General features: G+C 34.1%; 33 protein-coding genes, 2 long non-coding RNA genes and 1 other non-coding gene across 57 annotated transcripts in view; 18 read left to right on the forward strand and 18 right to left on the reverse strand.

The window, feature by feature from the left end:
- LOC133699264 (uncharacterized) overlaps positions 1-7,244 on the forward strand; it is a 9,395-nt gene extending 2,151 nt beyond the window's left edge. For all 3 annotated transcript variants that reach the window (XM_062122458.1, XM_062122457.1, XM_062122459.1), the window contains exons 5-16: positions 1,398-1,562; positions 1,680-2,444; positions 2,559-2,653; positions 3,045-3,107; positions 3,200-3,288; positions 3,390-3,455; positions 3,680-4,303; positions 4,409-4,477; positions 4,659-4,729; positions 4,816-4,873; positions 5,892-6,165; positions 6,394-7,244. In XM_062122458.1, coding sequence (XP_061978442.1) covers positions 1,398-1,562; positions 1,680-2,444; positions 2,559-2,653; positions 3,045-3,107; positions 3,200-3,288; positions 3,390-3,455; positions 3,680-4,303; positions 4,409-4,477; positions 4,659-4,729; positions 4,816-4,873; positions 5,892-6,165; positions 6,394-7,004 — 2,950 coding nt within the window. In that variant the 3' untranslated portion in view covers positions 7,005-7,244. The remainder of the gene's footprint in view (positions 1-1,397; positions 1,563-1,679; positions 2,445-2,558; positions 2,654-3,044; positions 3,108-3,199; positions 3,289-3,389; positions 3,456-3,679; positions 4,304-4,408; positions 4,478-4,658; positions 4,730-4,815; positions 4,874-5,891; positions 6,166-6,393) is intronic.
- A 4,008-nt stretch (positions 7,245-11,252) lies between these two features.
- On the reverse strand, positions 11,253-18,554 carry LOC133700215 (transcription factor TGA9-like). 2 transcript variants are annotated; one of them, XM_062123753.1, is made up of 13 exons: positions 17,795-18,554; positions 17,491-17,637; positions 17,308-17,399; positions 16,845-16,930; positions 16,275-16,535; positions 15,526-15,564; positions 15,359-15,418; positions 15,190-15,267; positions 15,045-15,093; positions 14,548-14,819; positions 13,852-14,073; positions 12,171-12,313; positions 11,253-11,598 (listed from the first exon to the last, which is right to left on the reverse strand). In XM_062123753.1, exons 2-13 carry the CDS (start codon positions 17,595-17,597, stop codon positions 11,511-11,513), a joined length of 1,497 nt encoding a protein of 498 aa, XP_061979737.1. In that variant the 5' UTR covers positions 17,598-17,637; positions 17,795-18,554; the 3' UTR covers positions 11,253-11,510. The 2 variants fall into 2 exon arrangements, with proteins under 2 accessions (XP_061979737.1, XP_061979739.1); XM_062123755.1 differs by having other exon boundaries at positions 16,848-16,930; positions 17,795-18,553.
- Positions 18,555-20,229: 1,675 nt separating this feature from the next.
- On the reverse strand, positions 20,230-23,918 carry LOC133698379 (F-box/LRR-repeat protein At1g67190-like). Its single transcript, XM_062121279.1, has 2 exons — positions 23,764-23,918; positions 20,230-23,273 (listed from the first exon to the last, which is right to left on the reverse strand). The coding sequence occupies exon 2, from the start codon at positions 23,106-23,108 to the stop codon at positions 21,849-21,851; it is 1,260 nt and encodes a 419-aa protein (XP_061977263.1). The 5' UTR covers positions 23,109-23,273; positions 23,764-23,918; the 3' UTR covers positions 20,230-21,848.
- Positions 23,919-27,009: 3,091 nt separating this feature from the next.
- On the forward strand, positions 27,010-30,900 carry LOC133699724 (transmembrane 9 superfamily member 5-like). The gene is made up of 8 exons (XM_062123120.1): positions 27,010-27,148; positions 27,343-27,606; positions 27,739-27,779; positions 28,004-28,592; positions 28,701-28,832; positions 29,354-29,510; positions 29,616-30,100; positions 30,339-30,900. The coding sequence occupies exons 2-8, from the start codon at positions 27,467-27,469 to the stop codon at positions 30,553-30,555; spliced, it is 1,761 nt and encodes a 586-aa protein (XP_061979104.1). The 5' UTR covers positions 27,010-27,148; positions 27,343-27,466; the 3' UTR covers positions 30,556-30,900.
- A 3,379-nt stretch (positions 30,901-34,279) lies between these two features.
- LOC133699497 (cell division protein FtsZ homolog 2-1, chloroplastic-like) lies at positions 34,280-41,428 on the forward strand. 4 transcript variants are annotated; one of them, XM_062122759.1, is made up of 8 exons: positions 34,280-34,360; positions 34,874-35,618; positions 36,204-36,503; positions 36,980-37,070; positions 37,308-37,435; positions 38,492-38,584; positions 39,545-39,601; positions 39,676-41,428. In XM_062122759.1, exons 2-8 carry the CDS (start codon positions 34,983-34,985, stop codon positions 39,802-39,804), a joined length of 1,434 nt encoding a protein of 477 aa, XP_061978743.1. In that variant the 5' UTR covers positions 34,280-34,360; positions 34,874-34,982; the 3' UTR covers positions 39,805-41,428. The 4 variants fall into 4 exon arrangements, with proteins under 4 accessions (XP_061978743.1, XP_061978741.1, XP_061978744.1 ...); XM_062122757.1 differs by having other exon boundaries at positions 34,312-34,447; XM_062122760.1 differs by having other exon boundaries at positions 34,312-34,447; positions 37,311-37,435.
- A 3,721-nt stretch (positions 41,429-45,149) lies between these two features.
- LOC133699046 (uncharacterized) lies at positions 45,150-46,392 on the forward strand. Of its 3 annotated transcripts, XM_062122175.1 has the most exons (3): positions 45,151-45,301; positions 45,422-45,861; positions 46,147-46,392. In XM_062122175.1, the coding sequence occupies exons 1-3, from the start codon at positions 45,180-45,182 to the stop codon at positions 46,149-46,151; spliced, it is 567 nt and encodes a 188-aa protein (XP_061978159.1). In that variant the 5' UTR covers positions 45,151-45,179; the 3' UTR covers positions 46,152-46,392. The 3 variants fall into 3 exon arrangements, with proteins under 3 accessions (XP_061978158.1, XP_061978159.1, XP_061978160.1); XM_062122174.1 differs by lacking the exon at positions 46,147-46,392 and having other exon boundaries at positions 45,150-45,301; positions 45,422-46,056; XM_062122176.1 differs by lacking the exons at positions 45,151-45,301; positions 46,147-46,392 and having other exon boundaries at positions 45,327-46,056.
- Positions 46,393-48,231: 1,839 nt separating this feature from the next.
- On the forward strand, positions 48,232-50,245 carry LOC133698237 (large ribosomal subunit protein uL1y-like). The gene is made up of 6 exons (XM_062121099.1): positions 48,232-48,341; positions 48,443-48,501; positions 48,616-48,835; positions 49,121-49,286; positions 49,417-49,622; positions 49,985-50,245. Exons 2-6 carry the CDS (start codon positions 48,497-48,499, stop codon positions 50,036-50,038), a joined length of 651 nt encoding a protein of 216 aa, XP_061977083.1. The 5' UTR covers positions 48,232-48,341; positions 48,443-48,496; the 3' UTR covers positions 50,039-50,245.
- A 2,355-nt stretch (positions 50,246-52,600) lies between these two features.
- LOC133699365 (large ribosomal subunit protein uL1y-like) lies at positions 52,601-54,847 on the forward strand (the record flags this gene model as incomplete). Its single annotated transcript, XM_062122599.1, has 6 exons — positions 52,601-52,750; positions 52,855-52,898; positions 53,545-53,764; positions 54,047-54,212; positions 54,339-54,544; positions 54,630-54,847. Coding segments are annotated over 6 exons (840 nt in total), but the record flags the coding sequence as incomplete, so codon positions are not given.
- A 6,709-nt stretch (positions 54,848-61,556) lies between these two features.
- Positions 61,557-70,974, forward strand: LOC133699336 (ferredoxin, root R-B2-like). Of its 7 annotated transcripts, none has more exons than XM_062122561.1 (6): positions 61,557-65,273; positions 65,413-65,486; positions 65,689-65,799; positions 65,931-66,338; positions 66,519-66,723; positions 66,930-67,111. In XM_062122561.1, the coding sequence occupies exons 1-2, from the start codon at positions 61,637-61,639 to the stop codon at positions 65,442-65,444; spliced, it is 3,669 nt and encodes a 1,222-aa protein (XP_061978545.1). In that variant the 5' UTR covers positions 61,557-61,636; the 3' UTR covers positions 65,445-65,486; positions 65,689-65,799; positions 65,931-66,338; positions 66,519-66,723; positions 66,930-67,111. The 7 variants fall into 7 exon arrangements, with proteins under 7 accessions (XP_061978545.1, XP_061978544.1, XP_061978546.1 ...); XM_062122560.1 differs by having other exon boundaries at positions 65,944-66,338; XM_062122562.1 differs by having other exon boundaries at positions 65,944-66,338; positions 66,934-67,111.
- Positions 70,975-71,228: 254 nt separating this feature from the next.
- LOC133699337 (uncharacterized) lies at positions 71,229-73,263 on the reverse strand. The gene is made up of 2 exons (XR_009843275.1): positions 72,741-73,263; positions 71,229-71,956 (listed from the first exon to the last, which is right to left on the reverse strand). It is a non-coding gene; the product is annotated as an uncharacterized LOC133699337 (long non-coding RNA).
- LOC133700278 (U2 spliceosomal RNA) lies at positions 71,232-71,427 on the reverse strand. The gene has a single exon (XR_009843375.1). It is a non-coding gene; the product is annotated as a U2 spliceosomal RNA (small nuclear RNA).
- A 5,567-nt stretch (positions 73,264-78,830) lies between the features above and the next one.
- Positions 78,831-82,747, forward strand: LOC133699240 (glucan endo-1,3-beta-glucosidase 14-like). The gene is made up of 4 exons (XM_062122407.1): positions 78,831-79,057; positions 79,767-80,803; positions 80,900-81,031; positions 82,532-82,747. The coding sequence occupies exons 1-3, from the start codon at positions 79,003-79,005 to the stop codon at positions 80,954-80,956; spliced, it is 1,149 nt and encodes a 382-aa protein (XP_061978391.1). The 5' UTR covers positions 78,831-79,002; the 3' UTR covers positions 80,957-81,031; positions 82,532-82,747.
- Positions 82,748-85,529: 2,782 nt separating this feature from the next.
- Positions 85,530-88,007, reverse strand: LOC133699202 (probable calcium-binding protein CML48). Its single transcript, XM_062122355.1, has 5 exons — positions 87,447-88,007; positions 86,924-86,970; positions 86,046-86,221; positions 85,926-85,944; positions 85,530-85,826 (listed from the first exon to the last, which is right to left on the reverse strand). Exons 1-5 carry the CDS (start codon positions 87,826-87,828, stop codon positions 85,716-85,718), a joined length of 735 nt encoding a protein of 244 aa, XP_061978339.1. The 5' UTR covers positions 87,829-88,007; the 3' UTR covers positions 85,530-85,715.
- A 1,406-nt stretch (positions 88,008-89,413) lies between these two features.
- On the forward strand, positions 89,414-91,131 carry LOC133699868 (uncharacterized). Its single transcript, XR_009843332.1, has 3 exons — positions 89,414-89,866; positions 90,161-90,277; positions 90,391-91,131. It is a non-coding gene; the product is annotated as an uncharacterized LOC133699868 (long non-coding RNA).
- A 180-nt stretch (positions 91,132-91,311) lies between these two features.
- LOC133699867 (heterogeneous nuclear ribonucleoprotein Q-like) lies at positions 91,312-96,493 on the reverse strand. 3 transcript variants are annotated; one of them, XM_062123370.1, is made up of 10 exons: positions 96,274-96,493; positions 95,361-95,376; positions 94,440-94,896; positions 94,240-94,356; positions 94,000-94,140; positions 93,691-93,861; positions 93,360-93,567; positions 93,092-93,267; positions 92,258-92,343; positions 91,312-91,670 (listed from the first exon to the last, which is right to left on the reverse strand). In XM_062123370.1, exons 3-10 carry the CDS (start codon positions 94,860-94,862, stop codon positions 91,517-91,519), a joined length of 1,476 nt encoding a protein of 491 aa, XP_061979354.1. In that variant the 5' UTR covers positions 94,863-94,896; positions 95,361-95,376; positions 96,274-96,493; the 3' UTR covers positions 91,312-91,516. The 3 variants fall into 3 exon arrangements, with proteins under 3 accessions (XP_061979354.1, XP_061979356.1, XP_061979355.1); XM_062123372.1 differs by lacking the exon at positions 95,361-95,376; XM_062123371.1 differs by having other exon boundaries at positions 94,440-95,376.
- A 2,127-nt stretch (positions 96,494-98,620) lies between these two features.
- Positions 98,621-105,407, reverse strand: LOC133699866 (protein transport protein SEC23 D-like). The gene is made up of 14 exons (XM_062123369.1): positions 104,999-105,407; positions 104,845-104,910; positions 104,119-104,172; positions 103,835-104,007; positions 103,379-103,565; positions 103,122-103,267; positions 102,893-103,047; positions 102,522-102,603; positions 102,324-102,439; positions 101,202-101,300; positions 100,921-101,044; positions 100,207-100,484; positions 99,366-99,580; positions 98,621-99,264 (listed from the first exon to the last, which is right to left on the reverse strand). Exons 1-14 carry the CDS (start codon positions 105,324-105,326, stop codon positions 99,053-99,055), a joined length of 2,235 nt encoding a protein of 744 aa, XP_061979353.1. The 5' UTR covers positions 105,327-105,407; the 3' UTR covers positions 98,621-99,052.
- Positions 105,408-109,847: 4,440 nt separating this feature from the next.
- Positions 109,848-112,076, forward strand: LOC133698458 (uncharacterized protein At2g27730, mitochondrial-like). The gene is made up of 4 exons (XM_062121379.1): positions 109,848-110,043; positions 110,145-110,274; positions 111,087-111,125; positions 111,601-112,076. The coding sequence occupies exons 2-4, from the start codon at positions 110,164-110,166 to the stop codon at positions 111,811-111,813; spliced, it is 363 nt and encodes a 120-aa protein (XP_061977363.1). The 5' UTR covers positions 109,848-110,043; positions 110,145-110,163; the 3' UTR covers positions 111,814-112,076.
- Positions 112,077-119,652: 7,576 nt separating this feature from the next.
- Positions 119,653-124,489, forward strand: LOC133698275 (rho GTPase-activating protein 5-like). The gene is made up of 5 exons (XM_062121149.1): positions 119,653-120,269; positions 121,808-121,928; positions 122,127-122,246; positions 123,114-123,344; positions 123,721-124,489. Exons 1-5 carry the CDS (start codon positions 119,881-119,883, stop codon positions 124,297-124,299), a joined length of 1,440 nt encoding a protein of 479 aa, XP_061977133.1. The 5' UTR covers positions 119,653-119,880; the 3' UTR covers positions 124,300-124,489.
- A 1,146-nt stretch (positions 124,490-125,635) lies between these two features.
- LOC133699650 (uncharacterized) lies at positions 125,636-127,066 on the forward strand. Its single transcript, XM_062122992.1, has 2 exons — positions 125,636-126,037; positions 126,155-127,066. Exons 1-2 carry the CDS (start codon positions 125,899-125,901, stop codon positions 126,763-126,765), a joined length of 750 nt encoding a protein of 249 aa, XP_061978976.1. The 5' UTR covers positions 125,636-125,898; the 3' UTR covers positions 126,766-127,066.
- A 2,172-nt stretch (positions 127,067-129,238) lies between these two features.
- Positions 129,239-132,682, reverse strand: LOC133699649 (N-carbamoylputrescine amidase). The gene is made up of 9 exons (XM_062122991.1): positions 132,466-132,682; positions 132,192-132,240; positions 131,189-131,280; positions 130,733-130,884; positions 130,593-130,639; positions 130,455-130,488; positions 130,040-130,206; positions 129,701-129,797; positions 129,239-129,606 (listed from the first exon to the last, which is right to left on the reverse strand). The coding sequence occupies exons 1-9, from the start codon at positions 132,555-132,557 to the stop codon at positions 129,431-129,433; spliced, it is 906 nt and encodes a 301-aa protein (XP_061978975.1). The 5' UTR covers positions 132,558-132,682; the 3' UTR covers positions 129,239-129,430.
- A 7,984-nt stretch (positions 132,683-140,666) lies between these two features.
- LOC133698765 (uncharacterized) lies at positions 140,667-144,412 on the forward strand. The gene is made up of 2 exons (XM_062121812.1): positions 140,667-140,771; positions 143,767-144,412. Exon 2 carries the CDS (start codon positions 143,806-143,808, stop codon positions 144,073-144,075), a length of 270 nt encoding a protein of 89 aa, XP_061977796.1. The 5' UTR covers positions 140,667-140,771; positions 143,767-143,805; the 3' UTR covers positions 144,076-144,412.
- A 791-nt stretch (positions 144,413-145,203) lies between these two features.
- LOC133698536 (pentatricopeptide repeat-containing protein At5g62370) lies at positions 145,204-148,727 on the forward strand. The gene has a single exon (XM_062121487.1). It carries the CDS (start codon positions 145,417-145,419, stop codon positions 147,409-147,411), a length of 1,995 nt encoding a protein of 664 aa, XP_061977471.1. The 5' UTR covers positions 145,204-145,416; the 3' UTR covers positions 147,412-148,727.
- On the forward strand, positions 147,456-148,727 carry LOC133698537 (pentatricopeptide repeat-containing protein At5g62370-like). Its single transcript, XM_062121488.1, has one exon. The coding sequence runs from the start codon at positions 147,456-147,458 to the stop codon at positions 148,455-148,457; it is 1,002 nt and encodes a 333-aa protein (XP_061977472.1). The 3' UTR covers positions 148,458-148,727.
- Positions 148,728-152,812: 4,085 nt separating this feature from the next.
- On the forward strand, positions 152,813-158,841 carry LOC133698596 (transcription factor E2FB). Of its 4 annotated transcripts, XM_062121575.1 has the most exons (15): positions 153,142-153,270; positions 154,255-154,398; positions 154,862-155,054; positions 155,281-155,337; positions 155,482-155,567; positions 155,646-155,734; positions 155,857-155,914; positions 156,792-156,844; positions 156,934-156,984; positions 157,088-157,136; positions 157,256-157,321; positions 157,406-157,485; positions 157,607-157,832; positions 158,155-158,221; positions 158,325-158,841. In XM_062121575.1, the coding sequence occupies exons 2-15, from the start codon at positions 154,384-154,386 to the stop codon at positions 158,456-158,458; spliced, it is 1,224 nt and encodes a 407-aa protein (XP_061977559.1). In that variant the 5' UTR covers positions 153,142-153,270; positions 154,255-154,383; the 3' UTR covers positions 158,459-158,841. The 4 variants fall into 4 exon arrangements, with proteins under 4 accessions (XP_061977556.1, XP_061977557.1, XP_061977559.1 ...); XM_062121572.1 differs by lacking the exon at positions 154,255-154,398 and having other exon boundaries at positions 152,813-153,270; XM_062121573.1 differs by lacking the exon at positions 154,255-154,398 and having other exon boundaries at positions 152,814-153,270; positions 157,409-157,485.
- Positions 158,842-159,226: 385 nt separating this feature from the next.
- LOC133699366 (uncharacterized) lies at positions 159,227-160,273 on the reverse strand (the record flags this gene model as incomplete). The annotated part of the gene is made up of 3 exons (XM_062122601.1): positions 159,227-159,470; positions 159,574-159,765; positions 160,061-160,273. Coding segments are annotated over 3 exons (579 nt in total), but the record flags the coding sequence as incomplete, so codon positions are not given.
- Positions 160,274-162,530: 2,257 nt separating this feature from the next.
- Positions 162,531-163,070, forward strand: LOC133699367 (transcription repressor OFP6-like). The gene has a single exon (XM_062122602.1). The coding sequence runs from the start codon at positions 162,531-162,533 to the stop codon at positions 163,068-163,070; it is 540 nt and encodes a 179-aa protein (XP_061978586.1).
- Positions 163,071-169,006: 5,936 nt separating this feature from the next.
- Positions 169,007-170,149, reverse strand: LOC133698726 (probable CCR4-associated factor 1 homolog 11). Its single transcript, XM_062121758.1, has one exon. The coding sequence runs from the start codon at positions 169,934-169,936 to the stop codon at positions 169,103-169,105; it is 834 nt and encodes a 277-aa protein (XP_061977742.1). The 5' UTR covers positions 169,937-170,149; the 3' UTR covers positions 169,007-169,102.
- A 7,316-nt stretch (positions 170,150-177,465) lies between these two features.
- Positions 177,466-177,798, reverse strand: LOC133699368 (protein GL2-INTERACTING REPRESSOR 1). Its single transcript, XM_062122603.1, has one exon. The coding sequence runs from the start codon at positions 177,796-177,798 to the stop codon at positions 177,466-177,468; it is 333 nt and encodes a 110-aa protein (XP_061978587.1).
- Positions 177,799-190,130: 12,332 nt separating this feature from the next.
- Positions 190,131-192,779, reverse strand: LOC133698794 (uncharacterized). 2 transcript variants are annotated; one of them, XM_062121862.1, is made up of 3 exons: positions 192,534-192,779; positions 192,013-192,219; positions 190,131-190,469 (listed from the first exon to the last, which is right to left on the reverse strand). In XM_062121862.1, exons 2-3 carry the CDS (start codon positions 192,172-192,174, stop codon positions 190,302-190,304), a joined length of 330 nt encoding a protein of 109 aa, XP_061977846.1. In that variant the 5' UTR covers positions 192,175-192,219; positions 192,534-192,779; the 3' UTR covers positions 190,131-190,301. The 2 variants fall into 2 exon arrangements, with proteins under 2 accessions (XP_061977846.1, XP_061977845.1); XM_062121861.1 differs by having other exon boundaries at positions 192,013-192,195; positions 192,534-192,777.
- Positions 192,780-195,243: 2,464 nt separating this feature from the next.
- Positions 195,244-196,802, reverse strand: LOC133698760 (borneol dehydrogenase, mitochondrial-like). The gene is made up of 2 exons (XM_062121804.1): positions 196,642-196,802; positions 195,244-196,159 (listed from the first exon to the last, which is right to left on the reverse strand). Exons 1-2 carry the CDS (start codon positions 196,677-196,679, stop codon positions 195,370-195,372), a joined length of 828 nt encoding a protein of 275 aa, XP_061977788.1. The 5' UTR covers positions 196,680-196,802; the 3' UTR covers positions 195,244-195,369.
- Positions 196,803-208,479: 11,677 nt separating this feature from the next.
- On the reverse strand, positions 208,480-209,081 carry LOC133699369 (secoisolariciresinol dehydrogenase-like). The gene is made up of 2 exons (XM_062122604.1): positions 208,832-209,081; positions 208,480-208,726 (listed from the first exon to the last, which is right to left on the reverse strand). The coding sequence occupies exons 1-2, from the start codon at positions 209,005-209,007 to the stop codon at positions 208,480-208,482; spliced, it is 423 nt and encodes a 140-aa protein (XP_061978588.1). The 5' UTR covers positions 209,008-209,081.
- A 1,035-nt stretch (positions 209,082-210,116) lies between these two features.
- LOC133698885 (borneol dehydrogenase, mitochondrial-like) lies at positions 210,117-222,005 on the reverse strand. Of its 2 annotated transcripts, none has more exons than XM_062121988.1 (2): positions 221,658-222,005; positions 210,117-210,968 (listed from the first exon to the last, which is right to left on the reverse strand). In XM_062121988.1, the coding sequence occupies exons 1-2, from the start codon at positions 221,831-221,833 to the stop codon at positions 210,191-210,193; spliced, it is 954 nt and encodes a 317-aa protein (XP_061977972.1). In that variant the 5' UTR covers positions 221,834-222,005; the 3' UTR covers positions 210,117-210,190. The 2 variants fall into 2 exon arrangements, with proteins under 2 accessions (XP_061977972.1, XP_061977973.1); XM_062121989.1 differs by lacking the exon at positions 221,658-222,005 and adding an exon at positions 211,259-211,374.
- Positions 212,777-214,044, reverse strand: LOC133700197 (borneol dehydrogenase, mitochondrial-like). Its single transcript, XM_062123741.1, has 2 exons — positions 213,872-214,044; positions 212,777-213,388 (listed from the first exon to the last, which is right to left on the reverse strand). The coding sequence occupies exons 1-2, from the start codon at positions 213,907-213,909 to the stop codon at positions 212,908-212,910; spliced, it is 519 nt and encodes a 172-aa protein (XP_061979725.1). The 5' UTR covers positions 213,910-214,044; the 3' UTR covers positions 212,777-212,907.
- A 715-nt stretch (positions 222,006-222,720) lies between the features above and the next one.
- On the reverse strand, positions 222,721-224,012 carry LOC133698886 (borneol dehydrogenase, mitochondrial-like). Its single transcript, XM_062121990.1, has 2 exons — positions 223,863-224,012; positions 222,721-223,572 (listed from the first exon to the last, which is right to left on the reverse strand). Exons 1-2 carry the CDS (start codon positions 223,898-223,900, stop codon positions 222,795-222,797), a joined length of 816 nt encoding a protein of 271 aa, XP_061977974.1. The 5' UTR covers positions 223,901-224,012; the 3' UTR covers positions 222,721-222,794.
- Positions 224,013-235,687: 11,675 nt separating this feature from the next.
- LOC133699360 (bifunctional nitrilase/nitrile hydratase NIT4A) lies at positions 235,688-238,935 on the forward strand. Its single transcript, XM_062122596.1, has 5 exons — positions 235,688-236,011; positions 236,100-236,279; positions 236,393-236,686; positions 237,496-237,777; positions 238,381-238,935. Exons 1-5 carry the CDS (start codon positions 235,786-235,788, stop codon positions 238,530-238,532), a joined length of 1,134 nt encoding a protein of 377 aa, XP_061978580.1. The 5' UTR covers positions 235,688-235,785; the 3' UTR covers positions 238,533-238,935.
- Positions 238,936-239,375: 440 nt separating this feature from the next.
- On the reverse strand, positions 239,376-242,789 carry LOC133699359 (uncharacterized protein At5g41620-like). The gene is made up of 3 exons (XM_062122595.1): positions 241,787-242,789; positions 241,569-241,691; positions 239,376-241,028 (listed from the first exon to the last, which is right to left on the reverse strand). The coding sequence occupies exons 1-3, from the start codon at positions 242,192-242,194 to the stop codon at positions 239,610-239,612; spliced, it is 1,950 nt and encodes a 649-aa protein (XP_061978579.1). The 5' UTR covers positions 242,195-242,789; the 3' UTR covers positions 239,376-239,609.
- Between the last annotated feature and the right edge of the window lie 3,601 nt (positions 242,790-246,390).

Consider the following 246,390-nt stretch of genomic DNA (forward strand, 5'->3'; position numbering starts at 1 on the left):
AGTACTTGATGATTTTTGAAGAATAATATCATCTTACACTTTTGCTGATTAAACTAGTGGTTGAAGTTGTTCCCCAAGGAATTGAACTCTCTAAATTTTGTTAATTATTCACAAAACTTGGCAGGAATTGAAAATTTGATTATTAATACGGCTAAGATTGATGTAACATCTATAATATAATACATTGGCCAGCTATTTAAATGCCCAGGCTTTAGTGTTTTGACAACTTTCATAATTTCTTCAAAATTGCGGGTGCAAAAACATTTCTTCAGAAACTGTAATTATATTTGTAATATGTTTTATGAATGACGCTGACATGAACAGTCAAAGAACCTGACTGCTTTTGCAGTTTCATCTGCAAATGTTCCTCAAAGTTTGGGTTTATCTTTAGCTTGGCTGGTGAGTTGTGTGCAAGAGTTTTTATGGGGTATTAGAGTGAAAGAAGGGAGGGGAGATATGTTCTGGTATGGAGTTTTCCAGGGAAAGGGAAGGGAAGATATGGGGTATTAGAGTGAAAGAAGGGAGGGGAGATATGTTTTGATATGGAGTTTTCCAGGGAAGGGGAAGGGAAGAGAACAAACCCTTCTAGCTCCTTATGATAACTTCCCAAGAACATGAAATACCACAATCTCTAGTTCCCTTCAAGTGGTGAAAAATAAATTTCTTAAACCCTAAATCAGGGTTGTCAATGAGGGGGGAAATAGTTAATCAGGGTTGTCAATGAGGGGGGAAATAGTTGTATAATGTCTTGATTTTAGGTTTACATTGCTTCGTTCTCGAAGGAATTTTATGTTGGTTCATTAATGTTGACTCTACATCTTTTAACCAATTAAGCCAGGCTTATTCCTCTATAACAGAACCAAATATGTGAACATTAGGACTCCATCCTCACATTCTTCTTCATTTCCGTATTTTATACCCTCTTTGCCTTCACTTCCCTTCCTCTGATCCTCCCACCAGCCATTCTGTAAATGGTGGAAGAGGGAAAACTTAGTTCAGGCCTGTCATATGTGTTTGTGATTGTAGTTCCAATCATGTTTGATATCCTTTTTCCAATTTACCAAATTGGTTTTATTTAATTATGCTCTAACTGTTTGGCTGCTCAGGAAGGAAAGTTTGGTTTTTTCTGCTATGATGCATATAGTGGTTGCTTTATTTCATGCTTGTCTAAATTGTTTCCTAATTATTTAAGGCTTCTGTGTGTCTATGGCTGTATGTCACATGTTTAATCACTGCTTTATTCTTTCTTTTCAGTTATGCTTTCTATTTTTGAAAGTAGCCATCCAGTTGTTTTTATGCCACTGATTAAACTGTGCTCCTGCTTTTTCCCACATTCATGATAAAAGAAGAAAAAGAAAGAGATTTTGTTATATAAATGGGTTTCTAATATATTACAGATCAAAGTCATCTGCTGGAGTCAGTGGATTCAACAAGTTGGAAGATTCTTTTGAACCTACCAGTTCAGATACCAGTACAGTCCTCAAGAATGAAATGGACAGTTGTCTTCCAAGAAATCGTATTGCTCTTTTAGAGCATAAGGTTGTGACGAAAGGAACAAATAAGTATGTATTTTCATCTTTAATAACTAACTCTTTTGTAGAAATGTATCAATAGGTTACATAAGATGGTTTGCTATTGACTTGTGAGGCTATTAATTGGTATGTGGTGCTGTTTATCAGGCCAAATATTCACGAGGATAATTCAGCAAGCACTCCTAATACAGTGATAAAGGCAAAGGTTTCCCGGGCACCGCGTACTGGGTCCATCATGCTGCTAGATTCGTCACTTAAAGTTCAGCCCTCGCCCACATCCCTTCAAGGTTTGGAACAGCCTACAAGTTCAAATAAAATCCAACTGCCAGGAGTGGTAAATAACCATAAGGGTCAAATGCCAGCAGGCTCATCCTCACATGCTATGGCTCAGTGGGTTGGTCAGAGACCACACAAAAACTTACGCACACGGAGGGCAAATATAATGGCTCCTAGTTCAAACCATATTGAATCTCAGATGTCATCTCAAGGTTTTCCCACTTCTGAATTTAGTGCTAGAACTTCTTCCATTGGAACCAAAGGATCTCTGATTGCCAGCAATCTAGATACCAACACTCCAAAATTCAAGAGGGAACTTGAGAGTGTTCCATCTCCATTTGGGTTGTCTGAAAGTGAAGAATCGGGAGCTGGAGAGAATAAACCAAAGGACAAAGGAACAGATGGTAGCGAGGTTTCTCTGTCTGCAAGTCAGAAAGTTGGAACTTTTGTATTGCCTGCTAGGAAGAATAAATCATCAACGAATGAAATTGGGGATGGTGTGCGGAGACAAGGAAGGAGTGGACGAGGGTCATCTTTAACAAGGCCAGGTACTTATCCAGTAAGGGAGAAGTTAGAGAATCTTCCAGCTGTAAAGCCACTTCAGAGTTCAAAGGCTGCTTCTGATAAGAATAAAAGGTGTCTTTCCTAACTGCCCCTACTAAGCAACCTATTGGTTGATCAAATTATAGTGTGAACTTGTTTTAGACCCTGCTCTGAATTTTGAAGCTTATATATATTTCTCTGAATCAGCAAAACTGGTCGTCCACCTTCCAAAAAGTTGAAAGATCGGAAGGCTGCAGTGCGTGTTGGACCAATGCCCAACAGCAGTTCCTTAGATTTTACAGGTACTATTAATTAATAACTGTACAATAAATTTGGAATTTGCAGTTATAGATTTGTGATAGGTGTAGAAACACTGTTGTGCATGATGAACATTGTAAATCTTAAAGCTGTGCTGCAAGGACAAAATTATATGAGAGTGTTTTTCCCAATGGACAAACCCTCTTTTCTTGGCATTACCAAGATACTCAGCTTGAATAAATACCAAATGGCCATCTACATCTTCCAGCGAATTTGTGCTTTTTTTTTTAGTTTCAGGTTTTATTTATTATTTTGTCTATGCATATGCAAGCAATTCAAAATGGTAGAAATTTAGCAGATAACTTTGTACAAATTCCATTTGATTTAAATATGGGCTGCAATTTCTTCTAATATGCATTGACATATTATTCACAGGTGAATCTGATGATGATCATGAAGAACTATTTTCAGCTGCCAATTCTGCTCGGAAAGCTAGTGGTATGCATCTTTACCTTTTCATTAAGCTTATCAATAAAAGCCAGCTCTGTTTTTGGAATAAACTTCGTCTTAAAAAATGGTTGTTTTTGTAGAGCTTGCCTGTTCTGGTCCTTTTTGGAAGAAGATGGACTCTTATTTTGCTCCTGTAAGCATAGAGGATATGTCCTACTTGAAGCAGGAGGTAATAAGTGGGATGCTTTGATAAATTTGGGATGTTGTGAACGCTTATGAATCAGAGACTTACAATTTTTCTTGCTTTGTTGCTCTTTGTGGTTTGTTCAGCTAACTTCTGCACAAGGGATTGATGAGAGTTTTTCTCAAATGCTTGGCGCAACATATAATGTTTTGGTACTATTCCTTAATTATCCTGTCTCTTTTTCTCTTGTGCATTCCTATAAATTGCATTGTGGTTTACCTCCAATTTGTTCAAGAATTGATACGGATTTTCAACTGTCAGAAATCAGTTTTATTTTAATCTTAAGTAAACTCAAATGAAACTGGGAAAAAAAAAACAAAGAAAGAAAGAAAAATGTGAGAATGAAATTTGATTAAAAAAGATCTTTTTCTATCAGGGTGTTCTTGTGCACAAAGAAGTATGTCCTGGCAGAAGACAAGGGGAGGACTTCAATCAAGAATCAGCCAAAACAACTTCTTTATGTGGAAGAGTTGAAATGGGAAGTTTGGACAAGGTCGCTCCATTATACCAAAGAGTTCTTTCTGCTTTAATTGAAGAAGATGAAAGTGAAGAATTTTACACACAAAGTGAAGCGAAGAACATGTCTCTTCACTATGCCAGTGATGATTCTCATTGTGGTTCATGTAATCTGATTGATATTGAACCTAAAGATAGAGACAGAATGGAATCTGAAGTTGAGTCAAAAGTGAATTTTCAGACACAGAAGAGTTGTTTCTTGGATAGACTTTCATGTGATAAGAGTGTTGCATCAAATGCAATTGGGAATCCAAGCATGTCCAGTTCGTTGCATAGCAATGAACAGTGGCCAGTAGATGATGACTTTTCACATTCAGATGCCGGGCATGCCAGTGAAATATGTTCAAATGATCCAGGTTCCCTGCAGATTAGAGAAATAAATATGCCTGGCTTTTCTTCCTCTGATGGTCAATATCAGCTGATGTGTTTGGATGATCGGCTTTTGCTTGAGCTACAGAGTATTGGTTTATGCCCAGAAACATTGGTAAACATTCTTTTCTGTACATTTATTTGTCTTTTCTCAAGTCATATCATGGTGTGTTCCTCAATTTTGTTTCATATTTTATATGCTTCTTATGCCTTCCTGCAGCCTGATCTAGCAGAGGGGGAAGTGATTAATCAAGATATAATGGAGCTTAAAGAAGGGCTGCACCAGCAGGTTGTGTGCCTCTGTTTCTTTTTCTCTATTTATTTGTTCTTAATGAAGAAAGTGTTTGCACTGTTTCTTTCCTCTTTTCTTCTTCTTTTTTTGACTAACGTGAATTATTTTCTTTTGAATTCATTTTTTTCGTCTTTTTTCTTGATTCGTTATCTTTTGTAACAACTTCCATTTCTGACAGACTGGAATAATGAAAAACAAGCTAGGGAAACTTGGTAAAGTTGTTCCTAAAGAAAGAGATATGGAAAGAAGGTAGGTTTTGTGGTGTTTGTGAGGTGCTGCTTTCTTGAAATCCATAGAGTTTTTGCTTGGATCAAAGTAACACTGTTTGTTTGCAGGAATGTTGAACAGGTTGCAATGGACCAACTTATTCAGATGGCTTACAGAAAACTACTGGTATTTGTTTTAGTCTTCTGTTGAGCCATTGTTTCTTTTTGTCAACTTCTAAGCAATTAAGGATGGCTATATTATGCAAACCTAGACCACACAGAGTTACAATTTTGCTTCCCCATCTTTTTAGATGGCCTTTGATTGAGATAGAAATATTTTTGGACAAAAAACCTGCACTTAAGGACAGGCATATATGGACCTCAACAATTTTTTTCCACCTTTGAATTTGTCAAATAGATTGAGGACACAGCCTTGCATCTTAGGGGTGTGAGTTTGATCAAGAAAATTAAGATTTTTGGGCATTCCTACTTATACAACATGTTTACTTGTTTGCTGCACTCCTAAATGAACTTTTCTTGAAAGAACTGTTGAAATATAGCCACATGCGTGAAGTGTTATTTTAGGGTCCTCAAATGAAACCTGTGCCTTTTTGTGCATACTTTGTGATAGTGAAATGTTTTTAATTTTATAAAAGGTCTTTATGCCTATGTAGGTTTTTTTTTTTTTTTAAAAAAAAGCACTCATTTTCTTTTGCGGAATAAGGAAAAATATGTTCCTAGCTGTGTTTGTGTCTGTAAGAAGTTGCATGCTAGTTACTGAAAGACATTGCTTGGTTGTTCCATGTGGACATATGGTTTAGTCGCCTAATCCCATAGAATTTTCGGGCTATTCTGAGATAGCATAGCAGTTGTATTTACCTATCCTACTAGTGGAGAAAATCAAATTGCACCTTCATAAAACTGGACAATTTGGACATCTATGCTGTACTGTAGTTTTCCAATAAATCCAATGTGCAAGATTAGAATCTGGAATGGACAAGCATGGAAAATGAATGCAATACTTCTACGCTCTTTTTTGTTGCGGAGATCGAAGGTTAGAACTCATAATAACCTTTGGGAGTTTAAAACTGGTGTAACTTGGTCCCTTCCAGATTGGTCATACAAAACATTCCCTGTAATTATGAGAATCAAGACCCTTTTTTATCTGTTTTATACTATTGAAACTCTGTTATCAATTTATACAGGCTTGTCGTGGGAACAATACCTCAAAAAGTACCATCCGCAAGGTTTCAAGGCAAGTTGCATTGGCCTTTGGCAAACGCACACTTGCTAGATGTCGCAAATTCGAAGATACTGGCAGCAGTTGTTTTAGTGAGCCTGTGCTACAGGAGATCATATTCTCTGCACCTGCACCTTCATGCAACAAGGACGCCAAATCTTTGGACTGTGTTGGCTCAGGAACTGCTAGTAACACTTGTAATGAAGTCTCTAACATTCATGCTGAAGCCAGAGGATCAGGTATATCAGGTCAAATCTTTTTGGTGCTCTTTGATTGTACTTATCAATTATCTCTGAGGATGGATTTACAATGTGCTATGCATTTCTCAAAATTCTCACTCTCTCTGGCGATGTAAGAATATTGATAGTATACTGTGATAATTTTGACTATTTTTAGCATTGTTTTAAGTTGCTTTTGTGTTTCACCAGCAGCATATAATTCTTTCTGTCTCCTTTTCTTGGCACCAGGTGCTGTTTCTAGCACTATTGAGAGATACGATTCTCATAGTGACAACTTTGATGGAATTAAGAAGAGGGAAGTGCTTATAGATGATGTTATTGGCAGCGCTTCATCAAGGGTAACATCCACTCTTGACAGTGCTGCTCTTGGTGGAGTAAAGGGTAAGAGAAGTGATAGAGATAGAGAACAGAGCAAGGATAATTCAAGAAGCAATTCTGTTTCTGGGGCCAGTCGCTCATCATTGGATTGCATCAAAGGCGAGTGCAAAACAAAACCAAAGCCCAAGCAAAAGAGTACTCATTTATTGAATTCAGGAAATGGACCTCATGGATCAGCTCATTCAGTAGCTAATGCTAGTAATAAAATACAGCGCGTGGGGTCAATGTCTCTTGGCAACATTCCTCAGGATGCCCCCAAAGAAGCAAATGAACCGATTGATTTTGCAAACTTGCAGCTGAATGAAATTGATACAATTGAACTAGGAGTATCTACTGACCTCGATGGGCCTCATGATCTCGGCTCTTGGTTGAATATTGATGAGGATGGATTGCAAGACCATGATTCTATAGGTCTTGAAATACCAATGGATGACCTTACAGAGTTGAGCATGCTTTTGTAAAGAACTTTGCACTTCATGCTGGTGGAGCGGGAATGCAAAAACCATTTTTGAGATCCAATCTAACCTTCCTGGTCGAGGTAAGCAAATCAATAATTGTAATTATCGTTGATTCTTCATTATACAAGTAATTGAAGTACATTGATTGTATGAACCGAGATACTGCTTTGAGTCCAAAAAGATCCATGTCATGTCCCCTTCAGAATTGCAATCTATCTATCTATCTATCTATCTGTTTCTGCATGACAGACTTATTTTTCCTTGTTTCTTCGTCAATCCCTTTCCAAATGCATCCGCATCTGATTCATGTTCTCATCATAGTTTTCGTTCCGATCACAAGAGAGAATGAACTTTTGGCATACTTTGCATAAAGTAACAGTATATTTTAATTTCACATAATACATGCGCAGTGTACGCACTATCAAGTAACGAGTCAACTGCGAGAACTCTTTACTATCTGTTTCACCTCGCTAAACATGAACGAAGCATCAATGCACGGATTCCTTAATAGACATTGGATGTTAGTTGGTACCTCTTAAGTAAAACACAGTTGGATTAATCCCCTTTTTTTTTTACCACCTGTTACATTCAAATTAGTTTAACTTCTGCAATGCGCGTATAATTTTTGCCCTGTGGGACGCAGACTAAATGTTTTGGCTGCTAGAGTGCGCACTGTCAGAGACGGAAAATAATTCCAAGATAATGATGGTCTTGCATAGTACTCCACTTTACAGAGGATTTTTCTCATCCTCTGCAGTAGTATCTCGAGTCCTTGCATTCAAAGAGATCTATAAATACAAGGGTTTATTGATAAGTACTCAATCGCAGACCTGTTATCCAGTGTCCCTCTGCAGCCAGCTACAGACATCGAGTGTCATCTGGGCTTTTAGTGTTGACGTTTTGTAGCTGTGTAGTGGGTTTTTTTTTTTTTTTTCTCTCCAACCTTGTCCCTCTCCATTGTCTCCCATTCTCCATGAGAAACTAAATCCAGATTTTTGTTTTCCTACCAGTACTATTACCGGACCTTCGTGGACGGTCGGTAAAAAGTAAATCATTCCACACCTTTCCTCCGAAGAGCCAACAATTCTGAGCCCTCGCTGATTTGCTAATGAAAGGACAACGGCGAATGGTATTTTTTTCTGACAAACAAGTGGTTGACCATAAATTACAATATTAGCAAAAAACAACTACCCAATATATATGACGAAGAGAGATAATGTAAACCAATGGCAAGAATTGGATTTGGTTACCCATCATTGATCCCCACCCCACCCATCTCTTTATGAATGATTTGGTGAGTGGAAGCAGCCATGCTAGTCAATGCCAGACAAGCTTTTATTAAATAAATGTTGTGAATATATTTGTCTGATGATGCATAACTTCATGAACTCCTAATTTCTGATCGGCCCTTTTCTTTTGAAACAGAGTAGGGATGGAAGCAGCATCACTCCTGGAGAATTAAAACCTAATCTTAAAAAAGGGTGCGTAGGATAGGACACATAAAAGTAAAGGAGGACAGGTAGGTCATCACTGTGCTCTTATACTATCACCTTGTGGGGTCATAAAGGCACGCTGATAATGACCCTTAATGGGTCCAAAAGCTGAGGGGCAAAAAGCAACATTAACGAATCCACAATGAATTCATAATTAAGGTTAATTAATGTAATTAATAAATTAACTACGTGCTGGAGCATGATATGGCATTTGATCTATACGTACTTGCCATCAAAGATATGCTACAAAATCTTGAGAGACGATTATAAAAAGAAACATGTCGGTATCTGCTTAATTAAACAAGTAGTTATTAAAAATCAACAGCCATTTTGTAATTAGTGACCTAATTTTGATCCAATGTGTCCCAATTAATGAGGGAATGAATTACAGCCATATACCTTCCTTGGCATGCAGGTGGAGGTTGGCTGTGGAAATATATATATATATATATATATATATATAGAGAGAGAGAGAGAGAGAGAGAGTTCATGTTTGGCAACCTCTACTAATTAATTCCATTAATCTAGCTATTTAAAAGTTCTTTTGAGTTTTGATATGTATTTTATATATCTATTGTAATCCATCTTCATGCTTCTTCTATCTTTTTTTTGTATATATAGAAACTGAAATCCACAGTTTTAAAGAAAAAGATAAATTATTGAACATGAACTGGGTCAGGTTCATGCTACTTCTCCAACTTATTTTCATGCTTTAGCTATATTTTTTTTTGGAGACAAAAATATATATTAATTAATTTAAAACATGAACCAGGTCAGGTTTAATGTCAAACTAAGTGAGCATTAATCTAATGAAACTCGGTTGATCCGGTTAAAATTTAAAAAAAAATTAATTTGATTTTAAAAAAATAATAATATTGTTTTAACTTTTTAAAATAATTTTATTTTGGATTAACTCTCACAACCTATAATCTAAATTTTAGATTAGTTTGAGCTGGGATTTATAAGCATGCAAGTGTCTGCTGCCACACCATTAATTTTCCAGTTCTATAAATATCATGTCCAAATTACATATCTTCCTTTTGATTGACTCAAGCCTGAGATTTTTATAAAAATAAACTTGGAAACACTAAATATGTTGATGAATGGGAACTGTGGACTCAGTGCAAAGAACCTGGATATATATATATATATATATATATATATATAGAAAGAAAACTATACAAAATACATTCTTTCTAAGCCCACAGAAACAATATATTTTCTATGAAATCTTTCGCAGATGCCTGCAAGGAAATAAAAGTGAAGAACACTGTCAAGGCCTTCTTCTCTCTTTATCCATCGCACACGTAAAACAGGCAGCATGCATGCTCCCGCCACATGTATCACGAATGCCCTTCAGCCAAGACACGCACGCATATATATATGCTAGTAGATCCTCTGGCAGCACAGATATTTAGATATTGTATCTTGTTATTGCAGGCTCTCTCTGGTCCTTACCACTTGCCGTTTATACATTCTTCAGCAGGATTCACCATTATATGTTTTTTAGCTGCAGAACTCTTAGCATTATTACATGAAGATAAGGGCATATGAAGATGGTCTGAACGCAGAATGTATTTTTAAAATTATTTGAAAATAATATATATAAACCAGTTTGAAAATACCTCTTTACATAACTAGAAGAAGAAGAAGAGAAGTGTCTTAATTGAAATTTTAAACATTTGGGAATGATCACCAAACAATATTAAATATCCTAGCAACATAAGAGCTATAATCATACCTTAAACTATATTATATAAGGTTAATTTAATATAGGTTTGAAATCGAAGGTCCCATGAATTAATTAAATTATACTGATCACTAGCTAGCTAGCTAGCTAGCTAGACCATGCAATATTTCATAAAAAAAAATAAAAAGTTGAAGTGATCTTGTCCACCATTGATGCAAGTTGCTCCTTAGTCGACCTTCTTTAGAATATATACTATATATTATGCTTTTGGCTCGGTTCTTTCTTCATGCTTTGTTAGGTCAAAGTAATAAAACCTTTGTCTCTCTCTAACCATTCTTGCTCGTCCTTTCTCCGAGATTTATCGTGATAAATATATTAATTAATTATCTCTTAAAATAAATGAAGCGTTGCAAACAACCTACCTCTCTCTCTCTTGCGCTATAAATTTTGTAATAAAACCTTGCAGGTAAAGACAATAGACTGGGTTCGTTTCCTCCCTCCCCTTTGTCCTCTGTAGATTAGAATAATCCATGGCCTCGATCCCCTTCACAACCACTTTCATATAAATGAATTGCAACCGTCCTCTCTTTTTCAACCATTTTTTTAATACAATTTTGATTTTTTTTCCTGGGGTTGTTTTCCTTCGATTAACAGTGTTTCTAATCCATTAAAAGCAATGCAATTCTAGCTCTTTTTAGACACACCATATAAGGAGTATTAACCATTTCTAGCGTTTCTCATGATTCAAGCATGGTTAGAAAACTCGACGGACTCGTGATTGACTCGATGGTTAATTCTCGACTCAATCAATTCAAGATCTAAACTAGTTTTTGGGTTAAGAAAAAAAGTAAACAAACCCAGTTAAAAACTCAAGTTAACTCGATAATTTCATCAACTTGGATCTATTCTAATCAAAACTCTACCCTCAACTCATTGATTATTTTCACTCACTAAACATCGTTTAAGTTTTTTTTTTAAAAAAAAACTAGATTCAATCCAAGTCAAGTCTCTCGATCCGTGGTCTGGCTATGAAATCAAGAGGACGTAGAGGATAACAACACGTTGATATCTTTCTTAAAGCAAGCGGGAAAGCTCCTCATGCATATAAAATTGATTTACATTTACAAGATAACATAGTAACTGATGATATAAAGATAATGAAGAAGGCGAAGGAGAAAGGAAAGAAAAGAAAACGATCCTATCTTCACTAAAGTGCTTATCCGAACTCTAACAGCCCATAACATTTGTCGCAGCACAGGTTCTCAGTCACCGAGGAAGGCAAGCTGTCTGGCTCTTTTGTATCGCTATCCCATGTTTTTTTTTATATTAAAAGTTGGCGAAATGATTCTGTGAAGGGTGCACCATTTGAAGATCAGTGGTGGTTTGGCATGAGTTATCTTCACTCATCATTGTCCTGCAAAAAATAAAAAATAAAAAACCAAATTGTTGAGTAATGTTAGAGACCATGCATGGATTTTATGTTAATGAGAGAGTAAAACAAGAGAAATGTTGTTCATACCGCATGTTTTATTATTTTATTATTATCTATTAAAATCTAATCAAATTTATTACACTCGGCTTGATTTAATTTACATATCAAATTAACTGGTATCGATTCAAAACATTATAATTTCAAGATTTGTTTTTAAAAAATAAAAATTAAACTAGATTTTGATCAACAATGAATTAATCATGTCAACACCCACTTAATTTAATTTTAATTTTAATTTTAAACAGGTTCTCATATTCAACCGATTGTAATAACAATTCATCTGCTTAATTTTGGTTGGTACAGATCATTAATTCTCTAATAATGAAAAGTAATCATGGTTAAGAGAAGAATATACGACCGACCTGTCAACCGAAAGTAAGATGATGGAAAAGAAGTCATAGGATATAATTTTGTCATTAGAAACTTCCATTTAAGTCAAGTTTGGACACCTTGGAACGTTCAAGGACTAATAATTTATCATAGAGAATACTTACTCTCTAGGACGAGATGCCCATAGGGAACTAAGTGCCCGTAGCCTCCCATAATACTCTCCGATCACCAAAAAACACCGCGCCACTTGTCTTACCGTCAAAATCCGGCGGAGTTGGTGAAGGGTTTGTTGCCTCAGATTATCAGCCTGTATTTTTTTAATAAAAAAAGACATATATCTCCTTAAATAATAATAAAAAAAAAAGATAGAGAAAAGGGAAGGAGGAGGGGGGCAAAATATATTCAATTGTGAAGAATAAATCAAATAGAAGCAATAATGGGTCCCAAGTGCAGAGGGCATGAGGGCACAAACACCATGTGTGAACATTTCAAAGAGGTTGAAGCTCATGAAGTTGTCTTGTCTAATAGAATAGGACAATTCAAAACCTTAATAAGATAAGCACACAAGGTTCTTAATTAATTAATTCTCAATTGATCAAGAATTAGAGAGTTTCTAGATTAGTTTAATGCTGCTGATAGGTTTAGCTAGGGTTTGTGTATTTCAACAACCCTTATGATAGCAACGTTTTGTTAGATGAAACACTCCCATCAAAACCCTAGCAGTCACCATTATGAAAATGGACTTCTTAGCAGAAAAGTAAGCATATATTCTTTCCAAAATGATTGGCCATATAAAATTAAAATAAGCTATAGTGCAAGTCAAGGGACCATCGATCCATCCACCCTATACGTGGCAAACAAGTATGGGAAGGATCAATTTTGATGTGTAAAATTATGTTAAATCATTTACAAGTTGACCATAAGCTTGATGGTGACAATACAATCAATATCTATTCTTCCAAGGCAGATATTTATTTGATGGACAAATTAATCCATGTTAATTGCATTGGGGACATGACTGTAGCATTTCCTGTTGACTAAGTTAAATTAAACACTTACTATTTTTGGATAAAAAATGTTGAATCAAGCTTATCTTCAAGGAAGTGTAAGCCCTGGGACTCTTGCTCCTCGATCGGGTGTAAGGTGTAGAAATGGCGGCTCAAAACAAGCTAGTCATGTTGGATATATAATGGAATGGAACATTTGAGCTACTACAACCTTCTTCTTTGTTGATAGTTGAACTAGAACTACTTCGAAAGGTTTTTGTTCACTTGCATATGATTAATGTCATCAAACACATCCCTAATCATGGAGTTAAGACAAATCAACATCTAATCTTCTATCACTTGATCAAATGAGAGGGATATTATTGTTGTTTAATTAAAGTATATCTGTTGCCTCCCCCGATGAAATGTCCTCTCATCCCTGTACCAAATAGCTTCCACTAGAATTTGAGCTCTTGTTATTACCTTGACATGAACATTAAAGTTGATGCATCACCTTGTTGCTAATGATCAGAAGCATGATATGTAGGAGCTAGCTTTCATGAAAATCAAGTGAAAAAGACCCTACTGTGTCACCTAAGTTTCTTATTTCAACCTCTAGACTTGAGAGCTAGCAGCTTTTCAATATCATTTTCAAAAAGCACTAAACTTAACTTTGAAATGAAGTACACCACTCTCCAATTCTGACATAAACTGAAAGTGCTGTTTTTGGACTCTCCACGCAAGCCCTTGTCTGTTTACTATTGGTTAATGGTCCGTGACAGGGTACTAATAAGACTTATGATCACTATCTTATTGTCTGCTACTCAATCAATGTAATAAAGGCTAATGATATGCGTACCTGGCGAACGAACCCTTCAAGATTGGCAAGCTTGCCCAAGGCCACTGCCATCTGCTGCATTCCACCAATGACCGGTCCACCGGCAATGGTGTCAACCAGAGACTGCTGGAGCTGCTCAAGGCCTTGGGAGAGAGCCTCTTCTGCCTGCTGTGAAGATTGTTGAAGGTTGTAGATCCCCATGATTTGCTGTTCTGTTAAAGGGTCTAGTTGGGATATTAACATCTGCTTAATAGAAACAAGAGGGGAAAAAATAATGTTTTTTAGTAGGAACAAAATGAATAATCTGATAGGGATATTTTAGTCATTTAACTTTAGTCGCATGTGTGTGCTCCTCTTTTAGGACGCTTTAATTAATTGTCTTAATCACTCATTTTTAATGGATAGTGTGCCCTTCACAAGGGGAATATTTCATCTGATTAAATTAAATTTAACACAAGTTTTTATTCTTTTTTAAAGCTCTTAAATCGGGTTTTTTCACTGACCCGGCATAATTATTGTCACTGTGCCTGTTTCTTTCTTGTTAAATGACTAAAATAGCCTTGCCTGTTTCTTTTAAAGGATTTTTCATAATTACGGTTCTACCTTTGTGTACTGCACAATCCTGCGCACAGTAATTTCCTACGGCAACCACCAAAATGGCAGACTATCTCAAGCAGAATGTAATGAGCTAATTAAAATGGAGTAGAAAAATCAGACCTTGATGAGTTCTGAGGGCCTAAAACCACCCATCCAGAGGAAGCAACGCTCCGCCGGAGTGGACCACATTCCGGTAATGAGATGAAACACATCAGATTTAGCCGCCTCTACCTTGAGCCGGAAGATTTCATCATAATGTGAAATGTATCCATCTACTATAACTCGTAGTTCACCATCAGATAAATGAGAATGCAATCCTGTCCGGAGCTCCGACATGTGCCGGTGGTCATCTTCTAGCCATCTTGCATACTCCATATCAAATATTGCAGGTCCTGTAATCACAGCAACAATAACAAAAATAGTTAAAAATTATTGGTTGGGGTTAATTTAATAATAAAAAAAAAAATGTGAAATTTATCCATCCCCTTGAAAAATCACCAACTGCGACGAGGACTTCAATAAAAAAAAAAAGTTGATAAAAGTTGGAGTCGTCTTAGTTTTATTTTTTTTCTTCTGTAAATTGACTACTTCACTGTGAAAAATTCAAGAGAAATCACCAGAGCTGATATTGCCACCAGCACCACCACAGCCACCCAAGAACAAACCCTGAAAAGCAACCGAGAATTCAAATAAAAATTAATAGTGATTTCTTTTTTTAAAAAAAATTCATTAATTACTGTAATTTTGTAGATAATTAAAGACCTGCTGTCTAGCTCTTTGAAGATCTTGCTCTAACTGAGAAAGCTTTATTCTGCTAGTCTCTAGCTGTTGGACATATGCCTGTTTTGGGACAAAACATAAAGGCAGCATTAATGATTTTTTAGCATTAATTAAAGTGTCCAAGTTGCTGGTAAAGGAAAATGACCCTTGCCTTTTTCCTCAGTCGACTCTTCCTTGCAGCTTCTCTGTTTTGAGCTAACCGTCTCAATGTCTGGAACCAAAAGCAAAGCAAAAAAAGAGATTTCTTTAGTCAAAAAAGGCAACAAATTTTGAACGAACATTGTTAAGGTGGTAAAGAAAAGAAAAGGAAGAAAAAACCTTGGCATCAAGTGGTTTCTCTGATGTTGAAACTTTTCTCTGCAACATGACATAAAACACATGTAAACCACTGTCCCAGTGCCCAAAAACAAGAAGTTTGAAATGAACCCCCAAGTAAAAAAAAAATTACGCTTGGTCTAAGATGTAGCATACTTATGGAGAGATAGGTGGTTGAGTTAAGAATTGAAATAGAAAGATAAAAGGGATATCTCACAGAATTCCCAGGAAGAAATTGTGGTAGCTGATTCTCAATATGAGAGTCTTGTTGTAGAAATTGGAAATCAAGAACAAGGTCTGGATAGCAAAAATCATCATTTTCTGCCATTTTGTGGAGGTGTTTTGGCTAAATTCCTGGTTCCAAAACTGATTTTTAAGGCTAAAAACATATGGTTAAGTGGTAGTTATAGGGATTGAGTAAAGTGGGTCATTGTTGCTGTACAAGAAAGAAATAAGTGTAAAGATTCTCACTTTGGCCTTACATATTTATTTACAGCTCTCTCTCACTCAGCCTCTCTCCCTCTGATTTCATGTCAGACATTTGAACAGAAAATCCTTCAGGGATCAGGGAAGGGTTTGGCCTCTTTGATTTTATGTGGGTGGTTGGGATCTGTGCTTTTGAAGATTGAAGATATGGAGAGAGGGAGCAATAAAGATACCAGATTTTTCCTGAGTTTTGGGATTTTGGGGGGGAGAGAGAGAACGAGAGAACTGGGAGATTAATTATTAAGCAAAACAGTTGTGCTAAGAACCTTTTCATGGGGAGTTTTGGCAGGTGATTGATTCTGTTGAGAGGGTCGGCCTCCTGTTCTTGATGTATCATTAGCCATATCTACTTGTTGCTGATCTTGAAACTGTAGATGCTTCTGATCAAAAGCCTGATTGTAATGATCCGAGGAAGATGCCTTTTTACTGATGGGAGATTCCGGTTCCAGATGGGCATCAGCTTTGCTTGAAAGAGTGTTTGTTGCTGAGCCTGAGTCAGTACTCTCCCCTCCTGACTTTGAACTTCCCTGAGTTTTTTAAATTAAAAAAAAAAAAAGAGGGGAAACCCCACAAGAAATATTCAAAAGGGCAGTCAAGAATCAAGATTCATTATAAAAAAAAATGTGCTAAATTCTGGAAATGGGAAAGCACTCAAGAGCCATGTAGAAAGTTTTAAAACTTTTCAATCAGAATGACTTTCAGGAAAATTTTGATGTGAAGAAAATAAGTGGGGGAGAGATTGGCTTAGACTTTCATAGCCTATTGTTTCTATCCAGTCCAGGTATCAAAAGACAAAAGACACGGTCAAAGATAAAGAAAGGAGGCTAAGAAACTACTACTCTTGGGGTTTGCTGGAATCTAATTGGCCATGAAGGGAACATTTCCAGTGTTGCTGCACGTCTGCCTGCTACTGTAAATAAAGCTGCAAGAATCAACAAAAGCAGAATCTCAGAAGATCAGATCACCTCAAAAGAAAGACAATAAGATTTCAGTACTATTTTCTTTGCCACCTAATCCCCCTCTTTTGTGCAGTTAAAGTCAAGTGAATCAATCCAAGGCGGTCAGGTTACTATGTTTGTAGCCTCTTACACCATTGATTTCTCTAGCCTCCTCAGAATGATTACTGTATCGGAAATGGTAACTACACCCCCCCCCCCCCTCTCCCATGCTGTACTCTTCTATAGACTAGACAAATTCAAACCTCTCTCTCTGCTTGTTTTAGAGTTGGTTATGCTTATCAAGCGTCCCAAAAGGAGAAAAGATAGCAAAGAAAGATATAGGAAAAGGGTGGTAGCATACGTGCTTTAGCTTCATCATTCCTAATCTGAACTCCTTGCAGCACAATCGCTTCTTCCAGCTCTCCAAAATCAAAAGCAGATCCTTCTTGATTACTAGAGACAAAAACATAATAATACCATGTCAGTCCTAACCAGAAAACTATTCAAATATGAGAATTTTGAAGTTGACTAGTTCTTGGCATACATGAAATTGGCTGATGGGGAGTTGATTCCATGAACAGGTGCATAAGGGAGATGGTGATTCGAGGGAACTGATGATAAACCAGTCTCTCCAACTCTGTGGCTAGCCATGCAAGACTCTCTCTTTTTTAGACCATTCTACTCATCATATCTTTCTCCAACAAGAAGTAACCGATCAAAAACAAAAACATGTTGTGTATTAGACAACAAAAAGAAATGGTAAGAAACAGAGAAGTTGGACAGTAAGTAAACTTCTGTCAAAACAAATTAAAATTCACAAGCACTATAGCTTCTATTTCTATGTTTACCTCAGTTTAGTATTGAATCCTAGCGGTAGGAAAGGAAGGAAGTTGTACTCAGAGAAGAGCACAACTGAGAGGAAAGGAGGGAAATCAAAGCTAGCTTTCTTGTCAGAGTATATCTAGTTTCTACTCTACAAGAAGGGACGGGTCTTTATCTTCAGATATCTCTCTCCACTGTTTCCAACTTTTGGCCCTTTCATGGCTGTCTCTATCTCTTGCTTTCCTTAGCCTTCTTTCTCTCCTTCAATGCGAAGAAAACTAACCTGATTTGATTACTCTGTTTTTCTTTTATCTCTTTCTTCCCTTTTTTGTTTTCTTTTTGGAGTCTGCTTTAGTTCTATCAAACAGGGCTTTGAAAGTCGAAACTCATCCCCCTGTGTAGTAAACCAAAAACCTTGTCCTTACAAGCAAGAGCTGTCTCAAGCCCTCTGGGCTATGTGAGGGGGGGTTCTTGCCAAAAATAAACACAAAAAAAAAAGAAGAGGAGGAGGTGGGGTCTTTAGCAGGAACCCACTAGAATCACTGAATGACTCCTACTCCACTCTTATCTCTCTTCTAACCGCCTGTGCTTTCTCATTGGTCCTTTGTATGCATCTCTTCGAGGATTCAAGTACTTTTGCAGCAGGAAAAATCCAAATTTATTTATTAAGCAATAAATTCAACACTTAATATCATGGGAGATGAGACAAGTTTTTCTTTCACAGAAAATGGTAATAAAAAGAAATCTTTTTGATGGCCTAAAAGGGAATTGAGTTTGCTTTGACAACTCTAGGCGGCAGGATCGCAAGAGGGAGGAGGGGGGGTTTAATTTTAATTTTTAGTTATTTTTTAAGAATTAATGTGAATTGCTTCAACCAGTATAATAATCCCAAAACAAAACCCATCTTGTAATATATTAATCCAAGCTCTTGAAATGGATTTGTTTGGTATTATCTCCTTTGTTGATAGGTCAGCATCCATTCCCTGTCATCACCTAAAACCATCCCACATTAAGATTCCTTTCCTTTAATAGAAATCTATATTTCTCTGAGGCCTTGGAGTTGAAGGGTCATCGCAAAATTCATTTCATGAGGTAAGATCATCTCCTTTTGTGTTGCCAATGCTCCAAACCCTTTTTCTTTAGAGCAGGGATGGCCAATCCTATGCCACCACCCTTTTATTAAGGTCTGACCAAAAGAAGAAATACAGATGAAAAGTTAAAGAGTCAGATAACAGATTATAAAGCTGTTTAAGCAAAGCAAAGCAAAGCAAAGCAAGCATTATTGATGATATGTGCTAGTATCCTTTGATGTGTCTGTGCGTCTAGGCAGGGAGAGAAAAGGCTATTGGACCCATGATCTTTCATAAAAATAGGTAGAAACAAATACTTTATGCTGTGCTTATCTGCTACTCTTGTAGGTAATATGCCCTTATGCCAATTATTCCCTTGTGATCCCAATGATTGGCCTAAAAAAGGGTCTGGCTCATACATAGAGGTAGGGTTCGTGGATTAGGTAAAAATATGTATTTCAAGCCTAACATAACTTTGTTCCCAATAAACCTTACAGCTTGTTCTTCTTATGAAAGATTCTCGGAGCCTTTTAGATTGTAGATTCCATGAATCTTGCATTTACTCTAAATCTTTTATAAGTTCCTTTGCTTCCAGGCTTGTAGAAAGGTGATTGGTCTAGATCAAATCCAAGTATTAAGTAAGATTTCGGTTCACTAATTAAGGCATTGCTTGTCACTTAAGCATGAAACTAAAACATATATACACCGATTGATACTGCTTCTTCATATAAAGAATTGAGTTGCGTGAACTCGGTTTAGAAGACTATCTCTTACATTTTCTCAATAATTAATCAATTCAGGAAACTTGTTTAAAAATGTTGAGAAGGGATGGACCAAATCCAAATATAATAGAAAATCATTGTTAATTTTAGTTCTACTAAAAAACCTATTCTTAAAAATGAAGAGAATGCACTCCTAAAATCATTCAAATGATATAGTTTCATATATTTCTCACCGTAGAATGGAAGGGAGAGAGTTATTCAAGTCGTTGTTTTATAACATGCTGAGAAATTTCCATGAATTATCAAGATAATTGCTATAGATTTCTCAGTTGCTTAGAGGCCTTCTCTCTCAAAAACAGGTAAGTTAAGGGATGCTCTGCTGTTATGAAAAGAAATAACTTCTCTCACTCGGTGTATTCTCTCAAAATTCTGGCAATCTTGGTTCCAAGATTCCTATTTATCTGTCAATAATTTATCAAATGATGTAGTTGCTCCCAAATCTCTAATCAGCCAGTGATCGAAAGTAGTTACATGATTGAAACTTAAACACTCATTTGGTTGTTAGAACATCTGCAGGGCCGCCACCTAATACAAGAAGTAGGTGCTGGGCTGCTGGCTATTTTAATTTTGTACAACAAGTCCATTTGTTAGGGTACCATAAAACAAATATAAAAAAACATAAATATATAAAATAATTTTACCACATAATAATTTCTTGTCCTTTCAAAGCAAAATAGATAGAATCTTCGTCTTTTTATCTTCCAATGTTACACTGGGATTTATTTCCTCCTGGCCAGTGGACGTTATTTCCATGAAAAGAGCTGGGGACACAGTTTCAGCCTCAACCCCACCAATAGAGCAAAACTAAACAAAGATAATTTCACTTGAGATTGAACATTTGTACGAGTTCTCCTTCAAGGATTTACAAAAAAGCAACAGCACCATGTAATAAAATCTGGTACTTGGGAATCTTCTCATAAGCTGAAATTATCATACGTCTTGTTTCAGTACTCTTTCAAAGATCGCGGCCATATCCTACAAAAGCTGCTCCCTTTTAATCCGATTGACATAAAAAATGAGCCTTGCATCTTGCTAGCCTGCAACAATTGAATATTTTCCAAGGAATTTAATAAATTGTAGGTGTGTGTGACAAGTGCTTTTCATCCAAAACCAGCATAGCTCTGTTATGGCCACAGATTCTCCGGCCATTCATGTGTTACAGGAACACTCGTGATGTTTGCAATTCATCAGATCAAGGGTTGAATGTTCTGGTCGTCGCTTCAATGGGCCACGGACACTCCATCCTCGGGTAATTTCTCTCCCATATAAAGGATGACGAGCTGCATGTTACTGCTGTAAGATCCTCAGCAGAATAGCCCTAGGCCATTCTTATTTCATCACTGAAAGAAATTCCAAGTATTTCACCAACAAGACCAAACGTTGTGGAATTACTTGATATCTACCTTGGAACATTTCATATTATATGGTATGTAGGTATGTCTGTAGGCACTCATGTGTATATGTACGTATATATTGGCATCTAGACCTCAGCCAGATCACAAGGATCACACGGATCAACATCCTTAAAACAGTTAAGCTGCCGTCACACGAGCAGCAGGGAGGTCCAGTTAAATTATGCAGATAAAAATTTGCCCATTGATCCCAAAAACTCTGATAGCCATAATTTAAAACCAGATCATTTTTTCCCTGGCAAGGGAGTCTCTTAGAATTATAGAGATCCATAAAAAGATAAATCGTTCAGTTTAAAATTTGTAGTTATGTCAGAGTCAGACATCACTCGCTCCTTGCAAATTTTATTGACAAAAAAACTGCTATCCTTGTTTCACCAATGATTTTAGTATCATTTCCATATTTTCCAGACATAGAAACGTCGGCACCAGTACTCCAAGGACAGGGAATACAGTTAAAAAAACAACTCATAAAGGGACGCGGAAAACCATCGGTCAAATAAAACCAAGCTGCACTGTTTATCTGTGTATGTGGGAGGGGGGGGAGGCAAGAAAGGCAGAGCAAACTTTTCAATCAGACGAAAAGAAAAGGGTTGTCTACAGCAATTGAGTAAAATGAAAACAAAGTGAAAAGAAAACATGTTTCTGTTGCAAAAGCAAGTTGCAATTATAAGGAAGAATTCAGATATCATTTACAGGACATCGAAAGGGATGCTCGTGCTCAGGTTATAAATGCTGTGAATCTTACCTGGCGTATGTTGTCTTTAACTCGTTTAGAAGTCAAAACGTGAACAAGGACGAAAAGTAATCACGAGATTTCTATTCATAATCGAACTGCACATCTACATGCATGTATGTTCTCATGAGCTGAACTATGGATGAGGTAAAATTGGCCAACATTTGGCATTCTTCGTGACTTTTGGCCTCTGAAACAACACCACGAATCACCAACTTCTTGAGATTTGGACAAAGTTTTAGCAGTCCCTCCACCCAAAGAGAGAAGAGATCATTAATTACAGTCCACCCGAGCTCCAAGATAATGACATATTCCAAGTGGGAAGAACCTTGTAGGCCATAGTTGACCACTCCATCTCTCAAGTCATAACTTAATGCAAGGTGGCTGAGATGCGGGAAACAAACAGCAATATTTTCTAAATCCACAATCTCATCCTCATCGTCAAAGACCACATCCCAAAGACGAAGTTTCCTTAACTTTGATGATTTTGAGATCATTTGGTAGAACTTTGGCCAAATAATAGTGAAGTTGCTGACATCTATGATCTCAAGATTATCAACAGTGTCGCCAATATAAAGTTGAATAACACTCACGTCATCAATTTTGAATTGCTTCAAGGTACCCTTTCCAATGAGTTCAAATAGCTCAAGAGCACAATCCTTCAAGTGCAAGCTTTCGATGCTATCTGCTTCCAATATAAACTTGTCCAAACTAATTGCTTCGACATAAACACTCTTTAATGTTGGGCTGCTCAGTTCAACAGTCACCTGTGCATCAGAGATTGCAATCTCTGGATTAACAAGCCCAAAGGTCTCAATCTTTGGGCAAGCAGTGAGTAAAAGATTGAGATCCAATGCTGAGATACTGACATAACTCAAAGAAAGGGATTTTAAACAGGGGAATCTCTGAAAATTGGGTTCAACCCCTGTTATCGAGTTATGGGACAATTCCAAAGTTTCCAGCTTCTGCCTGCCGCAAATCTCAAGAATATTAACATTCGGAGTAGTCCGAACATTATAAATCAATCGATGCAAGGTTTCCCTGGTGTACATGAGCCAAGCAATAACTGTTGATGCAGAAAAATCATCAACATCATCCATCAAAATTGACAAGCCTTGTAATCCAGTGGTTTGGAATATTGTTTGAGTTATCAGTATCTCTAGCTGACAAGTCGTGAGATCATGATAAACATGCCAATCATTGGAGTTGAATGAAAGGGTGTGAAGGTGTTTACGACAAGCTTCTCGCCACTTCCGACATGTTGCAGAAGCTATCACCACATCCCGAGCGCCTCCTAGCCGTGACAAAATGTTCCCAATAACTTCAACCGGAAGATGTTCCATTACCCGAAAACAAATCCCTAGAGTTTCAAATCCTCAACTAGGGCTTCCACCGTAACTTACCAGAAAAATCAACGCGGCTCAGTTTATAAGACACAAGCTAATGAACTCTTCCACTACATTTGGATCCTGTGCATCGTTCCTTCCTCAATAACCCCAAAGTTTGATCTAGTACACAAACATAAAAGCTACTCAACATGGTAAAACAACCAATTGGCACAAGCCAACATATGAGAAATTAAAAAAAAAATCTAACTCACTAACTCACAAAGCATGCAATGAAATTTGAAATCATAGAAACAGAAAACCAAAACACATCAACAAAACCAACCCCCCCAAAAAAAACACTCAAAATTCAACATCAGGGCTAGCCAGTAACATTGATTTCAACAAAAAGATAAAATCTTTTAACATGTTAATCAAAAAAATTCCAACCCAACAAAACATCGAGCCATCCGGCAATAAAGAAATCAACAAACAAAACCCATCAGAACCATAAAATCTGGCATCTGGGTATTAACAAACCAGGTCAAAAGTTCACACTACAGCGTTAGTTAACACAAATAAGATGTTGACAGCAATGAGATTCAATAAATCACACCCATAATTCAAAAACGCAAAATAAATAAATAAGCAAGAGGGCCATCAAAGATCTTACCAAACAAAAAACCAGCAAGAAACTAATGATGATAAGAGAGAGAATCAAGATGGGGGGCTGATTCCAGGCATTACTTTGACGAAGATCCGCCACCCTGGAGAATAGAGAGGGAGATTATAAGTTGAAAGAATCCATGATGAGTGACATACTGAATAAAAAAATAGGTTTTTTATTTGTAATTATTTGCTTTTTTAAAAAAAAAATAAGGACAAACCTAAGAAAAGTACTCCATCTATACGAAAAATCTTAATTAGATCCCCAATCTATATTTAATCTCCATTAAATTTAATTAAGTCTATTCGTTAGTTTCAATTAAAAAATTATCTCTTTTTTAATTAAAAAAACCATGAATTCTCTAATATTTCCCCATCCACAAACCATTTAAAAATACAGAAGGTTCTATATATATTTTATATTTTATATTTTTGCACACAATCTAATCAATCATATTATTTTCACGTGGAGAGTTTAGGAAATTTAATGATTTGTTTGAGAAAAGAGAAATAAAGTGAGTTTCATTGATTAATTAACAATTCTTGAAACTGTATTGAGGACTTGATTGGGAGATCATTGATTTATTAGGGGTTTAAATCTAAAAGGAAAGTATATCAGGGTCATGGAATCCAAAGTTTTGTTTGTAGTTACAAGAAAGCCCTTGTGGTTTTGGGTTAATTTCAAGACCATCCCTAGCTACATGTTGCTTTTCCAGTACCAACCTTGTCACTGTTTTCCATGTTCTTGTGAAAAATTGTCATGTAATTTAAAGTTTGTCTGGAGCTGTATGAAAGCCTTGCACTGATATCAATAGATGAAATGTTATTGATATTTAGATTTATTACCTAAACAGAAGAAACTTTGGTGGCGCGTGGATTTCACAATTCGGATTAAATTTTTTTAATATTAAAAAAGAAAAATTAGAAGATGATCATGTTTTAAAATAAGTTGAAAAAAATCAATAATTAAGTTAAATTTTGATTAATTTGATAATAAGAAAAAAATGAAACAGCAACAACAAAAAATAAATGAAAATAAATATTGTTCTCGGCAAAATTGAGTTAACACGTGAAATATAAGACATGGACATGGGATATGTGAAGATTACGTATTTATCATGTGTCTTAAATCATGAAGTCAGAATAATTTAATAAAAAAAATTGATGATAAATAAAAACAAAATTATAAAAATTAAAAGATAAATATAAATCAAGATATTTAATAGCGTAACATGGATTATTTACCTGGTTGTTTTAATGAATTTGTTTGTTAAAATCAATTTGTAATAAAAATTGACAGATATATAAAATTTATTAAATAAAAAGAAACGAAAAAAATACCATGAAGTTTGCACATATTAAAAAAATCATAATATATATATTTTTAATTTATAAAAATAAATAAATTTATATGAAATATATAAAAAATAATACAAACGAGTCATATTAACCTCGTAAAAAATTAAAGACACCTAATATAATTTAAAAAATAATTGTTATTTTAAAAAAAGGCTAAATGAGCTCAAAAAAATGATATAAGAGGGATATTAATTAAAAAAAACAAAATTAAAAAATATTTTAAAAAGCATAAAAAGGTGTTAATTGAAAAAAAAAACACCAAAAAAAAAAAGTTGGAGCACGTAGGCCTGGAAGCCCATGCCCATGTGCTGGGCCTGCTATTTTTTTAAAAAAAAAGGACGGACAACCCGTCCCTATTTTTTGAAAAAAAAAAGAATATATAGACAACACATTACTTGTTGTAGTAGACGACGTGTTGTTTGTCATCTCATATTTCAATCGCCACTATAATGCCTGGAAAATCGGGCCTATTGGTTTTTTTACCAAAAAAACATTTTTTTAACTCATTTTAACTGCAAAAACACTTTTAAAATACCAAGAAACCAACCTATCAACTTATTAAACCTAAAAAAACATAAATCAAACCAGGAAAAAAATTACATCCATGACCTAGATCTGTTTTTTATCAAGCTACAATGAGACTTGAGACAACCACCATAATACTCTATTCATCTAATGGAATCCATTTACACAATTTTTAACTTGTTTGGTGGTTAAAATCATTACCAACAAGAACTTTTTCTGTTTTGGTTGAAATTCGATGATTTCTCTATCTACTCTCATGAAAATAAAACTAAAAAATAATAAAAATAAAGTTTGATATCAAAATATATTTTTTAAAAAATAAAAGGATCGGTCATCTTAAAACAATGAAAGTTGGGGACTAAAATATACTTGACAAAAAAAATTAAGAACACCACCTATATTATCTATGTTTTTCATTTCGGTATCTTGTTTTTCAATTCAACCATCTTTATAAATAACACATAATTATGTGTTAATTTTAACTAAAAAATGCTCAATTGTACAAAGAAAAATATTTAAAATCAGATTGAATTTTTTAAAAAATCACTTTTCCAATCCACAATTAACTACGTTTAATTTGATTAATATTAAAACTGGTATAATTTTAAACTTAACTCGAGTTTGGTATCAAATCAATCCATCGGACCAGTGTAACAACTATGCTAACTAGCTTAACAAAGCAAACCGATCGTTTGATGTCATTTATGAAACTCATTTTAAAGGTGTCGGTTGGTGCAGCCAGGGTGAGGGGTAAGCAGCCGGCAGGCGGCAGTAGTGTCCACTGCTATAGGGAATTCATACGAACTCCGAGAATCAATGCAGGGGGATTATTTTTTGTTTGATTTTTATTATAAAAATTAAATTAAAATTAATTTAAATTGATCAGATTTGGTTATTTAAAAATAAAAATTAGTTTAAATTGATTTGGTTTAATTTTTTTTAGTTTGACTTGGTTTTTTTTTGTTTGGGTTGAATTCAGTTTAATTTTTTTATTTTTATACTTATAAAACCAAATCGGTCGGTTTTTTTAAAAATTATAATCGGTTTTTTCTTCATGATTTGAATTTTTTTAGTTATTTTTTTCCAGTTGACTCGGTTTTTTTTGTCTGGCTCGGTTTTTTCAGGTTTGGATTCGGTTTGGTTTTTTCAGTTTTAAATTTATAAAACCAAAACCAAACTGAACGGATTAGTTTTTTAAAAATTCTAATTAGTTTAATTGATTTTTTTTCACCATTCAGATTTTACAAATTTTTTTAATTTAATCAGTTTTTTAATTTTTTTTCTCACCCACCATCTGTTCTACTTGTCCAAGAATATTAGCAATTTAGCACGGAAGTCGATAGGTAAATGGCACTGATATCTTCAAGCATAAAAGCTGGTCTCACATATCAAATACTTTGCCAATTCTTTCAAGCAATTTTCGTAGCACCTAAAAGGACTATGAATTAATTGAGTGAAACCTGCTCATCTAGCTCAGGAAACAAAGTTTTTATGGTTTTAATAGTGAGGTATCGTTGGATCATATCAATTTTCACATAGTAATTTTTTTTTTCTGATTTTATATTAAGCATGCAATCTACCCTTAATGTATCTTAAAACTTATGCATATGAATGCTTCAGTTCAGTTATAAATATATACTTAATGTTTCTAGTACATTAAAAATTAATTTTCTTTCTGAATTATAAAATTTTTATCTTTCAGAGCATCAAATGGGCCAAAACGACATGTCTTTCATTGAGAAATCAGAGCATCTCTGTCCCACCAAACTCCGTCCTGCAATGCATTGATCTGCATCTCATGCCCTGACTCGAAACCCACTTGAAAAATGAGCTCCCTTTTAGTCCTCTTTTTTATTCTAGCCTTCTCTTTTGGATTCTCTGCCTCTTCACCATCCAATCACCGCTACAATGCTGGAGATCATGTCCCTTTGTTTGTTAACAAAGTGGGTCCATTGCACAATCCCAGGTACTTCTCTATATCAGCTCAAATCTTTCATTCAAATGCTAAAGTCCTAATCTTTTCCTTGTTGGGTATGGTGTGGACAATAAAGTTTTTGTTTTTATGATATATTTCTGCAATTTTTGTTCTGTATTGCAGTGCGACTTACTGGTACTATGACTTGCCATTTTGCCATCCAGGTTAGAATTTCGATGATCCATTTTGTTTTTAATGCTTAAGAAAAAGGGTCGTATATGATATTGTGAGAAAATGGAAATTTTATGCAGTGCAGTGAAAATGAAGGAAATTTTTTATAGGTTCTCTTTTTTGGTAAATTGTTACTGGGTTTTGTTTAGTTGATGTTTTGGTGAAAATATTGGAGTTTGAAGTGGTTAAAGTTTGTATCTTTTTTGTGGGTTTGCAGATAATATAATCCTAAAACAGGAAACACTCGGGGAGGTGCTGAATGGTGATCGTTTGAGTAGTGGTTTGTATGAGTTGAAATTCAGGGAGGACAAAACTGGGGTGACCCTTTGTGAAAAGAGGCTTAAAGGATATGAAGTTGCTAGGTTTAGGGATGCTGTCATTGATGATTTTTACTTCCAAATGTACTACGATGATCTTCCATTGTGGGGTTTTGTTGGGAAAATTGAAGAGCAAAGTTGGGTCCTTGGAGAGAAGAAGTTCAACTATTATCTGTTCAAACATGTGCAGTTTGATGTTATTTATAATGACAACCAAGTCATAGAAATAAGTGCTTTTAGTGACCCTGACCATGCTGTTGATATAACTGATGATGTTGATATGGATGTGAAGTTCACTTATTCAGTTTTTTGGAAAGCAACATCATCCAAGTTTGAAACCAGGATGGACAAGTACGCAAGGGCTTCGTTGCTTCCTGTACGAAGGCAGATTCGCTGGTTCTCATTCTTTATCTCTATTGCCAACATTGTGCTTTTTACAGGATTGCTTATGGTGTTTCTTAAGCGACTTCTTAAGAAGGATCTGGGAAAGTAATGCTCCCTTTAATACTTTATTCATATTTGGTTTTACGATGAAGATAATGTTATGAGCTGGTCATTTGGTATTCTTGGCCTCAGCTTTTTTCTTGTATGTTGCAGATTTGCCAGTGGAGATGAAGAAGAAGACAGGGAAGTCGGTTGGAAATACATACATGGTGATGTTTTCAGATACCCTAATAACATGTCCTTGTTCTGTGCTGTCTTGGGGGTAGGAACTCAACTGCTGACAGTGTAAGTGATCTTGGAGCACCCCTTTCTGTCCTCCACATCAATTTTAGAGCTATATTCCATTAACTTTCTTTAGGTTGCATCATCATAAAGTTTTTATAGGGAAGGGACATCATATCAAATTTTGCCTCGGTGTTCACTTGCGTGGTTGCTGCCATATTTCAAAAGCAGGCTTGAAGTCCTCCTCACTGCTGAGCAACAACAAAATCTCCTTTTCTGTACTTGTCATCAAATTTCTTTGCATTTGAGCTTTAACAAATCTAGCATCATGAAATATATTTTGTTTCTGGTGTTGATATACAGTGCTCTTGTATCTATTATTTTCCAAGCATTGGTATCATGGACCTTTTAGAACAAAATAGAACTGAAAGGTGGAAAAGGTCTACCGGCCTCAACTAGATTAGAATTTCAAGCTTATTAATTTGAATTGCGCCTTTGAAGCCATGTACATTGTTCATATGCTAACCTTACAAGTACCAGATTTCTAAGATTTATGTTCTTTCCAAACTGTAATTTTTTTCCAGGGTTTTCTTTTTATTTGTTTTGGCATTTGTTGGCATGCTCTGCCCCTACAACCGTGGAGCACTGTTCACTTATTTTGTCCTGCTTTATGCACTTTCATCTGTGGTTGGGGGCTATACCACTGCTTCTTTCCATAATCAGTTTTGTGAAACTGGATGGGTGAGAGAATTGTTTGGATTTGTTTTATTGTTTCTGTTTTATTTTTTAGTGCGTGCTCCTTCTGATTGTTTTTTTCCTGATTTTTGTGGCATATTGTTAATTCAGGAAAGGAGTGTACTTCTTAGTGGGATTCTCTACCCAGGTCCATCATTTGTGATACTGTCCGTTCTCAATACAATTTCTGTATCTTATGGGGCCACGGCATCGCTTCCTTTTGGCACCATTTTAGTGATTCTTCTCATATACATTTTGTTAGCCATTCCTTTATCTGCCTTTGGAGGGTTGATTGGGCATCGTTTTAGGTCTGAATTTCAAGCACCTTCTGCTACAAAAAGTCATCCAAGGGAAATTCCACCATCATCATGGTATAGAAGAACACCTTGTCAAATGTTTATTGGGGGACTCTTGCCTTTTAGTGCAGTTGCCATTGAGTTACATCACTTGTATGCAAGCTTGTGGGGCTACAAAATATGCACCCTTCCTAGCATTTTGTTTGTCACATTCATCATACTTATCATGCTGACTGCAATCTTGAGTATTGGGATGACATACATTCAGCTTTCTATGGAAGACCATGAATGGTGGTGGAGGTATGAGTTTTCATTTATACCTGTTATTTACGCTCTTTCCCTTGAATGTGTTTTCGATATTTTTATTTTGCTCACGTTTTCTTTTTGGTTTCCGAGGAGCAGGCAGGTTTTTGGTTTATTTTCTTAATTTTAGCTGCTTCACTTTATTAATGGAAAGAAGTCTCTTTCTTTTCTTTTCTTTTTTTTTTTAACATGTAGGTGTAGTATTTTTCATCACTTATTTTTTGGTTTGATGCAGATCTCTGTTGTGTGGGGGTTCAGTGGCCATTTTTATGTTTAGCTATGGCGTCTACTTCTTTTCCAGGTCAAGCATGAGTGGTTTTATGCAGCTATCCTTCTTCTTTGGCTATAATGCTTGCATGTGCTATGCATTTTTCTTGATAATCGGTACAATCAGTTTCCGCGCTTCCTTCGCCTTTGTTTGCCACATTTACCAATCTGTTAAGAGTGAATGAATATACGTTTGTTCAATGGCCCTTTTTTTGTTATTATTATTCTGACTGCTTTCAACAAAAATCACTAGTTCATGGGTTGGGAGGAGTGACTGAGCAAAACATAGTCGATTCTCATGTAGCAGATGGTGAATTTTCCCTGTAACTGAGCAATTAGAAAGCACTGTACAGAAAGCAAGGAGGAAACCATGTTTTTGTATATTTGGAAGGTGGCTTGCTTTTCAGTATTTTTGGGAACTTGATATTTGTTATCATCGATGATCATGCAGCATGCCTGTATACAGTAAACACATTCAAAAACATGTGCTAGTTTCTTGTGAGCAAGAAGTTAACACCTTTTTATACCAAGATGTGTGCATGGATATGTTTGCGGGCATTTCATGTAAAATAGAAGGTGTTTGAAATTTAGATACAGGCGCTATTACTATATTTCCATGTTCATGAAGTTATTTGTTACTCTTGGCATATTGCTTCTCCACCTGCATAAAATAGAAGGAAAAGATCCATTGCCAATGAACAAATCTATCCCAAGGAGACACTGTTTTCCTGGTATATGGTGGATAAAAATACCTCAGAAGATCAACAGGCCTGATGATGGCGAAAGGGAAAAAAACCCCGCCAAGTTAATCGATGTGAAATGAAGTTACTTCTCATAATGAACATATAATGCAACAGAAACGCCTTTTCACTTGGCAATGGAAATAAGAAGGGAAACCTCAGGGCAAACCCCAACCGTGTTCACCCGACTGTAGGATTGGTCTCGTTCAAATCTTTCGAATTATGTGTTTGATAATGGAGTTAAAAATATTTTTCTAAAATAATTTTTTAATGATTTTGACATCTTTATATCATAATTATTGAAAAAAGTTAAATAAAAAAATATTTTGAAAATTACTCTTGACAGCATTTCAACGGCAGTAATAAATAAATGACACCTTCATATAGGAGGTGGTCTTGTTTATCAAGCATGTGGTGAGCCACCAATGACTTGAGCCATAGAGGCTCTAGCACCTTTCAGAAACTGACTGGCATGGCTAGCTCTACCTCCTATCCTTAGCTGCAACCGTGCCACCAAGATCTTAGCCCAGTTGACTGCTATGATTTTTATAAGACTTTGACAAATCTTTTCCGTTCAAAGACAACTGTCAATACAAAAACCTCAACAACACAACTAGAAGCCACTCTCTCCCCTTTCGGGTACAAAGTCGTCAACAATATATTTTTAACATAACATGAAAAATATAATATAAATTTAAATTGTAAAATCATAATTTTTTTTATGCATACTTCAAGCACATTAAAATATAGATTTAAATACAATTAAAATATCTTAAAATACATGGTTTAAATAAAATATTTTATATAATTTAAGTAATTTAAAAATACAATACAATTATTAATGTCCATAGATTTTCATTAACTAACAATTAACAAACTTAAAACAAACAATCTATTGGTATGTCATGTAAACTAAAACTAGTTGCATTGTCTTTATCTTCCTTGTTATTCTTTAAATATTCATCAATATCATTACCATTAAGTGGATTATTAGAGTCACTACTAGTACCAATACCAATACTGTAAACATTAGTTCTACTACTGGTACTAAAATCAACATTATTAATGTTATTTAACTCAAAACTCCTTGAATACTCTAGATTGTTATCAATTTAAATCTTCAAGTCATCTCTAGTACTATGACTTTCAATTTCAGCATCATTATGAATTTTTTTCTTCATCACTTTTATTTTCTTTATCATTTTTTCTTTATGTTGCACTGTCAATGACACCAAGCAAATTAAAATTTGATGAACCATCATGTTTTTCTCTTGATTATCCAATTATCATCGGATAAAAATCATCTAAAACTACACCAAAATCATCAACTTGTTTTTTGACTTGGTTGTCATTCAATTTTAGATTGCATATCACAAATATCAAGTCATTCATTTTTTTCTGGTGCAAATGATTTTTTCATTTTGTATGAACCTAAATAAGCAATTCAAATTTATAAGATTCTTATCGAATATTTCAACATTTTAAATAATAAGATAAAAAAACTTATAATTTCAAAGGCACTCTAGTTACGCTCACATCTCAATAAAGTATAAGTCAAGCTTAGAACTTGGATTGGAAACCTTTGTAATTCTAGACATTCATCCCGATAAAAATCCTACCAATAAGCTGGAGTTTTTTTCTCCCTTGTTGTCTAGGCAATTTCAATGCCAAACAATCATTTTGCATCCTTGAATTATTCAAATTGTAAGTTAATTATGCACGTTTCAATTGCATCAGACACCATCCTTTCTAAGCATTGATAATCCAATTTTAATGTTGGCATTAACCTTAAAATTGAGATTATAATAATAATGAGGATTCAAATAATAAGTTGCTGCATGTAAAGATATATGGAGTTAAAGTTCTCATCTTATATTAACAATATTCCATATAGGTGTATAACCGTTAAAAAAAAATGAAAATATCATTACAATCTAGACAAATCTCAATTGAAAGTATCTTTCTAAAAACATTCATATTAATAAAGGAAAACATGTGAAATAAACAATTAGCAAGATATATATATATATATATATATATATATATATATATATATATATATATATATATATATATATATATTATAGAATCAAAATTCACTTGTATTTTTTCTTTTACTTAATCAATTGCTTCATCTATAAAACTCATAGCTAATTTCTCATCTGAATAAACTAATCGAAGAACTTTAATTAGAGGATATGCTGCCTTAATACATATAGTGACATCATGCTAAAACCTATTGTTCAGAATATAGTTTTAAATTTGTTTCCCTTCTTCTATTCTTGAAAATCTACATAACCTCTACTGTTTGGAAGTAAACATAGTTATCAGCTGCAATTTATGATCATTTAAACATTATAGAGACAAGTACGTAGTAGCAAACCGAGTGGTAGTAGACCTAATCAAATCCTTTTCTTTTATTAAGTGCATGAACATGGAAATAATAATAGTTCTTGAATAAATATACGAAGTGGTTTACCTCTCTTTGGTAATAGTTACTTGATAACCCTCTAGCTTCTTCTCAAAATCTTTCAATATCAAGTCGATACAATGAGCAACACATGATGTCCAAAACAACCTCATATACCTTATTAGCAGTTTTGGACATATTAGAAATATCCATCGATTATTAAAAAAAATTATTTTTTTAGAACTATTAACCAAAAAGTTACAAAAAAACATTTTTTTTATATGTTTATCCATTAGACATTATTGAACAACCTGTTTTTTTTTTCATTCTAGCTTGTACTCCTCAAGTAAATTCATTGTTTGATCCACTTCTTGCTTAAAATACTTCTCTCTAATATCATGATAAGATAGAGACTTGAAACTTGGCCAATCTTTGCAACCAATTCAAGTGCTTTAAAAAACTCAGTGTTTTTTACACAATTAAATGAAATTGTACTAGTATAGAAAAACCTTGCAATTTATCGACATACTTCTTCTCTAATATCATTTTTTAGTGATTGATTTATGATTGTTTGTGTACTTCCATTCTTACTAGCTGCCTTCTTTTCTTTGTCCTTTAAGCTAATTTCTTTCATCACATTTAACTATTTTTAAAAAAGTTTAAATTATTTTTTTATATATTTAAATTGTTTTAATATATTAGTATTAAAAATAAATTAAAAATAAATAAAAATATATTATTTTAATAATTGATTTTTAAAAAAACTTTAAGATGCTCGTTATCATCTCAGTCACATAACAAGTCTCTCTCATAACCTAAATTTTCAGCATTCGCAGTCAAGTAACTAGCTTTACCTTGCTTCCTTCTTCTCCTTCTCCTTCTTCTAATTTTCCATGCTGGGGTTTGTGATTTTTTACCATTCTATTTGTGAGTTGTTTTATAGTTTTTTTTTCTTCTTAAAATGTTGTTTCACTTATGTCCAGATGTCATCTTCTCCATTTTTGTTCCTGTTTGATGCAGTGATGGGTGGTTTAGGTCCCCCCCCCCCCCCATTTATCGGCTTCTTTCTTGGTTATTCCAGGCATATGTTGTAGCTAAATTGTTGAATTATTAGTGCTCGTTGCCAATTTCATGTGCGTATAGTTTCAAATAAAGACAGAGTCTTGAAAGTGTTTGGTTTTTTGTCTGTGAAATATGGGGTGGGGTTGGTAGTTGGGATCTTGATTTGTTTTTCAATGTTGTTTTGTTTGCTTGACCCAAGATGGATTTCTTAAAGTTTGAAATCTTTTTTCTGTAATACTATTTTTTTCTGTGTTTATCTTGACTGGTTAACTTGTTATTACCTGTGACCAGGTTAAGGAAGAATGGAATTAAGCAGAACAGTTCGATTTGGGCAGCTTTGGTTCTAAACTACTTCACTACTGAATCGTAATTTAAAGAATTTTGCTTTTTCCCTTCTAGTATGGCGTCTTGTGTATCTCCGCCTTTCACGCCATCTCGTACTCAAATTTCAGTAGGACGAAGGATTTCAACAGAAAACCGATTTGGTAGAATAGTTACGGCCCAAAGGTTTGACAAGAAGAAAGGTTCATGGGGCGCATGTGGAAGAAATGTCGTCAGTATCTCGCAAATTAGGTGTTCGGTTAACTCTCACAATATCAGTCCAAATCACAAAGACTCTTTCCTGGATTTACACCCCGAGGTTTCAATGCTCAGAAGTGATGCAAATGACACATATTCTAGTCTGAGAAAGGAGACGTCTGGAAGAAATGTCACCGAGAGCTCAGGGGATACCTCTTTTATGAGCAACTACAATGAAGCCAAGATCAAGGTTGTTGGTGTTGGAGGTGGTGGGTCTAATGCTGTTAATAGAATGATCGAGAGTTCTCTGACGGGGGTGGAGTTTTGGATAGTGAACACAGATATTCAGGCAATGAAGATGTCACCAGTGCTCCCAGAGAATCGATTGCAAGTTGGCAAAGAGCTGACTAGAGGTCTGGGTGCTGGTGGAAACCCGGATATAGGCATGAATGCTGCAAATGAAAGCAAAGCGGCGATAGAGGAGGCACTTTATGGTGCAGACATGGTCTTCATAACAGTATGCCCTAGTTCTTTTCCTATATGTTATTTGTTTAAAAAAATTAGTAAGATGAAAGTAGGTCTTGAGATATAGAACTCTTTTCTATCATCTTTTTGAAAAGAACAAGTTATTAGTTTTGCACAATTCAGTAGAATATTGAGATCAGAGGCACACTTTTTTGTGTTTTGCAGAACTGCATATTAGGCTTCCCATTGATCCTTGCTGATATCTAGTTAAGTAGAAATTCCAATAGATACGGGAGTTCAACTGTAGTCAAATGTTGTCAATCGAATGCTTTAAATTTTTTTTCCTGAATTGGAAAATAATGGGGGAAGATTATAGTTGTTGAAGGAAGTGCAAAATTACAAGTTCATATCATCAGATCATAGCTATGATTCATGTTATATCAGATATTGATGTAAAATCAGGCCAGAACAATTGCTATAGATCTACCACATTCTGTTGAGGGTTCCCTTTATATTTTGTTTTTGTCTCCATGTAGTTCTTCACAAGTCCTAGAAATAGATCACAGTACTGTACTTCCTGATTGTTGCTGCTTTTCTCATTCTGTTATGATATCCTGTTGATGCGTTAAATTTTTAGGCTGGAATGGGTGGAGGAACTGGCACTGGTGGGGCTCCAGTTATTGCTGGCGTTGCAAAGTCTATGGGAATACTGACTGTTGGTATTGTTACATCACCGTTTTCTTTTGAGGGCCGAAGACGCGCTGTTCAAGCTCAGGAAGGAATCGCGGCTCTGAGAAACAATGTCGACACATTAATTGTTATTCCTAATGACAAGTTGCTGACTGCAGTTTCTCAATCAACCCCAGTGACAGAGGCATTTAACTTGGCTGATGACATACTTCGGCAAGGTGTTCGTGGTATCTCTGACATCATCATGGTATGGAACGAGTAAAGGCAAATGCTAATTTAATTTGTGTCTTTGGCTTCCTATGATTTCTTTTCCGGTAATCATGTATGATGTTCATGTTCCATGACCATGAGCTTATAATTATGCACAATTTCGCTGTTTGTTTAATGTTTGACCATTCAATCAGCTCTGACAATGTCTATGCACTTGATTTTATAATTATAAAAAAACCCTTTTTTTGGAACTAGCATTCGCACTTATTTCTCTCTACTTCAAATTTTCTGTTGAATTTTCAACCAGAAACTTCTTACTTGTCAAATCCTGCAAAAGAAGAGAAGGCCAATTTCCAGGTTGCTACAGTCATCTGACAGGGGTTTCTGGACTTATCCCATGTCTCTAGGCCTCTGTCTTCTGTCTTCTATTCCTTTCCTTTGTCAACCATATTCAGCAATGTTCTTACTTATTCAGTTATTCCCCTGTAAATGGTGGGAAATTTTCTTCTACAGGTGCCAGGTCTGGTTAATGTTGATTTTGCTGATGTTCGAGCTATCATGAAAGATGCAGGTTCTTCTCTTTTGGGAATAGGAACTGCAACTGGTATGTAAAAGAAGAAAGAAAAGAATAACATTGTTATGTCACTACATGCATTTCTATTATTAATTTCTTGGGTTGTTGTGGTACACGTCTTTTTTATTTTTTCTGAATGCTTGCCTCTTTCATGGTGTCATTCTCAATTTCTGTTTTCCCTTCAATTTTTTCTGCACAACTGTTTGATGCATCATGATCAAAGTTTTAATTGTCTAGCTGTAATAATTTTTTTGCTTTATTGATTAGCAGGGAAGACCAGGGCTAGAGACGCTGCATTGAATGCCATCCAATCACCTTTGTTAGATATTGGCATTGAAAGAGCTACTGGGATTGTGTGGAATATAACTGGTGGAACTGATTTAACATTGTTTGAGGTGGGCCTTCTTCTCTGATTGTCATGGTTGAACCTGATTTTATTGCTATTTTATCTCCTGCACTTTTTAGTAGTGTTTTTGGGAGTACTAGGGAATATTAACTATTAAACATATAGGCATGCACATTCACTGCTTGTGTTTCAAATCCCCAGGGGAAAATGTCAAGATCGCAAGCATAATTTTTTATGCCAAATGGGTGCAATCTTTTCTTTTCTGTAATGAGTCTTTATCACTATTGTGTTTTTGCAATCCAAAAGGTTAGGATTTGGAGAGTTGGCGCACTAATTTGTATGTAATTGTTTTTCAAGCAAAACAAGAACACATAGATTTGCTAAGCTACCTGTAATGCATGCCATGTCCTTAACTCATGAAATAGTGGTCCTGCTCTTGCAGAATGAAGTCTTTGGAAAAAGTAAAATTCCTTGTGAAATAGTATCATGGTCATGCTGTTGGTTTATTAGCATGATAAATTGTTACTCTTTATTGGATGTTCTAATATTTTGTTATTGGATAAAGAAATTGAGTCTGTACAAGCATCCTTTATATCTTGGCTTTGATCAGTTAGATAGGTGCTTGCATCTTTTTTTCTATTTGTTTTAAAAAGATTTAAGTAACATATGCCACCAGCTTGTCTGGGAATGATGAGAAAACTATGGCCTGTACATGTGCATTCTCATCTCTACTGGCCACATCCTAATAGTCAACCTACTTCTACAGTGGCCAACATGAAGTTGGAACAGCTTTTTGAGGAGACATACATATATTAATGTGCAAGTTCTGCATACCAATACAAACTTTATTGCTCGTAGGGGAAAGGCAAATGAAATGAGTGGTTTACTTGTATGCTTTTGGGATTGTAGCAGTGAAAAAATCTGTCTTGTTTATCTAAAACGCTACCCAATGTCGTGTGCGTTTGTGCTATAATTTGTTATAACGAATTGGGTTAATATGTAGCTACATGGCTCTCTACACCCATTTTACACTAACATCCTGCCATGGTTTTCTATTTAGTAAGAAGATATTTTGACTTCAATTCTCGTGTCATATTTCTTGAAGGTGAATGCTGCAGCGGAGGTTATATATGACCTAGTGGATCCAACTGCAAACCTGATATTTGGAGCAGTGATTGATCCAGCACTAAGTGGTCAAGTAAGTAGGCAATAGAGAAATAACAGTAACATTATGTTTTTTATTATTCTGGTAACAGGTAATCTGGAGGGTATTTTCTAAAAAAAAAATTAAACAAAAGGAATACAAGGAAAAATTGAGGTTCTGAGGACGAAATAGAAAATACAGATAAATGATTACTGTTGCATATCACAAAATTTGACCTTAGCAAAGCTTTTCTCATTCAAGTGGCCATCAAGAGTCAATTTCTCTTTGTCAAAGATTTTTCTACGTCAAAACTTCCAGAACTGTATATGTCCTATATACCAAAGTTTCTCATAAAAAATGAATTGAATTGCTAAGCAATTCCACATGAATTTCTGGATAACCCGTTTAGTGAATTTACTAATCAATTTATGAAGCCTAAAGCAGAAGACCTCAAACAATAAAGGACTGAGAAAACCCAGATATACAGCTTCTAATTTTTCAAGAATGCGAATTTATGCAACCTTTTCTAATCTTATTACAATTTTTTTCTTTTGAACTTCAAGCTTTAATATCATTGCATGAGTCCTTCAAGTTAGTGGTATGAATGAGCTTTCAGGTTATTAGAGAACCATTATGTTTAGCAATCCCATTTCCCTTGCTTTGTACGTCAGATTACATAATATTTTTCCTTTAAGATAGTATTGACGATGAGCAAACAATAAATCAAAATTGAGTTTTTATAACTGTAATTAACAAACATGACATCTGAAATTGCTCATTTAGCTTGTGATAATGAGGTATTCAACTCCAAGGGATGAATCCAAAAAGAAATCTTTATTGGTTCTACCTCTTTCTTCTGTTCGAAGAGCCTGGAAGCTGAAGTTCTGTGTTGTTGAGCTCTGATGTATGAGGATATTATAAATAACATTTCTTGCTGCATGAGCTTTAAGTCTGATTAATCGATAATCATCTCTCTCTTTATTTAGTTATTGTTGGTGTCCTTTTGTCATTTAGGTTAGCATAACCCTGATCGCCACTGGATTTAATCGCCGGGATGAAGGTGAAGGACAGGTATGTTTTTGAGGTCCATCTTCTTATGATAAATTTTATCTGTTTATTTATCCTTTTGATTGGCCAAAATGCAGGGGACGCAGCGTGCTCATGGTGATGTTTCTCTTGGAACAAATAGACGTCCACCATACGCCGATGGTGGCTCTGTGGAGATTCCTGAGTTCTTGAGGAAGAAGGGCCGTTCTCTCTTCCCACGAATGTGACCTGTTTTGCTCGTTATTTCATTGTATTGAAATGTATATTCTTCTTCTCTTTGTTTTTTCTTTTCCTCTCTGAGATCTTCTCCTGACACCCTTTAGAGTTGACTGGAATGCTAGAGATTCACTCAGAAAATAATTGTTTAAGTTTAGATTTTTAAAATTGCATTTGTGGTATGTGTAGAGCCTCCAATTCTTTTCTTCAAATAAAGAATTTGGTAGTACATCAATATGACATTGATCTATGCCTTTTGGGTGATATAATAGAATCCTAGTGAGATGCCACTTATTATTTCTTGTTTTGGCCCCTTGAAGCTTTCTTACCACCTGTGCCTGGTTACCTTTTTTCAGTGATTTTTCAACTCAGATTATTTTGGGGATCAAAATAGGTTCTTAGTCTTCATCTTAGCATTAAGTATGATACTCTCAAAAATATATCTCATGTTCTCTATATAGATATCATAAAATCTTTGCCGCAGGAAATCAATTTCTGTGATCCTGTTCTGTTTTTATGCTCATCCACATGTTTGCTCCCTAGAAAATCAATTCCTGTGTGCTACCTTTCCACCTCAATTAATTCACATACCAAATCAACCGACGGTATTGGACCAAACCTAGCGAGTGCACACCGCGCACACTTGTTGGCCACCTTCAGCCATCCAAAAAACAGAAACATATTTTTTATTTTAAAGAGTCCTGCTGTGTACTATTCAAATCAACCTGTCTATACCAACTTAAGCCACACAAATCTGACCACAACAAGAAGCATGGATGATGAGACGTAGGGTTGTCTGATACCATACAAAAAAAATTAACACTTGTGATCTGTATTATCACTTTCCTCCCATCTATTCTTTCTTGCACACACAATCAAGATTTTATAAGCCTCAAGCCCTGTCAAAATCTACCCAGCACTCCCCGGTGTAGCAAGCCCCGGTATTTTGCTTCAAAATGGAGGGCACGCATTTGTCATCTATGAAACAAGAACCCTCCTCCGATCCAGGAAAACCCACCACTAGGAATATTGCATTTTCTTGGCATCCAAAGTCACCTTCTAGGGCAGAAACCTCGCAAATCATGAACAAAGCACAAACATGGTGTTCTTATCCTGGAGTGGAGAATGTTGGGAATGAAGTGAAAGAGCAGGCAGCTGAGGCATTGATTTTAATGCACAGAGAAAGTGTTACTCTTACTGCTACTACTACAGGACGTGAGAGACTAAAGAGGCATAGAGAAGAGGTGAGTGGCAAGGTGATGATTCCGGATACATGGGGTCAGGAAAATTTGCTTACAGATTGGATTGATTATTCATCATTTGACAAGCTGTTAGCCCCAAAAGGAATCACATCAGCTCGTGAAGCACTTGTCGCTGAGGGACGTAGAGCCAGAACTTCTCATCAACGATTGGGAGTAGAAAGTAGCTGTTAATTAAATAAATGATGAATCTCTTTAATTATCTTTCTCCTTGCTTAATTTTCTAGATTTGATCTGGCAGGAGAGCCTCGTTATATACATGATGGCATGAAATCCTTGAGTGCTTTCTTTGATGGGCCATGATTGTTTTTGTAGATTGTAGAAGTGGAAGCATGTGATTCTCTAATTAATTATACACCACTTTAATTGCTCTTAATTTTATTTCTTTTAACATAAAGGGATTCGCTGGGATCATGGATTTTACAGTTATTTCATCACAGAAAGAAACTGTTCTTTTTCTTCCCAGATGCATGCATGCAACTGTGGGATTAAGTCTATCTAGTTGTCCAAAAATATATGATACAAGAAGCTAAAGACAAGGAGAGTAAATAAAGTAGACCAATGTTGAGTGTGGACACAAAATATGAGTCCTGATCGTGACACAAGCATATAAAAATAGAAGCAGAAACCTCCTGTTGTAGCCCAGGTTTTTGCTACTGGTTTGTAGTGCAGGGGACTGGGGAGAGGACTTCTCGAGAAAAAAAAAGGCTGGGGAGGAAAATTAGGATAGATTATTTCAAATACAGATTATGATGTGAATGTGTAATTGTTAGAAATAGATTAGATTGAGATGGGTTATTGATAGAAGATGTTTCCTTTAATAATCAAGAGAGACATTCGAGTTTAGACTAGCATTGGAAGATAAATATTCATCATTTTTTTAAAAAAAATATATTTTATTTAATTATTTATTGTTTAAATAGGGATATGTGTTCATCACCATACCCTATGTTATTATGGAAAAGTTTTGTGGATATTTTTATACAGAAATGCAAGGTGAAATGTAATGTATGAACTTGATATAAATTCAGAATATAAAAAAAAATGAGTCAGCCACAATGACAAGAACTATAATGTGTAAATGAGTGGATAAGTTATCCAAAATTCAATGCAACGAATAATTAATTGAAATTCAATCTAATTTATGTTATTTTCATGCTCAAACACATCAAATCAATTCTAATTGATGACATTCATAACTAATTTATCATCAATTCAACAAATTTTAAACTCAACCTAAAACCTAAACAATAGTTTCATTTCAATTAAACCAAACACAAATTAAATATAAAATTCATATAATTATTAACAATAATGTAGTATGTTTATCTCGTTTGTAGGATTAGAAAGTGTTGAGGCGATGGTGGCAGTGGGCGGCGGTTTTTGCAGAGAAAAACATCCTAAGAGGTTTAGAGAATAAAATGAGTTTGAGTTTTGGGTGTTTTGAGGGGGGAACAAGTAATTCATGAGGTTTTTTTTTTTTAAGAGAGAAGCTGTTGGTGTCATTTTTAAAAGAAATGGTTGTTATGTTTGTGTTCTTTGATCTGGATAAGGAGTTAAATTTCATAACATGTCGTGCTTTAGATATGTGACATGTAAGTTGTTATTCTGAAGCACAACAATATAGTTGTCGCGTTTGAAAATAACGATATTTATTAAATGTCGTGCATGCATCAGAAGCACAACAAGCTCAAATTATGCTATTTTACTAAAAAAATTATTTTATTGTGCTAATTTAAAAAAAATCAAATATATGACTATAATTGTCAGACTCGACTCAAAGTTTGACTTGATAAAAGACATAGTTATAGTTATTGGGTACATCAAGTCAATTTATATGTTAGTGGATGAACTCTAATTATTTTTTTATTAAAACACTATTGTTTCATCAAAAAAATATTTTAATTTTAACCTAATTAGAATTTGAACTAAATTTGATTTGGTCAATTATATCATAGTTAAATCTACTAGGTTCATAAACTATTATTTATATTTTATTTATTTATTTTTATTGCCCATCAATGTAATATATGAGATATCACAATTCTATATATATATATATATATATATATATATATGAGGAAATGAGGTTAAGGTAGTCCTTGATGCCCGCAATTTGTCTGCAACCTTAATTGCTCATAGTCCAGCAGCTTCACATGGCTGACAAGCTATGTTTCTGTTTTATCTCTGCATAGACTGAAGAAACTCTTCCACTTGCTATCTGAGTTTTGTTTAAACTTTTTTCTCCTTCTCGATGTTCGTTTCACATAATACGAATTTCACAGTACAATCGAGTGAAACTAAGTGATAAAAAGCTTTAAAAATTAAATAAATATTTTGTTAATATTGTGCTATTTTTTCTAATCTTTTAGTTGCCTTCTTTAATGGATTTAGCTTTAAAATCATTAGATAAAGAAAAAAAGTGTTCTTGCTAGGGTTTTTAGTTAATATATTTTAAGACTCTTGAAAGTTTCTCAAATAGATACATTGGCTAGTTAGTTTAAATATCCAGAGCTTAAAGCAATTTAAATTATATGAGGATTAACTTGATGTAACTCGATTGACTTTACAGGTATAAAAACAACCTATATAACTCGTAAAAAACATAGTTTTGACTAAAAAAATTTCAAGATGATATCTTTTTTTAATATTAAGATAATATATTGAATTGACTCGAGTTAATATGTCAAATCCGCGAGTCAAGTTATGAGACTATGACAACCTCATAGAAAACAAATCAAAATAAATTATGAAGTTTAGTTCTCAATAAACCCATCTTGAAGAATGAAATTGAAAAAAAATAATCAATTTAAAAAGGACATAAGAAAATAACTTGAGTTAATCTGTCAAACCCACAACTAAGGTCATAAAACCGAGATAATCTCATAAAAAATAAATCGAAACAAATTATAAATAACAATCCTTAATCAGTCCAATGTTGAATGATAAGATTAGAAGAAAAAAATATTAAAAAAAATAACCCGAATCAATTTATCAAACCATTACTCAGATCATTAAACTGAGATAATTTCATATAAAGAAAATTAAAAAAAATGACCTTATTTAAACTAGGTTGACTCTTAAATTTGTGACTTTGATCTTTAGACTAAGATAACCATATAAATAGCAAATCAAACAAATCATAAAAGTTCAATTCTCAATCAGCAATGTCGGATCCAATGCTAAACAATGAAATCTTAAAAACATAATTAAAAAATGACACAAAAACGAGTAAAGTCAACTTGGGTTAACCTGTTAAGCACTATTCTATGTCATGAAGCTGATATAACCTAATAAAAGGCAAGTCAAAACAAATCATGAAACCTAATTTTTAATCAAACACAATATTAATTAAATGATGAAACTGAAGGAAAAAAACTCAATTAAAAAACCTGAGTCAATCGGGTTAACCCGTCAAACCCACGATCTATGTAATGAGAGTGATAAATCAATAAAAAAATAAATTTAATATTAAATAATGAAATTTAAAAAAAAAATAATTGAAAAAATTAATTAAAGAAAAAAAACAAAGTAGTATTTAAATGAATAGTCATTTGTTAGGAGAGGTGCATAGAACTTATTCTCTTTTAATTTATAGTTAATAAATGAATGCTCTATCTTACCCCTCAATTAATATAATAATTTAGGTGATTCGGTATTTGTTTTTTAAAGAACTTTAAATTTTTTTATCTTTTTTAAAAAATTAAAACAATATAATTTTAATTAATACGATCAATTTATTCAACTTATAACCAAAATCAAGTTTAATAACTTTGATTAAAGATATCAAAAATATCACCGGTTTTAAAATAAAATAAATCCAAATTTAACATGAACTTTGCTAGATCATTGAGTAACTCATTCAGCACATAAAAAATAACTAATATATTTTTTTTATATAGAAAAAACCTTATTCTTATTTTCAGAAATTTACGATGGCTTGCTCTCATTAATTTGTCACTTACGTGACAAAAAATATCTAACATTTTGTTTCACACATTCCACATCCTTGTTTCCATTGAACAACTCCCTTTCTCCTCACCATGTCCACCTCAAGCTCGCCATCAACCCCACCCGAACTATAAAATAAATAAATAAAAATCAAATACTTTTCTATATGTCTCTCTATGATTACTAAAACCACACAAATTTCTCTCCAGCATAAAGTCCGAGACGTAGAGGTGCCATGCACCATACGAAGCAAGCAAGCCTTTGTGACGTGTAATCTTGCTCCCCCACTCATTCTTCTGCAGGGCTCTCTCCTTCTGTCTTTGCTTTTATTATTATTATTATTTTTCTCGCATAATTAAACCCCATTTTAGATAATAATCTTTGCCAATCTTCCTTTGTCACGCCCCCAATTTTGAAGCATGGCTAGCAAGATGGAAGGCTCCCACTTCTCAAAATCCAGGAAAGAAGAAGAACCCGCCATTGATATAGTTAATATTGATAGCCACACAAATATTATTTCTGGTGGATCCACTAGCCAAACCCTTGCATTTTCCGGCACTGATCAAGCAACCAGCTCGGTGCCTCCTCAAGGAGCAGTACATCGTGACGGAGGTGGCGGTGATGGTGATCGTGAGGTGTTGGATAAAGATTGTGGACGTGAAAGATTAAAGAGGCATAGAGAAGAGGTTGCTGGTAGGGTCATGATACCAGATACATGGGGACAAGAGAATTTGCTCAAGGATTGGATTGATTGTTCCACCTTCGATGAGCTGTTAGCCCCAAAGGAAATCTCATCAGCTCGTGAAGCACTTGTTGCTGAGGAACGCAGAAAAAGGTCTCCAAGATTGAGCATAGCAAGTAGGTGCTGATGATCCATGATGATATCTTCAAATAACTAATTATCTTTCATTAATTATTTACTGGAATGATGAGCATGTTGGATTTATCAATTATTAGTTTTTAATCAGTGATGCATTAAGCAGTATCCATGTAATTCACTGAATTTGTGTAATTATTTACTGGAATGAAGAGGTTGCTGGTAGAGTTGAAGAATGCATGATTTTCTGTAAATATAATGTTAGTCTTATGCGTTCACTAACCAGAAAAATAATCTTCGTTTACATCAATTATATACATGTACAGGATGACAAATATCAACTACAGTTTCCCTTCCACTTGACTCTCAAGCAATGAAGTTGGATATCGATAACGATCATAGCAATAAGAATAAACTAGATGTTCTATCCTTTATTTCTTCATTTATCTCCTTTTCCCAGTAATTGTCAAGCCCTTCAGAGCATTCAAAACTGCAGAATCAGCACATTTTTTTCCTAGCTAATTGTTGTATTGATTCAAATATGTAGAATTAGCACGTTAATTTTCTTACTAGCTAATTGTTCTTGGGTTGGATCAATCGAGCATCCCTATATATAGCACAAAATCATAGTGCTTACTGTACTTGTAAATATCCTGTATTTGCCTCCACTTTTTGCCCGATCAGACCCGTTCCCTGGCTATACTTCCATTGCCATAAATACTGGTTGGAACAAAACCAAGGTTTGCCTCTAATATTTTCCAAGAACTCAAAATCAATTTCGTCGATCATGATTGCTTTTGTACTCGTCACCGTTTGATGTATGCAATGAGACTACAACTCTAGCAGTACTGTAATCTCCAGGGAATTCCATGAAAGCACTAAAATACGATGAGAGATGCATGTCTTCGGATACGAAACCAGAACCTGAACTTTCATCGAGGGAAACTTGGACTGATTTTCCTCCACCGTCAAGAAGAATCACATGATCATTCTGAAGAGAACCCTAAATTAAACAGAAGCAGTGATGAAGGCCAAGCAAATAAAAAAAACCCTAGACAAGAAATGTTATTGAACGCCATTTTTATTTTAAACACCTATGGTTAATTTGAAGATGAGGAAGAGGACGAGAGATGATAAATACACGAGCATTTGCAGCCTCCAAAGAATCATGTGTTGTTTTCCACCATTTATATTCAAAAATAGTTTTGAGTTTTTATTCTCTGTCCAATTTTATCTTTATTTTATAAAAATAACCTTGTTTATTTGCCGAAAAATAGTTTTTTTTTGAAAAGTGAATTCCGAGAAAAGTGAATTTCGGAAAAGCATTTTCCAATATTTGGTAGTATAATGAAAAATAAGTTGGAAAACACTTTCCAGTATTTGGTTATGTTATGGAAAATGAGCTGGAAAATAACTTATTAATGTTTTATTTTTTTCAAGTTTATTAAAATAATAAGGAACAAATCTTATAAATTAAAAAGTTGAATGGGAATGAAATTGAAAAAAAATATAATTTCATAAATTATCTCAGATAAAATAAATAATAATCAAAATAATAGAGATCAAATAAAAAATAAAAAAATTGAAAGATGAAGAAATTAAAATAATAATAATTAACATTTCATAAATTATTTCAAATAAAATAAGTAACAATCAAAAGAATGAGGACCAAATTTGATAGATAAAAAATTTCAATAAAAAAAATGATAAGAAAAAAGCGAATAGCAATTATAAAAATAAGGATCAAAGTTAATATAAAAATTAAATTTTAAGAGATAAAATTAAAAAATAATATTCAAAACAAAATATATATATAGTAATCAAAAGTTTGAGGATCAAATTTGATATAATCATCAAATAATGACATTTCTAATTTTTCACAACTTCCGGAAAATATTTTCCGCCTAAATTTTTCGAGAAAACACTTTCCTGAAAACCAAGCCAAATTTTCCTTTGACTGGAAAGTGTTTTTCGTTGACCAACTTTTCTAATGACAAACAAACACATGAAAGTTTGGAAAGTGATTCCGGAAAACAAAAGTGGTTCCGGAAAACAAACACATCCAAAAAAAAAATATTTTTCTGGAAACTAAGTCAAATATTTCTTTGACTGAAAAGTATTTTCCTTTAACCAGAAAGTATTTTCCGTTAACCACCTTTCACAAACAAACACAAAAACATTTAAAAAATAATTTTCCAAAAACTTATTTTCAGAAAACAAAAAATGTCCTAAATCCATCTCTCTAATCCAATCTTTTAATAAATTCAACAAGTGTCTTTAACATGTTGTTTTCCCACGATTTGATTAATCTATGCAAACATAGTCGTGGGCTGGAATTGGGCCACAGAGAGTGTTCAAATATAAAACCTAGCTCAAACAACATACATTACACCAAGCCCAGCCCACCGAACATACAATGTTTCGACTAGGGTTTAGCTTTAGCGCTCTCCCTCAGGCACTGACATATTTATACACCTCCCTTCAGCCAGCTGCTCTCTGGCTAGGGTTTCTTCGTCTTTCGGTGAGCGCGGACATATTTTCTCTTTTACGTACTTTTCACTGTTTTCCTTGCTTTGACTTCAACTCTCTGATCTCTGATTCATCCCCTCGTTTCTCTTACAGGAAAGAAAGGAATAAAGAAAGAAATCCTGAGAGCCCTTGTTGAAATCTTGGAACATGAGGTATGGGTTGCAAAGATCACCGGTTTTTTTTCTGTTCTTGTATTTGAGTTCGTTGATCTTTCAAACCCAGAACTGATTTTTTTGGGGGGTTTTGGATATTTTCTTTGGATGCAGTAAGCTTGCGGGGGATACCATCAGAGAAGCTGTGACAACCATAAAGAATGGTGTGAATGAGAAGCCACGCAAGTTCACCCAGACCATTGAGCTTCAGATTGGCTTGAAAAATTATGACCCACAAAAGGATAAGCGGTTTAGTGGCTCTGTTAAGTTGCCTCACATTCCTCGTCCCAAAATGAAGGTTTGCATGCTTGGAGATGCTCAGCATGTGGAGGAGGTAAATGTTTATTCCATTCTGTCAAAATAGATCGAGTGAAAGAAGTATTTGATTCATTTGTGGGGATTTTTTATATTACCCGTTTGAACTCAAAACTTTGGAATTGGTGATAGAACATGTTCGATGATGGTTCGATTGTAATGTTGCCAGTTTTAGAGAAAGTGAAATGCTTGCTTGTGTTATTTTGTGGTAGCATCGTTTGATGATGGCTGTGAGATTTATGGAGTTGTTTTTTGTGTGAGAATTTTTGATGTGGTTGTTGTGTCAATTGATTTCTGTCGGCAGGCAGTGTCAATAGGCTTGCAATGGATGGATGTTGAAGCACTGAAGAAGCTGAACAAAAACAAGAAATTGGTCAAGAAGCTTTCAAAGCAGTACCATGCCTTTTTGGCCTCAGAGTCTGTCATCAAGCAGATTCCCCGTCTCTTGGGCCCTGGCCTCAACAAGGCAGGCAAGCAAGTTTACTATGAGTATACTCCATGTTTGTTTATTGCATCTTGAACTGTGTTAGTGTTGAAGTGTTGATTGGCTTGTGGATGCAGTAGTTTCTCTTTTTTATGCTGCTTTATGCTTGAATGCAGGAAAGTTCCCAACCCTTGTGACTCACCAAGAGTCGCTAGAGTCAAAGGTGAATGAAATCAAGGCAACTGTGAAGTTTCAGTTGAAGAAAGTGTTGTGCATGGGTGTTGCTGTTGGTAACTGTGATATGGAGGACAAGCAGATCTTCCAGAATGTGCAGATGAGCGTCAATTTCCTTGTCTCACTTTTGAAGAAGAATTGGCAAAATGTGAGTTATAAACCTAATCAATCTTTTTGCAAATTAGTTTTTCCTTTTGGTTTGTCATGCTTGTTTTATTTTTATTTTGAGCTACTCTAGAATGGTTATGATTATTCTCTTTGGCACCTAATCAATCTTTTGATTTAGTTATAGCTTGCTTCATGTAGCTTTGTTTACAAATAGTTCATTACCTATTATCCTCATGTCTTGTGGCTATAACCTGCAACTGATTAACTGGTTGGGTGGGAGGAGGATGTCTGTTAACTCAAATCTTGCCTTTAGTAATTACAGGGTTGTTTGTTGGGATTGATATTTATTTGATTGTCCTTGATTGGTTTTGTACTCATGTAAAGTTTTTTGTTGGAAATCAGGTCAAGTCCCTGCACCTTAAGAGTACCATGGGAACTCCTGTCCGCCTTTACTAAGGAGTTCTAAGCAACCATAGTTTTGTAAGAAGAGAAGAGTCTACCATGAGCAGAACTGAGAAATGTTATCTTTGAACATTAGGATTTTATGTTTCTGGATTTTTTTTTGAATGCTTCTTATTTTTATGATTACCAGAATTGTATGAAGTTTTTGCTGAATAGATGTGAACTTTGTTTTCTTTTGAATGATTCATGGTTTGCCTGACATATCTTGGAGTTGTCCCTGGCATACACAGAATTAAATGATTGGTTTGACGACACAGCCAGTTGGCCACTATTGTATGTTCTTACCTGAGTTTCTTTCACGCGAAATTTCTCTACGCATTGTTGACCCGTGTGCTAGATTTCAACTGTGGATGTTTGCTGTTATCCTAGGAAAAGAAACCAACATCTATTTCATAGTAGTTGGAAAAGGGGCATGAACAAGTAGTGACATAGTCGCTGAGTGATCGAACATGTTTTTGGCTGTGCTAGTCTATGCGTGTGCAGTTTTTATTTCTCTGAAGTGGCCAAATCAAAAGTAAAAATAAGGACTCCCTGGCCACGCCTGAAGGGAGATTGGAAATTTGGAAACTACGGATTATTGAGGGAGTGAAGGATGAGTTTCTCCCCTGCTCCTTTAGGAAGAGGTTTGGAAGGGTTCTTCCTCGAATTTGGAGGATTGTCTTGCTTCATGAGATCAGCACTCTTTGGCGTAGAATTCCTATTTATTACAATCTCTTTTGACTGTTTTCTTCGGCTCTTGAATCATGTGCTCTTTCATTAAGAATAAATCTAAATGTGTAACCCAAGCGATGTTTATTGCTGTTATGGAATCCTTCAAAACATTTTTACTGTTTATTTTTAGTAAAATATTTTATTAGAAAGTTGATCACCAATAAATATTTTTTAAAATAATTTAAACACCATACAATCTTATAATTTTAACCACAACTACCACTTTTTTGAGCCTCGGAATGAGGTTGTGGTTGTTTTTATCTTATAAATATATTAAAATAATAATTCATATTTAAAAAAATTATTTTTGATATCAGTGTATAAAAATATTAAAAAAAATATATTATTTTAAAGTAAAGAAAAAAATAAATTTTTTTAAATGTTTATTAAAAACTTTTTAAAATGTAAAAACAAATAGGATTTATAACTATCTCAACCATCATTATTATAATATACATCATTATTATAATATATGATTATTATTTTTATTATCATCATTATTTTACCATGGTTTTTAAAATGCAAAGTGAAATGATAAAAATACTTTTAGAATAAAAAAATTAAACCTTGAGATAAGGGTAATTTTGGTTTTTTATAATAATGTTTTTATAGTTATCAAATCAGCTCAGAGATAATTTTGTATTTGGCTAAAAAAAAATGTGTGTGTGGCGCAATTGGAGGCATTTACTAGTGTTGAAAAATGAACTTCTATTGTGTCATTGAAAGCATCGTTATGTATTTTTCTTTATTTTTCTTGTTGGTGCAACGCAAGCCACTAGTGATAGTTTGGTTTTGTGCCAATTAGCTTTTTTTATCCTTCTCTCTTTCATTCCTTTAAAATTACAGCTTGATCTTTTTATTTGTTGGTATTTCAACTTTAGTATCTATTATTTTGATTTTTAATTTTTGGTTTTGGCCATTTTGTATAAATTTTATTTATTTTAAATTTCACCCTTCAATCTCAAATTGTCAATATTATATTCTCCAATGTGGTCCTTATTTTTTGAATTTCCAATTTGTTTTAATTTTTTATTATTCTTTTATTAAATTGTTTTTTTTGTTCAATTTCACCATTCAATGAAATATAAAATTTATTTCATATTTTAATTTTGATCTTTATTTTTTAATTGTTATTGTTTTAAAAAAATTCTTTTGTATGACTAAGATTTTCTTTTCAATTTCATCATTTAATATATAGTTGATTGAGAATTGGACATAATAGTTTTTACAGATTGAGTGCTTTACTTGGGTCACGAGTTTAAAAAATTAACATAATTTTAATTTTTTAAAAGATTTTACAACTTTTTTATTTTTACGAGGTTATTCAAATCATATAATCTAGGAATATGGACATGGTAAGATATCACAGATTGATTTAACTCTAATTAGAGTGACTACAGATTTATCATGACTTATTTTTTATTTTTATTTACTCAATTTCAACACCTGAAAAATATTTTTTAACACGTAAGAAAATAGTAAGGTCGTGCAGTGAAGTGCGAGAAATGAGACTAAGATAAACTATTTTTGTTTGGGATAAAATATAACACGCAATCATGTTCACAGATTTTAAATGATGTTGATATTTGAGAACATGTAAGAAATGCTTTAGAATGGTTAAAATGATAATTTGTGGGAAAATAGGAGTTCTATAATTAATCAGTACACTATTGATATTTTTCAATTGAAATTTAAATAAATGCAATGAATTCCAATACCAAAGCAAAGAAAACTCGAAAGTGTTCAAATTAAATACATTAATTTTTAATCTAAAAAAATTAGCCAGAGATTATAAGTTGATCAAATCATAAAAAAAACGAATTTATAATTAAATGCCCCAATAATTACGGGCTAAGTCTAGTTTCTTCTAAACGCCAGACCCAGCCCATTAAACGTAGCCAGGGTTTCTTCTCCAACCAGAAGTTCTCTTCCATAAACCTCACACTCCCTAGCAGCGTCCTTCTATTTTCCAGGTTCTTTCATTTTTGTTCTCTGGTAGGTTTTCCTTCGATTCAACACCTTTTCCTCGATTTGAGATCAACGTTCTAGATATGTTTTTATTTTTTTAAGGTTTAATGTTTTTGCTATTGTATTTGCAGGACAGGACTCTGAAGAGGGTTGCTTTTAGAGGTTTCAGTCATGAGTTATGTCTCAAGATCTCAAGTTGTTTTCTTTTTGTGTCGTTTTATTGCTTTGGCCTTTAGTGCTTCATGGTTTGGAAGGAAATATGACGTGGGGTTGTGTTGGTTCATGGTTTTTGAAGCATTTTGGTATATTTTGAAAGGTTGTCTTGTCCAATGACATGGTTAGAATGAAAAATTTGCTCGGTCGAATTGTTAATTTGTGTTAAAATTGCTTTATGATTATAATAAAATGAACTGTTGATCATACTTAGATTGAACTTGGTCTTAGATTGTATTTACTCGACTGGCTTCTTGAATATCAAGACTAAATTGGACAAAAAGTAAAAATTCACTGAAGGTCCTGTAGAAGTTGGTTGAGGGCCCTTTGGTTTCTTACAATGAATGCTGATAGTTAAGCAGGCTAGGAGCAATGTAATTCCAGTTCAAGAATCCATATGTAAAGAGAACTTATATTAAGGATGATGCTTTTGAAATAGCTAATGGATGCGTACTCTTTTGGTTGAGAGTTAGTGACGTCATTTTGAGTTCTTAAGGCTAAGAAGGAACCCTGGTTGTAGAAAGCACACTGAAACAACTTAGGTTGATCTAGTGGGCGACTTATGTTAAATTTCACGATTCGAATATTTTATGTTTTATCGACTGCAGTAAGCTTGCGGGTGACACAATTCGTGAAGCTGTTACAACTATGAAAAATGGTGTGAACGATAAACCACGCAAATTCGTTCAGACTATTGAGCTACAGATTGGTTTGAAAAACTATGACCCCCAGAAGGACAAGAGGTTCAGTGGCTCTGTTAAGCTGCCACACATACCCCGCCCCAAAATGAAGGTCTGCATGCTTGGAGATGCTCAGCATGTGGAGGAGGTCATTATCCTCTCTGTTCTGTGTAAATACATGGATTAAAAGAATTGTTTGAATCAGTTTTGAGGTTTTGTTTTGATGACTATATAAATGTTCTCTGTTTTGCTGCCTTTTATAGCGTGTTTTGCTTGCTCCATTTGAATCATTTTTTGCAGTGGTTTTGGAAGTCCTGAATTCTATCGAAATACATAGATTAAATACACTCTATGAACTTTTGTCTGCTTTTTTTTTTTTCCGTCTTGTCATGCAACTTTAATAGGGTTAACTGTTCAATTATATTGGCAGGCAGAGTCAATAGGCTTGCAATGGATGGATGTTGAAGCACTGAAGAAGCTGAACAAAAACAAGAAATTGGTGAAGAAGCTTTCAAAACAGTACCATGCCTTTTTGGCATCAGAGTCCGTAATCAAGCAGATTCCCCGTCTTTTAGGCCCTGGCCTCAACAAGGCAGGCAAGTTTATTTGGATGATTTAATGTTTGATTATTGGTTTTCAAACTGTTACCATGTCAAACCGTTGAAGTTGTTTCTGGGTATGGTTGTTTCTCATGGTTTCTGCTAAATTATGCCTGACTGCAGGAAAGTTCCCAACCCTTGTGACTCATCAAGAGTCGCTAGAGTCTAAGGTCAACGAGATCAAGGCAACCGTCAAGTTTCAATTGAAGAAAGTGCTGTGCATGGGTGTTGCTGTTGGTAACTGCGGTATGGAGGACAAGCAGATCTTCCAGAATGTGCAGATGAGCGTCAATTTCCTTGTCTCACTTTTGAAGAAGAATTGGCAAAATGTGAGTTATTATCAATGCCTGCACTTCTCAAACTTGTTGCGACTTTCTGCTGACTAATTTGATGTCTTTTGTTGCAAAAAACCAGGTGAAGTCCCTGCACCTAAAGAGTACCATGGGGACACCAGTCCGCCTCTACTAAGCGAGCTCTACTTTACAGCGTTATAGTTCTGGAATCCTTTCTGAACAGAGCTTATGATTGTTTTCGGAAATATGAAATTTTTGTCGTTGGATTTTTCCTTGCATTTTTCTTGAATGCTTAGCATTTTTGTCAACTGAGTTGTGTATATATATTTGTTTATCTGAGCTCCAAGGTTTTTCTTTTCTTTTTCAACACCCTATCTCCATGGTTATCAAACTGTTCTGGGTCGTAGGTTTCATGAATTAATTGGATCAGACTGGAAAAAATAAAATAATATTTAAAATTTTAATATTTCATCTAAAAAAATTAAAAAAAAATCCATATAAATATAAGTTTTATATATTATAAATAATGAAGTTTTAAAAAATATTTTTTTAAAAAATTTATTCCATATTAAAAAAATACTATGTTATCTTTTTAAGGTGAAGTATTTAAATCAAAAACATTTTTAATCTCAGATTGAAAAAATATATCTTTTTTTTTATGAACATAAATTATATATATTAAAGAGTTTTAAATCTTATATTGAAAAAATATTTTTTTATTTTTTTATATTAAAGTATTTAAACTAAATTTTTTTTAACTCACATTGAAAAATATAACCTTTTATCTTAATTAACTAAAAATACTTTATTAAACCAAAAATTTGTTTCAATAAGTAAATTTATTAAACATAATAAAATATATGATTAGTGTCACGGGATTAGATATTTTAATTTTAGTTAATTGTTTATTTTATTAAATATCAATTTATTGACTAGCGTTTAATATATGACTACATGTAGACTTTTTGATTTATGATAAAAAAAGATTTTATATCTAAAAACATATTTAAAAAATCAATATATTTATTTTTTTAAAAAAAATTATTCATCTCCAAGGATAAGTCAGATAAGACGAAGGATTATTTATATAAAATAACTGTACAGGTAATCAACTTGAAAGGAAAGCCAGACCAATCATAGACAAAGGAATCAAAACCTTTTGATTTGTCAAGAAAGTTTTTCTTCAGACAAAGTGAATTAATGCCGGAAGGCACTTTTCGTGACACGTGTTCCCTTTTGAAGAAAGCAATCATACCTTTTCTTTTTTTTTGTTTTTTACAAAGCAGGAAAGTGCTCTCCAACAATTTTCCTTCACACGGGGTGCTTGGAATTCTTATAATTTAATTTAATTTCAATGATTAAATTAATTTTTTAATTTAAAATCATTTTAATAGTATTAATTTTAATTTTTAATGGAATTCAATTATTAAAAAATAAAAAAATGTTACCTTCTATTTTGATACAGTAATTCTTTTAAAATTAATATTAAAAATAATATTCTAAAAATACCCTTAACAACATAAATCTTTTTTTTAAAAAAAAAAACCCACCATCTCTTTTCTTATTTTTTTCTAACACCTTCTTGAGTACTAGAGAGATTCAAATCTTACAAAAGAGAATATATGTTTCACATCTAACTCGGAATCAGATACTATTTGGAATGTGATGCAAACTATTTCTTATAAAAAATTTTAAATTTTTTTTTTATATGTTTTTAGATTATTTTCATATACTGATATTAAAAATAATTTTTTAAAATAAAAAAGTATTATTTTAATGTATTTTTAAACAAAAATTATTTTAAAAAGTAACCACTACCACACTCTTAACATCGACAGAAACTCTTAAGGTATTCTAGGCTTGCTTAGAACTGTTTGTGCTACTAGTGTATATTCTTTCACATAATGCACTGTAATTTGTTTTCCTGTAATTGATTTGATCTTCTTAAGATTGAAACTTTGGCTATCACATAAGCTTCCAGAGGGAATTCCTGTAAGAACAAACATTTTCCTGTATAGAATACCTTGGAGTCTAGTTATGTCCATTATTAGATTAGAAAGTATTGTTCTGCTTCTGTATTGTTTACACTAGCCATTTAATTTAATCCGTGTTTTGCTCAGAAGTTATGCTTATTTTTTAAAAAAAAATATTGGCTATGTGAATCGTTTTAATATTTTTTTAATATAAAATATTTAAAATATAAATTGAAAAGTTTATATAAGCATCTCATTAAACAAGTTAATAGTCATTTATATAAATAAAAGATGAGAAAATCGTTAATAATAACAAAACAAATTAATAAAATTAAGAAATAAATGTAAATTAAAATATTCAACTATACAATATGAAACATTCATCTTATCGTGTTTACAGAACTTGTTTATTAAAATCAATAAAATATAAATCACAACTTAAAAAATTCACGACTTTATTAAAAGATAGATAAACACAATAAAACTGATTAAATAAATTCATGTCCTATAAAAATATTATGCAATGCCAAACACAACAACAATATTATTTTTAAAAAATACTTTTTTATTTTTAAAAATAAACTTTATTAGTATAAAACCCAAAAAAAATCTAAATGAATTAGCATAATAAAAAATCAAACCCAAAAGATATAAATGGAAGTATTTTTTTTTTCAAAAGATGAGGCTATTCTTTTGAACTATTAATTCAAAAGATATTAATGGTTACTTTCAGTATTTTTTTTTTAACTCCATGTTATTTATTTGAATTCATCTGCTTGCCTAGCCACTTTTAATGTTCCAGAAGTAGGGGTGATTATTTTCGGTTCGATTCGGTTTTTATCGAAAAAAAGTAACCAAACCGAATTTTTTTTAAAAAAACCAAAACCGGTTCAAACCGATCGGTTTCAGTTCTGTTTTTTAAGACAAAAACCAGTTCAAACCGGTTTGACTCTGTTTTTCTGGTTTGGCTGGGTTTTGGCTCGATTTTTTTGGTTTTAACTTGGTTTTTTTTGGTTTGACTAGGTTTTTTTCTGGTTTGGATTGAATTCGATGCTTTATAAAACCCAAACCAAAAAAATAAAGTCAGGTGCTTTATTAAGGCAAAAGAGTCCTGTGCTTTATTAAGGCAAAAGGTGGAAAAAAGACATGACTTTAAAACTTGATTTAGTTCATTTAAGGTCCGCAGTGTGCCAGTTCCTGAGCTTCGTTGGTTGTCAATCTCTAATCAAGTAAAGAAAATCTTTACATGTGTCAGGTCCTCCATTAGTTTATCCACAATTTATGCGAGTCTACTAATGGCGAGTTTGATAAACTAATCAACTAATTATCAATCTTAAAAAAAATTAAAAATAAATTAGTTTAAGGTTTAGATCATGAGTTAAAAAAATAAATTTAAATTAATCGAATCAATCAAAATAAAATTATTTTAAAATATCAAATTAATTTTTAATTAAATTATAGTCGGTTCAAGAAAAAGAATACTTCGGACCCACCAGTTCTTGAATGCCTTATTAAATTTTAAAATTACTCGAGACTTTCATGATTATTTTTTTATTGGTTAAGTTCAATTATGCTACCCCAGACCCCAACATTAATCTAAAAAAAAAAAAGTTCATCCCTGGTGGGTCAAAAGCTATCCACTTTGCATTGAAACGAGATGACATGCCCGCACGCTGCCGCGGGCTTATAAAACAAATGTGAACCAACGCTAGATAAGTAATAGAAATTAAAGGTATGATGGAGCAAATATTTCATGACGAAAAAAAAGTTGTGTTGGCGATCCAAAACTTAGAGACTGAACAAAATGATTTATTGCAATTTACAGTGTTTTGTGATGAAAGATAAAGTGCTTTCGCCACATGATTTAGCTTTTAAGTTCATAAAAAGAAAAAAAAATAACAAAGCTAAATTCTCTACCAACTTAATATTAAAAAAAAAACCAACAAAGATAATTTTGGAAGGAAAAAAACCCATGAGAAAAAACGGTGTAGCAATTGACAATGTTTTGTGAGGAAAACTATAACACTTTTTCCAATAAAATAAAATAAAAAACATTTAGAGAAATATTGTAACAATCTACAGTGTTTTGTGAGAAAAACTACAACGCTTTCCTCATATGATTTAGTTTTATTGTAATTATAATTCTTAACCAACTCAATATTAAAAAAAAAATCGACAAAGATAATTTTGGAAAAAATCATAAAAAAATCACATGGAAAAACATTGCAACAATTCAAAGTGTTTTAAAGAAGAAAAATTACAAAGTTAAATTCTTAATCAGCTTAATATTAAAAAAAAATCGATAGAGATAATTTTATTAAAAAAAATAACAAAACAAACACAAAAAAAAAATTCATGTTGCAAACACTGTAGCAATTCACAGTGTTTTGTGATGAAAGCTACAGTGCTTCCCCACATGATTTAGCCTTATTTGTAATGACTTGTAATTGTAATTCACAAACAACTAAATATCAAAAAAATAAAATTAAAAAGGATAATTTAAAAAAAATTATAAAAAAAACTGTATGGGAAAAAACACTGTAGCAATGGAGAGTAATTTTCAAAAAAAAGTTATAGTGCTTTCCTCACATATTGTAATTGTAATTTTTAACCAGCACAATATTAAAAAATAAAATAAAATAAAGATAATTTTGAAGGAAAAAAAACCATGCGGAGAAACATTGTAGCAATCAACAATGTTTTAAAGAAAAAAAATTACAAAATCAAATTCTCAATCAGCTCAATATTAAAAAAAAATCGACAAATATAATTTTGAAAAATAAAAAAATAAAATAGAAAAACTAAGTGGAAAAACATCGCAGCAATCCACAGTATTTTTTTTTAAAAAAAATCACAAAGCAAAAATTTTAACCAGGTTAATATTTAAAAGGTAAAATCAACAAAAATAATTTTGAAAAAAAAATAAATGAAAAAAAAGGAAAAATAAGAAAGTTGAAAAAAAATAATTTTGCAAAAAAACAAAAAAAAAGAAAAAAGGGAAAGTTAGCAAAAAAAAAATGAGGAAGAAGAATCACTGTGGATTACTGTTGTAATCCACAGTGTTTTGTGTGTGGGGGAACAGTAAATCCCCCACACGGAAAAAAAAAGAAGAATCACTGTGGATTACTGTTGTAATCCACTTTGTGTGTGAGGGAACAGTAAATCCCCCACACGATTTAATTATATGTACTAGTAATCCACAGTGCTTTGTGTGTGAGGGAACAGTAAATCCCCCACACGATTTAGTTATATGTACTAGCTTTGATACCCGCGCGATGTCGCGGGTCATTTTTTTACATAAAAATTATTAAAAAAAATAAAAATTTAAAAATCTTGGATTTTTCTGCAAAGTTATATTCAAAAATTTTGGGTTTGGCTGCAACGCCTGACCTAAGAGTAATATTTATAATATTAAAATAAAATTAAACTTGTATGATCCAAGTTTAAGTGAGCTTGGCTGTAATACCGGACCCAAGAATACTGGATGTGGATCTGGCTATAAGGTTGTATCATAAAAGTGTGACAATTAAATAGATTAATTTAAAAAAAATCAAAGAACAAAAATTAACAGGAAGAAAAAAATTAATGAAGAAAAAGAAAAAAAATCTGAATTAATTGGGTTAACCCGTCAAACCTGAGATTTATGTCATGAAAGTCTGATAACTAAATAAAAAAAAATTAATATCAACAAACTAAACAAAATTAATTAAAAAGAAAAAAATAAAGGCATCAACCTTTTCACCATGAACTGCATACAATATTAAAAGATGAAATCTGAAGAACAAAACTAATGAGGAAAAAGAAAAACAATCTGAATCAACTGGGTTAACCCGTCAAATCTGAGATCTATATCATGAAAGTCTGATAATTAAACAGAAAAAATCTAATATTAAGAAACTAAATTAAAAGAACAATTACAAAAGATAAAAAGAATAAAAAAAGATTAAAAAAAAGAAACTAAATGCATAATCTTTTTCACTGTGAACTGCAGTGTGCAGTCCACAGTAAAATGCTTAAAAAAAAGGAAAAAACAAAAATAAAACAAAGGCATACGCCACGGATTTTTTTTCTTGCATAAAAAATATCAAAAAAAGCTAAGATCTATCAGTGTTATGTTTTTTTACAAAAATATACCCAAGAGCCTTTGGTCTAGCTGCAACGCTTGACTCAAGAGTAATATTTAAAATATTAAACTTACATGACTCAAGTTTAAGTGAGTCTGGTTGTAACACTGGATCTAAGAGCCTTGGATATGGGTCTGGCTGCAAATTAAATAGATTAATTAAAAAGAAAAAAACAAAAAAAACACAACAGGAAAAAAAAACTAATGAAGAAAAAGAAAAAAAATCTGAATTAATTGGGTTAACCATTCAAATCAGGTTAACTCGTCAAACCTTAGATTCACGTCATGAAAGTTTGATAACTAAATAGAAAAAAAATTGATGGGTTAACCCATAATTAACTGGGTTAACCTGTCAAGCTCGGGATACATGTCATGAAAGCTTGATAATTAAATAGAAAAAAATTTAACATTAACAAACTAAACTAAACGAAAAAAATTAATTAAAAAGAAAAAAAGCAAAAAAAATAAAATTTCGGGTTAACTCGTCATACCAGATTAATTCATCAAACTTGGGATCCATTTCATGAAAATCTGATAACTAAATAAATTTTTTTTTACCATTAACAAACTAAATTAAACAAAAAAAATTCATTAAAAGAAAAAAACACAAACAAAAAAGTAAACAAAAACCATAAAAGCATAAAAAAAATAAATCAAAATGAAAAAAAATTAAAAACAAAAAAATATATATGTGTTATAATATAATAACAATAATAATAATAATAATAATTATTATTATTATATTAATAATGGGGAAATAATGGGGAAAGTAAAAGGTGTGGGGAATGGGGAAATAATAAGAAAAGTGGGAAAAGTTAAAAGGTATGGGAAAGTTATAGTGTTTTTTCCATGTTTTTTAGAATATTATTTAAAGAAAAGTGGGAAAAGTTAAAAGATGTGGGAAAACTAAAGTGTTTTTTTATAGTATTACTTAATAATAATGTATAATAACACCTTATCGATTTCACCTCTACTGTTTCCGAACTTTCAAAGCATCTCCCTCTTATCATCAATAGTTACCACAGGGAAAATATGGCTGACTTTTCCCTTGCATACGCAACCGAGGAGATCTTGAAAAGGGTTAGTTCACTTGCTGCTCAAGGGATCAGTCTTGCATGGGGATTTAAGAGAGATATGAAAAGGCTGGAGGAGTCATTGATCATGATTCGGGCAGTGTTACAAGATGCTGAAAAAAAGAGAGTTACAGGTGAATCCGTGAGGCTTTGGTTGGAGGACCTACGAGACGTAGCTTACGATGCTGAAGATGTGCTGGATGGGTTTAATTATGAGATTCTTCGCCGGAAGTTAAAGATTCAAAACAGTCTGAAAGGGAAGGTACGCCGCTTCTTCTCTCCCTCCAACCCAGTAGCATTTCGTCTGAGTACGGCCCTAAAAGTTCAAAAGATCAAGGAGTCCTTAGATGAGCTTGGAAATAAAGCAAATAGGTGTGGGCTTGGAGTTCTATCTGTAGATACAGCTTCTCAACCTAGCCCGAACCCAAAGACAGATTCTTTCCTTGGCAGCTCAGAATTTGTCATAGGAAGGGATGATGATGTCTCTAAAATCATCAACTTGTTGGTTAGCTCTTGCAGCAAACAAGTTCTTTCTGTTATTCCTATAGTGGGAACGGCTGGGCTCGGAAAGACCACCGTAGCCAAAAAGGTGCACCAAGAAGTTAAAGGTAGAAAACTTTTTGATGTAACATTTTGGATTTGTGTTTCTGATAGTTTTGACGATGAAAGGATTTTAGGGGGAATGCTGCAAACTCTTAATGAAAACACTGGTGGGATAAGTGAAATAAATGCAATAATGACACATCTTGAAAGAGAGTTGAAGAATAAGAAATTTCTTCTTGTACTTGATGATGTGTGGAATGAAGGATGTGAGAACTGGGGGAGTTTAAAGGATCGTCTGTTGAAAATTAGTGGGAGTAATAGGAATGCTGTTGTTCTTACGACTCGTCTTCCAGTGGTAGCATCCATAATGGAGAGTCCTCCTGAATATAGCTATAAACTGGAACGACTGTCAGATGATCAATGTTGGTCAATTATTAGGGAAATAGTGTCTAGAAATGGAGGAGAGTCAATTCCTTCAGAATTGGAGGCTATCAGAATAGATATTGAAAAAAAGTGTGGGGGAGTGCCATTAACTGCTACTATTTTAGGGGGGGTGTTGCTTTCTGAAAAGGAAAAGGAAAAATGGAGGTCAACAATAGACAGCGATGCTTTTGAGATGTTAAGTCATAATGATCGAGTTTTACCTATATTGAAATTAAGTTTTGATCATTTGCCTTCTACATCTCTGCAACGCTGTTTTGCTTATTGTTCTATTTTTCCTAAAGATTTTGAGTTTGAAAAGGAGAAACTGATTCAGCTTTGGATGGCTGAAGGGTTGCTTGGGCCATCTGATAGAGAGATGGAAGATAGAGGTGATAGGAATTTTAATGACTTGCTTGCACGGTCATTTTTCCAAGATTTCCAAAAGGATGATCTTGGAAACGTAATCTGTTACAAGATGCATGATCTTGCTTTGTCGGTGACAAAATCAGAGACAGTGATTTGGAAGGCTGGTTCAGTTATAGGCAGTAAAGTTTGTATCCGACATCTAAATCTCATTTCCTGTGAGAGAAATGAAGAAGTATTTCTAAAGGATGGTGCTAGAAAATGGCGTACATTATTCTCAGGATTCCTTAACAAGTCTTGGGAATTCAGAAGTTTGCGAAGTCTGACCTTGAATGATGCTCGTATGACAGCGTTGCCAGATTCAATTTGCAGGATGAAACTTTTGAGGTATCTAGACGTTTCACGAACAGATATCAAAGTGCTCCCGAAATCTATCACGAAGCTCTATCATTTGCAAACCTTAAGATTCAGCGAGTGCTGGTCACTCAAAAAGCTTCCCAACAAAATGGAATATTTGGTGAGCTTGAGACATATTGACTTTAGTCATACGCCAGCTCATGTTGGATGCTTAACTGGTCTTCGAACACTGCCATTGTTTGAAGTGGGTCAGGATAAGGGCCACAAAATTGAAGAGCTGGGATGCTTGAAGGAACTAGGAGGGGAGTTGAGAATAGTCAATCTGGAGCATGTAAGAGACAAAGAAGAAGCCAAGGGAGCAAACCTGTCTGGAAAATCAAAGATTAACTCATTGGTATTGGTATGGAATCCAAGCAGCGGCTCCAGGATCAATGAGAAGGATGTGTTGGAAGGCCTCCAGCCTCACCCAAACATACGAAGCTTAGAGATTGAGAATTACAAGGGTGATGAATTCCCACCATGGCTTTTAAAACTCAATAATTTGGTGGTGCTGAAATTGAAAGGCCATTTTCCTCATCTTGAAATTCTTGAGTTAGAAGAATTGGATAGTTTAAGTTATATCGTCAGTGGATTTAGAACAATGGCTGCAGCTTTGTGTCCAGCTTTAAAAAGAGTGTCTCTAAAGCGCATGAATAATCTAATGGAATGGACAGTACCTGGAGCAGCAGCTGGTGGAATGGAAGTAGCATTTCCTTGCCTTGAAGAGTTGGAATTTAATAGGTGTCCGAAGTTGAAAAGCATTCCATTTATGAGGCATTTTTCATCAAAACTTGTAAGATTGACAATCAGAGACTGTGATGCATTGAGTCATATATCTGGTGGAGTACAAGTACTATTTCCTCTTCTCGAAGAGTTGTACATTGAACGTTGCAAGGAGTTGAAAAGCATTCCATCAACGAGCCATCTCTCATCAAAACTTTTAAGATTGACAATCAGACACTGTGATGCATTGAGTGATATGTCTGGCGAATTTCAAGCCTCTATGACATCTTTTAAATATTTAACCATAGAGCATTGTTCCAATCTGGCATCCATTCCAAGCCTTCAAAACTGCACAGCTCTGAAGGTATTGTCTATTTATAAGTGCTCTAAGGTGGTGCCTATTATTCTAGAATTGCATTCTCTTAGAAGTGTATCCATCCGTTCGTGTGAAGAAGCATGTGTTCGAATTAGGTGGCCACTATCCTGCGCAAATCTGGAGGATTTGAAAATAGAGCACTGCAGGGAGCTTATCTTTGATGATGATTTACATGGAGGAGAATTGTTGCCTTCTTCTTGTCTTCAATCACTAGTCATTATGCGTTGTGAATGCTTGAAGTCTGTTCCTGATGGTTTAGAAAGAAGACTGCATTCGCTTGTTCGATTAGATATCAGTGGGTGTCCGAATTTAAGTCATATTCCGGAAGAATTCTTTCGCGGCCTCAACCAATTGGAGGTATTGCACATTGGTGGTTTCTCAGAGGAATTGGAGGCATTTCCTGGAATGAATTCAATCCACCACCTGAGTGGTTCCCTCAAAGAGCTAAAGATAATTGGATGGAAGAAACTGAAGAGTCTACCAAATCAACTTCGACACCTCATCTCCCTTAAGAGATTAAAGATCTATGGTTTCAACGGAGAGGAATTTGCGGAAGCTTTGCCACATTGGTTAGCCAACCTTTCTTCTCTTCAAGAGCTTACAATTTCGGAATGTCAGAATCTCAAGTATCTTCCAAGTTCAACTGCCATGCAACGCCTCTCCAAATTAACACTTCTGGACATTAGGAGTTGTCCGCTTCTTGATCGAAATTGCTTAAAGGGCAGCGGGTCTGAGTGGCCCAAGATTTCTCATATCCCAAGTATCAATATAGGTAAGTTTGAATTTCTATAAAATCTGTCTGCTTTGAATTATATTTATTTATATTAAATTTAATTGCTTCAATAATTTCATTCTTTCTGTTCCATTGCACTCATTAATTTAATTGCTTCCACGACAAATCCTCCTTCTAGGACTAGAGCGCAACTCCTCCAATATTAAATAAATAGCAAGCGAGGGAGCACAATCTTATTATCAATTTCATCAGGTCGGTTCTTCACTTTCGAACTTTTTGGGTTTACATGGACTTAACCCATCAGTTTTTTTTTCTAATTTTTTATTTCATTTTTTCTGTTTATCTGAATTTTTTTTTCTTATGTTTTTGTATAAGATCCTTCTCTTGTGCAAAGCTAATGATAACTGATTCCCTTTTTTATAATTTAATTGTATACTTTTATGCTTCAACTCAGCTGGATTTCTCGCTGGCTTAATCTTTAACATAACCAGGAGACGGCGATCCGGTACAAAAGAGACAAGCCCTCCGTGCTGCACAGCCAGCCCCTCGCTTTGACTTCTGACAGGTATTTGGTTGTTTTCATCTTTTTATGTAATTATATTTTCAGGTGAACATACTTTCTTGTTCAGTCAACCAAGAATGAGTGGTTTTATGCAAAGAATATTATGATTCAATGCAATCCCATAAGCATAGTAGATTTTTTTCTCAGGGTTGATGTTTCTCCCGATTTGGAGTCCTGGCAGGAGCAGCAGTGGATCAAGAAATCAATCTGCCTTTCACATGTTCTACTTTCCTTCACTCTTTTATCTCATTTTACCACCTGCAATTCTGAAACGAAAAGGTGTTTTCTCATTCAGATGGTTTACTAGCCCAAACAAGTGAAAGCATTTCGAGAACAGCAAGGACAAATGGTGAAATATAGAGGACCGGATAAAGAGGCAGGCTAGAACATGAAATGCTTTTGACTATGTGAGCTTGGGAAAAGGTTAAGGGGGAAAAGTCTTCTTGAGTTTGTTAGACAATTATTCAACATTACTGTTTATCAGTGCAATGCATGAAATGCTTTTGGTTACTGTTGCGAGACTTAAAGTTGGTGATTCACTGGTAATTAATCTTTTATTCAAAATGTTACTTAAGGTAGCTAGTGAATGCAATGGAATGTGTTTTCTAGTTGAGCTTTTGGTGAATTTCATCTTTGTGTTCTAAAGGTGTTTGGGAGGGGGTGGAGAGCTGTGAAATGGAATCATGGTATAGTTAACAATTCTTCTGCTCGTTCCTGTGCAGGAATTACTCTTATTTAGGGATTGGAGCGGAGATGGGGACTCCATTAACTCACTGAGGTATTTGGCGTCGCAGATAGTGTCAGGTTTCTCTATGAGATTATTAACCATCCAATCCCTTGTGTTGAAGTTGATGCAACATGCATGGTCTCCCAGCAAACAAACCAGCCCCTGGAGTTGACTGAAGGACTGCACCGCAGCAGCACATGGTAAGTATGACGATAATCATCTTGCAGGAAATTTGAAACAGAAATCAAACACCAGTTTTTATTTCGTTCACTTAGTAGAATCACATCACAGATTTAGCATTCTAGAAGTACAGCTTTTGTTGTGTGTTCTTTCCAACTGGAAAGACTTGGCTGGCTAGCCCCGTCTTTCCTTATCTAATGACTTCTTTCCTTATCTAATGACATAGATAGAAAATTCTTGCCGGAGAGTGATAGTTGAGTAACGATTGATTCAAGCCCGTCACAAGGTGCCAGAGTAGATTTCTAAGCAAGATCGAGTATAGAGTGAGGAAAGTGTCAATTGTGTATTTATAAAATGCTTAACAGAATTATTAATCCATGAAATAACTTTTACATTGTTTGCTTCCGAGATATCTATTAAAACATCATAACTCTCATTAGCATTTCTAGGTTTCATAGAAATTCCACTAACATATCTCCGCATTCTTTTACCCTTATAATAATTTCTCATCACATAATTCTAATACGAATAATTCTTCTATCCAATTTCACACTCACATACTGAAGCAAATTGTCTCTTTTAATAGTCATAATAAAAAAACAAAGAAAACCAGAACACAAAAGAAAGGTAAACGAAATACCAAGTGGTAGAAACAAAGAAAAATAAAATACCAGATTGTAGAAACTAAACGAATACTCTCTTGAAATTGTTCAGTCACTCCACACAAAAAACATGTGTTTGAAATTAAACCTCGCCTTATAAAACCTGACTCCGATACCATGTTAAACAATCCAAAAAAATAAAGAGAAATACAAAAATAAAAAAGAACAAAGCTAGGGTTTCATTGATAATATATAATGCAATTAAAATAATTAAAAGGAATAAGTTTAACCTCAATATAAAGAAATTATATATAAGTTAAACAAAAAAAACTAAAAAAAAATATAAAGACTATTTTATCCTTGATAAACAATAAAAAAATAACTATATATTTCTTGCAATCCAGCAACATATAATACATACAACGACAATCTCTAAAAAGAGTTTTTTAAAAAATTGATGGGTGTGCAATTCTAGCAATTAAAAAGATATATATATTTTTTATGTTTTTGAATAGTTTTAATATATTAATGTTAAAAATATATATTTTTAAAAAATATATTTTAAAAAAATAATTATTACAACACTTTTAAACACCCCTATAAAATCAATTAGAATACATTAATTAAGTAGATTACTTTCACTCTAACCAAACAAAAAATTTGTATATTTTTGTGTTTTAAAAATATTTTTTTAAAAAATTAAAATATTTTTATTTTTTTCTTTAATTTAATTTAATATTTTCATATTATTTTAATATATTTATATTAAAAATAATTTTTATAAAATAAAAAAATATTATTTTAATATATCTTTTTTAAAAAATATTTTAAAAAATAATTATTATCTTACCATACCATACAACTTGCCTAGGTTGCTACTTGCTAGTATTTGGCCCGTGGTGGAAGCGCTTGGGGCATCTGTCTCTTGTCTTTGGACTTTGGAGTCGTTCTTCCTTTCAGAGATCCCAAAAGCCACCATCTGCACGTCTTCTACTAATATAAATACCACCACAACCCCTTTTCCCCCGCCACCCACCCCGTGCCTGCTCTCTATCTCTAACATTGTATCCTCCGTCTCGTGTCACCACCACCCCGCCAAAGTAAGCTCTCTTTTCTCTTTTCTCTTATAGTTTTTGTTGTTTTGTTTGGTTCTTTTTCTTTGATGTGATGTAGTTCTTGATTCGTTCTTTTATCTAGAGGGGTAGATAAAACATGAAACATATGTATCTTCCAGGAAGTGGGGACTTGTCTCTCTCTCTCTCTCTCTCTCTTATCTTGTTTTGGTCGACAAGAACAAGACAAGTTTGTATCTTTGATCAACGTGTGGTTTATGTTTTTCGCTTTCGCTTTCTAAACCTTCTTTAAGAAAAGAAAAGTTATTGAAAACAACATGACTGTTACCTGTTTCATTAAAAATTTGGGATGGTTTCTTAACTAGCTAGGTCTAGGATGTTGGGTTAGTCTTGAAAATTCCTGTCATTTTGGTAAGGGAAAATTGAGAAACTGGGGATTCGGAATGTAGCATCAATAGTTTGAGGTTATAATTAATCAGGGACAATTAGAGTGTTTATCTCTTGCTGTGTAACCACTGTAAATTAGGGGTTTTTTCCAGCTTTGAAAGAGCTAGTCTGAAGTTTTTTTATTTTTTTATCTTAGAACAAAAGGAGACATCTTGCTGGCATTTTTTGTTGTTGTGGGAACTAATTTGTGTGTTAGTCCTGTGATTTCTAGAGGTTATTACTAATTACATCTGTTCGCATATTGAGCTGATAACTATATTTTGATTTCTGGGTTGCTTACGATATTAAGACCTTCTCAGTTTATTTGTTATTGCTGCTAAAAAATTTTAGCAGTGAGCTATGGAACATTTTCTTTTCCAAGTGAAATCCCCTACTATATGAAAGAGTGAAAACGTGCTTTCGTTGTTGTGGAATAAGAAGCCTTCGTATCTTAATGCATGTATTTAATTTATTCGGAGCTATTGGAGCGGGATCCACTTTTTGGGGAATATGAGTCGAAGCAATGACAAGAATATTTCTAGTGGAACATCTTTCACAATCCCTGGAGAGATAGTTCACTAATAGACCGAGGGATAAGTAATTCGACTCATTCACATCCAGATCGTGAATGTTTGGATTACTGCTTTCGTGGTCTATAGGAACCCTGTATGGTATAGCGCTGGCCTTATTCTGGAATAGTGATATTTGGCATGCTAACTAGCTTTGTGAACTTTGATTTTGCAAAAAAAAATCTCTGTTAATTCTCTTTCGTCGTTCACTTTTCCAAAAATGAGAAATCTTGATTTTTACTTGCTTTATGTTCTCTTTTTAAATGATGGAGCCTCGAGTGAAGAGCAGAGAGCCATTACCTTGCTCTTCTCATAGTGCTCCAAACATCAATTGCCTTCTTGTTGTAGGAATGGATGATTTGGTTCTGTTTTGTTGCGGATATAAGTGAGGCATACAATGTTGGAACATGATCTGATCTTATACTTGAGTGTGTTTAAGATTCCATGGGCTAGGGGCAGGGAACCTTTTTTTTTGCTCATTCTTAGGATTCCCTTGCTCACTACTTGTGAATTCTGATCTTTGTTGCTTTGTCCATGCAGAATGATGCAGCTTCTTTCGCATGTTAGACTCATTGCATGTTTTGTGCTTTATTTTTGTGGTGCTATACAAACATATAAAACCCTGTATGAAATGGCTGTGTTAAACACTTCCAATGAAGATTCAACAGTGGTATTTTCATAAAACATGGACATTGCTCCCCTTCCTGCACTTTATTTCTTTTAAGTAGCTTGATGAAAAATAGTGCTTTTAAATTCCATGCAAAATGAATGAAACCATTCAATTATTACTAATATCTGTCAATTTCTGGTATTCTGCATATAGGAGTACAGATGACAACAGTTACCGTTTCTTCCCAAAGCCTGCTCAAAGCTGCACCCCAAAATCAGTTTACGAGCACCATTGTCAAGAGAACGTCCTCACTGGGATCAGTAAAGAGTGTCTCTAAGTCATTTGGCTTGAATTGCTCCGCCAACTACAAAGCATCAATGGCAGTATACAAGGTTAAAGTGATTACACCAGAAGGCGAAGAGCATGAATTTGAAGCTCCAGATGACACATACATCCTAGATGCAGCCGAGAATGCAGGAGTTGAGCTGCCTTATTCTTGCAGGGCTGGGGCTTGTTGTACCTGTGCTGGGAAGGTGGCATCAGGTTCTGTCGACCAGTCTGATGGTTCTTTCCTTGATGAGGATCAAATGAAGGACGGTTATCTTCTGACTTGCGTTTCCTACCCAACTTCAGATTGTGTGATTCACACTCACAAGGAAGGTGACCTTTGCTGAGGTCTTTGGCAGTCAGAATTGAATAGGGACGTAGGATTTCTGTGATTGTTATGAATCATTTTGAATCTAATGATGGTATAGACCGCCGGGGACCTTCCTCTCTGTAGTGACTTCATGTTTGTTGTTTCAACACCAAGAAGGATAGTTTTACACAGTATTGCAGTAAATAAATAGATGTGGAAATGTTCCCAGCTCCCATTATTTCTTTGTTAGACATCATGGTGAGGGTGGAGGGTAAAAAATCCATGTTTCTTAAGTTGTAGTTCAAAGAAATTTCTAAAGTCGCTGATACCAGTTTATACCTCGTTCTGATTTCACTCGCACTGTTTTGGGCCACAAAAAATTACAGTCGATCATGCCAGGAAAGCCTTTTTGGTATCTTTTTACACAAGAACACAGCTATACAATAACCCTTTATATAAGAACAAACTGTCGATGGTTAAGAGCATCGCAAATCATTTTAATGTTATTCAATATAAATTCCTGTAAATCTAGTTATATATATTATATATATAACATACCGTATAATCAGATTTTTACCAGCAGATAATGAAAAAATATTCAACTAGGATTGGTGGGGTGCGCCAGGCCAATGCTTTAGTGCAACGCAAAGGCGACGCTCTAGAGCCCCAATAGCAAGCTACTGTTACGGACCCTCCCCCTAAAAAAATTAATTTAATATCGTGTGAGCCATTGGCCCACGTATCAGATATTAAACTGATAAGAACAGATACTACACTTGATCTTAGCCAAAAGGCCGAGAAAGGTATGCTTGTTTACGTGTCGCGCTTCTCCTTTTATAACCTCCGTCCACACGCCTATTTTCACATCTTCCGATGTGGGATAATAAAAGCCCGGAAACACAACAAGAGCACTAGACAGCAGCAGTCACCTGCCAGATGCGAGAGAGAGCACGCACGATTTTGTGAGATCAAAAGCAAGAAGGTGTGCGCTTTGCCTTAGCTCAGATTCTGTGGCTCACATCTCCTGATAGAACTGGATGTTGGACAATAACATCAATCTCTGGGAATCGAATGTTGTCACTCCTAGGGTGAAACAGGTTACAGAAACTTGTGATGGGGCAGCAGGAAGTTTAGTTCCAATCCAAATGGTGCTATGGGTCTGAACTTTTGTCTCTTGGGATGTTTAATAGCTCATTGATGTTAAGATTCTGCTACTGTTCGCCATCTTTAAGCATAATGGTGTGCTTGCGTCTGCTGCTCGTCTCTTTCCCTAAGTTGTGGATTTTGTCCTTTGTATCCTTCTTCCGTTGACCAAAAGTAAGAAGCAATACCATTTCTACACAGAGAATTAGTGGATTACAATTACAAAAGCTACTGTAAAGGAGGAAAGCGCAGGTATCCATTGAACTTTTCATAAGAAAACAACACATGATGAAGAATAAAGCACCTTCTCATTGTTTCCTGGAATTAACTAAAGATTAATAAAGGTGATGTGATGAGAGTGAATTATTTACGAGAATATTAGGCTAGCCACCTCATGGCTTGATGCAAGAGAAGTAGACAATTAACCTGGACTGATCAGGTCTTTTGCCCTGTGGCTTTCTATTATAGCTAGGAAGTTGATGTTATTCACCTTGCTTTTCCTTCTCAAGTATTTGGCGTGTTACTCATCGTTGCCCAATAGTCATACTTGCCAATCCCACTAATTTCCCCATCCTGTACGTAGTTTTAATTAATTTCCTTAACTACTCGTGTTTATTAATGAACATTTTGAGTTATGTTTTGGAGAATGAACATATGTGTTCTTCAAAATAAATTAACCACGATCGAGATTTAAATTAAATTATCCATGTTTTACTTATTCTTACAGTTTTTTTTCCAACAATCTTCGAGTGTTTCTTTTTCAAATCCCATTTCCAAAGTAAATTCTTAACAATAAATTCATAATTCTAATGGTGAAGGAGGTTTTATCTTCTCTTAACCTCTTAAATTTTAATCTTAAATACATATCTAGGTTAATTATTATTTTTATATGCACAAATCCAGAAAAATATAAATTAAATTATTAAAACCAGAAAAATTAATTAATTATCTAATATATAACCATTGTATTGTACTACCTATTAAGATATTTAAAACATCATCGATTTCGTGGAAGATGGCTGATGAGAGGCCAGCGTGGAGCGAAAAAGACTGAGATAAACAAGAATCTTCCTCAAACATTTGACAAGAAGACACGTCGAGAAGACGTTGAAAGAAGTCGAGACCAGCTCTTCCCTGTCTGGCATAAGACATCGGATGAGGCTGCAACTGCATCAAAGTTGGTGCATTTTTTATTTTTTCTGAAGGAAGGAAAGTTTACCTTCATGGGCTTGAAAAGGACCAAAAGCGCGTCTTCGGGCTACCAATTTTGGACACCGACCCTTTGCATTTTGGTCACTAAAGTTTTTTACTTTTCCCCAACATTTTCAGAGATTGGGCCAGATATATGCAATAGGCGAAGGAGGCACCATGACCTCTCTGTTTCTCATGATTTCTGGGTATTTCTGTTGTCATCTAATTCTAAACAAAGAAAATTGCAGATATGCGTCTTGACGTTTGATTTTCCTTCTAGTTATTTTTTTATACACCACTCAGGATAGAAGATGAGTCGACCGGTCTACACCGAGCCAAGTTTAATATCTATATAAAAACTAATGCATCAAATTCCACGTCCAGGAGACATTTGATTACTACAAGTATCTCCAATTTGCAATCCTTTGTTGGTGGACTATGATTAGGTCTTGATGTAACGCTTGCTAGTGAAGCAAGAATAATAACTCATCACTTTTTCTTCAAGAAACTTGCATCACAAACAAGTTTTGGTCCATGAATCATCTGATTCATGCTTGACCTCGCATGCAATGCCCTCAATCCAGAATCAGTGGAGCGTCATTAAAAGGAGAAATCGACTCATCTTCTTTTATATTCCTCACTTTCCATCAACTTTTGAAGGAAGTGATCTCTATTTCGAAGGGACAAAAAGGGTGTTTGTGGTGACTGGATGCCTCGCCATTTTTCCACATTGTTCTTACTATATCATTGTAGGCTTCCCACAATCACTTGTTGTGAGTGAGCATTTCCGAGTTTGTGTCACCTAATTTCGTAATTGTCTGATAAATAATAAAAAGAAAACGAATTGTCTTACAAGGACCATGGAAAGATCTTATAGTTAATTTTTAATTATCCCTCCTTTATATATATATATATATATATATATATATATATATAATCCGGTCATTATTCATAGCTTTTTGTGAATATTTTAAAAAAGCATGGATATAAAACTCTGACCTGACCTGCTTTCATATAAAATAGAGTAATAAATTAATATGTGTAACTTGAATTGATCCATAAATTCGATTTGATCTGGTCAAATTTAGTTAAAATTTATTTATTTATTTTTCAAAAAAATATAATGATATTATTTTAATTTTTTTAAAACAAAACGGTTAACTCTCCCTACTAATGATTTAAATTTTATTCAACATTGAGTTTAATAATTATATAAGAAAAGATGAGCATACAAAATGGAGAATTAAAAAAAAGCTTTTTTTTCTTTTTTTACAACAGTATGTTGTTAATGGACACCATTACACGTCAGATGATCATGTCTGAAGGCTCTGGATTGTCGGTACTCTTACGAGTGTAGTTGTTATTGTTACTCCATTTTTAAGATAAAGAATCATTATTAATTAAAGTGGTAATGATGCAAGCTTATGACTTAATCCATACATGAGCGTAATTTCATTAATTAATTTAGTGTTAAAACATGATCTGGGCCCACATCAAAACTTCTTTTTTCATTTCAAACTTTCGCCATACAATACACTGAGAATATTTTATTTAATTTTCCATTAGAATGAAAAAATCATGGTTAAATTGTATGACTCGACATGTTATGGTGATGATCCGGAGATTCAAAACTTTGATGAGATCTAATTTAATTTTCAAAAAATTTAAAAATTTAAAGTGATTTTTTTAATTTATTTTTAAAAAAACCATAAAATAATATCATTTTAAATTAAATAATCCAATCTGACCCGACCCGAGTTTGGTTGATTAAATTTGCTTTATCCAAAGCCAAAACCCTCTCGATCGTCATTGTGCACGCCAGTAAAACAGATATCTCGTCAGTGGAGCAACATGGCAGCACCGTGTGATGGGTGGCAGATGGGATCCAGTTATGAGACGTGTGATATCTGCCTAAACATTGTAGTTTCAAGACACCAGCCAGCCAGCTAATTTTCAGGGTGTTTGAATGTATGGAATTAATTGTTTTTTTAAATATTTTTGTATTAAAAATATATTAAAATAATTTTTTTTATTTTTTAAAAAATATTTTTGATATCTTTAAAAAGATTTAGAAATACTAAAACAAAATTAATTAAAAATAAAAAGATTTTAAAACATGAAAATAAACAGAAACTTCATGTGTAAGTAGTTGAAGCTACCCCATCAGAATTGAAACACCTTACCTTGGTGGGGCAAATCTGAGTTGACAAGGCACGTATAACGGCCTCCACAGATGGAGGAGCATGGCTCCCAGCTTTACCGTTTGCATGTATAAATGCAGTTTTTAGGTCGACTTTGCCCTTTTTCTTACCAATTTTAAATTATGTTGCGAAAGAGAGTTTATTATTTATTTCTTTTTGGAGCCAAGGAGTTATTTGTTCATATATATTCAATTTTCTTAGCAACTGAATTTTATAAAAAATATTTAATCTTGATTTTATTAAATGAAAAGGTTAGGTTTTTTCTTAAATAAAAAGCTTTAATTTCTTTCCCATTAAAAAAACAAACAACTCGTTTTTGCTTTTTGGTGTTACATAAAAAAAAAATTCATTTTCAGAACATTCAATAACTTGTGATTTTATTAAATGAAAAAAATAAGAACATGACACGTGCAAGTGCTGAGAGTGAGCCGACCTTCGAGAGCGAGGAAGCCGCATGATGGACGGTGGATAGCACGTGCACTGTACTAAGATCCGAGTCAGCTCTTAAATTATTTATTAATTAATGATAAACTATATCTTTACCCTTATAGATTCAACAGTGCTTCACTTACATCCTCGTAGCTTAACAGTTTCTAACGTCACCCTTGTATTTCATGTAAATTCCAATTATGCCCTTAATTACCAAATAAATAACAAGTATATAATTTATTTCATCTGTTATTTATATCTCCCTTTTATATTAAAATTCATTAGATAGAATAATATTTTCTCGATTTCATATTAAATGTTTTTCTTATTTGATAAAAAGGGCTAGCATTACAACTTTTAAGAAACTACAAGGACGAAAACGAAGTTTATCTGTGTAGTAATCTCATTAATTTCGTTATCAGGTTTCTTGTCTCCCCTTCTTGGTGGTGGGCCCTTCGAGAAAAAGCCACTTTATCTTCTGCTGGCGGATAATAGTTAAGGACAAAGGACCCGATTGAATCAGCTAAGCTTTTTGTGAGAATAATCCCATGCTTTTAAAATAACGAGATTCTCTGACCGACACTTGTGGTGGTGCTGTTTGTCAAAGGAGGTGTCCCTTCCGTGTTTTAAACGGAGTTTTGCATATATTAATTTTGAATGTTTTTAAATTAATTTTTATATTATTGTGTTGATGTTAAAAATAAAAATATATTATTTTTATATATTTTTATATAAAAAATACTTTAAAAAACAATATTTCCTACTATTTCAAACACCTTTAATCACGTGGATTTCGAGAATGTTTGGAAAAGCGATGCAAACCGCGTTTCTAAAAAAATTTATTTTTTTACAAAAAATTAATTTTTTTGTATGTTTTGAATTGTTTTTTTGCGCTTATCTCAAAAATAATTTTTTAAAAATAAAAAAAATATTATTTTGATGCATTTCGACATGAAAAGTACTTTGAAAAACAACCGCAACTATACTCCCAAACAGGATCGAACAAATGCTGTTTTCTGAGAGGAAAAAAAAAAGATAGAACAAGAAATATTCTCATATAATTGTTTAGGGACAAGGAAAGTGGTGACTGAATTATATAACTATAAATTAACATTTCAATTACTTTTTCGTAAGAAAAGAGAATCGAAGCAACCATTACTTGAAGTTGTTGTAGAGATTACTGTTTGTTTATTGACCAAAATCATCTGAAATATTTGAGAGCACATCCTTCATTTCGAAGTTGTCTCAATTTAAAAATATTTTTAAAAAAAACACAGTAGAAACTTAATTATTGCCATAAATAAGAGAAAATTAAATAGAAATAGATTAATGAAATTCTTGGTAATTTAATGTATTAATTAGGAATAAAAACTAGAGGTGTGCTGTAAAGCATGTGTTTTGTTTATTTTCTTAGACACTCATTGACTTTTCGAGATCTCCGAGTAGGATTAATGGCTTCTAAAAGAGATGAAAACGCATAATTTTTGCATAAATATTTGTCAAATTGGTAGTTGTTTTCCGAGCTTATTTCTAACCATGCATTCAACTCCATTGATTTCTTTTTCTCTCAAAGAATCTTCTCTCTGTATTTTTTCCATATCTTTTTGATAAAAATATGAATTCTTTTTCTCTCTTTCACACCCTTAATTGTCAATTTCACACCCTTAATTGTCAATGAAACGTTGTATCTAAGTTTATAGTCATTTTCGTAAGCATAATAACGGTTGTTTTTAAAGTGTTTTATATTTAAAAATATATTAAAATAATATTTTATATTTATTTTTAATATCAACACATCAAAATAGTTTGAAAATAAACCATATCTTTTCAATAAAAAAAAATTCTTTTTCACACACTTAATTGTTAATAACATGTTATAGCTAAGTTTACAGTTGTGTTTAAAAATATAATAATGGTTGTTTTTAAAATATTTTACTTTAAAAAATATATCAAAATAATATTTTATTTTTATTTTTATTTTTAATATTAACATATTAAAATAGTTTAAAAACATTAAAAAAAATTAATATTTTTAGTCAATTTTGTTTAGGCAGGAATTGTGCTTAATTTCTTGCTAGTACAAGTCGATTATCTTGTGACCATGTATGATAATCGAGAGGTTTTCGTCGTCTTCTTCTTCTTCTTCCGGTGGTCAATAGCAGGCTCTTTTACGCATCTTTTAATTAATAAAATGACTTATGGTTATTAAACTTGAGAAAGGTAGCTGCTGCCGATCGTGTTTCAATGGCCACCACCCACCCCCATGTACATATCCTTGTAGCTCGTGAAGGTGCATGTGAAGTTTAAGGTCAAAGCTCGACTCTTTCTACAATGGCATGTACACATGTAACGCCGATGATACACGTCCGACGGCAAGACAATCTCAAATCCCGACCTTAAACTTTCCGGCCATGGAAATCGAGACCAATATCACAGGCTGGCATGTACAACTCAGCCTCCAAGCTATCATATATTATGCTGGAAATGTTCTCAACGCCTTCAATTATCCATCGCCCATGTGTTATCGCATCATCCATCACTGTTACAGCTAAATCTCGCGTCTATTCGTGCCAGTAGCATAGTTATAATTAAGAACATGTCTGGAGTTTGACATGGTTAACACTAATCTTAATTATCATATTATTCAACCAACCAACCAACCTTATTACAATACTGTTCCAATATTTGCTTTTAATGAGATAACATTGTTTTAGGTGAGAGCTAAAGAAATTATAAATATATTATTTTAAGATAAAATCGTAAAAAAAACTTTTAAAATTGACCTGATTTTGTTTTATTTAGGTTTGATTGAGTTAATATTTACATAAATTTAAATAAAAATTAGATTTAAACTAGGCTTTAGATATGTTATATTAGCTTGTCATGTCAAATCAGGTTAATAACTATAAAAAAAATATTTTTTTTTTGAATTTTTCTTTGATTTGACACGTCATAAAGTTTATCCTTATGATTTTTAGAAATATACAATTACTCCTTTTGGTTCATATGGTAAAAACTTCAAAAAATTGGCAAAAACCCATAAACCAGTTAATAAATCCAAAGGTTATAATTCTCTTGCTCCATCCAAGAAAATAAAAAAATCATATGGTAAATTTGCAATGACCATGACGGTTAAAATATGATTAGATGGAGACTAGTTTTTACACGTGTCAGGAAACAAGTGGACCTTGAGATAAATTTATTACAAAACATGAAATCTAGTGGAGCTCAGAAAAACCATGTTCACATTCTCATACAAGGGTGAAAGAAAACAAGAAAGAGCCACACCGCTATCTCTGTCTCTACCCCAATGCAAAACACTCTATAAATATAAGCAACTATATAGTTTGTGCCACTGCTTTGGTAAGGGTGTTGGTGTCTCTTGGGTGGCCTTGGTTTGACCAAGATAAGATCACTTATGGCCACCTGCTTTGTTCTTTCTCGTCTTCTTTTCTTGCTTCTCACTCTTTCAGGTTAGTTCTTTCTTGTTTAAACTACCCTCTGCATGCATTGTTCTGTTTGTTTCCCTGGAAACTTCAAGAAACGAAAAAACAAGCTTAAGCTGTTGTCTTGGCTTCTCAATTGGGTTATTGCTTTACATACATATACTGCATGTTCAAGCATGAAAACAAAGTTCCTTGATTCTGTGCAATTGCTACCATTATTCAGAGAACTTGTTTCTTTCCTTTCTGGCAAGTCTATGATGAATTTAGAGGGATTTTGCTTGATTTTGTATTTCTTTTCTTGATTTCCTTTGATGAATTTGCACCTGAAATCTTAATCTAACTGAAGCTTAATGGGAATAATTATGAATTGGAAAAGCAAAGATTCTATTACTTGTTGAACATTCATAGTGGCATGTAAAGGTAGTAAAATTTATTCTTATTCGATTTTTAGACTGGGAAGGCTTTCCTTTTCATGTCACTTAGAATTATTTAATTAGTTTTCTTCTTTTTTTTGTTAATTTTTGAAGCAAATTTTTTTTTTCCCATGTGGGCATATTTTCTTCAATATATTTTAATTTTTAATCCTAAATAGTTTTTAATCCTCATATTTTCCTGCATTCTGCAATTATGTGTTATGATATTTGATGATTCTTGCTCTTGTTTCTTAATTCCTTGCTTTATCCTTCATGATTTAGTTTCTTCAACTTAAAATTCTGTTTTTTACTCTGTTTCTCAGATTCAGCTGTCAGGGTCGTTGGTGCTGGGCTTGGAATTAACTATGGTCAGATTGCCAACAACCTTCCATCTCCCTCTCGCGTTGCTGTGATGCTTCAATCCCTCAATGTCAGCAGGTTAAAACTCTATGATGCTGATCCGAATGTCCTACTTGCGTTTTCCAATTCAAATGTTGAGTTCATTATTGGGCTCGGGAACGAGTACCTTCAAGACATGACTGATCCCATCAAAGCTCAAAATTGGGTTCAACAACATCTTCAACCCCATATAACTCAAACCAAAATCACCTGCATCACTGTCGGAAACGAGGTGTTCATGAGCAATGATACTCGGTTATGGTCAAATCTCCTCCCGGCGATGAAAATGGTGTATAGCACTCTCGTTAATCTTGGATTAGATAAACAAGTGATTGTCACCAGTGCACATTCTTTTAATATCATAGGAAATTCTTACCCTCCTTCATCCGGGACTTTTCGGCAAGATCTTGCCGAATACATCCAGGCAATCTTGAATTTTCATTCTCAAATCAAGTCACCATTCCTTATCAATGCATATCCTTTTTTTGCATACAAGGATAATCCAAACCAAATATCTCTAGAATATGTCCTTTTCCAGCCCAACCCAGGGATGACAGATCCAAACACAAACTTGCATTATGATAATATGTTGTATGCTCAAGTAGATGCTGTGTATTCAGCGATTAAAGCAATGGGGCATACAGATATTGAGGTTATGATTTCGGAGACAGGTTGGCCATCTAAGGGGGATCCTGATGAGGTCGGATCGACTCCAGAAAATGCAGCTCTATATCATAGTAATCTGTTAAATAGAATTCAGGCGAGGCAAGGTACACCAGCAAAACCATCTGTGCCGATAGACATATATGTTTTTGCGCTTTTTAACGAGAATTTAAAGCCCGGTCCAACATCTGAAAAGAACTATGGACTCTTCTATCCTGATGGTACTCCAGTTTACAACAGTGGATTGCAGGGCTATCTTCCTGGAATAGTTTATTATTCTTCAGCATCCACTATAAATGTAAGTCATATTCTCTCTTATCATTACTGATGCATGCCTTAAATATAATCAACAATGAATTTAATCTCATATAATGCATTTTAAATGATTCTGCAGGCATGGTCCATCTTCAGCTTGGTGATCTTTGTTTTGTCCGTACTTAAGATCACCTGAATTTTGTGCAAGGAGGGAGAGATAAACAACAAAAGCATCACCCAACAAATCGCACGGCCACGAAATTTTTTCTAGGTGAGATACTGAGCTCATTTTGATTGAAGGAGTGACCGTTAAATTCTGAAATGTTCATCCAAATTTTAGAATCGGATGATTTTCGGTACTGTTTGATATTCATGGATATAGTGTTGGTTAGAATAATCTACAAATCATAAGGTTGAATTTTGGAATCATGTAATGAACATTTAGGGTCTACAAGGTAGAATCCACCTGCATCTGATGTTTCCTACATCGAGCATGCATCAAGTGGATGCTTTGACATATTTTCCCTGCTTCATTGAAATCTAATTCTGCTATTGAAAAAAAATATGGCAATGGGCCATCATCGTCCTCCACTTGCAATCATGCATGTGAATCTTTCCCAGCAAAATTCTTGTTATCTTCAACTAGACAAAAGTCCAAACCTGCTTCAATCAGGAAAAGAACCTGCTAGAGTCCGGATTTCAGCATCTGTTTTTTCACAATCTTTTTGTTGTTTATTTTTTCCCGACTGCTCCAAAATGGACACCTCACCATTTTGTTCTATCTCGGAAGACGGGTACCTTTCTGTCCACACCTTTATTATCTCCATCTCAAAAAAGAATTTATTGCATCAGCAATAGTTGGAGTAATCCCAGGCCTATTTCAAGTTCACATCAGGAGGCCAAACACGGCTGTCTAGTGAGAGCCTTTTCAGACTCCATGAATAGCAAAGGGTGGTCTGGTCTTTGATCAAATTAAAACTCTGTTCAAGTTATTCTAGCATCACAATTGCTTCCTTCCAACCTGTCCTTATCACCTCTAAGTCTTCAAGAATTCGAGTCCAAGTTGCTTTCTCTGCTTGATATTTTTATCTCAGAAAGCTAAGAGCAAACGACTCTTCAGGTTTTAAAGGTTTTTTGAAGTGGTTTTGTTCCTAAGCCTGTCTTCTGGCTTCAAACAAAAGATTAACCCTACGACTTGTCCTTTTGGTGAGTGCAAGTTTTGTTTCATATTCAACATGCAATAACATCAACCAATACTTGAGCATAAAGTGGGCTGGTGGCTTTCCACGTCATGGACAACCTGCCTTCACATTGGATACCTTCTTGCATCAGCAATGGCCCCAGCAAGGATAAGATTGGCAGATCATAGGCGATTCCACTTGACCATTCGATAGAGTAAACTAGCTAGCTACTACAACGTTTGATTCCCAGCAAATATTTAAGGAGCTGCCATTGCAGAACCTACCAAAGCTCTCTCTCGATGGTCCCAAATGCCAAGAGACTAAGAAATCCAAGTGGTTATAGATGATACCGATTGGTTTGATCTTGTTTGGTACTCAGAGACCATGTCATGTTGAGGAAACACAGAGCAAGTTGTGCTAGCAATTGGCTTTTAATGGCAGTCACATCCATAACACGTCACCCCACCAGCATTTGGTGGGCTGGCAACAGTTAATTATGATGCTCACAGCTTTTAATCACTAACTTCTGGTGTTATCTAATCTATTGCTCAAACACATGGCTAATATACTGCTACAACATCTTTATGCAGGGAGAGAGAGAGAGAATGGCAGCAAGGGTGGTCTTGTTTCTATCACAGCCATATGACGAGAGATGTTGTTTCTCAATATCTTTACCTCAATGGTCTAGCAAAGCATCTATACAAGTTTCGTGTGTACTAATATTGACGGAATGGCATTAATCACTTACATACCAGGATGTTGTATCTTGGATTGATAGTTCATCTATAGATATTAATTATAGAAAATTCTGAGGCAACAAGGTGAAATTAAGATAGGTCTTCTTCTTTCCCAGAAAAAATACAAAAAAAATAAAAAATCAAGCAGGGTTCTTAAATTCAAATTTCTAATGAAAAGAAAGAACTTGGAGGAGATGTTTAGGGTTCAACTAGTTTTGTTTTATAGAATTTTAGGATTAATTATTAGTAATATTCTTGTGTATACATCACATGCTTTATTGGTATCTCACCTTAATTTGTTGAAAATGAATTATCTTAACCTGTTTAAAAATGTACTTTTTTATGTGTGTAAAAATTACAAAAGACATTAATTTACATATTTTACAACAGAAATTTGTCCTTTTTTTTTTTTTATCGAATTCATCTCACATCTACCTTGAAATATCTCATGCATTTCAATCTTTAGATGGCAAGAAGATTATTTTTACCAAATTAATTACTAATTGGTCACACGACCCGGATATCACATCCATAACCAGCAATATATATATATATATATATATATATATATATATTTATATTACATGCATATTAAAGATCATTTCACTAATCCAAAAACAAATAGAACTAAAAAAAATATCAGATAAAAAACCAAAAAATCTTATTCAAAATCGTTCGAAGAACTTACAATAAATATACAAAAAAAAACTTAAAATAACATAAATAAAAGATTTCAATGCATAAAAGAAAACCAGGTTTAGTCTTCTAAATGTAGGGACTAAAACAACAATTTTTCAAAACAAGGACCAAAATGTAATTTCACCAAAATTAGAGGACCAAACTGTAGATACATAATCATACTGAAATTTCACCCATAAACCATCCTCAATTATGTCCAGAACGAACCAGGGACCGAACTGTAATTTTTTTAAAAGTTCAGGGACTAAAATGTAAATTCCTAATATTGAAGGACCAAAATGAAAATATTCCAAAACAATTATCAAACTGAGATTCATCATCCTTAATCTCGTAATAACACTATCCAGAATCTCAAAATACAGTTAGAGGTCAAATTGTAATTTTTTAAAAATTTAGGGACTAAACTGTAATTTTCATAAATCAAGGATTAAAATAAAAATTTGTCATCTTTAACCTCAAGACCATTCTGTCTAGATTTTCCAGAAAAGTTGAAATGAATTTCTTAACCCATAAAAATCAATTTAAACAAATTAACTTGTAAATTCTTATTTTTAACAGCAAATCCAAAATCAATCATTCAACCTTAAACCCCTAATAATCATCAATTAATCTCGTAATAACACTATCCAGAATCTCAAAATACAGTTAGAGGTCAAATTGTAATTTTTTAAAAATTTAGGGACTAAACTGTAATTTTCATAAATCAAGGATTAAAATAAAAATTTGTCATCTTTAACCTCAAGACCATTCTGTCCAGATTTTCCAGAAAAGTTGAAATGAATTTCTTAACCCATAAAAATCAATTTAAACAAATTAACTTGTAAATTCTTATTTTTAACAGCAAATCCAAAATCAATCATTCAACCTTAAACCCCTAATAATCATCAATTAATCTTAACAATATAAACTTCAAATCCTTACAAACTCTAATCTCTTCTTTAATCCTTTTATAAACAAACCATAATAAAAAATATCATAAGAGAGAATCATTTATTTGCTATTTTTACCTTTCTTGAAATAACAAAATTTAAAATAAAAAACTGAAATCTTTGATCTGATGAAAGGAAGGTTACGGTGGCCACAAGAATTAGAAGAGAAAAAACAATTATCTTGCAACTTTTTTTTATATACCTAGATTAACTTAGGTTGTGTTTGGGTTGACTTGAGCTTGAATGTAAGTAAAAAATTTGGATATCGCATGATTATTGAAAGAAAAAAAAATTAATAAACCAAATTAATTATTTTGTGGGGTTCTTTTGATTCTTTATGTAATCACTTACCATTCAAGTCTGTAGAATTGAATTTTGATGGCATTACCGCATGACCCAGTTGGAGTTTTAGACTATTTTGTAGTGAAAGTGTCAGGTCCCTACTTCATTTAAACATGCATTGCTTGCAAGCAAAACCCTAAGTGCTTACTAAAGCCTGAAACCATCAAGGATCCCAGTTTGTGTAAGAAAGATTGCACTTTTTTCTGTGACAGCCAGATATTGCAATTACAATGAAAACTATTCCAAGCTACGCCCCTGAACTTCCTGTTCTTCATCGTAATGTGTGAATTCTGAAGAAGATTGTTGAACCTTAAAATAGGGGAGAGAACAGCATCAATTCTTTCTAAGACATAAAACTTAAAAGTAGGCGGATGATAGAGTACTATTGCTGATGTGATGATTAACCAGTAGAGATGATTCTCCAAGTGTACGAATTGCTGACAGGGTGACTAGAAAAAAAAAACTACTATTGAAATCCCTTTATTTACTAATGGTTGTAAGATTTCAGAATTCAAGCTTATCAGAAGTAAAGATTTCAAAATTCAACCGTCTTCCAACCAATTTTTTAGTTTCTTACCAGGTTTCAGTTCTATTTCCTCGTTTCTATTCAATTTAAGATTGAATCAGATAAGGGCACCATATGGCTGAAAAGTGGATGTCTTTACAGGACAGATTTAGCTCATCTGCAGCCTGCCAGATTGGTTTGTCAATTTCAGTGACTTCCAAGTTTTCCATTCTGAGAAAAACGCTTGAATCATTATTCTGAGGTGGCTCATCACTGTTCAGATTTGAATTAATGTCGATGCTGATAGTGACACAGCCTGATCAGATAGCAGGTATATTTACAACAGGCAATGCTCGGAATATAGAATGGGCAGAGCAAAAAAAATCAGATTTTTGCTTTCATTTCTCAAACCTAGCTCAATTTACATAAAAATCATTACACACTTGGCACTTCTCAATGTACAAGAATTTTTGCAAGTGAAATGCCACAAAAAAACAAATGAATGGATGAATGAATACAAGAACTATCACAATCTAATGGTATACAATGAAAATCTTGATGATCAGTCATGTGATACAAGAAATGGAATGACCATGGACATGAATTCGTCGTAATCAAACGATGCTGTGCCGGTATAACCCTTATCCTTCTCCTTGAATTTTTCAGTCAATCCCTGAAATCACAGCAGATTCACAAGCTCATATCAGTAAAAACCAAAACAGAATAAAAGGAGGAATGTAACAAGTTTAAGTTTGTAGGATTATGGTCTCACCTTCAAAATCACCCCGCACCTGCAAGTCAAATACAACAAAGCAACAAGTTTAGTCAAATCAGAAGTCCCAGTAACAAAGAACGAAAAATGCATACAAGAGCATCGACATGAGAAACTCACTCGACGAAACTGTCGAAATTGAGCTCAATCTTTCTGCCACTTCCATCATCGTACTTGGAAATTAGAACTTGAAGAACTGAAGATGGTGTAGCAAGCCCAATGCCATAAAGAGCATCCCTCAGTTCAAGCAAATCAATTTTACCGCTCCTGTCTCTGTCATATCTCTCATATATGCCCTGCAAGAAAAAAAATTAAATTCTCCCTTTTAATGGCTGAAAGTATGTCATATGATAGCATAAGAAAATAGTGCCAACAACGTATGCAAGAACCTTCAATTAGGTTGCATTGATAAACTAATGTGATCCTCCAGCGATATAAAATATACTCCTCTCCTAGAAGTAGAGGACAGGCCTTAATAACTTTGAGCCAATGGTACATCAGCTAAACGAAAAGGACTACATCATTCCAAATTTATTTATTTAGAATTCTAAAGCAAACTTTTATCTTTAGTTTTCCCTCTTTCTCCCATCATCCTGCATTAATGGAAGATTCTACGGAAACCTAACATTTAGTAGATTTGCCCTATCAGTAGCAAAAAGCTTTAATAGTAGATGTTGCTAGAAGAGTTTCAAACTTTGTGATTTACTTCTGCAGCAATTCATAATAATAGTTAAGAAGTGCATATGCTTATGAGATAAGTGAGAATCAGAAGAACTGTGTGAACGTAGGCTACCATCAAATAATCCAATTCAACTAAGTTTCACTGTCAATTTTCCTACAAAACCCAAATTATCTTTCTTCCTCCATGATTAACCTTTCCTCGTTGTTATAACTTATAAAGAATGAAGAGCATGAAATGTTTCAAAATGCCTTGCATTCTCAAAGGCAATGTAGATGAAGGAAATATGTTTCAAGAGAAACGAGAAGAGACTGCTCACCCTCCATTGACCAAGACAACTCCATAAAGCAGCAAACTCTTTGGGCCCTGTATCAGAGAAGTACAGCTAAATCAGTACATAGAATGATGCCAACAAAGTAAAAGTAAAAGACATCATTGCAAGGGAAAAGAATCAAAGCATTCTCTCGCTGCGAAATTTGAACTTGTAAAAAAAAATCAATCAAATAGAAAGCCAAAATCCAATCTTGTTCTTAAGTCAAAACTCAACCATTCACATGCAAAATTAGGCCTAAATAATCCTTCAAAATTGAAGCAAACAACAATTCAAGAACCAATTTTTCTAGTAAAATATCTCATCAAATGCAGTCATGACTCATGGGTCATGAATTAAGCCAAAAATGCAATGCAAGAAATGAAACTTGAAGCTATAATAAGAAATTAACATGATAACGTCCAATGGGCCCATGTAGCTATTAGCTCACAAATTCTTCTACAAAATCAAGAAAATTCAAGAACATCAATGAAAACAAAGCCCCGACAAAAGAAAAGGAAAAAAGACTAACCAAGTCGTAGAGAATCATGAGGATTCTTGAAGAGAAACATGAGCAACCTAACAGTCTTAATATGAAACCTTTGATAACCAGAAGAAAGAGCTTGTTGCAACTCATTTTCATCAATAAATCCACTCCTGTCTCTATCAACCATCTCAAAGCTCCTAATAACATCAGGAGAAGTTCCTGGAGGAAACCCTGAGTGCCCATATGAATAACCACCACCACCACTAGTGCCCTGCTCATAATAAGACTGCTGCTGTTGCTGATGGCTGTAGTTACTTGGATAAGAAGTAGTACTGTACGTTTGGCCTCGCTGATCATAGGACTCAGGTAAAGATGGGGCAGAAGGTGCATAAGATGATGAGTGAAATATTTTAGAGAAAAAAGACATAGTTCTTGATTCAAGAAACGCTCGAAAAGGAAACCAGAAAGCTAGTATATTTGTATTCAAGAAATTATGGATTTGAGAGAGATAATTGAAAAGACGAATTTTTATAGGGTAAAGATGTTTGTTAGCTTTGCTTTTGCATTTGCTTTTGCTTTTGCTTATTGGCTTTGGTTACAGCTTGCTTGCTTGCTAAAGTTACAGTTGAGGTTTGAAAATGGTAATATATATATATTGTTCAAACTTCAACGTAAGCGCGTAGGAGAAGGCGATCAATCAACGTAAGTTCCTAAAGTCGGCGTTTTTTGTCGTGTTGGGGTCTTCAAAGTCAGATAAACCCGCCCTCAGGCCGGGCGGGAATGGTTAACCTAATATTTTTTAAAAATAAATTAAAATAATGTTATTTTAGTTTATTTTATTTAAAATAATGGTTTTTTATTAATTTTTAACTTGGGCCATGTTTGTTTCCTGAAATTTATTTTCCGGGAAATCACTTTCCAAACTTTTCTATGTTTGTTTGCCATTAGAAAAGTTGGTCAACGGAAAACATTTTTCGGTCAACGGAAAACACTTTCTGGTCAACGGAAACACTTTTCGGTGAGCGAAAAACATTTTCCAGTCAAAAAAAAAATTGGTTTGGTTTCTAGGAAAGTGTTTTCCCTTTCGGCTGTGTTTGTTTTCCGAAAAGTGGTTTCCGGAAAACCACTTTCCCAACTTTCATGTGTTTGTTTGCCATTGGAAAAGTTGGTCAACGGAAAACACTTTCCAGTCAAAGGAAAATTTGGCTTGGTTTTCAGGAAAGTGTTTTCCTGAAAAATTTGGGCGGAAAACACTTTCTGAAAGTTGTGAAAAATTTAGAAATGTCATTATTTGCTGATTATATCAAATTTAATTCTCAAACTTTTGATTGCTATATATAATTTGTTTTGAATATTTATTTTTCAATTTCATCTCTTAAAATTTAATTTTTATATTAATTTTGGTCTTTATTTTTATAATTGCTATTTGCTTTTTCCTTATCATTTTTTTATTAAATTTTTTTATCTATCAAATTTGGTCCTCATTCTTTTGATTTGTACTTATTTTATTTGAAATAATTTATGAAATGTTAATTATTATTATTTTAATTTCTTCACCTCTCATTTTTTTTTTTTAATTTTTTAGATTTGATCTCTATTATTTTGATTATTATTTATTTTATTTGAGATAATTTATGAAATTATATATTTTTTTTCAATTTCATTCTCATTCAACTTTTTAATTTGTAAGATTTGTTTCTCATTATTTTAATAAACTTGAAAAAATAAAACATTAATAACTTATTTTCCAGCTCATTTTCCATAACATAACCAAACACTGGAAAGTGTTTTACAACTTATTTTTCATTACATTACTAAACATCAGAAAATACTTTTCCGGAATTCACTTTTCTAGAATTCACTTTTTCCGGAATTCATTTTTCAAAAAAAAACTATTTTTCTACAAACAAACATGGCCTTGGTTAAATTGGATTTTACACCCTTCCAATTAATTATAAAACTTAATCCGAGTTAAATTCTACATCAATTCAGTAGACGGATTCGATTTCTTGGATAAAACCATGTTCTTGAAAATTGAATATTCGGAGGTAGGCAAAAAGGGAAACCTTTACGAGGAGGTCAATTCAACGTGTTGACGTGTTCCACGTAACAATCGTATCATCACATACCTGCCCATGGGAGGCGACGGTAATCATATGGTGAGCTCATGGCCAGGGCCTTTCCGGTAAGTAAAAACCCCCATACAAATCCAGTCCAAAATCGAAGGTGAGCCCAGCTGTCACCAAGACAACTTTATTCATCTCCAATGGCGGGAAAACAAGAAGACCCAGAGAGAGGGGGAGAGGGAGATGGACATGGACATGGACATGGACATGGAGAAAGTAGTGGCAGAAGCAGAGGAGCTGCCGAAGGCTATTGTGTGCCGGATGGTGAAGGATGCTCTTTCACGCTGCTCCCCTGACGAGTCTGAGAGCCTTCATTTTCATCCACTATCTTTCCGCCATGTAAGCCCTAAAATAACCCCAACAAATTTAATCCCTTTCATCTTCTCGATTTTAGGGTTGTTTTTTTGGAATTGCGCAAAAAATTCGAAATTGAGGGTTTTTTAATGTCTAATGTTCTCATTTCTATGTGCTTAATTAGGTCTCAGTTTTTAATAATAATTTTGAGGTTTAGGGATTATGGAATTATGTGGGATTTTTGAGCTAATTCTGCTATTTGTGTGTAAATTTTCTTATGCTGTTTTTGAAGGGATCTTGGTTTGTGAAAATGGGTTTTGTTAATTACTTTGTGATTAGGGCTAATGACATGCAAGGAATCAAAGAGGCAAACAATGAACGCAGATGATGTGCTTAAAGCGGTCGAAGAGATCGAGTTTCCTGAGTTTGTTGGCCCACTCAAAGCCTCCCTTAATGGTCAGTAGTGATCTTTCTTGCAGTGTCATGTCCCTTGGCACTTTGATTTTGAAGTATCCAAAGACCAGGCAGAATCTTATAAGTATGTTTGGTTTCTTGTTGTGTTTATGTAGAAATGAATTCCGAAAGGCATGGGCTTGTGGTCTAAGGTTGCTTGACTACTTGTGTGTGGATTTGTTGGGAATGATAGGTGGGTGGGTGCTGCAAAACCATGCTTCACTTTGCAGCCTCATGGCATATACAGGTCTGGTGTGATCAATTAGATGATGCGAAGGAGTTCGTCTGAATTCAGAAATATGTGTAGTGCGAGATAACTGATGGAGTTTTATAGAATTGCATGAAGGATGTCAGAAAAACTTTCTGACAAAGAATTCAGATGTTTTCTGTGCTGTTGTATACTTTAAGCGGTGGAAAGAAGATAGGATCACCGCAGACCAAAGAGGTGCAAGAGAAGAGGAACATGGAAGAGTCATCGAAGAAAAGTGGAGGTAAAAGCACACCAAAGAAAGGGGACACCAGTAAAAAAAAATGATGCTCCATGATAATGCTCGAGCAACATAATTCTTACCTGCTGCTCGAAATCCTAGTCTATCTCACCTCTGGGATGAAACTGACAGCGTACCAGCATCTGCTATTCATAGCCTGAAAACAACTCTTACTCTTATTTCTATCCTCGTGTTTGCTAGAGAACTCATCAGTAGGCTCCCTTTCCTTTTCTTTTTGTGAAAAAGAAAATGGAATATCATGCCACTGCTTGCTAGTTGTAGAAACTTGCCTTGTCACAGTTGATTTCACGGCAATGCGAAGGGATGGTCATGGCTCGCATACACGAGCACGATCTGTTATGGTTATAATCCCTTCAGCCCTGTGTTTGGCGTGTGGATAGTGGAGGAACGTTTTGCAAGGTGGAAGTTTCATTGGCCATTTTCTCCCATGAAAAACACAGATCCATGCTTTTCTCAGAAGAAAAGGCGAAAGTGATTATAATAAGCTGCAAGCACAAGGATGTACGCAACATTAACAAGAAGCAAATGTAATGCAAACCTGACTGCGTACTATCAACCTCGCAAAGAACAAATGTACACGAGTTTTCAATATAGATGTACGTGTAAAAACTCACAAAAATCAGCTCAATTACACTACAATAATAAGACGGAAAATAAAAAAATGCTAAGAGTTTGACACTGTTGAATAGCATTTTCTTCATCAGTGAAATCAACAAGTATGCAGCACAAGCAATTAGTACGGACGAAATCTGCGACCATGGCTGGCATCACTGCGCTGTCTACCCCTACTTGAACTGCCAACCATTTTGTTGCCACGCCCACTTCCACTCCTACTATCATTTCTTTGATATGAAGTTGGGGAGTGTAGCTGTACTCCTGGCTGTTGCCTGCAAAGGCACAGAAAGGCTTAGTCCTCAGGCATTTACAATTAAGTAGTAAGCTAATTTACTTTGTGAACCAATATTTACTATTGCAGGTATATCTAACATTTATGTGGCAAACTCAAGGATCAGTTGGACTTGTAAGCATCAGTTTGAGCCATGTAAAGTACTCAAGCCTACAGTGTCAGTAAAAAAAATGGATCTGGGGAGGGGTTCCACCAACATTATGATATAATGGAATAGAAAAGATTCATCTTGCTAGGAAACAATGGGGTAAGACATAAAGATCAGGAGTTATCCTTAATTTGGACTATGCAAGGGGAATGCTGAAAGACTGAAGAAATCAATACACCAACTATATCCTCATTGTTGATTACGCTAACTGCAGCTTTTTTCTCCCTTTCATTTTCTCCTTTAATACACGAATGCCTGAGGGAAGGGGGTACGAGGTAGTAAGTTGAACCTCTTTTTTTTTTTTTTTCCTGTTTTCCCTTCCTTGAATACCACATAAAGGACAAGTTTGATAGGATCCCCAACCCTCCATTTGGAGCTAAAAAAATAAAAAAAGGTTAAAGGATCTACAGTCAGCTTACAGGACATATCCGAACTGCCCATCAGGTAGAAGCATTGGCATCATTGCCATGCCAGCAGGGGCTGGTCCACTTCCATAGATCAATGGCTGCAAAATGGGGGAAAAAAAAGAAAAAGAACGAATTTAATATTGGCTGATAGTTAGAAACTGCAGAGTTCAAGTTCTAACAAAGAAGAAACAAATAAATGAATTGTACTAAGAAAATCTGTCATCCCAGCATTCTTCTAATACGGAGCAAACAGCATAAATTTCATTTCATCTTCTTGAGTTAGCTCATTGACGAAAAGTTTGAAACTCTAATATGAATAAAACAAACTAGAATGGAGGAGAAGGAGGTGACAGAAGGTGAAAAAATCAAGTGCCTGAATTACACTGCACCAATAAGAATTGGCATTAGTCTATGGCCTCTCCCTCCTAAAGTTGGATGCTTGGAAGATTCTAATCTACAATTGAAAGCCATCCCATCAGAATAGCTTGGAAACTGAATTTCATGGCCAAGTCGTTGAAATTCAATCACATGCGTGTACATGGGAAAAAAAACCTTAAATTTAAAGCAAGAGTAGATAAAGCTTAAAATATTACAATTCTTTCGAATCATAGCATGTACAAAGAAACAAAAAAGAGAGATCAGTTAATCTTTGTGCGTATATATCATAAAGCCAAAGCTCAAAATTACTAGAAAAGCTATTAGGTAATCCCCTTGCACATTAAAGCTAAATCCGAAATGGTTAATATGCAAAATATACAATAATGATAACCATCCAGACCAAGCAGTTCAAAATAAGATTACAAAGTGTACAATAGCAAAGAGAAACACACAGTCGTATCTTCTGACCTGTGTAAAGCCTGTTGCAACATATCCTGCGCCAAGAGCACCATAGGCACTCCCCATCATACCATAACCAACACCAGGTGGGTAACCTGGTAACAAACCAGTCCTCTGCAAGTTTGACCCTCCAGCAGGCTTCTGCTCTGACTGAGGTTTTGCAAGTGCACACTCGACACATTGGCCTAAAAATCACAACAAAACAAACCAGCATGAATAACTTGTTCACTTACATTCAGATAACAAATGCACATAAGATGGATAAATCAGTGATCACCATTTAGTTCATATTTTTCAGTATCTTTCAGAGCTTTCATAGCACTAGACCTCTCAGCAAAATGCACAAAACCAATTCTATTTTTCTCCTGTCCAGATTTTGCTGGAGGCAAAACCACTTTTGTGATTTTTCCATGTCGTTCAAATAGCTTCTTCAACTGATCTTGGGTAACAGTCTTCGGTAAATTCTTCACATATATTGCCTTAACCTGTAAAATGGAAGCTGGATTGAATTTCAGAGCACAAGACATCTCATAGCATAACCAAAGACAACCAGATCTAAAGAAACCAGATCATGAAGATGGTTAATCAATTCAAATTTATTACAAGACCTGTGAAGAAGTGGAAGAGTCAGCATTTTTAGGGTCAGCCCAGCTCACACTTGGGGCATTATCACCCAGCTTAAATTTTGGATCTATCATCTTCTGCCTAGAATATTCAGCGCAAGCATTATTGTAGTACTCAACAAAAGCATAGCCCCTGTTATTGCTTGAGCTCTTCTCCTGTGACCAATTTTTATAACCAATGAGTAAATTGCATCTGCTAACCAGATTATAAATAATAAATAAATAAATAAATAAGAGAAGAAATAAAAAAACCTTAAAATATCAACAATCAAGTAGAATATTAACTTCACTAACCTTCACCAATTGCACATTGGTTGTACCAGGCCCAACCTCAGCCACAAACTTGCTAAGATCTTCCTCTCCCCAACTTCTAGGAATGTTGCTAAGGAACAACCGGTGCTTTGCCTGAGATGTTGAGCATTTGATTCTTTTACCCTGAATGCGAGAGAAATATCAACACATGCAATTGAAGCAGCATGCTTTAAACAAGCACGAACACAATTCCCACAAACAAAGAAAAGTGAGGACATTCACCTTGAATTCAGTATTATTCAGCTCACCAATTGCTTTAGTAGCCAAATCAACACTTCTAAAAGTCACAAATGCAAAGCCCTTGTTGTCACTTGAATCTTTTCCTTTCATCATACGTACCTGCAGTCATAAAATTTGTTCAGGTTTTTCACCTTTACGACGATCATATAGACAGATACTTCATAAATTGAAGTAGAGCTTACCTCCGTAACTTCTCCAACAGACTCGCAAAAATCCTTCAAGTCCTCCTCAGAAGCATCATTAGGAACACCACCAATATATACTTCAGAACCATGAGGAGGACGGGCAAGAAGCTCAGCATGTTTTTTCTTCTCATCCTCATCTTCAACCTTTGCCTCATCACCTTGATGGCTACTTTGGATATCACCCCCATTAGCATTACTAGCATTTTCCTCCTCTTCTTCCTCCACCTCCACTTCCTCTTCTATTATTTCCTCTTCTTCCACTTCTTCCACTATTTCCTCTACTTCATACTCAACCTCCTCATCCATCATTTCCTCAGGATCATAGTCTTCATCAAAATCAACTTTCTCATCGGACTCAACCGGCTTTTCAGATTCTGCTTCCTCAGCAGCTGCAGATGCATTTCCTTTTGTACTTGGCATCTTATATATCTAAGTACACAAGCTTGCAAGGCAACTGTGAAGAGGGTACAGAGGCCACAAGAATTCATGGGATATATACACATATTGAAAGGAGGAAACAAAATGAAAGGCCAAAAGGAGTTCCAGGTCATGAATCTGAATAGAAATCGTGTCATAAGTTTGAAGGTGGTTGCAACGTGAAAGACTTCTAATAAAGGATTTAAGATAAAATTAGTTGCAGTAGTAACAGAGATGGGCAAACGAGATTTCTGAATGAAAACAATGTAGCTTAGGAAGGTGATGCAACCTATGTCCTGGAATAGGAAGCATTAGTTTAAGCATGAAGGGGCTTCATTCCAGAGGTCGCATTTAAGAAATATAAGAATTAAGATTTTAGCTTGTAGATTCCTTTATCAAGTTATTCAGAGAAAAGTGGAAAGGGTCAGATTTAACAAAGAGGTGATCAAGCCACAACATGATCCAATCTCACAAAAAAATATGAGTTCCAAACTAACATACCAGTCTGTCCACCTTCCTGCAACAATTCAAGGCGACACATCAAACTAAACATACCAATTGAGATGGACATTATACATAAGTTTTTAATAACCAGTACACACTTTCCAAACTAAAAAGAACCCTTCATACCAAACTTTAAAAAGATGGAAGATCCTTATAAGATACAGACCATATACACATTTTATGCAGACAAGATCTACACGTTTTAGGGTGCCATTAACATTGCTTTAAAACTTACCTATCAAAAATTCAGCTTTCTCAACAACCAAGCTTCTTAAACAAGTATATTACCTCGTTTTACCATTCTAGTTTCTCCTCTCATTTTCCTCTAAGAACACCAAATCAGGCTACGCTCAATTAAAACACATATAACACAAATAGAGAACATCCGGGATAGGCATTTATCAAGTCGGAACCGAAAGAATTTCATAGACCACAAACTCGTAGTTCAAATACCACCCCAAGCATCATATTCTTCCATACATGACCTACCTAATTAGAAATCTAAAACTATCAAATACAGCTGTGACACGGAGAACCAGAAGGGTAATATCAAGTTAATCAAGCAACCCACGAGAACCATACCCCAACGAAGCTTGATTGGGTGAGTTGCCAAATCCCAGCTTTTTTCCAGGTTAGCTAAACCTTAGTCAAAGCTTTGGCTCTGCTATTAACATTTTTGCATTTACGTTCTTCGGCTCCTTACTAACAAATCTATAATGATGCATTTAGCTAAAAAAGAATTATTGCATCATTAATTGATTTTTATGTGTTGGTTTTTAAGGTTTCAGTTCAAAATTAACAGCTCACGACCAGATATTTAAACTTGTTAAGGAAAACTAACAGTAACTCAAAAAAAAAAAAACCCCAAAGGACACGAAGAAGAGAAACGTAATTAGCTTCAAGAACGTACCGGAGAGGAGAGAAGAGGCGAGGAGAGATTTCTGTCTGCTATGATTGCTGCTGAACAACTTCAAGCTAAGAGCGAGAGGGATAGTTTTCGATTTTTTTTTCAGGATTTAAAGGGAAAACAAACCCTAAGCAAATGAGAGCGAAGCTTGATAATGATTAATGATTCTTTTGGCTTTGGTTCTTTATTTAAAAAAAAAAGAAAATGGTGCGGTGGATTAATGATTAATCGAAAGATTTTATTCTTATAAATACATTATACTGTTTAAAGGATGTGCTTTTAAAATATAAAAAATATAGAAGTTAGTTTTCGGGCCTGGGGGCTTTCGGCTTGGGATGCCTGTGTCTTCTCTGGGCTTCTCTTTGCTCTTCGACCTCTACTAGTGCTGAGGTCCAGCTGGGTCGTGTGGAACTCATTCGCTTGCTTTTCTCATGCTTTGTGGGAGAGGTGGGCCGTCTTTGTCCTTCGTTTCTTTGCGTCTGCTGGGGCTCCAGTGACCGCGGCTTGGGTTTCCAGGAGGCTATTGATTTCATCTGGCTGCACTCGACTATGATTCGTTGTGGGTGTTGGCTTGGGAGAGATGGCCTATAATCATGACGATGCATTAAATGCAAAGCCCACTTGCGGCATTGGGAGAGCGGCTGATTTTCGGATTGGTTCGAGGATTTTAGTTCCTCTTGCCTTTCATTGAACCTCTAATCTTGTTCGGTTGTTAACGGGTTAGTTGGTGTCCCTACTACTCTGTTTGGTTTCCTTCATCTTAACTATTTTTATGGACCTCTGCTTGCTTTGTTGTCGCTTCATGCTCTGTTTTATTGCATTTCTTAGACTGGCATGATACAGTTCCTCCAGTGCTCCACATGCTTTCCCGTCTTTTCTTTTAGGTCTGGGGTGTGGGTTGTTTCAGGCTCACTTTATCTTGGCTTTTTTCCCCGTTCCTATTCCTTTTCTTTCTTTCTTTTCTGCTTCTGTTGTCTCCCACTGTTTCTCCTGGACCTGCTTCTTCCCTTGCTTCTGTTCTTTTTTATTGTCTTGGCCTGGCTTTTCTTTGTTCCATTTACGGGTTTTTGCTCATGCTTTTTTGGTTTGCTCTCATTGAATCTGCAAGCTTGCTTTTGTTCGTTGTGCTCTCAGGAATAGGTTCCCTGCGCGTCATTGTATTTTGTTCCTTGGCTAGCTCACCGTTTCATGTTGGCTGCTGTTTTAGCATTATCAAGGCCAAGATTAGGAAATCTGCATTCAAGTTTAATTTGATCACACCCTTAATTTGCATAATCATCCATGGAGTGTGACTGTAATTTTTGTTTTGTTTCATACGTGGCAATCTGATTGGTGGGAGGCACCTGGGGTTGAGCACGTGCAGTGCTTTCATTCTGACTGATTGGTGTTCCAGATTGCCATAGTCTTCGAGACAGATATGGTTTTTATAATTACAACTGAATATTTTAGAACATTGCTGTGATCAAAGTCTTCCAGGCAGATATAGGATGGATGAACTCTGTCATGAAACAATCTTTCGCTCACTGAGTAGGGTTAGAAGTTTGGGCTAAATCCTGTAATAGGAAGTGTTCAAGAAAGATTAAATGGATTATGAGGAGGTTATATGTGTGTGTGTGTGTGTGTGTGTGTGTGTGTGTGTGTGTGTAAATGAGATGAAAGAAATGTAACATAGAAAATGGGACTTGTTAGGGTCGGCCTTGGGAGTGATCCAAGGGAACTTGATTATTTGATGAAAATTCTTATGGATTGTAGCTAGTTGTATGAAATTGTGGTTATGAAAATGATGTAAGAACATTAGTTGTTATTGTTCGTTTAATTGGAATTGTTAGTGCACTTCCAAGCATGAATTGTAGGTAGGAAGGTAAGGGTATGGACGAGTGATGATGAATGATACAAATTAACATGGAATTTGTGTAAATGAGAATGATAGCTAAGAATCAAATAACTTGGGAAAATTTAAAGAAAATAAAGACAAGAATGATTTTATGTTGAGAAATTGTGTGTGTGTGTGTGTGTGTGTGTGTGTGTGTGTGTGAGAGAGAGAGAGAGAGAGAATACCTTACTTGGAGATGTATTAGGAAGCTTGGGGTGCTAGTAATGGATTATGAGAAATATAACTGCTAGTAGGTAAAGTAATAACATGGATGACATGGAAGGATTCATCAATACTTTATAAAAGAAAGTAAAGGGACAATAAGTTAAGGAATATAATAGTTAAATATTGATGACATGTAAAGTTGAGGGGTATTAAAATATTAATTTATTTCCTGAATAATAACACATATATTATTTTAGGATAATTTTAGAAATTTATTCAATTAAATCAACTAAAAACAAATAAAAATTGAAATGATTACTCCCGGAAATCTATCTACCGTTTTCTCAATCTAACAAACTGATCCGATTACTACACGATGGGGAAAAAGAAAAGAAAAATCTTGAAGAAAGCAACTCACAGTACAATTTGATTAACCTGTATTCATAATCTAATCAAGAAGTGGGACAGATCTCCCATGACTGCAATTTTGAATTATAAAGATGATGAGTATATTCCAGAGTTTGACTTGATATAATTTGCGATCCAACGGGTTAAAGTAGGCGATTGATAATCAACAATCCACCACTTTGAATCCAGGATGATACAGCACTTTCAAATCTTGATAGGCGAATCAGAGTTCTGACCTGCAAGTGGATTGTGTAAATATGCACATTTCTTCCATGAATCGGTAGACATGCCTCTTCCCGCGCCTGGTAAATCATGAGCAGGTTCCAATCTCATCTTCTATTTCATGTATTCCAACACGCTCTGCGTTACATCTTCAAGGAAAGACACAAAACCCATGACACTAGCAAAGCCACTACCATCAACATGCTGTTCCTCAATGAGATAGTTCTCAAAAACAGAGGCATCATCCTGCCCTCCCCGGATAAAAATCAATTTCGGAGTGATACTCCTTTCTTGCTTCAGTTTGTTAATCGTGCTTCTCAATAAACCTGATAAGAGTACATTGTGTCTTAAAAACAGAATCAAGGATATTCTTTGATGAATAATTTTCCCTGCATAAAAGCAGACCTAGATGATAAAAGCAACTTACAATCTTGGGGTGGAGGGAAAGGAAGTGCTGGGTCTGCTGTAGAAGAATAGAACACAATTAAAGTTGTAAAAGCGTCAAGGAAAAATATTGGACTATCACTGGTAATCAGTACAGCACGACTCAAAGAGTGGCGAGGATAAGCTTGTTTATCTGGTGTAGAATATGATGTCAATACTGGATATATAGCACGTTGAAGGGAACTGGGTTCCAGTGCACTGCAGCAAGAAAAGTTTAAGAGAAGTGAGACTACTAATTTCTCATACAAAAGAAAAGTAGGGTTAATTCTCAAGTAACACATTTAAAGTTGCCAGAGCATGGCCTAATTGATGGCCAACCTCTCCTCTAAAGAGAAGTTACCAAGTTCACCCACTCCCTAAAGCCATTGAATGATCAACAACGAGAAAGGTAATGGACGGTGATGTCCACAAGAAAAGTTAATTGCAATAAAAATTATATAAGTACAAAGTTTGACCTTATGCACAAAAATAAAAACAACAGTTATAGACACCAAGGATGATAAAATACAAAATGCAAATTAGGTTTTAAGACAAAAATCTGCAACATTCTTCCCCACCCCAAAACAGGGGTGGGGAAGGTGTCCTGTTGAATAAGACCACTGGAAATTTTCTGTGACATTATGTTTATCTAATAAATACAGTCTCCATGTGCTTCTAAACTCATCAATAGTTCACAGTTTTCAATTCAGTTCTGACATTGCCATAATAATAATTCAACAGCTGAATCGAAACCCCCACCTCCTCCCTCCTTGTGGGTTTTCTAAAACACTAACCCAATCCCCAGGCATATTAAATATAGCAAGTCAAATGTAAACATGGTGTACCTAAAAAGACATTGGAGGTATATCCGGTAGTCAGGATGAACACCTTCTTCATGGAAGCGAAGAAGAGGATTTCGAAGCAAAGCAAAAACTAGGCGAGGCAAGGGCTGCAATTGTGGGCACTGTGAAAATGCAACATCTACCTGAGCAGTTAATGAACCACCATTCTTAAACTGGACAATTTTAGAGGCATCATTATACTGAGCAGTGAGGATTACGAGCCAATCATGAAGCAACATCCTGCCCTCCCGGACTCCTTGCTCCAAAGAGGCTAATATAACCTAGAGTCAACAAGTTGCATAATTAACCGATGATGAATAAGTGTACAATCAATTAGCCTAAGGCGAAAAGTCATTGTTATTGAGAGAGAACAGAGCAAATCATACTAGTGCCAGGAATGGGGGAGAATAGGGGAGGAGGATTGCCTATGTTGCGCAAATTACTGGCTAAGAGTTCTTTCAGGAAGTAAGCCGTACACAGCAAAACTACAACCAGGCCTTAGGATGGGGTGAATTATATAAGAAATTAGCATTTCTCTCTTGCATACGCCCTGTTTATTGTTTGATTATTTTGGTTCACATTGATCACTGTTTTCTTTATTTTATTGCCTGCTATGATTATGACCAAGGTACTAAATACCCCTAGGTTCACTAACAGAATCAAAAACTTTTTTTTTTCTTCCAACAGATTGTTATTATGCAAGAAATGGGGGGATACCTTGTGGACAAGTATTGATAGAACAACTTCAGAATCAACATTGTCATAAAGTTCATTCATATTCCTAGCAGTACCAAATTGCAAAGTTCTGATTCTTAATCGACGTTTAAGCAAATGCTTGCCTCTGCATAAACATACAACAAACCAAGATTAGCCCAAAAAGTGATGAAAATGCAATAAAATGCTTGCAAGAACCTTATGGTGCATCAACAATATATTATGCAAGACCGGTCATTCATACCAAAACAAAATATTCAATAGCTACATCAGCTTTGTCGTACCTACTAGCAGAAACCAATCTTGGAGATGAGAGCTCCTCAGGAGGCACAACAACTGTGTATTGAAATGCTATCTGTAGTACTGGTTGTTCTGATGCATATCTGCAAAAATAATGAAGCCATTGCCTTTCAAAGTGCAATTTATAATTTAATTACTGAAAAGAAACTCAAACAAACTCAATAACATTTGATGAGTTACAAAAGCATACAAAAGGAAGTGAGCAAGAGTGAGGTGGAATAAATAAAAACAGGAGGCCTAAAAACCAAGTCGAGCCAACCAAGGAATTGTCGGTCAGAATGATAGTTTGAGAAGGCAACGCATGAATCTTATGAAAGTGTCCCATCTTAAGAGCAATAACAAGTGGAAACTTCCCATATCAAGTTACAGCAGATAAGGAACATATCGATCCTCCATCCTCGTCCACCAAATCCAAATATTTGTTCGCACATGAGTAAATGCAGTTTTGTGAGAGATAACATCAACTCAATTGAAAGATCTAAGACACTGAATAAACCAATGAACTATAGTGGGCAATCCTCTACTCCTTAACTAGCTGAAAAGTGACTGAACTGTTCCTTGATAGACTTTATGGTTGACCACAGAAGGAGCAGGTGGCATTCAACAGTTAATATGTGACTTATCAGCATAAGATTAAATAATATTGCAATGGATATGACAAGATGCACTCATAAGTTTTGAATATAAGTGGCCAAACAGAAATCTAATATCACCACATCACTGCCGATTAATAGTTGAACTCCAAGCTGTCTTCTGACAGCGGCTATTTTCGCTTTTTTTTCCTTTTTTGAACAGGACAGTTGCTCTTAGCTTGTATCTATTTTTACATTGTAAGTTGGTCATGTCTCTTATCTAAATAAATAAATGAGGAGATGTTTACACCAAGCAGGTCCACCAGATTCAGTTAGGGCAATACCATTCAGATTACAATAGTATTTGCTTGAAGTTGAACATACTCAACCCAACAAACTGTGATGAAATCATTTCATGGGATCTAAATGAACTTTCCTAGATATTTCTATACAGATTGATACATTAGTCAAGTTCCAATGATATTTAGCCAACAAAAGATCATAGTATATTGGCTCTCAGAAATAGATGGATACCTGGAAAATCCAGTAGCACTTGTAAAATCAAAGTCATAAGCATATGTGGCAAAAGAATCGCAGCAAATAATGTGCTGGACATTCTCATACTGTGGATCTGGGAAGAAATGTCCATACTGCAGGAAATATTTAGAGCACATAAATAAAAGACATGGTACCCTCTTCTCAACAACTCAAATTAAAATGAATGTCACTTACAGAATGACCAGGTTTGAATTCAGAAGATGTCCTCAATCGCAGTATGCAACCGAAAGCATATGGTCGACTAAGCATCCGATACCTTCAAAAGGATAGGACATAAAATCACATGCAGATAATAGAACCACTACAAATGGATTATAAACTTACATCTTCAAGTAAAACAACAGACCAGTATCTATTACGTCAAAATTATTTATTCGTCTTACTAGTTAAACATGTAAAATTGTACATCTTAGAACAAACACCAGACGTTCATTGCACTCACTTTGCAATTAAAATTATGCTACCAGTTCATTGATGTTACATAACAAGAAAGGAGCTAGGAATTCATGTATCTTATACTAATTACTATTGTAACCTGTACTCACATATCCTGAGGAAGTGTTGAGTCATCAGTGTTTGAATAGAGAAACAATGTGCCTCCACTTTCAATACTAAGAAACTTGAGGGATGCCAGATCCGTATACTCATTTGTTACAGCAAATATGTCCACACAAACACCTGCTTGGACAGCCACAGCAGCCTGAAAAATATTTGTCAATGCTCACATTTCCTAAAACTTGCAATGTTGAATATAATTAAAGGCAACAAGATTACCAGATCTTTGTAAAATGGAGTCTGCTCTGGAAGCAAAGCCCTGTCTGCATCCTCTCCTTTACTAGCATATTGTTCACCATACCTTCTTGTATCTAATTGCCCAGCACCATAATCAGGAGGACCGGATATGAAAGCGAAAACTCTAGCTGCAATCAATAACAAAAAGGACAAGCATTTGAGCACATCTTCAATATACAAACTTCGATATAAAAAAGACAAAGGATGCCTTTATAAGACGAACTCCATGCATCATGTACCTAAAGCAAATGTATTTCCGTATTCTGACCCAAGGTATTTCAACAGGGCTTCCATTGCCACACCAAAACCTCGCCCGCCCATTAGAACTCCATCTAGTCCTTGTCCTGCACCTGTGGTTCTCTCCCATGAGGTTGTTGGTCTGAGAGTGTCAAGTGCAGCAGTAATACGGTCTTTACAGGTTTCCACCTGCAGCACAACACTGAACTTAGGATGGTGCCAACATTAAGTAAGGCAAAACCTGGCAATTAAACTGCCATACCCCGTTAGAGAACATTACAACCACTCAATGACAATAAAAAGATGAAAAATATAAAGCTAACTCAACTATGCATTCTATTAAACATCAGTTTGGTTACATGAGTGATTTCTTCTTTCCCATTTAGCTTTATCAAGAGCAACAAATGAATAAATGAAATAAAAAATGCCAAAACATAAAACAGTGTTGCCTGGCATACAGGGGCCAAGAATTGTGACAAAGGCATGACATCTTCGAGCTCAGTTGGAAGGGTTCCTTCCATATCAGGAGGAATAAAAACATTCTTTACAACTGGAATGGGCCCTTGAACATCATACAACCCCATTTTGTGGCTAAAGGTAGCAAGCCCAAATAGAGAACCAGGAGCAAGAGCTGCAGCAAAATAAAACAATAAGTCACCCTTAAAGGACATAACCCATGCAGTTAAGAACTAATATATTATTTTGAACTAAAAATATCGTATAACAAAAGAAAAAGGTCAACCTTCCAAAGCTGCTTGCAATGCACTTTTAGTAAGCTCCAAAAATTCTTCTGAAGCTGCAGACAAACTCAACAAATTCAAAAGCTGTCACCTCATAGAAAAAATCAAAACATAGATTAGAAAGATCTTAGCCTACAGTATAGTATGAGATAATCAAAAGAACTTCAACAGCTATCACTTTTACCCTCTATGTGCGCTCTCATTCTCTACACGCTCAAATCACAACTAAGCAAAAAGAAAGGAAAAAAAAGAGTAAAGATGAATACTTGAGTAGAAACAAACACAATAGAATGCCAATCAATTCAGCAACAAAACGATATCAAATTCAAACGATTCACTATACTGCATTGCTGCGTTTTCAATTCCACTTTGCAAATTCACATGCACGACAGTCACCGGTTTCAATTCAAACACCTCCAATGTGATTAATTTTGCACAGTAAACAGCGATTTCGATTATCATTTCCATCTTCCACCCTTTTGGATATATAAAATAAATGCTCATACATTGCACAAGTACGACAAAAATTGAGAACATTTGCACAGTTTTATAAGTTAATTTTCTGATTCGGCCTCTAATTATTATTGTGAACTTCATAAGAGTTTGCTAAATTACTACTGCAACGGAAAATTCTTCAGATCAATTCAATTTCAATTATATAATCATATAACAAAATTAACTAAAAAAACTAAAAACTAATACCACTAGAGAAAATCAATAATTCTTACACGACAAGTCAACCGCCGCAACATAAACCGGACAGGCTTGCATCATTTCTTCATCCGATCCCTCCACTACACAAACCAAACACTAATCACTAACCAAACCAGATTACAAACTTCAAAACCCTAAATTAAACAGAATATCATTCAAACTACTCACTAGGAAACTCGAGATCGATAAAAGAGGACATCATCTCAGCGCAAGACTGAGGATGCGAGTAACGCGAGATGGCTTGAGAGTCGAGTCCGTTGAGGGTTCCACATAGACTACAATTCCAGGCCCACTGATCAAGCTCACAGTACGTGTTAAAGTAAGCGTAACAGTTCTCGCAGCGAGGTAGCAAATCGCCGTTCGATCCGTACACAGGAGACAGTCCGTTCTCGTCTTTGGAAGCAAATGGCGTAACTGTTATTCCCCACGGTAGTCCTGATGATTCCTGCACATCTTCTTCCATTGGAAATCGCGACATTGTAGCTCGAACCGCCATTGTGGAGGTGGAGGTTTTTGATTTCTCTGGGTTTCTCGGGAAACCGGGGGGATTTGGGGAAGTAAGAGGGGGTGGAAAGAGAAGAGGGGATTTACGTGAAATTTACCAGTGCTGTTATGCCACGTGGGATTAATGGCTGGTTGACGTGGCACTAGTGGTCTTGCTGGCTTTTTTTTCTCCTAGGGAATATTCTTTTAGGAAATATCAAATTAATTACTCTTCCTTGCTAACATAATATTGAATTCTCGATTTTAGAATTATACAATAAAATAAAAACTAGTTAATTATGTTCTCGATACTTTACATACTTTTCAATTGAGTCTTTTTATTTATGTTTATATGGAATTGTAGTGATATGTTAATAACAAAATTAAGATTTGTCTTTTATTTTTTACTTGTTTTTTTTTAGTGTTTTTTCCTAAATTAACATAATAGAAAAAAACAATTATAAATTACCATAATTGAAAAAATAATTCTCAAACTAACATAAAACTTGAGACGTGCAAGTCTTACTCGTACAATCCATCTAGATATGCGAGTAATAAACTCAAATTTAAAAACCCGAAAAAACCTCATAAAACCTAACCTCCCTTGAACTGCGTCAATGAAAGGACCCACTTCTTTTGGGCTCGGTCAATGGAAGGACTCAAACCTTCTTGGGCTTAGCTAAGGGAAGTTCTCATCTTTTTTGGACACAACTATATTTTGAATTTTATTCTCCTTGCACCCATTAGGTGTATAAAAGTTCTCAAAAAACACATCATGTTTTCATCAATGTTAATGTTATGTAAAGAGATAATGTGTAAAAGTCCCTTGAGAGCCCACCATATTTCCATTCACATTAATACATATGTTAGGGATATTTTTTCTTATTAGTACATATGTCAGAAATATTTTCCATCAATATTAATACATGTGTTAGGGATATTTTCCCTCTTCAATACTATCAGGGAAGTATTATATTATCTTCTTCATAAAAAGACTTATGAGCTATAAATAGATCATGAATCATTTAAATAAAAGATTTGAAATTTTCATTCTTCACTGCATATTTATTTCTAGAGTATCTCTATAATATTATTGCATTTTCTCTTAAAAAGTCATTGACTTAATCATCAAAGAGTCTCTAAATTCACCAAAGAAAACTTTTTACAAGTATCAAGCAATCGCCTCCAACCACCTTGTCTAGGGAGAGTGAATCAAATTGTCAAAACTAAGAGATTAATTGATTATCTAAGACATAAGTCTTTCCCCTAAGCTACTTGGATTTTTTTGGGACATCATCATTGACGTCATCTATGAGAAACTGATCAAAAGCAGTCAATTTATTTATAATGACAATTCAAAATCATTACATAGCACATAATCATGACACACCCGAGCTAGAACACTTGATGAATCTACCTGTTACCATGAGCACTTCTGTTCATTCAGACTTTCAACAACTTATCAACCAAGTGGAACCCTTTACCCAGGTTGTGTTGGTCACTTAGTTGCAAAACCAGATTTTACCGCCTGAGCAAATCTTGGCACCCGCGACAGCCCCACCCTTGAAAATGATTGACCAAGGGTCTTTCTATTGCAATAACACCACTCTCTAAGGGATGGATCAGAAGGCTCCCTAGAGTTCAACAAATCACATTAGGATATATTATCCTTGATAGGAAGTAAGTTTATTTTTAAATTAAAATAATTGTCTCTCTAACATACACTTTTTATATATAGATCTTCAATAGGGGGCTTCTAGACTCTTGCACGCTCTCTTTAAAAAGGGTTCTCGCTAATGCGATTACACATTCTTCATGGAAAGGGTTCTCTATAGTGCAATTGCACAATCTCCTTGGAAAGGTTTCTTCCTAGTGCCATTGCACACTCTCTTTAAAAGGGTTCTCCTGAGTGTCATTGCACACTCTTCTTGGAAAAGGGTTTTCCCTAGTGCTATTGCATACTCTTCTTGAAAGGGGTTCTTCATAGTACAATTTCACAATCTTCTTGGAATGAGTTCTCTCTAGTATGATAGTTCCACCTTCTATGATAGCTTAAGATGGCCAACCTCAATAAAGCAACATGACCCCTGTCTTATAGTCAAATATATACCACTAAGGCTAATTGGAACCAAGAGAACCATCTTATCTCTCTTCATATAGGCTCTCGAACTTTATGTTATCTCTAGGGATGATCTCAAATCTCTCACTTTCAGGTTTGGTCTCTCTTTATAGTCGGGGCGCTTTCACGCCCATGTCATTACCAAAGAGGCCAAAGGCCTTCAACTCTAAAAAAAGACAATAACTCTCCAAAAAATTGAATGATTTGGTCTCCTTAATGCAATAACACCACCATTATTGGGTTTTATTTCGTCCCTTAGAAAATTTTCTAAGTATAGGCGTCAACATAGGTATGTCCCCTCCGCCCCTTGAAAATTTTTTAAGTATAGGCGTCGATAGGGATTCACTCCCCTTAGGCTCTTAAAATATTTTCTAAGTATAAACTCACTCTCTTTTGTTTTATCTTCACCTCTTAAGAAATTTTGTAAGTATGAGCATCGACATGGGTACGCCCCCTCCGCTCCTTGTAGATTTCATAAGTATAGGCATCGATATGGATTTGCTCATCTTAACTTCTTAGAATATTTTATAAGTATAGGCTCACTTTCTTTAGGTTCTCTTCCACCTTCTAGAAAATTTTTTAAGTATGGGCGTTGACATGGGTCTGTTCCTTTCGCCCTTTATAAATTTTTCAAGTATGGATGTTGATAAGGATTCGTTTCCTTCAACCTCTTAAATTTTTTTCTAAATATAGGCTCACTTTTCTTAGGTTCCCCTCAGTTATTTAGAAATTTTTTAAGCACGGGCTCTACCCTCTATGGGTTCCTTTTAATCTCTCAGAAAATTTTCTAAATATAGGCTTACCCTCATTAGGTTTCTCCACCTATTAGAAAACTTTTATAAATATAAATTTCTCTATGGTTCTACCTTACTCTCCTGAAAATTTTTCTAAATATGGGTTCCTTTATAGTTCATCTCTAACTTAGAATTTTTTTTTTCAAATATAGGGCATACCCCTACACATGGGCTCTATAGTATATTAACCGGGGTTTTCACCATGAATCTCATATAATTTTTTTTGACAAACTCGTCATACCAGGTACTTTTACAAGTCCTTATGTACAAATATCACAAAGACTTGGGATGATACTGATAAAACCAAATTTTAAAGGCCAAACCCCCTTATAAAACCCAACCTTCCCTAGGCTTAACCAAGGGCAAGACTCATCTTTTTTGCGCACAACTACATTTTATATCTTACTCTTTCTACACTCATTAGATGTATAAAAATCCTCCAATAACTCACCATATTTCTATTGATATTAATATTATGTAAGAAATAATATATAAAAGTTTTTTAAGAGCCCACCATATTCTCATCTACAGTAATACATATGTCAAGAATATTTTCCCTCGTTAATACATATATCAGAGATGTTTCCCTTTAACATTAATACATATGTTAATGATATTTTTCCACTTCAATACTATCAATGCAATATTATATTTTTACCCCTTATATCTATAAAAAAGAGTCATGGTCTATAAATAGTCGATGAATCATTTAAATAAAATGTTCAAAATCTTCATTTTCTATTGTATATTTATTTTCAAAGTATATTTCTATAATATTATTGTATTTTCTCTAAAAAAAATTACTGACTTAATCATCAAAAAGTTTCTAAATTCACCAAATGGACCTTTTACAGATATTAGGCACCCACCTTTAATCATTTTGGCTAAGAAGAATGGATCAAATTGTCAGAACCAAAAGATTAATCAATTGTTTAAGATATAAGCGTTGCCTTCAAATTACTTGAATTTTTTAGGACATTATCATCAAATATAACTTCAATGACTTGTCTATAAAAAGATTTTTTATTATATATGCTTGCATCCCCTTGAAAACAAAATCCATTTCAAGCATTTAACAACAATTTAATGTCCATGAAAGAAACAAAAATAATCAAATGACTGTAATAATAGATGAGATGATGTAAACGACAAGGGAGGAGAGAAAAAAAAAAAACTTTTCATATTATGATGACATACATTGAAGAGTTTATATGGAAAATCATTGCTATTAAAGTTTACATTTTGCTTTAAATAGGCCATACAAGCATGGATGCCTGTGCTATTAAGCTTATTCTATGGGTGACAAAAGCTATTAAGCTTATTCTAGGGGTAACTTTTATCATAGTTTTTTTTAGCAACAAGTTAAAAAGTGAGTAAATGAAAAAACATTACAGGTCGATGAAAGTTATCCATCAAATTTGAAAAATCATTATTAAAAAAAAATGTAGAATTTGTTTGAATCCACAAATAAATAAATAAAGGAGATTCAATCGAAAATATATGAAACTTCAGGGACTTATCAAAATAATATTTTTTTCTTGCATCTCTTGTTTTCTACTCTCATCTAGTCTAGACTCTAGATAGGAAAGAAGGATTAATACGGCCCAATAGCAAGTTTCACACACCCAGTCCCCCTCCTAAAATCATCATCATCATCTATCCGTAAAAATCAAAATCAACGGCCAGGATCTACACTCCTTCAATAACTCCACCTGACCCCCCATCCCTTGCTGCATCTCCAAGCAAAGCCAGCAAAACACACCGCTACCATTTCTCTCTCTCACCGCTTCTGCCTCTGGGCTGCATTTCTTAAATTAGTAAGCTAATTCCTCTCTTAATCCCTAATTTAATCACTATTAAATCCAAGATTTCGTCTCTCTATCATCTGTTAAAATTACTAATCAGCCCTTGATTACAGGTGTCACTCCCTGTCAACAATGGCGACACGGATTGGTTCTGCTGCCAGACGACTAGCATTTCGAAGATTCTCGAGCGGCGGAAAAGTTCTCAGCGAAGAGGAAAAGGCTGCAGAAAATGTTTACATCAAGGTAATAAACAATAAATCTCGAGATTTTCTTCTTTTTACATGGATTTTTTTCCAGAATTTTTTCATGAATAAAGCCATTTTTTAGCTAAAACGAAGAAAATCTATCGTCATCCTATTATTATTTATTTTCTTTTCTTTTCTTTCTGAGTTGGAATTTCTTTTTAGAATATTTTCCTGAATAAAGTCATTTTTCAGCGAAAACGAGGAAAACTAATTAATTAATATTATCGCTGCTGCTGCTGCTATTTAGTCCTAAAAAAGGTGTGCACTGTAGTAGCCAAATTGGACTTGTTGTAATTACTAAGGTGATTAGGGATTAATTGTGTTATGATCTCTTGAAATAGAAATGGTTTGGTGGTACAGTTTTATAGTAATCGGACATTATTTCAACTCATTCTTGTAGGCAGCAATCTTGCAGTTGAAAGTTGAAAGGGTTATTTTTAGCTATTTTCTGTCAAAAGCTGTGCGGCCTTTTTATTTAACCAAATGAGAGATGGGATTTGGGATGGCTTTGGCATGCTAGTAGCCTCATTCAAAGGGGAAAAATGAAGTCCCTTCATTTGTTGTGATCTGCCCACACACATTACTTGATTGTTGAAGTTTGGTATTAAAATGTGTTACACCCAAAGAGTTAAAGAACCCTGAAAAAATAATCGATATATGACTGAGTGGTGGCTTGGCAAAATTTATTTAATATTTGCATGCATCTACTTCATTATCTAGTTGCTGCACAGCATTTCAATGAAAGGAAGGCTGATTTAATTCGACTTCTTATGGTTTATGATACTGCAATGCATTGTTTGACTTTTGCAGAAAGCTGAGAAAGAAAAACTGGAGAAACTCGCACGCAAGGTATGGTTAGAGCACATTTTCTATCGAATCTTTGTTATTGGCATCTTATGTGCTTTTTTTTTAAAAAAAAACCTTGATCTGGCAATGTAGCTTTTTTTGTATGTCATGAATTACTTTGTGATTTTAGTCATTAAGTCTATAACTCTAGCTCCAAAAGTCCTTTGCAGTGAGAAGAGTTCATTGTGTGTCTTTTGTTCTTCTTTTTTCCTTCAAAGTAGAAGTAGAAATTTATTGAAGGTTTGTCAAGTTGAGCAATCAGATTTCAAACAAGCAAACTAACTGAGTACTCGATCAACTGTATATGTAATTCCTTCTTGATATATGCGCTGCCTAGGCTTGGGTAGTTTTACAGGGGCAAAAGTTACCCCTATCAGCTTTCTCAAGAAAGACACTGTATCTGCACTGTGTTCAGTTAGGTTTTCTTGGATGGAACTGTATTAATTCCATGAAGCTCAAACTTGTTTATTTTATTCAGGCGGAGACAACTGCCTCAGGCTCAGGCGGGGCATCAACTGATATCAAAGCAAGTACTGCTGCTTCCCCAACACCACCTGGAGCATCCACTGAAAAAGTATCAACTGATAAATACCGGAATTATGCAGTTGTAGCTGGTACAGTTACAGTTTTTGGTGCTCTGGGATGGTATCTCAAATCTGGTGGGAAGAAGCAAGAGGAAGTCCGGGATTGATGCCATTGTGTTTTGTGAAGAATGAAGGAGGCATCACTTTTTAACTGCTACTACTGCTTTTGGAGTCATAGTAGTAACTAGCAATATGCATGATTTTGCATACGATGTGCCTGGACTTTTCTTTTAATCATAAGAGCAACCGTGTATGGTTTGCCAATTCTTTTCTGCATTTGACAATGGCTTTAAAGATCAGCTTTGTTTAACCTTTCCTGAGACCACTTGTCAATAAACTTTCCTAGAAATGACAAGAATTATTTGAGGAATTCTTACTTGCAATGTTGTAATTTTATGGATTGCAATTGCATGGCATCTTCAAGGTTAGCAAGCCGGAGATGGGAATTTGCTTGGCACTTTTTTTGAAATAACAAGAAATGCATGGATTTTTGTACTGATTGCAATTTTCTAAAGTCCTGTCCTCCTCACGAAAAAATAATGTATTATGAAGTACAATCAAGTTACGGGATACATCACAGGTGCTTCATTTTGTAGATTTTTTTTGTTCCTGGAAATCAAAGCAGAGCAAGATCATTGATGATCTGCTGGATATCTGAACTTGCTAAGATCATTGATGATCTGCTGGATATCTGAACTTGCTATTTCAACGGCATCTTCTGCCTTGCCTTGAGAAACGGATTCTAAGGCTATATGATTGGTCTGTTCGGAACTTTGATTTTAATGTGTAGCTATCATTTTAGTTTACAGTTTTTTATCGCAAACATCACTAGCTAGCCTTTCTGTTTATAATTTTATCCTTCTACTGCCCCTCAAAGGATTGGGAATTCTTACTAATTTAGGGATTTGAAATTGGATCCCGTGAAATGCTTCCCTTCCTTCTTCTAAAAAGAAGAATAAAGCATGTGTAAAACCCTGTATAAACGTAAGAACGAAGATGAAAACTGAAAAAAAAAATGAATAAATGACAGAATAATAATAAATATTATGTAATGGAAAGGATAACCTTCATAGATAAATAGAAGTTAAAAAAAAAATTATGAATTTGAGTTCAAAATCCGTAATGAATAAAAAAAAGATCCTAATGAATTAGTATGGTAATAAAAAATAAACTATATGAAAGGATAGTACAAAAAAAAAGTAAAGAACGAAGGTGTAAATATCGCTAAAAAATTGATAATATTACCGGGAAACGACAACAAGTATATAATTGAAATAAATAGTAGAAAGGAAAAATAAATATATTTAGGATAAGAAAACGGTTTCAAGAATTTAGTAAAATAATTGATATGATTTATGCAATTATTGAATAAGAAAAATCAGATTTCTAAAGAAAAATAACAAATTAATCAGTTTTATGCTATCATGCATAATTTTCAATCTTGCCATTGAATTCTGTTCAAGTTTTATAGTCTCTTGACATTTTTTTTTATTTAAATTAAAATTTTAAATCAATCAAAATTTAAGAAAGACTCATGATTTAGACATAAACATTGTAGTTTAGGTGTAAAAAAGTTTCAAGGAGATACATATAAGGGTATTTTTATAATCAAACTGGAAAGTTATAGCCCTCTCCTTTTAAATGAAGCTGCCAGTAGCAGCCATGGGAGAAAGCTAGAGAGTTCGAGCTTGTTCATTCAAAAATTGATGAGAGATCCTCTAAAATTTTATGGGTTTTGCGTGATTTGTGTGGAAAAAGAAGTAAACATCCAAATCAAGCATGAACCAAGAAGGAAAAAAAAGAGAAATAAAAGAAAGAGAATTCAGATAGAGATAGAAGTGGATAATCTAGAGAAAATAGACCAAAAGCTTCTTTAAACTTCCTTTAAATATGATGGGCAAGTGTTTTTTTATGTGATTACTTTATTTTTATTGAGAAGTTATTGATGGGTATGGATTTATGTAAATAGAATTTAGGCTTATATAATAATTTTTAATGAGGAGGTGTTTTATGTTGAATTTATTGTTTAAACATATATTACATGCTATTTAAAGGTGAATCATGGAAGGAATTTTAGAAAAAATCTATAGGTGGTGTTGGATGTAGTTTAGGCGTGTATATCTTTGATCATCTAACTTATAGCTGAATCTAAAGCTTGAAAATAGTGAAATTTAGAATAAGTTTCTTTACAAAAGTTATTGATAAAGATGTTAGCTTTCAAATAAAACTAGTATTTATTAATTTTGAATTATATAACTCCAACTATAAGCTAAATACTAAGAAAAGGTCTAAACCGGCATAACTTCTGAGCAGATTTCGGATACTATTGTGATTGTTGATTTTGAGCTCAAAAATGATAGAACTGGGTATTTCTTTCTCATCAAAATTGTAATTTTATGTCTTAGCTTTCTATGAAGACAAATCACATTTAAAATCGAGTTATAAAGCTACAATTATTATTAAAATATTGAACAGAATTCTGATTTGGTTTAACCAAACCAACCAGGATTTATTATTTCTAATTCTTTACTTGAAATTGTGCTAAAAAGATAAAATAAATTAAATAAGTAAATTAATAAGCTTAGAAAGTAAGAGAAGAATTTGTTTAAGATATTCAATTTAATTGTGTATAATTGTTTATTCTTAGGGGCTAATTATCATATGTATAAATATGATAAATAAATTTTTTAAACAAAGAAATGAAATTAACCCATTAATGTATATCCATATAATTCGGCCAAAATGAAAAAGTGTAATATGCTTGCTAAGCTGATTGGTAGTACGTGATAATTTATACTTAAGCTCTATTTTGATGACTTTATATATGTAAGAGTATTTTATTTTTCGAGTATTTTCATTGACATTTTAAATCCATAAATTATCTTTTTTTATATAACCCGGGATGCTCAGATTAGCTTACGCGCACCACAACTAATCTTTGAGTCTACTAAACATCTTGCAAGCTCAGTGGACATGTACGACACCATGGGGTGACAGACACGAACAGAAAGGATCGAACTCGGGTGCAGAGGAAGGAAATAAGTTCATTTCCCTACTAGCCACGACCTCAAGTGCAATAAATTATCTGTTTTGATCTTTGTAAATCTAAATAAAGTAATAAAATTTCAGATTTATGGAATAAAAACTCTACATAAGTCATCTTCACTGAGGTTGATATATTAAATAAACTCTCCTTCTTTTTTATTTTTTTAAAAAACCTTCAATTCCACCTTTTCACCTCTTGCAAATTTTGGTTTCTGTAGCTTTAAAAAAAAGCCATGTAGTTGGATTTCCCAGCAAGAACTAGAAAGCACCAACCCCTATATATATATATATATATATAATTTTTGAAGAAGAAGATTTTGGCTTTCCCATTTGGAAATATCTCGATTTTTTTTTAATTTTTTTGCTTTATAGTTTATATAGATTTGAGAGGAAGGAGTATCCTTTGTAGTATCCCGTTTCTTTAAGTTTCCTCCGAAGCTTTTAGTTGTCAATTTTCAAACGGTTCCCAATTTCTTTCAATAAATTTGGTATTTCACTGTACTGTTTCAAGAATGCTGAAACAAAATAAAAAAACACTGTAAACTAATAAAAAAGTTTTAAGAGTATGGTAGCGGTTGTTTTTTAAAGTGTTTTTCGCTTAAAAATACATCAAAATAATATTTTTTATTTAAAAAAATTATTTTTTTACATCAGCACATCAAAACGATACAAAAACATAAAAAAATAAGTTTACACAAAAAAAATTTAAATTTTTTAAAAATACTATTTAAAACACAATTCCAAACAACTCTGGACTTGTTTATCTAATTTAGTGTTGACTCATATATATATATATTTGGAGGTGAAAACACCCATTGTTTTTGGCATTAAAGCAAAGCAACAGAAAAACAGTATGATTATCCACGAATTAAGATCTAATCATCATCATCATCACCATATATTATATTAGGAAGGATTTTTAGTTTGTCTCACGCGTAAGTAAAAAATGATGTAGGTGCCGAGCACGCCATGGTATTCTCGCCCATATGCTTTATTTTCTCACTTTTGTCTATATTATATTCAACAATTTATGATGACATGATTCTTGGTTGATAAAAAAAAATAAATGTTTTTTTCAAGGATCATGCTAATTACTACAAGGCATCTATATAGTAACATAGAGGGATTATTCATTATTGAACAATTGGATATTCTAAAATCAATTTGAAGCTCTTTTTTTTAAAAAAAAATATATTGTAGCAATGTGATACGTTATTTTTGTTCCGTTAGGGTATGGCAAAAATAAAATTATATTCAAATGATTGAATATTGTTTAATAAACATTTAACTTCAAATAATAATGACAACCAAACTCACTTATAATATATTATCAGTTATTAAATATTTTTTTAATAAGTCATAAATTGTTTTAGAATAATATTGGAAATTCCACACAAAAAACCTCATAGAATCTTGCCGAACAAAGGCTAATGGAATAGAGAACATGAGAATTATTAGCATTATATCTACTATTGGATTTAAAAAACCTTGGATTTCAAACAGATTTATAAAGAAAAAATTGTTTGGATAAAAAGCAAAATTAAAATAGATGCGAATCAAATAAAAAATATTAATTGTAACATGTATTTTGTTTTATCAAATTCTTAAATAATTGATGATTTTTATTGAATATAAGTACGGAAAAATGATTCACTTGCTTAAAATCTAATTAATAGAAATTAAAGCAAATGAATATATGATGTATCGTCATATTTTAAAAAATATTTTTTGAACCTAAGTTCTTGATACAATTGACACTTTTGCCTAACCAAACTTCTAATGAAGGTTGTCAATTTCATTTCAATTGATATTTTATTTTTTTAATTGAAATAGTATGTTTTGGTTTTGGAGCGTTTCGGCATGCCGTTTCAGAGTTGTAATATATATATATATATTCAACAAATATAATTTCAGTTCAAATCCAAAGATAAACTAACTTGAAATTATGTAATTCAAATTTCAAATACAAGTAAAAAAGTGGGAGTTGAATCAATATGATTTGATCAACTTAACGAGTCCAAAGACAACTTGGATGAGTGATAAAAATATTGCTGGACTAAAAGAAATTTAATACAACATTTTTTTTATGAGACGACAATATATTGGGCCAATATAGGTCAACTTAGGTTAACTTTTCAAATTCATGACCCAGGTCATGAGACCATGATAACTCAAAATAAAACAAATCAAAACAAATTATGAAACTCAATTACCAATAAATCCATTATTTAATAATGAATTTGAGAAAAATTCAATTTAAAAAAAGACACAATAAAATGATAGTTCTGAACAAAATTACGAATTTGAACAAAATTACAAAACTACCATCAGTAGTCTTGTAAGGACTTTCTAAACTCTGATTACTCTAAAATTTTAACCTGAGATATAACAACATGTAATGAGACTTCTCATAAACTTTTAGCCCGATATAAATGTTGAATTGAGAGGTATAATTGGTACCGTAAATCTGAACAATATTTTTTAAAAAAAAAGCAAAAAAAACATTATTTAGCGAGAAAAGAATGACCGGAATGGAACTGGAACGGTCCGGCCAGAATTTAGGTAGAATTATTTTTTGTTCTCATTATTTTATTTTAAGTGATTAAATATTTATATTAAATATTCTATATATGTTAGATAAAAAAATTTTAAAATAAAATATTAAAAAATTAAAAAATTATTTTCCAGCTTATTTTCCATGACATAACCAAACACTGGAAAGTTTTCTCCAATTTATTTTTCATAACACTACCAAACATCAGAAAATAATTCATTTTTCAGAAATCTACTTTCCAAAAAAATCACTTTCCAAAAAGAAATAACTTTCCAGCAAACAAACAGAGCCTAAGTGTGTGTTTAGTAATGTAGTACATAATATTTTTGCAAAAATATTTTTTAATTAAAAATACATCAAAATATTTTTTTAATTTTCAACTTCAACACATCAATATTATTAAAACACACACAAAAAATTATTAATTTAATATCTTTTTATATAAAAAACACCAACGGCATGAACAAACACTCCCTAAGCTCACCCGTAAACCCAATGTTGATAGTTGAACAATGCTTCTTGACAATTACTATGTAGAGCAAGGTTGCTAAAATCGCGATTTTGACACGGCACGGAAACTACAATACAAACTCGGATCGTAAAAACGGATCGTAAAATCGTAAGGAATTTTAAAATACATTAACAAAAAAATCATGCTTCAAATAAAAATTCATACATAGTTCAAACACCTTAAAAATTCATACATGGTTCAATAATTTTCAGTCCAATTTTCACCCCATTAATTCAATCCAATTAATTCAGTCCTATAATACTGAAATGACATTAAATTCAGTCCAATTCAACACTTTTCAGTCCAATTTTCACCCCATTAATTTAATTCAATTCAATCCAATCCAATTAATTCAGTCCTATAATACTAAAATGACATTCAATTTAGTCCAATTCAACAGTGTTCAGTCCAATTTTCACCCGATTTATACTATTAATTCAGTCAAGATGTATACGGTGGCAGTGTGGCATTCAATTCAACAATTTTCTCACCCGATCTATTCAATCCATCCAATTTTCTATTCAGTCCATCCATTCCATTCAATTCAATTCAACATTATACATATACAATTTACAGGACCGGGCAAAATCAAAATCTATTACATGGGTAATAGACTAACAGTTAACAGGACAAAATAAAAATCTATTACATGGGCAAATTCAACTACTGCAGTGATGATGATGAAGGCAAAATGAACTTACGGTGAAGAGCCGTTGATGATGATGGCCGAATGGCTGCTGCTATTGAAGATGGGAAAGAGAAGGCGTTAAGATTGGATCGGCTGCAGAAGATTGTTGCAGGCGTGCCGCTGTTAATGAAGATTGAAGAGGAAGCCCGAAGTCGTGAGATATTGAGGAGATCGTCATCGCTGTTAAAATCATCGCCATGAAGACTGGATCGTGAGCACTAAGGAAAGAGAAGGCGTGAAGACTGGATACTGGATCGTGACCGCTTTTGTGGAGAATGGAGATCGTCACCGCCGCTTGTGTGGTTGCCGACTTGCCGGTGCCCAGTTGGTTAATTAGATAAGGGGATTAGGGATTAGCCGATTAGGGATTTGTTCGGTTGGAAAATAGAAAAAGTATTTTGTGAATTGTGATTTGTGAAGACTGAACTGAAGAGAAGACAATCGCGTGACTGTGCATTTCCACAACCAATAGGCGCCTGACAGCTGGACTAGGAGGGGTTAATTTTGTTTCAGCGCATCATTTTGGCACAATCGCAAAATCGGTCCTGAAATCGCGATTTTGCGTGATTTCATCTAATTTTTGCGATTTCACCCTGATTCAACCCGATTTCACCTATTTTTGATTTTTTCAAGTGATTCAACACGTAAAGCATGTTTTAACTCGTAAAATTATATGATTTTACGAGTTAAAACATGATTTTAACAATCTTGTAGAGTTTTAACTCTTAAGAAATAACAAAGGAAGTAAAAGCCGGACAGTAAATTTTCATATTTTTTTTTTTACCATGGAAACATACCATTGGTTGTGTGCCAGCCCCCACCTTGCCCCCCGCGGGAAACCAATAAAGCCGCTCCAATTCCCATGGAGGAAGCTCACCTCTATCCTCTCCATGTTAAAGAATGTGAATTTGGTTGTCAAAGACAAGAAGAGGCCACTTGACCACAAGAACTTATTAACCCAACATAATCAAAGTATCAAATCCTTCTACTTCAAGTTCAAGATACTAATTAATCACCCTTTAATCACCTTTTTATTTTCTTAATACACTCAATTTATTTCCCACCAAATCCTCTCCCTCTCTATTTTGCTTCTTCAACTCTTAATATATATATATATATATATATATATATAAAGAGACTTTCTTTGAGTGAGAGTTAATGATTCTCACGTCCCACAAAGAAAGAAAGAAAGTCCATTCCTTCAATCCAACTCCACAAATCTCTTTCTGTGAAAACTTCTTTCAACAACAAATCTTATTTTGTTTAGAGAAAGACTTGAAAAATCAAGAAAACCACTCTCTTTTATTGTTATTATTATTATTATTTTAAGAAAAAAAAAGAAAAAGAAAAAAGATTGGACCTTTTCATTGCCAGCCATGACTGAAGTCCTTCATTCTCCTTCACATTTCCCTTCTTCCCCTCCAACAACCTCGTCTCTGTCTTCTTCTTCCTCTTCTGTGACCTGTATACCCCCACAATCTCCTTCAACACAAGATGTCATTGATGATGATGATGAGGAGTTGGTGAAACAAAAAGAAAGGAATCAAAGGGATCAGCTTTCTTTATTGGCTCTTCTTGTGGCTCTGCTTAGGAAGTCTTTAGTAGCTTGTAAGAGTGACCGAAGGGAATTTTGTTCTAGTATGGAGATTGGTTGTCCAACCAATGTGCGCCATGTGGCTCATGTTACCTTTGATAGGTTTAATGGGTTCTTGGGTTTGCCTGTGGAGTTTGAGCCTGAAGTCCCCAGGAGGCCTCCCAGTGCTAGGTAGGTACATTGTGTTTTTTGATCGAAAGGAAACCGTGGGTTTTCTCTATTTTTATCTTTCTGGTGTTTTATATGGTCATTTCAATTCTTGGCACTGTTAAGTTTCTTTGTTTTGTTAGTGAGTTATTGTTTCTTTGATCTTTTCTTTGGTTTCTGCAATGCAAGTCTCATAAATGAGATTTTTCAGTGGTTAATTGGTGAAAGTTTCTGTTTTTCATTGGTCGATTTGATTTTCTTTTTCTGAGGTTGGGTTTTGGCTGTTCAGTTTAACTTCTTAATTTTTGTGCATGATTGTTTGTGTTAAAGTTGAGTTTTTTCCTCTCTTTGCACGCTGTAATGTTTTCCCTGTTCTTGAAATTTAGTGTTGCTGTATCCGAGTGATGGATTTATTTTTGAGGTTCTATTGCCCCATCCAGTCTTGAAATTGTGGATTTTATTATAATTGATTTCTGGTTCTTCATTCCTTTTTTGTCCATTGGAGTTTGATGTTTTTCTGAAGTTCCATTTTATGGGGAAAAAAGGGGGGGAAATCAACTGTAAAGTTCTGCTGCAGAAATAATTTCTGGAACCAATAATTGAATTAAAGAGATGCAACTGAAAAGTTTAGCAATAAGAGAAATTGGCCTATGCAATTTTGTTCTTATCCCATCTTTTATGTTGTTTGTTATCCGGAATCATGGATCTGAGCACATAAGCAAGCATCAACTTTATCACAAATTGAGAGCATTATCCAAGAGTTATATTGTAAAATATTCGAGCTTTTTATTTCATTTTTGTCAACTCCTCAAATTTGGAGAGACGTGGCAGACCACTCCTCTTTTCTGTCTTATTGATGCATTGTATTCTTGGAATGAGGTGTGGTTGCTGGCCTGCCATTTGAATCCACAAAACATGGACTTTTCCATAAAAAGTCCGCTACTTTTGAGTTTCAACCTTGTTATGCATGGATTGATGCATAGAAATAGCTTCGTGGACCATTGTACAAATGCTTGATTTCTGGAGCCAAGTTTCATTTGTTTATGGGAGTATATGGTTAAACTTTGATACCAGTACAACATTCTCTATTTCTTATGGGAAGTCTTGTCTCCCCCTTGATTATAGACTTAAATTCCTTTTTGTTTCATGTTAGTAATATAACTAAAAAGACCAAGATTATTCACAACTCAACTAAATACAGATGAGCTGATGCCCTCTCCCCTTGGAGCACTTGCACTGGTTCCTTGATTATGGTTTAAGTTGTGTGTGTGTATTCACAAGCACCCCACTTGATCAGTTGTGAGCTAGATGCTTTCTAGGATTTAACATGTTGGTTGTTCTGTTTCAACTTTCACTGCTAGTCTAAAGAAACACCAATGGCACCTTCAAGTAACTTTTCCAACAACAAGTCACTTGATAATCCTTTTATCCCTGGAATCTGTGTTTGTTAAGTTGTTCCTGTTTTTTCTAGCTTTACATCATGCCAATTAAAAGCAGTGAACTATTTCATATGATTGCTGCCTTGCTCTTTGCCTATTGATTTGAATTTTATCATTATGCAGCACAACTGTTTTCGGAGTTTCCACTGAATCTATGCAGTTGTCGTATGACTCAAGAGGGAACAGTGTGCCAACAATTCTCTTGCTAATGCAAAGACGCTTGTATGCTCAAGGAGGCTTGCAGGTACGTCACCTTGTCATTTTTCTATATTAGCATTGTTATGCTGACTCCAAAGATAGGGCCGTTGGGGATAAAATGGAAAACTTCTTGGTAAAATTGTCTGATTTAGGTAAATTGGGGCTCGTTTTACATGTAATTTATTGGATTTCATTTTATTTTGAATATGGTGCTCATAATCAAATCATTAATTATTGCATTCAGGCTGAAGGGGTTTTCAGAATTGCTGCAGAAAACAGTCAGGAGGAGTATGTTAGGGAGCAACTGAATGGCGGGGTGGTGCCAGAAGGGGTTGATGTACATTGTCTGGCAGGACTTATCAAGGCATAGCAACACAAATTACTCTTGGATAATTTACAAATTATGCATCTGCTTATGAATTATAACACATTTAATAGTGAAGGAGTTGCATATTCATTGAAGACTAATTGAACTGGTTAATGCTACATTGAAGATAGTGTAACAAAAAAAGGAAGAAATACTGATATGTAGATCACACATATAAAATCCTAGTGAGCTATTTCTTTGTTACAATTAAGTGGATAAAATAAATTGTAAGCAACAATCAATTTTTTTTTATTGGTGGAGTGCAAAAGTAGAAGACATTGTTTAAGACACTACAAAATCAAATTAACCTTTATCCTAGAAGTTCATGAACCCGTAAATTTGTGAAAACCTGTTTATCAGAATGATCATGTGTCCATTGCTGGATACTACTCTTACAAGTATGATATTGTAAAAAAGCAACTGTACTTTGGGGCTGTAATCTATATAGAAAGCTGTTATTATTATACAAATTCAGTTTTATTTCCTGAAAGCCATCTCAGTAAAGCTGGATCTATGACACTATATTATTAAGCTTTTCTGTGAAGATTGTTTACAACCATAGATCCTGCAGTTTTTTCTTGCCACCATTACCATCCCATTCTCTAGCTTCAATTCCACATCATTGCTGTCACCAAATGCTGCACTGTGACCGCCCCTTTTCACTACCATCATTCCATCTGCAATCCATTTGTATTAATTATATCATCTTTATTCATGGTTTTAGTATATTCTGTCTTCTACGTTTAGGGTGTGGTGCTGTCAGTAGAAAGTGTTGCTGTTTTTTGTCTCAGGATTTACTTCTTTTGTTTATTTTGCATTCAATACATAGCTCTATTTTGACTTGAAGTACAACTGTTTGTCTAGGCTTGGTTTAGAGAGCTTCCAACAGGGGTTCTGGATTCTTTATCACCTGAACAAGTAATAGAATGTCGAACAGAAGATGATTGTGCTTATCTTGCAAGGAATCTACCTCCAACAGAAGCTGCTCTATTAGATTGGGCGATCAATCTGATGGCTGATGTTGTCCAACAAGAACACCTGAACAAGATGAATGCACACAATGTAGCCACAGTTTTTGCGCCAAATATGACTCGAGTAAGTGTCTATTATTGTTTGGACATTCCTGAACTTCAATGATTTTTCTTGTTTACCTATGATCTGATTTGTACATGCTATTTGTTGTATTCAAAGGATCCACCTTGCTTTTCTTTAGGCTTTAGAGAAGCTAATCTAAAGTACTCCCACTTTCCTTTTCACCTTTTTTCTTTGATTATGTCTCTAGATACTGCTAGTACTCTCACCATGTCAGAGCAAATGGATCAGCCAGAGACATGGTTAATTAGTAATGGTTTTCCTATTGCAGTATAAAATAAGTGATTGAATAAGTGAAATTGCCACAAAAAGCTGCAGATCTGGGCAGTTGTTGGTGTGCTGAATGCTGATGGTTGTCTTTGTCTTAATTTTATTGCAGATGGCCGATCCTTTGACTGCATTGATGTATGCAGTCCAAGTAATGAACTTTCTCAAGACACTTATCCTAAGGACACTGCGAGAGAGAGAAGATTCTTTGGTGGAGCCTACTCCTTCACGCTTAGAGCCATTTGACAAGAACGGTCATGAGAGCCCTTCACTGTCCTGTGCCAAAGATAGCGAAGATGAAAATGAAACAACTGAGCAAGCCTTTGTGGCTGAAGAACCTGTTGTAGAAAGTTCGTATCACTCCAGTCAATACAATGCCATAACTGATGAAGCAGGCCTCAGTTATGCAACTTCAGTTGATAAGCTAATTGCCAAAGGAGATCGTTCCTGCGAGACTGCTTCCGAGGCTAACTTAGTCAATGACGCATATAATCATAGAGTTAATGCTGGCAATCAAGCAGGTATCGGAAAGAACAGCATTGGCCAATCAAGTAATTCAAGTCTCAGAAAGAGTCCTGGAAAATTTAGCAGGCAGTCACCTGTACTTCATTTAACACCACCTTCTGACAAGACTCGAGGAATTGGTAGCTGTATAGACTCAAGGTCAGAGCGTATTGAAGCTTGGCGATGAAGGATGTCCAAAAGTAGTTTGGTCCCAACTGATTCTTCGAAAGGAAGCTATGTATGTTTGATTTCAAAACAGTGAGTATGTTTGTGAATTGTTCACCTATGGTTTCTGTGTGCTGGGTGGTTTTCCAATTTGATAAATGACAACAGTGTGAAACTAACATCTTCTTAAAATTTCAGCTGCATTTCTTTAACGCTAGAGTAACATGGATGTTTAATGATGTAATATCTGATGTTAGCTTGTTAATCTTGTACAATTATCATCTTGGTTTTTCCCCTTCGCCTTTTTCTCTCTTCAGAGTGGAACATCTGCTTTCTTTTAAATGTGAAAGCTACACCATTATCCAACGTTGTCTTTAATACCATCTTTTAGTCGTTGAAAACTTCAATTTTGTCCACATTTATGTTGGATTTAGTCCTTGTGGCGGTAGATGTAGCATCTACTCGAATTAGAATCTGAATACACAGTTTAGAGGTGGCACTGCTTACCACAGCCAGTGAACCAGTAAAATGTTGTGGCAGGAGAACACACACGAATATGGGCACTCTATGGTTAGAACAGGACCCGCTTGCCTATTGATTGGCCCTTTCATGCCCTGCCATTATATATCAAGATGGACTATCTCAAGATGAAGATAGGCTATTCGAAAGTGAAGGGTAGCAGCCAATCATTTCCGGGAACAGGATTGAACATGTTCAGAGAACCAAGGAGAATATTCCAAGAGCTGCTGATACTTTTTGTGCCCTCTATGATGAAAATCACAAAAGCAAGATAGATGTTAAGGTCGTGATGAGAAAAAGATACATTATGCTGAGATAATGGACTTGTTAAGATGGGCGGTGATTGAAGATATAAACTGATCTTTCAAATCATCATCAGGATAGTCTCTCCAGCAATACAGCAAAATATCACTATCAAATACTAAATTATGATTGAAATTTGCATTAACATGGCCTTTTAAAACCAACACTAAAATATTATGGTCCCTGTTGGGTTTTAATTTCAAAGCTTGTGGTCTTTTTTTGACTCAGATACAGATCATAAATTAAACATGGCAATTCAGGCTAAATTAAATCTAGAATGACGTAAGATATTGTTTTAAACCATGTATTACTTGAGGTGTGATCAGTCAATTGAGATATAGATTGATCCATTAAATTGATGCAGTTCTATTAGGTTAATCTCCACTCACTTCGACTTGAAATCCAGCTTGTTGGGAATTTATAAAAGGATTTTTATAATATTTTTTATAAATAAATTCAAAAATAAAATTTAATGTATAAAACTTATCGGGAAGTGAATTCTCTACGTTAAGAATATACAAGAAAAGTTACTGCACATGTACATTTATTTATGGCCACCAAATTTCGACCTAGCTTCAAAACCACCCGTTCTTGCTCCTCTTCAATGGAAGAGACGCCCTAGGCCCTAGCCAAAGCAACAAGAAGCATCATCTCTTGATTTTTTTCAACCTCCACGCCAATCTCGTGCTTCTTTATCTCCCTGTTTCTCTCTACCTCCCACCGAGAACCCTAAAAACAAGAAAAGAAAAGGCTTATATTCCTTTATACTAGAGTAGATAGAGTGAGCCAAAACCTAGCTATGGCTGCCTGTGGAAGTCTCCAACACATCTTTGAAAAACCATTACCAGAAAACCCTACACTGCTTGAATCCCTCTCATCACGGAACCAAATCAAGCCTGTAAAACCGATGGAGCAATCCTCCTTCACTGAAATATTCGGTGAGCTTCATTTCAAAGAGAATTCGCAGTCATCATCATCTTCTGCTTCTTCTTCCTTATTGTCAACTTCATCTTCCTTTACTCTATCACCCTTCTCCTCTCCTTCATCCTTCCTAGATTTGAACCCGGAAGCCGGAGCAAGTAGACTCAACAAGAATGACAGCTTGGAGGGCAAAAAGAGCAAATCAATATTGGACTGTGTCTCGAGAATCACCCCGAAGAATCATCAGTACACAGGTTGTCACCAGAATGGTCATAACTTTTCTAGAATGAATTATGAGAGCTTGCAACTATGCACCGAGGGGCTTGGTTTTGAAAGTTCTGATGATGTTGAATACTCGAAGAATGATATAAATGAAGACTGGCGATACCAGGAGGAGAAAGTAAGAATCACAAGGCATGCAGCATCAGATGATCTCAGCAGACCAAGATCAGGTAGACGGACATTTCCTCCGCCGATTTCCTGTATTGGAAGGGGTGGAAAGCCTCGGGCTATCTTCAAGTCTTATAGGCATGACGGTAGGTTCGTTCTTAAAGAAGTGAGGCTGCCCACCTTCAAGTTTTTGCATGCATGTAGAGAGGACGGGAGATTGACGCTGCAGTTTGTTCATCCGAATGATGAAACCATTGATGAAGCAGAAGATGAGGTGGAAGTTGAAGAGGACTATGAACATGATGCGCGAGAAGAATCTGATGACGAAAAAGGCAACGATGATGATGATGGATGAAAAAAATAAAAGTTGAAAGAAGCAGACATGAAGCCAAGGACAGTTTAGGTAGGAACACTTTTGCTTGCCAGTAAAAATAAAAAATTCAGCTTCTGCTTTTGTGGTCCAGCTACAAACCAGTAGAGAAAAGAGGAGACAATAACTTGAGAATCTATACTAAAATTCCCTTTTCTGCTCCCTTTCAGATCATTTCAAGGATGGAAATCCCCCTCCTTTTCACTGTTGTGAGTATTTTGTTGTACATCATCAACCATCATCGCAATATTGTTTAATATTATATAATAAAAATTACTTTTTAAAATATTTTTTATTTAGAACTATATTAAAATAATATTTTTTTTATTTTTTTAAAATTTATTTTTATCACCAACATATTAAAACAATAAAAAAATAAAAAAAACAATCACACCACAGTAACAAACAAGCTCTGCCTCCAAAAACTTTAAGAATTGCCATAAGCTCAGTTTCATTCAATCGATCTCCGAATACTAATAGTCTCTACTGCCTCCACCAAGTAAGGAAGTGCTCTATAGAACATGCCATACCATCACTATCACTAAAATGAGTGGAAATAAAAAGTAAAGGCATATGAAATGCCTAAGAATCAACTAGAAAAGAACGTTTTGAGTAAAAGTTCACACCTTTAGAAAGCAAGAAAACACTATGTGCTCGTAGCCTAATTAATGCCTTTGCTTTGGGTGCGTCTGAAAATGCATTTTTACTGGAAAAAACATCAAATTTTATCATGAATATGTCAAAAAATAGCGAAACACCAAATTGATGCCTTTTCAGCCCAAGGGCCCTTTTGTAGAGAACAAGAACAGCATTGTCAAACGCGAACTAAAAATAAACCAAACCCCACTAGCAGCATATTCTTGGGTAGGTCTTTATTTGCTAACAGAAACCTGCTTATATATATAATGGCTCCAAAATCAAATAACACCTGGCTAATAAAAACTCATTGAGCCATCCTGGATTCCAGGGTCAGACTGTCAAGACAACAAAATCAAGTACAAAGTTGAACAAGACACAAGTGTTAAAAGCCGATGATTCATGGAGGAGGAAACAAAAAAACAAAGTTAAAGCAGATAAAGAGTGAGTTGGGAACTCCAAAGTAGTTGTTATATGCTTGTATTACGGTTCACTTAAAGATAGCTTGCACTCTGGGGTGAATTATGAACTGGTTACACTGGTTCAGCATACTCAGACAGTCAAATAAGAATATGGCAGGGCCAGTATGAAGAAGTAATCAATATTGACTTTCACCTCAAGAACTCTGGTCACCTTCTTCAGTAGTTGGAATGACAGATATATACAAGTCATCTCTTTTCATTGATGGAGGCAATGGGCTAGATAGAAATGAAGGTTCAAGAATGTGATGACTCGTGTAACCCAAACTACACCTTTAATTAGAAAACTGTGATAATAAACACCTCTTTAGTTTCCAATTTTTCGGCCTCATGTAACTACGTGAAAGGCAGTTACTGTAGTGCTGAGCGCACCTATTCTTAACTCATAAAGCAGTAAACAATATATCCTTTAGCTTATACTCAGCTGGAGTGTAAAATGATCTGTGCCAATTGAAAATTATTGCTCAGTGCTCGGCTAGACAAAGAAAAGGGGAACGCACATCATAAAAAACAAACTTAAAATCCAAAAAAATACAAGTTTTGGCCCCAGACCCGTTCATTGTGATCCAGAATAGATTCTTGGTGCAAGCTTTTTCCTAATGAATGATGGTGAAAGAGAAAGACTTCTAGAAACATGTTGAAATGGAAATATTCTAGGGATGGAAACAGATGATCCTTTCTAGACTGGCAGGCACACGGCAAGACTTGTACCCCAAATCCAAAAGGGACAGGACATTTGTTTCTTTTCCATAAAGCTACGTGGAGCATCTTTGAAACGTACAAGTAGCTGCAAGTCCAAATCTGTGGCTATGATACTTTAGAAAAGTTCTACCGTTTATTTGAGCATGACTGCCAAGCAGCTGGCGTGGTTTAGCTCCTAAGAGGAATACATGACAAAAATCTAAATAACTAAAATCCTTTGCAAGATTTCTTCCTCGTGGACATGATTTCAGGCTATTAGAAACAGCTGAACCGTCCCATCAGAAAAGCTTCAAGAATAGTAACATCACTCGTGTAAGTGAACATGAACCTTTGGATTATTTATCAATAAAAATAAATTAAGAAAGCACCCACAAAAACAATGAAGTTTCACAAAGCACACAAATACAAACACCCTGTCAATTCAAGTCTTGAAATTAAAAATACTTAAGACACCTATTGAATAAATTCAACTTGGACTTGGGACCACTACGTATTATTCTGCATTTTTATATAAAAATTATGGCATGCATTGACTTAGCTTTCATCCAGTAATGGATCGTAGTGGATTACGACTGAACCATGTAAAAAAATTTACAACAAAGAAAATAAAAGCAAAAAGAACAGGAAACAACAGAGTGATGTTTTGTGAACCACATAGCAGGTAAGGGGTTCAAGTCAATGTGCCCAAGCACTTGCCTTTTGATATTTTATTCGAGTCGGGAGTTTTATCTATGATTACCCACACCTTACTCTTGCTCATTCTAGAGATATAATTCATGGAAGGGGAAATTTTTGGAAAGAGTTTACAAGAACCTAGAACAAGGGGCGTTAAATCACAAAAAGGGATTACTGCCATCTAATGTCAAAAGAACCTTGTATAAATCTGGACGTCGATCACGGAATACCCCCCAACCATGCCTCTTGGACTTGATTTTCTCTAGATCAAACTTTGCAACAAGAACACCTTCCTCTTTGTCATCAGCTGCAGCAACTATTTCCCCTGTTGGTCCTGTCAGTGAAATCATTTATAGTAAATTTACTTTCACCATGGTTAAATGTTCATACTGACTGGATGACTGTCCACAAATAATTTTTTTTTATACCCGCTATAAAAGAGTTTCCGTAAAATGTAATCTCACTGTTTCCATGCTCTGTCTGGATTATTTCCTTTCCAATGCGGTTTGAAGCTACTAGAGGTACCTGAATTTGTCAGAACATACGTCAAACATCTTTTCTATGGCAGCATTCTATGACAGAAACCACACTACAGAGATGTTGCGGGACTCTCAAAGAGATGGTATCTAAATGAAGTGGACCACACAACATTGAAGGTAAAATCCTTGGAGAAGGCATGCACAAAACGAGGATCAGGACCAAGTTAAAATCAACATGACAAACCAAACATGAAATACAATTGCCAAACTACAAACACAGCAACTCACCAAATTTGCCCCAGCATGGCCCTGCATAACTCGTTTCCAGTGATCTAGAGAATCAAGTCCTTGATCTTGAGGTTCAGAACCAATGGCAGTGGGGTATAATAATATCTCAGCACCTTGCAGAACCATAGCCCGGGCTGCCTCTGGAAACCACTGATCCCAGCATATTGCTGGCATTATTAAAAAAAAAAAAAAAAAAAAAACACCACCAGCTGCTTCAATTTTTCCATTCTTTAATTCCTCTATAGGAAAAATGACAAATAGAAATGGCTCTGCAACACATTTTGGATAACCAGCTAACTGGACATTTTGACTGAATAACATCACCAGCATGGCCAAAAATTTGAATCAAAAGATACCACAATATCTAGTAAATATGACCAGAAGAAAGGGTGAAAAAAAGGGGAATGTCTCGTACCTATTCCAATCTTTGCAAATTTAGTTTGGAACACCTGTTTAATAGTGAAATAAGTAAACTATTTAATACAAAATGAAGGCAGATTTAATAGGTTCCAGAAAAATGCTAAACTTCGAAAGAGAACATCCAACAACCAACCCTGAAGCCAGTGTCGCCTGGATTAAAGTAGAATTTTTCCTGGTAACCTGAAGTCAAAAGCAAACAGAAACGGTTGTATAAGAAACCATATATGAAGCATACAGATTCAAGCAATAAAAAATATTCAGCTTTTCATATACCTGGTCCATCTGGAATATGAGATTTTCTATAGAGCCCAAGGTCAGCCCCATCAGCATCAATCATGGCTATGGAATTGTAATGGGCATTATTTGCCTCTTCAAAGAAGCTAACTGGTATGACTACACCCAGCTCTTTTGCCAGTTTTTGCATACTGTAGAATGCACACACAAAGTAAATTAATTCATACTGAAATGCATCTGGAAGTAAAAGCTTAACTTCTGTTCCTTTAGTAGGAGTTAGGACAACAGCCATGACAACAATAAATACAGCTTGCAAAGTAATTTAAGAAGCTAATTGGTTTTGATCCAGAAGGAGACACCCCACTTCATAGTCCTAGGTTCAAGATGGGAATGGAAGATGTTATGGGGTGGAGGAATGCTTGCAGGGTTGTGTAGCGCAAAGCTCTGATGACCACCAAATAAAACAGGGGAAAAAATGTTTTCTGCTTCATCTACCTCAGAATTGTAGGATGGCCCTTGTAAGGCTTAGCTCGCTGGAAAAAGTCTTCTCTTTGAGCTTGACAGAAGTAATATCCCTCAAATAGTTCCTGGAAGTGAGAGTCATAAAGTTTGGAGCTTAAACAACATGGAAATGAATATTTTTGAACTCAGAGTTCGAAAAATCCTACAATTATGGAATCTCTTCAATTAATAATATACACAGGCCAGAGCATGTAAAGAAACCTATCTTTATTCACATCGCTTTTAATCATCACCCCACCCCAAAATAGACCACCAAATATATCTGTAATCGCTGCTCATGCAATAGCATGATACGCATTTTTACCACCAGCAAAGACAAGTCCATATTGACTTATACTATCATGATCCTACATTAACAACATAGACAATGTTTATATGTTTAGCATGAGCCCTTCTCTCAATTTTTTTAGTACGTTGGACCAACCTATTCATAGTCACTTTCTTTTTCCAGAAAGACCAAGCTTTAGTAATTTCATCAGCAGTTCGTGAGTCTAGCTTTCCACTTAAAAGACATAGACATGCAGCCATTAAAAAACTCCATAACACCACCATTACAAGCAGTAGGTATCTTAGACTGTCTTTGTCCTAGTGTGGCTAACCATCCCCTTCCACCCATTTTCGATCATAGCCCCAGTAAGTCATCACCTGAGCAGGCGAGCACAACCAATTCCAAATGCTGGTTCCCCTTCAGCTTATAGTTTAGCTGTAAACTATCTTCATAACCACAAAAACCTTAGACCTAAACTCCTTCCCTCATCAAAACAACTGATAACTTCCAAATTTCACAACTTGGCAACAACTTCATTGCATTTCTTATAGCATACCGCAACAGGAGAGTAATCTCTCGGCAGTGACAAGAAAACTGCTAAAATACTTGATATTTCATTTAAGCAGTGATGGGAATATTTCGTTTCATTTACTCTTCTAAGTTGTAGCTTCAAATTTAGCAAACAGATTGTCACCATAACCTCCATACCTGAATGAGAATGATGTTTGATCCCTTCTTGTGAGCAGCTCTAACCAATCTGAATAGAAGAGGATTAATCAGATTCAGTAAAAACCAAGATGGGGTTATTAATTTTAGAAAAATAAAGCAGAAAAGTTTTTTGCAGATGGGAATTAACAAAACCCATTTGATGAGTGAAAAAATTCCTTGTAAGTTATAAAAAAAAATCAGAACTTGAGCTACTTTGAAATCATACATAAAAGAAATGAAAAGGTAAGAAAGAAAGAAGCAGGAGTAGGAAGACCTTTCAGCGGTGGCGAGATTAGCTGCGACATCATCGGTACAAGCAAATTGGAGAGCGGAGACCACCACCTCTCTTCCTTTCCCCTTCTCCATTTCCTTTCTTTATTCTTCTATGGATTGCTTCTTTGTTTTTATTTTTTTCCCCTTCCTTCCTTCCTTCCTTCCTTCCACTTCAGAGTCAAGAAGACGCCGAGGGTGGAAGGGTCTGTGGCCGCTAAAACTTCAGTAAAGATTAGTGGATAAAAATCATTGCCGTCCCTAAGCTATTCTTATTAGGCCAAATTGAACCTTGTAAATGATTTAGGAAGAGCCATTGTCCAATGATGTACTTCATCTTCCAAGTAAAAACTTATCCTAATAAGTACACATTTCTTTCATTGATAACATATTTCATTTTCTAAATACAAGAAGATTTTTTTAAGAGAATTATGAAAACATGTATTTAAAGTAAATAATTATTTCTTAATAATTTTCAAGAAATATATATTCAAGAATAAATATTTTAAAAGTAGTAGCATTCATTTGTTAATGCTCCAAAATCCAGAATGTGAGGGAAATTACTTCTTACCATGTTTAGATGATAGATGGTCATGTGTTCATGTCCATCTTTTATTTTTCATAACTAAAAATTCTAGGGGTTGGTGATGGGAGTGTATTCCTACAAAACAGTCTTTTATTTTTAGGATTATTCAATAATTAAGTTGATGATTTTATTATAAAGAATTGTTGTAAATGAGCATTAAATTCTAAGAATAAGAAAATTTGTCCTTGGTCTATGTATAATAAATACTAAGAATGAGTTATAAGAGAGTGAAAACGGTAACCCTATTTTCTAGGTCATTTAGAGAATATTTATAACCTTGAATTTTTCTTTTTCCTACTCGAGGGGCCATAGTTGTTGGTATTTTCCTTCTTCATATTCAAATGGGAGAAAGACCCTTACCATCAACATTAATATTGATTGTAAGTGTCTCATTACAAGGCATTAATTGTTAATGGAAGTATCACGTGTCTATAGAAAAATGATCTTATATCAATCTACATTCTCTGAACGACATTAATATTGATTGATGTATGGATGGTCTTTAGAAGACTTTTTGCACAATTAGGATGTATGGAGATGATAACCCTAAATTCTCACCTTAGATGCTTGTGTTCGGAGAAATCCTTGGATCAAAATGACGTTGATCCTAGTACGTGGCCGAGCCCAAAAGGGTTGGATCGAGCGTCTTGCCAAACTTGTAAGTATTTGGGCTTAGCACGCAATCGACCCCTAGGGGCTTGAGTCTGGTATCTCACTAGACTCATAGGTATTTGGGCTTGGCATCTAGGCGAGCCTGAGAGGGTTGGGTGTGATATCTCACCAGACTCACAAGAACTTAGGCTTGGCTACAAGGGGGTTGGGTCCGACATCTCGTCAGATCCATAGATGCTTGGCTCTGACATCTAATTGAGCCCAAGAAATATGAGTGTGGCATCTCACCACACTCACAGGTGCTTGGTCTTGGCACATAGCCAAGCTCAAGGAGGTTAGGTCTAGTATCTCGTCAAACCTATTAAAACTTGAGCTCGACGTGTGGCCGAGCTCAAGGAGGATTAAGTCTGATATTTTGCCAAACTCCCATGTAATGGATCTTGATTTCTGCTGAGTATCTTGTTAAACTTATTAGAGCTTGAGCCTAGCGTGCAGCAAAGCCGAAGAAAAATTGAGTTTAATATTTTGCCAAACTCTCATATAATGGATCTTAATCTCTGCTGAGCTTTTATAATGGATCTTCTTTCTTTTGGTCTCTTTATAGTTATGTCATTTATAAGAAAGAAAAAAAGAGTTTTCAATATCAAATACATTAATCCATTAATTTGCCTTTTGAAATTGGGAATTGAACATCACTTTTAAGATGAAAAAAAATACAATAAAGCTATATTAGTCAAGATTTAGCTGGTTATTTACAAAATTATTTGACGTTTTAAGCATTACATAATAGAAGAAATAAAGACTTCTATTTCTTACATAATAAAATAATAAAAAGTTATTCAATACATGAAAATTTACACTTCCCTCCCTTTATCTCATAAAATTAATGATTTTATTAACAATTTTAGTTACCTAATAATTTCTCATTTAGTTAAAAAAACTCCTTTTTAATTATTAGATAAGACATTAGAAAAAAAGTTAACAGGCAATTAGGATTAAAGTACCATTATATAATTCTCAAAATAAAGAGGACTGAATTGAATAAATAAAAAAACTACAGTTACTAAATAAACAACTTAATTAAGTTCAATAATCTCCTTCCTCGGACAGAGATTAGGTCTCTCCGGTCCCACTCTTTGAAAAAATACGCACCAACGTAGGACTGTTACGCTTGTAAGGGTAAACTCGTACTTTTAAATGTAACTGTCAGATTCTCCTTCTTCAGCTAAGGGACCAAAATTCAACCACCCCAGAAAGAAAGATTCCATTTTTTCCCTCCAAATTAAAGTTACCAGATCACTGGATTTCCAATTCTCCGATACTGTTTTCCGGTGCCTTCGTCGGAGACTTAAAATCTCCGATCACAAAAATAGGCCCCAGACCTATCCCCAGGTAGGACAAAAATGAAGAAGTATGAGTTGCAGCTAAGACAAACACAGCAGAAAAGGCCACCAAGGCCTCCACTTCCCTCGGCGCTTGGATTTGGAGGAGACGAAGACGATGACGTGGAGAAGGATATTACATTTCAGGCTGCTAAGAACAAATATCTCAAAGATGTAATCACTAACCCTTTTCAATCACTGCTTTTTTTTTTTGAAATTTTTGTTTGGTTTTCAAGATGGAAGAGCAGCAGAAGAAAGCGTTGGAAGAGGACCCATCAGTGTTTTATTATGACGGAGTTCATGAAGAATGAAGCAGAAAATTGCTCAGCCAAAAGCCTTAGATCACGAAAAGAGAGAGGTATTTTGATGGTATTAACAAAGAGTTTGTTAGGCACTTCTGTACGTCTTGCTCCCTGTAGGTGTGGTTGTTAAGGTAGGTATCACTTACAAGGGAGCGATGCATCTGGAATATCTACTTGATAGTTTAGAAGGGGAAAAATGAGTGATGAATATGTTGGTTTTGTGTTTCAGTCTAAAAATATTAAGACTTTAATGGAGAAGGCACAGGAACGACAACGACAGCATGATAATGTTTTTGAGAAAAATCTTAGAGAACTAGAGATGATCACCTTTATGCCGACAAGGATAAGTTTGTTACAGCTGCTTATAAGAGGAAACTTGCAGAGCAGGAGAAATGGATGGCGGAAGAGCGTTTGCGTGAACTTAAAGAGGAGAAAGAAGATGTATGTGTAACCTTTTCTGCTCTTACTTTGATTCTGTTGCACATAGTCATTGCTTGGTTGGTGTTGGATTGCTTTTGTCTCTTAATTGAGTCGAGTCGTTACCATTTTGTTAAAAAATTTCATGCTCTTGGTGATTCTTGATCTGCTGGTTGATAACTGCTAGTTGTATTGTGTCTCTTTGCTGTCACCGTGATGTTTTCATATGTAGTGTTATTTCCAAACTGTTGACATGTTTTTGAGCTTGTTGGCATTAAGTCATGAATAATGCAACTTCTTGATAGCAATAGAAATCTTAAATTCCCATATATGCGTTGGAGATGGGTTGGTTAGGAGCTGGGGTTTTTGTGTTTGATATAATGACAATCATGCAATTATTCTGGAGTACCAGTTGCTCAAACACTATAAACAGCAGTCAAGAAACACATCAAGGTCTGAATTAATTTGCCTAGAAGAACACGAAAAGGTTCTCTAATTAAGTTGCGCAGATTATGTTAAGTCTACTGCTGGATTACCACAACTGCTACTGTGTAGATATAGAACACTTGTTATGGTTGTTAGAATATCGATCACTAGGAGATCCATTGTAGGAATGCTGCGTCTCAATTAATTGGCTCAGGCTTCGATGCCTTGAAGGGAGAGATTTAGAACATGGCTGTCTGTTTCCTCAACTTATTGGGTGAATTGAGTTTGGGACTGCAGTCCTGTTTATGAAAGAACTTTAACAACTTGATATTTACTTCATTGTGTTTGATAAACCTACAACAAGAATTTTATGAATCCAACGTTGACAACCAACCATACTTCACTTCGTAAGCAGATAGGAATTTGGTTAAAAAAAACAGAGAGCATTGCATTTTGATCAGCATAGCAGAGGGCTGCTTTATTGCCCTCAAACACTACCGGCCTGGCTCTGGTGCAGGGAAGTTGAGTTTATTACCCCTCACTATTCAAGCATTATTATGATTTGGAAGTTTGGCTGCAAACGGGCTTGATGTTTGGTGATGTTAATATTCTTCTATCCTAGATGTCATTGCTAAATTGAGGAAGGTTGGGGAGATTTAAAGTTTGTACTAGAGACAGGTTGCTTGTTGGTTGAAAAATGACCCTATTACGGTTCTGGTATCGACAGATATTTGTTGAAGCTAGGGAATATGATGGCATTTGCAATTAGATACTTTAGCTAAGAATGAAATGTCTGTATATGCAGCCTATTAAGGTTACGTTCAGTACAATTTAGATGCAATGGGCCAATTAGAAAACATGTACGTTCTGTTCAACAGCATTATTCAAACTCGCTTCCATTTGCTTTGCCAACCATCATTGAGAAATCAGACTGTCTGTATCTTCTATATGAGAAATGAACTGAAAGAGAGGCTTTAAATTGCGTTTTACTTTTGCTTAATGTCTTTGAACAAAAGAAGTTTCTCTTTTTTATTTTACCTCCGCTTTGGAATAAACAAAAGTTTTCTATGAGATTTATGGGTTATGGACCTGTCAGATGATTGTCTTATTTTTCATCACCTGAGAGATAAATCAGGCAAGTGGCAGTGGAAGTGATGTTTCTGGAGCTGGGGTTCTTGGGTTTCTACGGGAATTGTGATTTTGATAGTAGTAGTTTGTGACTGGCCAAGTTTGAGATTGGCTTTTAGGAATCACAAAACTTGAAATGTAAACAGTTTTTGGTTTCCTCAAAACTGGTAATATGGTACCAATCACCCCCTTGGCTCTTCGGTTTCATCTTCATTGCTTCATGCCCAGCTTAATTATTTAAGCCTTAGCTTACTGTACTGGTGTGTTTCAAGACTTAGCTTACTGTAAATTGTTAGGTACACATGTTAATATAGTTTTGCGCTGAACATATTACTTTATCAAGCTTATATGTTTCTGTTGATAGGAAACATGCTAAGCCATTTGGTAAGTGATGCAGGATAATAAATAATAAGAATTAAAGTAAGAAAAAAAAAGCTGAAAAGAGAAAGTAAAGAAAAAAAAAAGGAAATTGAAGATATGCAAAGTCTACAATATTTTTATTAATCATTAAAATTGTTTCTTAAAATAACAGAAGAACATATAAATAATAAACCTTAAAACATTCCGTTATTAAGTTTAGCCCACCAAATCAAACTATGTAACGTAAATAATAAAATAATAATGAGCATGTCTAAATAGATTAAATAAGTAAAATAACGATGAAATAAGCTTAAATGGGCTTAGTTTTCCAATCAAAGTGTGATAGACTGAGCCATTCTATGTCGTTTATGTCCATATACTTTTATGGTTTGTGGTGTGGGTCTGATATCTCCACTAGTAAGTTACCAGCTAAGATGTATTTTTTCTTGTTTTAAAGGTTACCACTTGAGTGATTTTTATTTCAACATTGGAAAAAATCTTGCACTTGGTGCAAAAGACATAGCTAGTGGCCAAGAAGCAAGGGAAACAAGAGAAGCAAGCTGAATTTAGGAAGCTGGAGAACCTGGATGATCAAGCGCTGGCGAAACATCTGACAGAAATCATGCATTTTCAGGCCCAAAGTTCGTGTTGAAGTCTTCCAGTGTGAAAGAGGCACATCTGAATGAAACTTCCCCTCCTAGAAGTTCTGAGCCCTTGGATCCTAAGCCAGTATCTGATAAACCAGTTTCAGGCACTTCAACGCGAAGGAAAAACTCCAGCTGAACAATCATCGGCCAGTCAACCAAATCACGATCATCATAAAAGAAATCAAGATGCACTAGCTGCAGCTAAAGAACAGTTTTTGGCACGGAAGAAGGCGGAGGACCAGTGAAGGCCTCTGTTGCTTACTTGGGTATGTAATGCGATTGAGATGTAAGCCAAAATCTCTTTAAAATCTGGAAAAGCGTGTGCCACTCACAGAAATTTATTAAAAGTTGCTCAATAACCTAGAGATGAAGAAGTCAACTCCGGTGGGAGCAGCCAACGAAGTGCAACTTGTCTGGTTTTCAGCTCAAAGCCGAAGACGGGCAGACAGAAAGGCAATAACATTCATGTGCTAAGATGGAGCGTGTGCCCATTGCCAAAGATTTAGAGACAGACAAGAGGGCTTTATGGTTTCTAGGCCTCCCTCAATCCACACGAAAAGTAAACTACACGTTTATGTGCAATCTGCACCCATCCAATTCCTGCTGCTGGGACCTAAAAATCCCACCGGAGTTGACTTCTTCGTTGGCTGCTCCCACCGGAGTTCTCTAACGATAAGAGATGAATTCATTTTTCAAACAATCTTGTTAGTACATCTCAATGCACCTATTTGATGTATCTATTTTCTGAGAGTGCTAGCCTCAGGTTTCACGAATGGTCTTGATCAGCCGAACCACCTCCTGGGTGTTAAAGTGTGTTTCTCTGAATCGCAAGCTTATCCTTGCCTTGCCATTTAGCATCAATATGGCTTTTTTCTCTCTCCCTCTTTTAAGGACATGCACATTGACAGCTGTGATGTGATGAACCATTGAAGCAAGCAGAGTCCCAAATTTTATCACCCCCAAACCTTCCTGTCACTGTCCCGTAACGTCTCCTTATCAACCACGTTAAACAGCCATGGTTTCTGTGTCTTCTTCTTTGCTCTATTGTCTATCTCTTCTCTCTTTAAAATTTCCCCCCACTTCTTCTTCTCTTCTTCTCCTTTCATAACAATCCCATTACGACATTCCCAAACAAACCAAAAGCTAAACCACCTTGTCACAACCTCCCCAGCAAGAGCCCTCCACCTAGATAATCCCCAAACTACCCCTACAACAAACACCTCATAGCCATGGTGGTGGCTACTCGATTTCTCTTAGCTTTGGCCTACCACCTCAAACCCTCTCTTTCATCATGGATACTGGCAGGGACATTGTCTGGTTCCCCTGCACCTTTCACTACCTTTGCAAAAACTGCTCTTTCTCCTCCCCTTCCTCAAGAATCCAACCTTTTATCCCTAAACAATCCTCATCTTCCAAGCTTCCTGGGTACAAAAACCCTAAATGCTCTTGGGTCCACCACACAAACATACGCGCGCTGTGATCAAGACTGTAGTGTTAGAACTAACACGAACTCCTGCCTCAACCAAACTTGTCCACCTTATATGATCTTCTGGAGGCATTGCACTATCAGAAACTCTCCATCTCCACAATCTAACCAAACTCAACTTCCATGTCGGGTGCTCCGTTTTCTCTTCCCGGCCGCCAGCCCGCGGGATTTGGACGTGGACTATCATCTTTGGCAAAGCCAACTTGGTCTTCGCAAGTTCTCTTACTGTCTGCTCTCTCATAGACTCGATGATGACACCAAAATTAAAAAGCAGCTCTGTAGTTCTTGATTAAGAACAGTTAGATCCTGACGACGAAAAAACCAATGCCTTGGTGTCCACTCTATTTGTGAAAAACCCTAAATTAATTAAGTTGAAGACAAAAGTGGTTTCTCAATTTACTACTATTTGGGTCTCCGGTTGGATCACCGTCGGAGGCCACCACGTTAAGGTACTGTACAAGTTCTTGTTGCCTGTGTCATATTACATGAGATCGTGTTTAATTTTTTTTATTAATTAGTATAATATAATGAAATTTAAACTCATTATCATTTAATCAATAAATAATCATTTAATCAATAAAATTATAATACTATATTAACTATATTATAATACAATATTAAATAATTATCTTAATTCAAAAATTTAAGTTTTTAAATTAAATTTTAAAAATAATTTTTATATTTCTGAGGCTTTTGAGCCATTAAGTGATGATTTTAATAAATAAAAAATAAGTAAACAAAAAAAAAAGATTTCATTGGAATTAATGGAAAAGGAATTTAATAAAAATAAAAATAAAAATAAAAAATCCCTCCGTATGGGCTGGGTCTTCGCTTGTTTATTTTGGACTATATATATGAAGAGCAAACCCAAACAGATCCTTCTTAACAGACTCGAAAGTTAAAACTTCCTTTTCCCTGCTTCATTTCTCTGCCCACAAAGCCAAACACGCTGCAAGAATTCCAGGTAAGCCAAGTCCTTGCCTTTTAAAGCTCTCATTTTGGGGTTTTTTTTCCTCTCTATTTGCTCATATCTTCCATGCTAATAGATATTTCAATCGGTGGTGATGAATTGATTATTTGGTTTCTATCTGTTTTGTTTATATTTTAAAGGAAAGCTCAATTTGAATGGAATTGTGTTGTGTTTGTTTCCTTTCTTGCATATTTTAGGTGAGATTTATCATGGGTTTTGTTAGATGAAAACAAAAATTTAGTTAGTATCTTGACTTGGTGAAATTATGTCTGCACCAAATAGTCTTTAATAGTGTTGATGAGGAAACCTTTTGCAATTTTAAGAGTTCTCTGTGTCGCATTTTTTAGAATTTTTCTGAAGAATACAATAAGGAAAGTTGGTGCTTTGTGTCAGAATTATTGGTCAATGGACTTGCAAATTTTGTAATGGTGGTGTGCAAAACTTTTGCAATTTTATGTCAAAATGCTAATCCTTGTACTAGCAGGATTTGATAGCTGTCTTAGCATTGCTGCATTGGTTGTTGATGTATTGTGAGATTATATGCCAAAAAGCAAAAGAGGTTCAACACAATTATTGATCAACTTGGACCCAACTTATTATTAGTTTCATTAGTCTTGTTTCCAAAGCTAATACATTCTTTGACCATACGATGTTATGCGTCCATCAGATTTTAGAAACAAAACACATCTAGGCACCATTCATGTTTGGTTTTTTGACATAACTTTCCTGACAAACAACGTCACATGTGCATGATCGTTGACTAGATCTTGAATCTTTCCACACACAATTCTTTGGCATGCTACTTGCACCAAAGTTTGATAAAAAATCAACTAAGCATTGCTGCCTGCCGTTGTTTCCACATGTTCCGGGAAATGTGGCTTGCTAAGGGCACCATCATAGTTGACCTGCATTTTGAAAGAAAGAAAGGCACATATTCATTATTTTTGCAAATAAAAATTCAACTGTAATTATTCAATACTTCATGATATTTGATTTCATTTTGTTAGTAGCATGTAAATGAGACTTTGTTGATGATTTGAAAAAATATCTACCTTGAGCGGAGTGAAGAGACTAAATAGTGTAACACAAGAAATCAAGAGAAACACAATTGGCTTCATCATCTTTGATTCTATTATTTAAACTCTCACTTATCTGATGTTACAATGCTAGAGCGTATTTCAAGTTCATGCATGCAACCTCAATTTATATTTGTCCACCTGTGTCAAATTAGCAATATAGATTTTTTCAGTTTTTTTGGTTGCCTGAATGGAGACAAAATATCTACTTACCTAATGTGGAAAATTTAAATTTGGCACAGGTGTGGACAATTATAAATTTGGGTTGCATGCATGAACTTGAAATAAATTTGAATCTTGTTGGATTGATGATTTAAAAACTTATTAGTTGTCTTCATATATACAAGGAAATAGGTAAGAGCCTAATCTAGTGTTTGTTTTTTAATGATATTTGTATATACATAATGTTTTAGACTTAGTGGGAATAAATTTTAGCTTCGATATTTATAAAATCAACAGAATTGAACCTGTAAGGTATAATTAGAGGGAAAAAAAGAATAGAGTACAGAGGACCTAAATTTTCACCACATTATAAAACGTCAAAGACTATTGTGTTGGTTCAAGAAGACAATGGTCAATCTCTAATGTGTTTTGTTTGGTTCAAATCAACTCTCATCAATTTAAATTCCATTTTTACTTTGCTTCATCTTAAATATTTTCTCCATGCAACATTTGGGGTAATTTTTAGATTAGACTAGAATATGGTGTATAGATGAGATATTCTTTCTTATTAGCTTTTCCTATTTTTCCAAATTGAAAATTGATCCTGACTGGTAGGAAACTGTCATTTTTTACATGACTGGCCTTAACAAATTTCCTATCCCTGAATATCTGCTGTGGAATTTTGTTGTGCCGCACCCAGTTCTCATTTTCACAAATTGTCATTTAATGAACTCTATCTGGGGCTTCAAATAAATCACAACCATTTAACTATAGTTTAAAATTCTTTTCCCTTCATTCTTGCATGTTTTAGGCAAAGGGAATTTGAGCCATGTACAGTTTGTGTATGGCTTGATACTTGATTTTGAAACTTTAGGTACTCAATTGCCTTTTTTCAATAGATGGTTTCCTAATTGTAAACAAGGACATGGCAGATATCATGTCTTGTTAAGAAATAGAAAATGTCCAAGATTCTAGACGGTGCAGGCTGAGAATGGAATCCATTCTTAAGCAGGCTGCATAGCCTTGTGACACTGTTGAGGGACACTATTGTGGCATGAACCATGTCAAATAAGATAAACTCTTTTTCATATTTCAAGCTTGTTGGTGAATCTGGTTTGCTATTCCTGGTATTGTCAGTAACATTTTTGTAGCTTTGAATACCACCAAAGATGCTTAGTTATGTTTTACTAGTGGGTTTCACCAATCCCTTCCGGTTTACTTTCTCCTCCTGTCTGTGGACTATATTTCAAGTTTAATTCTTATCCTCAACTCTTTCATTCCATGGAATTTTGAATTGGTGATCATTGGTTACAAAAATTTCCCAGTGCATAGCGATTGACATTAACATAAATTTGTGGCTTCCTCTCAGCCATCAAGATGTTGAGTGTCTCTGTATTTGGTTTAGGATTTCTTTTGATTTTAGCATGGCATGCAGCAGTGGCAGTGCTTTCAATGTTTATCTTTGATTGGGATGGATCTTTCTGCACAATATCTATACTAACTCCAACTTTCTCAGGCACAAGTTGTCCAAGAACTTTCTCATAAAATTAATTTTAAGTAAATTGCTAAATCTTGATCAACCAAGACTTTCTGCATTGTTAAAATTATGTGAGACTTTGTGGATGCAACAAAATTACACATCCCAAACTCGAGATAAAATTTATGATAACTATTCCTTCAATTCTATGTCTTCATTTCTTCTATGATTTACTGCAGCTGCATTCCCTCATTTCTTCTATGATTTACTGCAGCTGCATACTATCTTGTCCCCTTTCTGAAGCTGGTCAAGCATGGGAAACAAACCTGTTAAACAAGAAAGAGAAGCTGTGTCTCCATTGGCACCAAACAGGCCAGAGTTTCTCTTAAAAATCATGCCACCATTGGACCATGCTTATGTTCGGTGGCTTGCTCGTGATCTTGAGAGGATTCATGGCTTTACTCCAAGAAATTGCCGTGCAGTGACACCACCAGATCATTATGTTGAATACATGCGATCACATGGTTGGTTGGATGTGAACCTGGATGATCCTGATCTGGCTCATTTGTTTCCCAGTAAATAATCATGTAATCAAGGCAGGTGGTGATCCTCTTACTAGAAGTGTAATTAGGGAAATGGAATTTCTAATCTTTGCTGGAAAGTTGAACATGAGAGGTGGGCTGTTTATCAAATCATCATCATCATCATTTTGCTGCAGATGTGTTGCAAGAACTTAAGATAATTTGTAATATCAGAAATCCCTAGAGGGACAAGAAACTCTTTAGATAATCAGTTATGCTTCCTGGTATAAATATTGGTGCATTTCCAATGTCAGGAAGCAGAGTTGACAAAGGTAACAGGAAATGTGTGTCTTGTGATATCTTGCTTCTAAACAGACTTGAAAAAGGTTAAGCAGGAAACGTCTGTCTTGTGAGTTGTGATGTTTTGCCTCTACCAGAGTTGACGAAGGTTTGCAGGAAATGTTTCCCTAGAATTACTACAGTAAATGGCAATGCTTTGTGCATTGGTAGGTCTAGCATACTTCTGATGTCTGATTAATTAATTTTGAAAACAAAGAAGAAAATCTTGATGGGTCTCATGGTACTGCTACCACTGGATTGCTATCATTATCCAATGGCTCCTAATCTTCTTATAGTTTAAATTTTAAAAACAAGTCTTGTTCTTGCTAGAATTATTAAACCCCTCTTGAGAAGTCAATACAGTGACCCACCAATATATTTTCTTATCAGTTGAAATTTAATTTTATCTTGTCCGTCTAGTTTGAAATATTTTATTTTATTTTTAATTTTAAAATTATATTGTTTTGGATTAACCTAAATTAATTTAAGTTAATCCTTTTAACTTGTAATTGTGCTAAGAGCAATAACTTTATTACCTTGAACATTGGGAATAGTAAATTTTATTAATTCTATAATTAGTTGATCTTTTTAGTTTAAAAAACTTAACATAAAATCCCTAAATTTTTATATTTGTTTGTAACTCCCTCATTTTCTAAAATATCCCTTTATTTCTGTACTCAAATCTTCCAATCTTGCCCATAAAAAAAAACTTGTACTTAAAAAGTGTAATTTTAACATTTAAAAAAGAATTAACAGTCAGATGAAGGGATTATTAACATACGATTTTAAAACTACTAATTTGGAAAAACGTATAGAATACAGGACTAAGTTATAACTTACTCACTACTATGTGGTCCAGATCCACTTCAAACAAGTGTAACAGTTGTTCATCATCATCATCATCAGCTCCTAAAACCCTAGACCCAGGCAGGCACATACATATCTGAACTGGCTAAAACCCTACCATCATATGCCCACTTCATTTCGTGCAAAACCCACAATACCCCCCCCCCCCTAGATTTTCAATCTTGACATGAAAATTCAGCCCCCCAGTTGATCAGAACATGATAAAAAGGAGACCTTTTTGTCATGCTCTCTACTTCAAACCCAAAAAAGGACCAATCACTCCAACCTGTGCTGTCTCTTTAGACCCCCAACCAATCCCAAATGACCACACGTCCCTTTGCCAATCCTTAGTTCATGACCTTCTTCGCCGCGGTCTTTTGTCCTCTGCACAGCAAGTTGTTCAGAGATTCATTGCCAGCTCTCCAACAGTCCATGATGCAATCTCCGCCGTCGAGTTTGCCTCCGCGAGTGGCATGGACCTTGGCCCTGGAATTTCTGGTGAACTTATTAGGAAATTGGTTGACTTGGGCCATCCTTTATCTGCGCATGAGTTTTATCATGATCTTGTGGTTGCTAGAGGTATTGAGCCGGACTCGAATATTGTTAATTCTCTCGTTATTTGTTTGGCCAAGTTAGGGAAATTAGATGATGCCGTAAAGCTTTTTGATAGACATATTGGTAGTGGTGATTGTGTGGTTAGTAATGCTGCTTGTAGCACGATTCTTAAAGGGTTTTACGAGCAAGATAAGTTTGTGGAGGCATTTGATTATTTTGTTACGATCAGTGATGCTAATGTGAAATTGGGTATGTGGGCTTACAATGTTTTGATTGATGGATTGTGTCAACAAGGGTACGTGGGTGAAGCGATAGAAGTGTTAGATATAATGTGCAGAATAACTGGGTTGCCGCCTACTCTGCATATGCTCAAGACATTGTTTTATGGGCTTTGCAAGAGAGGGTGGTCCATCGAGGCAGAGTGGATTTTTGAAGAGATGGAGGCACAAGGTTTCTTTGTGGATAAGGTGATGTATACTTCGCTGATGAATGCTTATGGTAAGGATAAGAAGATGAAGATGGCACTGAGGGTTTATTTTAGGATGCTGAAGAATGGTTATGACCCGGATATTTGTACTTGTAATACTTTGATTTATGGATTTTCAAAGATGGGTTTGTTTGATAAAGCGTGGGTGTTGTACAACCTGATGAATGACCTGGGGATTCAGCCTAATGAGGTCACTTATAGTATAATGATTCATAATTATTGCAAGAAAGGGAAGTTGGATTGTGCTATGTCGCTTTTGAATAGCATGGCTCTCTGCAATTTGACTCCTTGTGTGCATTGTTATACGCCTATAATGGTCACTCTTTATAAGCTGAATAGGTGTTTGGAAGTTGATGAATGGTGTGAAAGAATGCTGGAAAGTGGAATTGTTCCGGACCATGTTTTGTTTTTTGTACTCATGAAGAATAAACCTAAGGGGCTTGGGTTTGAGCTTCAACTCTGTTTGTTGATGTTGCAGGCAATCGCCAAGAACGGGTGTGGGTTGGACTGTTCTTCACTCACAAATTCTGATAAGATAAATTCCACTCTGGCTTTGGAGCAAGAAATTGAGCTACTTCTGAGAGAAATTGCAAGAAGTGATTTGAATCTAGGTAATGTGGCTGGTGGTTTCTATGTTAGTGCCTTGTGTGAAGGTGGAAAGACAGAATCTGCATTGGATTGCTTGGAAAATATGGTAAATGCGGGATGTGTTCCTTTGCTTTTCACTTTCAACTCTCTGATCAAACGTCTATTCCAGGACGGGCTTTCTGAGGATGTCAAATCTCTGATTGAAATTATGCAAAACTGGGGCATATCTCCAAACTTGGAAACTTATCTGATAATGGTAAATGAATACTGTAGACAAGAGGATCTGGCATTGGCTTTTGGTATTTTGGAGCAGATGGAGGAAATGGGTCTGAAACCTAATGTAGCTATCTATGACTGCATTATTGCTTGTCTAAGCCAACAGAGGAGAATCTCTGAAGCCGAAACTCTTTTCTGCAGGATGCTTGAGAATGGTGTGGATCCTGATGAAGTTGCCTATATGACAATGATCAATGCTTATGCTAGGAATGGAAAAGGTGTTAAAGCCCTCCATTTGTTTGAGATGATGATAAAGAATGCCATTCAGCCAAGTTCTTATTCTTACACTGCACTGGTAGCGGGTTAGTGAAGAGAAAAATGACTATTGAGGGGTGCGTTTATCTTTAAAAAATGTTGGCAGAGGGTTTTGTGCCAAATATTGTCTTGTATACCTTTCTTATCAATCATTTTCTGAAGATGGGAGAGTTTAAATATGCCTTCAGACTAATTGATTTGATGTTTAGAAGTCAGATCGAAGCTGACCTTGTCTTGCACATTGCTTGGATTAGTGGTGTTTGCAGAAATATCTTTGGCACCAAGAAAAGATGGTACATGACAAACAGAATGTCTACAAGGGCTAGAAAACTGCTATTTAATTTGCTCCATCAAAAAGTTTCCTTGCCTGGAGAAGATGTTTTTAGTGTTTCTGCTTGTTTTTTAGGGAATAAAAGACTTAGCATTGAAGCTCATGCGGAAAATAAAAGAACAGGGTTTATGCCCAACCTTTACCTCTATAATGTCACTGTCTCCGGATTTTGCGGGGTAAATTTGATAGAGGATGCTTACCATCAACTTAGACTGATGCAAGAAGAGGGTCTACTTCCAAATGAAGTGACTTTCACAATTCTCATTGGTGCACATGGCAGGGCTGGTGAAATTGATCGGGCTATTGGATTGTTTAATAGGATGAATGCAGATGGTTGCAGCACCCCTGACAGATGTGCATACAACACTTTACTGAAATCACTTTGCAGGTCTGGTAGAGAATTAGATGCTTTATCTCTTGTGCATACAATGAGCAAGAGGGGCTTCTTTCCAAACAGGCTGGCTTATGAAAAATCACACCATTATTTTTGTGCTGGTCACATGAGCATTCCTGCCTTCAGGATATTTGAAGAAATGGTTGCTTGCAATCTTGTGCCTTGTCTGTATAGATGTAACTTGCTGCTTTATATCTTATGTGAAGAAAAGAAACTCCACGAAGCTTATAGGGCGAGTGATGTGATGTTTGAGAGAGGATTTCTACCCGACGAGTCAGTAATGAGGTTTCTAGTTGAAACATCTGATAAACACCCCCTGCTTCTTGTGATCCATGTTCTGAACAAATATGAACAGCCCGCTCTTTCTCAGTAGATTTCGACTTTCACCAGTCTCTCACAAGTCTGCAGAAATACTCTTTATGGCTCTGCTTGCTTTGATCCACCTTGGTCACTTTTCAAGTTTCTGTTCGCAGGAGATCCCACTGTCTCCTATGAAATCACAATCTCTTACAGCAGTTCCTGCTCTCTGGGAGTTCACCATCAGGTTTTCTTTTATCTTTCCTTCTTCCTGTAGACTCGACCTCCTTCTCTCTGGGTCATGCACTGACTGGTAGAATATTTATAAAGTTACCTTTTTGTTGAATATGATGATGGTTTCCTTGGATCTTTCTTTCCTTTTTGCCTGCCTTATTTATTCCATCTCTCACCTCATCCTTTTTTTGCTTTATGTCATCATATACAGTGTGGCACTTGGAATCTCTTGCAATTCAAAATTACAACAAATCTTTATGATGAAAAAAAAAAAGGTTTTGAAATTCTCTTCAAAATTATGTTTAAAACATTTTTATATCTTCATTTATGTAATCAACCATGTTCAACTAACACTAACTAGAGCAACTAGGAGCTAAGCGTATGTTTGAAAATATAATTATGATTGAAAGTATTTTTTAAAATAATTTTTATTTAAAAATATATCAAAATAATTTTTTTTATTTTAAAAAAATTATTTTTAATATCAACATATTAAAATAATAAAATACTAAAAACAATATTAATACAAAGTAAACAAATAAAAAAAATTAATTTTTTTTAAAATATTTTTAAAACACAAAGCAATCCAGAATAAAAAGATATTGGAATTTCTTTGTCGTGGTCCCCTCTTTCTTGATAAAGCTAAAAGTCAAAAGCTTGGGCACGTAAGGACAACCATTTAGGCCGACAAAATTAGTCTAAAGTAGTCCTAAATCAATTTTCATAAAACTGGTAAGAATTGGGCCAAAATGACAATTACTGGTTAAAAGTAGGGTCCAAAAGAAAATTTGCAAGAAAAAGGCCCAAACCCAAATAACAAGAAAAGAGCCGTGTAAACAGTTGCCCTAAGAGCGTGTTTGGCAGTATGGTTGCGGGTGCTTTTCAAATAACTTTTCGTGCCAAAATGCATGCCAACGATGTTTTTTTATTTTTTAAAAATCATTTTTGACATCAACACATCAAAACGTACAAACTATATTAAATTTTATCAAAAAAAAAACAAAAAATTTTCAAATTTTTTGGGAACGCGGCCGCAGCCGCGTTCCCAAACGGTGCCTTAAGTGGTGGGAAAGTGCATCGAAGTGGGGAGGGGGTTAGGCTTAGGGTTAGGGTTATGGCGCGCCAAAAGATCGCAACTTTCTCTTCAGAAAAGGTGAGCAATCGCCGATTCTAACCTAACCACCCCTTCTCTTTTTTTTTTTTTTTATAATCTTTCTTTTTTCATGATAATTGAGCAGATTTATTGTTTTTTGGGGGTTTCTTAAGAGTAAATGATAATTTAAATCCTCGCAATTTAATCTTTTTAGTTTTAAAAATGATCAATTTAACTTTTTTCGGGTAAATGATAAAAAAATATGATAAAAATTAACGATATTACAAAATTAATATAACCAGGGTGATTACATTATAAATTGCATTGTTGTAGACAGGGACGGAACAGAAAAAAATATTAGAAGGGGCTAAGGGAGGGGCATTTTCTTGCAGCATGTTACTTTTATTAAATATTTACAAGGAAAGGGTATTTTCTTGCAGGGGTCGGAGTTCTTGTCAGCCCCCCTTTCTTCACCACTGGTTGTAGAATCGAGTCTGTTTAATGGTTGACTTGAGACTCGGGTGATCCAACACCTAGGCTAGGTTTTACAAAGTTAAAAAATAAAGTTATAATTGATCCATTTAAACCCGAGTGATTTGGAGAAACCGGGAGAGACTGAAATTTTTTCTTAAACCTTTTATGATTTTGATTTGGGGTACAAATCTCAACTTTCTAAAAGACAAGTAGCCACCATGCTTCAGTACTTCTCAATATGCTTTCTCTTCATTTTCTTTTTTCCTCGTAATTTAGGGTCTTATCCTCATCAACACCCCCTGAAATAACTCCTCTTACTCCTCCAGTTAGTTCATTGGCAATGAAAAGTCTTGCCTCGACTTTTCCCTCTGTCATATCAGGGGAACAAGCTACCAGATCAATCATGGCACTAATGTCTATGAAAACACATCATCTAGTGATCCAAGGGTTTGAACATTAGTGTTGCAGTCGCAGTAGGCTTTGTGGCTGGGTTTTTTTGTGTGGTTTTTTGTGGGGTAATTTTGAAAAGAAAAGGTAAAGAAAGAAAAGGAAAATGATGTGATTGTTGACAATGAAGATGAAAGTGGTGGTGCAAATGGCAAGCCTGTTGGAGTGTAAGCTTCATGTTCGATTTGTCTTGAAGTGATTCCTAATAATGGGGATTGATCATGGGCTAAGCTTCAATGTGAACACAATTTCATCTGGGCATGTTACAAAGTTTGGATTTTTATTTATTTTTTATGGTGTTTTTTGGTTTTGATCTGGAATTTTGAGATCTAGTAGGTGTAATGTTGTTTTAGTTATGGTTTTTGGGTAACTTTTGGATGTTTGTGCATTTTGTGTTTGGATTTTAAATTTATTAGCTGAAGATGTTGTGTAGCTTTTCATTATATATAGCACATAGGATTATATGTGATTTTTTTTAACATGTTATTCAATAAAATATATCGTGTTTATGTTTTTAGTTTTTAGGGCATGGTTTTTAGACCGGCCCAGTAACCGGTAGGGATGGGAAAAAAATTAAAAAACTGATTAAACCAAAAAAAATAACCATAAAAACTGAACAGTAAAAAAAATTAAAACGACATCGTTTTAATAAAAAAACAAAAGTTAACGGGTTATAACTGAGTTTTTGACCGGGTTACACTAGGTTTTTCTTTTCCATATTTTTTCTTCAGCCTGAGCCGGTTTCAGCCCTGGATGGACTCACCGGGTCAAGTTTTAAAACTATATTTCAGAGTTAATTCAAGTCAATTCTCCTAACTCGTGACCCGGATATTTCCCTGGGTCCTTAAAATCTATGATAAATGAATGTGAAAACATGGGGATTAACTGATTATGTTTTAAATCAAAAGGACTAAATTGTTTATCTATTAAATAAGGGGGGCTGGGTTGAGGTTTACATTTACCAAACTGGGACACCTGGCCCCACTACACAAGTTATGCTCTCAGTCCCATCTTGCACGTCAGCATCCCAGTCAAAATACTAAATCCAGTAATAATAATAATAACAACTTATTAAAAATGTTAAGAAATAAGAATATTTTCAAAGCAAAAGGATATCTATTTCTTTAATTATTTAGGATATATTTGTTTTTTTTTAAAAAATATTTTTTTCTTTACTTAAGATTAATATTTTATTGATGTTTTTATATTATTTTAATATATTGATATTAATAATTTTTTTAAAATAAAAATATTATTTTAATATTATTTTAAAAAATATTTTAATTATAATAGAAGTAGTCTAAGTTTTAATGAGTTTGAAACGGCAAAAATATAAATAAAAAATATAAAAGATTTTATGATTATTTTTTTTAATGTGAATTAAATAAAAAATCAAATTAAATATAAATTATTTTTATTCCTTTGGATGATGGGATCCAATCCCTGGCTTTTCTAGATTCTGTGAAGGGTACACATGCTCAAACCACTGGTGTTGTTACCATACAGAGAGATCAAAATACGACAATGACAAATGAACTTTCCTCCTCCTCCTCCTCCTTCTTTTTTTTTTTTTTCCTGACAAATTGCACTTTCCTTTTTCTATTATTAATTTATTTGAAACTTTGCACAGTCCCATTTCTTCGAAATAGGATTCTTTGTATAAAATAATTTAAAAATCACCACATGTGTATATATGATATATTCGGAGTAGTTTAATAAAAATAATATCATGCTACAATTATGCTCACTTATCTATTTTTATTTAAAATAATAAAAATATTTTCCCTAAATCTAAACACTGATCACTTTAATTTAATAAATAATTTAATAATAAGATATTGATTTAGTAATTAAAACACTGTTATATTTCTATAAAGATAAAACTACATATTTAATCTTATTAGAAAAAACAGTCATAAAATGATTTCATAAATAAAAAACATAAAAAAACCCTTAAATATTAACCTAATTAAATAAGAATTTTATAGTATCCATGAATAATAACTGGTGATATTCTATTACTTATTTTATGAAAATTATTTTTTAAAAATATATACTAATCACCTAATTGAAAGGGAAATAAAAGAAAGGAAATCTAATTTAAAAAATACAAATTACATTTAATTATGAATTAATGAATTAAATAAATAAATAAATAAATAACGAAGGCAGCACTTCCCTCCACATCTATATCCGAACCAAATTCCCTCCTCCTCTTCCCTTCCCTCGTTTTCCACCTCCCTCCCTCCCTCTCTCTCTCTCCCGCTTTTTTTATTTTCCTTTCCTTTCCATCCAAGCACCCCCAGATCTCTCCGTCAATTCCATTTCCCTCTCCTTTCAATTCCCTTTCTTACTTCAATTCCCTAAAAACCCTCCAAAAAAGATATAATTTTTAGTTTTTTCTTACTTAAAAATTCTTGCGATGTCGAATTCTCAAGCACAAAACAACCAATCAATGAAGCAGCCGCAGCAAAGCAGTATGCAGAGTCACGCACCGAATCAGCGCCAGCATCAGCAACCGCTTTCGTTTTCTTCAATGAAGCCACCGTTTTTGCCTCCGGGTGACTACCACCGGTTCTGTGACGACCGACGACGTGCCGTTTCTGATCATGAAGTTGAGGGCATTGTTGTGAAACCTCCTGTAAGTATTTACTCTTTTTTTTGGGTTTGGGGTTTTGGTTTTGGTTTTTTTTTTTTCGTGGTGATCTGCTTTGTTTTTAAGTTTGACTGTTTTTAAGGGTTTTGTGATTCTGGGATTTTTTTTAATTTTAATTTTAGTGGAAATTTGATTTTTTTGGCTAATTTTGTGTTCTTGAAGTGAGTTTTGGAGATGGGTTTGGTTAAATTGTTGTGTTAGTGGGTTTTCTAGAGCTGAATTGGTGTATTTCACGTGTTTTTTGGGGTAAAGGGCTAAACTTTCTGCTTAAAAATATTAATTTTTGTAACTTATTTTGTTTGTGCTGATTGGGATTAGATGCCCTCAGTAATGGTTTCTATTTTGGGGTTTTTGTAAGAGTTTAAGTGCTTCTTACATAATCTTGGTGAGTTGCTGTCTTAAAATTCACGTATTAGGATCCGTTGTTCAGGAGGTAGGAAGACGAGGGGAAGGGAGTGGTAAAGGATGGTAAAAAGCTGGTGGTGAATGATACAAGTGGTTAATTCGGTGTGTGGTGTCTGGCTTGTGATAGCATACGGGGAAATATTAGGGACATGTGGTAAAGATTTGTGTCTAAGATGTAAATGGGACACGGTAATGATGCATAAGTTTACTAGAGGAACATTACATTTAAATTGTAGGATTCAATAACTTAAGTTTCCTTATCAATTTGTCTTGTTTCAAGTTGTGGTCCTAAAGTCAAGACATTACACACCTAACTGTTTGATAAATGATGCCAAGGCTTTGGTGAGGGAAGTAGACCTTCTGTCAAGTTAGGTTGATTTATGGTTCCTTAACATCTACTGCAAAAAGAGATGAGTACTTTGCCTAAATAATAAAATTGCTGCATTTTGGTTGTTTCTACTTCAAATGCTTTCTGAGAAACTATGACATCTTATTGTGATGTATATGCCTGGTAAAAATGGCTCGCAATGTAGCAGTGCCATTGATTACTATTTTTCCCACCAGGCTCTGAAAGTTGTCCTTGCCTATTTTCCCTCTAATCAAGGATCTTTTGATGCCTATGAAGTTTCTGGAAGGCAGCATGACTGCGAGTCCATTATGATGTAATTTTGGAAGGAACATGATGCTTATGCCATGAGCTTGTTTCAAGTTAAGTGATGAAGGTGGCTCAGATAAAGTTGCTTCTAGCTCGCCCTTTGTGGTCTTCAAGCATGTGATCCTCCTGTGCTTGCATTCACCATCCTGACATGTTTGCTTCTTGCAGAATACTTATAAACACAAGTCTTGATGTTTTATCTTTTTCTGTATGATGTTTTCCTATTCTCAGAATTCAATTATCCCTTAAATATGTATATTGGGAAGTGTCTAACTCTTGTGCTTTCTCCTTTACACTCATTTTTACTGAACACTTAGGATACACAATTTGGAATTCATGTATGTTTCTTATAGCTTTCATTTATTGATATAAGTTTGGCTGGTGGTGTCAGCTCAGAGGTTATACAAGATATATTCTGTGTACTACCTTTTAAAAAGCAAAATCTCATGAGCTCATTTGTTTTATAATTGTCAACAACTTACAGTGCGATAATATAAGTTAAATGTTGTATATCAGACATTAAAGCGGAAGAGTGATGCAGCAGATCATCAAGGTGAGTCCAGTGACTGGAATGCTGGTCATGGATATATGGAAGTAGTGACCAGCCCCCTGCAGACACCTGTATCAGGAAAAGGGGGAAAGACACCCAAAACATCAAGACTCTCAAAGAGCAGTAAATCTGGATCTCAGAGTGCTGCTGCTGCTCTTGGTGAGTATATTTGTTTTAAACTTCTACAGCGGTGTCTCATATTTGTGGTTCTGGAGTGTTTTTTTGTCACTGGTTAGGTCAGGGTAAATCAATGACTAAGTTGATTTGTTGTGAGTTTCTTTTATTGTGGAAGAACTCTTCTGACCGTATTTTAATTGACTTCATTGGTGAAAAGAAGGAAGTGAAAGTAAATACATGTAGTGAGAAACGTTCTCTGAATTGGCAGGTTCTCCTGGAAATAATCTTACTCCATCTGGTCCATGTCGCTATGACAGCTCTCTAGGTAATCTTTTCTGTTCGTGCATTTCTGTATGTGCTTTTGAAACAGAGTAGTTGGTGATTATCATGAACTCCATTTCAAATAACTCGTGGAAAAAAGAAAAACTACACTGTAAAAGTGGTAATATATTATGTGATTCTGATTCAGGTCTCTTGACTAAAAAATTCATCAATTTGATCAAACATGCTGAAGATGGCATCCTTGATCTCAATAAAGCTGCTGAGACTTTAGAGGTTACCTTCAGTTCAGTTTCCATCTATTCTATCTTATGTTGTAAAATTCTGTCATTTAAAGGTTTGCTTTCATTTCAGGTTCAAAAAAGGCGGATATATGACATAACAAATGTTCTAGAAGGAATTGGTCTTATAGAAAAGAAGCTCAAAAATAGAATTCAGTGGAAGTATGGACTTCAATTCCTTTTTGATGTCACTTGTTTTAAATTGTAAAATTGTTGCATCATTATCTACTATTATTAAAGTTATTTTTGCATGTGATGAGTAGCATTTGTTTGAATGTTATCAGGGGACTTGATGTATCAAGGCCAGGGGAGGCGGATGATAATAATGTTGCTACTTTGCAGGTATGCAGTTATTGACAACCAGCAACTCTTTTTATTTCTGATCGTGACAACTGACAACTTGTTTCTTGGCATGGCATTTTTCTCTTGGATTAGGCTCTGCAAAGCTGTTTGTAAAGCGTGTTGCTTTAGTTTTCCTTCCTGGAAAGTTTTAGAGCCAACTATGGCAGCGTGTTTAGAACAAACAGAGCAATAGATTGATAAGCATAAAAATCTAGAATCCACTTGGCCAAATCTGCAACTGCACAAGGGGCACTTCTTGGATCCACAAGAACAAAGAACCAGCTCAAGTTTCATTCACTAAAAGGTCTCTTTATTACATAGAATACTGTGCTTATAGTTGCACATGAAAACCTCAATTTGCCCTTATAGTATAAAACTTAATTAATATCAAATGTCAACCAATGCTGAATAACCTACTATAGGAAAAAATTTTAAACAAATTAAAACTTCTGATTTGATAAATAACGAATAAAATTATAGTAAATCCAATTCATATTTTCCCTGGACTGATGCATTGCTGGCTGCTGACCCTATTTGGATGAAAGTCCTCCATCCACAGGAAAGAAACGCTGATTCTTTAATGGAACAGCTATGCGAAAATGTAACAGACTCTTGTATGCCAACCAGTTAGGTTGTCCTTGCAAATGTCCTATGAGCTTCATTTTGGGACACAACTTCTATAACAGTCTGTAGCATCAATGCAATGCTTAAATTTGAATTCCTAAGGCTGCACTAAATGCTATTCTCTATGAATTAGTTACTTGAGTTGAGATTTCATTTTCAGTTACAAAACAGTGGATTATGCACTGTTTCAATGAACAAAAACTCTCAGGAAGTACTGGATTTTACTTCATCAATGATTGCCTTTTTCTTGCAGGCAGAAGTTGAAAACCTGACCATGGAGGAACGCAGATTAGATGAACAAACAAGGTTATGCTGTTTTTCCTTCTGCTTATGCGATATCCCCACGTTGCTTTTCTGAAACTTTTAGATTGTGCTGAGGCTCTAAATTATTGCAGAGAAATGCAAGAAAGATTGAGGGACCTCAGTGAAGATGAAAATAATCAAAAGTAAATTATTCTCCTCATGTTTCCATGGATTATTGATAGTTTGTACAGCAGTTACCTATTTTAATTAAGAGACTCAGCCCATTTTGCTGATTTACCATATTAGGTGGCTTTTTGTCACTGAGGAAGACATCAAGAGCTTACCTGGCTTCCAGGTTAGTTTTCTTTGTTTCATTATCAAGTAATAGACTTGGTGCTTGGAGTGTCACTGCCTTTCCTAAAGAAAATTTTCTATATTGCTAGCAATTGAGTTTGTAATTTTTTTCTGTTACAGAATGAAACCTTGATAGCAATTAAAGCTCCACATGGTACCACTCTAGAAGTCCCAGATCCCGATGAGGTAATCCCAAAAGCAGTCAATTCAGGAAAAGGGTTACAGTGCGTGTACATTTTTGTTCGTTGTTATAGTTTTTCCTTTCCTCAGCAGGCAGTTGATTATCCTCAGAGGAGATACAGGATAGTCCTTAGGAGTACAATGGGCCCAATAGATGTTTATCTTGTCAGGTATCTTTTCATTTATTTTATGTTACTGGCAAGGCCTAATCTTCATTCTAGCAGAGCAAAGATTCATTGGTCACTCAAGAATTTATGTAACTGACTTTCCTGATGCCTCTCACCTACTCAGTCAATTTGAAGAGAAAATTGAGGATATTGAAGGTGTTGAGCCACCTCCAAGCTATCCATCAACCTCAGGCTTCAATGAAAATCCAGCTACTACAATGACCATGGAGGAGAGCAGAGGAAAGGAGGTTGAAATGCAGGAACAAGATGGTCATAGAATGTGCTCAGAACTTAACACCGCACATGACTTTGTGAGTGGGATCATGAAGATTGTTCCCTCAGATGTTGATGTAAGTTTTCCTTGTTTGCTGTCCTATTTTTCAGAAAAATGCAAGCTGTCAGCTGCTTATGTTTGCTTGGAATGTTAACAACAATTGCAAGCACAAGCAATGAAGCACAGCAGGTCGGGAAAAGCACCTGATGTTCAGATAATTGTCTGAACTTTGTGGGATTCAACCTGTCAATAATTGATTGGTTTAACATGCTGTCGTTTTTCCTAACACGGATTTGAGTTCCATGGCATGTGCTCTACTATCTTTTTACTAAAGAAAGGAACTACCATTTGTAAAATAAATAAGTTTCCTTAATTCTAATTTTGTTGTTTAATTACAGAGTGATGCAGATTACTGGCTTTTATCAGATGCTGGTGTTAGCATTACAGACATGTGGCGTAACGAACGTATCCTTGTTAAGATATTGAATTGTGTTTACCTCATTTGTGTTCTCATCCTTCATAAAGTATAGACCAGCAAAACTTCTGAGTTCCTTGACTGCAAAAATAGCTGCGGTTGAATGGAATGACTTGGACACACTTCATAATGATTATGTCATGCCAAATGTCTGCACACCACAGCCCCAAACTCCACCATCTAATCCAACAGAAGTGCCTCCCGGTACTAACACGACTGCTGGATGAAAGGGAAATGTTGGCGAAACATGTCAAAGATAAATGGCTTTTTTTGGGTCAAGAACCTATGGCAACCACCATCTGCCTTTACCGTTGTGATATTTTGGAGGTTGGATCGAGGGTTCCTGCAAGCTACCATAGCTCCAAAGAAACTAAAGATTGCGGAGGTAGCTAGTTCATTGTACAGCTTAAGTAATATTCATGATACGTATGATTCTAGTGGCAAATAAAGAAGGTAACTGACTTGTGATCGATCCTTGTATATTTCTCCGCTTCATGGCTTTGTTGTATTTACTGACTTGATATCCGTTTAGGTGGCAAACTATGTAATATATAATGCGATGACAGTATTCACTCCTGTTTAGAAACTGAAAAATAGATATATTTTCTGAGGTGTTTGCGTCTCTTTTGCTGTTCTACAATTGATTTGTGAAACCAAGGCACCAAATGGCAGGATTGAAGCATGTCCTGATAATTGACATCTCAATGTTATCGCCTGTGGATGCAAGGCATTGGCTACCTCCTTGAATCTTCCCCGTCTCCTGAATGGATTGGTTGTTCCCGTAATGCAGTGGTGATTGTGGAATTTCATTGCTCGGTGTTGTTTATGACCCAAGGAACTCTGGTGATTTCGCTAGTTGCAACCCAAAGGACCTAAAAACTATCAAATAAATTGCTTAGAGGGTTGGTAAAGATCTGAATTCATGGATTTTGTTTTCATTTGTTCCATACCAGAGGTATGCATCTTGTATATTGTGTTCATGCAAAGCTTCAGTCTTGAAAAAGAAAAAACCACTGTAAAAGTTTGTGTCATTATAATGGCTTATTACTGAAATTATCACCGACATCAAAGGACACATGGAATCCGAGCCAAGAACAAGTAAGAGCCAATCCAGCCAGCAACAATGGGAGTAAGAGCCACAGTGGGGGGAAACCTTATTGGAGATGCAGCCTTATGTGCAGCATATGCCAGAACAAATGTCCCAACTTTCTCCGCAGTTGCATCAGTTGAAATTCCCACCTGCAAAATCCAACACAGTTCCGAGTTTAAAATCCATTACTCGTGGAGGACAACAAAATGACCCAAAATCCAGTTGATGTTTTCACTGATAGATGCTATTTACCTTTTGCAGCAAGGCTTGAACATCAATGCCAGCACTAATGAGTGCATAACATAGTGAGAAAGAAATCAAGGACAGAGTAATTGAGGTAGCAAGGTATGCTCCTCCATATTTTGCTAGCAGCTCCTTGGCTTGATCTCCCTTGGATTTAGTTTTCTCACCATCTTCCTCCCCCTCCTCTTTTGAGCTAAATATCTTCATTTTTGGAAACAATAGGCTTGGCCAATTAGTCTCTTGCCTACTAAAATACATAGTTCTCCAAGCAGTGTTTAGGCAAAGACACTAAATTCAAAGAAATTACAAAACAGTGGAGATTTTATAAAACAATATAATAATTCTTATCCAACCTGCTTTATCCACAATTTATGCAAAAAAAAAAGGTAAGAAAACCAAGAAACCACATTATGGGCACTTAAAATTCACATCAGGAAAGGCAAGAACTGAAACAAAAGTAGGGAAAAGAAAAGAACTTAGAGAAGGGAGTAACTACCTTCCATAGACCAGCTTCAAGACCATACTTCTTGGTAACTTCCTCAACAGAGGAAGAAGATGGGGCTTTCCTTTCTTCAATTAGCTCTAGTTTCAAGTCGTTTAAAACTGGATTTGGGAGGTTGAATATAAGTACTTGGAGCTTTTGTTGTTCAAGAAAGAAGCAAAAGAGAAAGGAGGGAGTTGAAGTTGCAGAGTTGCTGTTATTTGCCAATCAAAAGCAAATTAAAACTATCCTAAAAACAGTACATGCTCGATCTAAAGTTCCAAGTAGTGAAAAGTTCTTGGAACTTAACAGGAAAAAAAAAATCGAGGACTTAAGCCAACCAAGAAAGGTCATTAATGAAAATAAAAAAAGGAAAGTGAAAATCTTACCACATTACTACCCTCACAGTTTTCAGTTATTAATTAGACTAGATTGAGATGGACTTGGAAAAAAAGATTTTTGATCTTTTATTTTCTTCCTGTTTTTATGCTTTTCAAATATGAAAATCACTTGAAAATGAAAAATCAAGGAGATAATTAGAGATATGATAAAGTTATGGATTTAAATGGTAAAATAACTAACTTTAGAGATTTCGGTTCTTTCATTTTTCTGATATTAAATTTATTTATAAATCTTGAATTTCTCTTTTTGCATACGATTTGGACTCTGCATATATATATATATTTCAATCTGGGTTTGATAGAGACACTTGATATTTAAAAGAGGAAATATATAATCATAAAAAAAGCAATTATTAATTGACATGATAAGGAAAAAAAAGAAGAAAAAACAGAAGATCGAGAGACCAGTTACATGAAAAAAGATGTTTAATTATTAACTACATTCATGCTTCTTCGACATTGTTAGTTGATTTTATTACACTTATATATCGAATAGGTAGAGCAAAAAGCTAAAGCATGGAAAAATCTAAAATATTATGAAAATTTTAGTTTATGAAAAATTTGAGTTTAAGGATAATTTATAATTATCAGCTCACAATGAATTATCTTAAATTCTTTTTGGTTGCAGATTTAGATAGATTTATGATATTCTATCCAAAAACTTAAATTAATTATCTTAATTTTCTTCTTAATTACTTAAGCCCCATTTCCTACTTTCTGTTTAACCTCGCAAATCTTCAGATTACTCACAGGAACCAAAACAAACCATGGCAAGCAAAAACACCAAATGTTCTCCAACGCAATCCGAAAAACTTTCCTTCATAACCAAGACAAAGAGCAATAGCTTTCCAACAGCCCTTTGTGAAGAAACATCAAATCCAAATGCCAGTTTGAAGCATACTTTAAGCTCTCCTTCACTATCCTATACATATACTTCTGTGAAGGATTTGATTCCTTGTGTCGAAAGCAACAGTCCTTTATCACAAGGTGGTTTTTGTACTATTCGATCAGCTGAGGATATAGCAATAAGCTATGTTCTGGTCCAAAAGGCTGCATGGTTATACTTACAACCTTTGCCTAAAACAAGAACGTCCTCCTCCTCCTCCTCCTCCTCCTCCTCCTCCTTCAAGAACTTACTTTTGGGGTCACATTTGGAACAAGCTAATGAATACTTGTCCCAAATTCATCAACAGCAACATAGTTGGGAAGATTACACATGCCCTTGACATGGTACGAAGAGCAATTTATGTTGTCTAGCTAGTGACTGAGTTCATGTGCTGATTTTCTTGTCGTTGCTTTAGTGATAGTTGCTGGACAGTTTTTCAGCTGCTATGGTTGTGCATGGCAGCTGTTTACTTGCAGGGAGGGTAGTTCAAGTTGCTGTTTTCTTTTGTGTTCTTTTTGAAGTCTTATATAGTTGTCTTTATGTGGTTTGTGCTTGGCATCATCTTGTTGGCTTCACTGATCTGCTATGGTGGATCTTGTACATATCTTTAATTCTAGTTTTCACACAAGTATTGTGTTTCTCAACTATCATATAGAGTTAATTAAAATTAATGAAATGATCTATTTATTCATTTTTTTTTATCAAAAATTGTTTTGAGTTACTCATCATGATGAAATGAAAAAATTCATGATAATTTTGGATCATTAATTAGTCTTTATAAAATTCACATATATCATATTCTAGAATTGTTTAAGTTAGATTTTCTGTTTCTCAATTAAGTTATTTCAAAGAATATGATTATTATTATTATATATATAAAAAAGGAAAGAAAATATCATATTTGATTCAAATTAATTACTCGTGAATTTTCTTTGAAGGCATTTTAGAAAATGCCAAAACCCCTTTTCTAAACTCTCATCTATCCCTTTGTTCTTTTAGTTAAGAAGAATGATCTAATAAAACCAACCTCCTCTCTCAACAACTCCTCTTCCTCCCTCTCTCTTTTCTCTTCTCTCTCTAGTCCCCAAATGCTTTAGAGTTTTAATCTTGAAAAGGAGTCTCACCATTAACACCTCCTAGCTAGATCCAGGCCAACTAGTACATTAAACCTTGCAAATTAAGCACAAAAACTCTTTCAATGTCTTCAAAGAAGAAAAATCTCCTTCAATCCATACTCACACCCAATGCAGGCAGTGGCTGTGGCTGTGGCAGGCCAAAACTCTCAGATGTTTACGAGCCAGCACCAAAACCTAAACCCAAAACCTCAATTTCCAAAAAAGATCCGAACCCTAAATATTGTTCCTCTGCAAACTCATGTGATAAGAGTGTAGGCTTCTCATTACCGGACAGTGAAGAAGAAGGCTCCACTTCCACTACTTTCACTTTGAAAAAAGACAACAACACGTCATCAACCCAAAACTCCGAATCCGAAACCGATCCAAAAGCATCCAAAATCATTGACAGCATTGCTGTGGTGAAGGATTCTGATGACCCATTTCAAGATTTCAAGAATTCTATGTCGCAAATGATCTTGGAGAAAAGCATCTACTCTAAAGATGATCTTGAAGAGCTTCTTAACTGCTTCTTGGAGCTGAATTCTCCTTGCCAACATGATGTTATCGTTCAAGCTTTCACTGAGATCTGGAAAGAGATCAGATGTGTGTCACATGAATCCTAGCTGTGCATGGAACCTGTATGTTGGATAGTTTTGATCATGTTTGTTTACAATACTTAATTTGGCAGTGAGATTTTATTTTGGAAAAATTATTTATTTTCTTGACGGTAACATTTTACTTAATTTTTCCTTACTTTTACTGTTGTGATTGTGTATAAATGTACTTACAGAATAGAAAAAATAGTAATGATAATACAGAACCAAACATTAGCAATTATAACTAACTGTGGAGTTTTAATGGCAGTGGTTGGCAATCTGTACGTGTTGCTGTGTTCTTTATACGTTGAAAAACTCTTAGCTTTTTAGCTCTGGGGTTAGCATTTCCCTCACTTTCAAGCTTCTTCTTCTCAGTGACTGTCAGATTGTCCACTTCAGTAGCTCTGTAACAATGGCTATTAAATATTTGAAGGTTAAGTATGACCAAACATAATAACTGTTACCACATGCACTCAATATTAATGTACTTTAATTAGGTTATTATATTCCTCTTCTTTTGTTCTTGAAATTCATAAATTCGAATCACCTGCAGTGTATAATCCCTTTAATTTTTCTTTAGAAAATAAATTAAATCCTTTCTATATTCTATAGAAATGGAATTTCCCAGTGCTACGTCTTGTTTGAAAGAGAAATGAAAGGCATGACTTGCGCCTTATCAGCTAATTATCAATTTAATATTTTTATCAGTCCCTCCTTCTCAAAGCATACGTTTCCCTCTTTAAATATGATCATATTCCCTCCTTCTCAAAATACACACACACGCTTTTCATTAATATATATATATATATATATATATATATATATATATATATATATATATATATATATATAACATCATAAAATTTCTCGTTAGTTTATCCTCAATTTTGCATAAATAATAATGGTAACAAAATTTCTCAATTTGATAGTTGGGACTCGAGAGCTATATAAGGTTTTGATTGACATAATTTTTAAAAATTAATTTCAGTTATTTTTTTTAATTTTTCACTCATAAATTAAAGTCATAAATACATTTGGTTAGAAATATTTTTTAACTTATTGTTTTTATTTAATTGAAGTTCAATTATTTGAACTTTTATCTTATGATTTCTACTAAACTATTCTTTGATTTTTTTATTTTATTAAAAATCTCATTTGGGTCATATTTACTAAATATATTATAATTTAAAGTTATTTTTACTTATTCTTGTCACAAATTATTTATGAAAAACTAGTTCTTAAACTATGACTCAAAATTGAAAATCATTTTTTATAAGGTATGTCAAACAGATTCTAAGGATTTTGACTTCCATAATTCTGCAAAGATAAAATGCCGAATTATATATTTTTTTTTTAAATCTTCTTTTTTTGAAGGTATACGTTCCTTGTATTTGAACCATAGATTGAAAATAAAAGAATATTACGGCTTCTCTAATTCTCAAATCCTGCACAACCCCCTCACAAGACCTTCATTATATATATGCATTTCATTATAAATAACTTATAATTAGTGTATAATTAAATCATTGATTGAACTCGAAATTATTAATTAATGATGGCATTAATAAAATAATTGATAACGTTAAGAAACATGAAGAATCCAATACAGGCATATTGTTTCTCTTGGCTTCAGATGATGTGAACTGCACTTGCACAACGCATGCATCTTCTTCATTTATTTGACAGAATTCGCCATTAAATGTTTGAAGAAAAGAGCCATAAATAAATCAATGGAGTGACACTGAAGGCAGTCCTCCTTGAACAATAACCATTCACCAAAAAAGTCCGTTTCTGATGCTGATTTATGAACTAATTCAAGACCATTCTTTTCGGTCATAGCTTATCATGCACCCCCCGGTACGTTCTATTCAATTATTACTTTTCAGGGATGTGCTTATGCCAAAACATGTTTTTTCTTTTTTTCTTTTTTTTTGAATTTGACCTTAACGTTTTTTTTTTTTTTTGGGAGAAACTAGTTTTTAGAACCGCGCTGCGTGGTAAGTCGGATTAATTTTTTTCTAATGTAACAAATTAATAATAATAAGATTGTAGCAAACTATTTGATATTTTTGTTAAACTTGAGTCAACATGTTATCTTTGATATCTCCCGATCCAAGTTGTTGCCTAGTTCAATTTAAAATTAAATTAACCATGTGAGAGTTGGTATGAGGTAATTTAGTCAACTTGGCTAGTTAAAAAACAACCCAACTGATCAATAAATAAATTATGAGGATGAAATTGATACAAAAAAACCTTCAAACCCAAACTTTTACCCCACTCTAGTTTAAAATTCAATCATGTGGGAGTTTTTTTTACATGATCTAGTTAACTTGGCCAGTCAAAAGACCAGGAGACTGATAAAAGAAGCTTGAGGGGGAAAATGAAAAAAAAAAGATGAAATTAAGTGAAATAAAAAAATCTGTCAACCCGATTCTTTGACTAGCTCGGATTTAGAATTAAACCATGTGAGATTTTTTCTGATATGACCCAATCGACTTAATCAGTTTAAATGTTGTTATTCAAGGATTAAAGCAACTTAACACCTAAGAAGAGAGTAAATTAGGTGTATCACTAAAGTTTATAATTAAGACAAATTACTTAAGTAAATGCAATGACTAACAATATAATTAAAGTGTAAAGTAAATAATTAAGGAAAAGACTTTGCAAACTCGCTTTAATTTAACGTGATTTGAGAAGCTTACATCCACACCTCAAGTACTAAATCGTATTTGAGTATTATTTTTTTTCACTAGACATTCAAGTTTAAGAGTATAATTATCCTTGATGAACCTACACTATACTTTTTACACTACTTGAAGAAATTCATTCTTCAAGATTTTACCCACTTGAAAATATGCTCTCTTCGAGATTTTTTCTTTGATGAAATTGCATAACCAATACCAAGAGTTTTTTTCTAACTCTCAAAGGTTTACACTGATGTTTTGTTTTCACAACAAACTCTCTCAATAAAATGAATTTTATAATTGAAGTTTTAATATCTTCATACTTCACTAGAGACCACTTGTAGGATATGAAAGTGTTTAAATTTAGTGAGAATGAAATTGAATATTTTTTGTGCTAAAATATAAAGGTTTAATAGCACAAATTAGAGTATGATCATGAATTGATAATTCTATAGTAGTTTTACTTTTATAATAGCTTGTATATCATATATGTTTAGATTTTATTGATAATTTTGCAATTAGACATATATATTTTTAAAAAAAACTAGTCGTTTATAATCATTACTATTTCTAGCAACTAAATTGATCAAAGCTAATTAGTCGATCACTTTTTGCAAAATTTTCAAGTGTTCATCACTGATGAATAAACGGTCGATCGATTTATTTAATAACTCCAAACAGTCAATTGGCTCATGCAGAATTCCACATTTAACTTAGATTTTATCTGATTATTATCATTCATTTAATGCATACAAAGTAAAGTGTGTGAGTTCATTTTAATTATACTATCGAGTAAGATATAATGATTTATATTCTTCAATTTTCTCTATTCTTTGACTTCTGAATTATTAAAGTTAGTATTTAAAAGAATTTATTTTCAAAAATCTAATTAATTATCAAATTATATCCTTCTTCGTGATAAAATCCAAACTAAACTATGTTTCAAGTAGTGAGTTTACTAAGTTGATAAATCAAGCTGAACTAGACTAACTTTCATTAAATTTGATATAAAATCTAAATTAAATTAGATCTCAAGATGGGAATTTACTCGAGTTGAATTAAGTTTATTAACAATAATTAATCATATATATATATATATATATATATATATATATATATATATTTGGTAAGTCAACCAAAAAAACTGTATTAATTGAGGTGGATCAACCACTCGTTTTGAAGACAGTACGTACTTTCATCATTATCGATCTGCATTAATTTACAATGTTACTGCTAGCATTCACTTGATTAATTTTAGGTGGATCTTATAATATGAAGACATGAGGAGAACCTATCCTGTTATATACACCCCCCCGAAATCATACTTAGAACACCAAGAGATTAAATAAAATTAATATTTATCATTTCCAATTGAAAAGTAAATAAAAGCTTGTTTTCATGCAAGCTTTAATGCCTAAATATATATTGATGTCGGCATAAAAATAATAATATATTAAAATGAATTATATTTACAAATAATCAGACTTAACTGGACAATAATAAAGTAGCCAGTCTAAAAGACTTTGATATTATAATACAGTTATTTTTTATTTTTTAAATTTATTTTTAATATTTAATATAAAAAAATTAATTTAAAATAAAAAAAATATAAATTTGACAAAAAAGAGCACCGCATGGACAAACAGTGTCAGTTTCCCCATAGGAACACAGCACCGCTACTCTGTTCTTACTATGATTACTGCTATATTTTTTTTACAAGTTGATATATTTAAATTTTGGCATTGCTTATAAAAAGTGAATTTTAATTTTAATTTTAAATTTATAATTTTTTTTCATAAATAATTTATAATAAAAATAGGTTGAAATTAGCTATAAAAGAAAGTGGGTGAGAAGGCTACTTTAGCCCATTCATTTTCTTTTTTACAACATTCTTAAATTATTTGTTTTTTATATATCAAGTTATTAGTACATTTGATAAAAATGACTCAATTTTTTTAAAATGAACATAAATATTTTGAATCAATTTTATAACAAAATTTTGATACGAGTTACAAGTCATTTCTGATTAAATATATTTATGATTTTTTAGTAAAAAAACCCTTAAATAAATTGAAAAAATAATATCAAATAGAAATATAAATATATAACCTATTGTTAGTGTAATAAAGGGGATGAAATCTAACTTAACACTTATCACATCATGGTAGCAGATTAATTTGATTACCACGGCACAAATAATAGACTAATTCAATTCCTAGCAAACATGGCTTATATATTGGAATATGTTTGATATTGTAATAATAATTGTTTTTTAAAATATTTATTATTTTAAAATATATCGAAATAATATTTTTTAATATCTTAAAATTTATTTTTTAACATCAGCATATTAAAATTATGTCAAAATATAAAAAAATAATTAATTTAAAGTAAAGAAATAAATAAAAATATTTTAATTTTTTCAAAAACACATTTAAAATACAAAATCAAAAACACTGCTCGTAGATAGTAACAGGCAGTAAGACAACTGAAAAAATGCAGAGAAAGTAATATGAGAAAATAAGGAAAGGAAAAGAAGGAAAATCATTTTTTTTTTTGTTGTGGTTTAGTTCAAGAGAAGTGAGTGATGAAGTCTTCTTTGTGTGGAAATATTGATTAAAAAAAAGGAGGAAAATAATATTTTAGAGGATAAAAATGAGTAAAATCATTTCAATTTTCTTTTTTCATCCTTTAATTTCCTCCCAACTTGAATGGAAAAGAAAAGTCAACTACTTGTGATGAATCAAAATCCCACTGGTCATTGTTCTAACTCACTGGTCAAAAACACCCTAAATCCCACTAACCATTATCATAACTAGCTAGCTAACTACATAATTTCAGTCAATCCATCCAGACCAAGACTTAAACTGTAGTCAGATCCTAATTTGGGTATTAATCTTAACTATGAATTGCAAGAGAAAAGAAAGGGAAAGCGTGCAAGCAACTAATTATGCTCGATGACTTTGACCAATCAGAAGCATGGGTGCCATGCATGCTCTAGCGAACACAACTGACCTCGTCAAGTCAACCATTTAAAAAATTCAGTAATCTCATATTAAACTTTAAAATATATTAAAATAATATTTTTTTAATTTTTTAAAAATTACTTTTTAATATTAAAACATCAAAACAATCTAGAGATAATAGTAAAGTAATTAATTTTAATAAAATAAATAATTTTTTTAAAAACACTATTTAGAATTTAATTTAATTTCATCAAATCTCGAGATTTCATCCCGCGTCGCCTTAGTTAAAAGGCCACCATAACACATGCTAATATACCATAAAAGAATTTCTTTAATTATTTTTCAAATTTCTTCAACTTAATTTACAATATCCAAATTTAATAAATGAAATAATCCGTGCATGTTTTTATCAACAAAACACCTCTAATCCATACAAAACACCAGCATGTTGCTCCGGTCCATCTTTCACAAAGAACACATCCCTCATCTTTTGAAAAGCGTGCCACGTCAGCAAACTATCCGAACCGGCCTGGTGACATTTCCCAACCTCCCGGTTCACTTCCAGGGTCCGGGCCACCCGGTCCAACCCACCATACAAACTCTTACAGAACCGCATCATGTGCTTGACATCGTAAATGTTATTTCCGAAAAACACCCTCAACAAACTCAAAAATCCCACCAACCCAGACGGCAATTCCCGGCGCGTGAGTATCTTCACCAAGTACCCAAAATCATACGCGCTGTGGAAAGTAACCCAACTCACTGACTCGTTGCAGACAAGCCCAGACGACATCATCAACTCAGCAAACCTCGCCGAGTCAACCCCCTCCTCTCTATTCCTCTCAAAGTCAATCCCTTGTCGCCTCAGCAGCTCAATCGAGTCTGGAGCATGCGAGTCACGCTCCACGTCAAAATCCCTGAAGTTGAACTCCCAGATGAACCGGTTTCCGGTTCCCAGATCAGGCAAGTTTCCCTCCGCATCGGACAGCGTGAGACCCACCTGGATAAGATTCAAAGCATCAACGTTGGACTTAAGGATCTTGTAATGATCCGACGGCTTGAGTTGTCGGAAATAATTCCTGTTGTTCGTGGGGTCTACTGGTGGTCGGAAAACAACCCCAGGAAATTCCGTATCCATGGAGATGTACGGAAACTCATCGATTAAATCACGAATCAGCTCGAATTCCGACTCCAAATTACACGACCACACTTCACGAATTACAATCTCCTTGCTTTCTTCCATTTCTATTTTTTTTTTAATTGCTTGAAAGAGAGAAAAAGAGAGAGAGGAGGACTCTTAAGTGAAATCTTCTTTCTTCTTCTCTGCTGGTCTGCTGGGTATGAAGAGAGTGAGAGGGAGAGGGTGTGGTATATATATTATATGGGAAGAAGGTGGGGGGTGGAGGAGGAGGGAGTTGCTTGGAAAGCGAGGAGGGTTCAGTGCTGCGGTGTGTGTGTAGTGTAATAAAAGTTCAAAGATTCAACGCGTCAGGAGTTTGACTGACTTGGTCCAAATGAGGCCGCTTCCATTATTATTTTATTTATTAATGAATATTCATTTTGATAAATGCCATGAGTTATAAACAAAGCCAGCCATCGTGGATCCACTGCCTTTATCCATTGCTTTAAGCAAGAGCCCGTTCGCTATTAATTAGCTATTTTTCATTTATAAATATACTGAAATAATATATATTTTTTATTTTTTATATAAAACATAAAAAATTTAAAAATCATGAAGTGATTTATATAAAAAAAATTAAAACATAAAATCTATTTTTTAAATAATCTTTATTTTTAATCTTGAAGTGATGTAAAAATTATAGAAAAATCACATGCTTTTAATCAGGCTATTTATAATGGAGTTTGGGTCTTAAAATGTATATTTATACTTGCATTCATGCTAGCTCTTCAGATGATTTCTTTCTATGGTTTGATATCATTTACAATTTTCTCATATTTTTTTATTTTCATATATTTCCAAAGAGAAACTTATAATTTGTTTTAGTTTGAATATTTTATGTAATATATATCGATCCATCATAGGCTCTCACATATTGGTCTAATCTTTGTAAGAAGAGTAAGAAATTCTGATAATTAAAATAAAAAAAATAACCTGTAATTACGATGACAAATCTCTTAAAACACAATCGTTTGAATTCTTTTTTAACAACTAATTACTTTTTATTATTATTTTCCAAACAAAACAATACCAAACAAGATTTATGTAACCTAATACATACATACTTATTATCAAAATTAAACATGAAATGATATAATTAAATAATGACACCCTATTATTTATTTTCTAGAATTTACCTTAATGAAATAAAAAGCTTGATGAAGATATTCTTATTATTTTATGTGGGTCATGAACTTTATATTCTTTTATTTATTTTTAAATAATTTTTAAAAAATAACTAATAAAATATTATTAATTACTTAGGAGAGAACTTTCCTCAGGATACCATGTATTTATGGTGTTTAGAATGTGAATAAAGTGTTTTTTTCATTCATCTTTAATAAGTTCCAAGTGGGTTCACCTGGAGAGTTTGGATTTCGGACCATTTTCAATGTACCAGGTGGGTATTTTAGATTAAGAAAAATACGTCGGCAGTGTTGTCGTCTAATAGGATCAGGTGGGAGCGGAGAGAGAGAGAGACAGGAACAGAGAGGATACGAAGCCAAAATCTCTAGATATTACACGTAGATCGCAATGAAGCAGCCAGCTGCGTCCACTTTCTTCTTCTTGGTGGTTTCTTCCATGGCTTTTGCTGCTTGCCTGGGTTTCTCGGACATTTTCTTGCAAGTGGCTAGTTACTGGTTTCAACATCACCTCTTTGTTTTATAACAACACTCGACTCGGCTTTGACATGGAACTTGCACCGAATTTACAAGGTTATTAATAATTAAAATAATGTCCGTTTCTTTGTAAATTTGCTCTAATTAGACTAATAATGTCCGTTTCTTTGTAAATTTACTCTAATTAGACTATTCTCCTTTTTTTTTTTAATCTTAATTTTTAGAGTATTTATGGACGGGCTTTCACTTCAAAATTAAGTATAATTCTGATTAGATCGCAAAAAGTTCATCCCATTTAATTTAAATAATGCATTTACAAAAATAAAATGTTTTCATCTAATATTTTCATATATATATATATATATATTTGGAATTTTGGACAATCTTAACTTAAAGAGCAAACATCTTAGAATATTAAAATTACTATAAGTTAATGCAGACTCATCATGCACGTGGGATTTGTGATTAAGTTGATGGATATTTTATAATTAGAACAATCTTGATGAAAAAAACAAATTAATTTTCTGCTAAGCAAGTTGCCAATACAAGTGATTAATTAACTAATGACAATAATTAATTAGATGATATAAGATCAGTTGCTTGTCTTATGAAGGACCAAGATGCAGGTTTAATAATAATAATAATAATAATAATAATAATAATAATAAAAAGGGAACCAGAGGGGATGAGAAGCTCAACCTTCACTCTTCTTCCGTGGACAATATATCGTTAATATAAAGGGATTAAATTCTAAACACCTGGTCAAGCTCGTTAACATCGATCTGTAATAGCTCTGAATTTCTCGTGTTTTTTTTTTTAAAAAAATATTTTAATATGTTGCTTGACTTTCAAATATGGTTGCTTTGTGGGTCAAAGTATCTTACCATAAGAACGAAGGACGAATTGTCAATCAGTTGGTGATTAGCTGACTAGATTCCTTTTGGACTAAAATGTATCAAACCTCCCTAATTATGCTGGTTTTGTCCTCGAATTAGAAGATTCAATTATTTGCTACCCTTTTTTTTTTAAAAAAAAAAGAAAATTAAGTCCAATGCCTTCTTAGATATTTTTGGAGCATCTGGTTACATATTTAATTTGTTTTTTAAATACATGCAATAACAATTTATAAATTGTGTGCTTGTAATTCATAACAATTTAGTTCTGAATTCAAATAATCAATCTCAACCCAGGTTGGATGTCAAAAAATAATTAACTCGGAGTTGACTTAGTAGACTTGATCAAGCTCGAGCTGATTTTATTTTTAAAAAATACATTGACTTGAATCAACCACGATTTAATTTTATATTTAATTTATCTTTTTATATTAGGTTTAATAACTATACTCTTAATACATTACTTCTCCACCCACATATAACTATAATCAAAAAAAAAAAAAAAACAGGATGGATCTCATTTTTACGTGATTAAAAGGTTAGATTAACAACAGTCAGATGTAGTTGGGATTGTATTTTACTCCAATAATAGTTTTGGAAGTTTTTACTTTATCAATACACACCGTAATTTTACACCGTGTTCACTAAAAAAATCACCACGGATCTATTGCCCATCATAAATACAAGTTACCCAAAACACGAGCCAGTCCTGTCTGCTAATTTAATTTGTAATGATGATGGTGATTGGTGATACCTGCTGTGGTCGATGCTTTGGGCCTCTGAGAAGTCCTTCTTCACTTCTGCGGTTTGTACAAGGCGTAGCTGGAGGATTACGAGTACTGTACGAAGAAAAGGGGGAAATCTTTTAAATGAAAAGATGCCTGATTTTGTTTTGTGGAATATATACACATAATTCAAACTGGCTAATTTTTTTATGGAATATTTTTTCACAAATATTTTGTGGAAAAATATTTTTGAAAAACACTTTACACCACTATCACGTGTCTGTGGCGTTGCAGCGATCATTCTTTTATATTGGGATAGTTAGGAATGATATGGGTGGAAAAAAAAGAAGAATTCTTGTTCTTTATCAGTAGAAAAAAAAATGAGAGTTTTCATCTAATATTTTGATTATTAGAAACCCTAATTGGTCTAAGAGTTTGAGAAAGAGGATTGATTGTGTAAAGGGAATGCATTAACACCCCCAATACTCCTTATCTATGTAAAAATCACTATAAACAAGTTATTGATGTAAAGAACCACTATATTATTGGTTAATCATGCATGAGAAAGGGTTTTTTTTTTTTCAAAGAAATGGACTAACATTGGTCCAAATCAAGAGTCTAGGACAATGTTCTTTTCAAGAACACAAAAAACATTGCCCAGAAATCAGGAAAAAACCAGCCATGAGACGACTACTGCCAAGCCTAGAAATGAGCATTTTTGGCCTTTACAACATGCTTTTGTTATCTCAAAAAAATCATAATATCATACACAAACATGTTTGAATCTAAAAAACTAAAAAAAAAAACATCAAAACACTAAAATCAAATATGAGATACCAAATCCAAAAACTAACAACCTAAAATAGCCTACATATTCATGCAACATGGATTCAAAATTGATTTTTTAAACCCATTTTGTGCATGAACAGGCTCAACAAGTTAAGGATAAACATCATTGCTTTAACATTAACTTAAACTAAACCAAAGCTAAAACAACATTTATATATCAAAAAGAAAACTTAAACAACAACTTTAATACATTAAAAACATAAAATAAAACTTTAAAACAATTTCATTAAACGAAAATTAAAACAATAAAGAGATGAAGACAACATTACTTGTTGCATTTAAACCTTTTTTTCATGCTTATAAACATATAAACATAACAAAAAAAAATAACAAAAGCAAGTCACAAAGAACTTGCTTTTGGGTTTGCAATGTATACTTAAAACAACTACTCTCTCTTGTTTTTCATTTGGAAAATTTTGCCTCACAGCTTACAAAGCTCAAAAGAACTTTTGTTTTTACTCTCGAATCTCTACCCTTATATTTATTATTGATATTACTCTCATTTTTGTTTTCTTTTTTCTTTTTTTCTTTCCTTTTTTTTTTGTTCAACCTCTTTTTGATCTTGAAGGGAGATATTTATAGGGTTTTTAGAAGGTCTTGAATCCATATCAGACCTATTGATCTTGAGAGGAGTATTGTGAACCCTTGATAAGGACCCATTAAGGAATTTTTGTATGTGAACACACGAAAACCAAATCGTCTTTTGCATGATAGTTGTATTGTTAGGGTTGATGAGTTGTCCACTTTTGAGGCTTCCTCAAAGCAATTCTGACATCATCGTTGTTTAAAACCACCTGAATTTGATAGAAGAGGTGCACACCTTTCATTTTGATTTATTTTTGCTCAATTTGAAGGTTCATAACTTTACATTTATTCGTTCAAAACTACCAACATGATCAGCCTAAAATTTGAAAATTAAGTGATGGTTAATCAAGGATAAGATGTTGTGGACTTCCATGGAAAAATCAGGATATTGTAAAAATCTAATTTCATGGAAATAGGGTCTTAGAGGGGATGTTTTTCTTCCATCTGCAAAAAATCTCTTGCCATTTGGAGGTCTAGAACTCCACAACGAGCTATTGGAAGGTGCAAACCTTATCATTGTGAATTACCAAGAAAAAAGATAAACAGAGGTTGAACGACGCGTTATCTAGGTTAAACCCTATAAATTAGGGATTGTAATTTGGGATTTGGAAAAGTTTCAATTTAATCTCTGTTCTCTCAATTGTGGCACATGCACTCTTAATTAACATAAAAAAAACTTTTTAATTGCATGCAATTTAACTCTTGCTAGATTCAAATAACAACATCAAAGTTTAGCACTATTTTTATTTTGATCCTTAGTTTCTGATTTGTTCAATTGAACCCTCAATTGACCATTAAACTTTTAATTTTCATCAATTTGGCACCTGATTTCATTAATTTCAATCCCTGAAGTCTTGCGCGTCTTATAAGTTGATCCTTGGTTTTAGATTTCTCCAACCAAGTCCCTAATTGCTCATAAAACTTCAATATTTATGCAATTAAACCCCTGATTTATCCAAATTAACTCTTAAAAATTGTGACTCGACCTTCAGACTTTAATTTCTTACAATTAAGCCTAAATTGACTTCAAAAATTAATATTTTTTGCAATTAAGCCCTTAATAAATTCAATTAAACTTTGAAAAATTTCAATTGATTCCTTAAAATAAATTTTCTTTGCTAATAGGAACTTTGTTAGTCGAAATCATTAGATTCATCCTGACAAAGTCTTCTGATGTATCATCTATATCTTTCATGTTTTTTAAAATCTTCCAGGTGAGAAATTGAGCTTTCGAATCATTCATCAATCTATGAGATGGCTCACCCATGTGAGCTTCACTGAAAAGTAGATGTAACTTGGGAAAACGTTGCAATCTCAACCAACCCATGTATTTCTAGTTTATATCATGAGTTTGAAAATTCTTACCTGATAGTGCACATGTGGGTGTTCGATGTTCTTACAGGAATTTTGAGAAGTTAGTTCAACTACTCGATGAAACACAGTTGAATGCATTGATACTGAGACATACGAGCTTAATGGATCTACCATGGACCCAAAAGCCACATGCATGCTGCCATTGATCTGTTGCCTTCTGCATGCAGCAGAATTGATTCCATGCTATTGCATGAAGTAATTGTTGTACGAATTTCTAACAAATTCGTGTAAGAAGTGAGAAGCTAAGAATTAATGAACACCCAAATAACATCACAGTAGCTAGCTAAAAGAAAACCCACTCTAACTTTTCACTGCTCTACCCTCCCTTCTAGTGGACACTGCGTCATTGCTCTGGGAATAGTAGTTCTTTTTCTTTATTATTAATATTTTCATCATCGACTTTTATTTTTATTTTTTTACTATTTGATGCTCACAAGTTATGTTTGTATGGCTTTTTATGTTAGGATTTGTTTTTCTTTGCATGTTCTCCCATGAGTGAAGTGTTTGAAAATATTCTGATATTAAATTAAAAATCAATATAATACAATAAAATTTTAAGTTATATTTAAAAAATTAAAAGAATAAAGATAGTTTCTAGATGTTGAAAAATAAGAGGGAAAGTTGTTGAAAACTACTCTTGATATTAATAAATTCTTCTTAGAAATGAAATTCAATAAAAGTGATCTAAACCTTTAAATATATGAGAAAAAGTAGATTGGTGTCTATGAATTTCTTAAATTCAATTTGTTTCTTTTTTTCATGTGACTAGATAGTGTTTTAGAGTTAAATTTTGATTTATTGAGATTTTTAAAATATTTTTGAGGTATTTTTTAGATAAAATTAAATTTTTAGGAGCATAAAACTCATATAACCTAATTTGTGATGCTATTCTTCATTTTTTTAGAGAACTTTGAGTTCCATCATACCCTTTATAATAATAATAATAAAAAAAAAAAACGTTATGAACTGATCACTCTTTACTCGTCGTTTTGTTTTCTTGTAAAAACAGTTATGATTGTGTTCAACCTAGCTATTACCGAATATATATGTATATACATTAGTATAAACAAAATCATGTAAAAATCATCAGTCTTATGGGTAAAAATTTAATTATTTGAAGCAGTAGACTTGTACTTGTAAACCATAATATAAAGAGAGAAACATAAAAGGCATGAATAAGAACACACTCATTTTTATTTGATAAAAGGCAAAAACTAAGCCTTTTTGGTTTTAGAGAAGACAGAAGATCAGAATGTTGCTACAAACATTCATAAGAAACTGTAGCAATGGAACCCTAAATTGCATGCGATCGATTTGCTTATTGGCAACCAAACTGCTCTCAAACAAGAACATTGAACAAAGCTAACAAGCTAAAAACTGGATCAACATGGAACAGAGAGAGAGAGAGAGAGCTAGGAAAGAAAAAAGAAGTAAGGCTAGATAGACATAAATCATAGATAATAAAAAAGACCTTCACGTAGGTAGGAAAGTAACATGTTGTTTGTCCATGAATAACAACAAGAAGAACCCTTGCTAGGATCTTCCTTTCAGCTCGTTGTCTTCTTGGTGTTTTCCACGCTGAGAAAATCAAGCAAGACTGTGCTCTTGCATTTCGGACATTTCGGATCCACCTCGGATAACAGAACATACATGAGGCATCGAGGACAGCCAGCTACTAACATAGGAGCTGTGACGAGGCTTCTGGGGAAGTTAACAGTCATGTCTTCAGGCTCTGATGAAACACAAGAGCTCTCTGCTGACAATATTTCAGAAGATGAATTCGAAATCGATGCCTTCGGTGATTCGATTAGCGGGTTAGGCCTAGATGGTGAAAGGTTCAGCTCCAAATCCAACATGGGGCTATCTCCTACTCGACTCATTTCCTTAGAGAATGAATGAAACATTACAATCAGGAAATTAAAAATTTTTTTTCTTAAAAAAAAAAGATTAACATGATCAGGAGGTGTCAAATCTATATAAGAATTGAAGAAAGTGGCGTACCTTGTGTCAATTAGTGTAAAGTCTAGCCAATTAATTAGTAGAAGGAGATTGGAAGTCTTAGAAGTGCTAAAGGTAGAATTGGCAATATGAGGACTGCGTACTGGCAGCTCCTAAACTAGCTACTATGCACCGTCCTCCACCGTTAACAAGAGCTTGGCTTCCTTGTTGAAATCTCCCACTATACCATTAATTATATAGTGAGTTTGAGGAGGAGAGGTGGTGGGAGAGAGAAGATGGGGTTTTCTTTAATGGTCAATCAATTATGGGTAGGAGTAGAGGGTAAGGATAGAAATTAAAGAGAGAAGGCAAAAGGTGATGAAAAGTGCATTTGATGCAAGAAAAAAAATGGCGCAAGAGGGTATATTAATGTCTCAAATTGTATTAATTGCGGCGGGCAATATACCCCGAGATGCTTCGGCACAGGAGGAGTAAATATTGCCTCGCATGGCTAGTAGCCGCCGGACGATCATGTATCATTTTCTCCCATAATCGATAACCAACCATCTCAAAACTTGGAGTATGTTCTTGACAACGTGATGCTCCCCACGTTGAAAGCATATGTTCTTAACATAATGCACCGCGTCGCTAAACAAGATTTTAATCATGTTTGGTTATCACAACTTAAATCTAAATTAATCTTGATGTGCATGATTTTTCTTAATTTTATACATGACAAAATTAAACAGAAATTAATATTTAGTTTCTAAACGGCAGTAAAATCAATTGTTAACCTCCTCGAAGCATGGGATAGAATTGGTTTTATTTTGTGCATGTGGGAGAAGTACGGAACATCATTCATGCCAGAGTTGATTTATGTCAGCCTTACAATAACAACCTTAATTTATCTCCTTTTTTATTTCTTACCAAGGTTGGGCGAGCACTTTCAAATGTCTCTTGCGGTCTCTTGCGGTTTCTTTGTTTAAAGACCAATAAGGGATGTTTCCTTTTTGACCAAATTATTAATTTGGGGCTCCCTCATTTTCAAAGAGGTATTAAAGAACGGGCTAGGGTAGGCTAAATTCATAAACCACCATTAATTACAAGGATTGAATATATTGACTTTTATTTTGCTGAGGACTTAAGAACATGGCGTATGAAACTCAACCATTTTGTCTTAATTAATTGTGGATATTTGTGGCTGATATATAAGCTTAGGAACGTTTTGACCATCCTAGAGCAAAAAAACTTGGACCAATACGTTCTTCTTCATCTTTCTTTTTCATCAAATTAATTGTAGAATAAGAGTAGGCAAAAGGGATAAGTTACATATTTCAGCCCCACTTTCTTAGAAAACGTTTCCGGCCACAACATTTCTGTTGAGAATTATTATTTTTTGTATTTCAGTTAATGATCTTCTTCTCACATAGAGAAATAAAGATGTAAAATGATTTTTTTTCCCAAGAAAAAGCCTGCCGTCGTAATTTACTCTGTTATAAGAACATGAAGAAGCAATATATACTTGATTAGGGATTCTCCTAACCATGCTAATTTAAATTATCAATGAAAATATTATGATATATATTTTTTTTAATAAAAAGTAACTTGAATAGTCGTCCAAGAATGCCTGTAAAGGTTATTTACATTAGATTTTTCTCTGTCAATATTTGGTTTTCCATTAATAAAATCAAATTTGTACTATTTGATGAAGAAAGTTTTCTCCTTATATATATCTTAATTTATTCTTTGTTTAAATTAAAAAAAAAATTATAAGGTAGAGAGGTAAGTTTATCAAGTTTTAAACCTAAATAATTTTTATTTGAAGGGTTGTAATATCATAAAGTAACATTAAATCTCTCACGAAACCTTATTTAATATTTTTTTTAATGTGAACAAAATCAGCCATCCCTCGTCCTGACTAGAAGACTGACATTATAATTAATATCATTTAACTTTCTATCAATGCACGCGACCCACCATGATAGGAGGCTTCTTTTCACCTCTTTTGTATTGAGTTTATTTTTTATTTTTTTATCTTAACAGTTGGAATCCTTCGGGAAAATACTAACCTCGATGCCCGGGTTTTGTTATGAGACGATCCTATTTTTTAAACCCGACTTGATAATCAATTCGGTTTAATGATTGGGTCACGGGTCAAATGAGTTGACCCGAGTTAACCCGGTTCAACCCAAAAAAATCCCAATAAAGTAACCCTTCTCCTTAGTCTCTTCGCTTCCAAGGTTGCCTATTGGAAACCATCCCTAAGATCTATAAGCAATAGGAGCTAGAAGAAAGAGATGATACGCTGGATCAAGGTCAGCCCTTGAAATTCCTAAACATGTACATGTTCCTTTATTGAATGGAAAAGGTGGAATTTTGATGAAGGATAAGTCCGTTGTGAGTGAAGATTATTTGGTAAAGAAAGAGATGTAAGCCAAAATGATCCTTGGCTCACCTGGGTTTTCATGTTTTTAACTGTGAATGGAGATTAGTATACATGTCAACAAATGAAAACCCAGGCGAGCCAAGGACGAGTTGGGTTGCAGTGTACGCAACCGAGTTAACACCCGGGGTGACTCAGAGACTCACCCCATATGGAATTTCTGATTTTAGCCCTGCAATCTCTCCTTCTTGCATTTACACAGTTGTCGCTTCTTATGAAGAGAGATGATGGAGCAGTGAAGTGGAGGAACTCAGCACAGACATCTATATATTTTTGACTCGTGATGGGACTAACCGAGTTAAGGTGGTTGAACACGGAGGTTGACTGAGCTGGGTCGACGAGTCCACCTTGTACTTCCACAGAAGAAGCGTAGAAGATAACTAGATAAGTGTTAATAAGGCGACTTTACCGAATCATGGACCGATCTCGATTGAGACAGTGATCGTCGAGCGAGTTACACCATCTGATCTTCACGCGTTCACCCCAGCTACTTCTCCAGGTAACAAGAAGTTTATAGCAGTAGCCACGAGAAGATGAAAAGCAAGATAGTTGCCAAACAAAATAAGGTCGGGTCTCAGCCGGGTTTACCCGGGTCGACAGGGTTTCACCGGGCTAAATTCCCGGTTGTTTTTTACTTAGACCCGGCCCAACTCCAGGCCCGGGTCAGCCGGGTTCCGGGTCAACCCGCTGGGCTGGGTCGGGTTTCAAAACTATGAACCACGCTATTCAGGGCTGAGCACGCTATTTAGGGCTGAGCTAACCTGAAATATCCTACAAAACCTCCAATCCAGATAATGTGAATTAAATAACCCGATTAAAAAAATAAAAATAATTAGAAAGCTCTTTCCTGTCAAACCCTCGGCTAATATTATATAATTGGAATAACCTGATTAAAAAAAATAAAAAGAATTATAAAGCTTTTTTTTCTATAAAAAAATCTGTGTTAACTTTTCAAACCTAAGATCCGAGTCATTAGACATGAAGCATCCAATCTAGAAAAGCTATGAAGTCCAATTCTCAATCAATTATTTATTGAAGGATGAAATTGAAAAAAAAAATTATAAAAAATGATTTAAAAAAATTAGCAATAAAAAAAATCAAAATCAAAATTAAAATACAAAATAAATTTTATATTTAATTGAAGGGTGAAATTGAAAAACAAAATCAATTTAATAAAATGACCAATTTTTTTTTAAAATGAGGTTCAAAATTAACATATATATTGAAAATAATAACTCTTACAAAAAGACCAAGAAAAAAAATTAAAAATCAAAACAATGAGAACCAAATTGGATCAAATACAATATTTGGTAAATTAGGATTCAATGATGAAATTGAAAATAAATAAAACTTCTACAAAAAGGTCAAGACTAAAAATCAAAAATCAAAAAAATAAGTAAAATTGAAATACTAACAACCAATAGGACTAGGTTGTAATTTTCAAGGGATGATAGAGAGAAGAAGGAGAAAAAGAAGAAAAAATGTCCATAGCAACAAATCGAGCCACCATCGGAGACACACGTCATATCAACAGGAAGAGAATATAGTAGCGTTTCTAACGACATGACGGAAGAAAATTTTTTGATGGCAAGATCAGGTGTCGCCCGCGGGCATGCCACACATGCATGTCCTTTTTTTTTTATTTATCTAAATACAGAAGTGCCCTTGAGCCATTTTTCTAATTACGAAAAAAAACCATTGTAAAAAACCAAAAATACCCTTTGACCTCAGGCTTATTTTTTAAAAAAAGTTATTTTTGTTATTTTAATATGCATTTCAATGTTTATTATTTTTTATATTTGGTCAAATACCAAATCACCCCTCAGCTTAAATTATAATAATAAAAAAACCTTTGTAAAAATATGAAAATACCTTTTGACTCGAAGTTTAAATTTTTTTCTTCCAGGAATATTCTGGTCATTTCATTGTGCAATCAAGATAATAAAGTACATATTTGTCCTGGATTATTTTGGAAATGACAAATAAGTCATTTGAAAAGACTCTAATGTCATTGGAAGCCAGTGTAAAGTTTTTAATTTGGATAGAGATGCAAAAACACCCTTGCAATTAAAGTTTTTAATTTGGGTAAAGAGGTGAACGGTACCAATAAGTCTAGAGCTACAATAATTTTAATTTCAAGTCTAATTAAATTTTGTTAATAAATAACTAAAGGAAAAATTTTATATGTAAATTACCTAACTAATGAATGAGCACCCTAATTAAGTAGAAACTAAGCAATAAAGAACAATGGGCGATGGGAGGAATAGTTAATGATTGGTAAATGGTGGTTGAGGTTGAATTGTCATTCAACTAACTTAATTGAAAGCCCAATTACTAATTAAAGGAGATGACATGCCATTGCTTTGAAGATGTTTAAATTAAGGTCTGATTTACCAAGATAACTAATTAATCTATCTATCTACTTTCGTTGTTACAATTTGGTTTGGAAAATGATTGAATGTAAATATATATGTTCATTAATTCCTTATAGCTAGCTAGGAGGTAAAAAGATATAGCAATAATAATAATAAAAAAGGTAAGTAAATATATATATATATATATATATATATATATATATATATATATGCATTAATTTACATGGATGCAGAATTAATATAGTTTAAATAATTGTAAGAGAAAATGTTAAGATACAAAAGTATAAAATGAAGAGAAATACTTAATTTCTCATTAACTTCACATAAAGCAAACAGTACTTCATGGTTTTGTAATTACTAGATGCTTGCATCGTAAAAGAGATTGATACAAAAAAGAGATAGAATCATAGCAAAACTTCTCAGACCTTCCACTCCAGAATTATTAAACTTCGGTGATCTTTCCTTAATTTGCAAAGGCTTGTCAAAGAAGCCGCACTATATCTTTTTGGTTACAAGCAGCAGTGGAATTTGAAACTTGTTCATCCATCTTTTAAAATAACATAATTTATCTAATTTAAATCCCTTTAAATTTTAAAAAATAAATTTTAATACACAAATTCATTTATGTTATTTTTCAGTCTCTAGTTAGAGAGAAAAGAGATGAGAGGTTGTTGGATTCTAGTGACGAGAGAGAAAGTTACTCTTCACTTCATTCCCAGCCACCAAAATAGGTTTTCTTGGTTTCAGTTTCTTAAGCTATTTTTTAGATATTTGAAGTTGATTAAATGGTTTGTGGGTGTTATAAGGATATTGGTGAGGTGTTTTTAGGTTGACATGACTTAAAAATTAAGTTTTTTTGCCAAAAAAAATCGCTGCCCCGATTTTCCAGCCACCACTGTGGTGGCTAGAATCTAGACTTACAGATGACACGTTGTCTACTTATTTTTTTAAAAAATAAAGATGGATAACCTGCCATCTACCTCCTTAAAAAAAATCAAAAACAAGCTCAAGCCTAGGCTTAAAGGCACGTCAACGCTCCTAGGCTCTTCATTGTTATGGCCTAAGCACACTGGGTCATAGACCTATGAGTCTAGGCTCTTATTGTTCTTTTTTTTAGGTTGGATATAAATTCAAGGGAAAAAATTTATTGAACTTGGTTGAGTTCATGATGTGCGTTACAAGTTTGACGAATTAAACCACAACACACCGGCTATTTTTTTTTGTATTACTTTTTTAAAAATATATTTTCAAGTTATATTTCAATTAATTTCCATCATCTATGATTTTTTTATTGTTTAACTTTTTTTTAAATAGAGATTGTTTTTTGATGGTGTTGTGGGTATTTAATTTTTGAAAACATTAATTCGATTCATCTATAATTGTTTTTTTTATATATTTTGTATACAAGAATTTTATTTTTTTAATAATAAATTTTTATTTTTAGATAATATTTATAATATATGTAGCCTTACATAATATTTTTTTACTTTTATTTTATTTAATCAATTTCATATGTGTGTCTATTTTTAATATTATTTGATTAAATAAAAAATTAATTTTAATAAACAAATTTAGTAAATATCCTATTTTACAAGGTTAAATAGTTTGATCTATACACGTCTCGTGACTTTTACAGTTTTATATTTAGTTATTGTTAATAATTTTTTCTCTTTTATTAACCCATATAAATTTTAAATTATTTGATTATTTGTATGTATAAATTTTTTAATTTATATAAAACATTTGAAAAGATATTTTTTTATAAAAAAATATTTAACTAGCAATAAAGCGTGGATAAAAAAAACTTAAATAGTCTATGAATATATTCAGAACACGTCACATGCATGCTTAGATTGGCTTTTCTGACTCTCCATGCTGCGCTCCGTCTATTTGTCCTCCTACCCTCCCGGAATGAGTGCTTGATACGCGGCCTCATAGCATGGTTCTTCCGTACTCCTTCAATCCTTTACAAAAATTTGTACTCGTGCGATCCTTGTTCATCTCCAACGGTACCGTACCGTTTATTTTCGTGGTTCCTTATGCGTTTGAAGGCAACCACAGGAAATAAATATTTGGTAACACCTGAAAACTCAATTTACTGTGAGCCTCATTAATTTCTGTGTTGAAAATGCAGCACTATTGAAAGCAGTACAATACTGCTTTAAGCCGTGAAAAGTTCTCACTATCTATTGTTTATTTAAGTTAACAGGGAAAAGTGTTCATGTGAATAGTGAAGTATGTTTTTATTGTTCTGTTGGATCGGGTTCGGTTCAAAGATAAATACATTAAACTGAATCTGATTCAGTAAAATTAAATTAAATTTTATTATTTTATTTTTAATTGTGTTTTATTGATGATATAGCATTTGCAGAATTTGATCGCAATCTCAATTTTGTTCCTCGTTATATTTTTCCTGATGTTGTTGTGCGCTTAAGAAATTAAGGAAACTGTAGTCCTTATCGGATGTATTTCATACGTGATGGAATTGTAGATAGTTTAAATGAATAATAAAAAATATTTTATATAAAGTATTATTTATTTCATGATGTAATAGAAATAGTTAAATCTACAATATTTAAATTAAAAACCATCAATATTAATAAATATTTTTTAAAATTATTTTATAACCTTAATTTCAAAAACATTCTTAACCAAATATATTAAACTACTTTTTCTTCAACCTCAATTTCAAACACAATTTTAACCAAACATACATAAATATCAAACTAATCTCAACTAAAAGTACTTTTTAGTTTTTATAAAATAATTTTTTTTCAAATCACAACTACAAAAAGCTACCACAATACCAAACACACATTAGTTTTTTTGTCCAACATAATGACTAATAGCGACTGATGATGGATAGATATATTTTACTAGTATAGTATAATGATATTTTGTTTTTTTTATCTAAGAAACTTAAATATAGTTTTTAAAAGCATTAAAAAAAATTATATGATCTATTTATCATTTCTAAATTTAACAGGGATAAATATATATTTCTATTTCTCATCTTAATTGCACAATGAAACAAAAAAATATTATTAGAATAAAAAATCTTAAAACCTTGAGACAAGGGGTATTTTTAACTTTTTACAATATTTTTTTTATAATTATAAAGTTAGCTCGTGGACAATTCTATATTTAACTAAATGAAAAAACAAAGAAGGACATGTGCAAGGTGTGTGGGAGGTGCTTGCGCTCTACAGGCAGTGCATGTGGCACCTCTCAGTGTCCAAAAATAATCTTCGGTCGTGTCATTACAAGTGTTGTTATGTCCTCTTCCTGTTGGCGCGTGTCATAAATGATGGTCTAGTTTGGCACTGTTGAGTCTTCTTTTATTCTTTTTTCTCTATTCCCCTGAAAATTACAACTTGACCTTCTTAGTTGTTAGTAATTTAATTATAGTCCCTATTCTTTTTATTTCTATTTTTTGTCTTGATCTTTTTGTAAAAGTTTTATTAATTTAATCCTTCAATTCAAAATAATGGTATTATATTTTTCAATTTGGTCCTTAATGTTTTGATTTCTAATTTTTTTTCTTGGCCCTTTTGTAAAAATTATTATTCTTTTCAATTTCACCCTTTAATTACAATATCATTTTTATTTTAATGTCAATTTTGATCCCCATTCTTTTTATTTTTTTTCTTTTACTAAATTGATTTTTTTTTCAATTTCACCCTTCAATTAAATATAAAATTTATTTTGTATCTAAGTTTTGATTGTTCATTCTTTTAATTGCTATTTTTTAAAAATTCTTTTGTATAATTGAAATTCTTTTTTAATTTCATCCTTCAATATATGATTAATTGAGAATTGAACTTTATGGTTTTTTTTTTAAATTGGGTGTTTCAGGTCTAATGATTGGGATCATGAGTTTAACAAGTTCACTCTTTTGTTTTTTTTAAAGAGCTTTATAATTCTCTTTATTTTTTTATCGAGTTATTTTAATTACATGATCGAGACCGCATGTTTGATAAGGTATCAGAGGTTGATTACCTCAGCCCTAATTAATATAGCTATAAGTTTATCATGATTAGTTTTTTATTTTAATTTTTTACCCCATTTCAACACTTGAACATTATTTTTCACATACATAAAAAGAAAAATCTAACCCCACAACAAAGCATAGACACCGGGGCTAGTTTAATTTCAATAAAGAGCTATATAATATTTTAATTTAATTTAATTCTTAATTTGATATTGTTATCTAATCATTAAATCCTTCTGTGCTGCAAATTTACAAATAATCATATAAAGCGGCATTGAGAGACAATTAAACTTCTACATCGATGGATCATCTCATAATTGCAAAAGGTTATAGAGATCTTCTTTTGAACATATATTAAAGAAGAGATCATACTTTTTCTTTAGTTTTTTATACATATTATATTAATTGTATAAAAAAATGGATTTGTTGTTTTCCTTTTAAGCCAAATGAATGGATCTAAACTGGGATTTTCCTATATATATATATATAGTCGAAACTCTAATGTGATATATATATATATATATCACATTAGAGTTTCGACTATATATATATATATAGGAAAATCCCAGTTTAGATCCATTCATTTGGCTTAAAAGGAAAACAACAAATCCATTTTTTTATACAATTAATATAATATGTATAAAAAACTAAAGAAAAAGTGTGTGTGTGTGTGTGTGTGTGTGTGTGTGTGTGTGTGTGTGTGTGAGTGTATATCACATTAGAGTTTCGACTATAGAACCCTTAGTGTATGTATAGTGCAGGTTGCTTGAGTAAACGGGTTGGTTACTAAATAGGCCAGATGATAGCACTAACACTTCTTTTTCTACATTACTTCCCTAATTATTTTCACCAATTTATGGTACCAAGCTACCCGAGTATTAATAAGGAGTAACATGTAATTAGGGATGAAGATGGATGGTCATGTTTGGTATTATTTATACTTTAATTTGAATTCAAAATAATTATCTGAATCCAACTCAAAGACTAGATTTTTAATACCTGAACCAATCCGATCGGTTTTTGACAGGTTACAGAGCCTGAAAACCAAACAAATGTTATAATTTATAACTATTTAGTATATAATTAACTTTCTGTATATTTGATTTTTTTAAAAAAAAATTATTTATTTATTTATTTATTTATTTCAGTAAGATATTTGAGTTTCAAGCAGGGCTCGAGGTTGGGGAGGGTTCAAGTTTTGAGAATATTAATTCACTCCGAGGGGCTTTATGAGTAAATAATCAAATCCATATTTCTACTTTGAGTTTTGATTCGTGGACATGTATGAAAACTCATGGCCAAGAATTTAGAATTATAACAATTAATACGTACGTTATACTTTAAAAATTACAAAGACTTTGTTACTAACTAATTTCTACTTTATTATTTATTCTCCTCCTATAACGAGGGGCATTTTCATATTAATTTATATGTTAATCAAAACTAAATATTTTTTAAAATTTTATTATTTTAAGACCACACCTTTTATGTTGTAATAAAATATAATGAAAAACAGAAGCAAAATAAATTTTGAGGCATATACAAACATTATTTTCTTAATATAAGGTTATTGGCAAGCTTTGCAAACACAAGAAAAACTATGGTTTTTCACCACACCTTGATTATAAAAGTGCAAGGTATATATAGACTGCAAGCTTATAACACCCAGGGAGGAAATAAATTAAAAAATTAAAGAGTTCAAAAAATAAAAAAAATTGTTAGAGAATTAAAAAAGTTTTAAAATAAAAAAGTGTATTGTATATATAGATTACAAGCATGTAATAGCTTGGTAGGAAATAAATTAAAGAATTAAAGAGTTGTTACAAAAAATAAAAAAGCTGTTAAGGAATTAAAGAGTTGTTAGGATTTTATAACGGTTAGAAAATTAATTCTAAGTATTTAAAAAAATTATGATTTCAATTTAAAAATCAAGAATAAATTATTATTAGGGATAAAAAGTTCAAAAAATACAAGTACATTGCCTCGCATATGTTTGGGGTGCAATTAAATATTTTTTTCTTGCTCAACTCAACCTTATAGGCATGATTCCACTTTTCTTTTCTTGGTGGTTGGTATCACATATCAGGTTCCTGCATTATATAAACATTAGAATGTTTTATTTTCTTTAATATAAAATAAAAGGCCTTATATATACTCAATGTTTATAAAAAAATAAATTGTGTTTTTTTAAATATATAATAAAAATCTTTTAAAATAATTTTATTATTTACAAAATTTTTATTTATATAAATTCTGTTCCAAGGTTTGATCTCAACAAGAGATCACAAGAGAGAAGACACACACAGTCGAACCTTTTCCTCAGAGTTATTAATTTCTCATTTAATTCGATATTAATACTGACAGTACTTCTGGAGCAGCATGATTGAGCGTGTGGAAATGCTATTATACTTGCGTTTTTAATTTTTTTTATATTTTAAAAGATATACTAATTTTAATATTATAAAAAAATATTATTTTAACACATTTCAATATAAAAAATATTTTAAAAACAAAATTTAACTACGTAATCAACAGTGAATTACAAGAGACGGAGAAAACAAGAATGGATGAAAATACATGAGCAATCCCAATAATATTTTTTATTTTTTAAAATTTATTTATAACATTAATCACTCATAAGGTACTTAATGTCATTGGGCTCCATTATTTGCCTGGTTTCTGTGAGCATTTTGCAGGTTTCTGTTTTTTTTTTTTTTTTTTGAGGTCTGGATCTCAATTCAATTTCAATGTGTGGGGTAAAGTTATTAATTAATTACTAGCCACATGTTCCACAATCAGTCCTAAGTTTTAATTACTTATATTTATTGTGAATGTGATTTCGATTCAGGTTAGGAAATCATCTGTGACATCGTTTGATATTGTGTTTGTAATTGTATTTCATCAAAATTTAAATTTTTTTTTTGCTAAAATTGAGTGCGGTTTGTAGTTATTAGATCGTTTTGATGTGTTGATGTCAAAAATAATTTTTAAAAAATAAAAAAACATCATTGGCATGCATTTCAGCATAAAAAGCTATTTAAAAAGCACCCGCAACCATACTGCCAAACACGTTCTTTATCTTTATATTTCTTGCTTTCTTATCATAATTGTTTATTTATCAACTTCATTATTTATTCTTTATACCTCATTTATACTAATATTCCTAGCTAATTTAAATCTATCTGATTAGTTATAGATCTTAATAAAAAAATAAATAAAGATAATGATGTATAAAACTTTATTAACAATCAATTTATAATCTCTTTTATCAACAAAATCACCTACTTGTAATTTGAAAAGGCATTTTAATTCTTTCACAATATTCTTTTTCAGACAAAAGTATTAATAGCTCTTAATTTCTTATTTTTCTTTTTTTCCATCGATCTGGCTCAAACAGTAAGAGATGACTGATTCCACACTTGAGCACCATCAGATCAGTGTACAAAAGCAAGCTAAGAAGGATCATCAACAAATATATTTCACTTGTCATTGATTATATGGATGGTGAACGTTTGACATTGTGACAGCAAATAAGATGTAGACTTTTGCATGGGCGGAACTTCAAAGAGTGAACAGATAAGGAAAAGCTTTCGTTTCCAGAATACACCCTGAGCAAAATTCTTGCAAGGTCGCATCCTAGTCTTCCAGGATCTGCTGCCTTTCAAGCTCAATAATACGTTCAGTCAAAGTGCCTGAAGGGCCAGTTCTTGGTTCGTTAGTACACTTGCATTGCAAGAGTTGCTGCTTAAGACTCCGGACAAGCTCATTAAGCCTGTGAATGTTCTTCTCTTGTGATAAGATAATCTGCAAAGTCAAAGACGTCCATTCGGTGTTTTAAGGAAAGAGTACGCAAAATTTTGAGACAAAACAGCAATTCTTATAGTTTTTCTATTTATTCTAGAGTTTGCTCTGCAACAAGTAAAGATAAAGCTTGACAAGATAAACTACAATAAGGATAAAGTCTCCCTGTTAAGGGACACCTCAAGAATCACTAGAATCTGAGTGCTACAATGATATGCCAAAGCTCCATTTTAAGAATCACAAGCTAAGAAAATGGAAACAGCCCCAGTTACATCAAAGTACTACATTAGTTAACCCGAAAAAAGACATGGTAATTACATGAATTTAATAATGTAAATATTCAAAAACAATATCCTCGAATGAACAAAATAAGTTTACAATTCCAGGATCCAAGAAACTATAATGTCCAGGTTACCGTGACAGAACTACATGCAGAAATCTCCACATATGAACAACTAATCAACTAAGACAAAGAAGCATTAGAAGTTGATTACAATTATTGGCCTCCAATTGTGATCAGGGCATCTTTCTATGTGGATTATTTATAACAAACTAAAGGATTAGCATTTATGTTCTATGACAAGACTTACTAATACAAAGTCAGTACGATCATTTCACATTTGTTTCTTAATTGAGAGCTCTCAAAGTAATGACTTAAAAGATCATATATCTTTTCTGAATAATAGATCTTTCAAGAGAGTTATCGTGGCAGAACCACTCAATACAAAAATGCCAAACTATTGTCTTCAATTTGATACTTAAGATGAAGAACTAGCATTTTTATTGGACATGATTATCAGAATGTCAGTATAATAAGATAACCTCCATGGATGTTTGACAAAAGCAGAGTAGATTTAGATATGATGGGTGTTCCAGGTTTGAACCTGGCATGGTGATGCAGTGGATGTTAAAGAAATGTCAAGTTTTCTCTGATTTGTTTTTTTTTTTTTGTAATAAGATAACAGTATTCTATGATCCTATTACAGAATTTTGGTTTTCTACAACCCTAATTTTTCACTCTCTTGTTTAAATTCAATTTCATTCTAGCTTTAGCCATAATTCTGCGGTAACTGCAGTTTTTTCCATTTCCCTACTATACATCGCATTGGATCTAGTAGCAGCATCCCTAAGAAGGCAGAGATTGTTACATACATAGTCTAATACTCTAATTACAACAAACAAATTGCATTATCTAGCGCCATTGTATTAGCAAATCATAATTAGTAGGATCACCCCTGCACTAGTTATCGAACTGATTTGGTCTACATAGACTGTCTATCAAACACTTATCCTATCAAGGAAGCCAAGGGAAAACAGAAGACATAGACTTCAAAACATCAATGAGCTGATAACTCCAAAAAAAAACAGCTCAGGTAACCAATACATATTACTTATAGCATGGAAGATGTTCTAAGTACTAAATGCAGCTAAACTTACAATTTCACAATCAAAATATTCTTTAACAGTTGCAACCACAAATGATTTCATTCACAAACCAACCCAATAAATGGATGAAGAAAACATAGAGAACGACGACACTCCTTACCTTCTCTTTTACACCTTCTTCCCACTTTGAAATCTGTAGCTGCTTTGGGTTGACAGCAGGCTTCGTGTCAATGTCATTTACAAGAGGTTGTCTCCACTCAAATTGGGATGTGATTATCAGTATCAGTAACAGAAACACAAGTAACATAGGCCTAGACATCATTATAAGCTGCTCTCACAATACCTGCTCAAAATCTAAGAATAAATACTAAAAAAAAAAAAAAACTTCACGGTCATTCTTGTTTCAAAATTATAAATTTAAAGAAACCCATTTGAGATTGAGCTAAATAGTCATAATCTAAACACAAGCCAGCCCCAAATCGAACATTGCTAAAACCAATTAAGCCTAATTTGCCCTAATATTCTGTTTGGGTACTTAGAAACCAGAGTAAATGAGATGCTTCTACTTCAACTTGCAATCTTATATATACTAAATGCTCAAAAAACTCAAAATTCTTTTATCTATAAAATGCAAATACGAAACAAAAACAAAACAATATTAAACGAAAAAAAGAAACTTACAGATCATCGAAGAAGATGAGAAAAGCCCAAGTCCAAATTCACGATCGGTTTTTGCTAACTTTTCTTTTTTGACTTTCAGGTGTTTGGATTTTGCTTTGTGATGATGACTATCCTTTTGAAATTAAGGTTTTTTTCAGGAATAGTTTAATTTGGGGGACTTTAAATGCTTGTTAAGTAGAATTTTTGAAGCAAAAATGAGATTACTTAATATTCAAGAAGCTTTTGCTACAGTAGTTTGAAAATTAATCAGTTTCTATCTTAAAGAAAGAAAGAAAAAAAGGTGTTGATTTTAAAGATAGTTATAGATTAGTCCCTTTAGTTTATTAAAATTAATTAATTAGTCCATGAAATACCAGAATAATAACATAGTCCCTCGGTCAAAATGTTGACCAAAGAGTTCTTTTGGTCCAAAAATACCTACTTTTGTAGTCAAAAGTTTCCTTCTTACCTACTTCAATATGTTTTCAATTCAATTTATATGTAATTAACAAAAAAAACTTGACAGATTTAAGAGTATAATGATTGAATATGTAGTTTTGAAGATTTTATGGATTAATTAATTGTTTATGTTATAACATAAAGACTAAGTTATAATTTACTCACTTATTATAAGGGATTGCAATGGATCATGTTGGAGTTGGATTATGCTCCACCGACTAAGTTATAATTAATTGTTTATGTTATAACATAAAGACTAAGTTGTAAAATTCCTTTGAAATATACCAGGGATTTTTAATATATGTTAACAAGATTATTATTTACGCTAAGCTACATATTAGATTAAAATTTTTTTAGGTATAAAAAGAATTCAAGTGTTGTTAATATGTTTTTTAGTGTATATATATATATATATATATATATATATATATATATATATATATATATATATATATATATATATATATATAAGGATTAACTTGATGTGATTTGGTTTACTTGATAGATAAAAAAAAAAAAGCCTAAATGATCGATAAAATTATAATTTTACTAAAACAAATCAAAACAACGTATTTTTTTTAAATATTGAAACAACAATATATTAAATTAACTCGAATCAACTCAGGTTAATAACCAAATTCGATACCCAAGTCATGAGACCCTAATATTAGAAAACAAATCATTTTTTTATTATTAAATTCAATTCTCAAAATTGAATATTGAATGATGAAATTGAGAAAATATTCAACTAAAAAAATGAGTCAAGTCAACTCGGATAAACTTGCGAAAATTGAATCACAAGACAGGGATAACCCTATAAAAAAATATAAAAATATTATGAAGCTTAATTCACAATCAACTCAATATTGAAAGATAAAATTTTAAAAAAATCAATTAAAAAAAAACATAAAAAACCACCCGAGTCAACTGATCGGACCCGAGATCGGGTCATCAGATCAGAATTACCTCATAAAATATAAATAAAAAAAATTATGAAGCTTAATTCCAAATAAATTAAATATTAAATGATGAAATTAAAAAAAATCAACTAAAAAGAGATAAAAAAAAACCCGACTCAATCGACCTAATCTGCAACTTAGGTCATAAAAATATGATAACTTTATAGAAAGAAAAAAAAAACAATTATGAAACCCAATTTCTAATCAACATAATGTTAAAGGATAAAATTAAAAAAAAATAAGAAAAAAAATAACCCGGGTCAACTCAGATTAATATGTTAAACTCAAGTCAAGAGACCAAGATAACTTTGTAGAAAGCAAATAAAAAAATTTATAAACTCTAATTTTCAATCAACTCAATGTTGAAGGATAAAATTAAAAAAATAATATTCAATTAAAAAAGGATAAAAAAATTTTAAGTTAACCTCACTAACCCGCAAAACTATGACTTGTGTCATAAAATCATGATAATCCTATAGAAAAAAATTAAAAATTTATAAACTTCAATTCTCAATCAATTTAATGTTGAAGAATGAAATTGAAACAAAAAATTCAATTAAAAAAAGAACAAAAAAGAAACCTAAATTAATATAACTAACCTGTAAAATTATAATTTGGATCATAAGATTGTAATAATTCCATAGAAAGCAAATTAATATATATATATATATATATATATATATATATATATATATATATATATATTCTCAATTCTTGATCAATCCTGTTGAAGGATGAAGTTAAGAAAAAAATAGTTAAAAAAGAACCAAAAAAATAATTTGAATCAACACGACTTACTTGTAAAACTTGTAATTCAGGTCATGACATCGAAATAACTTTATATAAAATAAATTATAAAGCTTTATGCCAATAAATCTAATATAAAAAATGAAAATCGAAGAAAAAAAAATTAAAATTAAAAAAAATATCCTGACAATGAAAAGCCAAATCTTTATAGTGTATGTTAATATGGGAGAAAAAAGTGACCCTACGAAGTCTTTCCAAAATATCCAAGCATCTCTTGGGTCATTGTGGCCCATTATGATTTTTTTTTTTAATTTTTAATTTAGCCTTTCCTAGAAGGCTAAGACCAGAAGTTTGGCCCCATCTTAGAAGGCCCTTGAGAAATAACACGTCCGAAAATCGATTAAATGAAGTCAAAATACTACCTAATCCCAATTTCGATCCCTAATTTTCACGCATCCCAAACTTTAATGATGTTATGTGTTCGGCAATGTAGTATATGTATTTTTATAAAAGTGTTTTTTAATTAAAAATATATTTTTTATTTTTAATATCAACATATAAAAAAATATAAAAACATTAATTTAATATTTTTTTCAAAAACAAAAACAAATATTTGTCTGTAATGCTCTACTAATCTATCCCAAAAAGCCTCTTATAATAACTAGTACAAGGATCCTTTTGGCATCAAGAGATCAGAGACCATACACACTTGGGTTATCATACATACAAGAACCATTATTTACGATGGTGTAGCCGCCATCTACCACAAGATTGTGGCCGCTCACGTATCTCGAGTCATCGCTTGCCAAGTAGAGAGCTGCTTCAGCCACATCTTCAGGCGTCAGAATTACCCCCTTAAGGTTAGAATAACCACTGCGAATTTCATCATCAGTCATCTTCAAGAAATTTCTTGACATTTCAGTTGCAACAGTGTACGGGGAGACGCAATTTACACGAATGCCAAATTGTCCAAGCTCAACAGCTGCATTTCTCATTAGCCCTAGCACGCCATGCTTTGAACTTGTGTAGGCATGGGATGCAAAACCTCCCAGAATACCACAGGCACTAGAGGTTGTTATGATGCTGCCTTGTCGAGCAGGCTTCATCACACGAGCAGCATGTTTGGTGCCCAGGAAAGCACCTACTAGGTTAACCCTAATGACTTCCTCAAATTCAGACATGGAAACATCAACCATGTTGGTTTTCACCACTCCTACAATGCCAGCATTATTGAACATAACGTCTAGCTTGCCATGCCTTGAAATGGCTGTGTTCACAGCATTTTCTACATCCGTTTCTTTTGTAACGTCACAATGGATAAAAGAAGCAGACTCAGAGTTCAAATCTTTGCAAACAGAATGAGCCAACTCATCTTGAGTATCTGCAATCACTACTTTTGCTCCATGTTTAAAGAAGTGTCTTGCAGTTGACTCTCCAATGCCACGAGCCCCACCGGTGATCAACGCCACTTTACCTTCTAGCCTATAAATTCCACACGACCGCCACATATAATGCAGCCATGTCAAAAACGTGCTTCATGCTAAAAATTTGACTAACCACTTAAAGTTTCTTTAATATATAGAACTTAGATTTAAAAATCTAATTCAATAAGATAGCTCAGCCTCAAAGAGGCCCCCCAATTAATGACCCAATGAAAATCTTGAAGTCTAAGCCACTTTATAGATTTCAAGAATCTTTTATATAAGAGATGAGTTTGAAACAATACAAAAAATTGAGAATTATTATATCCATGTTTGAGGTGCCTAATGCCTACATTTCTTTATGATAAGCAGAAGACAGATGGTACTGATCTGGCTAGTTCCAGTCTATATATCTCTTAATCAAGAAGTAAAAGAACAAATCAGAGAAGCTAAACGTTTCATTTACTTTATAGCAATCTGGTTCCATTGATTCTCAGCTAGCTAGTTCAAAGTGTTGAAGGTGACAAAACTAAGATTACGTACCTTCTTGCAACTGTAGAAAGTAGCGAGACACTTCCCATGTTAATTTGATCACTTTGATGAGCTAGGTATGCTCTTCCAAGTAAGAGTAGATTCTTATTTTTTCGGATCAAGACTAGAAATCTTGAGAATGAAATAAGTCTCTAAAGAAGATTATCTTAGTTCTTAAAGTTATGGCCTCTTCTTTTAATGGAAGTCGCAATCGAGTGTCGATACAGAAATCGTTTCTTCTCCACTACTTTGTAAGTTGCCATCATTTTCAGACGATGGATCTATCACATTGGCATCTTCCTTGAAATCGCATAGGCTAACAAAATAGAATGGCCCTACAAATAATGAAAGCTGAAAATAATTGCATTGGCTTTCTCATCTACATTAATTGTTTCACAGCATAGTCGAAATATTTTACTTGGATCTAACCCGGTTAAAGACCTTGTTTGTGCGTTCATCAAATCAATTTATAAATTATCGAGTCAAACTAATTTTTTACTTAAAACAATGTTGTTATGCGAGATATAATAATATGTAAAGACTTTAATTAATTTTTCACACTACAAGATTTCACAGTTTTACCGACGAAAAAATTCTGTCAGTGTGTGATTAGAAGTTCGTCGGTGATTTTTTTACCGACGTACTCACCGACGGATTACTTCCGTCGGCTTTCCCTTTGTCGGTGATTCGCCATTCCGTCGCTATATCGGTCTGAAAAACAAAAAAAACATTTGCTGATGGTTTTACAGACGGAATTTGCGCGCCAAAAAAAAAAAGATTCCCGCTTGAAATATACCGACGGATTTTTAGTCCGTCGGTATATTGTGATTAACCGACGGAAACTATCCGTCGGTAAATCTGTCGGTGAATGTATGAAATACCGTCAGAATAGGTCCGTCTGTAACTTCGTCGGTGATTGTGGAAGCTACTGTTAAATGTCGACGGTTTAATTCCGTCGGTAATTCTGTCCTTGGTAATAGTTTTTTTCTTAATTTGTTTTTAAAAAATTATTTAGGATATATAATATAAAACTATATAAATTAATTGTAATACAAACCAATTATGCAAATAAAATTTATATTAAACATAAAAAAAAAAAACAAAGTTAAATAATATTCATTACAAACTGAATATGTTTCAAGAAAAATAATAAATGAAGTTTTAAAGGTAAATAATGTTGATTACAAATTAATATAAAGATGATGGAGCTTGAGGAGGAGGAGGAGATCCTGGCGGAGGCTGATGGTTATACGACAAAAAAGGATTAGGCGCACATGTTCCGCTATTTGATAATTTCATAATCATTTCGTAAAGCTGGTCATAAGCCGTTTTTTGCTGTTCATGAGCCGCTTCATACTCCGCTTTTTATTGTGCTTGAGACGCTTTGAAGTGCTCAGACTCTGCTCTTTGTTTCGCTCTTTGTTGTGCATGAGACGCTTTGAGTTGTGCGTACTCCGCTTGTAGGTTATCGTATTTCTCGGTGAGTTGCTGCAAAGCCACGAACTCCTTAGATTGGGAGCTCGATATTGATTGGGAGCTCCCAACGGTTGAAACACTACGGGTCGACCGCAAGTTGTCGGCCGTAGTGTTGGAGAGCCCGTAAACCCGATTTTTATCGGGTCCACCTGACGAGCCAACCTCCATCCACAAATCCGGATCGAATTCCGGATGGGTCAAAGTATCGTCCCCGTATCTCTCCCTCAACCGATTATTATAGGTCTCCTGAAAAAAAAAAAAAAGTAATCATCATATTCAATACAATAAACATAATAACTTACAAAATAAAATGGTTGAACAAACATACCACGAAATGCTGAGCACGGTTATCAACGAATTGTTGCGTCCCCTTCTGGCGGTCTTGACTCCGCACGTGCGTCTCCACAAACAGCTCCATCGGGCTCGGCTCACGTCCAAGAGACGCAGCTTATAATGAAAAAAGATATATTAACAACAACTGAATTTAACGATATATTTCATTTAAATTAATCTTACCATCCATTTCGCATGTGCAGCAAACGGAACGGAGCCGCCAGTGTGAGTTGTCACCCCGCCATGAATTGGCCGATTTCGATTGCCAGCATCGGACTGTGAGCATCGTGTGAACCGCTCAGACGTCACGTGCTCAAGATAGTGCGACCATATATCTTCCGGGATGTATATCGGTTTGAAATCCCTCCAAACCGCAACATCGTTCCAGCCTTGGAAACCCCTATCCCTCGCGGTTTTTTTTGCCTTTTTCTGTGCTTCATACCAAAAATCACGCAACCTGCTTCACGCAACCAAAAATTACATTTCGAAACATAAATTTTTGTCTAAAAAAAATCCTGTATTGTTTTCGATCTTACCTAGTTGCCGCGTGATTTTCCCACACCCTCCTCACAACAGTGTTATGCTCAATGTCCCAGCAGAATTTGTGCTTTGTATAAATAAACAAGTTTAAATAAAAATAATAATTTATTTACAATTATATTAATAAGCTGAAAATTATAAATTAATACCAACCTCAAACCTGTTAAACCATGCATTGATTTGAGGCATCCATTCAGGATGCTTGGATATCTGACTTCATTGAAACAATGGAATCTCCATCGACGATTTAAACGCCGATGACATTACTCGGGTGGCTTCAATGTTTGTGAACCTGAAAATAAATGAAATAAATTCAATAATGATTACTTCATACATTATGTTGTAATTTTTTTTTAAAAAAACTAAAACCTTAACAAACTTACATTGAAAGGTCGTCCTTCCACTGTGCCTCGTACTTGCGGGTAAATTGATTCCGCTGTGAAGGCACGCCGCCTCTGCGCTGTGAAGTACCGCTGGAAGAGGCAGCATCGGTTGACGGCGCAGGTGGTGTAGGTGCCTCTTCTTGAGAGGCACCTAAGGAAATATCATCATCGCTGCTAGACGAACTAGCTGCGACCGTACGTGAGCGACCAACTCTGCTTTTCATTCTACGCATCTACACAATTTTATACAAATAATTATATAATTAAATTCAAATGTTAAAAAAAAATTCGACAGCACCTCCCCTATACCGGATAGTACCCAAATCCACAAACCTGCACATATTAACAATAGCCACAACTAATTTACCCAATCTATACTAATTATTCCAACATATTCAATTACTAATCCTAAGGTAAATTCAACATTAAGAATTACAAATCAAGTAATTATTCAATAAATATGCCAATACAACAAAACAATAAATTAAAAAAAACTCTAGAATAACAATCAAAATAAATGAAAAAAATTAAACACAAATCATGCAATAATAAAGTAAAATTAATAATTATTCCAACATATTCAATTACTAATTCTATGGTAAATTCAACATTAACAATAAATATTCAACAAATTAACTAATAATAATTATGCCAAAAAAACAATAAAAAATATTCAATAAATTCAAAAAAAAAAACTATAGACTTTAGCAATGAATTATGCAAAAAAAACTATAGACTTTATCTACATTACAAAAAATACACCAAAACAAAAAAAATAACCAAAAAAATAGCAAAAAAAAAACCATGAAAGTAAAATGAAATAGAGGAAACACTAACCTTTTAATCTGATGGAGATTCACGATAAAAAAAGCTTGAGATCGGAGTGAAGAACGGAGTGAAGAACGAAGAGGAAAAAAATGGTGAAAAACTGAGGAGAAGAGAAAATGAACTGAAGAGGCGGTCGGGGTAGGTTAGAAGCCAGTTTTACCGACGGATTCACCGACGGATATAAAATTAATTATTATTTTAATTTATTCCGTCGGTGATGTGTTATAACTCCATCGGTACATTTTGAATTTCGCACCAAAATTTTTAATGCCCCTCCGTGGTCCGTCGGTAATTCTGTCGGCAAGATTACGTGGTCAGAGGTGCATTTAATGCGCACCCTTTGAAATTCGTGCAGTCCGTCGGTAATGTTGTCGGTAAAATTGACCCGCCGACAACGTACCGACAGATTTAAATACGTCGGTATTTACGCCGATGAACTTAAGGCCGTCGGTGATTGGGTGGCATTTCAAGTAATTATTTCCGAACTCTCTGTGAAAGGCCGACGGACTTAAGGCCGTCGGTGTCGCCGTCGGTGATCTGGTGGCATTTCAAGTAATTATTTCCGAACTCTCTGTGAAAGGCCGACAGACTTAAGGTCGTCGGTGTCGCCGTCGGTGATCTGGTGGCATTTCAAGTAATTATTTCCGAACTCTCTGTGAAATGCTGACGGACTTAAGGCCGTCGGTGTCGCCGTCGGTGATCGAGTGGCATTTCAAGTAATTATTTCCGAACTCTCTGTGAAATGCCGACGGACTTAAGGCCGTCGGTGATCTGGTGGCATTTCAAGTAATTATTTCATGTCACAAAATATATCATCCATGATCAATAATTATTTCAAGTAATTATCTCATAATTGTGGCATTTGAACTAATTATTTCAAGTAATAAATATTTTGTGTTTCAAAATATATATATCATTCATAATCTAAATAACATGAACAAAAGGGTTTTACATAGGGCTTCATTTTGGTAGTTAGTCAGAATTTTCTTATTCTTCGTCATCAATTGAATTGTCATCACCTTCATCGCAATCTTCAATATGAATATGATCTTCTTCATCGATATTTGGTTGTCCGCTAGAGCTCAAAACAAAATTTAACTCCTCTGCGTCAACATCAACAAGACTATCATCGAAAACACGAAAATTTGAATTTTCTTTGAATTCAATCGAAGGAGCAACTCGATATGGTTCAACCACCTCACTAACTTGAAAGATTTCATCTCGCACACTTGTGTCTTCGTTCTCATCCTGAACAACCTCGACACGACCACGGGGTTTCGTTTTTAGAACTGACAACCAATCCACTCTTGATCGATCCTTTCTAAATGAAGGGGTGTATGTGTAATAAACTTGTTGACATTGCTTTGCGAAAACAAAGACATCGTTTATGTTGCGGAGTCTAGCTTTTGAGTTGATTTCGACCAGACCATAGTACGGATCAACTCTGATTCCTCTGTCAGTCGTGTCATACCAATAGCATTTGAATAAAAACACTATATTCTGCTCGTTATAATATTGCAGTTCGACGACCTCTTCTAATCTACCATAGTAGTCAACTTCTAACTCACTACTAGTGGATCCCTTAACACAAACACCGCTGTTGTATGTCTTTCTTCCTTGCCCGTATTCTTCAGTATGGAAAACATATCCATTGACAAAATACCCGTTGTAGCACTTACATTTTCTTTCAGGCCCCAGGCTTAGTGAAGACAATGACTTAGGTGCACTCCTTCCCATTTGATAAACCTTGTATGTAATGTACATCAATAAACAGTAAATGAACGAGAATCTCGTAATGACATGCATACGTACAGTAATTTTGCAAGTTAGAATGAGTTTGTGATAGTGCTTACATGTGTTCTGAACCACGTGGCAAACTGCTCATCTTGTAATTGAAAGATCTGGGATTCGGTCAGCTGTGAGTTATTGGAGAGCAAATATTGACGATGTTGCCTGCAAGTGATAATGAGTGTATGATATTACAATATATAATTAACAGTATATTACTAACAAAGTTTAATTAGTATAAACTTACTGAATAAAAGGTCTCAGCTCATCACAGTTAAATAGAACATAGTTGTGTGCTTGTTTGAACTCTATTTCCGACAAATATCTTCCTCTTACGGCATTTTTAGGTGTGGGTCGTCCAGTATTGGAGAATATTGACAAGTTCCCACTGGAAGGCACTTCACCGCCATCATCATGCCGTGGAACGCGATTGATTCTCGTTCTCAGATGAGGTTCAAAATAGTACGAGATAAATATTGAGATCTCCTCAACAATATAGGCCTCACATATCGAAGCCTCAACATGCACCTTGTTCTTAACCTTTTTCTTGAGATTAAACAAGTACCTGCATTGAAATATTAATCAAGTATTTTCAATTAAGAAAAACATAAAAAATACTTTTATATATGAATTACATTGCAACTGTAATATCTAACCGTTCGAATGGGTACATCCATCTATATTGGACCGGTCCTCCAGTTTTTGCCTCGAACGATAGATGTATAAGGAGATGCTCCATTGAGTCAAAAAATAATGGAGGGAATATCATCTCAAGTTTGCATAGTGTCTCGACGATATTCGTTTGAAGCCTCTCAATGTGATCAACATTCAACTTGCTGGAGCATATATCTCTGAAGAAATGACTGATCTCCGTGAGTGCATCCCATATTCCCTTTGGCAACAAATCACGAAAAGCTAATGGGATGAGTGTTTGCATAAACACGTGGCAGTCATGACTCTTCATTCCATACAATCTGCAGTCCTCTATATTAACCAGCCTTGATATGTTCGATGTATGTCCATCCAGAAAACGCAGACTCTTAAGCCATTTGTAGACTAGCAGTTGTGCGTTTTTCTCTAACACGAAGCTTGCTCTTGGTTTTGCGACCCGTGACTCATCATAAACCAACTCCATATTTTTATGGTTACAGTATAAAGCTATATCCAATCTAGCCTTGATGTTGTCCTTTGTCTTCCCCTTCACATCCATGACGATGTTGAAAATGTTCTTAAACATGTTCTTTTCGATGTGCATGACGTCAAGGTTATGGCAGAGCAGATTGGTCTTCCAATAAGAAAGCTCAAAAAAGATACTTCACTTTACCCAATTATGGGTCAAACCAAAACCAGGAAACTTTTGCTTACCTGATTGAAGGCCAAACACAATGTCACCGCACTCTGAGACAACATCATGCAATTCTTCACCAGAAAGACGCGGGGATGCAACATCTTTTTCAACTCTGCCAACAAAGAAATCTTTTCTGTTCTTTCTGTACCTGTGATGAAGTGGCAAGAAGCGACGGTGACAGTTAAAAAAAGAAGCTTTACCTCCATTTGCTAGCGTGAATGCCTTGTTGTTTTCCATGCAGTATGGACATGCGAGTTTCCCATGCGTGCTCCAACCAGAAAGCATTCCATAAGCTGGAAAATCATTGATAGTCCACATCAATGCCGCCCTCATAAGGAAATTTTGTTTCCTCGATATATCATAAGTCAGAGCTTCGGAGGACCACAACTGCGCCAACTCATCAATCAACGGTCGAAGACAAACATCTATATTCCGCCCCGGGCTTCTTGGACCGGGTATGACAGTAGATAAAAACATGAACTCCGGCCTCATACATATTCCCGGTGGCAAGTTATAAACTATGAGTATGACCGGCCAACAAGAATAAGGAGCAGCAAATGACCCAAATGGGTTGAATCCGTCTGTACACAACCCAAGACGCACATTCCTTGATTCAGCTAAAAAGTGAGGATGAACACTGTTAAAGCGTTTCCACGCTTCGTCGTCAGAAGGATGAACCATCACTCCATCAACCGCATGGTGTGCTTGGTGCCATGTCATGTGCTCAGCAGTCCTTGGTGACATGAATAACCTCTGCAGTCTAGGTGTGATCGGGAAATATCTAAGTTTTTTATATGCCACTAGAGTCTTTCCCCTGCCAGTTCTAGGTTTGTAACGGGAATGCCTGCATGTCATGCACTCGGTCATCTCAGCATTTTCAAGGTAGTATAACATGCAGAAGTTAGGGCACATGTCAATTTTCTGGTATCCTAAACCGAGGGGTTTCATCATGAACTTCGCAGCATAGAAGTTCTCTTTCAGCCTGTTCCCTTCAGGTAAAATGCTTCTTGCCCATTCAATAATCTTGTCATACCCGGCCTCACTCAACCTGTGATCTGACTTGATGGTGAACACCTGTGCTACGGCCGATAATTTACTGTGGTTCGTGCAGCCATCCCATAATGGTTCGTCAGAATCTTTCAACAAATCAAAAAACCTAGCTGCATCTACATTAGGTTCTTCTTCTACGATTGGACATTGACTGCCATTACCTTGATTCATTCTCATTGCATCTATAATCATATTTCTGTAAGGATTAGTTTTGTCATTTGCCGTTTCATGCACGTTGCTAGCACTAGAAGTAGACCCAACCACCGTTTCTTCCATTCTCCTCTCACTCTCGCTAATAAATACTTCTCCATGTGTATACCAACACTGGTAATTCTCCATAAACCCTTTGTGTAGAAGATGCATCATTACAACATCTGGATGCAGATACTTTTTATTTTCACACTTCCTGCATGGACACCTAATACCGCCTCCGGTAAAATTTCTGGGAATAGATGTTGCGAAATTAATAAAACCCTGAACCCCATTACAATAATCCATCCTCCGCAATCCTTGGGGTGAATCTCGATACATCCATGAACGATCATCCATGACTTATATCGAACCTCTATAAAATTATGATGACATCATGTATTAATTAACTAAGTTAGGTAAATAAACTTGTAAAAATATTACTTTACCTCGAGATTATCCAACAAACCATTCACAACTTCTCATAAATATTAAATATTCATTATCATTTATCAACGTCCATACGAATTAAAATATATAAATTTACAGAAATTACCACTCCGCAATACCATTGATAAAACTTTAAACGGGCCCATTAAGCAAGCTATTAATTATTTCAAAATAGCACATGTAATTCGGTAATTTCATAAAGAAATAACAAATTACAAACAAATACAATCTTACAAAATCTAAAACAAACCATAACAGATACAAAATTATACATTCATATACTACAAGTTTGTTTGAGAAATAACAATAAAACATGTACATCTACTAACAAAATGCATATACTATAAAAAAACAATAAAATTGACATTTAATTAAATCTTAAAATTTAAAAAGATATAATTACTTACAAAAATTGATAAAATCCGTCGGTAAATCAGAACACGGATGTTGTGACCACAAAACTTCAAGAAATATAACTTGTTGTGCTGATATGAGGAAGATTTTTTTTTAAAGGGGGAGGGGGGGCTGGTTGTTTGCAGATGGGGAGAGTTGGGATGAGGAAGAAGAAGGAGAAATAGGGGATGAGAGGGTCGGCAGAGCTGTCATATATTAACTTTTTCTGACGGTTTCACCGACGAAAACTCCGTCGGTGATTCTGACGGAAACATAAACACGTCACCGTACGGATCTGCCATTTCAAATCCCTCGGTAAGTCCATCGGAAATTTAAACGGCGAACCGATCGCATCACTGTATGGGCTGTCGTTTTGAATCCGTCAGTGATTCCGTCGGCAACAAATAACCCGCCAAAACCTCCACGTTAGCGACCCGCCTTTTTTTTAAATTCAGAAACTTTTCCGTTCGTAATTCAGTCGGTAACTACCGACGGAAATTTTCCGTCGGTAGTTACCGACTGAATTACGGACGGAAAAGTTTCCGTCGATAATTACAAACTGAATTACAGACGGAAAGTTTCCGTCGGTAAGTTCGACCTCAAAATACCAACAGAAATATTCCGTCGGTAAATCCGTTGGTATTTAGCGAATTTCTGGTAGTGTCAATTCCGTTGGTAAATCCGTCGGTAAGTCCCATTTGATAGAGATGAGGACTCTCAAATACTTAAATAAGTATATTTTTAAATAGATAATTTTGTACACCTAAAAGATGAAGGGAGATTAGGGTCTAAAACATCAAATGTAGTTAAGTTCATGAAGATTGGGTTCTTCCCCTAGGTTAGACCCAAGGGAGGATGAATATTCTCTTGGATGTGCCCGGGGCTTGGTCATTTCATTGGGCGTGCCAAGGGAGGATAGTCATTTCTTTAGGTGTGCCTCAGGTTTTGCACACTACTAAGCCCAATCGTAACAGGGTCTGGCTAGCGCTAGACCCAACGTACTCGAAACTCGGCACAGTGCCAAGCCAATTCACATCTAGGTCTTGATAGCACCAGACCCAATGTTCTTGGGGCTTAGCACATCACCAAGTCTAGTGTCCCGGGGCTTGGCAAACCGCCAAGCCTAGCATGCCGAGTCTAGCTAGCGCTATACACAACACGCCTTAACAAGGATATACTCATTTTTCTGAAAATTTATACTCATAAATCTTTCTTGATTTAGTGTTTTTTTAATAAAAATATGCTACTAAAAACTTAGTTGATAGCTTGTTTAAACGAGTTCTGCACTGCTTCGGGTCAGAAGGTCAGTGTTAGCAAAACTAAAGTATTGTTCTCCAGAAATGTATCAGACTCGTTAGCTCGAAACATTAGTAGAGACTGTGGTTTTGGGAGAAATGAGGACTTAAGCAAGTACTTGGGAATTCCTCTTCTGCATCAGCGTATCACGAAGCAAACCTATGGTTACCTCGTTGAGAATATGCAGAGGAAGCTGGCTAGTTGGAAGTCTAATAACATCTCACTAGCTGGACGTATCACACTCTGCAAATCAGCTCTATCCACCATTCCTCTTTATCCAATGCAGTCTACAATTCTTCCTAAAGGTATCTGCATGGAGATAGACTAAAGGTATCTGCATTGAGATAGAAAAGATTTGCAGAAGATTCATCTGGGGCATGAAGGAGGGAAGGGGCAAAACCCATCTCCTTAATTGGAGGACACTTTGCCGGCCTAAGTTAGAGGGTGGTTTGGGACTAAGAAGGATGCAAGATATGAACAAGGCATTCACTATGAAACTGTCTTGGGGTATTCTTAATAATAACAGCAGCTTGTGGGTGGAATTTCTGAAGGCAAAGCATGCAAAAACTCAGACCCAGATTACAGAGGTGCAAGCGACGAGCCGGGATTCTTCTTTGTGAAGGCCATTTGCAAAATCTGGCCACAGGTTCGCTTTTGGACAGACAACTGGTTGGATGGGTTTGGCCCCTTAATAAACAATTCCATCCAAGAGGTTCCAGTGAACATGATTAATTTAACAGTTGCAGACATGGCAAAAGACGGAAAGCATCGGAGCTGGGACAAATTTGCCCACACGCTGCCTCTGCAATTGGTGATGATTTTGGCTGGTTGTCCTCCACCAGCATAGGACATGGAGAGGGACTTTATGAATTGGCATTTATCTTCGGGTGGGGAGTTTTCAATCAAATCAGCTTATGGGCTGCAACAGAGCAGTTTGGATGCACATCGCGACAAAGATCCTTTATGGAGACTCATATGGCATTGGAAAGGTATAGAGAGGGTGAAAGTCTTTCTGTAGACTGTTGCACATGAAGCCATCATCAAGTTGCTATATATGGCTGACTAGTAACCTAAAAGACACGAAACAGCCTATATTATGAATCTGATTACAACTCCTAGGCCTTCTATCAGGAAACTCACGGATCCTAGTCTTACTCCTCTCATAGTACTCCCGGTTTCCGTGTTACTTTGTGCTTCTATTTTTACATGCCGCAGCACGTTTTCATTGATGCATGTGAGTGTTTCAGAAAATTTTTACTCATTAATCTTTCTTGATCCAGTGTTGTTTTGATAAAGATATATTGTTATAAACTTGGTTCATTTATAAGCCCCAATCTTTATAATATAATAATATATAAAAACTTTAATTAATCTCTCAATTCAGTTCAGGTAGAATAATGAATTTTGTTGTATAAAAATAAGGTAAGCCAGGAAAAATATAGAGAAATATATACGTGGGCTAAAATAAATCTTTCATATACAAAAATACAATAATTTATACTTGAAAAATTTATAAGAGATTGAGGGTACTATGTCCATCATCAATATAAATTTTTAAGTAGTTATGTGGAACCTAATAAAACTGAACCTATACTTGAAAACTTTTAAGTTATTATAAGTTTTTAGTAAGTGGAAATCTGTAGTTTTTTCAGCATTGTCACGGGACTCAAAAGTTATCCATCACCATGATCTCTTTTTTTTTTTTTTTTACAGGGCATGAGAGTCCCAATTAAGAGTAATGAGTACATAATTTTGCTATTTGTATTGGAAGATCAATCACAGAAAATCTAGTTTATTTTCAACAGCAGCTGTGTTAACAGTATTTTCAACATCTTTTTCTCGGGTAACGTCACAGTGGACGAATGAGGCTGATTCAATCTTCAATTCTTCGCAAACAGAGTGGCCTAGTTCATCTTGAACGTCTGCAATCACCACTTTAGCTCCATGTTTGGCGAACAGTCTGGCAGTGGACTCTCCTATGCAACTAGACCCTCCAGTGATTAATGCCACCTTACCCTCTAGCCTACAACACCAGCAAAAAGCTTTCATTAGATGCCCTGCAAGAGATTAGCATGTAGGCTCTAGCTAACCAAATCAGACATCAATTTTTTTTCTTTCAACTTCTCACCGTGTTGGTTTTTCCCTAATCCATTTGAATTCATGAATAAAATCAAACATAGTGAGAATATAATTTAGAGAAAAACGAAGATATGTTTTTAATTGGACAGAAGAACAGGCCATTCGACAAGGAAATTCTGAAATTGCAGTCTTGGTTTGGACCAAGCCGAGGAGTGTTGAAAACATGCTGCTAAGTTAACAAAAATCGAAGAAGCCATGCCATGATAGTGCTCAAATCCCATAAACTAAAGAATAATTTACTCGATGCCTTAGTCAAATTTAGGCATGATGCTTTATTATAATCATGCAACTAAAAAAATGAACACTTGAAATACTTTCTTTAATCATCATTTCTACATCTTATCTTCTTTCTCGTGCCATTTTTACTCTGTCCTCTTCCTTTGTTGAGAATTTGGCCTTTAGGATTTTGGGAAATTTTTCCCAGCCTCTCCCTTGTATAAAATAATTAGGGGCATAATTATTTTTTCTTGCTCCGCCCCTGTTTTGGTGCCCAACACTCCATAGATTTTAGAAAATGAACAAGCTGGCAGCAAAACAGGATATATAAAGAACTACAGGATTTTGTCCTCTCTCCCAAGTCCCAAGACACTTCTCTTTCTCTGCTTTGTGCTTAAAAGCAGAACACTGATGTGAAAATATGTCAAACTCAGCACGCCGTATATCAAGATATATATCTTTAAATTCTCAGAGGGATGATTTAACTTGGTTTGATTTTATATATATTTTTTAAATTATTAATTTAAATTTTATAAATTTTAGTGTAATTGTAGTTTTAGATCATTATCTTTAGAGTATGTAGAATTAATTGAGTTACGGTGTAAACAAAAAAATCTAAATCTTTGAATTATTGGAGCAGAGTAAATAGCAGATTCATGTACTCCAGCACGAATCAAAACTAAAACTTCCACCCAGTCATTATCTTCCAACACTTTGTGTTTGTCCTGAGTGGCACCATTAGAGAATTGCTGGTCAGCACAATTAGAGAATGGCTGCTGTAGTAGTCGTACAATTAGAGAATTGCTGGTCAGCACTCTTTTTCAAGCAAGTGTTTTTCTATTATTAAATGATAGTACCCCAGCAATAGTTTTTTTCAAGAAAATATCCACTGAGAACATTACTTCTGACCACAACCTTTTCAAAAACATTGCTTGTGATTTTGGGTGTATTACGACTTAATTTCTAACAGTGCCATCTTGTTCTGACCGCAAGTTTTGCCTGAAAAGGGAAGGTGGAAAGAGTTCGTTGAAAAATAACATATCTTGAAACTGAAATGATTATCAAATTAAAGAAGACTTATCTTATTGCTTAAATTTATGGCTTTACCATTAATTTAATCATAAATCCAGATTCAAATAGATTGTGGAAACATACAAAAACCTGGATTAACAATGGTGAAGCCCCCGTCTACAATCAAATTATGTCCACTAACATACTTGGACTCATCACTCCCCAGAAAAAGAGCAGCCTCAGCAATGTCTTCTGCTTTCAGAACTGCTTCTTTCAGATTAGAGTAAACACGGTATACTTCATCATCATCCAGCTTAAGGAAACTCCTCATCATTGGGGTCGGAACAGCGTAGGGCGACACGCAATTTACACGGATGCCATGCTGCCCTAACTCCACAGCTGTGTTTCTCATTAACCCTATCACACCATGCTTCGAACTTGTGTAGGCATGTGATGCAGCACCTCCAATTGTTCCGCAAATGCTAGCGGTTGAGATTATGCTACCTCGCCGAGCAGGGATCATTACGCGGGCTGCGTGCTTAGTGCCTAAGAATGCGCCCACTATATTAACACTAATGACCTTCTCAAATTCAGCCTTGTCATTGTCAAGTATGTTTGGTTTTGGCAAGTCTACTACTCCTGCATTATTGAACATGATGTCCAGCTTTCCATGCTTAGAAACAGCTGTGTTAACCGCATTTTCAACATCTTTTTCTTGAGTAACGTCACAGTGGACGAATGAGGCTGATTCAGTCTTCAATTCTTCGCAAACAGAGTGGCCTAGTTCATCTTGAACGTCTGCAATCACCACTTTAGCTCCATGTTTGGCGAACAGTCTAGCGGCGGACTCTCCTATGCCACTAGACCCTCCAGTGATTAATGCCACCTTGCCTTCTAGCCTACAACACCAGCAAAAAGCTTTCACAAGAGATTAGCATGTAGGCTCTAGCTAAGCAAATAAGACGTCAATTTTTTGTTCTTTTAACTTCTCACCATGTTAGTTTTTCCCGAAACCGTTTCAATTCATAAATAAAATCGAACATAGTGAGAATTTAGGGGAAAACGAATATATATTTTTAACATGACAAGAGTTAACAAAAACCAAGGGAGGGAAGCCATGATAGTGCTCAAATCCCACATGAACTAAAGAATAATTTACTCAAAAGAAAGCAAATTGAAAATCAATTACCTTCTTAGGGCTGCTGAGACAAGTGAAACACTCCCCATGAATCAGTATCAGCTCCCCTGGTAGCCACTCTCTGTGTTTTCCTAGCACATGATACTTCCCTAATATAGCCATCTTTGAGGCACCTATTGCTGATCAAGCACCTGTCCACATGGAAGGCATGTCATGTACAAAAATTAAAAAATAATTGTTTATTTTAAATACACTTTTTAAATAAAAAAAATATTAATCTAAATATAAGTAAAAATAAAATTAATTTTAAAAAAATAGAAAATTTTTCTTCTTAAATAAAAAAAAGTGAACAATGTCGTCCACAGTAAAACTTGTGGGATGAACCCAAAGCATGAACTTAACCGAGTTTAATATTTTTTTCTTTTAAATTTATAGCAAACCTAAAAAAAAAGTAAATAATATCGTACATAATAAAACATGGGGGGATGAACAGTGCGATTACACAATATTCACCTCACACGCTTTAGTTTATTTAGGGTGAACCCGAACTATAAACTTAATCAGGTTTAATATTTTTTTTTCCTTAAATTTATAGCAAACCTAAAAGGAAATGACCAATATCATCTAAAATAAAACATGAAAAGATAAACAATGTAGTTATAAAGTGTTCACCTCAAATATTTTCCTCTTAAACATGAGAGGGTAAAAACTACAACTTTCACACCATGGTTGTTATCACTCTGATTTGAATGTATAGACTTCCAATCCTTCTACAGTGCCATATCTATAGGTTTAAAATTTGATCTGGAATTCACTTCGAACAAGACTCAAATCACGAAATCAAAACAACGTAGTTATAAAATAAAATCAATAAATTGAGGGATGAGTTTTTAACGGGTTAAGTTTTGATTAACCGAGTTGTAAATTGACTTTGGTTTTTGAAAAAGTTAGTTAAGAATTTTTTTTATTCAATTATTTTTCAACTTGAATTAATTTAGTTTCAAAAACTCTAATTGACCTATTAGGTTAATCAAAATTTTATAATAAAAATTTGAAAGCAGTTGGGAGAACCTTAGTTTCACATCAAGATTTTTACCCATAATAGCCATAGGCTTAAAACAATTTGATCCATTTCTAAACACTTTTTAATGGCTCAGTTAGAATACCCGAGCCTAGAAAAAGGATTGGGCTTAGGTTGAAATCTAAGCTAAAAAATGTGTTAAGTTTTTTTTTTTTTCTGTTAATACTTATTAATTCTCATTAATGCTTATATAAGAGATAATTTTATCCATCATAAATGTTGTCATTATGATATCACTCTTAAATTTCTCAAATCAAGAAAAAAACAATGTCCAATAATTATAAATACCTCTTGAATTACTGGTAAAGAGCAAATATTTTTTTTAACTTTAAAAAGATACAAATTTAACACAAAAACAACTTAAATCTTAGAATTTAAAACTCTTTAAATGTAATTATCACTCATTTTCTTTACAAGATTAGTGATTTTATCATTAAAATAGCTTTAAACACACTAAAAAAGATTTTTTAACAAGTATAGAGCATTCATCTAGAAAATTTATCTTAATATTAAAAAAATATATTTAAAAAGGCACTTCACCGATCAATCATTCAACCACTAAAAGACATTATTCTATGAATAGTTGTGATTTCAACACTTCATGACACCGTTTTTAACATTAATGGCCGACAACAAACAGGCCTCGTTGCATTGTTTGGAGACGAGAATGCTTCAGACAAACACTAGAGGTTGTTATGATGCTGCCTTGTCGAGCAGGCTTCATCACACGAGCAGCATGTTTAGTGCCCAGGAAAGCACCTACTAGGTTAACCCTAATGACTTCCTCAAATTCAGACATGGAAACATCAACCATGTTGGTTTTCACCACTCCTACAATGCCAGCATTATTGAACATAACGTCTAGCTTGCCATGCCTTGAGATGGCTGTGTTCACAGCATTTTCTACATCTGTTTCTTTTGTAACGTCACAATGGATAAAAGAAGCAGACTCAGAGCTCAAATCTTTGCAAACAGAATGAGCCACCTCATCTTGAGTATCTGCAATCACTACTTTTGCTCCATGTTTAAAGAAGTGTCTTGCAGTTGACTCTCCAATGCCACGAGCCCCACCGGTGATCAACGCCACTTTACCTTCTAGCCTATAAATTCCACACGACCGCCACACATATAATGCAGCCATGTCAAAAACGTGCTTCATGCTAAAAATTTGACTAACCACTTAAAGTTTCTTTAATATATAGAACTTAGATTTAAAAATTTAATTCAATAAGATAGCTCAGCCTCAAAGAGGCCCCCCAATTAATGACCCAATGAAAATCTTGAAGTCTAAGCCACTTTATAGATTTCAAGAATCTTTTATATAAAAGATGAGTTTGAAACAATACAAAAAATTTAGAATTATTATATCCATGTTTGAGGTGCCTAACACCTAAATTTCTATATGATAATTAGCAAAATACAGATGGTACTGATCTGGCTAGTTCCAGTCTATATATCTCTTAATCAAGAAGTAAAAGAACAAATCAGAGAAGCTAAACGTTTCATTTATTTTACAGCAATCTGGTTCGATTGATTCTCAGCTAGCTAGTTCAAAGTGTTGAAGGTAACAAAACTAAGATTACCTTCTTGCAACTGTAGAAAGTAGCGAGACACTTCCCATGTTAATTTGATCACTTTGATGAGCTAGGTATGCTCTTCCAAGTAAGAGTAGATTCTTATTTTTTCGGATCAAGACTAGAAATCTTGAGAATGAAATAAGTCTCTAAAGAAGATTATCTATCTTAGTTCTTAAAGTTATGGCCTCTTCTTTTAATGGAAGTCGCAATCGAGTGTCGACACAGAAAGCGTTTCTTCTCCACTACTTTGTAAGTTGCCATCATTTTCAGACAATGGATCTATCACATTGGCATCTTCCTTGAAATCGCACAGGCTAACAAAATAGAATGGCCCTACAAATAATGAAAGCTGAAAATAATTGCATTGGCTTTCTCATCTACATTAATTGTTTCACAGCATAGTCGAAATATTTTACTTGGATCTAACCCGGTTAAATTAAGACCTTGTTCGTACATTCATCAAATCAATTTATAAATTATCGATCAATTTAATTTTTTAATTAAAACAATGCTGTTATGAGATTTTTTTATAAAAAATATATAAGTACTACTATACTGTTTTAGTTTTTAAAAATATCGTATTTTTGGTAAAAATAAAATTCAAAATGAAATATATCATGAATCAAGCTCTGGATGTTCGGTCACTAAGTTGATTCACATGCTAAATTTTATAACTATATGATTTTTCATTATAATGACAAATAAATTAGAGGAAAAATTGTTCTAAAATCTTTATTTAAAAGGAAATTGCTAGCATTAAGAGGGTAATTTATAGACGGGTAGAAAACCTGTTCGAACAACTCCTAGGCCTTCTATTCAGGAAACTCACGGATCCTAGTCTTACTCCTCTCATAGTACTCCCGGTTTCCCTGTTACTTTGTGCTTCTATTTTTACATGCCGCAGCACGTTTTCATTGATGCATGTGAGTGTTTCAGAAAATTTTGTACTTCTTTTTTTACGGGACTTCCCCGTCTGGTGATTATATGATGTTGCTATTTGTACTTGAAAAATCAATTATATTCATTTCTTGGAGATTATTGTATATAACACTAGAAAGATTACATTTATTCCTTAAAAATTGGTGCATATAGCACTAAAAAGATTACATCTATTCCTTGAAGAGTGGTGCATATAGCATTAGAGAGACTAATTAAGTACATCCCTTCCAAGGTGTATTATTGAAAGGCTCTAAGAGATCACCTAGAGAAAATGAAAATATTCATTTTAAATAAGTCATTTATATATAAGAAACTTACATTTTTATCCTTATTGGTTATGGTAATTTTTTATTTGAGCAGAGTGTCCGACGTAAAGGAGACTCTTCCTTTTCCTTTGGATAATTATAAAAAATACTTCACATATTTTATGATTTGAACTAACTTTCCACTCGTATTTGTTGAAAGCTTTTCAAAATTTCAAGGCTCCAACTTCATTTGTGAAATTGGCAAAGCATAACCCAAATTTGCTTGTCTCACATTGAGTGGTTAGTATTGCCTTAATGAGGAGTCAGACCTTATTGAAGAGTTGTTGAAGCTTCGTTTGGGCAGGAGTGTTTGCAGCAATGAGAAGACTTGCCCTGCGTTTTGGCCCATGTGGGTATTTGTTGTATGCCATGGAATGATCTGAAAATATCAAAAGCAAGACTTGCCATACAATGAGTTAATCAATTAGTTTTAGCAATCTCATTCATTCTCCCTAGTCAAGGTAGTTGATAGCTTATATTTGATGCTTGGTAGACCAAGATGGTTTGTAGCTAGTACCTGCAAAAAGTCCTTTTTGTTAGAGGTGGGGACTCTCCAATGCTTAAATAAGTATATTTTTAAATAAATAATTTTGTACACCTAAAAGATGAAGAGAGATTAGGGTCTAAAACATCAAATGTAGCTAAACTCATGGAGATTGGATTCTTCCCCTAGGTTAGACCCAAGGGAGAATGAATATTCTCTTAGGCTTGGTCATTTCATTGGGCGTGCCAAGGTAGGATAGTTATTTCTTTGGGCGTGCCAAGAGCTTTACACACTGTTAAGCCCAATCGTTATAGGGTCTGACTAGTGCGAGACCCAGCGTACCCAAAACTTGGCACACTGCCAAGCCAATTCACATTTGGGTCTTGATAGCACCAGACCCAATGTTCTTGGGGCTTAGCACATCGCCAAGCCTAGTGTCTCGAGGCTTGGCAAACCGCCAAGCCTAGCATGCCAAGTTTGGCTAACGCTATACACAACATGCCTTCACAAGGACATACTTATTTTTCTGAAAATTTATACTCGTAAATCTTTCCTTCCTGATTTAGTGTTTTTTTAATAAAAATATGCTACTAAAAACTTAGTTGATAGCTTGTTTAAACAAGTTCTGCACTGCTTCAGGTCAGAAGGTCAGTGTTAGCAAAACTAAAGTATTGTTCTCCAGAAATGTATCAGACTCGTTAGCTCGAAACATTAGTAGAGACTGTGGTTTTTGGGAGAAAGAGGACTTAAGCAAGTACTTGGGAATTCCTCTTCTGCATCAGCGTATCACGAAGCAAACCTATGGTTACCTCCTTGAGAATATGCAGAGGAAGCTGGCTAGTTGGAAGTCTAATAACATCTCACTAGCTGGACGTATCACACTCTGCAAATCAGCTCTATCCACCATTCCTCTTTATCCAATGCAGTCTACAATTCTTCCTTAAGGTATCTGCATGGAGTTAGACTAAAGGTATCTGCATGGAGATAGAAAAGATTTGCAGAAGATTCATCTGGGGCATGAAGGAGGGAAGGGGCAAAACCCATCTCCTTAATTGGAGGATACTTTGCCGGCCTAAGGTAGAGGGTGGTTTGGGATTAAGAAGGATGCAAGATATGAACAAGGCATTCACTATGAAACTGGCATGGGGTATTCTTAATAATAACAGCAGCTTGTGGGTGGAATTTCTGAAGGCAAAGCATGCAAAAACTCAGACCCGGATTACAGAGGTGCAAGCGACGAGCCGGGATTCTTCTTTGTGGAAGGCCATTTGCAAAATCTGGCCACAGGTTCGCTTTTGGACAGACAAGTGGTTGGATGGGTTTGGCCCCTTAATAAACCATTCCATCCAAGAGGTTCCAGTGAACATGATTAATTTAACAGTTGCAGACATGGCAAATGACGGAAAGCATCGGTGCTGGGACAAATTTGCCCACACGCTGCCTTTGCAATCGGTGATGATTTTGGCTGGTTGTCATCCACCAGCATCATAGGACATGGAGAGGGACTCTATGAATTGGCATTTATCTTCAGGTGGGGAGTTTTCAATCAAATCAGCTTATGGGCTGCAACAGAGCAGTTTGGATGCACATCGCGACAAAGATCCTTTATGGAGACTCATATGGCATTGGAAAGGTACAGAGAGGGTGAAAGTCTTTCTGTAGACTGTTGCACATGAAGCCATCATCAAGTTGCTATATATGGCTGACTAGTAACCTAAAGGACACGAAACAGCCTATATTAAGAATATGATTACAAGTTAAAGTCCTAAGCAAATAAAAAATCGAACCAAACAAGAAATTTATTCTAACTAGAAAGTAATTTTGCCGACTCAACTGTTCATCTTGGTTTTAAAGAACAAAAAATCTAGTTTATTTTCAACAACAGCTGTGTTAACAGTATTTTCAACATCTTTTTCTCGGGTAACGTCACAGTGGACGAATGAGGCTGATTCAATCTTCAATTCTGTTGGTTATAATTCTTTTGTTGCAGAACACAAGTGCAAGCAAAACAGACGTAAAGAAGAGTTTGTAGAAGAATGATATTATTGATCTCAGAATTCTCTTTAAATAGAGTTAGAGTTTTACTTGGAAACAAAAACAATTTAAAATTCAAAAACATTGCATAACAACAGATCAGATATGATCAGTAATTTATTCCTAAAATCTTGGTCTTCAGCAGAGATCTTCATTGATGAAATACATGCAACAGCAACAGCACAGCTTCCTAGTCTTCTGCAGCTTTCTAAGACATTTCATCAACACTCCTCTTTGTCTTAACAGCAGCAGATACCAAGCTTTCTTCGTAAATCTTCAAAACTTGCTTTTGGAAGAGCTTTTGTTAGAACATCTGCAATCTGGTCATTAGTTCTGCAATATAGCAGAGTAACTTCTTCTTCTTTTTGTGCTTCTCTTAGAAAATATAACTTGATTTTGAAATGCTTAGTTCTGCCATGAAACACAGGATTATTTGCAATAGAAATTGCAGCTTGATTGTCAACATAAATCTTTGTTGGTTCCAGTTGATTCATATGCAGATCAGCAAGAATTTTCCTTATCCAAATAGCTTGATTGACAGCAGCAGTAGCTGCTGCATATTCAGCTTCAGCTGTGCTTTGAGCTACACTATCTTGCTTCCTTGAACACCAAGAGAACATGCCTGATCCAAAACTAAAACAGTAGCCTGAGGTGCTCTTCATGTCATCCACAGAACCTGCCCAGTCACTATCAGAGTACCCATGCAGCATGAAATTCTGAAGATGAGAGTATTTTATTCCATAGCTTATTGTACCTTTGACGTATCTTACTATCCTTTTTGCAGCTTGAAGATGCAATTCACTTGCACAATGCATAAAACGTGACAGCAAGCTCACAGCAAATGCAATGTCTGATCTTGTAGCTGTAAGATACATTAAACATCCAATTAAACTTCTGTACTGACCTTCATCTGCTTTGTTTGTTCCATCATTCTTGCTGAATTTTTCCTTCAGATTCATAGGTATGCTTGTGCTCTTGCAGCTTTCCATGTGAAATTTCTTCAATATCTCTTTAGCATATTTCTGTTGACATATGAAAATTCCATCATCACTTTGTTTCACCTCCATTCCAAGGAAGTAAGACATCAACCCGAGATCTGTCATCTCAAACACATCAAACATCTCTGCCTTGAATTCTTCAATTTGTGTCTTATTACTTCCTGTTACAAGTAAGTCATCAACATAAACAGATACAATAATTAAGTTTGCATCAGCTCCTTTTACATACAACGTTGCCTCACTTAAACTTTTAACAAAGCCAAGTTTATGTAGATGATCATCAATTCTGCTATACCATGCTCTAGGAGCTTGTTTAAGGCCATACAAAGCCTTTTTCAGCAGGTAGACCTTCTCCTCTTGTCCCCTGACTTCAAAGCCTCTTGGTTGCTCTATGTAAATCTCCTCCTGCAGGTATCCATTTAAAAACGCAGACTTTACATCCAGCTGATAAACTTTCCAATTCTTTTGTGCAGCAACTGCAAGTAGTAATCTGATTGTGTCCAAGCGTGCTACTGGTGCAAACGTTTCTGAAAAATCCACACCAAACACTTGAGCATAGCCCTTCACAACTAATCTGGCTTTGTATTTGTTTATAGAACCATCTGCATTTTGTTTGGTTCTATAAACCCATTTGACTCCTATGGCCTTCTTGTGTAAAGGCTTGTCCATCAGCACCCATGTATCATTCTTTTCAATCATTCTAAGTTCCTCTTGCATTGCTTCAATCCATTCACTCTTCTTTACTGCTTCTTCAAATTCTGCAGGTTCACAGATAGCAATATTGCTACTTTCATAAATTTCAGCTAATGATCTTGTACCTCTTACTGGTTCATCGTCAAAGTTGTCATTAGTAATCTCCAAGATTGGAGATTCTTGCTTCTCTGTTGATGATTCCAGCTTTTCTTCTGGTTGCTCCCACTTCCATTGCTTATCTTCCATAAAGTTGACGTCTCTACTTACCAGAATTCTTCCATTTTGAGGCTGGAAGATTCTGTAAGCTTTTGATGGACTGCTGTATCCAATGAATACTCCTGGTTCTGACTTCTTATCCAGCTTATCTCTTTTCACCTGTGGTACATGAGTGAAACAAATACAACCAAAAATTTTTAAATGTTGCAGGTCTGGTTTGTATCCAAACCAAGCTTCAAAAGGAGTTTTTTTCTGCAAGGCTCTGGTTGGCATTCTGTTCAGCAGATACACTGAGGTATTTGCAGCTTCAGCCCATAATTTCTTTGGCAACTCTTTTTCGTGCAGCATACATCTAGTCATTTCCATGATACTCCTGTTTTTTCTTTCACTTACACCATTCTGTTGAGGTGTGTAAGGTGCAGTAAGTTGATGTTCAATTCCAGATTCATCACAGAATTGCTGAAATCTCCCACAGGTATACTCCTTTCCATTGTCTGATCTTAATGTCTGAATCCTGCACCCACTTTGGTTTTCCACCCATGTTTTATACTTCCAAAACACATTAGCAACTTCTGATTTGAATTTAAGAAAGAAAATCCAACAGAACCTGGAATAATCATCAATGAAGATGATATAATATTTGCTGCCATTCAGTGAAGCTGTACTCAAAGGACCTCCAACGTCTGTATGTACCAGCTGAAGTTTTCGTGTTGCTCTCCAGGTTGCATGAGGGAAAGGTTTTCTGGCCTGCTTACCATATTGACATGCTGCACAGTTTGCTGACCTGTTCTCCAGTTGTGGTACTCCTTTTACAAGAGTATGTTTTTGCATATACATAAGCCCTGCATGATGAAAGTGTCCAACTCTTTTATGCCACAATTCGTCACTGCATGTTTTTGCAGAAAACACACTCTGCTCCTTCTCCATAAGGTTTAAAGTAAAACCTTTTGATTTCATTTTTACCCTGAACACGTTGTTGCCCAAGTTGTCTTTGATCAGACACCATTGATCTTCAGAAAATTCTTTTCCAAGCAATCTTACTTTGTTTATTATGCTTAACAATCTGTCAGCATAATCTTGGATGTTTTCGGTTTCCTTCATCTTCTGCATTTCAAATTCTCTGATTAAATTCAGAACCTGCATATTTTTTGTTCTTTCATTGCCTTGATATTCCTTTTTAAGATAATCCCAAATACCTTTTGCAGAATCCAAATTCATGATTCTTGTGAATACTGTATTTGATACTGCAGCATATAAGCAAGCTTTGGCCTTGGATTTTCTTGTCTTCTTCTCCTTGTGAATCTTTAGTTGGGCTATAGTTGGATTTGCAGGCAAGTCAGGAACAACATAGTTTTCTTCCACAGCTTCCCAGAGATCTAGCGCCTCCAGATGCACTGTCATTCTGATGGCCCATGTTTCATAGTTTTCACCATTGAAGATTGGTGGTGAACCGTGTGAGATGATTGTTTCAGAATCCATTTTGTGTTTTTTTGGTTGTGTTTGTGGTTTGATTTGGTTTGTGTTTTTGTTTCTCTCAACTCACAAGTCCCTCAAGATAAACTATTGCTCTGATACCAATTTGTTGGTTATAATTCTTTTGTTGCAGAACACAAGTGCAAGCAAAACAGACGTAAAGAAGAGTTTGTAGAAGAATGATATTATTGATCTCAGAATTCTCTTTAAATAGAGTTAGAGTTTTACTTGGAAACAAAAACAATTTAAAATTCAAAAACATTGCATAACAACAGATCAGATATGATCAGTAATTTATTCCTAAAATCTTGGTCTTCAGCAGAGATCTTCATTGACGAAATACATGCAACAGCAACAGCACAGCTTCCTAGTCTTCTGCAGCTTTCTAAGACATTTCATCAACAAATTCTTCGCAAACAGAGTGGCCTAGTTCATCTTGAACGTCTGCAATCACCACTTTAGCTCCATGTTTGGCGGACAGTCTGACAGTGGACTCTCCTGTGCAACTAGACCCTCCAGTGATTAATGCCACCTTACCCTCTAGCCTACAACACCAGCAAAAAGCTTTCATTAGATCACCTGCAAGAGATTAGCATGTAGGCTCTAGCTAACCAAATCAGACATCAATTTTTTTTCTTTCAACTTCTCACCGTGTTGGTTTTTCCCTAATCCATTTGAATTCATGAATAAAATCAAACATAGTGAGAATATAATTTAGAGAAAAACGAAGATATGTTTTTAATTGGACAGAAGAACAGGCCATTCGACAAGGAAATTCTGAAATTGCAGTCTTGGTTTGGACCAGGCCGAGGAGTGTTGAAAACATGCTGCTAAGTTAACAAAAATCGAAGAAGCCATGCCATGATAGTGCTCAAAATAATTTACTCTGTCCTCTATTCCTTTTGTTGAGAATTTGGCCTTTAGGATTCTGTCCTCTCTTATCCCTTTGTTGAAAATTTTGCCTTCTGGTGGTCCACACTCATAGATTTTAGAAAATGAACAAGTTGGCAGCAAAACAGGATATATAAAGAACTACACGATATATAAAGAACTACAGGATTTTGTCCCCTCTCCCAAGTCCCAAGACACTTATCTTTCTCTGCTTTGTGGTTAAAGCATATCAATTACCAATATAATGGATAAGGTTTAATTTAATTGTTCAGATTTTATATTTATTTTTAAAAATTATTAATTTAAATTTTATAAATTTTAGATTTATTAAAAACTTATACCATTAACTTTAAATTTATAGAGTTAATTAAGTTATATGCAAACTAAATCAAACATTCATATTAATTAAAAAAAAAACTAGATCTTTGAATTATAGGTGCAGAGTAAATAGCAGATTCATGTACTCCAGCACGAAACAAAACTAAAACTTCCACTCTCAGTCATTATCTTCCAGCACTTTGTGTTTCTCCTGAGTGGGTGCTGTAGCAGGAGTACAATTAGAGAATTGCTGGTCAGCACTCATTTTCAAGCAAGAGTTTTTCTATTATTAAATGATAGTACCCCAGCTACAATTTTTTTCAAGAAAATATCCACGGAGAAAATTACTTCTGGCTACAATTTTTTCAAAAAACTTGCTTGTGATTTTGGGTGTATTACGACTTAATTTCTAACAATGCCATCTTGTTCTGACCGCAAGTTTTGCCTGAAAAGGGAAGGTGGAAAGAGTTCGTCGAAAAATAACATATCTTGAAACTGAAATAATTATCAAATTAAAGAAGACTTATCTTATTGCTTAAATTTATGGCTTTACCATTAATTTAATCATAAATCCAGATTCAAATAGATTGTGGAAACATACAAAAACCTGGATTAACAATGGTGAAGCCCCCGTCTACAATCAAATTATGTCCACTAACATACTTGGACTCATCACTACCCAGAAAAAGAGCAGCCTCAGCAATGTCTTCTGCTTTCAGAACTGCTTCTTTCAGATTAGAGTAAAGACGATTTGCTTCATCATCATCCAGCTTAAAGAAAGCCTTCACCAATGGGGTCAAAACAACGTAGGGCGACACGCAATTTACACGGATGCCATGCTGCCCTAACTCCACAGCTGTGTTTCTCATTAACCCTATCACGCCATGCTTTGAACTTGTGTAGGCATGTGATGCAACACCTCCAATTGTTCCGCAAACGCTAGCGGTTGAGATTATGCTACCTCGCCGAGCAGGGATCATTACGCGGGCTGCGTGCTTAGTGCCTAAGAATGCGCCCACTATATTCACACTAATGACCTTCTCAAATTCAGCCTTGTCGTTGTCAAGTATGTTTGGTTTTGGCGAGCCTACTACTCCTGCATTATTGAACATGATGTCCAGCTTTCCATGCTTAGAAACAGCTGTGTTAACAGCATTTTCAACATCTTTTTCTTGAGTAACATCACAGTGGACGAATGAGGCTGATTCAGTCTTCAATTCTTCGCAAACAGAGTGGCCTAGTTCATCTTGAACGTCTGCAATCACCACTTTAGCTCCATGTTTGGCGAACAGTCTAGCGGCGGACTCTCCTATGCCACTAGACCCTCCAGTGATTAATGCCACCTTGCCTTCTAGCCTACAACACCAGCAAAAAGCTTTCACAAGAGATTAGCATGTAGGCTCTAGCTAAGCAAATAAGACGTCAATTTTTTGTTCTTTTAACTTCTCACCATGTTAGTTTTTCCCGAAACCGTTTCAATTCATAAATAAAATCGAACATAGTGAGAATTTAGGGGAAAACGAATATATATTTTTAACATGACAAGAGTTAACAAAAACCAAGGGAGGGAAGCCATGATAGTGCTCAAATCCCACATGAACTAAAGAATAATTTACTCAAAAGAAAGCAAATTGAAAATCAATTACCTTCTTAGGGCTGCTGAGACAAGTGAAACACTCCCCATGAATCAGTATCAGCTCCCCTGGTAGCCACTCTCTGTGTTTTCCTAGCACATGATACTTCCCTAATATAGCCATCTTCAAGGCACCTATTGCTCAAGCACCTGTCCACATGCATGGAATGCACCTGTCCACATGGAAGGCATCTCATGTGCAAAAATTAAATGCATAATTAAAAAATTATTGTTTATTTTAAATAGACTTTTTTAAATAAAATAAAATTAATCTAAATATAGGTAAAAATAAAATTAATTTTAAAAAAATTGAAAAAAAATTTTTCTTAAACAAAAAAAGTGAACAGTGTCCTCCACCGTAAAACTTGTGGGGTGAACCCAGACCATGAACTTAACCGGGTTTAATATTTTTTTTCCTTTCAATTTATAGCAAACCTAAAAAAAAAATATCGTACACAATAAAACATGAGTTTTTAACGGGTTAAGTTTTGATTAACCGAGTTGTAAATTGACTTTGGTTTTTGACAAAATTAGTCAAGAATTTTTTTAATCAATTTTTTCTTCAACTTGGATTAATTTAGATTCAGAAACTCTAAGTAACCTACCAGGTTAATCAAGGTTTTATAATAAAAGTTTGGAAGACTCAAAAAATTTTGGTTATTTTCAAATACTTTTTAATGGCTCAATTAGAATACCCAAGCCTAGGAAAAGGATTGGGCTCAGGTTGAAATCTAAGCTGAAAAATATGTGCTAAGTTTATTTTTTTTTATTTTTTTGTTAATATTTATTAATTTTTATTAATATTTGTGTAAGAGATATTTTACTTATCATAAATGTTTTTATTGTGAAATTACTCTCAAGTCTCTCCAATTAAGAAAAAAACAAGGTCCAATAGTTATAAATACCTCTTGAATTATCGGTAAAGAGCAAATATTTTTTTAACTTTAAAAAGATACAAGTTTAATATAAAAACAACTTAAATCTTAGAATTTAAAACTCTTTAAATGTAATTATCACTCATTTTATTTACAAGATTAGTGATTTTATCATTAAAATAGCTTCAAACACACTAAAAAGGATTTTTAACAAGTATAGAGCATTCATCAAGAAAATTTATCTTAATATTAAAAAAAAATATTTAAAAAGGCACTTCACCGATCAATCATTCAACCGCTAAAAGACATTATTCTATGAATAGTTGTGATTTTAACACTTCATGACACCATTTTTAACATTAATGCCCGACAACAAACAGGCGTCGTTGCATTGTTTGGAGACGAGCATGCTTCAGGCATATTTACCACATGCAACCTGACATTAGGGGTGGAATCAATCACCTTGGTTAGGCCATAATTGCTTGGCAGCCCGTCTCGTTACTGTAAAGTGATTGTACAAAAGACTTTGTTTTCCATTTATGTTCAGTTTCTGTCATAGTTTTAAAATCCGACCCAGTTATTGACCCGATTCAGTGATCGGGTCACGGGTCAGATGGGTTGACCCGGGTCAACCCTAAAAAAACAAATATCTATATAAAACATTTAATTAGTTACAAACTTACAATGCAACACTAACAATAAGAAATAAGGAGACATCATTTAAAAAATGAAAAGATTCTCGATCAACAACGATCGATGGGGAAAGAAATGTGAATTCTCATCATCACGTCGTGATGTTTATTAATTACAAGACCTGTAACATATGTCAAAATTAAGAGTTTAAAATTCCAAGTGAATTTCATCGAACCATAAGAGGGAAATAAAAAGGAAGACTCAAAACACTTACATATTAACCAAAATCATTCATTGATGATCAACTATATATATATAAGTAAAACAATATTGTCCCCCTAATTTCTTTTGTTTTCCCGTTATATTTTCCCTTGCACAGCCTCAATTATATGTACTGGTAAAGCAGCAGCGAGGCAGAAGGTCGCAACAGCACTACCCCCTTCTACCATGCATGTTGCCCTTGTTGGAGGCTATCTACACTGAAAGATTTCACATACATGTCTTTTTTCAAATCTGAGGATTTCTAGCTAGCATCTTCAGTTGAATGTTTCAAATTAATTAAGTAGGATAAAAATATAAAATATTTACTACTACATATAAATATATAATACAGGGGCTAGTACCAAGTTGTGTATGATAACTGGATAAGGAGCATAGAGACGAAGAATTCAAGAGAGAGAGGAGCTTTCAAAGATTCCATTAATAGACTAAAAATAAGTGAATTAGCTAAATTATGATTCCTAACTGTGGTATCTGCATCAGCAATGGTGACCCGGGCAGCAATTCTACATCAGCGCATCAGTGCATCTCGTTGTTTTGGTCTTTTAACCAAAACGACGTAGTGTGACTTTATACATTTAAAAAAAAAAAAGGAGGCCGGGTCTTATCCGGGTTTACCCGGGTCGGCCGGGTCCCGGGTCGACCCGCCGGGTCGACCGGGTTTCGCCGGGCCAACTCCCAGATGGGTTTTTGCTTAGACCCGGACCGGTCCCATGCCCGGGTCAGCCGGGTCCCAGGTCGACCCGCCGGGCCGGTCCGGGTTTCAAAACTATGGTTTCTGTTGATTTGTGAACTCTTGGTTCCTTAATTGGCTTATTCATCAGAGGTATTGTCAAGAGGTTAATGGGTAAGGATTTTAAAAATAGTTTGTTGGTAATAGATGTTAAGAAAAGACTAGATATGGTTGGAAGGTTGATTTGACTGGATTATAAGTTGATAAGGATCTTGGAAGTCTTGGAAGGGATCATTAAGTTCATTCTTTTTAGATTCAAAAGAATCAAAGGATGAAGAGATGATAGGGGCTGATAATCTAGGTTTTTTAGAAGTGATTGATATTTGAGTTTTTCCTTTATCTCTTTTGAAGATAGATTTGAAAAGTTTTTATATGTCTGGGTTTTCAAATAGTTAAGGTGTGGTAGATGGAGGTTGTGGATTGTAGAAAGGGAAATGTTTAACCCAATAAGGGTCTGGATAATAAGAGGATATTCTATGTTGTGAAGGTTCAGGAAATGGTAAAGGCTTGGATTTAAATTAGCTAATTCATCTTGAAGAAACTTGAATTGGATTTTAAGAGATTTAATCTTTTGTTCCATCTGAGGGTCTACATATCTACCGTTATAAACTTGAATGAGTAAATGCTCATGGATGGAAAAGATTTTTTATTGAATTTCAGCACGCAGTTGTTCTAGATTATTATATTAGTTTAAACCAAATCAACCTTAAATTCAATTCTATGAAGAATAGAATTTTAGGTGATGGCATTTTGACTTTGCCAATTAAAAACTATTTTGGTTTGGATGACTTGTTTAGAGCGTTCATCTGCATCTATGTCTTGGGTTGTCCATCAGCATCTTCAACTCCTAATTAACTGCGATCAAAACTCATCCTGGGATCCCAATCCGGTGATCCTCTGACTTCTAACGATGATGCACCGTCATTAAGGCTATTATTCAACTTTTCAACGTGAAGCGAAAAGTGTAGGGTTCCGCCTTGTCTGATTGCTTGACGTTCCCCTCCCCTCCTGTAAAGCCAAAACCACAAAAACGATGCCCACATTTTCAATTATGCATTTTTTAATGAAGGAAAAAAATAATTACATGACGTGTGGGATATTCCGATTTTGATAACCCATAAAAGAAACCCTTTCCAATTCTACCAAATCAATATTTCTTATCATAATTATTTAAATTCATGATTTGAATCATGACAATGTGTTAAATAATTTTTAAATTGTTTTTCTTTTATTATATAATTATAAGCTGGGTGATGGACTTAATTTGTTTTGTTATTTTATTCTTTTTAAAATTGTTTTTGTTTGTATCAACTAGATATCAAGATATTTATTTTAAATTATGATAAATTTATAAATATCAAATTAAAATAAATTATATAGTCCAATTTAATTTAAAATAAATAAAGTATTACATAATGAAATTGATATAAAAGAATTAAGAAGAAAAATAAATAGAAAAAGAAAAAATCAAATGAAAAAATAAAAGAATAAAAATTAAAATCCCTGGGAAGCCGACTTGCTCGACCCAACGTGCTTGTGCCTCAATAAGATTCACGCACCTGGACGTTTTTTATAATTTTTGTTATATTTGCAAGGACAAGGTCAGCAACGACAAAAACAAAACTATAAAAGCTAGCATAAGGGCTAGTGCTTGGAAAAATCTTAGGAGGTTCATCCAGTGGTGATGGAACAACTTCACATGCATACAAAATATTGTGAACACATCTAGTTTAATTATTAGATTTTGAGTTTGTTTTTTTAAATATCATTAATTTAAGTTTTATAAATCTTATGGCCATTGAAAACTTATATAATTATTAACTTTAGGATCTGTGGGATTAATCGAGATGCATGCAAACTAGCCCCGACACCCATGTTAATCTAAAAAAAAAATTGTGAACAAATGAATGTTATATTTATTGAGAGATTATAGAATAAACTAGTGTATTGATCAATGCTATAACGGGTTAATAATAATCTTTTAAAAAAATAAAAAATATATATTTTACATTTTAAAAAATATTTTTAAAAGAGACTTTGATCCGTCGGTCATGCTCTTGGGTCTGGCAGCCATTTTCATACCCTAGTCTTTTGGGTCTGGCGGCCAAGCCAGACCCCATAGCCTTGGATCTGGTGGCCGGCCAAACTCAATACCCTTTGGATCTGACGACCATGCTAGACCCAAGTTTCTGAGGTCTGGCTCACCTAATAATAATGTTTATAATATTAATAATAATAATAATAATAATAATCTTATCTAATTAAAGATCTTATAGTTTTTAATAAATTTGAAAAAAAAATTATTATTATTGAACAAAAACTATAGATTTGATTTGAATATATAATAATAATAATAATTTTAAATTTTACCCTTCAAATCAAATCTATGGTTTTTGTTCAATAGTAATAATATTTTTTTCAAATTTATTAATAATTATATTAATAATAATGAAAATAATAATATTAATAATATTAATAATAATATTAAACATGTTTGACCCAAGTTCTTACAGGTTTTTAATTTTATCCTTCAAATCAAATATATGATTTCTCTTCAATAGTAATAATATATTTTTAAATTTTAATAATAATAATAACAACAACAACAACAATCATATGTGATGTTAAACTCAGGCGTGCTAGTCTAGCCCGAGTAGCACTAGCCCGAGTACTTAAGATCTGCCAGACATACTTGATCTTAGTGTCTAATATCTAATAGTCATGCCATACCCAAACACCAGACAAACACCAGACGCTAAAAAACTTCCTCGGAGCAACAATATTTGAGTGCTATATGTCCCGGGACAGGAAAATCTATGCTACTTTCACCGTCTTCTGGCCAGGAATTCTACGCAGAGAGAATCAGGACGTCATTGACCTAGAGAAGGATACCGTAGGCAGTAACGTCATCTGGGTAGCAAGAGATGATGGGATTTATTTGAAGAGACGAGAAGCTTGTTTTTTCAGTTGTATATTCTCCAAACCTCCCGTGAAGGACTTTTTGTACAAAAAATGGGATAAAAAATGATAACCATACGGCTCATAATTACGGAGTTAATTTTCAAATTAAATAAGTACTACCTTTTAATCTTATTCCCTTCATAAACTCTTCCCCACGTCAGAAATTAATTCCACATGCATTCTAACTAACTTCATCTTTTTTTCTTTTGGATTTCAAAAGAATAGAGATAACCTATTTTAGGTCCTATTTTGGTGCGTTATAAATGGGGTGAATTAGTACAAGAGTGATTATTTTTATTGGCGAATTGGTTCGAGAGTAATTTCTTAAGATGCAAGGATAGAAATTATCTTGTAAAAATTGTTTGGAAGCAATTTGTGTTTGGTTTTTCAAAACACTTACATGCAGTAAAAACAATAAATTTAAATTTTTTCAAAGTCCTAGGATCTCATTAGACATATTAGAGTTGTTTAGGGTTTGTAAGAAGATTATCTAAAGATCATATATTTTTTTTTACATTGAATATTTGCTTCAAGGATAGGTTGTCGCAAAGCATAAGTCATTTAAGTGTCTAGTCTCTAACGGCAATTCATATGAACCACCAGTGAGAAATCTAGTAAACCCTTTTAGGAGAGAGATTGTTAGGCATAGCATTTTATTCATAGGAAAACCTAAAAAAACCATATAAATAACAAAATATCAATTTGCCCTTTAAATAATATCATATATATTATTTAGGATGATTTTAAAAAAATTCAATCAAGTCTCTACTTGATTTTTCTAGGTCTAGAATTGTAATCTCCTTTATTAATTACATTATAACTCTCAATTTTTAAAATTTATTTACAATCAAGTCACACTTGATTAATCATTCCATTTTAATTTCTTATCAATGGTTATTATGTGTGTGACCCATTAGATTCCCTAATAAGTTGACCCAAATATAAATCATAATCCTAAATAAAATAAGATTAAATAAATTTAAAATTTTAATTTATTATCAATTCAATAATTGATTGATTTATATTTGAAGATCAAGTACATTATTTAGCAATCTGTTATGATCCCAGATATTAGGAAAGTCAAAAGTAGTTTGACTTGACATTTCAGTGATTTTTTCAGTGTAATTATTATCCCTTCATCATGAATGTTTTGGTTTAAATATTATAACATGGAGTATGTCTACTTTGTTAAATCGTTTTAGTTTTCAACACTATAATCATTGATTATTTGAATAAGATTTTAAAACTTTTTTCAAAACACATTCTACCTTGGCCAAGGATTTCATAATCAATACTATTTGAGAACAAAGTAGACATTTTCTCTAATTCACCTAGGGTGATGAATCCTCTCTTTATTACTCAAATACCTTTATATAGTTTATGTTATACCCAATATCTGCTCATTTGTTACCCTTGATTAGGACAACGTGTGGTCAAGATGAAAGCATAACACTCACTATATAAGATAACTTAGTGATTTCAAGTCTAAGAATCACTTACACAACTATCATGAGAGTCTTTCCATAGATATATATGATCTCTTCATATGAGATTTTCTTGTGGCTAAATTCAGTGTATATATTATATGACAAGTACTTGTATATTAGTTTCAGGTCTCCCTTATATGCACATCAAGTTTATGAAAGCAATTGTTTCCTTTTATAAAGGAAAAAATATAAAATACAGTGGTCTCAACAAGTCTAATTAATATCTAGTCTTCATAGAATAATATTGATTAAAAATATTTAGGAACAATGCTTTTATGCAATAAGAATCTTATAATTATAATAACTTTATAATTTTCTTTGCAAACCTTTTTTTTTATGAACTTTATATTTACTCTAGATTCATTAATCAAATATAAATAAATATTAAAAATGAAAAAAATATTTTATTAATAATAAATATATTTTACATAAATAAAATCAGTACTACATGTAATTAACTAATTGACTATAGGATCAAATTTATCAATGGTTTTGATTAGAATTGAATAAGAAAAAAATAATAAATATATGATATGTACATTGATCAGACAAACAAGTGGTGCAGGACGTAAATCTCTTCATTTTTTGTTTAATTTAATTCATTAATTTATAATATATATTTATTTAATTGTAAATATTTTGTATGAGGTTGAACTTTATTTAATTAGGAAATGCTTTTGTTGAGGAATTACCAATAACTTAATTAAGGATTTTATATTTTTTCCTTACGGAAAATTATTTCTATTTAGTTACCACATTTAGTAAAATAATATTCTTTAATTTCTTTTGTCTATTTCAAATTATGTAAATATCTTCTTGATTAACTTTGATGAATACAAGTTGAAAAATTGAGAGTTTCTCTGTTGCTTTAATCGATATTAAAGAGTTTTAACGTGTAAAAAACCTAGTAATCTTTCTCACAGCTATCACAATTAGATGTAAAATTCACAGCAGGAAGGTTTTTGAACTTGGTGGCGTGTTGGAGAATAAGGAAAGGAAAATTAATTAACTGTAAAATGAATATATCTTTATAGATCCCATTTAGGTTTGCATGTCTACCACAATAAAAAAAAAATATAGATTTAGTTTGAAGTGCTTCAGAGCTTCAAATCTTAAAGTCATTAAGTTTTTCTTCAAATCTACGACAAGAAAATTAAAAAATACGATCATGACAATTAAAAAAAAAAAGTCAAGAAACTCTTGAAATCTTAAAACATAAAAGAGAAGGAAAGAAAAATGGGTTTCCAATGAGTTTTTATAGCATATTGATATAATATCAATATATACGCTACAAAAATATTCTATTAAATCTAATCAACCCGCTATCATTTTTGAGATCATAAATTGATATTATCTAGAAATTAATTAATGTCGCTAAGAGAGAGAAGTAAGCTTTAATTATTTTCCAAAGGAACCCGGAAGTGAGAATTAATAATATTTATTGCATGACCGAAGTAACGCCATTAATTACTATATATATATATATATATATATATATTGAGAGTGCTTTGAGACACCAGGCAGGGGAATAAATATAGGAATAAAAAGAAGGGTTTCAAATATACAATAATATTCTTTCTTCTCCTGGCAAATGCCTTGACTCCCTCCTCCGCAGCTTGGGACCTGTGGACTGAGAAGATGGGGTGGAAAGTAAATATCGTCAATCAATTGAGCCACAGCAAGAGGTTGTTTGTGCACTGCAAGTCTAAAGATGATGATCTTGGCCCCCACTATGTTCAGAGCAAGGACCGGTTCGTGTTTCGTTTCGTAGAGAACTTCTACTGGGCAACTACATTGTTTTGGTGCTCTATGTCCAAGGACAGAAAGAGTTATGCTTCTTTCGACGTGTTCTGGTCTGCAGATAATCATGAGAAGAATAAAAACTTCAACCTACAGGGATTGACCGGCACGAGAGAAATCATTTGGCTAGTGAGGGATGATGGGATTTATTTTAGGGCACAGAGAAACTATGGGAACAGTTATGTGCCCAGATATATCACGGAAGAGATCTTCTATCGGAAATGGGATAAAAAAAAAGTAACCATGCATGAAACAACTCGTGATTGAAGAGTTAATTATCAAAATAAATTAAGTGTTTTGAATCTTATTTAATTCCTACTCACTTTTTTTTTTGCCATATCGGAAATTATCTGCAGATTGTTTTCTAAATTATACTCTCTCCTTGAACAGCTGTTGTGTTCCTCTGTTGCTCTTGTCGATATTAGTGTATTATTATGGATGGACTCTGTAATTTTTTTATTTTTCAATTTGATCTTTAAATTTTTTTTATTTGTGATTGCATCCTTTTGGGTCAATTTCAAGGGAAATTGAATAAAATGTATTGGCTAAGAGTGAAAAATAAAAAATTTAGAATCAAAATAGGCCACCAAAACGGTTTCATTTGATGAGGAGAATTCACATTATGTGATTTTTTTACCTTGAAATTTTCTAAAACACAAATATGAGATTAGAAATATTTTTTGTTTTGAATTGATTGATGATTTTATGATTTATGCCACCAAAATGGTTCATATTTTTTTTCTTCAAATGATTTCATTTGATGAGAAGAATTCATATGATGCGATTTTTTTACCTTGAAATTTTCTAAAACACAAATCTGAGATCAAAAATATTTTTTGTTTTGGGTTGATTATTGATTTTAAGACTTTTCTGGGATTTTAAAGGCCATGAAAAGGTTTATTATAGTTTTTAGGGTGTTTTTTAAGTGTTTTAGATTAAAAAATAATTGAAAATTAGTTTCCAAGACAAAAAACAATCTAGCTTGATTTTTTAATCACCACAATAACTAAATTCTAGAAAAATTAGGCCATATATTGTTTGCCGCAGCAAATGACAATTTGTTTTTTTTCCTTAAAAAATGATGCAGACTATAACATAAAAAAAGTGTCCATGTGCCCTAACCAAGATTTTTTATATTTATATATAGATTAACACTTTTATTTTATTTTATTTTGTTTATAGAATCTCTTTTAAATAACTGTTATTTTTTTACCTCCTTTTTTGCCCTCTTTATATTTATATAAATTTAAGATAAAAAAAATATTATTTAACTTGTTTGAGTCTTTAATCTGGATCATGAATTTGACAAGTTAAGTCACAATACCAAGATTATTATTTTTTAAAACTCTCTTTTTTTATTAATACCTTTTTTAATATCTTTTTTTTAACAATTTTTAAATTTATTTTTTAATTAATATCACTTATTTGTGATTTTTTTAATCTTTTATATAGATGTATTTTATTTTTTAAAATAAAAAATCATATAATTTTTTTAATATATGTAGTCTTGCATAATATTTTTTTTCTTTTATCTTATTGAACAATTTAATTTATATGTTTTTTTCTATTATTGTTTAATTGGATAAAAAAAATTATTTTGATTAAGAAGATTTAGAAAACACAACTAAGTAAATATCATGTCTTGTAAAATTAAATATCTTAATCTATATTTGTCTATCGATTTTTCTAATTTTATTTTTAGTTAGCTTTAATTTTTTAAAAAAAAATTTATCAACATACATAGTTCTTAATTTATTTAATTATAAATATGCATAAATTTGATTCGCAATTAAAAAATCTCTTGGTACAAAAACACATAAAAAAACTAGCATATATAAAAAAGAAAGAAACATGTACTATCAGAAGGGAATTCTAAAAATATCATCATAAAAGTTTTACAGTGGATCATAATATTCAAAACCAATATATAACGTAAATATAAATAATTAATACTTCTGTTTTTTTAATTTATAAAATTATCTTTAAAATCAAACTTCGTAATACATTTCAATCTCGTTTCTGCGTCTAAAAAGGGTGATTTAGAAAAATAATCAACAGTCAATTTTAGAAGGGATTTATTTATGATTTTTAAAGCTAAAGGGACTAACTTGAAAATTATTAAAAAGGGGACCTAACTATAATTTACTCATTTTTTAATTTGCGTTGATTTTAATAAGAGCCAAGAACACTTCATCCTTCCGATCAAAACTTTTGTGGTCACAAAACTTCCAAAATAAAGATTTTGTGGAAAATCAATGGATAATATAAAGTTTTGCAAAATGAAAGAAGAAAAATTGAAAAAAAAAAGTGAAATATTAACATTGATAATTCCATTCAAAAACCTACTCAAATATCTCTCTCTCTTTCACCTACTCAAATATCTCTCTTTCTTTCTCTTCTCCTCTCCCTTCAGAGAGTTAATAATATTTTTAAAAAAATATAAAAAATATAAAAAAAATATTTTAAATCTCTTGAGTCTTGCGGTCAAGTCAAATCCAAAAATTCAGGTATGGCGACTATACCAGACTCACACCTAAGTTTAGCGGTCATATCAGACCTCTGCATCTTGATCTGACATCAAACATGGTTGTCAGACCCAATTTTCTTAAACCTGGTATTGTTGCCAGACTTAAGTAGCTTGAGTCTAGTTTGGTTGTCAAACCAAAGTAAACAACAAACAAATAAATGATAATTGTGTATTTTAGTTGTCAAGAGAGGAAAAAAACGCAAACAATTAATCATCGACAACAATCTAACGATGATATCTTTACACACACTGCATCATGTGGAAGAGGACACGTCTATATATCTATCTAGACGATGTATGGCCAAATTTGATCATTAAGAGATATCTCATGTGTTTCTTTAATGCTGCGGGCGCCATCTATTCACTAAAACATATGGAATACAGGCCAATAGTTTTTTAATAAAAAATAAAAAATAACATTAAAATATTAAAATATCTTCATGATTTTTTTAATGACACACGATATTAAAGTAAATTTCATTATCATAATTTATAATAATTTGTATTTAGAGCTACAGTGAAAACCTCTACTTATATATATTGGACATTAATATATAGAAACTCGACATTCGCCATCCCTAACAAGAAGCTTGATCAATCTAGAACTCTCTTGTACCTAACAGAAGCAAGATAGAAGAGTCATGCAAGCAACTGTACCAGTTTCATCATCACTTCATACAACAACTACAGCAGCAGACCCAACAGCGCTCTCCACACAGACCAACAACATGGCTCTTGTCCCTGCCCCACCATCAGAAACCCCACTTTTTGCAGAAGTAGACATGTGTTCCGACTCTTCAGCAACTACTGTCCGTGCCACTGTTATCCAAGCCTCCACTGTCTTCTATGACACTCCTGCCACTCTAGGTACTTCGATTCTTTATGCCCCACTAGAAAAGGAAGATTTCTTTTGTTAGTTGTCATGTTCTAAGTTCTGATTCTTGTTTGTGTAAAGATAAGGCTGAGAGATTTCTGGCTGAAGCAGCTGGATATGGGTCTCAATTGGTTGTGTTTCCTGAAGCATTTATTGGTGGTTATCCTAGAGGATCAAGTTTTGGTGCTACCATTGGTAGTCGTACAGCTAAAGGTAGAGAGGATTTCAGAAAGTATCATGCTTCAGCCATTGATGTTCCTGGTATGTAAGAATAAGACTAAAAGTTTTTCCTTTTATGAATTTATTTTGTTGATTGATTAAGGGTTTGGTTTTTGATTGATTAAGTGGTTATTGGTGATTTATGTAAAATATAGGTCCAGAAGTTGACCGTTTGGCTGCAATGGCTGGGAAGTATAAGGTGTATTTGGTGATGGGTGTGATTGAGAGGGAGGGATATACACTCTACTGTACTGTGTTGTTTTTTGATTCTCAAGGTCATTACATGGGGAAGCATAGGAAAGTTATGCCGACGGCGGTGGAGCGTATAGTATGGGGTTTTGGAGATGGATCAACGATTCCGGTTTTTGGGACTCCGATTGGGAAAATTGGTGCCGCTATCTGTTGGGAAAATAGAATGCCACTCCTAAGGACTGCAATGTATGGTAAAGGTGAGTTATTGTGATAGTTCTCTCTAAGAGTAACTGCACTTCTAGTCCTACAATTCATGCATGGGCGAGAATCTTTCCTGCATTTGTCCATTCACTCTTGGGTGGCCCTCTCAGGATGACAGTTTTAGCTGGACATCAGATGAATGTCTGTGTGGATGTGTGCTTGAGTATTTGATTCATAATGGGTGTGTGTTTTTGTGTCTTCCTGTGTTTATTAGCCTGTGCCGTGTTCCAATTTTGATCTGAGCTTTGAGTTTTATTCACTGCTGATCAGCTCAATTAAAAGAGCTGATTCAGAGTTGTGCTAGGATAGAGTTGAATGCATAGAATATAGATCATTGCCAACTTCTCTCTTTCTGTGCATTTATGCGTTTGTTGAGATTTTATTGAACATTTAGCCATGTAGTTCATCTTCTATGTCCATGCCTGTGTTTGATATCGCATTTTGGAGTTTAATAGTATCAGGCTGCTCATTCGCATAGTTGCAATAGTAGTTTGCTCACAGCAACATGTAATCTTCATGTTCTAGAATTGTCAATGTCAATTTGAATACTCTAGTAGAGTTTGTATATCCTCATTCTGTTTAGACATGAGCTGTTAAGTGATATGAAGTCATATTTTTTCGTTGTAGTGATTGACGGTCATGGAAAGTTATTTACATTGCTTGACTATAACTAGTATCAATATGATATATTTCTCGTTATTGTTTGGCTGAATCAGATTGCTGTGTGCTTTATGTTTTAAATTCTCTATTTTGACTGCATCTTCTGTACCTTTTCATTAACTCGTGATACTTTTTTATGTTGTAGGTATTGAAATATATTGTGCACCAACAGCTGATTCCAGGGATACTTGGCAAGCAACGATGACCCACATTGCTCTTGAGGGAGGATGTTTTGTACTATCTGCCAACCAGTTTTGCCGGAGGAAGGATTACCCACCTCCCCCAGAGTATGTCTTTTTGGGCGTGGAAGAAGACCTCACACCCGATTCTGTTGTCTGTGCTGGAGGCAGTGTCATTATATCACCATTGGGAACTGTTTTGGCTGGACCCAATTATGATGGGGAGGCACTGATTTCTGCAGATCTAGGTATGTAAATTGTCACTTCCATCTTAAGCTTTTATGCTTCTATATGCCATCAAACTTCATTCTTACTAATGCTTTCCAAAGAGAGTAGTTTCTGTTATTTTCTAAGGAGACTATACAAATCAAATATAAGTGAAGATGTTAGAGAAATTGAGTCTAAGTAGCTATGATGGTTGGTTTCCGAATACATTAAGGAGACACTGGAAACAGACACCATAAATTGTTGAATTCCTGCAATCTTGGAACGCTAATTTTGTTTAACTTTAGAAAGGTCGGTAATGATGTTAAAAAGAGTCATTTTTTAAAATTAAAAGTATAAAGTGCGCGATGAAAGGTGTGGAAAACATTTGGGACAGACAGAGTACATGCTAAAGGGAAATCATGCAAATTTCAACTGTTAGGGCTTGAAGTGTCTATCACAAAAAGTATGTTCTGATGGGTCAGAGAAATTCTCCCTGGTTCTTCATTTGTCTATATCGGTTGTGTAACTGTAAATGTTTTATGATCGGTTACTATTAAGGGCATCCCTAGAAAGTGGATTGCTTTAGTTGTGTTCTTATTTTCGAGAAGAATTCTGATATTGATAATTATCAAAATCATGACCAGATCTTGGAGAAATAGCTAGGGCAAAATTTGACTTTGATGTGGTTGGACATTACTCAAGACCTGAAGTTCTCAGCTTGACTGTGAGGGACCATCCAACAAATGCAGTTATGTTCACATCAGCATCCGAAAAAAGTGAAGCCTCTCGTAAATAGCTATGCTCTCACTTACAAGCTAATACTGCTCAACACGAAAAACGGAGCATCCTCTTCACTAATAAATGGATAGGTGCTGGTTCTGACACCATGATCATCACAAAGGTCGGGTGTATGTTTCCTGTTGTACATTCTTCTATCCACAAAAGCCTCTCGTGGAAAAGTGTGTTACGTTCTTATGGCTGTTAAAGTGCTGCAGCTTAGAGTCATAGATGGTCTAGATAACTCTTCCTCCCAAGACTTCGATTTGGACTAGTTTTTTCTGAGGTATGTATGCTGAAGCTAAGTTTGCATATGTAAATTCCTTTTTGTTTGATACCTGGGAGAACTTATGGGGCTCCTCCAACTATTTCAACCTTGAGTCTTCATTCATCAATACAGGGGCCTAGCTTGAAAGAGTCAATTTGCATGTGGTGGTAAAAAAAAACTATGCTGTAGGGAGCCAGAACAGTACTGACCTTGGTATCAGAAAATTTACCAAACATGTTCCGAGTACCAAGAAATTCATATGAATATATTAATGGTCTCTGCAGACTGACCTCATCTCAAACATTATGAAGTTCAATAATTATAGTCAAAGTTGGCTGTCTCCATGTTAACCTGGCAGAGGTTCAGTTAGATGTGTCATTATTCAACCAAAAAGGCAAATGATTTTTATTAAAATGTCTCAACGTTTTAATAGAAAATTGTCTAGAATGGCAGATAAGGAAATACTTCCACGCTTCGTTTCCTGAATACATCTGCTAAGTCAATCTCTTCCCTTGATTTTCTCATCAGAGAGAACTTAATAGATCAAAAAATGTTCGAAACATGATTTTTGCGTTCCATTTGCATGGACTAATCTTCTGAGCAATCGCTTTTCATATATAAATATGATATGCTTGTTGTAGATCATGAATGGTATTCCACGCAAGCAGAATAATAAGAATACATAAGTATTGGTTGACAAGTGATCTCAGATCCCTATAGCTTGTATATGATTTGTATTTACTGCGGGAAGGCTCGAAATTTTAGAAGAAAATGCAAGCACTGCATTTCTGCTAAAAGGGAAAATATAATAATAATAATTTAGAACGTTTAATGTCTGGAGCTTGTTGAAGTTCGACAATTAACTCCTGTTCCTGCTATCCTGGGCTTCAAATTATTCCCTTGTATCACAGGTGAACCATCCGAAACTACACTGCCAGACTCTTGAAAAGGCAAGGATTGCCCCCACAGCCGCGTAGGACTGGCAAAGTTTTGTATTGGTGATCTTTTAGGGCCAGATAATATGTGGTCTTTGAGAGTCCTCACTGACCTATATTTCCTAATTTCATCTTCATGACCTTGTGCTTGAGAATTGAAACCAAGCTCGGCTACCCTTTCCTGATCGGGCATATCTGGTCTTGCCTGATTTTCACTGATCAAGTCACGGCCAAGACCATCAATACCATTGGAATTTCTTCTTTGCAGACAAATGTTTCCCCATTGAATATTATCGGAGATCGACTTCCTTCCCTTGAAATCTTTACCTCCTGAAAACCACTTCGAATTGTCCTCAGAAGCGTAACACCATTTGTAGCTCTTGCTGTTATTGTCCATGTTTAATTCAATGGAATGAAGATCACTATCCGCTGAATCATCTCCGTCATGAACTTCTCCATTTCCTGTTGCACCCCCTTTATTTTCTTCTCTCTCGGCCTGTTGACACGATCCGAATTGGATTTCCTCTAAGTAAGCTTCAAGCTCTTTAATCCTGTCATAATTTGGAGAGCCATCAGCATCTTTTTCACCTACTTTTTCTCTCAAGTAGATCTCGAGCTCATTTCTTAACCTCTCCACCGCTGCATTTTTCTCCTCGAAATGGTACTTAGCGTCAGAGAGCTTCATCTGGACTCTTTCTTCACGCAATACATCAGCAAGCTGAAGCATTTCCCTTTCTTTCTCCACCTCATCTCTCACCTTCGCAGATTCTTTTTTCATTTCTTCAACCTCAGCTCTGTCGTCCCCTATACCTCTAGCCAGCTCATCACAAACTTGCTCTAATATCTCTTTCGCCCTTTTTTCAGTCTCTAGCTCTTTCATTGCCTTTGACAGAGATTCCTTTGTATCGGCCAACTCTTTCCCAAGCTTCTTATTCAATCTCTCTGTTTGTCTTCTTAATTTCCTCTCAATTTCAAGCTCTTCTGCAATGCATGCTATAGCACTGCGAATCCTATCTCGCTCCTTGCTCTTCCAAGCTGCCTTCTCTTCCTCAAAATGCTTAACAAGGTACTCAATCTCACTGCGGTTTGATCGCTGTTCTCTTATCAATTGATTGACCGAAATGCAGGCTCTATCAAGCTCAATCCGAAGGGCGGAGACAAGAGACAAGCCTGATGAGTGCTTCTCCTCAAGACCGCAAACATGATTCAAAACTTTCAAGAGCTCCTTGGAGGTGGTCAGCCCATTACTAACATCCTTCAAACAGGTCTTAATTCCAATTGTACGAGACCGGCCTTTCGGATGACTTTCAATCTGCATTTTGAGAAGTTGGATCGGTTATTTCCCTCATATAAATTATCCCTGTAAAACAACTGTGACAAACTAGCAGATCCTTATTTTCTCACAAATTCTCAAACCAAGCATCCATTGATGATTCAGAAAGTACAAAGAAAAGAAAAACATGAAAAAAAAATGCAATATTACTATGCAACATTGGGCCCTTTGAGAGACAACGGAAAATGTTTGGTCCTGATTCTGAGACGCAATTGTGTCAATCCAAAATCCTGTAAAGATTTTCTTTTTGAACAGGTAGAAGAATTCAAAATTTTGATGTCTTTAATGGCTGTTATTATTATTATTATTATTTCCTGGAGATAACAATGCTGAAAGTACTTTGTTGTTTTCTTTCTAAGAATAATGCTGAAAGATGCATTAAATTTGGTGTCTGTAGAGTCAATTTGAGTGACATTTTTCAAGCACCAATTTTAAAATATGGACCATCCTAATCTTGTATATGCTTTTGAGAACATGGAAAATTATTTGAAAATGACATCAAAAAAAGTTTTCATGTACCTCCATCAAACTGGAATTGCCTACAGAATCCAGACCTCCAAGATGATAATCAGTAAGCTGAAGTGTCTTTGTAACAACTGATGTTCTTCTCCTATGACTATGGCCTCTAGATCGCTCCATCCTCTGCATGGCATAACCCATTTTTTTTAGTTGAGAGTAAAATTCACATGGATATATGAAATCCCGAAAAAGGAAAAGAAATTTAAATATGTTTTCACCTCTGAAAAAGGAGTGTAAGATGGATCTGACAAGTGTGGCAACCTTGCCACCTTTTCTCTGCTTCTAACCTCTTTCTTGTCTTCCAAATCCTTTTTAACTCTTGGAGAAGGTATTCCATTGATCTCCCACAAAGTGGCAGCTAATTTTCTTGCAGAAACTGAAACTTCCTTGGCTTTGCTTCCATTTTGAGGTGGTGTGCACTTGGTGGATTCAGCATTTGGCTCTGCCAAAGTTGGAGATTTTGAGCTTGTCATCCAGATTGGAACAGGAGTACTAGACCCACCTCTCTTTCCAACAAGAATAGCTCTCTTGAATCTGTACTTTTTGACTAAAGAAGACGATGAAGACGATGAATTCCCTCTCTTTCTTATCTTACACTGCTGCTGCTCTCTGCTTTTTGCCTCCATGAAACTATATCATAATCCTAACAATCCAGCAAAATGTCTAATAAAATTCTTACTAAATAGCCTTGTTTTAGTGCTCTCAGGAATGGAACCACATAATTACCAGCATCAAAGAATGTTTTCCAGGGATTTTTAAAGATTTGCAAGATTTGTAGCTTCAATGAGAGATTCTAGCACATTTATGAGGCAAAATACATGCATAAGTGCCAAGTATCTTGCTAGCTGGGTTAATGGTGGCACAAAATTCAAGAATTATACTACTACTTACAAGATTTCAAAATCTTAAAAAGATTTTAGAGATTTGAAGGTTAAAGTTGATAAGAGTGACCCCTCATCATCTCTTTGTTCACTCTTTTTGTTAAGTCCAAACATACAACCACCTTGAATTCCTCAAAGAACACACAAAAAAAAAGAAAGAAAAAGTGGGAAATCAAAGATTCAAGAACCTAAAAAGGGAGAAAGGAGGGTGGGGGTGTGGACAAACTGTCAAGAAATGGGATGTTAGAAGGAAAATTTAGTGAGCTTTGATTCATAGATCTTGAGAGGGAAACAAAAGGCAAAGACAGAGAGGTTAAACACTTAAATGTGTCGTTAGCGTTGCTGTCTTGTCTTGGTTGATAAACGAGGACAAGAAGACGACGTGGCGTACACGTGAGCGTTTCTTGTAGTGAATCGGGGACGTGCATCTGTAAATGGACGGTCGTGATCTTGACTATGTTCATTCGAATTTATCTCGTCTCCCTCGTTATTTGTATTGGAATGTTCTTTTTCTTTTTCTTTTTCTTCTTCTTTTTTTGAATATATACCTTGAAATCTAATCATAAATTTAGGACTCTAATCAAGCTCAAATTGAATGGAGTTTGAAACAATTCGAAGGATAAATTTAATTCTTGGATATATTTTACTTAATATTTTGTGATTAGGTGAAGAATTTATAGATCTTCACACACCAAAATTAAATATATCCCTCCTATTTTAGCTAGCAAAAGCTAGGCTATTCATGTTCGACTGCTCTATTGTTTTCTTTGAGGAAAGGGGGAGGTTAAAGAACTTCTTCAAGTACCATTAAAAGGAAAACTTTTATCACGAGACTACAAAGGGAATTATGGGCCACTTGTATTTCTATTTGTTTCAATAACATGTGATTTATATATATATATAATATTTTCCCATAGATTAATTGAATGTGGCGTGAAATTATTGATTGTTCATCTTTCGTGCATGGAATTAGAACATGGATAGTTGAATAAAAAAATAAGAATTTTTTTCAGGAATGTCTGGGAGTGTGGTGACAGTTGTTTTTCAAATTATTAATCGTTTGAAAATATATTAAAATAATTTTTAATTTTTAAAATTTTTGTTTACATCAACTCATTAAAATAATTTGAAAACACCCAAAAATTATTTAAAATAATAAAAAAAAGTAAAACATAAAAACAAATTGTATATACAAAAAAAAAACAAAAAAATAAGGAAAAAAATATACATGAGGACGTGCTGAAACAATATCAAGCAAGAAAGATGTTAATTGCATAATTAACCCTCAATGCCTCAGCTTAAAGATCTAAGAAGCTAGCAAAATCATAAGACGATCATGGCCTTTAACATTTTCTTCGTGGCCATGGACAAACACATGATAGGATACAAGCTTGTCTTTGAATCCCACAGCATAGCCCTAACATGTCACGTTGAGTGGGCAGAAATTGGAAAAAAGAAGAAGCAAGGGGCTTCTATGCAAATATGAGAAAAAAGGGGGAAGGTACAAGAGTGGTAATTTCAGAGGCCGTTTAATCAGTGCCAGTACATCCATCATCAGACCCTTGTCAGTCAAGATCTTTGTGAGCAAAGATCTCAGAGGGTCGGTTTCGGTGGGAAAAGACCCGTTCGCTCGCAGTGAAGTCTAGGGTTCCGATTCTGTCCCTACTGCTTTACTTGTCTACTACATCATGTCATACGGATTGGCTAAAGTTTTTTTAATATAAAAAATATATTTAAATATTTCTTATATATTTTCTTATAACAAAATTAAACTATGAAAAGGTTGTTTTTATATAATCTAATTGATTTTACTGATAAAAAATAATATGGATAACTCATTAAAATATAGTTTAATTAAAAAAATTCAAGATAATATTTTTTAATATTAAAATAACAATATATTAGATTGACTTGAGTTAATTCGGGTTATGAGATTATAATAATATATAAAAAATTAAAAAAAATTAGAAAAACTTAATTTTCAATTAACTCAATAATGAAATTAAAAAAACAGATCAATTAAAAAAACACCTAAAAAGCGACGTGAATTAACCTGTCAATCCCATGACTCGAGTCATAAGATCAAGATAACCTCATACAAAAAAATAAAAATAAAAATAAATTATGAAATTCAATTTTCAATCAGTCGAATGTTCATGGATGAGACAAAAAAAATAACATAAAAACAACCCAAATCAATCTATCAAGCTCATGATCTAAGTTATAAGACCAAGATAATATCATAAAAAAAAGGAAAAAAACAACATCATTTAAACCGGATTAACTTTTCAAATCCACAACTTTGGTTATGAGATTGAAATAACCATGCGAAGAGGGAAAAAAAACAATTTATGAAACTAAAAATGGCATTAAAAATGAGTCAAATCAATATGGATTAATTTGTTAATCACTATTTTCAGGTCATGAAACATAGATAACCTCATAAAAATCAAGTCAAAATAAATCATGAAACTTAATTCTTAATTAAACACAATATTAAATGATGAAATTGAAAAAAAAATTAATTAAAAAAATTGAATCAACTAGATTAATTTGTTAAACCTGCAACTTGGGTCGTGAGACATAGACAACCCAATAAAAAGCAAATCTAATATTGAAAGGCATGAGACTGAGATAATCTCTTAAAAAAAACGACTTGATTTAACTAAAGTTAAAATACCAAAACCCATGACCCTGATTACGAGACCAAGATATCCTAATAGAAAATAAATCAAAATAGAGTATGAAACTTAATTCTCAACCGAACCAATATTGAATGATAAAATTAAAAAAAATCTCAATTAAAAAAACACAAAAAATAGTTTGAGTCAACTCGAGTTAACTCATTAAGCATTATTCACGGATCATGAGACCGGATTAACTTAATAAAAAGCAAATAAAATAAATCATGAAGCATAATTCACAATTAACTCATATGTTTTAGTGTATTGTTAATAATAATAATATAACCATTAACACTATTATTGGTGTGATACAAGTTTAGTTGTAAAATCTGAATTAGCCTGGCGAATCAATCTAGGACATGAATCGGTTTGGGTTGAAAAAAAATATAAAGAACAAAATTGGGTTAATTTAATTAAAAATTCAGGTTAACCTACTGATCCGACCAACTTAAATCTGCCTTGATTAAAACTTAACTCCATTGATTTTTTTTATCAAAATAATTTTTTTATAATATTTATTTTTAAAAAAATTAATCAGCCCTCCCTAATGACCCGAACCAAATCGAGTTTTACATAAATGGATTCAAGTGAGGTGAAACTGTGAAAGTTATATGTGTGTGTGTACAAGGGATGGAGATAAGAGGTCTCCAATCTCCAATCTCCAATCTCCACCTATATTATTCTTTGCTTCTGTTGGAAACAAAGAATAATATGAAAGTCAAAAAAGATTTACACCATCAATTTTAATCAAATAAAATATGTAACCCTTTATAAAATAAAATAAACACTGTATATACGCAGTACAATTATTCAAATTAATATTGAATAAATTATACAAATTACTCTGGATAAATGTAAAAAAGCTATTAATAATTAAATTTAAATATGGAATTCAATCGGATTAAAAAATATTTATACTTTTATGCTCAGATAAATATTATTGAATATTTTTAACTGTATGCATCTCGTTTTTACAAACACGAAATTCTTTCCAGAGGAGAATTCATGCGAAAGGACAGGGATAAATCTGTGTAAAGGCGGTGCCATCCTATGGGCGGTCAAGGAAGCAAAAAATGAGTGTGATGACTTGGTATGAATCCAAGGGCAGGGACGTGGGGGCCCTCCAACGGCTCTCAAGGTCTGGGACAAGAGGACACGCAGAAAGCTGTTCGGTTGAGGGCCACCACACCTTCTGTCCCCTTGTTAGGGTAGACGTCCTACTTGACTGACAATGCCAGTGGCATTAAATCGACACCA

Source organism: Populus nigra, chromosome 7 (genome assembly GCF_951802175.1).
Source record: "Populus nigra chromosome 7, ddPopNigr1.1, whole genome shotgun sequence".
Taxonomy (NCBI): domain Eukaryota; kingdom Viridiplantae; phylum Streptophyta; class Magnoliopsida; order Malpighiales; family Salicaceae; genus Populus; species Populus nigra.

Excerpts from the sequence above, each read along its gene's own strand:
- LOC133700215 (XM_062123753.1), bottom strand. The coding sequence starts at position 17,597 with ATGGCTAGCCACAGAGTTGGAGAGACTGGTTTATCATCAGTTCCCTCG. Across the intron at positions 16,536-16,844 it reads TCCAGCAAACCCCAAGAGTA|GGAAGTTCAAAGTCAGGAGG; the intron begins GTAGTTTCTTAG and ends TAAAAAACTCAG. Across the intron at positions 14,074-14,547 it reads GGCCCTCAGAACTCATCAAG|ATGTTAATATCCCAACTAGA; the intron begins GTCTGATTTTTC and ends TCTATTAAGCAG.
- LOC133698379 (XM_062121279.1), bottom strand. The coding sequence starts at position 23,108 with ATGGAACATCTTCCGGTTGAAGTTATTGGGAACATTTTGTCACGGCTA.
- LOC133699724 (XM_062123120.1), top strand. The coding sequence starts at position 27,467 with ATGAGCTCCCTTTTAGTCCTCTTTTTTATTCTAGCCTTCTCTTTTGGA. Across the intron at positions 27,780-28,003 it reads CTTGCCATTTTGCCATCCAG|ATAATATAATCCTAAAACAG; the intron begins GTTAGAATTTCG and ends GTGGGTTTGCAG. Across the intron at positions 28,593-28,700 it reads CTTAAGAAGGATCTGGGAAA|ATTTGCCAGTGGAGATGAAG; the intron begins GTAATGCTCCCT and ends TGTATGTTGCAG.
- LOC133699497 (XM_062122759.1), top strand. The coding sequence starts at position 34,983 with ATGGCGTCTTGTGTATCTCCGCCTTTCACGCCATCTCGTACTCAAATT. Across the intron at positions 35,619-36,203 it reads CAGACATGGTCTTCATAACA|GCTGGAATGGGTGGAGGAAC; the intron begins GTATGCCCTAGT and ends TTAAATTTTTAG. Across the intron at positions 38,585-39,544 it reads ATCCAGCACTAAGTGGTCAA|GTTAGCATAACCCTGATCGC; the intron begins GTAAGTAGGCAA and ends TTTGTCATTTAG.
- LOC133699046 (XM_062122174.1), top strand. The coding sequence starts at position 45,180 with ATGATTACTAAAACCACACAAATTTCTCTCCAGCATAAAGTCCGAGAC. Across the intron at positions 45,302-45,421 it reads GCTCCCCCACTCATTCTTCT|CATGGCTAGCAAGATGGAAG; the intron begins GCAGGGCTCTCT and ends CCAATTTTGAAG.
- LOC133698237 (XM_062121099.1), top strand. Across the intron at positions 48,836-49,120 it reads ATGCTCAGCATGTGGAGGAG|GCAGTGTCAATAGGCTTGCA; the intron begins GTAAATGTTTAT and ends TTCTGTCGGCAG. Across the intron at positions 49,287-49,416 it reads CCCTGGCCTCAACAAGGCAG|GAAAGTTCCCAACCCTTGTG; the intron begins GCAAGCAAGTTT and ends GCTTGAATGCAG.
- LOC133699336 (XM_062122561.1), top strand. The coding sequence starts at position 61,637 with ATGGCTGACTTTTCCCTTGCATACGCAACCGAGGAGATCTTGAAAAGG. Across the intron at positions 65,274-65,412 it reads TATCCCAAGTATCAATATAG|GACTAGAGCGCAACTCCTCC; the intron begins GTAAGTTTGAAT and ends TCCTCCTTCTAG.
- LOC133699240 (XM_062122407.1), top strand. The coding sequence starts at position 79,003 with ATGGCCACCTGCTTTGTTCTTTCTCGTCTTCTTTTCTTGCTTCTCACT. Across the intron at positions 79,058-79,766 it reads CTTGCTTCTCACTCTTTCAG|ATTCAGCTGTCAGGGTCGTT; the intron begins GTTAGTTCTTTC and ends TCTGTTTCTCAG. Across the intron at positions 80,804-80,899 it reads CTTCAGCATCCACTATAAAT|GCATGGTCCATCTTCAGCTT; the intron begins GTAAGTCATATT and ends ATGATTCTGCAG.
- LOC133699202 (XM_062122355.1), bottom strand. The coding sequence starts at position 87,828 with ATGTCTTTTTTCTCTAAAATATTTCACTCATCATCTTATGCACCTTCT. Across the intron at positions 86,971-87,446 it reads TCATGATTCTCTACGACTTG|GGCCCAAAGAGTTTGCTGCT; the intron begins GTTAGTCTTTTT and ends TCTCTGATACAG. Across the intron at positions 86,222-86,923 it reads GTTGTCTTGGTCAATGGAGG|GGCATATATGAGAGATATGA; the intron begins GTGAGCAGTCTC and ends TTTTTCTTGCAG.
- LOC133699867 (XM_062123372.1), bottom strand. The coding sequence starts at position 94,862 with ATGCCAAGTACAAAAGGAAATGCATCTGCAGCTGCTGAGGAAGCAGAA. Across the intron at positions 94,357-94,439 it reads CTGTTGGAGAAGTTACGGAG|GTACGTATGATGAAAGGAAA; the intron begins GTAAGCTCTACT and ends TTATGACTGCAG. Across the intron at positions 93,568-93,690 it reads ACTCTTCCACTTCTTCACAG|GTTAAGGCAATATATGTGAA; the intron begins GTCTTGTAATAA and ends TCCATTTTACAG.
- LOC133699866 (XM_062123369.1), bottom strand. The coding sequence starts at position 105,326 with ATGGCGGTTCGAGCTACAATGTCGCGATTTCCAATGGAAGAAGATGTG. Across the intron at positions 103,268-103,378 it reads CGGAAATACATTTGCTTTAG|CTAGAGTTTTCGCTTTCATA; the intron begins GTACATGATGCA and ends TATTGATTGCAG. Across the intron at positions 103,048-103,121 it reads CTCCATTTTACAAAGATCTG|GCTGCTGTGGCTGTCCAAGC; the intron begins GTAATCTTGTTG and ends AATATTTTTCAG.
- LOC133698458 (XM_062121379.1), top strand. The coding sequence starts at position 110,164 with ATGGCGACACGGATTGGTTCTGCTGCCAGACGACTAGCATTTCGAAGA. Across the intron at positions 110,275-111,086 it reads CAGAAAATGTTTACATCAAG|AAAGCTGAGAAAGAAAAACT; the intron begins GTAATAAACAAT and ends TGACTTTTGCAG. Across the intron at positions 111,126-111,600 it reads TGGAGAAACTCGCACGCAAG|GCGGAGACAACTGCCTCAGG; the intron begins GTATGGTTAGAG and ends TATTTTATTCAG.
- LOC133698275 (XM_062121149.1), top strand. The coding sequence starts at position 119,881 with ATGACTGAAGTCCTTCATTCTCCTTCACATTTCCCTTCTTCCCCTCCA. Across the intron at positions 122,247-123,113 it reads GTCTGGCAGGACTTATCAAG|GCTTGGTTTAGAGAGCTTCC; the intron begins GCATAGCAACAC and ends CTGTTTGTCTAG. Across the intron at positions 123,345-123,720 it reads TTGCGCCAAATATGACTCGA|ATGGCCGATCCTTTGACTGC; the intron begins GTAAGTGTCTAT and ends ATTTTATTGCAG.
- LOC133699650 (XM_062122992.1), top strand. The coding sequence starts at position 125,899 with ATGGCTGCCTGTGGAAGTCTCCAACACATCTTTGAAAAACCATTACCA. Across the intron at positions 126,038-126,154 it reads CTCCTTCACTGAAATATTCG|ATTTGAACCCGGAAGCCGGA; the intron begins GTGAGCTTCATT and ends CATCCTTCCTAG.
- LOC133699649 (XM_062122991.1), bottom strand. The coding sequence starts at position 132,557 with ATGGAGAAGGGGAAAGGAAGAGAGGTGGTGGTCTCCGCTCTCCAATTT. Across the intron at positions 130,640-130,732 it reads TCATATTCCAGATGGACCAG|GTTACCAGGAAAAATTCTAC; the intron begins GTATATGAAAAG and ends TTTTGACTTCAG. Across the intron at positions 130,489-130,592 it reads CAGGCGACACTGGCTTCAGG|GTGTTCCAAACTAAATTTGC; the intron begins GTTGGTTGTTGG and ends ACTATTAAACAG.
- LOC133698765 (XM_062121812.1), top strand. The coding sequence starts at position 143,806 with ATGGGAAACAAACCTGTTAAACAAGAAAGAGAAGCTGTGTCTCCATTG.
- LOC133698536 (XM_062121487.1), top strand. The coding sequence starts at position 145,417 with ATGATAAAAAGGAGACCTTTTTGTCATGCTCTCTACTTCAAACCCAAA.
- LOC133698537 (XM_062121488.1), top strand. The coding sequence starts at position 147,456 with ATGTTGGCAGAGGGTTTTGTGCCAAATATTGTCTTGTATACCTTTCTT.
- LOC133698596 (XM_062121572.1), top strand. The coding sequence starts at position 153,052 with ATGTCGAATTCTCAAGCACAAAACAACCAATCAATGAAGCAGCCGCAG. Across the intron at positions 155,338-155,481 it reads TCGCTATGACAGCTCTCTAG|GTCTCTTGACTAAAAAATTC; the intron begins GTAATCTTTTCT and ends ATTCTGATTCAG. Across the intron at positions 156,845-156,933 it reads AGATTAGATGAACAAACAAG|AGAAATGCAAGAAAGATTGA; the intron begins GTTATGCTGTTT and ends AAATTATTGCAG.
- LOC133699367 (XM_062122602.1), top strand. The coding sequence starts at position 162,531 with ATGTCTTCAAAGAAGAAAAATCTCCTTCAATCCATACTCACACCCAAT.
- LOC133698726 (XM_062121758.1), bottom strand. The coding sequence starts at position 169,936 with ATGGAAGAAAGCAAGGAGATTGTAATTCGTGAAGTGTGGTCGTGTAAT.
- LOC133699368 (XM_062122603.1), bottom strand. The coding sequence starts at position 177,798 with ATGAGTCGAGTAGGAGATAGCCCCATGTTGGATTTGGAGCTGAACCTT.
- LOC133698794 (XM_062121862.1), bottom strand. The coding sequence starts at position 192,174 with ATGATGTCTAGGCCTATGTTACTTGTGTTTCTGTTACTGATACTGATA. Across the intron at positions 190,470-192,012 it reads AAGAAGGTGTAAAAGAGAAG|ATTATCTTATCACAAGAGAA; the intron begins GTAAGGAGTGTC and ends TTGACTTTGCAG.
- LOC133698760 (XM_062121804.1), bottom strand. The coding sequence starts at position 196,679 with ATGGGAAGTGTCTCGCTACTTTCTACAGTTGCAAGAAG. Across the intron at positions 196,160-196,641 it reads CTTTCTACAGTTGCAAGAAG|GCTAGAAGGTAAAGTGGCGT; the intron begins GTACGTAATCTT and ends TGGAATTTATAG.
- LOC133699369 (XM_062122604.1), bottom strand. The coding sequence starts at position 209,007 with ATGTTTTCAACACTCCTCGGCTTGGTCCAAACCAAGACTGCAATTTCA. Across the intron at positions 208,727-208,831 it reads ATTAGGGAAAAACCAACACG|GCTAGAGGGTAAGGTGGCAT; the intron begins GTGAGAAGTTGA and ends CTGGTGTTGTAG.
- LOC133700197 (XM_062123741.1), bottom strand. The coding sequence starts at position 213,909 with ATGGGAAGTGTCTCGCTACTTTCTACAGTTGCAAGAAG. Across the intron at positions 213,389-213,871 it reads CTTTCTACAGTTGCAAGAAG|GCTAGAAGGTAAAGTGGCGT; the intron begins GTAATCTTAGTT and ends TGGAATTTATAG.
- LOC133698885 (XM_062121988.1), bottom strand. The coding sequence starts at position 221,833 with ATGTTTTCAACACTCCTCGGCCTGGTCCAAACCAAGACTGCAATTTCA. Across the intron at positions 210,969-221,657 it reads ATTAGGGAAAAACCAACACG|GCTAGAAGGCAAGGTGGCAT; the intron begins GTGAGAAGTTGA and ends CTGGTGTTGTAG.
- LOC133698886 (XM_062121990.1), bottom strand. The coding sequence starts at position 223,900 with ATGGGGAGTGTTTCACTTGTCTCAGCAGCCCTAAGAAG. Across the intron at positions 223,573-223,862 it reads GTCTCAGCAGCCCTAAGAAG|GCTAGAAGGCAAGGTGGCAT; the intron begins GTAATTGATTTT and ends CTGGTGTTGTAG.
- LOC133699360 (XM_062122596.1), top strand. The coding sequence starts at position 235,786 with ATGCAAGCAACTGTACCAGTTTCATCATCACTTCATACAACAACTACA. Across the intron at positions 236,012-236,099 it reads TGACACTCCTGCCACTCTAG|ATAAGGCTGAGAGATTTCTG; the intron begins GTACTTCGATTC and ends GTTTGTGTAAAG. Across the intron at positions 236,687-237,495 it reads GACTGCAATGTATGGTAAAG|GTATTGAAATATATTGTGCA; the intron begins GTGAGTTATTGT and ends TTTATGTTGTAG.
- LOC133699359 (XM_062122595.1), bottom strand. The coding sequence starts at position 242,194 with ATGGAGGCAAAAAGCAGAGAGCAGCAGCAGTGTAAGATAAGAAAGAGA. Across the intron at positions 241,692-241,786 it reads CTTACACTCCTTTTTCAGAG|AGGATGGAGCGATCTAGAGG; the intron begins GTGAAAACATAT and ends TATGCCATGCAG. Across the intron at positions 241,029-241,568 it reads GCAATTCCAGTTTGATGGAG|ATTGAAAGTCATCCGAAAGG; the intron begins GTACATGAAAAC and ends CTCAAAATGCAG.